Here is a 288,358-nt window from a genome sequence, read left to right as displayed (position 1 = left end):
GGGGGAATGAATTCCACAGATTCGCGATCCTTTGAGAGAAGCAATTCCTCCTCATGTCAATTTTAAATCTGCCACCTCTTATCCTAAAACTTGGACTTCATGTTCTGCAAGGTGAAACATCCTCCCTACATCTGCTTGGTCATCCCCTTTAGCATCTTATATAACTTTGCTGTAATCAGGCTCATTTCTTGAGATTGATTTCAAATGGGTGCAGACTCATAACATTTGTTCAATTCAAAACGCTCTCCTATTTTAATGGGGGGGGGGGGTTTAAAGTTGTGAAGGGTTTGACTTGATGGTTATGTGGGGACACTGGAAAGGCTGGGATTGTTCTCCCCAAAGCTGAAAAGGCTCAGAAGTAAAAGTCAAACTATTCCCATTGGCAGGGGTGGTCAGCAACCAGAGGACAATTGGGAAAGGAACCAATGGGGGACAGAAGCCAATGATGGAGACAGGAGCCACTGGGTATGGGGGGAATAGGAGCCAGTGAGGGGGGAATAGGAGCCAGTCAGGGGATAGGAGCTAGTGCAAGGAAAGGAGTGAGCAGTGGGGTTGAGGCTTAAATCATTACACAAGTCATGAGTGCATCAAGCTGCGTAAAAGGGTAGAAGAGCAAAAGTAACATTCATGAGGGAATTGGACAAATACTTGAAGGGGTCAAACTTGCAGAACAGAGGGAAGGGCAGTTGGGCTGATTGGATAAAACTTTCAAAGAAATGCAATGGGCCAAATGGCCCCCTTTTCTGCTATAAGATCCTAATTCTCAATTGTCAATGGATTTTCTGAACAAGAGTTCATTAATGACTTCCCCTCCTTACTGATTCCTATACATACATGAGCATTTCACTACCAGCAGTTATTAGCTATTGGTGGCTCTCAGAGATGTTGAATCTTCACTTGGACCTCGTCTAGATTGGCCATTGCCAGGGACCTCAGTTACTCTTCACCTGGAAGATGAGACAGTACTCTTAACCTCCATCTAGTGGCCACCTCTGGAAAATACAGGTACAGCTATCAAATAATGAATGCCTCAACTACAATTCCCTCCCCAGTTGAGAGGAAACTGATTTGAGGTCAGTTAGAGATATTGAAACATGAGCTATTGTCTGTAGAAGTGCACCCAGTGAGAGTTAGTGTATGGGGAACCACATCCCAGTCAGAATCTGTACCTGTAGATATTGACCCAGTGAGAAGCAGTGTGTGTGTCGAACTGTACTCCAGAGGACGCAGTGTGTTGTGGGACTGTACCTTTGAGAGAATCAGTGTTTGGAGAAATATATCCCAGTGACAGTCTGTATCTGTAGACATTTTCTCAGTGAGAGTCCATATGTATAGAACTGTACTCCAGCGAGAAGGCATTGTGTGTTTGTGGAACTGCACCTCGAGAGAGTCAGTATGTGGGGACTGTACACTCATGCGAATCAGTGAGCTTGGAACTATACCCCAGTGAGAGTCAGTGCCTGTGGAACTGTACCCCACTGTACTCCCGATGAAGACCTTATGCTCGAAATGCCGACTCTCCTGCTCCTCGGATGCTGCCTTACTGGCTGTGCTTTTCCAGCAACACACTTTTTGACTCAGATCTCCAGCATCTGCAGCCGCACTTTCTCCTATTTGGAAGTGTACCCCAGTGAGAAGCCGTGCTGCTGATCTACACCCCAGAGAGTGATAGTGACTCTGGGGCAGATGGAGGAAAGAGATGCAACTTAAGTCCATGAAACCCTCAGCTACTCTGACACCAGAACCATGGAGATTTGCAGATGCAAAGAAATGTTTTCATAATCTGTACACAAGGAACCACATCAAGTCTGGACCCTTAGTTCTGAGCTAGGGAGAGAGGGGGGTTGTTGTGAACATTGACTTGTAGCTGATTGACATCAGTGATATTGATTGGACAACTACTTGCATTTGTGTAGCACCTATAGTATAGTAAACAGCTAAATTGATCTCACAGAAACAGGATTAAACAAAAGTTGATACTGAGTCACATAAGGACAAAAGGCTAAGCTGTATGAAGTATCTTTAAGGGAAGAGAGAGAGAAAGAAGAGGGATTTAGGAACAGAATTCCAGAGCTTGGGGCCCAGGGAACTGGATGCATGGCTTCCTACATACCGTGAAAGCAATAAGAAGTGGGCGGCACAGTGGCACAGTGGCTAGCACTGCTGCCTCACAGCACCAGAGACCCGTGTTCAATTCCTGTCTCAGGCGACTGACTGTGTGGAGTTTGCACATTCTCCCCGTGTCTGCATGGTTTTCCTCCGGGTTCTCCGGTTTCCTCCCACAGTCCAAAGATGTGCAGGTTAGGTGGATTGGCCATGCTAAATTGCCCGTAGTCTTAGGTGAAGGGGTAAATGTAGGGGAATGGGTCTGGGTGGGTTGCGCTTCGGCGAGTCGGTGTGGACTTGTTGGGCCGAAGGGCCTGTTTCCACACTGTAAGTAATCTAATCTAATCTGAACTGCAAGCAGCCAAAGTTCAAGGAACACAGAGAGAGCTGCAGGAGATTATGGGGATAGAGAAAGGAAAGGCTATGGAGTGATCTGTAAGCAAGGATGTATTTCAAATATTTGGAAAGAACAGAGAAGACCTCAAGGACCACAGTTCAGATTGAGAGATGACTAACGTTTGTTGTGCTTACTCACTTGGGAATTCACTGTTAAGAATTTACATTATCAAGAGGTCCAAGAAAGTTAATGGTTCACATAAAATCAATCCAAAATATTACTTTAATTTAAAGACAAGGATTCATTCAAGAGGACATACCTTTAACTTAGTAAAATGTCGAAGATCTTCTCTTCGTAGATGGTGATGGGGTGGCAAAGTCACTGGATTTGTAGTCCTGGACCCTAGGCGAATGCTCGGGGGAATATGGGTTTAAATCCCAACACTGGTGGAATTTAAATTTGATTAATGAAGTCTGGAATTGAAAACCAGTCTCAGTGATGGTGACCATGATTGTCACAAACACATTCACTGATTTCCTTTAGGGAAGAAAATCTGCTGTACTCCCTAGGTCTGACCGATGAGTGACTCCATTCCTAACTGCCCTCTGAGATGGCTGAGCAGGCCACGCAGTTCAAGGGCAATCAGGAATGGGCAAAAAGTTCTGGTCTTGACAGCAATCCCCACATTCTGGAAAAAAAAGATTAAATTAACACATTTAACTGTTCAACACATAGAATAGATTCTGAGTGATGCAGGCAAAAATCCTGGAAATATTTATAAGAAAAAATTAGGAATTACTAAGCTGGTTCTGAATGGTCCTCCTCAGTTGCTAGTATCTTCTTTTGGAGTTTCATGGTGGCTCAGTGGTTAGTTCTGCATCCTCCCAGCGTCAGGGACCTGGGTTCAATTCAGCCTCAGCCAACTGTCTGTGTGGAGTTTGTACATTCTCCCCGTGTCTGCATGGGTTTCCTCTGGGTGCTCCGGCTTCCTCCCACAATCCAAAGATGTGCAGTTTAGGTGGATTGGCCATGCTAAATTGCCTGTAGTGTTTGGTGCATTAGTCAGGGAAAATGTAGAGAAATAAGGGAATGCTTCTGGGTGGGTTACTCTTCAGAGGGTCGGTGTGGACTTGTTGGGCTGAAGGGCCTGTTTCCACACTGTAGAGATTCTAAGTTCTAAGTGTCAAAACCAGTTAGGGCTACTACACATTTTTCAAGTGTGTGACCTAAGTGCGAGATGCCAACTGTTGCAAAACTCAGGTTGGCTGTGATGCCTCTGTGGTTGAACTGCCCATTGATGCAAGCCTGAAATCTCACAAAGATGGTTCTTAAATTGGACAACAGACATTCCTGAAGAAGGGCTTATGCCCGAAACGTTGATTCTCCTGCTCTTTTGATGCTGCTTGACCTGCTGGGCTTTTCCAGCAACACATTTTTCAGCTCTGATCTCCAGCATCTGCAGTCCTCACTTTCTCCTAACAGACAGCAAGAGTCAAGTGTGAGGAAAGAAGAGAGATATTCAAGTGACATACTAAAGCAAGTTAGATCAAGATTGCACAAAATATTTACCACTGTAAGGAGTTTGGTAAATGAGGTGGGAACTGAACTTCAGAAACCTGCTCCAGGCAGCCATCAGGTGGTCAGAGACCAGATCTACAACTTGATTGCAAAATCGTAAATGACAATAGAGCAATAAGCAATGGGGACTCAATAAAGTGACTGAGAATGGTAATACAAGTGAGGTTTGTGAACAGGAAGTGTAAGACTTTATAAAAACAAAAGCTGTTCACTGAAAATTCCTCTCACTCCAATTTTCTCTGTTTGAGCTTCTGATTCAAACCCTTGTACATGCCCCTGGCGGATACAACGTTGGTGGCTGGGAGCATGAAACTAGGCTGATTTCTAAATCCCAAGCCCCATCCTGTCAATTTCCTGATTTGCCACCTCTTAGAAATCAAATGAAATTTTTTTCCCCCTACCTGTCTCCTTCCTGTTGCCATTCTCACAGCAAGGTACCTGGGAGCTTACACAAACTGTCCAAGAAACAAGTTTCTGATTGCCAAACAATGGGCTCTACAGGCTGTTGCCTCAGTCAGTCAATTGACAAAGCATCAAGTGCCTCCTTTCAGCACCTCTGGTACAGAGTTGACCATGGTAGTGCATCAACAACAACTTGCATTTGCATGGCACCCTGTGAAATGCCAAAGATACTGTTTTGACCCTGAGCCACACAAGGAAATGATTTAAGCTAGGCTGGATTTTAAGGTGGCATTTTGTTTTAAAGAGGAGACAGAGGTTCAGGGCAGCAGTTGCAAACCTGGAGGGACCCAGGCAGCTAAACACACGACTGCCAATTGGTGAAGGGACATTGGGGATGTTCAAGAAGATAGAATTTATGACCTTGAAACACAGGAGCAGTCAGTGACAGGGAGGTCAGAGAGGCAGGTTTGAGTTGGACGTTGTGGACTGTTAGCATTAACGCTGGGACCATGCAACACAATAGTTTAATGAGGTTATGCTGAGGGCTGGGTCTCTGTGTGAAACTCGGCAAACTCTCTGTGAAAAGGGTTAGTTCAAAGCCTCAAGAAATAGTGGACAACATAACGGTTTCCAAATAGGGGAGAAAGGCTGTTTGCAAGAATTTTTTGCATAAACAGAACAGCTGGAGAGACTGGACAGATGGAGATCTTGTTGAAGCACATATAATGATGAACAAAAAACTTATCATAGAATAGCTATGACAAAAAAGGAGGCTATTCAGCCCATCGTGTTGGTACCAGCTCTGCAACAACAACTGAACCCACACCTCTCTGGTGCAAATCTGGATATATTTAATCAACCAAATGCAGAGCACACACTTCTGGAATAAATGGAATTTGAATCCAGGCCCTCTAGGCCAGAGGTAGAGACACCACCAATACACCACCAGAGACAACACCCCGCAAAGCTGTTCCCTTTAGATAATTATCCACTGGTTCTGAAAGTCCTGATTGACCCTGCTGCCAACATGCTCCCTGGCAGTGTCCTCCAGATCCTAAACACTTGCTGTGTTAAAAAATTATACATATATTACTTCACATTCCTTTGTTTGGGTTGCTTACAAATCTTGAAATGAATTCAAGATGGTGCTTTAAAATTTTAAAAAACGCTACAATAAGGCCAGGCTTTATAACTGCAAACCAGTAAAGGGTGCATTCAAAAAGTACACAATCACCTCATACAAATTTGTGGGAAATATTTGCACTAATCTGCCAATCAGGAGGATGTTCGGCTGGGGGATGGGGTGGGTGCATTCAAAATGCAGGTCGAGAAAAGTGAGGACACTGAAAGGGATTAGCCTCAGCAAGCTCAGGGCCATTATTAATCGTCCTTGACCTGTCGTGTTTATGAAGAGACCAAGCTTTAAATTCTGGGCTTGCAATGTTGCCTGCAATTTTGTCATTTTAACTGACTGGGGACCTGAGACAAGGAGCCTGTGTAATTACAACACCAGCTCCTGGATGGCCCTGTGTGCCTGTAACAGCCAGCTCGCACGCCTCTTTAAAATTGCCAGCAGTGGTTCAGGAGATGTCACCTGAACTCAGCAGCCTCCTGCCTTCACTCGATCGGTCGGGGCTGCAGGTTCCCCAGGGGCTGGCTGTTCAGAGCCGGGCTCCCTCTGCTCCCGCTGTCAATCACACCTCGCAGTGACATGTCAAGTCCCATGTCAGCTCCCATCAGCCAGAGCTGCAGCTCATCTCAGAGCAGCGTTTGCGAAGCTGTGCCAGGTAATCCGACTTCGCCTGCTTCTCCTGAGGAGCCTCCTGAATAGAGAAGAAACAAACAAATAAACAAAAAAAAAACCCACCAAACAAACCACTCGTCCTGACCAACGTGGGACCTAGTGTGGTGGGGGCATGATACTGATATCTCACCCTATCCTCCACGTGCCAGCCTCACCAGAGGGTGGGGTGGCTATTCAACTGCAGGGGCATCGCGTCAGGGAGTTCCAGCTGAGCCCTGGTACTTCCCCAGCACCAGGCAGATCAGAACTGGGACCTTTGCCTGATCCTCCCCTCCCCTTCTCAAGTCCACTTTCTCTCTGTGTTCAAAGAGAGAATTCAGTCTAATGCCCTTTTTAACGGCACCACTTTCCCCTGCGGATCTGAAGGGGCTAAGGTGGAGAGACCTTTCTGCCTTCTGGTATGATACTCCTTTTTCACTCTCGCCTTCTCTGGCTCATGCTAAACGACTAAGACACTTTTATGTCCAATTCAGAGAAAAAAATGGACTTGCATTTGGATAGCACCTTTCATAATCTCCGGCCACCCCAAAGTGCTTTTGGACCACAGAAGCTGTGAAAGTGTTGTGATTTTGCAAAATGAGGCAGCAATTTGTGCACAGCAAGATCCATTGGAAAAAACAGCCAATTGATTACCAGAAGATCACTCATTCTTGTGATCTTCACTACGGGATTAATGTGTTGTTTTCTTTGTTATTCATTCATGCATTAGGCATCGCTAGCTGAGCCAGCAAGTATTGCCCATCCCTAGGTGCCCCTGAGAAGGTCGCCACTTCCTTGAATTACTGCAGTCCATATGCTGTAAGGACATCCCACAATGTTATTAGGAAGGGATTTCCAGGATTCTGACCCAGTGACATTGAAGGAACAGCGATATATTTCCGAGTCAGGATGGCAAATGGCTTGGAGGGTGAACTTGCACATAGTAGTGTTCCCATGTCCTCCTCAAAGGTAGTAGTTGCAGGTTTGGAAGGAGCTGTCTTGATGAATTTCTGCAGTGCATCTTGTAGATGATACTCACTGCTGCTGCTGAACGTCAGTGGCATCTTTCAAGAAGAACTCCCAAGCTCTCCACAAAAAAGCTGCATGAATGACATGGTATCCGTAACCTTTCCCCTAAAGGGGCCTTAGTTTAACACAATAATTGAAAGGTGCTCTCTCAGTACTGCACGGCTGACTGTCAGCCTGGATTATGTGTTCATCTCTCTGGAGCAGGACTCAAAATCCATCGACCTCTGATACACAGGGTCAAGAGTGTCACCGAGGTTAGCAACCTGAATAATTCATTTTCCAAAAAAGGACTGCAACGTGTCAAAGAAGAAAATGCTCCAGGTGATCAAGGTGATCAAAACAGGTGGTATGCTGAAGTAGTAAAATCTAAATTGTTTGTTGAAATTTATCATGAAAAGATGTATTTACAGCATTAATGACAGCATGATCATGGTTATGCTGCAGTGCCTTTGCTGGCAGGATGCTGCAATTACAGTGTAGTTTGTTAACAAGGCTTTTGGTGGCACTGCAGTGCTTCCATTGGCAGGAGGGTGGAATTACAGTGTGACTTGTTTACATAGGTTTAATGAGTTGAGTGCGCCTATACTAGTAGGAGGGTGGAATTACCATAGAAATGTGACCTGTTTACATAAGCAGATTTTAATTATGGAATTTATAATGAAAACAGGTTACAAAGAGTCCAAGGAGGTATGGGATTATTGCCATATTGTATAGAAGCATTTAATAGTAAGGTCAGAGAACCAGATATGGACTACTCAGTAATGTATCCATTACTTTGATGATCAGGCTAGTTGTGTTAGGAGTTACAGGGTGCAAATTGATACCCATAAATATCCAAGCAACTTAAGATCATGCAGCTTACCTTGGACATCTGTACATTAACGATATTCAAATCCACCCCTAACCATCCAACACAAACAGACCTCCTTTCTCAATCTCTTTCCAAATTAGAGGGTTTAATGGCCTACTCCTGTTTCTTAAATCAAATAGATCTAATATTTTTTTCTGCATGGTGAATCCCGCCTTTCAGAGTAGACACATTATAACAGCAGCTCCAATCCATTCACTGTAAAATGCACTTGGACAAAGTGAGGACTGCAAATGCTGGAGCTGAGTCAAGACAGTGGTGCTGGAAAAGCACAGCTGGTCAGGCAGCATCCGAGGAGCTGCAGAATTGACGTTTTGGGCATAATTCCTGATGAAGGGCTTATGCCCGAAACGTCAAATTTCCTGCTCCTCGGATACTGGCCTGACGAGTGCCTTATATAGATTTAGCAAAGCCTCCCTACTTTTATACTCCATTTACTTTGAAACAAAGGCAAACACTCCTGGGGAGTGTTGCTGAACAAAGAGACCTTGGAGTGCAGGTTCATAGCTCCTTGAAAGTGGAATCTCAGGTAGACAGGGTAGTGAAGGATGAGTTTGCTATGCTTGCCGTTACTGGTCAGTGCATTGAGTATAGGAGTTGGGAGGTCATGTTGCGGCTGTACAGGACATTGGTTAAACCACTTTTGGAATACTGCGTGCAATTCTGGTCTCCTTCTGAGACGAAGGATGTTGTGAAACTTGAAAGGGTTCAGAAAAAATTTAGAAGGATGTTGCCAGGGTTGGAAGATTTGAACTATAGGGAGAGGTTGAACAGGCTGGGGCTGTTTTCCCTGGAACGTCAGAGGCTGAGGGGTGACCTTATAGAGGTTTATAAAATCATGAGGGGCATGGATAGGATAAATAGACAAAGTCTTTTCCCTGGGGTGGGGGAGTCCAGAACTAGAGGGCATAGGTCTAGGGTGAGAAGGGAAAGATATAAAAGAGACATAAGAGGCAACTTGTTCACGCAGAGGGTGGTACGTGTATGGAATGAGCTGCCAGAGGAAGTGGTGGAGGCTGGTACAATGGCAACATTTAAAAGGCATCTGGATGAGTATATGAACAGGAAGGATTTGGAGGGATATGGGCCGGGTGCTGGCAGGTGGGACTAGATTGGGTTGGGATATCTGGTCGGCATGGACGGGTTGGACCAAAGAGTCTGTTTCTGTGCTGTACATCTCTATGACTCCCAAATCCCTCTGTGTTGCAGCTCTCAGGAAAGTGCATTTTTTTTAATTTCAAAAATATACTTTATTCATAAAATAATTTGATGGTCTGTACAGTTGGTCATGCCATACATACGTAAACATTTACATACAGAGATCAGAATTTATCATTTTTATATATAGGTCTGTACGTTTATCAATCATATGTCCATATATTTAGCTGAGGTGTCAGCGGAGCCCAAATGACTGCATGGGCCCCCTGTTCTTCTTTAGGCAGGCAGATGTTACACGGTGGTCTTTCCCCACCGCACCTTGGCGGCAGCTGCCCCGAGCTTCAGCGCATCCCTCAACACGTAGTCCTGGTCCTTGGAATGTGCCAGTCTGCAACACCCAGTCGGGGTCAACACCTTCAGCTGGAAGATCAACAGGTTTCAGACCGACCAGAGAGCGTCCTTCACCGAGTTGATGATCCTCCAGGCACAGTTGATGTTCGTCTCGGTGTGCGTCCCGGGGAACAGGCCATAGAGCACGGAGTCCCGCGTCACGGCGCTGCTCGGGACGAACCTCGACAAACACCACTGCATTCCTCTCCAGACTTCCTCTGCGTAGGCACATTCCAGAAGGAGGTGTGTGACAGTCTCGTCCTCCCCGCAGCCGCTTCGAGGGCAGCGTGTGGTGCGGCTGAGAGTCCGGGCGTGCATAAAGGATCTCACAGGCAGAGCCCTTCTCACCACCAGCCAAGCCATGTCTTGGTGCTTGTTGGTAAGTTCTGGCGATGAGGCATTCTGCCAAATGGCTTTGACAGTCTGCTCAGGGAACCGCTCGATAGGATCCGCCCTCTCCTTTTCCCAAAGGGTCTCAAGGACACTATGTGCTGACCATTCCCTGATGGATTTGTGATCAAAGGTGTTTTTCTTCTTAAATTTCTCCACGAAGGACAGGTGATACGGAATGGTCCAACTACTCCGTGCATAACCTCGCATTTTCCCACATTATATGCCATCTACCAAGTTTTTGCACACTCATGTACCCTGCCTGTATCTCTCTGCAAACTCTTTGGGTCATCCTTATCAGTTGTCTTCCTATCCATTTTTGTGTTATCCACAAACGTTGCTGATAATTTACACTCGTGAATAGGGAGGGAAAGATAAAGGGAGGAAACAAGAGGGAGAGGGAAGGATAGTGTGAGAGGGAGAACAGGAGGGAGGGAGACAGAGAAGGAAAGACAGAGAGAGAGACTGAGAGACAGGAAAGGAGAGAGAGAGTTACAGAGTGCTTGTGAGACAGGAAGGAGGGAGAGAAGGAAGTAGAAAGTAAGGGAGAGAAGGATGGTGTGCAGGAAAGAATAAGAAAAAAAAGAAAGAGACAGGAAGGGGGGAATCAAGAAAGTGAAGAATAGCATGAAAGGGAAGAGGAGCGTGGCATGCAAAGATGGAGGGAGAGAAGGAATGAGACAGGGAAAGGGGAGGGATATAGTTCATGGAAGAGGTGGAGGGAGAAGGAGGAAGGGCAAGAGAGGTAAATAGAGAGTGAGGGAGAAAAAGAGAGAGACAGGGAGGAGGGAAAAAAATAGAGTTGAGGTTGGAAGAGTGAGGCGGTGGGACAGTGAGACGGTGGGAGAGTGAGGCGGTGGGAGAGTGAGGCGGTGGGAGAGTGAGGCGGTGGGAGAGTGAGGCGGTGGGACAGTGAGACGGTGGGACAGTGAGACGGTGGGACAGTGAGACGGTGGGAAAGTGAGGCGGTGGGAGGGTGAGATGGTGGGAGAGTGAAGCAGTGGGAGGGTGAGACGGTGGGAGAGTGAGGCGGTGGGAGAGTGAGGCGGTGGGACAGTGAGACGGTGGGACAGTGAGACGGTGGGAGGGTGAGGCGGTGGGAGGGTGAGGCGGTGGGAGGGTGAGACGGTGGGAGAGTGAGACGGTGGGAGGGTGAGACGGTGGGAGGGTGAGACGGTGGAAGGGTGAGACGGTGGGAGAGTGAGGCGGTGGGAGAGTGAGACGGTGGGAGGGTGAGACGGCGGGAAGGTGAGGCGGTGGGAGTGTGAGGCGGTGGGAGAGTGAGGCGGTGGGAGGGTGAGACGGTGGGAGGGTGAAGCGGTGGGAAGGTGAGGCGGTGGAAGGGTGATGCGGTGGGAGGGTGAGACGGTGGGAAGGTGAGGCAGTGGAAGGGTGAGGCGGTGGGAGAGTGAGGCGGTGGGACAGTGAGACGGTGGGAAGGTGAGGCGGTGGGAGTGTGAGGCGGTGGGAGAGTGAGGCGGTGGGAGGGTGAGACGGTGGGAGGGTGAGACGGTGGGACAGTGAGACGGTGGGACAGTGAGACGGTGGGACAGTGAGACGGTGGGAGAGTGAGACGGTGGGAGAGTGAGGCGGTGGGACAGTGAGACGGTGGGACAGTGAGACGGTGGGAGAGTGAGACGGTGGGAGAGTGAGGCGGTGGGAGGGTGAGACGGTGGGAGAGTGAGGCGGTGGGAGAGTGAGGCGGTGGGAGAGTGAGGCGGTGGGAGAGTGAGGTGGTGGAAGGGTGAGACGGTGGGAGAGTGAGGCGGTGGGAGAGTGAGACGGTGGGACAGTGAGACGGTGGGACAGTGAGACGGTGGGAGGGTGAGACGGTGGGAAGGTGAGGTGGTGGAAGGGTGAGACGGTGGGAGAGTGAGGCGGTGGGAGAGTGAGGCGGTGGGAGAGTGAGGCGGTGGGAGAGTGAGGCGGTGGGAGAGTGAGGCGGTGGGACAGTGAGGCGGTGGGACAGTGAGACGGTGGGACAGTGAGACGGTGGGAGAGTGAGACGGTGGGAGAGTGAGACGGTGGGAGAGTGAGGCGTGGGAGGGTGAGATGGTGGGAGAGTGAAGCAGTGGGTGAGTGAGACGGTGGGAGAGTGAGGCGGTGGGACAGTGAGACGGTGGGAAGGTGAAGCGGTGGGAGAGTGAGGCGGTGGGAGGGTGAGACGGTGGGAGAGTGAGGCGGTGGGAGGGTGAGACGGTGGGAGAGTGAGACGGTGGGAGAGTGAGACGGTGGGACAGTGAGACGGTGGGAAGGTGAAGCGGTGGGAGAGTGAGGCGGTGGGAGGGTGAGACGGTGGGAGAGTGAGGCGGTGGGAGAGTGAGGCGGTGGGAGGGTGAGACGGTGGGAGGGTGAGACGGTGGGAGAGTGAGGCGGTGGGAGAGTGAGGCGGTGGGAGGGTGAGACGGTGGGAGAGTGAGACGGTGGGAGAGTGAGACGGTGGGAGAGTGAGGCGGTGGGAGAGTGAGGCGGTGGGAGGGTGAGACGGTGGGAGGGTGAGACGGTGGGAGAGTGAGGCGGTGGGAGAGTGAGGCGGTGGGAGGGTGAGACGGTGGGAGAGTGAGACGGTGGGAGAGTGAGGCGGTGGGAGAGTGAGACGGTGGGAGAGTGAGGCGGTGGGAGAGTGAGGCGGTGGGAGGGTGAGACGGTGGGAGAGTGAGGCGGTGGGAGAGTGAGGCGGTGGGAGGGTGAGACGGTGGGAGAGTGAGACGGTGGGAGAGTGAGGCGGTGGGAGAGTGAGACGGTGGGAGAGTGAGGCGGTGGGAGAGTGAGGCGGTGGGAGGGTGAGACGGCGGGAGTGTGAGGCGGTGGGAGTGTGAGGCGGTGGGAGGCGGTGGGAGAGTGAGACGGTGGGAGTGTGAGGCGGTGGGAGAGTGAGGCGGTGGGAGGGTGAGACGGTGGGAGAGTGAGACGGTGGGAGAGTGAGGCGGTGGGAGAGTGAGACGGTGGGAGAGTGAGGCGGTGGGAGAGTGAGGCGGTGGGAGGGTGAGACGGCGGGAGTGTGAGGCGGTGGGAGTGTGAGGCGGTGGGAGGCGGTGGGAGAGTGAGACGGTGGGAGGGTGAGACGGCGGGAAGGTGAGACGTTGGGAGAGTGAGGCGGTGGGAAGGTGAGGCGGTGGAAGGGTGAGGCGGTGGAAGGGTGAGGCGGTGGGAGGGTGAGACGGTGGGAAGGTGAGGCAGTGGGAAGGTGAGGCGGTGGAAGGGTGAGGCGGTGGGAGAGTGAGGCGGTGGGAGAGTGAGATGGTGGAAGAGTGAGGTGGTGGGAGAGTGAGGCGGTGGAAGAGTGAGGTGGTGGGAGAGTGAGGCGGTGGGAGGGTGAAACGGTGGGAAGCTGAGGCGGTGGGAGAGTGAGGCGGTGGGAGAGTGAGACGGTGGGAGAGTGAGACGGTGGGAGAGTGAGACGGTGGGAGGGTGAGACGGTGGGAAGGTGAGGTGGTGGAAGGGTGAGGCGGTGGGAGAGTGAGGCGGTGGGAGAGTGAGGCGGTGGGAGAGTGAGGCGGTGGGAGAGTGAGACGGTGGGAGAGTGAGGCGGTGGGAGAGTGAGACGGTGGGAGGGTGAGGCGGTGGGAGGGTGAGATGGTGGGAAGGTGAGGCGGTGGGAAGGTGAGGCGGTGGAAGGGTGAGGCGGTGGGAGAGAGATGGTGGGAGGGTGAGACGGTGGGAGAGTGAGGCGGTGGGAGAGTGAGACGGTGGGAGAGTGAGACGGTGGGAGAGTGAGACGGTGGGAGAGTGAGACGGTGGGAGAGTGAGACGGTGGGAGAGTGAGACGGTGGGAGAGTGAGGCGGTGAGAGAGTGAGGCAGTGGGTGAGTGAGGCAGTGGGAGAGTGAGGCGGTGGGAGGGTGAGGCGGTGGAAGAGTGAGGCGGTGGGAGAGTGAGGCGGTGGGAGAGTGAGGCGGTGGGAGAGTGAGGCGGTGGGAGAGTGAGGCAGTGGGAGAGTGAGACGGTGGGAGAGTGAGACGGTGGGAGAGTGAGACGGTGGGAGAGTGAGACGGTGGGAGAGTGAGGCGATGGGAGAGTGAGACGGTGGGAGAGTGAGGCAGTGGGAGAGTGAGACGGTGGGAGAGTGAGGCAGTGGGTGAGTGAGGCAGTGGGAGAGTGAGATGGTTCGAGAGTGAGACGGTGGGAGAAAGAAAGGTATGAAGCAAAATGAATGGAGGACAGAAGAGGATGGAGAACAGGAGGGAAGGATGGAATAAAGGAGAAGAGAGAGGAGCATCAGGAGGGAGTAAGAGTAAAAGAGGTAGGGAGGGCAAGAGATAGACAGAGGGAAGGAAGGTTTTGATGGAGTGTGCAAAGCTTTTGGCAGAAGGTCATGCAACCCATTTAGGCAAAGAGGTGGGTACTCCATCCCATATGTCCCACTGAAGAAGGGTAACAGCAACCAGACAGGACAGGAGCAATCACCCTGTCACTGGCCTGAACAGGTGATGGTGGGGCATAGACAAAGGAATGTGACAAAGAGAAACTGATTTATATCAACACTGTGTGAGGCTGCAGACTCGAGGGACGATGAGTCTCAAGCCTCATAAAGGACTGGCTCACTGGAGAAATAATTTCTGGAGACTTGTTGCGGGTTACAGAGTGAAGCGGTTTACAGGATTAGTCTCAAGCTATTTAATCATTCATTTGCCAAACTGAATTGAAATTAAAAACACACACAAAAAGATTGACTACTATAATTAATTAAGCTGAAATTATCTTTTACAAGGTGTTAATTTGGAAAATGATTAGATTTCCAACATGAGGCTGCCTGGGCTAGATTGATAACACATAGCTAGACCGGGCCTAATGAGAGAGGTGAAGGTGTTTGAATCAGGGCCCAGTTTACTGGCCCTTCAGCCATTATAAAGAGGCTGATAGCCTCATACCCTCCTATCCTCCTCCCTCATTCCTTCTTTTCCTGTCTCATTTCTCTTCTCCCTCCCTCTCACCCTTCTCCTTTTTCACTTCCCTTTCCCCCACCTTCTCTCCCATTTTGCCTGCAGTCCATTCCCTCCTTTTCCCATTCATCCCTCCTACTCTCTCCCTCCTGCCCTTCCAGCGTCGTGTTGTCCTTCCCCCTTCCTGCCCACCGCCCTGCGTCTGAGTGACGTGTCTAACAGGTGCTTGGTGGCGCATCCCAGTGGCCTTCCAGGTGCACATTGTAGAGACAGTGAGGACTGCTGGCTGTTCAGCTGCGGTGGGCATCACAGTTGGTGCCCTCATCTCATGATCGGGAGCAGGAAGCCCTGTCTGCCTCCTGTTCTTTTTGTGTGTGATGGCCGGGGATTTATAAGGACACTTGTTAATGCAGTTCGACCAACCTCAGCCCTGTTTCGAACTTCGGTCTGTCAGTTGAGTTGGAAAGTGTGCACAGAAACATCAAGTGAGGGCTTGGCCAGCCACACATTTAACATGGACAAACTATCTGTCAATACTGCCCCAAAACATAGTCTTCAAACCTTGACACCTCCGATCACCATCCACCATTAATCTCAGTCAGCGTTCTCTGCTGGGTCCAGGTAGGTAGGAGGTCCAGCTGAGGAGAGGAGGTAGCTGCTGATGGGGGAAGACAGTCAGCCTCAAGGTCAAAGGTCACATCTATGTTGATACCAATTCCTCACGTCTATGAATCCCAGATCTCTGGGTCAGCTGAGGCAGGGACAGGGGAGCTTGAACACAAATCTAGACCACCTCCTGCCCTCCCCTCCTAACCCCACCCCACCTCACTCCACACACTACTGAGGGAGCCCTGCCCTGTCGGAGGGACCACCTTCTGTAGGACCTTAGTGAGGCAGGGAAGGACGTGTGTATATGTTTGTGTTCATGTGACCACCTGACCCATCATGCTGCTTCCAGCTCATTGTAAGGGTGGTCCTTTCAGTTCCACTCTGCTGCCCATTTTCCAAAGGTTCAGTGATTATTTTTCGCCGTGTTAAGCCTTTTCAGAGATGTCTCTTGTCTGCCCTCTTAGGTGGGCATAAAGGATGCAAAGGGCGCTATTCCAAAGCAGAACAGAGGTGGTGAGAGGTTGGCGAGGTCAAAATTTATCCTTCCACTACACTGAAAAGCTCATGAACTGGTCACTTGTCTCAGTGATACTGCAAAGACTCGGTCCTGGGAGTGGGAGAGTGGAAGAGGCTGAAGAACAAAAACGAAGAGTTATTTGTGGTTGCGAGAGGGATAAACTCAAGGAACAAGCTGTTCTTCAGCGATTTAATTGGAGAATTTCTGAACATTATCTACTTTACTCACTGCACCAAGAGCCAGCTCATGACATTAGATTAATCATTTCAAAAAGGCACAATTATTGTCATCATAATTCACAATTATGCAAAACTCCAAACCCTGTCACTTGACCTTTAGTTCCTAATCTAGAGGAGACGCACTGATAATTACGATCATTTTACTCTCAGCTGAATACTACAGGATGCAAATGAGGGGGTGGAAGGTGCAGAGAATTCTGGCTGGGCCGCGGTGAGTCAGTCGCAGAGTGACAGTGGGCCAGGCGAGAAGTCACCAGACTGCCTGGGATCTGCCGTAGGGAGCAGACCCACGTCCTGACCCTGAGACTGAGGGGGCTGCCCCTTTAACACCACCAAGTTGTAGCTGTCAATCATCCTGCAGCAGAACCGCAGGGCAGATCCCAGAGCCCCTCGGCAGGCTGCATCTGTAATGCACAGCCACATCCAAACCAACTGATTTATTTTATCACCACCCCACACACACACACACACACACACACCTCCAACTCCCTCCCTCAATGGCCAGCAGCAGCATTTGTGCTCGGTACCTGACACACAAACAAAACAGAATTACGTGTTAACTCTCAAAAACCCAACAATTAAAGCATTCTCCCTCATTCCCCCTATCATTGCAGGAGCTTCCAAATAACCTCCTGCATTTATGTAGTATCTTTGGTATCATGAATCCACCCCCCAGCCCCCAGTTGCACCCACAGGTGTGTCTAAAATTTAGACAGTGACTCATGCAAGACAAAGCTAGCTAGATAAGATGGCCATGAGTTTGGACAAAGTTTTAGGGACTAGTCTTGACATAAAAACTAGGAGGAGTACGCCATTCGGCCCTTCGAGCCTGTTCCACTATTTTAGGTTAGATTAGATTACCTACAGTATGGAAACAGGCCCTTCGGCCCAACAAGTCCACACCGACCCTCCAAAGAGTGACACACCCAGACTCATTCCCCATTTTTACCCCTGACTAATGCACCTCACAATATGGGCAATTTAGCATGGCCAATTCTCCTAACCTGCACATTTTTCCCTCCAGAGTACCCAGAGGAAACCCATGCAGACATGGGGGGAGAATGTGCAAACTCCACATAGTCAGTTGCCCGTGGCTGGAATCGAAACAAGGTCCCTGGTGCAGGGAGGCAGCAGGGCTAACCACTGATTGTGGCTGATCATCCAACTCTAGACTGCTTACCCATACATTTGACTGCCAACTGTTTTCCTCTCTCTCCCTAGGCTCCATCTCCACCTATCGTTTACTCTTCCCCACCTCCCCCCACCTCCCCCTCTCCCATCTCATCTTCAGCATGTATACTAACCTTTTCCAAGCTAAAATCAATTCTGAAGAAGGGGGCCTGGACCTGAAACGTTAACTCTGCTTTCTCTCTTCAGATGTTGCCAGGCCTGCTGAGCTTTTCCAACAATTTCAATGTTTTGTTTCTGATTTCCAGCATCTGTACTTCTTTGGTTTTTCAATAGCCTGCCTCGCTTTCTCCCCATATTCTTTGATCCCTTTAGCCCCAAGTGCTATATTCAACTCCTTGAAATTATACTGTTTTGGCTTCAACCGCTTCACTGTGACGGAGAATTCCACAGGTTCCCCCACTCTCTGGGTGAGGACGTTTCACCTCATCTCAGTCTTAAATAGCATACCCTGAATCCATAGACAGGACTCCCTGGGAACATCCTTCCTGCATCAACCTGGTCTAGTCCTGTTAGGATTTTACAAATTTCTATGAGACACCCCTCCTTCATTTTTCTAAACTCTAGAAAAAAAGGGGCAGCATGGTGGCTCAGTGATTACCACAGCTGCCTCCCAGCGCCAGGGACCAGGGTTCAATTCCAGCCTCAGGCAACTGCCTGTGTGTTAGGTTTTCATATTCTCCCCATGTCTGCTTGGGTTTTCTCCCACAATCCAAAGATGTGCAGGTTATGGTGGATTGGCTATGCTAAATTGCCCAGAGTATTAGCTGCATTAGTCAGAGGGGAATGGGTCTGGATGGGTTACTCTTCGGAGGGTTGTTTGGGCCGAAGGGCCTGTTTCCACACTGTAGGGAATCTAATCTAAAACAAAAGAATCCTAACTAATCCAGTCTCTCTTCATACCTTAGTCCTGCCATCTTCGCTGCTACATAATAAGTTGGAGAGTATGAAAGGGAATTGTGTTCTGGCTTTTTGTCCTTGTCCAATTCCTGTGGATTTTGGAGCAGGATCTTTAGCTAATATTTTGGGTACAGAGGGTTGGAGGGGTTGTTAGGTGGCAGCAAATTTTTGATTTAAAAACAATTCATTTACAGGATGTTAGCATCATTTATTGCCCATTTCTAATTTTCCAGAGGGCAGTTAAGAGTCATTCACATTGCTGTGGGCCTGGAGTCACGAGTAGGCCAGACAGCAGATTTTCTTCCCCAAAGGGGCTTTTGTGAGCCAGGTGAGTATTTTTCTGACACTTGACAACAGTTATTCAGATTTTTGATTGAATTCAAACTCCTCTATCTGCCCTGGCAGGATTCAAACCAGGTCCCCAGAATATTACCTGGGGCTGTTGATTGATATTGCAGTAATAATATCCCCTAGGCTATCAGCTCCCCTAACTAGCATTTGTAGCAGTGATCTTGAAACTATTGAGAGCATGGTAAAATCCCATTTGGTTCTTTAATGTCCTTCAGGGAAGGAAATCTGCCATCCTTACCTGGGCTGGCCTACATGTGACTCCAGACCCACAGCAATGGGGTTGACGCTAACTGTCCTCTGAAATGGCACTAACAAGCCCCTGAGTTGTTTCAATCATAATTAAGAATCGGCAATAAATGCTGGCCGATGGCTACATTTTCCGAATAAATAACAAAATGTGCTGACTTTAATTATTGATGTTGGTTCAGCCGCGATGGGAGGAATGCACTGTCTCACTCCAGTCTCACTGCTCCATAGACCACATGTAAAGTGAATTGTTTTGCTCAATTCCCGACTTGGTGAATCATAAGCTCTCTCTACATAAATAAAAAGATCCATCAATGCCAGGCTTCTTTAATAAGCACAAAGTTATTGATTAAATATAAAACAGTGAATTCAACAAAGCTGCAAAACTGGTTAACGCTCCTAATTTGTAATCTCTACATTAGTGATCACACACACTCACACACACACACACGTTGGCCAATAATAGTTAGTTCTTGAAAAAAAAGGATAAAATGTGGAATGTTTAGATGGCATTCCAGCACATGTAAACATGCCAGGAGACATGTGCGGTTGTCTCTTGGGTCTTGGCAGAAACAGTTTTTGCAGGAAACAAAATGAAAACCATGAGCGACATGGTGGATCAGTGGTTAGCACTGCTGCCTAACAGTGCCTGTGTCCCATGTTTGATTGTAACTTCAGGTGACCAAGTGGAGTTTACACATTCTCCCCATGTCTGTACTGGTTTCCTCCGGGTGCTCTAGTTACCTCTCACAGTTCAAAGATGTGTAGGTTAGGTGGATTGGCCATTGAAAATGTAGGGTTACACAGTTAGGGTAGGGGGATGTTGTTCTGGGTTGAATGCTCTTTGGATTGTTGGTGTGGACTCAATGGGCCGAATGGCCTGTCTCCACACTGTAGGGATTAAAAAATGCTTTCCAGATGCTCTTTCCAGAGGACAGTCAGGTTTCACACTGGATTATATAATAGGAGTGCTTCATCAAGCAGAGAGATGGACTAAGAAGCCAGTTCCTCCCCAACTGACCAACTCCATTGCCTGTTTGAACAGGACAGCCATAAAACAGTCAAGTAACCTATAGCAAACAGTCCAGCAATTAGTTGAAACCATAAGGTTTCCAAGAAATGTCTTGGTAAAAAATGAGTTCCAATGCTATCCTTTCTTTAATAATGTAATATCTCTATGGAAAATCTACACTACTGAAAGTGCAGCACTCCCTTAGTGTTGCACTGGAGTGATGGGTCCAGCAAGCAGGCAAATATACATTGAGAGTTATAGAACATAACTTGGATTTAAAAGATACTGATAATTAAAGGATAGAGAAAGACATAGCCATGTACACATAGTTAGCAACATGTACAGCATTAATGACACTGGTGTACAGAGATAAAGAGTGGTGGAGCAGGAGATACATTACCGATTAGTATGGACTGATATAGTCAGAGATGGTGAGTGAACGGCAAAATCTACAGAGACAAACATAAATATGCAGAGCTGCACCCAAATATATCTAGATGAGAATGCAGAGAAAAAGACAGAGAAATTCAGATACAGGAGGATAATACCTAAGAGACAAAGAGATAAAGATTGAGATTTCTGCTCCCCCTGCTGAAGCACCCAGCTCCTCCATTCGAAAGTCAAGGACAAAGATTCTCCCGTCTGAATAACACAATGAATTGAGAATCATTCTGTTTATAAATTGTATTTAAGAAACAACAATTAGACAAACTAAAAGGGCAGTACGTGTAGACGTGAGAATGCAAGATCAGAAGGAGTACTGGTAGGAAACGCGTGAATTTGAAAGGATGGTATTGGACTCACTTGCCTGGTGTGGCTGTATTTTGGCAGCTGGGTTTATTATAAAGTAATTAACAGTGTCTTTACAGAGAGTATTACATTGAGGCCGCGACGTTATCAGTGAGAGGCAGCTGCTGAGCTAAAGGCAAGTACTATTTAACTGCACTACATCAGATGCTGGGCACCACCAGTGTGTCACAGCCTCTGAGGCATCTTCACACTGCCCTGAAATGTCCATGATCTCTGTCCAATCAAGATATCTTTGGATGAGCAAATTGTCTCGACACCAAGAATCAAAGCTTGCGATTACATGGCATCCTTCATGACTTCAGAACTTTCCTGGAGTACTCCACAATTAGTGAGCTACTTTTGAACTGTGTCCACAGTGGTGTCGTAGGACACTCAGCAGCCAATCTGCCAACAGCAAGATACCAGAGGCAGCCAAGTGATTGTCCACCGATTAATCCCTAGAGTTGAGGGATCACTTTTGGGCAAGGGAGAACTCCGTTTTGCTCCTTCAAGACTGTGTCATGGGATCGCCAACCTCCACCTGAGAAAGCAGTAAGTTTAACACCTCTGACAGTGCACAACTCTTCGGTGCCCCATTGTATTGTGAGATGGTGTGTGGTCTGGTGGCATTGTCACTGAGTTAATAATTGAGACTTTGGGCTAGTCATCTACTGATGTGGGTTCAAATCATAGAATCCCTACTGTGCGGAAAGAGGTCATTCGGCCTATTGGGTCCACGCCAACCTTCAGAAGAGCTTCCCACCCAGTCCCAGCCAACTATCCTGTCACCTTAACCCTGTGTTTCCCATGGCTGATCCACCTAGCCTGCACATCTTTGATCAATGGGAGGAGTGTCATGAAGCAGTAGTGCTAACCACATGCCACTGTGTCACCTAGGGCTCATGGTGAAATCTGAGAGCAATAAAAATCTGGAATTATAAAAAGCTAGTCTAATGGCAACCAAGTAACTATTGTCAGTTATCATTAAAAGAGAACATCAGGTTTATTAATTCCCTTTACAGAAGGTCACTAGCTCAGTTGAATAGCCAGCGAGTGATGTAGAACACTATCAATAGTGTGGGTTCAATTCCCACGTGGGGGTGATATAGGGGCTCAGTGGTTATACCTGCTGCCTCATGGCACCACAGAGCCAGGTTTGATCTCACCCACAGGCTGTGTGGAGTTTGCATGTTCTTCCCATGTCAGCGTGGGTTTCCACCGGGTGCTCCGGTTTACTCCCAGAGTCCAAAATGTGCAGGTCAGGTGAATTGGCCATACTAAATTGACCATAGTGTGTTAGGTGCATTAGTCAGAGGGAAATGGGTCTGGGTGGGTTACTCTTCAGAGGGTCGGTGTGGACTTGTTGGGCCAAATGGCCTGTTTTCCACACTGTAGGGAATCTAATCTAATCTAATTCCTGCACCAGCTGAAGCTCTCATGGAGGACTCTCCCCAACCTCTCCTCTCGTAAGAAGTGTGGTGACCCTCAGGTTAACCACCACGAGTCGTCTCTCTCACAGTGACCATACCTTTTAAGGAAGAAAATCTGCCATTCTTACCCAGTCTGGCCTACATTGAGTCCAGACCCACAGGTTGACTCTTAACTGTTGAAATGACAACCAATCTGTTCAAGGGCAATTAGAGATGAGTGCCAAATGTCCACAATGCTGCAAACCATGCAAGAATAAAAAGGAACAAGCTCAAGTCTCTGGAGTAGGATTTAAACCATCAAGCTTGTTTCCTCAAAGAGTCCTTTCGAAAATCTTTGAACCAAACCTGACTCACTCCACTAGCTTCTTAAGCAAACTCCTGTCTACACTTAACCCACTTCAATGCCATCACAACTGAAACCCTTCAGGAGACAGGAGCATAAATTAAACATCCCCATCCATAAAATATGTTGCAAATATTCCAGTGAGTTCTGACTGCACCTTTTTTAATTAAATCAAATCCAGAGGAATGACAAAAAGAAAAGTGAAGTATCACCAGGTGTTCCAGCAATCCTGGGGCTTAAGTTTAAATTAGCGAAGGTAATGTTAAACAAAGAGCAGCAGGCACTTCTTCATTCAAAGATGGGGAAATGTTTTTACAATAATCTCCTGGGGGAGACAAGGATGCATTAGGGACTTTCAGAATTCAGCTGCAGTTGGGAGTGAGATGACGAGGCGAGTGGGTTGTGGTTGGAGAGTGAAGGTATGGAGAGGGGATCGAGGCTTTTTGCCTGAAACATTGATTCTCCAGCTCCTCGGAAGCTGCCTGACCGGCTGTGCTTTTCCAGCGCCACACTCCCGACTGATCTCCAGCATCTGCAGTCCTCACTGTCTCCGTGTGGAGAGAGGTTGGCTGGGGAAGGTTGATGTGTCAGCAGCATTTCTGAGGGTGAAAGACTTTGATCTAATGGGCACACACATTTTTGCTTAGTGTGAACCAAACCCATTTAATGATGTGATACTTTGCATCACTCACGTACCCATGTTTGTTCACCAATGACAGATACTATCATAATCTGGATGAGGACATGTCATGAACTTATCATCTCAACTTCCCTCTATTACCTTGATAAGGGAGTGCCAGCACCACCACACCCTCATCTCCAGCGATCCTGATAAAGCGCCATTGTTTTATAATTAAATACCACACTGCTGTAACACACATTTTTATCTTAGGATTGGAGTAGGAATAAATGGTGGCTTAGTGGTATTACGCTAGACTATTAATTCAAAGACCAGGTAATGTTCTGGGGACCTGGGTTTGAACCCCACAAGGGCAGAGTGGTGGAATTGGAATTCACTAATAATCTGGAAATAAGAGTTTAATGATGACGATGAAACCATTATTAATTGTCAGGAAAAAAATCTATCTGTCCTCGAGAGAAGGAAATCTGCCATCCTTATCTGATGTGGTCTATATATGACTCTAGACCCACAGCAATGTGGTTGACTGTTAACTCCCCTCTGGGCAATAAATGCTGGCCTAGCCAGAGACACCCTCATCCCATAAATGAATGAGGAATAAAATGAATGGCTATGTTCTCGATTAACATCCAACGGATATGAACTGAAATCCTACTATGCAGGTTTGAGAAATTTCAGAATAGTTTATATTCCAAACTCCCTAGAGGCAAATAAAAACGATAAAGAGAATTGAACTTCCAGTTAATAGCTGAAAGAATGACACAGTAACATATCACATTTTACTGTAACAAATGACTAAAAGCACTACTAATTAAACACTTATTTACTTGTGGAAATCTTATATCTTATCCCTATGTTATTCTATCTGTGGGATTGTATTTATAGCAATCAGTCCATAATTGCTCCCAGCTTCCAATGGCTTTCTGTATACTTGTTTTGTTGAATGGGAACTTTGACTGACCAGCCCCATGCAGTTTTCTCAGTTTTCAGAGAGTTCCTTAAATTTACTCCCAACAGGAAAACTCATTTTGATGATCCTTCTTCACCCGGTCATGTCCTCGGTTGAATCTTCCAGAGTTTGTACATGATTTCATGATGAGGTTCTTTGACTAGAGACCATCTCCCTGCCACCTCCAGCTAGAATAATTCTCTCTGCTGATCACATAAAACACTGCAGCATGTCTGAGATACTGCGTTGATTTGTAGGGAAGCCTGTAACCTGATCTCAAAATGGCAGCTTTTACTTTCTTCCCTGGGCAATTTGAAACACTAAGCTTTCATCCAAGTAGCATACTAATTAACCATTCTTAAACACAACTCCCTTCCACTTTAAACACAAATGGATACCTTACACCAGAACTAATTACAAACTGGTACCAATAACACCTTTCTGGGATTCAGAGTTTACTTATGATTAACACAGAGACTGTCACCATTGTCTCCAAGTATAAGTATCTTGCACCTTCTCAGTAAACCAATCTAAAGCCTTCCTTTGAACTCGAGTAAACAAACAACACAGGCTTAGTGTCAGTTTATATAATCCCCTTACTTCACCCTAAATTTAAAGAGATAGTCCCGCAACATCTTATAAACCTCACAATTATAACATTTTTAAAAGTCTGGATGGTAAGGAAAACAATAAAAGTGAATATGGCATTGTCCAGGTTCTTTATCAGATCTGGCTCAAGGGATGACTCATAGAATCAAAGAATCCCTACAGTGTGATCTAGTGGTGATCATCAGGCTGCAGCCACTCAGAGGGATGGAGGGAGGGAGGGGATGTGGGGCTTTCTGTGACAAAATCTCATGATCCACCTCAGCAGCTACTAACACCCACTCCCCAATCTTTCAAACATACCCTCAACACCTTTCACTTTCATAAATATCCCACTCAACCTCTCTCACAGCCACCCCCACTCTCACAGACACCTCTACCCACTCACATGTACACCCCTAACCACTCTCACAGACACCCCAATCACTCTCACAGCCACCCACACTCACCCCCACCCCCTCTCACACACACACCCAATCACTCTCACAGCCACCCACACTCACCCCCACCCACTCTCACAGACACCTCTACCCACTCACATGTACACCCCAACCACTCTCACAGACACCCCCAATCACTCTCACAGTCATCCCCATCTGCTCTCACAGCCACCCCCACCCATTCCCACAAATCCCCCACCCACTCTCACAGACACCTCTACCCACTCACATGTACACCCCTAACCACTCTCACAGACACCCCCAATCACTCTCACAGCCGCCCCATCCACTCCCACAAATCCCCCACCCATTCCCACAAATCCCCCACCCACTCTCACAGACACCTCTACCCACTCATATGTACACCCCTAACCACTCTCACAGACACCCCCAATCACTCTCACAGCCACCCACACTCACCCCCACCCTCTCTCACAGACATCCCCATCTGCTCTCACAGCCACCCCACCCATTCCCACAAATCCCTCACCCAATCTCACAGACACCTCTGCCCACTCACATGTACACCCTCACCCACTCTCACAGACACCCCAATCACTCTCACAGCCACCCCCCCATCCACTCCCACAAATTCCCCACCCACTCTCACAGACACCCACACTCACCCCCACCCACTAATATAGACACCCCCAACACTCTCACAACTGCCCCTACCCCCTCCCACAAATCCCCTACCCACTCACAGACACGCCCATCCACTCTCACAGACACCCTACCCACTTTCTCAAATCCCCCATGCACTCTCACAAATACCCCCACTCACTCCCACAGATACCCCCACCCACTCTCAGAAAGACATCCATTGCACTCTCACAGCCTCCCTACCCACTCTCACAACTCCCCCACAGACTGTCAGCCCCCAACCACTCACAAACACCACTCCCACTCTGTCAAATGCCCCTCTCCCACCCACTCTGACAAATGCCCCTCTCCCACCCACTTTGACAAACACACCCCTCCTCCCCTGTAAACACTCTTACCTGTTGCAAACAATCACTCCCAAACCCCTCATATACACAACCACCCCGTCACAAACACCACTTCCACAAACTCCCCACCCCCTTACAGATACTCCTACCCACACCCAGGCTTCTCACAAACACCCTTAACTACTCTCACAAACATCCCTCACCTGCTCTCATTAACACCCACCTCCCCCCTCACAAACACACATCCCTTCCACAAAATACCCTGCACCCATTCTCAGCCCCCTGGAATAGCATTAATGAAAAATCTCTGAACTGAGACCAGAATAAATTTGGGAAACACTGGGGTCTAAGCAAGAGGATCCCCCTCCTTCCAGAATCATATAGCATCTTGACATCAAAGATGGGGGCCATTTCATCCATCAAATTCATGTCAGCTCTCTTGATCACTGGATAACAATGCAGCTTACTGTGGTGTCCTTCACATTTAAACGGTGTAGTGGCATTGTCATGCAGAATCACCAGTTGTCTCTCTCTCTCTCTCTCTCTCTCTAATGAGAGAGCAGTCCCATGGTCCTCTGAGACTAAAACGGGTCCTCTGAGACTAAAACAACTTTTACCTTTACTGTGAGTGTCCCTAAGCCGCACATTCTGCAGTAGTTCAAGAAGGCATTTCACCACATTTCCTTCAGGGACAATTAGGGACACACAATAAATGCTGGCCCAGTCAATGATGCCCATGTTACATGAAAGAATTAAAAGAACAGGGTTTCCAGCACCTGAATAAAGGAGAAATACTGTAGATACCGGAACTCTGCAACAAACACTCTGCAGCAGAGAGAGAAACAGAGTTAACTGTTCTCAGGTTCTAAAGAAGAGTCATACTCTGTTTCTCTCTTCACAAATGCTGCCAGACCTGCTGAGTTTCTCCGGCCCTTTTTGTGTTTGTTTTCGTACTTGCTGTCTGTGCTGCTCATAGAATCCCCACAGTGTAGAAACAGGCCAATCTGCACAACAAGAGCACACCGACCCTCCGAAGAGCATCCCACCCAGGTCCATCTCTGTATCTTTACATTTCCCATGGCTAATCCATCTAGCGACACAGACAGTCGCTCGAGAATGGGATCGGACCTGGGTCCCTGGCACTGTGAGGCAGCAGTGCTAACCACTGAGCCAATATGCCAGCCTATCCTTTTTTTTAAAAAAAAAACTATTGTTTAAACAACCTTTTCAGAGATACGATTACACACGTTTGGAGCAGGTGGGACTTGAGGACAAGCATCTTGGTCCAGAGGTAGGGACACTATCACTGCACACAACAGGGTGGGTGCTGTTACCTTTGGGCTGCACTGTTAAACGCTTTCAGGTGGATGTATATGTCATTATTTTGAAAGAGGGCAGGGCAGTTCTTTCTGGGTGTCCTGGACGACTGTTTGCTTTGCTCTGTCTCCTAAAAATAGGAGACATTGATTTAAAAAAAAACAGGATGCATCACCTCTCTCATAATGGCATTTGTGAGAGCTTACTGTGCACAACCAACATTTCTCTACAACAGTGAATACCTTTCAAAGAGTCTGCTTGATTGTCCATAAAGTGCTCTGGGACATCCTGAGGCTGTGAAAAGCCCTGTAGAAATACAAGTCCTTTTTTTTTCCACTAGACATCAAAACAATTTACAGCTATTTGATAAAGAAAAATAGCTAAAACTCCCCCTCACACAAAACAAATTGCTTCCACCAGCACTCGTCACCATCCTAATTGAGCCTTCAGAGCTCTTGTGACATCTTCCACACAAAACTCAATTTAACCTTCCGCGCCTTTGAACCGCTTCATAAGTTAAAACAGAGGTTTCAAAAAAAGATTCTTTTCAAATGCAAAGCACCAATGCCATTTCACGCTAATTAATTCAAGCAGTTTTGACAGGAGGGATTTCTGGAAAAATTATCACTCAGAGACTCAATCGATTGCTGTATGTGAACTGCATTACTCTCCTCACTATTAATCCAAATATTAGCCCAATTTTAACACAGAAAATCATAAACGATGTAGGAGAGGGGAAAATAAATATAACACAGTAACCAGACCAGTTTGGGGACATTTTTACTCCATTACATTTATCTGAAATGAATAGTTTGTGCGTGTTTTTTTGTCTAAGTTCAATTTTGTCAAAACAGGAAATTGCTGTGATTCTTCGAGCCTGCTTCAGATCCAGCTCTGTCGTGATTTCTGCCCAAGATTAAATATAAATAGGAACCAGCTTCTTTGGAGAGGAAATCACTGAAATTATATTTGCTGGATTTTATTAAATGATCTCCGAATGATGCGGGAGAGCCTGGTGCAGAAAATAATCCTGCAATGTTTACGCAGTGCCTCAACTCAGAAACCCAGTGGCTCGACAGCACCTCCAAGAGGAAACCCACTGAGGGGCAGTCTACTGCTTTGAGTCCACATCCAGGAGAGCATATACCAACTGCAATTCCTCAAGACCACACCGAGGTCGCCTGGTTCACCACGAAGATGAAAGAAATAGCTGCTCACACAATCTCTGAGAGTCTTCAATATTTACTCTCCACCTCACTGGGACTAATGGCTTCAGACCAAACCCATGTAATTTACACCTTTGCTTTTATTCATTAACGGGGTGGAGGTATTTCTGGTTACAAGTGGGTACAGCAGATGCTGGATTTTAGAGTCAAGATTAGAGTGACGCTGGAAAAGCACAGCAGGTCAGCCAGCATCCAGGAGCAGGAAAATCGATGTTTCGGGCAAAAGATGAAGGGCTTTTGCCCGAAACATTGTATTTCTGGTAAGCTCAGCATTTACTGCCAAACTTGGATTATCCCCAGCTGTGGGTCTGGACTCACGTGTAGGTCAGACCAGGTAGTGACAGCAGATTTCCTTCCCTCAGCAGCATGACATTAATGACAATTGACAACCATTTAATGGTTACTGTTTTTAAAATTTAACCTATTTTTCTAAACAACCTGACCCAAGATGCTATTACATACCCTCTAGAGCAGGTGGGACTCGAACCCGGTCCAGGGGTAGTGACACTACCGCTGCAGCCTTTCATTTAACACCATAAACTTCTGATTTTTTTTTTATTAATCAATCACTGTTACTTTACAGTGCTAGGGACCCAGATTTGATTCCAGTCTGTGTGGAGTTTGCACATTCTCCCCGTGTCTGTGTGGGTTTCCTCTGGGTGCTATGGTTTCCTCCCACTGTCCAAAGGTGTACAGGTTAGGGTGAATTGGCCATGCTAAATTGCCCCCATAGTGTTAGATGCATTAGTCAGGGATAAATAGAGGGTAGGGAAATGGGTCTTGGTGGGTTGCTTTTCAGAGGGTTCAGTGTGGACTTGTTGGGCCAAATGGCCTGTTTCCATACTGTAGGAAATCTAATCTAATCTAGATGTTATTACACATCCTCTGGAGTAGGTGGGACTTGAGCCAGGGCCTCCTGGTCTAATGGTAGGGACACTAGCACTGGAACCCCTCCCTTGTTAAACTTTTAATTCAATTCTTTATTGAATTCAGCTGTCATAGCAGGGCGCAAACCCAGGTGCCTAGAACATTACCTGGGTTTCTAGGTTTAACAGTCTAGTGATAATACCACTAGGGCATTGCCTCCCCAGTGTGAGGAGACGGCTCTCACCTTGATTCCTGATGAAGGGTCCCGACCCAAAACATCAGCGCTCCTGCTCCTCCGATGCTGCCTGACCTGCTGTGCCTTTCCAGCTCCACATTTTATCGACTCTGACTTTCAGCATCTGCAGTCCTTACTATCCCCTGACTCTCACCATTTTCAGTGGGACAGGAGGTCGACGACAAGTAAAAGCAATAAACTGCAGTGGCTGCAAGTCAGAAATCGCTGGAGAAATTCAGCAGGTCTGGCAGCATCTGTGGACAGTGGGGGGGGGGGAGAGAGTTAATGTTTCAAGTCTGAGATATCTCTTAAGATCAGGAAGGAGCTGGAAAATGATATTTTTATGCTATACACAAGGGGAAAGGGGAGCAGGTGGAACTGGTTATGAAGGGGCATGGTGGCTCAGTGGTTAGCTCTGTCGCTCCACAGCGCCAGCGACTGGGGTTCGATTCCCATCTCGGGCGACTGTCTGTGTGGAGTTTGCACATTCTCCCCGTGTCTGCGCGGGTTTCCTCCAGGTGCTCTGGTTTCCTCCCATAGTCCAAAGATGTGCAGGTGAGGTGAATTGGCCATGCTAAATTGCCCATAGTGTTAGGTGCATTAGTCAGGGGTAAATAGATGGTAGGGGAATGGATCTGGGGGGGTTACTCTTCGGAGGGTTGGTGTGGACTTGTTGGGCCAAATGATCTGTTTCCACACTGTAGGGAATCTAATCTCAAAAAAAGGTAAAGGCAGTGATAATGGTGATAAAGGAGTGATAGAAATGCATGATAGGTGTAAATGTTGGCTGTGAAAAGGAGTATAGGTCCTCATTGCTGATGAATCATTCCACCATGTTATCTAGCCACACTAACATGGTAAATGGGCTGGATTAGTTATACTTCTGAAGAATTCTGGATTAGTGGTGCTGGAAGAGCATAGCAGTTCAGGCAGCATCCAAGGAGCAGCGAAATCAACGTTTCGGGCAAAATGAAGGGCTTTTGCCTGAAACGTCGATTTTGCTGCTCCTTGGATGCTGCCTGAACTGCTGTGCCCTTCCAGCACCACTAATCCAGAATCTGGTTTCCAGCACCTGCAGTCATTGTTTTTACCTCGTTGATTTTATACTTCTGAAGAAGTCTTACAGGATTTGAAACTCTGCTTCTCTCTCCACAGATGCTTGGTTGGAAGAGCTATATAAACGCGAGTTTGTTGCAGTAGCATTTATAAAGTCACACTCAAAACTGTATTTAGTAATTTTAATAAAGCAACAATCTGAAGGGCAAGACAATGGCAAGGAGAGGGAGGGAGAAAGAGAGTCACAGAGAGAGAAAGGAGGCAGTGGGGTGACAGATCCGTATTTCTCCTGCGGCAGAGAACGTGGCCCACACGGGCATGGACGTGTTCACTCAGACCCTCTTCTGTGCTAAACTATGGAAAGACTGAAATAAGCAGATCTCTCCATTGCCCCATGTCAGTGAATTAATCCCAGTGCCTCCCATGACAGCTGTTATCGCTTGACATTCATAAGCCTCGCAGAATGCTGTGCAACCTGTTAAACTGGCAACCCTCGGGCTGCTATCTTTATTTTCTCATTCTTTCATTTCTTTAGCTCCCTCTCCTCTTGCAACCAAATTGAAAACAATTATTGCCTGGAAACATCCCCTGAAGTATGCTTGCTTGGCCAATCAGTGCCTGCAGTTCCAAGCTGCACTCAATTTATTGTACTGTGTTCAGGAGAGGAAGGAAGGCACAGTACGCCTTAAACATCGGCAATGTGATTGAGTCCAACTGGGTTTCCAGCCAAGACCCAGTGACAGTGCTTCAGGGAGGTCCTGTGCCTGACTGTACCCTTGCTTTGGCCAGTAACTCATGATCACTTTCCGTAGGGCAATTAGGGATGGGCAATAAACGTTGGTCTAGCCAGCGACACCAACATCGCACGAGTGAATTAAACTATCTCATTGCAGCACTGCTGCTCAATTGGAGATGCCGTATTTCAGATCAGATATTAGATTGTGACTTTCTCATCTGGTTGTAAAAGATGCCACAGTGCTATTTGAAGAAGGTAACTTGAAAGATTTCAAGATATTCATCAGAACAGGTAGATTAGTTATTAACTTCATACCTGAGGCTGAAGAGTGTTTGTGATTGAAAAGCTATTAAGCGATCTGGGGCAAGGGATTTACAGTGTGTTACAATCCAGTCACTGTCTCAGTAAATGATAGAAAGAGGGGCTGAAGGGTTATGTTCTTAAGCAAGGGGCATTCTCGCTTCATTCAACTGTCAGTGCTCAATTATCTTTTTGCAATATGAGACTGGAACAAACAGAAGGCATAAAGATCATGAAGCAGGGATTCTTCATTCCAGGTCGTCACAAAGAGGAAGGGAAATTAAGGATAAACAAGAAACCATTTAAATGGAATGACAGCCCTGGGCTACACTGCCCTACAGCAATTCTTTGTCTAGCTGCTTCCCCTTGCACCTCCACCAGAGCCACCCTTTTCCCCAGGGAGAGTCTGTTTGACTGCACCAACTGCCATCTCTCATTGGTGGAGGTCCCAGCAAACTCCTTCCTTCACCGTCGCCAAATTCTGCTGGAATTCCCAAGGTACATTGTTTCTCTTTATTCTCTCCCTGGATGTGGGCAAGGCCAGCATTTGTTTTCCCCAGCACCGATTAGCCTTGAATTGAGTGGCTTATATCGTGTCATCTCAGGGGCAATTAAAAGTTACATATTGACTCGACAGGGTAAGGATTAATGAATCACATGGGCTTTTCTAAACAATGTGATGACACCTTCACAGTCACCAGTACTCAGAACTAGAATAGACAATAGGTGCAGGAGTCGGCCATTCTGCCCTTCGAGCCAGCACCACCATTCATTATGATCATGGCTGATCATCCTTAATCAGTATCCTGTTCCTGCCTTATCTCCATAACCCTTGATTCCACTATCCTTGAGAGCTCTATCCAACTCTTTCTTAAATGAAACCCGAAACTGGGCCTCCACTGCCCTCTGGGGCAGAGCATTCCACACAGCCACCACTCTCTGGGTGAAGAAGTTTCTCCTCATCTCTGTCTGAAATGGTCTACCCCGTATTTTTAAGTTGTGTCCTCTGGTTCGGCACTCATCCATCAGCAGAAACATGTTTCCTGCCTCCAAAGTATCCAATCCTTTAATAATCTTATATGTCTCAATCAGATCCCCTCTCAGTCTTCCAAACTCAAGGGTATACAAGCCCAGTCGCTCCAGTCTTTCAGTGTAAGGTAGTCCCGCCATTCCAGGAATTGACCTTGTGAACCTACGCTGCACTCCCTCAATAGCCAGAATGTCTTTCCTCAAATTTGGAGACCAGAACTGCACACAGTACTCCAAGTGTGGTCTCACCAGGGCCCTGTACAGCTGCAGAAGAACGCCAGATTTATTACTGGAATTTAAATTCCCACCAGTTGCCATGGTGAGATTTGAATCCATGGCCCCAGAATATTAACATGGTCTTCTTGACTATGAGCCCAGTGAGATTACCCCTATGTCACCCCCGAGACTTGGGATAGCCTGAGACCACAAAGGGACTATGGAAAGTCAAGGCCTTCATTTGCATGATGTTATGCTTCCAAGTAAAATGATCAGCAAGAACTTTTAAAGAAGCAGTTAAATCTCTCGGCTATGCATGTACTTTATCTCCTTTTGCTATAGTCTGGTAGTTGGAATAGGATGGTTTCTCATATCTGCTCTGTGCAAAACAAGATGAAAGAGAAGGAGATGAAAGAATGCTAGAGTGCGTGTGTATACATGTATGGCTGGAGAGAGCGTGCGTGTTCGCATGTGTGTGAATGCCTATGTGTCTTTGTGCACACATGCATCTGGATAGCAGCCTGTAGCCTCCTGTTTGGCCCAGTTCAGTTGTGTCATGATTAATCAAATTGTCCTCATTTATCTTCAAGAGCCTGCAGGCACTGGTGTTCCATCCAGGGAGTCCCATTCAGCTCATCTCCCCCTCTGGACAGTGGGCCAGGTTTCACTGTTTGATGTTTGCTTGCATGTCGTTCCCTCATGCAGTGCAAAGGACGAGAAACAGCCAGGAGCAAGTTACAGGCTGGAATCTTGGTAAGGGCTTCAGGTCATGTATTACGAGCTGAACAGATAGCCAGGACTGTATTAGCGACTGTAATAGAAATGTAGAAAATTGGACCTGAGGTCAGCCATTCAGCCCTTTGAGGCTGCCCTGCTGTTCATTATGATCATGGCTGCTCATCCAACTCATTACCCTGTTCTCATTTGCACTACATATTGTTTGATCCCTTTAGACCCAAGTATTATGTCTAACCCCATCTTGACATCATTCAATGTCTTGGCCTCAACCTGGCAGAGAATTCCACAGGCTCCCCCACTGTCTGGGTGAAGACATTTCTCCCCATCTCAGTCTGAAATGGCCTGTCCTATATTCATGTACCATAACCCTGGTCCTGGGTTAATATGTGGAATAACATATCTGGGAGTGATTTATAGATGGGAACAATCTATTTGAGTGGTTTGAGTTTCTTACATGGAAAAAAAGTACTGTGCAGTATATGACAGACTGGACTCTAATTGAGGGGTTCAGGGTGGTTTATATATGGAACAAGATACTCTAGAGTGGAATACAGACTGGAATCTAACCAGGTGGTGGTTTGATGGGGGGGGGTGGTTTGGGGTAGAGTAGCAGATACAAGGGAGTGAGTTGCAGTCTGGAATTTAATTGTGGGGTTGAGAGGAGCTGTTTATAAATAGAATAACAGATAACCAGGATTGAGTTACAGACTTGAATCTGATCAATGAGCTTGGTTTCTATTGAAAGTGCTCATGGGTTGTGGGTGTCACTGGTTAGACCAGCATTCCTTGCCCATTCTTAATTCCTCTCCAGAAGGTGGCAGTGAGCTGGCTTCCTGAACAACTGCAGTTCATTCGGTGTAGGTGTCTCCATGATGCTGCTAGAGAGCTGGCAGCACAGTGGTAATGTCACTAAAGTAACAGTCCAGAACTCCAGGCTAATATTCTGGGCACATGGGCTCAAATTCCACCATGGCAGATAGTGATATTTGAAATCATGAAAAGAAAAGTCTGGGATTAAAAGGGTGGCCATTGTAAGTCTTGTTGTGAAAGTTCATTTGGTTTACTGATGTCCTTGAGGGAAAGAAATCTGCCATTGTTACCGATCAGGGACTTCGGACCCATAGCAACGTGGTTGATTCCTAACTGCCCTCTGAAATGGTTCTAGCAAGCCATTCTCTTTAAGGGCAATTAGAGGTAGGCAACAAACACTGGCCTTGCCAGGGATACCCACATCCCATGAAATAATAAAAAAAAGATGGGCAGCACAGTGGCTCAGTGGTTAGCACTGTTGCCTCACAGCGGCAGGGACCTGGGTTCAATTCCAGCCTCAGGCGACTGTCTGTGGGGAGTTTGCATGTTCACCCTGTGTCTGTGCACCCCACGTCTGTGTGGGCTTGCTCTGGTTTCCTCCCACAGTCCAAAGATGTGCGGGTGAGGGTGGACTGGCTGTGCAAAATTGCCCATAATATTCAGGAATGCGTAAGTTAGGTGCATTAGTCAGGGGTAAATGTAGAGTAATGGGTTTGGGTAGGATACTCTTTGGGGGCTTGCTTTCCACACTGTAGGGATTCTATTAACTAAGGTGTAAAGAACCAAAAATCAATGGTGCTTAAGGTTTTAGTGCAATACATTGCGGTCAGGGAGGCTGGGGAGTTCCTCCTTTAAGGGAGTGTGGATATCTAAGGAACCAGGTGAGAATTCCCATGGTTAGCAGATAAGAGCGTGATTGGAGGGTAAAGTCAAAGAGGCCAGAAGATTTCCCCCAGGAAGAAGTCAATGTTTAGTCTGTGGCTTCAGTTCCAGTTGGCTAAATAGTTAATGAGTTTTTATTTTGAATTTTTAATGCCTGTTTAATGAGAGTCTTCCCTAAGTCTTCTCCAGAGTGAGGGATGATGTGTGAACAGGGCCTGTTCCCAGCCCTCTTTCCAACTGCTGTACAGATCGGGAATGCTGCTCGGGACAGTCCAGCAGGTGGCACCTGCAGCTACTCTCTGCCTTTACCCTCAGCAAAGTTCAAGAAGCCTCCACCAGCTGGCATCTGCCTGGCACACAGTATGTACTCTCAGGGGGAGTCCTGCATCACCTCCTGCATCCCAGTGATGGTAAATGAAGGAACTGTGCATAAGGTTTCTGCATTTAGATAGCACCCCATAGAATCACTTCGGTGCACTCCATCCACCATCAATTATGATGGTGAAGAGTGGGGACTCTTGTCAAGGTGGGCATAAAGTGCTGCAGCATGCAACAAGGTAATTCAGCCCATTGTATCTACCTTGGTTCTATCCATGGACAATCCACCCAGTCCCCAGTTTAACCCCGAGAGTCCTGCAGATTCTCTCCCTTCTCATAATGATCCAATTCCTTTTTGAAAACTTTTACTGATCCTGTCTTCACCAGCATTCCCAGTGATTCTGAATCCTGTTCACTCGCTACATAAAAAACGTTTTTTCTCAGTTTGCCATAGCTTCCTTTGTCAATCACCCGAAATATGGTTCTTGATCCAAGACAGGGTACAATTTCTCATTGTCTACTTGGTATCATCGAGATGTACAACACAGAAACAGACCATTCAGTCCAACTCATCCATGCCAACCAGATATCCTAAATTAATCTTAGTCCCATTTGCCAGCATTTGGCCCATATCCCTCTCAACCCTTCCTATTCATGATTTGGAGATGCCAGTGTTGGACTGAGGTGTACAAAGTTAAAAATCACTCAACACCATGTTATAGTCCAACAGGTTTATTTGGAAGCACTAGCTTTCGGAGCACTGCTCCTTCATCAGGTGGTTGTGGGATAGATGCCTTTTAAATGTTGCAACTGTACCAGCCTCCATCACTTCCTTTGGCACTCATTCCATACACGCACCACCTTGTGTGGGAAAGTTGTCCCTCAGGTTCTTTTTAAATCTTTCCATTCTCATTTTAAACCTATGCCCTCTAGTTCTGGAGTCCCCCACCCCAGGGAAAAGACCTTGGCTATTCACCCTATCCATGTCCTTCATGATTTTATAAACTTCTATAAGGTCACCCTTCAGCCTCCAATGCTCAGGGAAAATAGCCCCAGCCTATTCAGCCTCTCCCTAGAACTCAAACCCTTCAACCCTGGCAACATCCTTGTAAATCTTCTCTGAATCCTTTCAAGTTTCACAACATCCTCCCCAAAAGGAGGGAGGCCAGAATTGGGAGACCAAAAATAACCTAACCAATGTCTTGTACAGCCACAACATGACTTCCCAACTCCTATACTCAATGCACTAACCAATAAAGGCAAGCATACCAAATGTCTTCCTCACTATCTTATCTACCTGAAACTCCACTTTCAAGGAGCTATGAACCTGCACTCCAAAGTCTCTTTGTTCAGCAACACTCCCCAGGACCTTACCATTAACTGTATAAGTCCTGCTCTGATTTGCCTTTCCAAAATACAGCACCTCACATTTATCTAAATTAAACTCCATCTGCCACTCCTCAGCCCATTGGCCCATCTGATCAAGGTCCAGTCGAGCTTTAAGGTACCTTTTTTACTGTCCATTACACCTCCAGTTTTGGTGTCATCTGCAAACTTCCTATCATACCATCCAAATCATTTATATAAATGATGAAAAAAAGTGGACTCAGCACCGATCCTTGTGGCACTCCACTGGTCACAGGCCTCCAGTCTGAAAAGCAACCCTCCACCAACACCCTCTGTCTTCTACCTTTGAGCCAATTCTGTATCCAAATGACTAATTCTTCCTTTATTCCATGAGATCTAACCATGCTAACCAGTCTACCATGAGGAACCTTGTCAAACGCCTTACTGAAGTCCACATAGATCACATCAACCGCTGTGCTTTCAGCAATCCCCTTCATTTTTCTTCAAAAAACTCAATCAAGTTTGTGAGACATGATTCCCCATGCAAAAAGCCATGTTGACTATCCCGAATCAGTCCTTGCCTTTTCAAATAATGCAAATCCAGTCCCTCAGGATTCCTTGTAACAACTTGCCCACCACTGATGTCAGGCTCACTGGTGTATAGTTCCCTGGCTTGTCCTTAAACAGTGGCATCTTTCTTAAGCAGTGGCACCACATTAGCCAACCTCCAGTCTTCCGGCACCTCACCTGTGACTATACAAATATCTCAGTAAGAGGCTCAGCAATCACTTCCCTAGCTTCCCACAGAGTTCTAGAGTTCAGCTAATCAGGACCCAGGGATTTATCCACCTTTTTGCGTTTTAAGACATCCAGTACCACCTCCTCTGTAAAATGGACATTTTTCAAGATGTCACTATTTTTCCCCAAGTTCTCTTGCATCCATGTCCTTTTCAACAGTAAATACTGATGCAAAATACCTATTTAGTATCTCCCCCATCTCCTGCGGCTCCACACAAAGGCTGCCTTGCTGATCTTGGAGGGGCCCTATTCTCTCCCCAGTTACCCTTTTGTCCTTAATGTATTTAAAAAAGCCCTTTGGATTCTCCTCAATCCTATTTGCCCTCTTGATTTCCCTTGTAAAGTATACTCTGACTGCCTTTATACACTTCTAGGGGTTCACTAGATCCCTGCTGTCTATACCTTACATATGCTTCCTTCTTTTCCTTGACCAAAACCTCCAGTCATCCAGTATTCCCTACACCTACCAGCCTTACCCTTCACCAAAACAGGAATATACTGTCTCTAGACTCTCGTTATCTCATTTTTGAAGGCTTCCCATTTTCTAGACAAACCTTTACCTGCAAATATCTGCCCCCAGTCAACTTTTGAAAGTTCCTGCCTAATACCATCAAAATTGGCCTTCCTCCAATTTAGAACTTTAACTTTTAGACCCTGTCTATCCTTTTCCATCATTTTTCAAAACTAACAAAAGTATGATCACTGGCCCCAAAGTGTTCCCCTATTGACGCCTCAGACACCTGCCCTGCCTTATTTCCCGAGAGTAGATCAAGGTTTGCTCCATTTCTAGTGTCAGGGCAGGTTATGATGCTCAACAACTCAAAGAAATCTCCTCTCGAGCTTCTCCCTCCTCCAATCTACCTGTATCGCTGAGGTTTCTCATCCCTGGACCATTTCCCTGAATCTTTTCTGATTATTTTCTGGATACCTACACATCTTTCCCCAAGGAGAAAGTGAGGACTGCAGATGCTGGAGATCAGAGCTGAAAAATGTGTTGCTGGAAAAGCGCAGCAGGTCAGGCAGCATCCAAGGAGCAGGAGAATCGACGTTTTGGGCATAAGCCCTGCTTCAGGAATGAGGAAGGTGTGCCAAGCAGGCTAAGATAAAAGGGAGGAGGGACTTGGAGGAGGGGCTTTGGGAATGTGATAGGAAGAAGGAGGTTAAGGTGAGGATGATAGGCCGGAGAGGGGGTCGGGGCAGAGAGGTCGGGAAGAAGATTGCAGGTCAAGAAGGCAGTGCTGAGTCCGAGGGTTGGGACTGAGATAAGGTGGGGGGAGGGGAAATGAGGAAGCTGGAGAAATCTGCATTCATCTCTTGTGGTTGGAGGGTTCCTAGGCGGAAGATGAGGCGCTCTTCCTCCATGGGTCTGGTGATGGAGGAGGCCAAGGACCTGCATGTCCTTGGTGGAGTGGGAGGGGAAGTTAAAGTGTTCAGCCACGGGGCGGTTGGATTGGTTGGTGCGGGTGTCCCAGAGGTGTTCTCTGAAACGTTCCGCAAGTAGGCAGCCTGTCTCCTCAATGTAGAGGAGGCCACATCGGGTGCAGCAGATGCAGTAAATTATGTTTGTGGAGGTGCAGGTGAATTTGTGACAGATATGGAAGGATCTCTTGGGGCCTTGGAGGGAATTGAGGGGGGGGAAGTGTGGGCACAAGTTTTGCATTTCTTGCGGTTGCAGGGGAAGGTGCCAGCAGTGGAGGTTGGGTTGGTGGGGGTGTGGACCTGATGAGGGAGTCGCGGAGGGAGTGGTCTTTCCGGAACACTGATAGGGGAGGAGAAGGAAATATATCCTTGATGGTGGGAGGTGGCGGAAATAACGAAGGATGATATAATGTATCTGGAGGTTGGTGGGGTGGTAGGTGAGGATCAGTGGGGTCCTGTCCTGGTGGCAATTGAAGGGTTCAAGGGAGGAGGAGGCGGGAAGTGGAGGAGATGCGGTGGAGAGCATCGTCAACCACGTCTGAGGGGAAATTGCGGTCTTTGAAGAAGGTGGCCATCTGGGTTGTTCAGTATTGGAATTGGTCCTCCTGGGAGCAGATGCGGCGGAGGCGAAGGAATTGGGACGATGGGATGGCGTTTTGACAGGGGGCAGGGTGGGAGGAGGTGTAATCTAGGTAGCTGTGGGAGTTGGTCAGTTTATAGCAAATGTCCCGTGTTGAGTCGGTCGCCCGAGATAGAAATGGAGAGGTCTAGGAAGGGGAGGGAGGAGTCTGAGACCGTCCAGGTCAATTTGAGGTCGGGGTGGTCACTTTACTAACATTCCCAACGCCCCTCCCCCAAGTCCCTCCTCCCTACCTTTTATCTTAGCCTGCTTGGCACACCTTCCTCATTCCTGAAGAAGGGCTTATGCCCGAAATGTCGATTCTCCTACTCCTTGGATGCTGCCTGGCCTGATATCTTTCCCCAAGTGGAGTATTGACAACTCAAGTTAAGCTGAACCAGTGCTTTGTACAGGTTTATCTTGTTGGGTAAAGTGGCCAGTTTAGTCTAACTTAGAGACCATCAGTCTACACCCATACATACAGGGCACTGTCTGGATACATCCGGGAAAAACAACAGGTGATATCAACAATCACAACGTGCTCTTGGTCTGTAGTTTTGACACAGAGGTGGCCAGGACAGCACATTTAAAGCATGTTCCTGTTCTGGAAGGGCTTGAAGACCCTGTAGTGACGTTGCAATGATGTAATGGAGCTGCACATCACTGAGCATAAAGGGCCGTGTGGGCGAGCCTCATATCTGATGAAGGGCTTATGCCCGAAATGTCAACTCTCCTTGGATGCTGCCTGACCTGCTGTGCTTTTCCAGCACCACAGTCTCAATGGAATTAAAACAGTCCTGTGCAACACTACATTAAACAACACTACTATAGACTAAAACTTTAAAGAGTAATAAGAGCATATGGACATTAACACAAATAAATTATATTGGTGCTCAACCCATGTTGAGCTTTTCACTGTGCCTTGGTACATATGGCAACAAATTCAATTCAATGTAACTGTAAAGCTGTGTATATCAATGATTACCGTGGACAGCGTTAGAGAGCAGAGCAGATCCCCCTCCCCAAAATATATAAAGAAGGTAATATAGACCCTAAATTTTTCTTATTTTAAAGGTGAATGTCAGGTGCCGAGTTCCAGATGCAATTCGATTGGTCTCCCAGGCTGTTTACTCTCCTGGTTTGGTAGACTGCTTGGTCCCTCTGCTTTAAAACCTTTCAACAAACTCCAGGACAAAATAACCTCTTAAAGGCACAGCATTGTTACAATAGCAATATTTAGAATTAACGTGCAATAAATAGTGTTATTTTGATAACTAAGCATGAAGAAAGATCCTGACCTAGCCAACTCCTTGACCAACCCGTCTTGAAGCCAAACTGACAGTGTGACTTCAAACCATATAGTAAGAAGGTTTGGTACTGCATACATTGTCTGGTATTTTTAAAAAAATTTCATGGGATGTGGATGTCACTGGTTGGCCAGCATTTATTGCTTATCCCTCATTGCCCAGAGGGCAGACAAGAGTCTGTGGGTTCGGAATCACATGTAGGCCAGACCAGGAAAGGATGGCAAATTTCCTTCCCTGAAGGACATCAGTGAAGCAGAGGAGCTTTTACAAAGCCAACAGTGGTTGCCAACAAGCAAAGTATTCTTTTGTTTGGTTCCCCATTGAATTCAAATTTCACCATCTGCCATGGTAAGATTTGAACCCATATCTACAGATCATGATTCTGGGTCTCTGGATTACTATCCCTAGGGCAACATCACCAGGTCAGCATCTTCCCTTTAGTATCCGAAGGCTTACTGTTGCTGTAGTCGCTGCCTTGAGGGATCGCAGGGTCACACGAGACTAGCTGAAGGAAAACCTGTTCTGGTTATTGGTACTCACTGAGCAATGAGTGGTGAATGATGGCGAGATCAGCAAACAAGAGGAGCTCGGGTTCCTAACTGGTTAAATGTCAGTCCATTGCCCTAATGATCATTTCTGGGTCAGGTGACTATGTCTGCCAGGGATGATCCAGTCAGAACTGTAACTGCAACTAACTGAATGCCACCCTCAATTTATTCCTACCTCTGTCATTGGTCAGTACCAATGCCGTCAATCAAAATCAACCCCTGGTTAGTGAGAGGCCAGGGGGAAAGAAAAGTCCCTGTGACATGCTAGACTCGCCAACTTTAAGGGCATTTAAAGGGTCATTGGATAAACATATGGATGAAAATCGAATAGCGTAGGTTAGGTGGGCTTCAGATTGGTTTCACAGCTTTGCGCAACATCGAGGGCCAAAGGGCCTGTACTGCACTGTAATGTTCTATGTTCTATGTCCCATTGCCAGAGTTGCATCTGTGCAATAATTGGAGATGGCAATGTAGTTTTAAAAACAAGTTTCATGCTTTATCTATGTTAGTAAATCAAAACAAAAGCAAAATACTGTGGATGCTGGGAATCTGAAGCAGACACACAAGAGTGCTGGAGCATCTCAGCAGGTCTGGCAGGATCTGTGGAGTGAGGGAAAGAGGGTTAATGTTTCAAGTCTGGTGTGAGTCCTACTCAGAACAAGAAAAAATACTAGACCTGAAACATTAACTCTGTTTTTCTTGCTTAGTCTCTGTGCACAGATACTGCTAGACCTGTTGAGAGTCTCCAGCATTGTGTGTTTGCAACAGTAAGACAAGTATGAGTTTGTCAGGAGATTACTGTGGTAACGTTATAGCACATGAGAAGCATTAATTCTGTTTCTAGCATGCATTCACAATTTAATTTAAAACAGATGAGAACTAGAATTAAATTTTCTTTGTCACATGCATAAGGTACATGAGTGCTGTACACTGTACAAAGTTGCCATTTCTGGCACCACCTTAGGCACAAAGTTGCTTAAGTTCAAAACCTTAAGTGTAAATTAGAAAAATAAATAAATAGTTAAACATTTAGCATTACAGTCCTTCTAAAGCAGAGAAACAGAGAGAAAAAAATAAAAGCAGACAGGTCTGCACTGGACTTCCCTGCGCTGAGGTGCAATGGTAGGTGGTGCAGTGGCAGGGTTCAAGTCCCACCTGCTCCAGAGATGTGGATCAATATTTCTGAGCAGGTTGAATAAAAATATCATTCTCCTTTCATTGCTATAGTGCAAAGGCTCCCCCTGGTGTGCATACAACGAAGTGCACACCACTTCAGCAACAGTAAGGATAAGCATTTAAATAGCACCTTTAGAAAGACATTCCAATGCACTTGGCATGATCATTATAAAATGTGGCACTGAACCTCATAGAAAGATATCTTTGGACCGGGTAAGCAAACCCTTAGCTAAAGGCATTGCTTTGAGGTAGGAGATGATTAGAGAATTTTAAGCAGCCAATTTTAGAACTCCAGGTCCTGGCAGCTGTGACAGAACAGGCACCGGTAATGGAGCAGTGAAAATGAAGGGTGTGTTAAGTAGGCAGAACTGGACAATTGCAGAAAGCCATGACAGCTGTTGGGTGGAGTGTTCCAGGGGTGGAGAGGAGCGAGGCTACCAGAGGTTTGAACATGCAGATGAGAATTTTAAAATGAAAGGTGATACTGGAATGGGAGCCAATACAGTCCAGGGAAGAAATGAGAATCTGAATTGGTGAGACTGAGGATACAGGAAGCATTTATAGGGGGAGAGGAATGTTGGGATGTTGCCCCTTGCAGGAATCAGATGAATTACTGAATTGATTTATGTTGCAGTTTGTCATCAACTTTCTTGCCTTATGTTAAGGATTCCCAACAAACTCTAAACAGAAATTAACCAATGAGAAACAACTCCAGAACAACAGCAACTAGCTTGTATTTATATAGCATGTCCTGGAGTTGCAGGCAGCACAGTGGCTAGCTCTGCTATCTCATAGCACCAGGGACCCAGGTTCAATTCCAGCCTCTCCCTGTGTCGATGTGGGTTTGCTCCGGTTTCCTCCCACAATCCAAGATATGCAGGTTAGGGTGGATTGACTGTGCTAAGTTGCCCATAGTGTTCGGGGTTGAGTAGGTTAGATACGTTAGTCAGAGTAGGGGTTTGGGTGAGTTACTCTTCGGAGGGTTGGAGTGGACTTGTTGGGCTAAGGGGCCTGTTTCCACACAGTAGGGATTCTAATTATAATCTTAAAGTAGAGAAACACCCAAGGCATGTCACAGATTACAAAACGTGGTGAAAAGTTTGATCAAAATGGGTTTACGAGAAGGAGGGAACTAAGATTCCAATAGAGGTTAGAGAAGTAGGAGGGATACTGAACAGACAAGTTGTAGTGTTCAGTGGTAGTTGTAGAACTTGGGGAAAGTTAGAGAAACAGGGATGGATGAGATTGAAGGGAGCTAATTTTGAAGTGAAGGTGTTGACTGGAAACCAATGTTGGTCAGCGAGTGTGGGGGAATAAAGAGGATTGGTAACAGACCTTCTCAGAACAAGAAAAATACTAGATTTGAAACATTAAGTCTGTTTTTCTCTCTTAGTCCCTCCACAGATACTTTCAGACCTGCTGAGATTCTCCAACATTGTGTGTTTGCAACAGTAAGACAATTATGAGTTTATCAGAAGATTACTGTTGATGAATTGTGGGATAGCAGGAAATGAGATGGATACATCACTTGTCAGCAATGAGGAAAGGTGGATGAAAGTTCATCACAAGGTCAAATAGGACATTGAGACTGCAAATGGATTGGTCAGGGAGGGAAATGGAGTCAACGGTGATGTCATGGAGTCTGTGACAGGGAGGTAAAAGGAAAGGCTTTGTCTTCCCAATGTTTAACAAGAGGACATTGTGCAGCATATATCCTTAGATAGGCACCATCAACACTGGAGGGATCAAGAAAGATAATGCAGAGGCAGAGCTAAGGGCCATCACCAACACGCAGCAGTGCCTTGTGATTTGTCACCAAGGTCATGTAAATGAGGTGGAGGGCAGTGTCATTATGATCACTCTCCTGGAGGACTCCAGGGGTAACTTTGGAGGAACAAGAAGGAGAGACATTATGTTGCAGAAGGAAGCTGTTCAGCCCATTCCGGTCCATGCCATCTTTGTAGAAAATCTTTGATTAGAAACATTCACATTAGGACCAGAGGCCATTACTCAGCCTCTCAACCATTCATGATAAGCATGGCTAATTTGATTATTCCATATTCCTGTCTACCTCTGATAACATGCCACCTCACACCCCTCGTTTATCAAGAATCTACCAACCACTGCCTTAAAATATGCAAAGCCTCTGCTTCCAATGCCTTTTGAGGGAGATTTCCAAAGATAACCAACCCTCACAAAAATTTTTTTCCTAATCTCTCTATTAAATGAGTGTCCACTTTTTTTTAAAACACTGAGGCCCAACCCCCACCCCCCAGTTTTAGAATCTATCACAAGTGGAATCATCCTCTCCACATGCTCCTTATCAAGACTCTTCAGGATCTTATATATTTCAACCAAGTCACCTCCTATTCTTCTAGGCTCCAGTGAATACAAGCAAAGTCTATCCAACCTTTTCTCAAAAGACAATCTGCTATTCCAAGTATCAATCAGGTAAATCTTCTCTGAACTGGTTACAGCACATTTACATCCTTCCTTGAGTAAAAATAGAGTTGTTGTTGTGAGCCAGATGAATTTGGAGAGGGCATGACATGGGATATAATAGAAACTCCAGGAGGCAGAAGGTCAGGGTGAGGCTGAGGGAAAACCAGTGGGTTTTTGTGAAGAGTATAGGAGGTGCATTCAGCTTGGAGCCTGAATAGAAGGTCAGGACCACAAACCGTTTGAAGAAATCATGCCAGAGTTAAAACGTCAACTCTGTTTCTCTCTCAACACATGCTCCCAGACCTGTTGAGTTTCTCCAGAATTCTCTGTTTGCTCCACAATGCATCTGGTTCTGCCTGAGGTACTTGCTGGGAAGGAGGAAACACAATGGAGGGCAAGGGTTGAAAACAATGGCTTCAGTCTGAATGCTCAGTCAGAGGAACTTATCAACCAAGACTGGAATTCAAACAGGAAATACGACGACAATAAGCCAGTGGAGAAACTGGGTGGTGGCAGAAATTTTATTAGCAGACCAACAGAACAGATGCTGCGATCCCAGATGACATTGTCAACAGTGTGCAAGGATATGAAGAAAGCACAGGGAACCAGGGCTGGGCTATGCCAGAGGTGATGATGCAGGAGAAGAAATAATCAAAACATTTTGCTTCTGCAATTAGAGAAATAACATTGGATCCAAATAAAGGCAGTTGCAGCGACTGAGCAACAACGTATTTATTTATTAATTCAATGCCTAGTCAGTCAGCATTCATTACCCCTCGAGGAGAAAGTGAGGTCTGCAGATGCTGGAGATCAAAGTTGAAACTTTATTGCTGGAACAGCACAGCAGGTCAGGCAGCATCCAGGGAACAGGAGATTCGATGTTTCGGGCACAGGCCCTTCTTCAGGAATGAAGAACCCCTCCCCAATTGGCCAAAGGACAGTTACAAGTCACATATAAGTTAGACCAGATAAGGATAGCAGATTCTCTTTCCAAAAGGACATAAGTGAACTAAATATTCTTCTATAACATTGATTACTGTTAGGCTTTTTAAAAAAAATTCCTGGTCTTCTAATTTATCAAATTTAAATTTCACCATCTGCCTTAGTGGGATTTGAATCCATACCCCTGAACATTAACCTGGTTTCCTTGATTTCAAGCCACATCGCATTAGCACTACACCACACTTTGAGCACCTTTCACAACCTCAGGGTATGCCAAATCAGTTCAACGCCAACACACAAGATGCATCTTATTGCCGCAGTGTCATATTGCAAACACAACAACCAATTGTCAGAAAGCAAGCTCCTGCATCCAGCAATGTGACAATGTTGAAATTATCTACTTTAATTTTATAATTCGAAGGATAAATATTGGCCAGTGAGCTCTTGAACTGCTCTTCGTTGACGTATACTGGGATTGCTTATGTCCACCTGAGAGTTGGACCTTTGCTTTATGTCTCATTTGAAAGATAGCACCTCCAAGAGTGCAGCACTCCCTCAGCACCGACCCTCTGACAGTGCAGCACTCCCTCAATACTGCATTGGACCGTCAATCTAAATTCCTGCGAAATGGAAAAGAGGAATCTCACCCAGAAAGTACAGTAGAAATGTGTACAGGGAAAAGGAGCTGACTAACTTGTTTAGCAGAATTTATTCAAGAGAGATCCAGGTAATGTTCTGGGAACCCAGGTTCAAATTCCACCTCAGCAGTTGGTGGAATCTCTCAATTGTTGGGAAAAACCCATCTGGTTCACTAATGTCCTTTAGGGTAGGAAATTGTCATGCTTACCTGTCTGACATACACGTGACTCCAGACCCACAGCAATGTGGTTGACTTTGGGCAATAAATGTTGACCTTGCCCAGTGACAACCCCATCCCGTGAATGAATTCAGAAAAAGGGTCAACAAAAGAGCCTTTGGAAATTTGTGCTGACAATATTGAGATCATGAGAAAGGCAGCTCATCAAAGTGTGGTTATAATGATATCCAGAAAACGTAGACCAAGTAGAGCATTTGGCAAGTACCATGAGGAGACCCAATCTGGCAATGACAGGAAACAAAAGAATTCTGCTAGATGTTTTGAAACTACCCATGATGTTTATAACTGGTGTTTAGAAATTTGTTGATTTTATTTTTATTATCCAAGAAAATGCAAAAAAAGTCATGGGAGTCATTTGGGAAACTTATTTGTCAGAGAAGTTTTGGGGCAGCACAGGGAGTGGAACAATACCTTGCATCCTTGAAGCTTTTCTGCCTTCCAATGTATCATAGACATCCCCTGTTGGTCTTCCTCCCCCTCTGGCACTCCATCCCCCAAACACCTTTTTACTTGTGCACTTGCATAAAACCTACTGCATTTCACCTTCTCCAGTTGATGAAAGGTTATCAAGCTGAGGCACAAACACTTCCCAGATTTCTCTGTTTCAGATTTACAGCATCTCGCTTTTACAATGCAGAGAAACAAACTCCACATCTTCTTGTGCCTAAATGAATGCACCGATGGTGCAGTTAACTTCAAGTTACACTTTGGCTTTTCCTTCTTTTGTGCCCTCAGTCGCCAAAGCCTATCCATCTAGTTCTGCCCTTCTCTTAAAATCCACGTTACGTTACCCTCCCAAACACCACGTCAAACTCCTTAATGGCACCAGTATCTCTGTAATGGAGTGACTTCTTAACCACAAGGGAGCTTTAACCCATCAGCTCCTCTACGTTCTCTCTGCCCTTGCACTGTCCAACTTTGACAGGAGTTTGGTCACTGCCCCACCATCTTTTCAATTGAGATACTTTTACATGTTAATGATACTATATAAATGGAGTTGTTGTTACAATCACAGCAACTCTCTCCCTGCAGTCCACTAATTTCCCTTCAAATCTCTGTCTAACTACTGGACCAATTTGGACTCACTGTGATCTTATAGACAAGCAGTGGTTTTAGCTGTCTCTCCTGGTACAGCACAGCCTCATTTCAAAATATTATCCTTTTGCAAACCACCCATCATTGGCTTCTCTCTATCGCTGCAACATTCTACAACCTTACAATCTTGAGGTGTCCATATTCCTTCAATTCTGGCTTCCCAATCAGCTCTAATATCCACTGCCCCACAATTAGCAGACATGTTTTCAGCTGCCAGGGATTTTAGTTCTGGCACTCCCTTCCTTTCCTGTTTTAAGACATTATTTAAAATCTATTCTATCCACCCAACATTTGACCAGTTGCCTCAACATCAGCTCATGCTGTTAAACATCATTATATAACATTTCTGTGATGCAACTTTGGGATGTTTGTTACATTTAATGTACTGAATAATACCAGTCATTCTTATCCCTTTGCTATGTTAAAGTCTAGTTGAAAACAAGCTGCAATATTCTACTTGACCAAGAGATGTCGCCAGAACGACAGTCTTGCAGTTCGGTTCCAGACCTGATAGAGTTGGCCCAGCTCAAAGGCCCATCTGTTGTCTGTCTGCTTGCTGCAAAAAGAAATGGATTTTTGGTGCATATGATGGATAGGTAGCATGGGACTGGCTGGGATTGCACAATGAACAAAATCCTGCAGCTAAATGGAACAGTATTCCCAGCAGGGTTACCATTAGGAGTAGACTGTCTGGAAATGTTTATAGTGCAAACCACTGGCTTGTGTGTGTATTTTTGAAAGAGGGCTCCGTTAACATACACCCATTTCTTTGTGGATGCAGTGACAAAATGAGTTTATGAATCTTCTTAAACAACAAGACACTAATGCTGATCTAACTCTTGCCCCACCCTGCACTCTTACTGGATTAAGAATGCCATCTTGATTCTTAATTCTAAGAGTGCAGTTGCCTCAACAACTCCAGATGGTGACCTCGTCAGCAATGTGACTAAAAATCAAAAATTCTTACAAGAGCAGTTCTAAGAACTGTTAATAATGTGCATAATTATGACTGGAGTGCACGAACCAAATCAAAGACGTGGGTTGAATTTCCGCTGGAGGGGTCTGGAGAATAAAATTTAAGCTGACTCTCCAGTGCACAATTGAGGGAAGGCTGCACTGTTTGAAATGCTCTTTTTTAAAAATGAACTAGAAGCAGAGAGTTAGGATGATTGGCAAAAGGACCAATAAGTTAATATAACATTTTATTTAAATACAGTGAGTGGTCAGGATTTGGAATTGACTCTGTGTGCTGGAGGAGATAAACGAAAGTGTTCAAGATTGAGTCACAAACCTGGAAATAAGATTTGCAGGGTAAAAGGAAAAAGGGAGAGGGAGGGCGTGTGGGACTACCTGAACAGCTCTTCACAGCAGGAGTACAAGGCAAATGGTCTTCTGTGCTGCAACTACATTAAACTGAGACAGTGCCTGACACTGCAGTGGATTTGCAAGCATAAGGGCTGTATTTCAATAAGCTACAGAAATATTCCTACTGTCATGGCTAGTGTACATCTTGAACATCAACAAACATTCCGATCATTATCACATTCTGTTTTATGGGAAACAAACACGAGAATGCTGCAGCCACATGACAAGTCGGGCAACATTTGGAGAAAAATCCAGAGTTAACGTTGAGTGCAGAATGATTCTTCTTTAACAGCTTTACGGGAGATTGCTGCCTCTTTTTCTCTGCAATCATACTCAATTGGTTATAAAACATTTTGCTGTATAGCTCCTTTTGTACCCACAGTCTACAAGTGCAACTTAACTCCTTATTTTTCTGTTTGGAGGGACCACAAAGACGAGTGGGTGTTGCACAAGGCAATGCTTTTAAACAAGGTTTCTCACCTCAAATACTAACCTGCAGAAGTTACCCAAAAATGGCCCCAGTCACACGAACCCATACTGCCTTTGCCATCTTCCTATACACTTCTATCCTTACAATTGAGGTGATGTGGGAACTTTGATCGAATGAGATGAGATGGAACAGAAGGAAGCAAGCCCTTGGTACATATCATCCCACCTCAACAAAAACGCAATTGGGAAAACTGTCCACTCTTAAAATAATAATTTTAAATACAAATGTTTAAAAAAAAACCACTGCTGGTAAGAAACAAATGTGGTGTTAAGAGCAGGTGCTGTTTTGCTGCAAAAGGGGCAGTTACAAAGCGACGTAAAGCCAAGAGACAACTGTATGAGTTCATCGATTTGTCATCTGCACTGTGACTGCAATAGGAGATACTGGGCAAAGGTCACCAAGTGGGAACGCCATAAGTATATCAGCATTCGTCATGAAATACCCCAAGAGTGGTTACCCAGCAGCGCTGGCAAGGGTGTCGATACAAATTTAATTTAGAAGGTGGAGGACACAAGCCTGGGAAACAGGTCAGCCCAAGCTGCTCTGGTGAATAGCCAAGTTAGTACACGTTGCAAGTTGGAGATCCACCAATGCTTCCTCTGGTTTGGAGATGATTAATAACAGTGAGGGGAGGAGCAGTGCATGGGAAAGGGAACATAGGACTTAAGAGTAAACCCTGCAGTTCTCAAGCCTGCTTCCCCCATTCAATTAGCAGTACACTCAATGGGCTGACGGATCTCTTCTGCATGGAGAGATTCTATGAATTAGATCATGGCTTATCCTGTTGTGGTCTCAACTCCACTTTCCTGACTACCCCCCTTGGACCTCAACTGCCCAGCCAAATATCTAACTTTGCCTCAAATAAATTTGATGATCCAGATCCTATTGCCTTCTGGAAAAGATAATTCTAATGATATTCAGAAATAAAACTTTCATCTCAGTCTTGAGACCTTGTATTCTTAAACTGTCCGTTAAGTTCTAGTCTCCATCTTATCAAGTCCCCTCAGGGCTTTAAATGCTGTTCAGTCACCAGGAGGCTTTAACGTGCACTGAATAACTGCCTATGATAATTGTGCGGAGTGATGGAGCAGCAGTCCACTAATTGGAAAGAAGGAAACCTGATAAAGAGATACAGAGAGCCAGGTTCCTATTCTACCTTGTCTGAAGATATACTTGCTGAACAGCCAATCATTAATTTTAAAAGATTGTACTCTCATGCTTAATTCTCCAAGGAAAATGTTTGCTAAGGGATTGGACAAGATAAACACATCAATTAGATCATCCTTCAATCTCCTTTACAGAAGAGAGTACGAGGTACATTTTTGGAAAGGGATAGAAGTAACAGAGTGGCAATTTAAATTGAGAAGGAATCCAAAAGACTGGACTAATGATTCAGCCATGAATTCAAATTCCATCATAGCAGCTAGGGAATTTAAACCTGCATCATTAAATACGCATGGAATAAGACATTTAATGGTGAACATGAGACCACTGGATTGCTGAAAAAAACTCAGTGGATTGATTAATGCCTCTTAGTGAAGGTAATGTGTTTTTACTGTGCGGCCTGAACAGGACTCTCGACCAACAGCAGTGTGTACTGGAGTCACATCAGCTCTTGAACATAAACGCCAGAGCAAGCCGTTCAGTGGTATTGAAGGAGGTAGCTCACCATCACCTTTGCAAAGGCAACAAACATTGGCCTGACCAGGAATGCCTACATCCCTAAGATAATAACCAAACGCACCCTCGCAACTGAATCCATTAAACGCTGGCATCCTTCTGATAAAACTCATTATCTTCCATGCTCTTCCTATCACCTCCTCATCTTCAATGGCTTGCTATGCCCATCATGGCCTTTGCTAGTAACAAATGCAAACATGGATGTTTTTACTAGGGGTTACTAGTTTTTATTTTAAAAAATGCAAAAAAAAGTCATGATTTTGATGGTGCTAACCTTTCTGGGTAGAAAGTAAACATAAATATCCATTCAGTCCATCAAACTTGACACCCTAGATGTTTTCAAACTAACCTATTCAGAAGGATGTTGTCAGGGTTTGGGGGTGGGGTGTGGGTCGTGGGTCACGCTCTTGGGAATGGCTGAATAGGCTGAGGCTGTTTTCCCTGGAGTGTTGGAGGCTGAGGGGTGACCTTATGGAGGTTTAAGCAAATGTGGGGGGAAATGGATAAGGTGAATAGCCAAAATGTTTTCTCTCCTCCCTTCCACTCTCTTCCCCACAACCTCCCCAGCACTTGGCCCATATCCCTCTAAACCCTTCCTATTCAAAAGTCATCTGGATGGGTACATGAACATAAAGGGTTTAGAGGGATATGGGCCAAATGTTGACAAACTGGTCTTGATTAATTTAGGATATCTGGTCAGCATGGACAAGTTAGACTGAAGGGTTTCTGTGCTGCATGACTATGACTCCATCTCCATATGTTTCCTGAACTGAACACAGCCCATCAAGAAAAACAGGAGGCCAGATTGAGTACTAAACAGCAGTACGACAGCAGGGGGTAAAAAGAGTATTTCATTGGATACAAACTGCTTGTTCTCAGTGGCAGTGCTGGAGCCGGTGAGAGGGGATTAAATTTCCTAAATCAAGCTTCAGCAGTAGGTACCTCAGAATCCAGACTAGCTTCCTTTGTTTGGTGACTTACATTTCAAGCATTGAGTAGAGATTAATGTGTGTAGGAAAGAGGAGGAAAGAAAGTGCATCCAACACTGACTAAATTGTAAAGTTGACATGTGGGTGTTTTTAATCAATTAAAATGCCAACTGTAAACAACCAAGTTACAGAGTTCCCATAAAGCACAAAAATGAACAAGCAACAGGTGGGAAAATGTCATTGCAATAACTACTTCAATTTTGAGGATCGAAATATTAACAAAGCTCAAGAGACATCTGGAGTTGTGCACTAATCACAGACCAAATTATAATCCCTTTTGCTCGTTTACCATACTTGAATGAAAATACTGTTCCAACAGACACACTGTTCTGAGGGATAGAATGAAGGTTGCAGGGATAGCTGGGTATGTGGGTGGAATACAGTACTTACCCTTGGCTCAAGGCATATCACTGGGATTTAGGTCTCTATTGTCATAGACATAAGTCACAAGCCAAGGTGAGCAGAATCCAGTATACCAATCTGCGACAGTCTTACAGAAGCATACATAAAGGGGGAAAAAGCCTGCAAAGCCAGAATATCTGAACTAAAATTAATCATGGGCTGATGGGTCGAGGAGTGACAGATGGAATTTAATTTAGATAAATGTGAGGTGCTGCATTTAGGAAAGGCAAATCAGGGCACCACTTACACATTTAATAGTAAGGTCCTGTGGGGTATTGCTGAACAAAGAGACCTTGGAGTGCAGGCTCATAGGTCCTTGAAAGTGGAATCTCAGATAGACAGGATAGTTTGGTATTACTTGCCTTTACTGGTCAGTGCATTGAGTAGAGGAGTTGGGAGGTCATGTTGCAGCTGTACAGGACATCGGTTAGGCCACTTTTGGAATAGTGCGTTCAATTCTGGTCTCCCTGTTATTGGAAAGCTGTTGTGAAACTTGAAAGGGTTCAGAAAAGACTTACAAGGATGTTGCCAGTGTTGGAAGGTTTGAGCTACAGGGAGAGGCTGAATAGACTGGCCTTTTTTCCCTGGAGTGTCAGAGGCTGAGGGGTGACATTATAGAGCTTTATAAAATCATAAGGGGAATGGATAGAATACTTAGACAAAGACTTTTCCCCAGGATGGGGGACTCCAGAACTAGAGGGCATAGGTTTAAGGTGACAGGGGAAAGATTTAAAAGGGACCTAAAGGGCAACTTTTTCATGCAAAGGGTGGAGTGTATATGGAATGAGCTGCCAGAGAAAGTGGTGGAAGATGGTACAACTACAATATTCAAAAGGCATCTGGATGGATATAGGAATAGGAAGTATAGTAAATGGGATTAGATGAATTTAGAATATCTGGTCAGCAGTGATGAATTGGACCAACTGGCATGTTTCTGTGCTGTACCTCTGTGACTTGTGGATGATAATAAGTGCAGGACTTGTATTGGAAGGTTTTCAATCAAGAATTTTAAAAGCAGTAATGCAGGAAAAAAAATCCCTGTTAAAAGAAAGAAAGATAAACCACCGTCTCCCTACACGACCATAGGAGCTGCTCTTTCATTTCAGGGATGAGAACTGGTTTAACCTAAATTGAGGACATGCCTTCACGATATCATTGCAGGAATAGAGCACTCAACACAGTCACATGACTCTGCATCTCAAACCAGCCATCCAGCGAACTGAGCTAACCGGCCACCTTAAAACCATCCGAGAAGCAACTGGATGTTGTAATAGAAGTTTATTGCCTGAACGAATTAACCAAAATGATCTCAATGTCAATGGATGAGGATGGGCAATTATTTTAATACAATGTCCACCTGATTTCACAAAAACATCCAGCAGTAGATTTAAGGCTGCCCTTCCAAAACTGAATCAAGTCTAGAGAATTTTGAGCTTCACGAGAGGAGTAAAATGCTGGTAGGTTGAAGCGTGTCATCGTACAGAGGAACCTCGATTATCCAAAGAACACGGGTGGGGAGTATTTCATTCAGTTAATCGAATGCTGGATAATAGAATACCAGATTACATAGTTAGCCAAGCATCGGGAATGTGCAATCTTGTTCAGATGATCCGAAATTCGGTTAATCGAAAGCCAGATAATCGAGGTTCCTCTGTATAACAATATGGGTGGGTAAGGAGCATTTATGTAGCAATTTTTGCAATCTCAGAAAGTCCTGCTCTCTCAAACAGCATATGAACATAGAAATCATGGTTTTTGTGATGGCAACAGGTATATATTGGCTAAGATATTGTGGTAATACCCTTGCTTTTCTTCAAAAAAATGATGAGAGATCTTTAATGGTTCCTCGAAGAGCACAGAGGGATTCAAAACAATCTGAAAGATTGCATCTTTGACAGTACAGTATTTTCAGTAATGGACAGAATATTTGAACCCTTCACACTTCAGTGGGAGATGTTGTTCATCCTGGCAAAGTGTAAAGTGATTCATTTTGGAAGGTCGAATTTGAATGCAGAATTAAAGGCAGGATTCTTGGAAGTGTGGGAGAACAGGGGGATCATGGGTCCATGTCTATAGATCAAAGTTGCCACCCAAGGTGATAGGGTTGTCATGGTGTGTTGGCTTTCATTAGCAGGCGGATTGAGTTTAAGAGCCGCGAGGTTATGCTGCAGCTCTACGCAGCCCTGGTTAGACCACACTTGGAATACTGTGTTCAGTTCTGGTCACCTTGTTATGGGAAGGATGTAGAAGCTTTAGAGAGGGTGCACAGGAGATTTATCAGGGTGCTACCTTGACTGGAGGGCATGTCTTATGCAGAAAGGTTGAGGGAGCAAGAGCTTTTCTCAGTGAAGAAAAGGATGAGAGGTGACTTGAAGAAGGTGTACAAGATGATGAGAGGCAGAGTAAATAGTCAGAAACTTTCTCCCAGAGCAGAAATGGCTATCAAAAGGAGGCATAATTTTAAGGTGATTGGATGAAGATTTAGGGGAGAGGTGAATGTGTGGAATGTAGAGTCAGCGGTGTACTAGATCAGATACATTAGGGACATTTAAGCGACTCTTGGGTAGGCACATGGATGATAGTAAAATGATGGGTATTAGGTTAGTTTGATTTGAGAGGTTAAGAGAGTGATCTATTAACCTGCTGCCCCAGAGGCAGATGCCCTTCCAAATGGGCCAATCCTAACAGATCTCACTGAAATAAGGAGTGGCCCATTTTTAACTGATATGTGTGGAGGAATCCTTCAGAGAGATGAATCTTTGGAATTCTCTGCTGTAGAAGACTATGGAATCTCAGTCATCCAGTATATTCAAGATAGAGATTGACAGATTTCTAGATATTGAAGCAATTGGGGATAGTTTAGATTAGATTACCTACAGTGTGGAAACAGGCCCTTTGGCCCAACCAGTCCACACTGACCCTCCGAAGAGAAACCCACCCAGATCAATTTCCCTCTGACCAATGCACCGAACACTATGGGCAATTTAGCATGGCCAATTCACCTGACCTGCATAACTTTGGACTATGGGAGGAAAGCGGAGCACCCAGAGAAAACCCATGCAGACACAGGGAGAATGTGCAAACTCCACACAGTCGCCAGAAGCTGGAATCGAACCTGGGACCCTGGTGCTGTGAGGCAGCAGTGCTGACCACTGAGCCACCATGCTGCCCATAAAAATATGTTGAGGTAGAAGATCAGCCTTTATCACATTGAATGAAAAAGGGGTTCAAATAGAATGGCATATCTTGGGCCACTGCACTAACACCAGGTTACAAGTTTAACAAAACAATGGAGTACATTGTTGGTGCATAAGTGTTGATGAATCCCAGTTAGGGCAATATAAAAGATGTCTCAGGTATAACATTAGGCTTAATTAGGTACAAACACTAAAGCAGAGGCATAATGGAATAACATTTTCCTTCATTTGAGGTTTCAATCTGTTGACCTATACTACACTATTTGAATCACTTTATCCTGTTTATATATTCACTGAGTAGAAGTACCACCGTGCTATCTGGCTAATTAAAGCGGATCATTCATTTACACTGAAAACCACTCACTTTTCTACATAAACTTTCTCTTACCACTGTCAGAATTCAAGCATGCTTTCCTTATTCTCAACTCATTTGCTCCTCCAGATCTCAACTCTGATGTGACCCACCTCTCTCAGGATTAAATTTAATCTGCAAACAACTCCAATCTCACTCCACTCGGCTCACGATAGTTAGGCTTCCATATTCTCTTAGTCAAGAATGAATAAACTTCCACCTCTCCTGCTTTTAACTTCTACCACACCCTGCTCTATAGAACCTAGATCTGCCCAAATTTCTTAAAAAAAATGTACACAAAAGGGAAGGAATCATTTCAAACCATTTTTCTTTAAAAGAATGATTTATTAACTATGATACATAGCACATGGCTGCAAGGGTTTTTTTTTTACAACATTCCCATTAAGACAAATTACTTCAGTAAATACATGACTTATGCAGGAGGGGAGATGCAAGCTCACCCTCATAGCTTAATCACATGCACTCTGGGTTGAATTGGTCCTGATCACTGTTCACAAACTGCTTTGTAAAAGGAAAAAAAAACTTTAATTTTAAAAATATTTGTTAAATTTTTATCTAAAAAGGAATTTAGCTCATTGTAAGTTCGAGGTCTCCACTGGGAAGGAGACAGTATTTCTCCGAATCAATGTGCATGATTTTTATTTTTTATTATTATATATAGTGACCTCCGCTTCATGGCTCCTCACAGACTGGAAAAAATTGTTCAGTTGCTATGGGGCAGGTGGAGCAAGTGAGATGCTTCAAGCAAAAGTTCTCAGGCACCTCCCCTCCACCCCCAATAAAGTCCATCAACTTGCCCTTTGAAGTGGTACATAATCCAATTGCCACCAGACCACACAATACATTAATTCGATTAAACAGATTTCAGCCTCTTCCAGATCATGATTGACATTCACATATGCATAGCTGAAGTGCTCACAAATTTCCAAATCTGCAGCAGTCAGAAGTGGGGAGGGGGAAAAAAAAATAAACCGCAGGTCAGTGATTTGAGAACTGCCAATGTTGAATCACAAGCTTGTATTTCTCTCTTCATTAACTGGCCATGAGTGGTTGCGTTTTGAATGAAGTGCCAGTCTCCCTAGTCAACCTTGATGAAGCCCTAAAATGCTGGGAACATTTGATACGTGGTGCACCAGAGTTTATGGACAAGGCCAAAACGTAGCAGAATGTTCACATGGTCTCTTTACTTCATCCATCAACACAGCCTGAGCTTCCACCTGTAGGTCATGCCATGCTGTGGGTTTGAAGCAGTCAAACAGCTGCCAGGGCAGCAGAAAGTTGAGGAAATACTTGAGGCAGAGGAGGAAGAGGTTGTACATTGTCCTTTTTGGAAACTGGCACAAAAGCTTTCTGGCACAGGACTCAACAGTTAAAACAACCATTTCACTTTTAATAAAATGAGTACTTGAAGTACAAATCGCTCCAAAATGAGAACTATTTTAATAAATGCAACAAAAAAATTCTAGACACCAGTAATAAAGGATGTGAGCCATTAGCCTCTTAGGAACACAACCAACCATTCTTTACACATACAGTTACTATTTGTGTAAAGAGTAACACCTACCCAAATTGTCAGACCAATATCACATTATATATTCAATACTCGGTTTATTTTTAATTCAAATAAGTGTTAATTATCATAATGAAAACATTTCACAAGTGTAGCGTACCAAATAAGTTGCAGCTCCATCCCCATTTATCCCTCCAGCTTACTCAGTACACACAGAGGAGTAACTCATTGGAGTTGACAGAGATTGGGGATAAGGCTTGAACAAATTCCTTTCAAATTTAAATTTCACCAACAAGCTCTCTGCTTTAGAGTTCTAGGTTACACATTGAAACAGGTTAAAAAGATACACAGAGCAGCGATACAAATGAAACCAGGATAAACTTATGGCGAGAACACTGCAGTAAAAAACGTACAGTTACAAAGAAGTCAGTTTGGCGACATCACGAGATACACACATTACTGCATTTTAATGCAAATAAGCCCACATCTTTTATAAATTAATAAAATTGACCTTTTCAGCATATAATTTATAAACTGAATGTAAAATACATTTGAGAGTTTGCAAAAGTAGTATGTAAATTATTAAAATGGTGATTGGAGTCAATTTGAATATCATTTTGAAGTTTTAAAGAATTATTGCGGTGCTTGCAAGACAGCCACCTTTCCCTACCTTCATCCTGTTCACTTGTACACCCACTACTGTTTGCAGGCTGGAAGTGGTTTTGTCAAATCTAGTGAAAGTTCTGAGACCTCTGGGCACAGTTTATGCCTTAAATACCAAGAAATAGTATAGTTATGACAAATCACTTCACTTAGTACTCCCTACAGATGTAGAAGGTGGAAACCAACATTACAGAGAACTGAAGCATCCACCATCAGTACTTTTAGACAGACAATTAAACTACTTGAAGTCAAAACAGAATTTATTGGAGAAATTCAGCAAGAGGAAACAGTTAATGTTTCGAGTCCATTATGGCCCTCATTTGGAAAGAAGAGTCCACAGGAGAGTCATATTGCACTTCTGCTTCTCTCTACAGTTGTTGCCAGACCTGCTGAGTTTCTCCAACACTTAATTTTTATCTCAGATCTCTAGCATCCACTGTACTTTATTTTTACTGTAGTACCTCTTGAGTTGAAAGGTTGTAAAATTAATTGTGGTAGGTGGTAGGAGAATAGGAAAAATACATATTTACATATAGGGGAGGACAATAATCCAGAGCACAGTGATGGGTCATTCGCATTTTTCAATTCATTACCTCCTTGTGCTCTACCTACAGAAAAATGTGAAAAAACTCGTGGCCTGGCAGCTAGGTAACTCAAGATGGCCTTCTCCATTCAAGTCCCATTAACGCACAGCTCAATTACCCAGACGTACATTCAATGGTCCATTGTTCCAGTTAAAATTACAAATCAAAAGATGAGGGGGGGGGGGGGAGAAATGGGGGAAGAGAATTACATGCATAAAAACCCAGCAGACGAAAGGTAAATAACTTTAAACTGGACAGGGAGTGAGCTGTTTACATTAAAGGAATTCTAAGAGGGAAGGACTGAACCATATGTTCAAAAGAACAACCTCAAACCTTTTCAGTAGTCTTCTGTGGAAGTGCTACACTTTGCTAACAAAAATATGTGGGTGGTTAACTTGCATCAGCACATGCAGAGCTTATTGAATGTTTCCCTATAACCATTAAGAGGGAGCAATGAAATATGGAGCAGCTTACAGACAGAATGTAGGTGGAGTAAAGGCAGTGATTTCATTTGAACTGACCAGATCAACAAAACGCAGGTCAGATTACAGTAAGGGTGAGAGGCAGATGGAACAGAGAGACAGACTAATTTAGGTGGAAATCAAGAGAGAACAGGAACTACCTGCAGAGAAATACAATAAAGAGCAATTAGCCAAGCGCATTAAAATTCAAAACTATGCTTGATTTATTTGGGGACACTGCATAGTGATTGAAGCATCTAATTTGTATCTGTTATAGAGCTTTGATGAAAAACCAAATACCCCAGCCATGCCATATTTTCTTGCGCAAAACAGCTCAGTGTAACCCTGTTAACATCATTGATGATGACCGTTTTAAGATTTATTTTATGTCATGAGTCAACATGAGAAGATATTCATTTCCTCACTAACCACATCTACCTTGATTACTAAAGACAGGGTACATTATCATGGACAGAGTAATTTGGTATGCACACCTCATTTGGGAAAGGTTCAAATAAAATAAAAAAACAAACAGCTGTCACACTTTTCTGGAAGCATTGCAACCTCTGCGCAATTTCTAAATTGGAAATTAATTAACTTGCTCTTTTAAATATACATATTCCTTTGATCAATGAAGTAATTTAAACTTTTTCCTCCCTCACCTCTGCAGACTCTAGCAGTTCAAAGGCATCAGGTTGCCCTTCATACTTCAATCAAATGGTACATTCTTAATCAGAGACAATAGACAAATGAATATTGATGGATTTCATGTCATGGGTGGCACCAGTTAGGCCTCTTACCCCTGTTCTACCAATAGCTGCACATTTAGCCTCCAACTGGAGAAAGGCAGGAAACAGTGGCAGAAATGTTTTGTTACCCTATCCTCCAGGGTGGTTGATTGGAGTACCTATTGTTTCATCTTGATTGAATCTGTTCAGGTCTTGGTCTAGATTTCTCAGGATAGTCACACTTGATAATCAATTGATTGAATGAGCCATGTAGCAAGGTTCCATTCAATTTTCTTTCTAACAAAGAAAAAACACTGCGCCTTTAGCATTAATGTCCCTCACCTTTCATTCATAATGCAATTCCATTACTCAGGTTATTCTATGCACCCTTGTTTTAAATCATTAAACTACAGCAAATTAGCAGCCACAGAAGGAACTGTTTTGGACAACGCTTGGACTTTAAAATCTGTCCCAAGTATACAAACTGCAGAAGAGTGGGCAAATTCCCTGAACAAACTGGGTAACAACAAGCTGCTTAAATAAATCTTCCAGTCACCCAGATCAAGATGTGAAATTGATCTTTTTCGTGCATGACCTGTTTTCAAGGAGAGACGAAGAAACGAAAATTTGATTGTATCCTCTAAGTTTAAATGAAGGTACTAAACGCACCACACAGAAGAAGAGGGGCCACTACTGGCCTTTTTAACATAGCTTTACCACTGTAGGCCCGTTGGCACAGAGGCTCAGCACAAGCAGTATGTAGTCCCAGGTAAGTAACAAGCAAAGACATCAAGAGTTCCAGTGCAAAGTCAGAGTGCAGAATAGGAACTTTTTTTAATATATATGCCATTCTTCTGTACTGTCAAAAGGTTAAGACTACCAATGTCAGGGAGCAATTCTGTGTGGTAAGCTCGTGACACCAGAAACTGGCTTGATACTGTCCTAAACTGATTTATAGGGCCTGGAGAGAGACATTCATCAGTCTGGCTTGGTAAAGCTGAGAGGGTGAGCAGTGTGCAAACCATCTTGCATTATGTAAGCCTCTAGTGCACATTTGTATTAACGTGTGTACTGACACCAAACAGAATATAATTCAGACTGCAGGCAAAGTGTGGTGAATGCTGTAAGATATTTCATGGAACCTACTTTATCTTTTCAGTTGTTGGGGATGGACAGTCTGGTAATTAGCATACTGAGCCTGATGCTTAGACAGATTTACAAAACATACAAGGGAAAGAGTTAGCAAGTTATATAAACACTCAAATTATCTAATGCATGGAGGTACTTGTTAAAAATCAATGGTCTGCATTTAAATTGGTGGAGATTTCTTCCCTATTTTTCTAAGCATGTGCTTTTTTGGCATAAACTTTACTTTCCACTGTGAATCTGCAGTTTCTGTATCTTGGAAATCATCTGCCTTGAAGCTAACCAAGACGATAGTGTTCGCATACTTGTGAGATTTCTCTGCTTGCACTAATTTCCTAATAATAGTCGAGTAAAAAATACAAAGTTTAAAGCCTCAGCAAAAAGAGCAAAGGCATCTGGATGAATGCATTGAGCATCTGTACGCTAAGAAGAATAATTTTAAGACTGTTAAATGCTTACTCTTGAAGTGGGAGGGAACAATTAAAACCATTGAATTATTTCAGGAATTGACCACATTTGGCTATCAGTTCGAAAACAGCCTCCAGTGGGAGGCTAATACCACGAGAAAACAAAGTTAAAGTGCAAATTGATAAATAGGCAATTGTGCAAAACCCCCAAACTAGTCAAGTTTCAAACAGTTCAGACAGGATTTATTTTGACAACAATAACTGCAGAAAACTGAATACAGTACATCCTTCCCACTGCAAACTAACCTTTTTTTATTGTTCAGGAGGGTATTTATAATCAAAAATTGCCATTACCACTCAAATCTAGGCTCCTCTTGCATTTCAATTTATGCCCTTCCCCAAAATTGAGTGGATTCCACCAGCCTGGATATATCTGTAAGGTAAAAGCGTCCAAGTTTGACTTGGCTTGTCCGTGCTGCTGTTAAACATCTCAAAGGCTGTGCACCCATGTTCCATCTTCTAATCCACCCAAATAATTATCAAGTAAAATAAAAAAACTCATGTTGTGAAGCCCAGATTTATTCCACAATTCAGGACACAAGAACATGAGCTGTCTTAGAGAGTGGTGGTTGGGGAGTGTGGCAGGGAGGGCGAGAGAGGCAAGTGAGAGCAGGACATGGAAGGAGGAGGAGGAGGAAGAAGGAGGAGGAGGAGGAGGAGGAGGAGGAGGAGGAGGAGGAAGAGGGAGGAATAGGAAGAAGGAAGAGGAGGAGGGGGGAGGAGGAGGAGGGGGAGGGAGGAGGGGGAGGGAGGAGGGGGAGGGAGGAGGGGGAGGGAGGAGGGAGGAGGGAGGGAGGGAGGAGGGAGGAGGGAGGAGGGAGGAGGGAGGAGGGAGGAGGAGGAAGAGGAAGAGGGAAGAGGAGGAAGAGGGAGGAATAGGAAGAAGGAAGAGGAGGAAGAGGGAAGAAGGAAGAGGAGGAAGAGGGAGGAATAGGAAGAAGGAAGAGGAGGAAGAGGGAAGAAGGAAGAGGAGGGAAGAGGGAGGAATAGGAAGAGGAGGAAGAGGGAGGAAGAGGAAGAAGGAAGAGGAGGAAGAGGGAGGAAGAGGAAGAAGGAAGAGGAGGAAGAGGGAGGAAGAGGAAGAAGGAAGAGGAGGAAGAGGGAGGAGGGAGGAAGAGGGAGGAGGGAGGAGGGAGGAGGGAGGAGGGAGGAGGGAGGAGGGAGGAGGGAGGAGGGAGGAGGGAGGGAGGAGGAGGGGAGGAGGAGGGAGGAGGAGGGAGGAGGAGGGAGGGGAGGAGGGGGAGGGAGGGGGAGGGAGGGGAGGGAGGGGGAGGGAGGGGGAGGAGGGGGAGGGAGGGGGAGGGAGGGGGAGGGGAGGGGGAGGGAGGGGAGGGAGGGGGAGGGGAGGGGGAGGGAGGGAGGGGGAGGGAGGGGGGAGGGAGGGGGAGGGAGGGGGAGGGAGGGGGAGGGAGGGGGAGGGAGGGGGAGGGAGGGGAGGGAGGGGGAGGGAGGGGGAGGGGAGGGGGAGGAGGGGGAGGGAGGGGGAGGGAGGGGGAGGGAGGGGGAGGGAGGGGAGGGGAGGGGGAGGGAGGGGGAGGGAGGGGGAGGGAGGGGGAGGGAGGGGGAGGGAGGGGGAGGGAGGAAGGAGGGAGGAAGGAGGGAGGAAGGAGGGAGGAAGGAGGAGGAAGGAGGAGGAAGGAGGAGGAGGAAGGAGGAGGAGGAAGGAGGAGGAGGAAGGAGGAGGAGGAAGGAGGAGGAGGAAGGAGGAGGAGGAAGGAGGAGGAGGAGGTTGGGAGGAGGGAGGAGGGAAGGGGGAGGAGGGAAGGGGAGGGGGAAGGGGGAGGGGGAAGGGGGAGGAGGAAGGGGGAGGAGGAAGGGGGAGGAGGAAGGGGAGGAGAAGGGGGAGGAGGAAGGGGGGAGGAGGAAGGGGGAGGAGGAAGGGGAGGAGGAAGGGGGAGGAGGAAGGGGGAGGAGGAAGGGGGAGGAGGAAGGGGGAGGAGGAAGGGGGAGGAGGAAGGGGGAGGAGGAGGGGGAGGAGGAAGGGGGAGGAGAAGGGGGAGGAGGAAGGGGGAGGAGGAAGGGGGAGGAGGAAGGGGGAGGAGGAAGGGGGAGGAGGAAGGGGGAGGAGGAAGGGGGAGGAGGAAGGGGGAGGAGGAAGGGGGAGGAGGAAGGGGGAGGAGGAAGGGGGAGGAGGAAGGGGGAGGAGGAAGGGGGAGGAGGAAGGGGGAGGAGGAAAATCTGTAGTATTACTCCCTTTGGAAGAAAACAGACACGATGATTATTGCAACTTTTAACAGAGTTCCAAAATACTGGAAATGTCACAAAGAAATTTCATCACATTTATATAGCACAGGTTAGTAAGATGCAGTTTACTGGACGAGCAAGGCTCCATACAAATAGATGTTTGCAGGGTATTGCAAGATGTGAAAGACACAAATAAATGTAAGCAGCTCTCCTTTGTGCATGAATCTACTGAGAACCAGAGACTCCTCATTTCTAACAGACTCTTTCCCATAATGATCCAATTCTGAAGTTCCAGCAAGGTAAAACATGGCAGGAGCATATTCAGCACTCAGTTTCAAGGGCAATTTCCCATTCCCATGTAAAAACTGATCTGTAAAACATCTAAATTTGGGTTCAAATTAGTTTAAACCTAACAATTATTTTGGATGATACTTTTTGCATAAAGAGGCTATTTTAGAAAACCCAATAAGGCTTTGATGTTTATAGCTGTTATCTGGTGCTTTGCACACACACCAATATCGTTCCTCCAACAGTTAAGAGAGGAAAAATTTAAAAATAATCAATGGTTCAGTAAATCATTGGCTTCTTTCTTCACTGATGCTTGAGGGAATGACTTGCCACGTGTGGTGGTGAGGTCTTGAAAGAGACATGGAATCCAAGTTATTGCTACACACTAACTCCTTTTGATATCATCCAAACTGTGAAGACAGTTTCACTAAAATATTTTATTTTCACTCACTGATTTAGCTCTTAAAGTTTTCGGATATCAAACACAAAAAGCCCCACAATTTTGTTTTGAGCCAATTTCATTCAATTTTTGATCCAAATTCAGGACATAAACAGAAAATTAAACAGCCTGCTCATCCTCAAAAGGGTAACTTAGCTTCCAATCCCTTTTAAGGGAGTACCACCCAACTTGAAAAGGAATTAATGCCCAAATGCTGCAGACAAGATCCAGTGCAACACTAGTCATTTAGTCAACATCAAGCCAGATTTGTCAAATCAATCTATTTTCAGGAGGTACTTCTCTTCCTCACATGTACGTGACAGCATAGCTTCTGCTGTTGATAGACTTGCTGGTCATCAGCTGTGTGAGGAATTGCAATTTCAGATAAAACCGTACCAATCTATTTCATAAATAGTCTATAATTTTAAAAAATGATTAGACTGCAGCTCCTTTTACTCATCTGCCATACCCGCTTCTAATTCAGAAACGGATGAGTTAGGAATGGAGACACTCAGGCAATTGCCAGCTTTTTAATAGCAGGCTTCAAAGCTAAGCCAGGCCTTCCTAATGAAGCAAAACTTTGTTAACTTGGAAATTTTGGAATCATTAATCAATCAGTAATTGTTGATGGGTTTATATGAATTAACTCTTCCTAATAACTACCAGTCATTAGGATCAAAACTGGGAGACAAGGACTGCGCCAACACGTTTGACAGAATCAGTACAATCCATTCTTAAACATTTAGAAATATACATTTGCAAACAAAAGATATAAAATGGAATAAATTGTCAGCATCTTATATGGAAACAATGGATCTGGGTTGTCCACTTCACATTTTGCCCAGTCAGTCAATACGCACAACATTGACTAGTTACAAAAACCACACACACACAAACACATAACATTTTAGTGTTTGTTCTGTTATTGGAGAGACCATAACTGTACGTACCATACCCAAATTGGCAGAGCTGAATACTTCGATCAACTAAGTGTTTTAAAATTGATTCACTGGCACAGCCCTACGGGGGAAAAGAAATGCTAAGAACACACTGGCCAGGTATTGATGAATTTGCCTCATGACTGAAACATATGATTTGTTACAAACTCCAGATAGGAGCTGAATAGTTCAAAGAACAAATCGCTAAAAATAATGGTAGTGTTAATGAACAACGGCATATTTCATAGCAACTGCTGCTCAGCTCATTAAACAATGAATTCTTGCATTTACAGTGTCATGTGTAATGTAGGTTCTCAGACCTGGCGCTGTGGAATTTGAACTTTAGGATTATAAAACCTCAATATATATATATTTATTTATATATATTTTAAGAGGACCCCTTATGCAGCCTTCACACTAACCTTGAAAGTGAACTGCTTCAGGACTGGAGTTGCTCAGGCATTTAGTTGTACCTGTTCATATTTTTGATTCTCTTCCAGCCCCCATTCTATATCCTTTAGGCACTGATTGGTGCTGAGGTATGATTTTGTGGGCAATGGCCACCCTACAATATCTTGCAAATTTGGCCATTCTTCAAGTTTCAGCAGAGTGAAGCTATTCAAGCACAGGATCTATCACAGTGCTGCGCAATACAGTCCATGCGTATTTGCTTTTCTAGTAGACATCACTGGGCAGAAAGGTCTTTGTGATACACATCAAAAGTGACACACCTCAGGATGGTTATAAAACATTGTGATAAACCATGCATGTGCTAACATGCCATTCAAGCATTTAAATTATTTATTGTTTAACAAAAAAAAGCCAGTTCAGAGAAAGCCACATCCTAAAGCACCTTAACTCCTGCCTGGACGGATGCAAGGCACCAGCCAAGATATGTTTAACTTTTGCGCAACCTAAAAAGGGGATAGGGGATCACACTAATCATTTAAAGTGATGGGCAAATTTGACGTAACGTTGGCTGACACTTTTAGTTGGCAATAGGTTGTCCTTTTGCATCAAGAGGCTCCTACCTGGCACTACACATCAGGTCTGGCTAGTTAACAAAGAAGGGTAAAGATGGGGCAGCAGTAGAGACAGGCAACAAATGTGGTCCTAAAGATAGGGCAAGCATGGAAGGAGGAGGAAATTCTGCCCAACGGCAAATGATCCAGGACCGTTTCAATTGGATTCTGCCAGGGACCAAATTGGGCAATTGCGAACCAGAACAGATCAAGCTAGTGAGAACGAGACAAAAGAGGTTCTAAAGTTCCACAGACATCAGCCACTGAAGCTGTATGGATATTGGGAAAACCAGCATTAAAATCTCCTTTTGCACAAAGCACTTTCATGCAGCTGCTCACATCATTGTTATACAGACAAACCTCTTTACTACAAGCTCTACAGAACCTTAGGACACAGATTTTATCATAACATTAATTTAGTGTTCTTTCCTTAAAGCAAATGCCCCAAGGTTAGAATGGCTTCCCAAATGAACCATCTTCACAGATGTACATCTACATGCTGGGCTTGGTCATTCTACCTAGGATAACTGCTCATGTTCACACCTCGCATTCACAAATATTACCACGAGGCTGTGCCCAATGGGCATGTCTGCTGTGAATTAACAGTCCGCATGAAATTCGCGTTTATTTTTAATAAAGGTTAAAATAGCAGCACGTGATCTCAAAAACAATTCTCTAAGCAAGAGTTGGCACTAACCAAAAGTAAATAAAGCAACTTTCTATATTGGCTTAGAAGGGAACAAGTTTAAATTAAATAAGCAGTAGAGTTTGTCTGTATAATTAACTGTTTAAACATTGTGCATTTTGAGAAACCACTCTGTAGTGGAATCTGTGCTATTTGCATTTCACAGAACCCACTATGAAGTCATGGACTTTTCCTTTTGCAGTCACTGCAGTATTTGGGTATTTAATCAATTTTCTTAGTGCCATGTCATTTGTTTTAACTATGATTACACTGCTCTGTACAACAGAAAAGGGTATCATAACCCAAGGCAGTTTTGAAAAACCCAGTTATGATACCTGGCATATTTATAACCCAATTCACAGTTTACTTGGCCGTTCCGTCTGCAGTTGTGTTCACAGATGTTGAAGTGGCCTCTAAGGTGTTGGGGGAGGCGACTGTGGTGGTGAAGGAATCATTGTTACAGGTGATGGGCACTGAAAGGCAGTGTTCGAAGTGGGAGAACTGGGAACAGCACTGATCAGCTCCATTATTGGCTTTTCGTAAAAGAAGAAAGGGCACTGCTGGATGAAGAGCTCGATGATAGTCTGGTACGTCCTGGTAGCTGTCAGAGCATCCATGGTCTGAAAGTCAGGCCTCATAAGTGTGGGCCAGAAACAGATGGAGAGATTCTCACTGTTCATCAGGTTCAACTTGCAGTTCTGACTGACCCTGAAATGAAACAGAACCCAGTAGTCTACACAATACATTGAACAAAGTGAGCATAATCAAAACATTTAGCCACCTCCCTGTGTCACCACCCACTCAACGGTGAGCAGTACATTTCCCTCTTTTCTTGCACCTACAAACATTTTTCCCATCTCCCAAGACTATTTGAACAGAAACGAGCCCATCAGCATCACAAGAAAAATCCTCTTGTTAACTTATTTCTTTTCCTCTTCCTAATGAAAACTGCCAAGCAAATATTGCTACGATTAGAAATAATAATCCAACGTACAATGCAAACAATGATTACGTCCCTTCCTAAAAGCACAATGGGTGTCCCTGCAGCAACTTAAGGAAGAAGTCCACAGCCACCTTTTCTGAGGTAATTAGGAATGGGCAATAAATGGTGGCCCAGCCAACAACATGAGCAAATTTAAGACAGAACCCTGAAAGTAGGTTGGAAAAGTAGGTAGGACTAAAGCCTGCCTGAATCAGCATTTTTATTGTTCCTCAGTTAGTCTGGTGGAAAGCGCATGCCCCTTGGTACAGATCAGCAAAAATAACAAGTAGCTGAATGAAAATCCTAACAGGAGACAACGAATTTGGGGCTTGAAAAACACTTGTAGAAGTGACACTGCAGATATTATTGGCAGAGAATAACTACATTTCTCAGTTCTTTAATTGGCTTGGTGAGCATTAAAATGAAATAATGGGAGAGAAAATGGTGTACAAACACTGTTTGCTGATCTAATAATATCAATAGCAATAAACAAAAATCAGTGGCACTGAAAGCTCCATTCTGAAGAGTGTGGTGGCTGCCTAGTACTTTTGGTCCAAACAGGTTGTGAGTTGCAGCTGTACGATGGCAAGTCATTAAAAGTGAACTCAACAAGTCTGGTAGCAAAACTATAATGGCCACTAAAGCTGTCAGATTGATGTGAAACCCTAACTGGTTCATTAACATCCTCAAAAATAGTCCAGCCTGCAAGTAATGGCTCAGTGTTCTCCAAAACAGCAAAGCCAAGGAAGTACAGCAAGCTTGATTTTAACCAGTGCCTCATGAACTGGCAAAAATGATATCTCAAATACTGGAAGATTATGTTCTATTACTATCTCCGCAAAATCAGAGGAGTAAGTTTTATTTAAGGTGAAGTTCCATTACTATATAAAAGTGATTTATGCTGTAAATAAAGTATGACAGTGATATGTATTCCCTCTGTATTACATCTCTATTATGGAGTGTGTTTTTTTTAAAACATAGATTATGTGGACCTCTTGATCATCCAGAATATTTGATCGCTAGAATATTTGATCAACCAACACACTCCCGGTCCCATAGGTGCAAGTTAAACAGAAGTGTGCTGCATCTGATTCCTTTAACTAGAACAAAAAGAATGCAGTGCCACCCACACCTGCTTCCATTCCAAAAAAAAGTGATCATATTTTGGTTCACACACATTGTCCAGGAACACCTTGGCACAGAAATGAGGAGCAAGATGATAAAAAATATTACATTGAAATTAATTTTCTTTGGACCATAAGGTCAATTTACATCCATTGTGAGAACATATTACTTTGTCAGGTGATACTGTTCAAGGCTTTATCCCAGGAAAATGCTGGTCTATAATCAAGTACACACTTACTTGAAGTATCGATAATAAGATTTCACTGAATTTAAGTGGAAGATCTGAAACAACGTTTTGACAAAAGTATGAACTCTCTAAACAACATGCCGGCCAAGTAGCACGGGAATTTCAGAACATATGCTGTTTCTGCACTTGGGTTTAATTAAATGAATTCCTGTGCGCACTTTCAATGCAGGAATTAATACTTTATTTAAAACAGGTCAATGCCTGCATTGAAGTGCACACAAGAATTTAATCTGACCTTGCTATAAAGAACACAGGAATAGAAGGTCAAGAAAAAATATAACTCCAAAAGGATCATCAAAACAGTGTCTGTAATTTCATCTCTGTTGTGCTATAGCTGAGAAAAAGTAGAGTTGCAGCACAGGAAGGCCTGTACAGTTAGCAATTTTGAATCCACATACATGTAAGGGCAAGCATTTTAAATTTCCAAAGAGATTTACTTTCTTCTTTACCTTAAATTGATTTGTATCATTAGAAGAAAAAAATACAGTCTCAGTTATTTGAACCATTGGTTTATGATATCCTCTGCACCATTAATTAGCCAGGTCAATTAAGCACAACTTTTATGCAGGATAGCCTTACTGCTTGCATCAAGCAATTACTTACTTGTTTAAGTGGGTGATGACATATTTGAAGACCTCATAATTCTCTTTTGGAAACTTCTTCAACACTTCCTTAAGTGCATTCAACTTCAGCTCCTTATCAGGCTGTTCTGAGAGAAGAAAAATAAGTAATTTAATGCAGACAGCACGTGGATCATCACAGTGATTCCGTAATGAGCTGCATGACAGTGGCAGCAGCTGAATCCACACACCCTGCACCACAATGCAGATCCTAGAGTGGAGGGTGTTTCACAGATGTCAGTTCATTTGCCACATTTGGGTATTGGGATATAAGGGAGGGAGAGAATTGACGAAGTGAAGAGAATCTTACCACCCTTCATTGTGCATGGGGTAAAGCTGATCACCTAATACATTACAAAACCACAGGAAACAGATGAGCATGTATTAAGATTCCTGGTCTGAGTTTAATTAGTGGGAAAAAAAAAGCTTGATTGTGGCAAAAGTTTTTTTTTAATAATACAGAAGTTCACATCATCTAAACATATTGATAATTAGCTGATTACATACTTCACAGGTAACTTCCATATTTCACCAAACGCCAATTTTACAAAATCATTAGAGTTTTAACCACAACAAAAACAGCAACTATCAGCAGGGTTTAAAACATCAGAATTATCATAACCGAGAACCTTGCTTCACTCCTACATCTCTCCTATAAACCCTAGACAGAGCATCAGCAGTTACATAATTTTCCCCAGCCATCTGCTCGACTTCAGTTGAAGGTCTGCAGCATCAAATTCTAGAAAAACAGGTGAAGATTGCTCAAGCAGAACTTCTCTAAAGGTACCATTTGAAAGTGACCAGCGTGAATTTGCGGCTCTCCTTGATTATCCAAAACATACACATCAATTTGTTGAAGATCTAAAACAGGGTCTAACAGTTCCTTGACAATTGTGGAGTATTACTTGGTGAGGAGAGCAGAAGTAGGGGCAGAGAAATAAACTATGCAGCAACAGCACAAGAGTGATAGGGAAGTTCCATTAGCAGAGCTTTTACTGCATTCTCCAGATTCAATAGGAGGATCAAACACTAGCGCCCTTCTTGAAGGCAGTTCCACAAGAATTCAGAACTAATTTCGGTGGCATGAACATTGTTTGAATGGCCAACATGTATCAATCTTCTGAACTCTGACATTGTCAGCATTCCAAGGGAGAAAATACTAAGAAACTCAAATTTCCCCTTAGAGCAAGCAGCACTGACATTAATGAGCGGAGGACCTGGCTACCAAAATGGCAATCATTTCACCATCAAGCTACATACCTTTCGAGGAAAAATGTTACAAGAGAAGGAAAGATAAAAAAAAACAAATACTTAGGTTAGTTGGCTGGACGTTTGACTTGCGAAGCTTCGCATCACCAGCCGAGGTTACCATGAATCATTCCCCTCGCTCAAGGTAGTACAGCTCTCAGGTCAAATCACCACTAGCCCCCTCTCTCTAATGAGCCAGCAGCCCTATGGACTGGTAAGATTAAGATGGCTTGACCTCGACTTCCCTCTGGACCCATTACATGAGACATGCTGCCTCACATGCCAAAGATCTGTGGGTCGAGGATCAGCACATTCAGTCACATGAGGAAGCAAAAGAAACTCATAATGGAGCAAACATTTACCTTAATAGAGGGACAGTGAATGACGACTATGGAGGATTGCCAATGGCTGCAGATCATGGAGATCATGTTTATGGAGTGCTTTAAGGAAGGAGAGGCTATCATGCTTACCTAATTAAACATCATGACTGATCTTCAAAAACCAACCCATTAGCCATATCTTTGGGATATTCTAAAGGATGCTATAGAAAGGCGTTTTCTTTTTACCACAGACTGTGTGCTGGTCCATACTTACTGCTGACATCTACCAATTCGACCTGTGCACTATATGGGACCAGTGGCTCCGGAAGCTCAGAGAAGAAGCTTTTCATTGCTCCAGCTATTGTATTCACCGCAAAATCCTTCTCTTGTAGAACAAGGTTGTGGTCTATAAACAGAAAAAATGAGGGCAATATAGCTTAACAGTATAACCCCAATATATTCAAATAAAGTCCTGTCCTCTTCAATCTGAATCAATACCTCAGGAACTGATGATGCTGACCTATTCATCTTTGATAAACATTGCCTGAGATTTTCAAGTTGGGTTACATAATGCACTGTACTCCTGGACTTGAAACCTATTCATTGCTGAGAAAACTGTCAGCCATGGAAATAATAGTTAGCAAAGTACAATCAAGTTTAGCAGCAAAGGAAAAAAAAGTGTCATTCAGAGATGGACAGTATTGGGTTTGTCTCTATTCTACTTCACCAAGCTCAGATAGTTTGCCACCTATCAGAGACTCAAATATCTTGGTTAATTCATGGACAACTACAAGGAACATATTTTCAAGAGTTATCAGCATTCATGATTCCATAAGTTGCCAGACGTGTGTGAAATGTAAAGGGACTACTGAAAGATATGCACGCACAGACTTAGAATAAATAATTTTGAACTGCCATATGAAAATCCTCAACTCGCCTCACCCACCACAAGACAAAATAAATTTGCATTCCGCCCACCTTCTTCAGTAAAATACAGTAGCATCCCACAACTGAAAGTCGATTGTTTATCGAAGACTTCTTTCTCCTTCCACTTACCTTGATCAAATTGCCTCTGGAGACTTTCCATCTCTGACTTGTTCCCACTGACACGGTAAATGCCCTCTGTGCCCAGACCTTAAAAGGAGAGGGAACAGTTTATTCAAGCCTTCTGCTTGGCTCCACGTACAAAATTTACTGCACATATTTAACAATTTCCTCAAATGGATATCAAAGATATCAGAGTGAACTCTAGAATCTAGCACAGTGGTAAAGATTTAAAATAGAAAAACTGAATAACCACAGGGCTGGAGAACAGTTGCTCAACTGAATATTTCGGCTTCTTTTCATTGGTTGAGAAGCTTCGCTGGAGGGGGTAAAAATGTCAAAAATGGAGCATAATGAATTGGGAAATCTTGAGGTTGCCCACTTTGGCAGGAAGAATAGAAATATTGACTTATTTAAATGGAGAGAGACTGCTGAATTTTGCGGTGCAGAAGTATCTGAATGACCTTGTAGATGAATCATGAAAGGTTAACATGCAGATTAAGTAATTAGAAAAACAAATGTAATGTAAGCCTCTGTTTCAGGGTGGATGGTGTATAAAAGTAGGGAAATTTTGCCACCGACAATAATCACATGGAGTTTTGGTCTTAAGAGGAGATACACTTACATTCAGTTCAGAGGAGGTTGATTTTAAGATGAAGGAGCTATCTTATGAAGAAATGTTGAGCAAATTGGGTTAATACTTATTGGAATTTTGAAGAAAGAGAGAAGACTTGATGAAACAGAAAATTCTGAAGGAACATGACAGAGTGAATGTTGACACTATAGGTCTCCTTGATAAGAAATCTAGAATGAAGGGGCATAATTTAAAACTAACAGGCCTGCTGTTCAATATGATGACAAGGAAGTATTATTGCAGAGAATCAATCATCAAAATTTAAAAGCAATGGAGGCGGTATCATAGAATATACACATGGTCAAATTAGAGTTTGATGAACATCATGGTACCATTATTCAAGGGATAAACCATTAAACTACAGGTCAGAGAGTCAAACATCTGTGGTAGGGAAACTACTGAAAAAATTCTGAAGGACAAACTAATCTCCACTTAGAGGCAAGAATTAACCAAGGATGGTCAGCATGGCTTTGTTCAGGTGAAGACGATGTCTAACAAATTTGACTGAATTTTCAGGTGCGCAGGATAAACCAGTTGATGTAGTCTACAGGGACTTCAGTACAGCTTTTGACAAGGTGGCAGGCTGGTTAAGAAGTGGAGCGTATGGGATCCATGGCAATTTGGATTCAAAGCTAGTGTAGCAACATGAAACAGAAGATGAAGGCCTTTTTTTGTGACTAGAAGCCAGTATCCAGTGGCATATCACAGGGTTCAGTGCTGAGCACCTTGTTTGTGGTGTAATTAATGGTCCACAATAAGTTTAGGATACATGATCAGTAAGTTTGCAGATGAGAAATATATAGTGTGATAAATAGCAAGGAGGAAAGTTTTGGATTATAGTGTGATATAGACAGGCTGGTCAGATGGACTCAGTGGAAAATGAAATTTAGTCCTGAAAAAGTGAAAGGTCTAACAAGCGAAGGTGTACACATTGAATGTGGGTCCCGAGAAAGTACATACCCAGAGGGACATTGGTGTGCATGTCCACAGATACTTTAAGGAAGCAGGACAAGTAGGTAAGGTGGCATGTTATTGGGGCCAGAGTATCATGTGCAGTTCTGTCTCCTGTCTACAGGAAGAACGCGATTGCACTAATGAGGGTGCAGAAAAGGTTCACCAGGATTTTGCCAGGGTTGGAGCGATTCAATTATGTAGAAAGACTAGATAGGCTGATTAAGTTGTAAAATGTTTGAGGGGCATAAATAGGGAGAAACTTTTCTGTTTAGTAAAGTGACAATAAGCAGGGATAATTCTGAGGTAAGGAACAGGAGATTTAGAGAGAACGTGTGGAAATTTATTTCCACCGAGAAGGTGGTGGTTTCTCAAAGTCACTGCCTAAAGAGGAGTGGGTGGATAGAAGCAGAAACTCAAGACAATTTAGATGAACACTCGAGATATCATGGCTCGTAGCTTTGTATGTTAAGTCATGAAAAATCGGATTAATAATATTGGATGTTTGATGGCATCTTTCTGTGCTGTAGAAACACTGACTCTCCTTTAAGGGAGACAATGTTACATGGAGAGAGGGGCAGAAGAGTAGAGCTAAGGCCACAATCTGTTCAGCCACGATCATAGTCAATGGCAGAGAAGATTTGGTAACTGGCCTACTCGCGCCAGTGTCTTTTGTTTTTATATGCTGGGAACGGCACATGTATTTTGGTCACAGCAAGGACAGAACTAGATTTGCTGGTGATTACTCCCTGTCAACATTCACAAGTGGCAAAGCATGTGGTAGTAGTATTTGTGATGTTGGATGTCCAGTAGGGGAAAAAAAAGTTAATTTGAAGCCTAAATTAACAGCCAAAGGACCCTTAGAAGAATTGATACACTTCAAATAATTTTTAGCTATGTTAGCCATTTGAGAAATTGCAACAGCTGAAATCATATTGTCTGCTGAAAGTGTTGGTATCTACTGAAGTCTTAATTTAGTGCACATTGAAAAGAAACAAAGATTAGTGCTGGACAAGTATAATACATTTCAATCTAATTAAATTTTAGATTTACAGTGATCTCCATGCACAGAAAATTATGAACATATCTCCTAAAGTTCAGGACAGCTTCAAACAAGACAGCACTTGCTTCTACTTAATGGTACTTCTAAGAATTCACAAGAAATAGGTGCAATGAGTTCCCAGTCCATTTATTGCTTCCACATCTCCAGATTTCTATTCTTGAAGACTGTACCAGAATACTACTCAACACTGCTTAACCTATCCAAAGGAGAAAACACAGTAACTATCAGATGGATGCTCCTGCACCCAGATAACATTCAAATTACTATTGAGACTATGGGATTCATTCCTCTGGAATCCCATCCATGCAGTACAGAAAATGAATGAGACTCAAACTCATTATATGTCAGATCATTAACACAAAGCAATTTTTAAAATATCAAAACCAAAAGAGCTGCGGATGCTGTAAATCTGAAACAAAAACAGAAATTGCTGGAAAAGCTCAGCAGGTCTGGCAGCATCTGTGGAGAGAAATCAGAGTTAACAGTTCAGGTTCACTGACCCTTCCTCAGAACTATTTTTATAGGAGCCCGGAAATTGGAAATTCTGAAACAGACTAAAGTGTCAGAGGAACCATGGAGGTAAGTGGGCAGGGATTGGAGAGGGGAGAAAAGACAGAGTTAAGTTCTGTGGGACAGGAATAGGCAGAAACAATGGGCCTGCCCGGACAGTCCAGTTTGTGAATTTTTGGAAGGAGGGAGAAGTGAGCTGTACGGGGTTGGGACATTGATCAGATTGGCAGCAGTTGGAGACAAGGGAGATCACCAGATGAGATGAGTTTGATGACTATAGTTGACACAATGGCCTGCTGTCCCATGGTGGGGTCATGGGTCAGGGAGATAGGAGGAGGTATCTGATAACTGGCACTTGGCCTCTACAATGTAGAGGTCAGGCCGCCAGACAACAACAATCCCTGGGAAGATAGGCTGGAATGGGTAAAGGGGGGGAAGGGGGGGCGCAGAGAAATTGAGTGACCAATGTCACTTCAACAGGCCAATGAACAGGTCGAGTGCAGGTAAAAGGGGGTGTGTGTGTGTGTGGGGAAGAAGAAAAATGTTGGAGGTGGGCCATGGGGTCTGTGGGATAGGGAGAGGACTCTTGTCCAAAGAAATGAGCACGGAGGCAAAAGGAGAAGAGGACAATGTCACATTGTGCAGGAAATTCACTAGGGTGGGAATGCAGAGGGATAAAATGGAGACCCTTCCTGAACATTCTGTACTCAGCAAAGAGCGGAAGGTCAGGAAGGATGGTGAATACACGACAAGAGGTGGGGGGGGGGGGGGGGGTGGCAGGAGAAAGAGGGCATGCAGAAAGAGGGAAGGAGCTGGGAGGAAGCTCCCAGAGTGCCATGGGTATCTCTAAGTTGTTGCATCTTGCTTGCCTTGATGCCTGAAAAGAAAAAAAATGTTTCTTATTAGCACGCCAAGTGAGCTGCAGGATGAAGTGGAAAAGGGGGGGCTGGTACAGCCCTGAGCCAGCATGATGCAATGCCGTTGGAGATACAGGTCAAGAGTGTGCATGTGACACATGGTACTGGGTTTTACTAAATGCTCCTACAATTACTACTGTGACAAAGAATGCAGTTAGGCGAGGCTTCATTATTTTGGAAATCAGGTCTGATTTAGTTTATCTGAGTCCGCTGGCCAAGTGCAATTCCTGGCCCCAATAATCTTGCAACCTTGTGAAATCCTGATCTGTCATTTCTGAAGGTTCAGGCACCGGAGGTGGAGTCACACAAAGGCCAAGAATAAAAAGTGTTCTTTTCATAAGAACTGCACTAAATAGCACCAAGAGTGTACTTCATAAAACAAAAACAATTTGTACTTCAGAACAAAATTTCAGTTAGTGGCTTTTTGATTATTAAATTGAAATACGGTATCTTAAGATTGTTGTACTGTCATCCAAAGCACAAACTTGCAGTAAATTTAAAATTAAAGGCATCTTTTCATTTTTTGTGTTTTAAATCCTGCTCTTGAAACTGAATACTGAGCAATAAAGAACAGCACTGGCAACTTACAAGTAATGAAAAAGTACAAAAAAAAAATCCAGGATGCTAACTTGGGACTCATATACAGAACAGGTAGTGCCGCAAGGTGACTGGTTGATCAGAGATTTGTGCACTACCGGTGACACCTTGACTTTGCACAAAAAAAGACTTTGTTGAAAAGCAAAGGCCTTCTCTGGTAACTTTACTCGATTTTGGTCTGAATTTAAGGTGGAAAATAGATGAGGCTCAATAATTCACCTAACTGACCCATTAAAGAAATGGGAAAGTCAGTTCTAACTCCTGTTCCTAATTGCTCTTCAGAGTGCTTCTGGAACTTGCATTTGGTAAAAATGGGTTAATTTTTTCCATGTTCAAGAAACCTGCAGGGCTCTCTGCATAAGTGACCACCAAACTTTGATATCAATAGGCTACTGACAACATTTAACCTCATAAATCATTATATTTAGGAGAGGAGTGCATACAACTGGAGAAGCAATTTCGTCCAATAAGATTACACCAAAACAAAATTTAAAGCCTTGCATTCAGGTTACCTGAATTACAAAGACAAGAGAAGAATTCAACATAAACAATGCTGTGACACAATAGAAAACTTTACATCAAGTAAGTCTAAGTAGAAAAATATTTGAGCCCTGAAGATTCTGTTACAACCTCCAAATACTGTCCAAACCAGCTAGTACATTTTTCCTAATGATGCAAATGAACAAACTTCTTGCGTTAGTTTCTTTCAATGCAGTTGCCAAGTTATGCAGGGGCTGTCACATAAACACTCAGTGGGGCAGCATCACATGACATGAGGAAACCGGACTTTGTCCCTTCCAGACTCTACCCCTTACCCCCTTCCACCTCTAATTATCTCCAAATTATGTTCCCAGAATACTTTACTTCATCAAAATCAGCTTGCAGCAGGATTAAAAACAGAAATCCAACTGTATGACAGATTTGCTTTTCTGTTTAGATTGCAAAAGAACCAGAAATGTTTCTGTGACCCATATCTTCCACTTTGCATAAATGAAAACATACTTTTTACTTGGCTTCAGGCCACAACAGGAAGAGATGGGAAAAAAGACTCAACCACAAGTTGGCTGGTTGGATTTTACATAAAGTAGAAGCCAGTAGAATACAAACCTCAGGACACTTCAAATTTTAATAAGAATGTCTGTGTTGCATATACAGTTTACTAAAACCACCATGTAACTAATAGGTTGGTGATTCAGAAACAAAAATAACTGAAGCAGAAATTCATTTTCCCAAGATATTCTGTGAATTCTTGAACACTTCTCATTAGCTTTCAGGCCTACTGAAAAATTCTTTGCTTTTATCATCACATTCCAAGAAACCAATGCACCTTTCTTTGATTTCTGTGCTTGATTTTAGCATTTAGGTTTCCATCTCCACCCTAAAACCGTCCCAATCAAAGCCACAAATGGATTACTGTTACAGTACCACAACATCTTTCCTTCTGAAGGCTTTTAGATGGAACACAACACTATCCTCAAGGGTCCCTTTTCTTTTGTCCAGCTCAAAGGAATAGTCTTCACTTACTTCTGTTATTAACTATGCAATTGTATCTAGAGAGTATCCTCAACAATATTTATGCCCCCACCCTCGCAATGTTACTTTCAGGAATGAAGGATCTGCTAAGATTCCTCATCTTCCTTATATAGATTGCTGACAAAATTTGAAGAGAAGAGTCAGCTTTGACACTACACCCCAAACAGAGAGCCTCTGCACATATTGCTACTAATACTGGAGCTGTAGACAGTGGAGGGAAGGTGCAAGAAAGGATGAGAGCAAATGCAAGAGATAGCAAATGAGAACCAAAGTTAGAAATGGTTGCAGATGTAAAGTGAATTTCAACAGTTGAGGAATTTATTTGCAGGGACAAGTATTGTAAATTCATTTGCTGGAAAACAAAGTCTGTACAGCTCAATGGGGCTGTGTATATTTCTGCATGGAGGTGGCAGAAACAGATGACTTGATGCACAAACAGGGTGCTGTTCATAAGTTTCACAAAGAGGATGCTTGAAAAGTCTAATCTGAGGTGACATCAATAATCAGTCCAGTCACAGAAAGAGCTGGTAATGTTCCCGTAGAGAAAATATGGAATATGTAGCTCTACTCTAGAACAAGCAAAAGATTGAGCTTAGTGCTGTCACACAAACAACTAATGATGGAGTCAGTGGCAGGACTGGAAGGAGTGAAAGAAAATTTCTGGCAGGAATGAAAGAAAATGGCCTTGGTCTTTTCAAAGGAAATTCTGACTCATCCATAATATGGCAGTCTGTAAGAGGAGAAATACTGGTAGTATCAAGGGAAGTCAAAAGGCAGATCCAGTTCGCTCAGGCTTACAAATGAAAACTAACCCCATGCCTGCATATTTTATCACGAGGGACAATGTATAGATAATGAAGAGGTAAAGTCATCCCAATCCCACAGGACCATAGGGCTGCTCTCAGGAGGGCACGAGAGCAAGAAGACTGGTCGTGAATTTAAACAATGGGTCACCACAGCTCAGGCAAGGTTGAGAATGTTCAATGGTAACCTCAGCTGGTGTAGGAACTGAACTCACTACTGGCATCATTCCAAAACATCACAAACCAACCATCCAGTCAACTAAGCTAACTGATACCCAATAAAAACAGGTGGTAAAGATGGATGTTGGGGAACTTCAGACAAAATCACATGGAGAGGATAGGTTTTAAACAAATTTTAAACAAACCTGGACAGAAGTGTCCTGGATAAAAGGGGTTGGTTTCAGTGCAATTCCTGCCTGGTTGGATATAATACAAAATTGACAATAGCAACACAAACTATCAATGCTACTTAAAAGTTCATAAAGTGGATATGGATGCAAGAGGCTGTTTGGGCAAAGAAAATGACACTCGATTTTGGATCTGATTCCACTGTTCATGGCATTTGTTACAAGGGGTAAACTCTCCTGCTTAATTTAAAACAAGCAACACAGATAAGATTTATCCTGTGCAGTAATCTGTAAAAATTTGAGTTGCCAAGAACTATTTAAAGTAAAAATTAATAACTTTATTTCTTAAAGTATAACAGGCAATAATTAACAACTATTTACAAGTCCTTGCTCTAACCTAACTTTTACCTTCCCTTCTATAATACAAGTCCAAGTCCAATAAAACTCCCAAATAGGATTTACAGAAAAATTCAAATTTTAAAACCAGCCAGCAGTCAAATAGAGAGTCATAGAGATGTACAGCACGGAAACAGACCCTTCAGTTCAACTCATCCATGCCGACCAGATATTCCAACCTAATCTCGTCCCACCTGCCAGCACCATAACTGCCCAAACCCTTCCTATTCATATAACCATCCAGTTGCCTTTTAAATGTTGTAATTGTACCAGCCTCCACCACTTCCTCTGGCAGCTCATTCCGTACACCTACCACCCTCTGCTGAAAGAGTTGCCCCATTGGTCTCTTTTATATCTTGCCCCTCTCACCCTAAACCTATGCCCTCTAGCTTTGGACTCCCCCACCCCAAGGAAAATACTTTTTCCATTTACCCTATCCATGCCCCTTATGATTTTATAAACCTTTAACGTCACCCCTCAGCCTCTGACGCGCCAGGGAGAACAGCCCTAGCCTATTCAACCTCTCCCTATAGCTCAAATCCTCCAACCCTGGCAACATCCTTGAAAGTTTTTTTTTGAACCCTTCCAAGTTTCACAACATCCTTCCAAATAGGAAGACCACCAGAATTGAATGCAATATTCCAAATGTGGCCTAACCAATGTTGGATAGCCGCAACATGACCTCCCAACTCCTGTACTCAATACCCTGACCAATAAAGGAAAGCATACCAAACGTCTTCTTCACTATCCTATCTACCTGCAACTCCACTTTCAAGGAGCTATGAACCTGCATTCCAAAGTCTCTTTGTTCAGCAACACTCCCGAGGAACTTACCATTAAGTGTATCAGTCCTGCTAAGATTTGCTTTCCCAAAATGCAGCACCTCGCATTTATCTAAATTAAACTCCATCTGCCACTTCTCAGCCCACTGGCCCATATGATCAAAATCCCATTGTAATCTGAGGTAACCTTCTTGGCTGTCCACTACATCTCCAATTTTGGTGTCATCAGCAAACTTACTAACCATACCTTTTCTGCTCACATCCATTCTCTTTATCTTAGTTGGTAGATTTGCTCCCCAGGTCAGTGATGAAGTTTTTCTCTGTGCAAACCCCTTCTCTAGGCAGGTATCTCTCAGAGTTCTGACTAGTAGTTTAGAAATGTTGGTCTGGTGGCAGTTCTCCTCCCATCTGTTCAATTTTCCCTGTGTCTTATACCCTAAAGCATCAGATTGTGTCATTAGCTTAAGATTATCAATATACTCAATTCAAACTCTAATCGAATTTAGTATTTTTCGGGGTATAATCTAAACTGATTGACCTAATTCAAATCGGTTTTGTCATTCCCAGACAACTAGCTATTCCAGCAGCTGGAGCATTTTACATTGTGTCTTCTTGAGAACACTTGGTGCTGTCACTGCTAGCTTTTACTCTCAAAGGTACAGTCACCCACTTCTTCATAACACATTGCTGGGAGCTGATATAGTTGCGTCTTATTATATCTCTTACTTATATGTGAACCATCCAGCACTGAGGTTTCTCACTTCAAAGTTTATGAAATAATAAATAAAATCATCAGCCACAATGTTGAAAGCTAATTGCTGAAATGTTTAGATACTCCAAATGAAATGTTGCAACAGTAAAGATTTCCTTTGTTACTGACTGAACTACAAAGAATTCTGATAAATTCATTTGTTATTTAAAAGGTAAGGATACATTTTGCAATGTGTTCAAAAGTTAGGCTTGAAAAAATTATTTAGGCTGTTCCAAAACAAGGGTATTCAAATAAAATCAGTGGGTCAAATGTACCCAATCTCCAGCAATCTAGTCTTAAAGGCTAAGTTAACTCAGTCCTATTTATTATGATAATTCTTCATTTACTCATTTTGAATGTCAGAGACCCAGTATTTGAAAAGTATAGCTCTTTGTACTGCTGCTTCTGGTTGATAATTCCTCAACAGGAGCAGAAAATCAGAGAGCATCAAAATCATTAGACATAGGGGAATGCATATGAATAGGTCTTTAAACTGACAGTCCACTGACTGTATTTAAGGGGCTGACAAAAAAGGTAAAAAAAAAAGTTGGATAAACCAGTGCCATTACATATCCAATTCAAGTTCTACTACACCAGCTCTTTTTTTAATCAATGGGGTAGCAGGAAGAATTAAAGTTGCTTCCTAAGCCTTTTACAGGATCTTGCGAACAAATAGGGAAAAAGAAGGGATTGTAGATGAGCAAGTAATTGAATCTGAAAGCATTAGCTGGAGCAGGGCAAGAAGTATATCAATGCAAGCAACAACTCTAGGAGGTGTTGCCTACATCGTTAAACAGGAACATCAACGGGAGCAGGAGGCAGTCATTCAGCCCCCTTGAGGCTGCTCTTTAATTAAGAGAGATCATGTCTGATTTTCCACCTCAAGAACATTGCCCTGTATTAACTCCATATCTTTGATGGTTTTTATTTTTGTTACCTGGACAGTTGAATAAAGCTGCTTTTATTTTGAAAATAAGTGTTCCAGAGGTACCAGTTCTTAGCTTTGGATCTGTAATAACTCACCAGAACTAAAGTAAACACTCCAGATTCACCAAAAACCAATTCAGATTTTTTTTTAAAAAGAAAGGGACCTTTTCTGTGGCTGGCAAATCCAGCAAGTTCACTTGTGTTCAGCGTCACCTGAGGGACCAACTCAGGAACTGGCAGCATTCGGACTCCAAGTACAACAGGGTTGAAGGAAAACACAATCTATGAAACCTGCAATTTCCAGCTTCAGTATTCTTGAAAAAGCAAAGTATGAAGTAACGTCCAGCACATTAACATTTGAATTGTCTGTTCTTTTATTGGTGGAATTTGAACAGCAAACTCAATGCCAGTTTCAATTTATCTGAAAATACTTAATTGTTTAAGCACAAGTTACTTACAAAAGGCAGCAAGGGATACTACAGGGAAAAGCAATATTCACCAAACCTTAATTGCTTACATACTGCGGTAGAAACCACAACCTTGAAAACATTCACCGGTGCAACGTTCTTAATTAAAAGTGCTATTAAGAACATTAAAAAAAGTCTTGCACTAAATAAATCAGTGAGCAAATAAAATTAACCCCTTAAGCAGATTGACTGCAACATATAATGTGTCACAGTCAAAGTGTTTAAACATCAAACAACTTATTTTCTTGCCTGAGGCTGCTGAATCATGCTGGGATGTTGCAGCAAAAGCACCAATAGAACTCTGCAACCTCAACCATAGGGTTTTGCTGAAGGGTAATCCTAATTAATTAGTAGACATGCATTTTGCACCAGGGCCAAGCAGAGTGGAAGGACAGACCAAATCCCATCACTACTATTGCCCCAACAGATATTAGCTAAATCAGTAACATCAACGGGAGCAGGAGGCAGTCATTCAACCCCCTTGAAGTACTGAAAAGTACTGAACCTGGAATATTGTAGTAGGCACAAATAAATACCATATATTGCTGTTACTAAGTTAATTATGGAACCAGAGGATTAGTGTGATTAAAAAAAAACCCATCTCCATTCCTCTTCATCCACCTCGCCATTTTCAAATTGCACAAAGTTTCCATATCCTGCTAATAATACCTGAAGAACAAAGCGTTTCTTTGTGCTACAAGACTTCTCTAAGGAAAGAATCCTAAATGGATCAGGAGGGGATTGTTTTGAAGTAATAACTTAGCCTAATCATGTGACAGAGCTGGACTGACATCAGTAGAAAGATAGAGAACAACAAGAGTATGGGCTGGGAAGAGTTAGAGTTTGACAGTGTCACGGGCCTGGATTAACAATCAGCAGTATTTTGATTACTTTTGGTTCTGCAGTGCAAGTGATTTCATTTGCATTGTCAAGATTAATTACTTTTCTGACCAGTTCTTTCTTCCCATACGATTCAAACAAATGGACCAAGAAACAAAAAGAATGCAGCTAGTCTTAAGTATAATTGGACAGTCAATGTGATTGTCACTCTCATGTAAAACACTTGCACTGGGAGGAAAGTGGGCCACTCAAGCCGCACCAACTCGAGATTCTTCATCCACAAATTCAAAGGTCAAAACATTTCCTTGAGAAATGGCAAGACAGAATCCAATCAGCCTAAAAAGTTGGAATCCTATTCAAGGTCAGAATTTGAACTTAAACTGCAGCTGAGAGTTCACCCCTCAACCACTGCAGCTAATTGGCTGCCTTACAGGAGTTGCAATCATCCCTTAAACCTTCTCCTTCACAACAAGAACAAATCGTTCAGACAAAACACGACAAGATGCTTATTTCACAATAGCAATTGCCGAACCTGGAAAAGCTATTGGAGCCCTGACATATGTACTGTGGTTTCGACGGAGCATGCGGGAAATTAAAATAAACTATATCTGCCGACCTAATCATTTCTGCACAAGCACTCTCCAAAAAGTCTTTTCTCATGGTCTGACTGCATATTTATTTACATACTGCAGTCCATCTCTGAAGCTAAGAGCTGTGCAAACAGCAACATTTATAGACAGGGCAAATGATTACACTCTGCCAAAAGCCTGGGTTTCCTGTATGATTGTCTCTAAAATAAAGCTGCTGGGATGAACAGTTTACAAGTTCCAAAGAATCACAAGAGAAAGAAAATCAAAGCTGGGATTTTATTTTTAAAAAAGTATCTTCATCAATCAGATTTTTTGCACCAAAATTCACTTCTAAAAAGGAAGCTAAACTGGAAATATTTTTATGGTTCTTCTTGAAACAAGCTCACTGGGTTATTCAGAAGAATGAAAAGCAGAATTAAAACCTGCTGTCTTTACAGAATACAAAGACTCAAATCGAACAGAGAATCAGGGATGGATCAAAGGTTGTTTGTCGTATTTGCATTTTGTTCAATATGCACATACAAATTTGTACAGAAACCTTCTGCAGATCCATTGTGCAATTCTCAATTATTTTTAACCATCCCTTTATATCAAATATTGGAAAGCAAAAAGCTTGGACTGGGTTACTGTGCAGAGATGCAGAAATGCGATTTCAGAAGACATTACTCAGCAAAGTCGGCTGAACATTGAGCAAGCTTTATGCAGTCTTTCACCATTCCTCTTGGCAAATGCACTCTTAATATGCCCCTTTCAACTGAAAGGGCCATTTATCTAACATTATGTATATATGGCGATACCTTTCCAACAGAAAAGTGCTCGCAGTGGAAGCATGTGGGGTCCCGTGAAGATCTATGAATAACTATTGATGTAATGATGAAGTTTAGAGGGGTGTGCAAAACAGCAAAAAAATTGAGATACAGCACAGATGCTTAATTGTGTGTTGAATTTAAAAAATTATGGGATCACAGATTGAATGGTTAGATAGCCTCCCTTCCAGCTCAGCAGGCAAACCTACATCCAGAACCTCAAACTGAGCTACAAATCTTCTCAAAACTCGCTAAGGCCTACCTTTCACTCAGGGCTTGCATGCTGTAAAAATCCTAAGTGGACTTTTCAAAGCCACTTCCTGATAAAGCAGACTCCAAATGCAGCTTCCTCTTACTCTGGCATGCTCAATCCATAAGCTCAAGGACAGGTAGGAAGGAAACCTACCAACAGGGGGCTCTCTTTTGTAAGTGGTGTCAAAGGATAAGCAGACACGCCTTTGTACCTCATACCCAATATATGCTGAACTTTGCCAGGGTGACATGTATATATATATGTACCAAAAATGGAAACCACTCCTTAACACTATTGAATGATTTATTATTTCAATATTTTGTGGTGCTCTCACCATCTTCAAATTACAAGGTTACAAGTTCATGAAATTCAGTCCTTTGTCCAATTGCAATTTGAAGGAGTACTTCAATCAGACACCCCAAAACCACGTGTTAGTCTCACGATTGCACTGCTGTAGAGTATCCTCTTTCAGTGTTTCTCACTTTCTGGCAGGTTTTTCTTTTTCTATCCTTACCTATCCGGAATGCTTTCCCCAAGTACGTTTGCCTTGTAATTCCCAAACTTTTAGCAACCTATTGCCCACTTATGACTACTTTTAACACAAGAACACAATAAAATCCAGAGTCGGACCTTTGCCTCTGAGTCTGCTCCACCACATTGTTACTTCAAGTCTTGCTGATGACATTTACGGTGCATAGGTAGAGAAAGGGAGTTAAAGATTATCAGATCAGCCACAATTTCATTGAATGGCAGAATAGACTGGATGGGTCAAATAGCCTATTTTGCTCCTACACCACTGAGGTGAACTTTGCCAGGGTGACATGTATATATATATATGTACCAAAAATGGAAACCACTCCTTAACACTATTGAATGATTTATTATTCCTACACCACTTACAAAAGAGATGGTCAACTGACCATCTAAATTTAAGCACCTAAAACCTCTAATGCTTGGTGCGTCAGTTGGTGAGAAGTATATCAACATGTTTTGGTATATTTAAGATAGTATATACCTAAATTCAACATTTTGTGGAAAATGCTAGAATAGAAATTAAATATGGTTACACAAAATTGCTCATAAAAAGGATACCTTTTGATGAGAACGAGTGATGTAGGTGTTTGATTTGCAAAGCAGTGGTATTGATATTGATATGATATCAGCTCAATATCATTTGAATGTAACTAAATGACAGCATTTTTTGGGGACTCAAATGGGAAAAATATCCACACCTATCCACACCATTGAATTATTAAAGCAGGTTTTTGCTCATGTAAACTGCACTCAGTGTAGGCAAACCAATTAAGGCAGTAGTCTCCAACATTCTTAAACACAAGATTACATTTTGATTTAAGTGCAACCCAGGAGCTATCTTGAGGAAAATGTAGAATAATTTGCGAGTTTTGAGCAGGCTTCACTAGAGGCTCACTGATAATGTTAACCTAGTATGGTGACAGAACGTCTGAAAATGAACTTTCCATCTCAGTGAGCAAACTTTCATCCATAGAATAGTTGGTTTTAGATTTATATAGCATTTAAAAACAAAAGTACATAAGTATTCATTTTACCCTGTACTCATTAAGTTTCGGTGTGTCACCTGAGACTGGTACTCACATACAGTCCATCAAACGGATAACTAAGAGGCAGGTGGATTACTTGGACTTTAATATCTTCATTTGGGAGAATGCTGTCTCAGAGATATATGTGGAATCAAAGTAAACTTTGATCTTCAAAGCACAATGATAGGTGTGGATATTTTTCCCATTTGAGTCCCCAAAAAATGCTGTCATTTAGTTACATTCAAATGATATTGAGCTGATATCATATCAATATCAATACCACTGCTTTGCAAATCAAACACCTAATGGAATTTGGAACCCATCAACCAATGTCTACTTCAAGGAATGAATAAGATGATGAACATGACAATTTGTTCTATCATGCCCAATGCCTGAAATCGCCTGTTAAGTCCTCCAACTTCAAGAGTTCACAGAGCTTTCCGAGGAGAGAAAAAAAAAGTTTTTTGTCTTGGATTTTTTCTAGAATTTTCTCCACAAAGTGCTTGCGCTTTGATTTTTTTTTAAACTGGGAAGATCGCAGTGTGTTCTGATTTGAACACATTCACAGCACTAATCAAACGTTTGTTCTTTCCATGAAATTCTCAGTTTAACTTGTTCAGTTTTAAAGTTTACCTGTGTAAACTTTAAAGCAACCCCTGCACACCTCATTCCCTGATTTAAGAAAAGTCACAATTTCAACATGGTGGATTTGTCCACTATGTAGCATTAACTTCATTGAGTAACAAGAGTGGTGCAGAAGAGCTCGTTTGGATGGAGTTTACAATCTTAACAGAAGTGTTCACTACATGAGAAAAGTTCATAGTGTTACTCATTAAAACTTGCCAGATTTTACAGTAGCAATTAACAGAAGAAAAATCAGAATAACTTTTGCAAGTTCAACAAAATCCATATTTGCATACAACATGGCTGGTGCACCCTTGGTAATGATGGAAGCCTGTATCATGATTGGAATTATTTTTTCCCCAAGCATGTACTTTTGAATATGTTGCAAAGATCCTCACCACTTACTTTCGTTTTGAAAGGACAAAAGGGTGAGAAGATCCCTTTCAGATGTGTTCTTAAAAACCATGTGCACAAAAATAAATAAGCTGTGCTGTGCAGGTTACATTGACAGATTCATTGAACTGCAGTGAGAAACATTCGCAGACCATCATATCTTGCTTTGGTTGCTGAAAAGATGCCATGAGAAATATTTTACTCATCTTACTACTGCGAAAGCTTGTGACACACTCTGATATTATGTTTATTCCTTCTTTGTCCTTAAAGTGTTTGAAGAAAGAGTCAGCAACCAGAGTCATTGCTTCTTTAAATACTTAACCAGCTTTGAACGATTTTTGGTCAAAACATAGCCAGCCAGTGAGATCAGACATCAGAGACTTTGCAATCAACATGATAGAGATCACAGATTATGAAAACTCAGAATTCTTAAGTTGACTTTTGACCATCTACATTGCGCTTGGAAGCTAAACTGTACATGGTGCTCTTCAATCTCAGACTCAATGCTGGATTTGCCAGAAAACTGTCGGTACAAGCAACAGAAAGAAAATATCTTTTCTTGTCCCCTCAGAACACAATTCTTATTTTGGAAGACACAGCAATAGTTCAGGGAGACCATAACTAAATCTCAAATGGAAGTTGCAAAGACACCACCTAAGCAAAGTGTCATTTTATAGAAGGAATGCAGAAGTCTATGACACACTACTCATAATACACAAAATATGGGCCCTTGGTAAAGGGCCTTCAGTCAAATTAAACATGCTTAAGTAATTAGCATTTAATTTTTCAACAACTTGAATGTTCTATTGAGTTTAAAACATTTGCATTATCAAAAGTAGTAAAATAGTCTTCTGGTAAAAAGCACAAATCATATGTTTCAACATTTGTGCCAAAACATTTGACATTTTTTGTTAATTTGTCACTTAACCCCATTGCCATCATCAGTGACAAAGATGTAACCATCAGAATTTGGCTGATCTTATAAAAGGTCTTTTTTTGAACAAACCAAATTTATGTGAACAGGAGGTAAAGAGAAACAACCAATATAAAGATCTGCAAATATCTGCGAAATGACAAGCTAACACTTCAGTTATCCTCTAACTCAAACCATAATTGTACAGCTAGTCAGATGCTCAAGTTGAAAAAAATTAAGGAACAGAATTGAAAATATCAAACATTCTAATTTTTATTAAGCATGAGGCAATACGACATTTCATATGTTTGAGAACCTCAAAGCATAATGCATACAAAGGATGCCTCTGGGGAATGTATTGTGTTCTGGCGCAACTTGGTTGGAGCTCCATGGTGGCTGTTGCTGCGTGAGAACTCAATCCCAAAGTTTCAGCTGGCAACCCCACTGTATTCCCCAAGCCCACTCTGGGAGTCCTGTATTGAACAAAGTTATCACCAAGTACACCACATCAGAATTACCAGTATGTCAATGTGAAATATGAATTAACATTTTTCCTTTTTTGATATGAATAAACTTATCAGCTGTGCATACTTGAAAATTCCCAGTCTTCACATTGTCTTTTGTTTCTCTTTCAAAGTCAAAATAAGCATGTGAAATTAAGGAAGCAAGCAAGGAAGGCCACCACTTCGACTGGGACAACACACCCATCTTATGACAAGCCAAACAGAGATACACATGAGAATCCCTAGAAGCAACCGGGACTTATCAACAAACACATTGACTTGGATCCTATTTACAATCCTCTGAGAAAAAAAAACAGGAAATGACATCACCAACCCAAACATATAAATAGAAAGCAGGAATCATATACACTGCTTCGCCTGAGCCTCACTGAAGAGGTTACCTAGTAGGATAACAAAACGTCTGGAAATGAACGTCCCAGCTCAGCAAGCAAACCTACATCCAGAACCTCAACCTGAGCTACAAACCTTCTCAAAACTCGGTGTGAAATTATTTTGTAATGAACTCAAAAGGTTAGTTGAATTTCAGGATTATTTAGTATTCAGTTGAAAATAACTAAACTTTGAGATCTATACATACTGGAGGTAAATGGGTAAAGGGGGGGGGGAGAGAATAATCCAATTCTGAGCATTGTACATAGATTAAGAAAATTTTGAGTGTTATTTAACCTCGTCAGGAATTTCCAAATGTTTTTAGCTCATCTCAGAAACAAATACTATTAATGATGCAGAACTTGATGGCAACTACCATCCAGAATTCATAATCAGCAAAACAGAAGAATTGAAGAATTATCAATAGATGGCTTAATAAGCAATTCCACCTGCCCCATAAACACAAAGAAAATAGAAGATACTCCAAACAAAATCCAGATATCTTTACAAGTTCTATTCCAAGTGTTGCTGAACAAAGAGACTACATGTGAGATTTTATTGGGTTGGGATATCTGGTCGGCATGGTTAAGTTGCACCGAAGGGTCTGTTTCCGTGCTGTACGTCTCTATGACTCTACTGGCAGCTCTCTAGTTTCTCAATTTTCCATGTATTAAGTCTACTTCACTATAAGAGGGCTATGTGGTTTCACAGCTGAGTCCAGTCTTCACTCAATATTTATAGTGGACTTTCCACAGAGGATACTGGACTATTAGATAAAGGAATATTGACTGATTTTCTCATTTAGCTAGCCGAGAAGGCAACAATGCCATCCTACCTGCTGCCTCCCAGCTTGGAGGTGTTCAACATGGGCCAATCTTCAGGACTTTCTGCTGTATGATACAGGTAAATTTCTACCTTAGCCACCAGGGGGTTAGCAGAATCACTTGTGATCATGCTTTTCAAACAGGTGTGTATACTCGCTCATACGTCTGTGCTAAAAGGGTTGATTTCCAGGAGATTTCGGCACTTTAAATTTCACAGCTGTTATTCACATTTTATGTCAACGATTGACAGCAAGGAAACTGGTTTATTTCACATCAAACAAGAAATTGTTAGACCAAGAAGAAAATTTAAGTACAAACCCTATACTGATGAAAGTTAATTTTAGAACAGTTTGCGTACTCACGCACACTACTGTTCACATAGCATGCCTCAGGTACAGACTCCAAGTTACAGAATACTCAAACTATTAGGAATATTTTCAACTCATTAGAATCTCATGCGATCTGGGTGTAAACAGATAATTCTATACTGTCCATTACACAAGCACTATTAGACAATACAGAAATTAATAGTACAAATTATGTTTAAGAAACTGGCGAGTCTGTTTTGAGGAGCTAGATACAAGGGGAAGTAGTTGAAATTTTCAATTGCATGGTGCCCAAGGACAACTGAGAAGACAAGCCGAGTTTCAGGAGAACAGGTTTAATATTTAAGAAAAAACTGGAAAAATAAGCGGCTAACTGTTCTTGTTGTAATTTGAAGAAGAAAGCTGGATAGTTGGAGGTTGGGAGTACAAAAATAGTATTTAAAAATATTAAATGATTCAACATTATTTTTAAAAAGGTGGAGACAGTGGCCAAGTGGTTATGTCACTGGTGTAATAGTCCTGAGGACTTGGGTTCAAATCCCACTATGACAGATAAAATTTTAATTCATTGGTAAAAAGTTTGGGATTTTAAAAAAAAAAACTAGCCTAATGGCTAGTTTCAATTGTTGCAAAAAACCTCTCTGGTTCACTAACATGCTTCTGGGAAGGAAATTTGCTGTCCTTACCTCATCTGGCCAAGATGTGACTCTAGGCTGACAGCAATGTGATTGGAGCTAGGGATGGGCAATAAATACCGGCCCAGCCAGAAACACCCACATCTAAGAATTAAAAATAAGTTTGCCAAATTAAAAAAAATCAAGCTCACAACAACCAGCCTGGTTAGAAAACGGCTAAGTGTGGCAAGGCTGCATTCAGTTCAGGTACGGTTGACTTATTTTACAAGTTGAAACTTTATTGCTGGAACAGCACAGCAGGTCAGGCAGCATCCAGGGAACAGGAGATTCGACGTTTCGGGCACAGGCCCTTCTTCCCTGGATACTTTTTTTCCTTTCCATTATATTCACCCCACTCCCCATGATTTATCATTCTTTTTCCACAACTCCACCTATGCTGATATTTCTTTAAAGGATGCTAAAGACATCTTGCACCATAGTTTAATATTATGGCTCACAATAACATGCTCTGATTCATTAATCATCTCTGCCCTCCCATATCTTTTCTCATGTCAGATTGGCTTAGTTAGTTATGCATGCACTTCTAAGACAGAAGAATTGAGCTCCATTCCAGGAGTTGACCACATTATCTGGAGTGACAACATTACGTGGCATTAAAGGAATGTTACATTATTGGGGCAGATAATTACAGATATCACATTGCAGCTATGTCATCATTTCAGCTGCAATATCACTCAAACTGTGGATCTAACAGGAAATGATATATTGGAACATTTCGCAGTCATTACCTATCATGTCATTGTAACAATCAATCAATAACACATATCACTTTATTCATGACAACTAAACACGGAGGATGAAGCCATTACTTCCACAATTAGGGCTGGTTTATCCCACCCTCCAGAGCAAATGATGCCATACTACTCCTACACACCTTAGCTCACCATTTTGTGAAGTTATAAAATAATATACTTTCATTAGTAGGTTACAGGCTGTGGATTAAAGATGACATGCAATATAAAATGTAACCTGAACATTTGTTCAATTGCAAGCAATTTTTGGATCTAAATTGCAAATAAGGCCACTTGCGCAGCAATATACAATGGGTGAAGATGTGTGCAATTAAAGTTCATGCAACACCTTCATGGGAATGACCGACAGAATATTTCAGCTGCAAAGCACCATGTGGAGAGTTTAGGATTACAATGAAGATCCTGGTGTCTCTAACTCAAACGTAAGCAAGCTTTTCCTAACTTTCCACCCACATCCTGCTGTCAAAATGCAGTTTAACCGGACTGTTGCCAGGCATGAGTGTCACATTTCACCTCTGCTTTAATATTAGAAGAGAAGAGAAACAACAGCTTGTTCGATACAAAACAGAAAGGGCTGGAATATAACTGTAATTTTGTCGTTTATAGACCTTCAGCAGTAAAGTTTCCTAATAACCAAAGGAAATCTGATTATTTCTTACAGCATTGGAACTTCACAAAAGGGATAATGGTCAGGAACGCACAGCTTCCAATCAGAGATTATATCAGCATTGCTGTACAGCTGGAATGTAAAGCAAGTTTACATTCCTTGAATTTCATAACAGTATCTTGTACAAGCAGAACAAACTTAATGTTTCTTGGATTCCTGCTCTATAGCCCACAATTCTATTACAAAATAGATTTAAATGCAGTTTATAGACAATAAATTTGGGGATGGTCTTAACATGGTTCAAAGTTACCTTTACCCATGACAAATGCATTTATGCAACTGTTCAAACCCTATAATTATACAACTGGGTGTTTCCCTACAGTTCAAGCTGACAGTATACAAAATTATACACCCAATACTGCTGAAAACACTTCTGGCACACTGCAATACTGTTAGAAAACTAACCTAAGGACTTGAGGAATTTCCATTGTGTGTGGGTGTAGGATGGAAAAGCAACAAAAATAAAACTATACAACAGAAAAATGATCAGACCATTACAAATCAGATAAGAAACCAAAACCTCAGGAGGAAGCTGTGTCGTCGCCGTAACAATATCATTAAAACTGAGGAGTAAAGAAGAAATTAATCCTGCAACATTCAGAATATTACAGCTCCAATTCATAAACTGAATGATGGACTGAAGCAGTTACATGAATATCTTTTACAAGCAACTGCTTGTCCAAGATTGAAATCAATTACAAGGCAGCAGCAAGATTAACATACTGAACACACTTGCTTATGTAGGAGAGGCAGTAAGTGTAGGGGAGTGGATAGCGAAAAACATCTCATTTGTGCTGGTTCAAGTCTAAGTACAGGTAGTAAGGGTGGCCGTTGAATCAACTTAACATAGGTACACAACAGCAGTTTGCTGCTCATCACAATGTTCACTTCCGGTCTGCCAATAAAAATGACAGGTGCATCCAAGTTAAAGACAAAGAACACCAAGGCACAGAATAGAGATAAACATGCATGTTACTGTTTATCTGTTGGTTACAAAGCAGATTGTTGGACTGGGTGCCTACATTGGCTGGGTAACAAAGTGTCAAAATCTTTAATTTGTGCGAACATAACTCAACCTAATTTACAGTGTAATTTGTAGATGGTATTGAAGTGAAATAATATTTTTTAATTCTGTACTTGCGAGCTTTGAACAGATTTGTTTTCAAAGGGTGTATTGGAAAAGCAGCATAATTAAAAAGCAGCTGAAACAGGATCCTCATTAAATAGATGACCTTTGCAATGGCAGCACATACAAATAGGCCAACGCTCAAGCATGACCAACAATCAAGTGGAGGACTCTTGTGATAGTGTTCCTACTTCTGCAGAAGGCCCAGGTTTAAGGCAGACCTGCTCCAGAGGTATACAATAAAGTTTCTGAACAGGTTGTTTAGAAGATATCTGGAATGAATTACACCAGAATGGAGTGTCTCAAGGAGTTCACTTGAGAAAAGGAAAGTGGTGTTCGGTTTCTTTTGCCTAAACAAAGCAACTGATAAGTAGGTGTGACAAATATTTAAAAGTCTCTTCAATTTGTGTTCAATGCTCCAATTTTTTTTCTCAGAAATAATTTGTTAGATAAGAGATGGATACTAATGTAATAAAGGAAATCACTGCAAAAAAATTGCCAGAGTGGCAATTCAAGCACAAAGAGCAGGGACATTAGAGCAATTTAATTAATTTGAATAAATTATGTTGGAGATGACAGGTCAGGCGACACGTCGCAGCTGTGACAGGTCTGAGCTGCCAGACACCGAGATGATCCACATGGAACTCTCAAGTGTCTGCAGCTCAAGAAACATCAGATTAAAGTTGAGGAGTTGGGAGTCCAAGCTGCAGACACTGCACAAATCAGGAAAGTAGCAAGTTACCTGGGCACTTGGCCCCAGGAGGTGGTCACACTCCTAAGATTAGGTAATTCAATCTCTGATCAAGGTGTCAAATCATGGAGAGGAGGATGTGAACATAGGTGAGGTAGGTATGGAAACACAAGGAGTAGCTCTTGAGCAGTCTTTGCCCTGCTATTATCCAACAATAATGAGGTTCTTCTCAGCTGTGTGGACAGCAGTAAGGACTGCAGAATTAGTGAATTGACCATGACGTTATGGTAATAAGGGGCCACTCAAGAGAGAGAAAGAAAGTAGTAGGAAACAGTATAATTGGGAGATAGATACAATGGGGATTAGTCCTGAAGGGTGCACTGCCCGACTAGTGCCAGGGTTAAATGCATCACCTGAGGGACCATGAGGACCTTCGAATGGGAATGGAGGTATCCAGTTGTCATCATCCACATTGGTACCAACAACATTTATTGTATTAGAAAGATTTTTTTCAAAAAAAAGTTAGAAGTTAAACTAAAATGTAAAATTTCCAAGGAAATAACCTAAAGATTACTATCAAAGTCGCAGGCAGAATAAAGCCAAGGAATTAAATGAGACTTAAAAGTTTCCTTGAGAGGAATGGGGCACTGGCACAGTACTGGGGTAAAAGGGTGTTGTTCCAGTCAGAGGAGTTTCACTTGAACATTGCTAGGACCAGTGTACTGCCCATTCCAAAGACATGGCTACAAGGTGATTAACTCTCAGAACTAAACAAGCCCTGTAACAGTAGCTTGTACTCTTGGTCCTTGTATTGAGGGCATGTGAAAAAATGCAGTTCATTCATCACGGGTGACTAAAATCTTTGTGTCGGTTTGGAAAAATCCAATTGCTAATGGCAGCCATGAAGAATTCAAAGCGTGTATTCAAAACATTTCCTAGAACAACATATCGTGGACCCAACCAGGGATCAGATTATTTTGCGTATGATGAGAGATGAAGCAGGTTTAATGAATGATCTGAGTAAAAGAAATAGTGACCATAACATGGTAGAATTTAGCATTCAGTTTGAGAGAGAAACTGGAGTTAGAAACAACTGTGGTAATTACAAATGAGGTTGTAAGAATTGACTTCAGTGGACTGGGAAAGGAGTTTTGCAGAAAAGATGGTTTGAAACAGTGGCAGTTGCTGAAGAAAATAGCTCATGACTCACAACATCCCAGTTGGGATAAAGGATTTCAGGAATAATCAAATCATAATTAACCTATGAAGTTAAGGACAGAAACAAAGGGAAAAAAGCATTCAATGTGGCAAAGTTTAGTGATAAACCAGAGGAATGGGACCTAAACAAAAATAGGGAGAAAATAAACTTTGAGGACAAACTAGCCAGTAATATAAAAACGGACAGTAAAAGTCTTTTTAAATATATGAAAATGATGAGACATGCATCAGTTAAAATAAGCCAGTTAGAGAACGAGACTGTGGAATTAATAATAGGGAATCAAAAAAAAGCAGAGGCATTGCATCAGTTTTCACAGTAGAGATCAGGAAAAGTATTCCAGAAGTACTCAATAAATCAAGGGGTGAGGTGGTGAGAAAACAAATAAAAAGTATCACTACAAAATAAGTAGCAGGAGAACTCGTGGGGTTAAAGATTGATAGCTCACCTGAGCCGAAATGAGTTGCATCCTAGGATAGTAAAGGAATAAGCTAATGAAAGTGGATGCATTGATAGTTCAAAGTTTGAGAGAAGATTTGTAGCTTGGGTGTTCATTGTTGTGGTTCTGTTCGCCGAGCTGGGAATGTGTGTTGCAGATGTTTCGTCCCCTGTCTAGGTGACATCCTCAGTGCTTGGGAGCCTCCTGTGAAGCGCTTCTGTGATGTTTCCTCTGGCATTTATAGTGGTTTGTCTCTGCCACTTCCGGTTGTCAGTTCCAGCTGTCCGCTGCAGTGGCCGCTATATTGCGTCCAGGTCGATGTGTTTGTTGATAGAATCTGTGGATGAGTGCCATGCCTCTAGGAATTCCCTGGCTGTTCTCGGTTTGGCTTGTACTATAATAGTAGTGTTGTCCCAGTCGAACTTATGTTGCTTGTCGTTAGCTGTCTTCCTGTTTGTCCTATGTAGTGTTTTGTGCAGTCCTTGCATGGGATTTTGTACACTACGTTGGTTTTGCTCATGCTGGTTATTGGGTCCTTTGTCCTGGTGAGTTGTTGTCTGAGAGTGACTGTTGGTTTGTGTGCTGTTATGAGTCCTAGTGGTCATAGTAGTCTGGCTGTCAGTTCAGAAATGTTCTTGATGCATGGTAACGTGGCTAGTCCTTTGGGTTGTGGCATGTCCTCATTCCATTGTCTTTCCCTTAGGCATCTGTTGATGAAATTGCGGGGGTATCCGTTTTTGGCGAATACGTTGTAGAGGGGTTCTTCTTCCTCTTTGCAATGCTGGTGTGCTGCAGTGTGTCGTGGCCCTTTTGAACAGTGTCTTGATGCAACTTCTTTTGTGTGTTGGGGTGGTTGCTGGAACTGACAACCGGAAGTGGCAGAGACGAACCACTATAAATGCCGGAGGAAACATCACAGAAGCGCTTCACAGGAGGCTCCCAAGCACTGAGGATGTCACCTAGACAGGGGACGAAACGTCTGCAACACAAATTCCCAGCTCGACGAACAGAACCACAACATGCATTGATAGTATTCTTCCAAGAACCTTTAGATTCTGGACAAGTCTCAGAGGACTGAAAAACATTTATTCAAAAACAGATGGAGTCAATAAAACAAACAACTATCAACTTGGCAGCTTAACATCATTCACTGGGTAAATGACGGTGCCTATTATATATTGGCAGAGCAATTAGAAATACGTAATATAATTGTGCAAAGTTAGCAGGGTTTCATGAAGGACAAGTCATGCCTGATAAATTTATTACAGTCCTGAGGTAACAATGAGGATAAATAAAAGGGAATCAGCAGACTCCTATTTGATCTTCTCAACAGTGCTCAATAAAGTACAACTCTTAACGCTACCCAAGATAAAAGCCAATGGTTTTGGGTATATCAGCACATATACAGGCATGTGTAACCAAGACAGAGTTTGGATAAATGGGCCACTTTCAAAATTGCAACCTGAAACTAGTGGAGTGCTACAGGATCATTGCTGGAGTCACAATTATGTACAAAGTATGTTACTGACTTGGATGACAGATTAACAGTAACACAGACAAGTGGAGGGAAATTGAGATCAGCGGGCCTTAGTGGCAGTTGTCGGTGCAGACTCAATGGGCCGAAGGACCTTTTCTGCACTGTATGACCCTATGACTAAGTGAATGTATGAATGCTAAGCTTGCAGATGACAAAAATAGATGGGAAGGCAATTAGAGAGGATGACAAGGATTCAACAGAGGGATACAGTCAAGTTAAGTGGCAGGGCTAAGTGACTGTATTCCATCTTCCAAGATTTTGCACAATGTGGGAAAATGTGAAATTAAGCATTGTAGCAGGAAGAACAGAAGTGATTATTATTATTTAAATACAGAAAGCAGAGAGGGGTTTGGGGGCCCTCATGCATAAACCACAAAATGCTACCAAGTTCAACAGATAATAGGGAAAGCAACTGGAATGTTAGACTTTATTCCAAAGGGACTGTAGCATAAAAATAGAGAGATCTTGCTAGAGTTCAGTTTGAATACTGTGAATAGCTTTGGTTCCTTTATCTAATGAAAGACATACTGCCATTGGAGGCAGGCCAGACAAAGTTCACTAGGTTGATCCTAGGTTGAGGGATTTTATGCAGAGAGTTTGAGCTTGAACTCACTTTAGAAGGATGAGAGAAATCTTATTGAAATATGCAAGATTCTTAAGGGTTTACAGTGCGAAATGCAGAGATGTCCTTTCTCCTTGTGTGACAGCATAGGACTGAGGGCTTAATCTCAGTGAGTAGTCATCCATTTAACATAGAAGAAGAATTTTTTCTGAGGGTAGTGAGCCTGTTTGAATTCTTCATCACAATTCAAGCTGGGTCATTAAGTATATTTAAGGCTGAGATTGAGAGATATTTAAACAGTAAATGAATCAAGGATTATGGGGACAAGGGAAAAAAGTTCAGAATTATCACATCAAGCAATGAGAAAGTGCATAAGGTTTGAGCAGGTAGGGAGAGAGTTAAGTTTAGGGCTGCTTGACAAAGGCTCAGCTACCATGTCTCTGACCAGATAAGAACTTGCAGTAAATAATGAGGTGCTGGAGGCAAGGGTAGTGGTTTAACGAGGTGAAGAACATCCAATGTGTAATGACAGATGGCTTAATCTTTACTGTTGATGCTTGCTATTGTAATGGTCACTCAATCAATAGAGTTGTTGCCTTATTTGGATGTTGCTCCCTGTAAGTGACTATATAATTCCAGAAGAATCTGCTGTTGAGAGAAGACCAAGAACACATACCTTTGTGTACATTGGCGATCGTTCTCTCTCCAAGGCCCGGAATAAAAGTGAAGGAGGTAGAGCCATACCGTGTCTGAGTGTTTGCTTCGATTGATAGGGAAAGGGACGCAACGACAACCTCATTAAACATGAATAGATTTGATTGGTCTAATAGCATACGTCTGCTCCTACATCTTATGGAGAAATAAGAAACTGCTTTGCTTCATAAAGACACGATAAAATATAATAATAAATTGCCTGAAGTTTCCTCAGAACAACATTGCCAAATAAAGTTGACATCAAGCCACATAAGGAAGCATCAGGTCAATGATCAAAGTGCATGAAACAGCAGCAATGCTTTTAAAAAAAAACCTTATAGGCGACATATCAGCTGATATTCAAGTCTGACTTAAAGGTGGAAAGCAAGTTTAAATTAAATTTGGAACAGAAGTATATTGTAATGAAACAGGATAACAGATAGCATCGAATGTGTAAGGATGGGGGTGTTGGGGGAAGAAAACAGGAAATTAGCTTGAGGTAATGATGCTCATTTAACAAACCAGTGGAGGCACGATGGGCCAAACAGCAGTACGGTGGCTCAGTGGTTAGCATTGCTGCCTCAGTGCGAGGGACCTGGGTTTGATTCCAGCCTCAGGCGACTGTCTGGAGTTTGCACATTCTCCCAGTGTCTGCGTGGGTTTCCTCCAGGTGCTCAGTTTCCTCCCACAAACTGAAGATGTGCAGGTCAGGTGAATTGGCCATGCTAAATTGCCTATAGCATTAGGTGTATTAATCAGGAGTAAGTATAGGATAGGGGAATGGGTCTGGGTGCATTACTCTTCGGAGGGTCGGTGTGGACTTGTTGGGCTTAACGGCCTGTTTCCATACTGTAGGGAATGTAATCTAAACATATTCTGAACCTTGAGTGACAATAGATTCAGAGGAGTCAGCTCAACAAACAAGTAAAATAGATAGAAAATAAAACAATAAATGAAACTAAATGGGGACATATTTAAAATACACAGTAAATGGGTATTCATGTACCTCATAAATGGATGTTGAAAAAGCAATGTATGATGCTGAAAGGGACAGGAGTCATCAGTACACAAACATATGATGGGACAGATAGGAAAAGTAAACAGGCAAGTTCGTCAAGCCTGTCCCAGACTAATTTTTCACACAGTGACCCCCATCCATTTCTTCCGTCTCAGTCTGTTGACACAGAGAAGGGAAACTCAGCAGCCAATCTGGAAGGCATAAAATTCAGAAATCAAGTTCCAGGAGAGCACAATAGCAGTGCTTCAACCATCCTGCCATTCAATATGATCATAGCTGATCAGCCAACTCATCAGTCTGTTCCCATTTTCATCCCATGTCCTTGGATCCCTTTCGCCTGAGAGATATATTTAACTTCTGAGAGTCATACATCCACAGAGCAAAGACCCTTCAGTCCAACTCACCTGAGCAAACCAGACATCCTAATCTGACCTAGTCCCATTTGCCAGGATTTGGCCCATATCCCTCTAAGCCCTTCCTACTCACGTACCCATCCAGATCCCTTTTAAATGTTGTAATGGAACTAACCTCCACCATCTCCTTTGGCAGCTCATTTCAGAAATGCAACATTCCCTGCATGAAAACATTGCCCCTCCGGTTCCTGTTAAATCTTTCTCCTCTAACCTTAAACCTACACCCTATAGTTTTGGAATCCCTTACACTGGGGAAAAGATGCTAAGACCATAAGACATAGGAGCAGAAATTAATTCATTCAGCCCAATGAGTCTGCCCCGCCATTTAATCATGGCTGATAAATTTCTTAACCACATTCTCCCACTTTCTGCCTATAACCCTTGATCCCCTCGATACTCAAGAATCTATTTATCTCAATCTTAAATATACTCAATGACCTGGCCTCCACAGCCTTCTGTGGCAATGAATTCCACAGATTCACCATTTGCTCGCTGAAGAAGTTTCTCCTTATTACCATTCTAAAAGGTCTTCTCTTTACTCTAAGGATATGCCCTCAGGTCCTAGTCTTTCCAACCAATGGAGGCATCATCCCAACATCTACTTGGTCCAGGCCATTCAGTGTTCTGTATGTTTCAATTAGATGCCCTCTCACCTTCCAATCTCCATACAGTATAAACCCAGAGTCCTCAAAAGTTCCCCATTTAAGCTTTTCATTCCTGGGACCATTCTTGTGAACCTCCTCTAAACACACTCTACCAAAGTGGATAACCTCACAAATATCCATATTATACTTCGTCTCCCATAACTCAACTTGTCAATACACATGATAAAAGAAGTGAGAGATTTTCCTCACTTGGAGCTCTCAATTCTGATTAACCATTCTAATGGTGGATGAAAACAGTAATTCTCAAACTACTCACAAGTCACTTCTTGAGCATCAGTTTTTAAGTCTTACATTGCATCTTATATCAACTTACACTCAGAATCCTAAAGATCAGCATTCTGCTTTTATCAATTAACACCTCCCCCATCAGGCAGACTAATTGGACAGCCTATGCTCTGTGACTACAGGAAAGATATACTGGCATTGGAGGCATTCTGGGAGAAGTTTTCAAAATTATTTCTGGATTTAGAGGAAATTTCTTACAAGGGGAGGTTGAACTTGTACTCATTGAAAGCTCAATGATGGAGAAGAAACCTTAGTTAAACATATAATATTTATGGGGGCCTGACAGGTAGCTGTGCAGATTCTGGACCTTGTTTTCCCTTGTGGGACAGTCTGAGGGCATAATTTCAGAGTAAGAGGTTATCCACTTAAGTCCGAGATGAGGAGGATTTTGAGAGTAGTCAATTTGTGGAATTCATTGTAACAGACCATTGTCGAGGCTGTCAGTTCGTATATTCTAGGCTGAGATAGATAGATTTTTAATCACTAAGGAAATCAAGGGTTATGGGAATAAGGCAGAAAAGTGGAGTTAATCATCAACAGATCATATAGGAGAGCACGGAATGGCAGAGCGGCCTCAATAAAATCAAATGGCCTACATCTGCACCCATCTTTTGGTCTATCCATCACCCTACTTGATAATATAAAGATAATGCATGTCCAGCAGTACTTGGCATATAAACCATAAATCAAACTGAAGGGCTCTTTGGGAAGGGAATTTTTGCTGACAACAATACTTTTAAAACCACTGATATTAGATAATAAACTCTAATCTCAGCCATAACTACCAAAACTAAACTGACTACCAGAGACATACATGAGATACACTTTGTAGATGACTACAGTGTCATTACCCAATCTGCACCAGATTTGAAACCTACTCCGTATCCAATTCTGCATCCAATAAACTTCACCTTAAACATTACTGGTTCATCATAAAACTGGATGCTGCCTGGGGAAGAATAGAATCAATAATGAAAGCACTTTTTCAGATTTGCCTCCATATGAAAAGGGAGCTGTCGGTGAGAACCAAAGAAAAACTTAAGCTTATGAAGCACGTTACTGCTTAGAGACTGATGAAAATTGCACAAAACTACTTACCTCCTATAAGTTCCCAGAGTGCTGCCTAAGTCGAGTTGGAGGCCAAACACAGGAGATATAATATTACTTTGCCAGTTAGTTACACATGCACGCATAAAAATTCTCTCTTCTGGGCATTCTGAATGCTAATATTTCCAATCTGCAAGTACCTATTGACTGGATTTGCATTTGTTGCTCTCCAACATCTCTCTCCATTATTCCCAGCACAATGCAGGGAACTTGCTTTGCCCCAGGCCTCCTCACAGGCATGTTTGACATGTTACATTAAACATGTATTAAGTTTTTCCTCACTAGTGGGAAAAAAAACTTAACTCTTTGTGACTAGAGATCTGGATTTTGCTGTGTGGATGACTGTGTCTAAATGCAAAACATTTATAATGAGTTCTGATGTATAGACATAAGGCTTAATTCAACTCCTACCTGTGTATCAGATAAAGGGTGCAGAAGTAGTGAGTGAAAGGAACTGTGTTAGAACGTAAGCAATACAACATGCACAAATTTATCAATGTGGTCAAATCTGAGGTGGAAAGGTATCTGCAGGGCCACAAGGCCCAACTAATATGCTGTCCTTAATGTTTTTAAGTGACTGGATAGAAAGAAAGGAACAGCTTGTTTGGCTGCCTTTTCTATCAGAGGTTGAGGACGAAATGAAACAAACAAATGGACATTTTGACCAATCATGATTTCCTGCATATTCTTTATGATATTGGAAGTTTTCTCAAGCAAAATTAGTGCCAGGTAGTTCATCTTTAACTATTGCCACTCCACTGCATGTCTCACTCTGACAGAGACTTACTGTAAAAGACACACCGTGAGTAAGCAATTTCCCACTGGGGCAGCATGTGCAGTTTGGTGGGCAGATTATGCAGCATTTGAATTTCCCTTTCCAGTACAAATGTTGACATCAGATATATTAATTTTTAATTAAGATTAATTTTTAAAAAGACCTTTGTGGGGAATGAAAGTGTAGCAGAATGAACAGAAATCTCTTCTTCTCAGGTTTGGTTTCAGAATCTAACACTTCACAGATCTGTTGTGAATTTTTGCTCAGATAGTATACTTTGGAATATATCTGGATATTTAATGAATGGTGACATCATTATTGCGATTAACTAACTTGGTGGGGGGTGGTGGTTTTGGTGTTACAATGTTGAACAGAGTGTACATCAGAAACATCCCAAGTCTGTCTGTCAATAGACAGGGTAGGCTCAATAACATAGCTTAACACATTAGAATGAATGGAGTTTGTTTATGAAAAGCTTTCTTTATTCAACTACATCAAACCGCTGGAGCTAAGGATTTAAACGGGAAATAAATTCCTGCGGTGAGGGCACGCCATTAACAATTTTTTATATTTTGCATTGAAGACTTGTTAAAATTTGTCTCATCACAACACTTGTGCTCAGAAATCAAACGACAGTCATGAGTTACAGGTAATGATATTGAGCTATCTTCTGCACAAAGCCTCTTGCTCCTCCACTTCTAAGAAAGGTATCCTCTCAGCACCATGGGATGGTGGGTGGGGGAAAAAAAAAGATTAAAAGACACTTTTCAAATTAACTTATGGTGAATACACAGACTAATTATATAGTCCACAGGATAAAACTGCTAGCCATCGGTGTCTCATTCAAAAATAACATTGCAATTCAAGTCTACATCTAATGAATGAGTAGTAAAGTATACCTGCAAAAGTGTAAGCAATCATTGTTTATAATTGCTGCAGAGTCACAAGTACAACACTGGAAGCAATTAAGGCAACTCAGATTACACAGAGGGTAAGCGTAAAGTCCCTCTCACTTCACATTTGATAAGATAGGCACGCTCATCACATCATTTTCCACAAAATGCATTTTCAGTATGCACAAATGAGAAGAGACAGCCTAAAGCTTATGCCACCTCATTGGGAGGCCAATACTCCCAGACAGTCAATATCTTGTTTTTCCCATTATCCTGCATCTTTCTAGGACCATTCAGTCAAACTTCACCAAAAGCACAGGGAGTGGTTTTTCAATGCCTGTGTCAGCAGCTATCAAAAACCATACAGAGTAAGGATCATGAATGGTTCAAGGCAGTTCACTCTTTACATAAACAAATGGCCAGCAGTGTCACTACCACATAGTAATGTTTAATCATTTGACCCTAAGCATAAGAATACCATTAGTCACAGGCCCAAGGTGACCCCTCTGAACTTCGAGGAGAAAGTGAGGACTGCAGATGCTGGAGATCAGAGCTGAAAATGTGTTGCTGGAAAAGCGTAGCAGGTCAGGCAGCATCCAAGGAACAGGAGAATCGACGTTTCAGGCATAAGCCCTTCTTCCTGCGCTTTTCCAGCAACACATTTTCAGCCACCCCTCTGATCTGGCAAAGCTCCGTGCTAGTATGCAAATCAGCTCCTTGCTGGGTCTTCACAGCAAACTTGTTGACGTTACTTAGAGTCATTGAGTCATAGAGATGTACAGCATGGAAACAAACCCTTCGGTCCAACCCGCCCATGCCGACCAGATCTCCCAACCCAATCTAGTCCCGCCTGCCAGCACCCGGCCCATATACCTCCAAACCCTTCCTATTCATATACCCATCCTAATGCCTTTTTAAATGTTGCAATTGTACTAGCCTCCACCACTTCCTCTGGCAGCTCATTCCATACACGTACCACCCTGTGTGTGAAAAAGTTGCCCCTTCGGTCTCTTTTATATCTTTCCCCTCTCACCCTAAACCTATGCCCTCTAGTTCTGGACTCCCCCACTCCAGAGAAAAGACTTTGCCTATTTATCCAATCCATGCTCCTCATAATTTTGTAAACTTCTATAAAGGTCACCCCTCAGCCTCCAACACTCCAGGGAAAACAGCCCCAGCCTGTGCAGCCGCTCCCTGTAGCTCAGATCCTCCAACCCTGGCAACATCCTTGTCAACCTTTTCTGAACCGTTTCAGTTTCACAACATCTTTCCAATAGGAAGACCAGAATTGCACGCAATATTCCAACAGTGGCCTAACCAATGTCCGGGAAACCACAACATGATCTACCAACTCCTGTACTCAATACCCTGACCAATAAAGGAAAGCATACCAAACGCCGCCTTCACTATGCTATCTACCTACAACTCCACTTTCAAGGAGCTATGAACCTGCACTACAAGGCCTCTTTGTTCAGCAACACTCCCTAGGACAATACTATTAAGTGTAGAAGTCCTGCTAAGATTTGCTTTCCCAAAAATGCAGCACCTCGCATTTATCTGCCACTTCTCAGCTTATTGGCTCATCTGGTCAAGATCCTGTTGTAATCGGAGGTAACCCTCTTCGCTGTCCACTACACCTCCAATTTTGGTGTCATCTGCAAACTTACTAACTGTACCTCTTATGCTTGCATCCAAATCATTTATGTAAGTGACAAAAAGTAGAGGACCCAGCACCGATTCTTGTGGCACTCCACTGGTCACAGGCCTCCAGTCTGAAAAACAACCCTCCACCACCACCCTCTGTCTTCTACCTTTGAGCCAGTTCATTCCTAAAGAAGGGCTTATGCCCGAAACGTCGATTCTCCTGTTCCCTGGATGCTGCCTGACTTGCTGCGCTTTTCCAGCAACACATTTTCAGCTCTGATCTCCAGCATCGGCAGACCTCACTTTCTCCTCCAGTTCTGTATCCAAATGGCTAGTTCTCCCGGTATTCCACGAGATCGAACCTTGCTAATCAATCTTCTGTGGGGGAACCTTGTCGAACGCCTTACTGAAGTCCATACAGATCACATCTACTGCTCTGCACTCAATCTTCTTTGTTACTTCATCAAAAAACTCAATCAAGTTTGTGAGACATGATTTCCCACGCACAAAGCCATGTTGACTATCCCGAATCAATCCTTGCCTTTCCAAATACATGTACATCTTGTCCCTCAGGATTCCCTCCAACAACTTGCCCACCACCCAGGTCAGGCTCACCGGTCTATAGTTCCCTGGCTTGTCTTTACCGCCCTTCTTAAACAGTGGCACCACTAGTTTTCCGGCACCTCACCTGTGACTATCAATGATACAAATATCTCAGCAAGAGGCCCAGCAATCACTTCTCTAGCTTCCCAGAGTTCTCGGGTACACCTGATCAGGTCCTGGGGATTTTTCCACTTTTATGCATTTCAAGACATCCAGCACTTCCTCCTCTGTAATCTGGACATTTTGCAAGATGTCACCATCTATTTCCCTACAGTCTATATCTTCCATATCCTTTTCCACAGTAAATACTGATGCAAAATATTCATTTAGTATCTCCCCCATTTTCTGTGGATCCACAAAAGCCACCTTGCTGATCTTTGAGGGGCCCTATTTTCTCCCTAGTTACCCTTTTGTCCTTAATATATTTGTAAAAACCCTTTGGACTCTCCTTAATTCTATTTGCCAAAGCTATCTCATGTCCCCGTTTTGCCCTCCTGATTTCCCTCTTAAGTATACTCCTACTACCTTTATACTCTTCTAAGGATTCACTCGATCTATCCTGTCTATACCTTACATATGCTTCCTTCTTTTCCTTAACCAAACTCTCAATTTCTTTAGTCTTCCAGCATTCCCCATACCTACCAGCCTTCCCTTTCAGCCTGACAGGAATATACTTTCTCTGGATTCTTGTGATCTCATTTCTGAAGGCTTCCCATTTTCCAGCCATCCCTTTACCTGCAAACATCTGCCTCCAATCAGCTTTTGAAAGTTCTTGCCTAATACCGTCAAAATTGGCCTTTCTCCAATTTAGAATGTCAACTTTTAGATCTAGTCTATCCTTTTCCATCACTATTTTAAAACGAATAGAATTATGGTCGCTGGCCCCAAAGTGCTCCCCCACTGACACCTCATTCACCTGCCCTGCCTTATTTCCCAAGAGTAGGTCAAGTTTTGCATTCTCTCTAGTAGGTACATCCACATACTGAATCAGAAAATGGTCTTGTACACTCTTAAGAAATTCCTCTCCATCTAAACTTTTAACACTATAGAAGTCCCAGTCGATGTTTGGAAAGTTAAAATCCCCTATCATAACCACCCTATTATTCTTACAGATAGCTGAGATGTCCTTACAAATTTGTTTCTCAATTTCCCTCTGACTATTGTGGGGGGGGGGGGGGGGTTCTATAATACAATCCCACTTATTTCTCAGTTCCACCCAAATAACTTCCCTGGATGTATTTCCGGGCATATCCTCCCTCAGCACGGCTGTATTGCTATCCCTGATCAAAAATGCCGCTCCCCCTCCTCTCGTGCCTCCCTTTCTATCCCTTGCTATGATATCCCAGTCCCATGTTCCTAACCATGCCGAGTTCATCTGCCTTCTCCGTTAGGCCCCTTGCATTGGAATAAACACAGTTTAATTTATTAGTCCTACCTTGTCCCTGCCTGCCCAGACTGTTTGACTCACTTCTGTTCGCAACTGTACCCGTCTCAGATTGATCTCTTTCCTCACCATCTCCCTGGGTCCCACCCCCCCACCTTACTAGTTTAAATTCTCCCAAGCAGTTCTAGCAAGTTTCCCTACCAGTATATTAGTCCCCTTCCACTTTAGGTGCAATCCGTCCTTCTTGTACAGGTCACTTCTACCCCAAAAGAGATTGCAATTATCCAAAAATGTGAATCCTTCTCCCTTACACCAGCTCCTCAGCCATGCATTCATCTGCTCTATCCTCCTATTCCTGCCCTCACTAGCTCGTAGCACTGGGAGTAATCCAGTTATTACTACCCTTGAGGACCCCCTTTTTAAATTTCTAGAACAGTTATGCCTAATCAAAAGTCTTCGAACACTTCAAGATGTCCCATTACCGCAAAACAAAAGCTCTGTAAATGCAAATTCATACTTTCAGGAAATTATAAGTACAGAAAGCAAAAGTTCAAATTTCAAACTTTTGATGAATCACTGACCTACCACAGGAACAAGAGTAAAAACTTTTGGCCCCTTGATTTGATCCCACAATTCTTGGCCAACCTGCAACCCAACTCCAGCTATCCACCTTTTTAGGATATTCCTCAGCACTTGGATTATAAAAATCCATCAGAGTTAAAACTACCTACTGATATAGCATTAAGCGCAATTTGAAAAGAGTTGCATTCTTCTAACATCTGTTATGTGCAGATGTTTCTTAATTTCACTCCCAAAAATTTAGATTTATTTTTGGGCTATGCCCAATAATGCCTGGACTGCCCAACTAGCAAACAGTTTAGGTCAATAGATCCTACCCTTTCCTCTTCCTAACCTTGATCAAATCATACCTCCCACAAGCTTCTAAATTCCAGGGACTGCAATCTTAAATTGTTCAGATTCGCCTTTAACTTAATCCTAGATATGATGGTTGCCCGCCAAGTGAATACAATTACATCTACTCATGTCTCACAATTAACATACCAAAGTTGGATTAGCCTTTCATTTCATTCTTTGAGGGAAACTAGACAACCTAATTTTTTCCTCTTCATTAGTCTCTCCAATCTCACTGCTCTCCTGCATGATCTTTGCCTTTCTATGTCTTGCCACATTTGACAAAATTCTACCATACCTGTAAATGAATCTTCCTTTTTATTATTTGTCTCAAATTTATATTAACATAGCTTTGAGTGAGATCAAGCCAGGACAAGAATACACGGTACCAGCAGGTCAATCAGGAGTTTTAAGGCCATGCAACAGAGCATGTAAATTTAAGAGACGCCAAAGACCAGTAAATGGAGTTTCAAAGATGTGACCCTCATAATTGACAATTCAAATGCTGAACATATACTTCAAGGTAGGATTCAATTTCACAAGTAGCAACCCTCCAGTAACTCTCAACCTCCTTTGTTGACCATAGTGGCAATGACCTTGTCCTTAACTGAACTATACACAGGGATATACAGAGTATGCGAACACTGGGTATCATACAGAAGGAGGAACCTGTTTTCATTTATCTGTTTAGCCTGAGAACATGGACACAACCATTAAACATAGGAGCAGAGGGAGAATTTGGTCCATCACATCTATTCCACCATTCAGAGAGATCATGGGTGATCAGATAATCCTCAGCTCCACTTTCGTGCCTTTCCCCCATAACTCTTGATTCCCTTACTGAAATTACTGAATAACTTAGCCTTGACAGTTCTCTGCTGCAAAAAATTCCAAAGATTCACCACCCTCAGAAAAATATCCCTCTTATCAGACTTAAATAGCTGACCCCTTACTTGGAGATTATATTGTCTGGTCCTAAACTCTCCCATAAGGGGAAATAAAGTTAAAAAACACACATCAGGTTATAGTCCAACAGGTTTATTTGGAAGTATTAGCTTTTGCAGTGCTGCTCCTCCATCGGGTGGTTGTGGAGTATATATAAATTCTGTATCTTACAATCTTATACTCCACAACCACCTGATGAAGGAGCAGCGCTCCAAAAGCTAGCTCTTCCAATTAAACCTGTTGGACTATAACCTGGTGTTGTGTGATTTTTATACTTTGTACACCCCAGACAAACATAGGCATCTCCAAATCATGACCTCTAACGGGTGGTTGTGGAGAATAAGATCATGCTCACAGAATTTATAGCCAAAGGAGTCCAGTGTCATGGAGATGTGATACTATAAATAATCTTAGGTTAAAACTTTCATCTTTTATGATGGGATATGCTGGTTTCTGTTCTTTGATATGTAAACCCCAGAGCTGCTTTTAAATTACATTAAGTTAGCTCAGGTTTTTAAACAATAGGTGTGAAGTCTGTGTCAGAGTGACAAATGTCTGTATAACTTTACAGTTTTACAAGGGTTCATGCAATTTTTGAGCAAAATAAAATGCAATTCTGGAAAAACAAATTCACCCCATAAGCTTATGTGTGTATGCATGTAGGAGTGACAGATTGAGTGTGCATGTGAGTGTGTGGGTGAGTGCATGTGGTAGAGTGTGTAATACACATCTATATAAATAAAATATACATGAGTGTGAGCAAGAGCTTCATTAAATGTGTGTGATGGGGTGTGTGTAAGAGGATGCAAGTGTTGGAGAATGTGCGGGGGATGTATGCGTGTGCATACAGGAGGGGGGCGGTATGCATGGGTATGTAGGAGTGCGTGTGTATCATGCAGTGGGATCCGACTGCCTTTGGAACTTGGATGGCAGCACTTTCAGATTCAACAAGGATCACCAATCTGGATGTATTGTAGTTTCGTGCAGTACGCCCCTATTAAAGTAATATTCAGTTCTTCCATTTCTGTTGCCAAAGTCCATAATTTCACATTTTCCTACACTGCTTTCTATCTGCCAAGTTTTGAACCTCCAACAAAAACCCATAAAGAGATGAGCAAGGTTTGAATTTAAGATTTACTTGGTTCATTCTATTCAAGTAAAAACATTGCAGAGATTTTCCCAATTGCCTTTGACTAATACAAAACTGAGTATTAATAATGTAACAAGGTGGTTCAACTTGACAATGTGTACAGGATATAAGCAGGCAGGGAAAGTGTTATGTTCTGAGTATTGTGAAACAAGAGGTTCAGTAGAGCATGATTCAGATCAGATAAGAACTTACAGTTAACAATGGGGTGCTGGAGGCAAGGGTAATGGGTTAACAAGGTGGAAAAGCAGTCATTATGTAGAGTAATTTAATATTGGAAGCATTCAGTATGCAAGGTCAGCTAACAAGGGGAAAAATATCCATTATATGAATCTAGTTAACAAGGTTAAGAACATTGATTGTATAACATTAAATGGCTTGGTCTCTGCTATTGATACACAATTGTAACAATCATCCAATTAATATGTATGTTGCCTTATCTGGATGCGCCTCCCTGCAAAATGACTATATAGTTCATTGAGAAACTGCTCTTCCAGAGAAGACTAAACTCCTGTCTCTTTGCACATGGGTGATTGTTCTCTCTCCCTCCAGGGCCGGGAATAATGAGAAAAAGGGTAAAACTATACTGTGTCTGAACATGAGCTAGACCGAAGGGTCTGTTTCCATGCTGCACATCTCTATGACTTGTCATTCTACACAAACTAAAGCTTATACAGTAAGAGTTTCTCAGCCTAATGCAGTCAACGATCTGAATAAGAAGCTCAATATAAATTAACAAAAATAAATGGCATATGGAATGATATGGATGACAATATTTTATTTGAGAAGGTAGATGCCTGTTCACAGAATATTCTATTTACATACAAGAACCACTTCTAGTAGAGGCTTGACCCAGTTCATAGTGTTTCGTATGGAGCAGACTTGCTAACACGAAAGCAGATCCATATATGCAACACTTATACTATGAAGACATCTTTGTCACATTAATATGCTGGCCATTAATTTACCAACTAGTGAATGCTTTCAGAGGTAACAATCCATTTTTGGGTGAAATAGTTGGCTGAAGGCTTAAAGCAGAACTCAATACCAAGAAAATATTCAAATCAAATACCTGCCAATTTCAGTGGAAAATACTGAGCACTTTGAACAAAAATGATGATTAATGACACTGTATGAACAGACAGCCAAGCAGTCAAAAAACATAACGCTCTCCCACACTACCACTGACAGAGGTTATAGTTCACAGTTAATGTGGAGAATAGCAGATGGAATAATACTACAGTACATTAATTAAGTTTTCAAATAAACATTGTATAAAGTTTAGAACTGAATACTAATTATACTGTCTCAACTGGTCTTTCCTCAAAGTCATCCTTTTGAATTTACAGACTGCTGTCAAAAATAATGGCACTTGACATTTGATGCTTAATTCAAAATGCTTAAGTGGGAGAAATGAAAGCCAGCTTGCTTAAACTTATTTTTTCAACTACTTTTCCTTGGTAGCGTAACAAAGTTGGAGGAGGAAAATTAGCAGAATTGTAGATGGAGTCAAAAGACCTCCTGAAGTGAAGGTTTTAGGTTACTCAGGTTAAGCAAACTGTAAATGGAGATTTCCTTTCTAATCCATCACTTCCTGCATTCAGCAAGAACTGGATCAGATTTCATTCGTGTTTCTCTATGGCGTTTCGTACCAACTGATTTTGAGTCATAAGAAAGAAACTTTGCAGGGAATAAAGGCACAACAGCCCAAAGGACAATCTGAACAGGGTAAGAGCGCGTGCACATACTGTGATCAAAATGAAGGACTTCAAAAGAAGGAAGAAATATATTGACTGAGAGATGTGAAGTATTCAATGCCAGATTAGAAGATCTTAGAATGAGGCTTTCCAACAAGATGGAAAAGAATGTAGCCTGGAGGCAACCTTCTCTGTGATATGAGATCAACAAATATTACATGGCTTTACAGAAAATACCAGAGTAGAACACACTCAAGCATTTTACTCCTGGTTGTCTGGTCTTGAGGAGAACCAGAAGCAAAAATGTTTTGTAAAATATAAACTGTAAAAGCTAATTTGAAAAACTACAAACAGGACATTTGATTAAATATTATCCTAGCTTGTAATAGAATTTTCTGGAAATTAATTGTTTTTCTTATAAACTCAACACTAAATGATTTTAATGGCCATTTGAGTTAAGTACTATTGAGCAGCCACATCAATCAAGCAGAAAGCTGGGGCCGATACAAACAAACACTCAGTCCTGGCACAAAAGCCCAGCTCTCAATAGGAAACCAGAAGACATTCCAAACTGATAATGCAGTAAACCTTACCTCAGAGCCATGAGTGTTCAGCTCCTCTGGCCTTGTGTTAAATCTAATGAGAATACCTAAATTCCCAATTACGTGTAGTCCTTGTGACACACCCAAATAGTGAATTACCCTGTTATGAGCAATGTACTATGCACAAAGACTTTGGATTTTAGCAACTCTCCCAAAAACAAATCTTGATGTTTTGCCAAAATTAGTCCTTAAAAATTTAAAAAACAGCTTTAAGTGAGGATTAATACAATGGTTTTGGTATTAAAGCAGATTACTTGGTATTTGTCTCATTTATTTTTATGAAAAAGTTACAATAATGCTGACACCAATTTGTTTTACAACTTTTCATTGAACGACCTAAAACTCATGTCATATAAGCCATGTTACTCACTAATTATTAAACAACATATTCAAATATCCAAGACAAGATGCTCAAAGGGACAGACTGGGAAGATACCAGAGGGAGGAAATGGCAGAGTGGTTAAATAAACACATTATACCAGTCTTTAGTGGAAGACACTAAAACAGTGGAAAATTCCTAAATATTCAAGGGACAATGAAAAGACAGGAAATAAATACAATACCTATCATTACAGAAAAAGTAATGGGGCTAAAGACCAACAAGCTCCCTGGACCTGATTGGATATATCCTAGGATGTTAAAGGAAGCAGCTACAAAGATAGTGGATCCCCTGGTAGTACATTTTCCAGGACTCCTTAGATACTGATACTGGAGAAGTCCTAGAAGACTGGAAAACTGCCAATAACACTTTCATTTCAAAAGGGAAGGGAACAAAAACCATGTAACTACTGACCAGTTACCTCAACTTGTGTTACTGAGAAAATATTAAAGTCTAGGAAGGATGTAATAGCAAAGCATTTAGAAATATGTAATATGATCAAGCAGAGTCAGCATGGCTTCATGAAGGCAAAGCCATACCTGTCAAATCTACTAGAGTTCTGAAGGGGTAACAAGCAGGGTTGATAAAGGGGTCAGTGGATGCAGTAATTTGAATTTGAGAAGGCATTTCATAATGCACCACGTGTTAGGCTACATAATAAAGAGAAGAGTCCATGGTATTAATATTTAACATGTGCAGAGCATTGGCTAACTAATAGAACATAGAACTAGAATAAGGGACATTTTCAGGATGGAGACCTGCAACTAGTGAAGTGCCACAGGGATCAGTACTGGAACTACAATTATTTACAACATACAGTAATAACTTGGACGAGGAAAGTGAATGTAATATAGCCAAGATTGCAGATGACACTAAAACGTGAGAAGTAAAGGTAAGGATGACACAATCTGCAGTGAGTAGGCAAAAACTTGGCATATGGTATATAAAGTGGAAAAATGGAGGTTACGCACCTGGCAGGAAGACAGCAACTTAATATTATTTAAATTGTTAAATATTGCAGAAAGCTAAAGAGAGATGAGAGTTTTGTCCATGAATCACAAAAAACTAACATTCATGTTCAGTGGGATGGGAATGGAAATGGAATGTTGGCCTACATTTTAGAAGAAATGGAATATAAAGATAGGGGAGGTTTTACTAAAATTATGCAAGGCACTGATCAGATCACAGCTCGAAAACTCAGACACATTTTGTGTCCCTTATCTAAGGAAAAATATACTGGCACTGGAAGCAATCCAGAGAAGGCTGGTACCAGGTATGAGGGACTATCTTTTGGGGAGAGGCTGGAATAGATTAGGTCTGTACACATTGAAATATTGAAGTATGAGAAGTAAACTTAGTTAAAATACAGGATTCTTAGGGGACTTTACAAGGTAGATGGGGAAAAGTAAATTCTCCTTGTGGCAAAGTTTCAGACTAGAGGGCATAAATTGCATAAGGGACATACATTTAAGACAGAGATGAGGAGGAATCTCTTTTGTCAGAGGGTAGCAAATCTGTTGAAATCTTTACCAGAGAGGGCAGTTGTGGCTGAGTTATTAAATACATTCAAGGCTGAGACAGATTTTTTAAAATCAGCAAGGGAATCAAGGGTTATGGGGGTGGGGGAGGGTTGAAGAGAAGGTAGGCAAGTGAGGTTGAGGATCATCAGATCAGCCATGATTGCATTGTTTGGTGAAGCAGACTCTAAACTGAATGGCCTATACTTGCCTTTTTGTCTTAATGGCAAAACAGACATGGGGAAGACTGAAATTATGTGCAGTAGCATAGGATTGATAAATAAAACACAGCAAAACATTGCTTTGAATGGCTCGGACAGGAGGAAGGAACTGTTATTGGGTATAAGTAAATTATAAATCATGGCATTTTATTTACCATGATTAACTGGCACCACAGATCTAAAAGCCAGATGACGAAACAGTAAGATTTTGTTCTGTAATTTACAATGGCATTCAAATCCCTTGAAGAGATGACCAGGCTTTAAATTGCTTCCCAATATTCATTATTTTCTATGCAATGCATTGACTGAAAACTAGGCAATGCTCTTGTTATTTCAGTTCAGCATAATGGAAGCCATGCACAAAACATTTATACTAGATTTAAATTAAATTGTGGGCAACTTGGAGACACATCTGGTGATACCATTTAAGCCAAACAGCAGAGCACAGCTGGCTACAGATCTAGAACTAACCTAGCAGCAATTTGGTGATGAATTAAGATCGCAAAAAGCATTTCCTGAAGGGTTAACCCCGCCACCAGCAGAAACTGATTAGATTTTAAAATAAATTCAATGGCACAAAGCCACATTTATGTTTGTGCTGCTACTTTAATCCTTTGAAAAGCGAAATGAGCCACAATCAGGCAGCATTCTGAGAAATGAATGGATACTTTCCAATGAGAATATTAGCTGAAGAAAAATATTCTCTGTCAGCATCCCTGCTGGTTTGTTTGGCAGCATGTAAAGACTCTATATAAGAAACAAGGTGCCAGGTTCAATATGTGATCTGTTTTGGTCTGTTACAGTTGGAATGTTAGAACTGGCCTCAGTGCCCCAGAGGCAGTCTCCATTGAAATGTGACTTGGACAAGAAACAAGAGGTAACTTGTACAATTGTAATCCAAGCAAAAGTCAAAATATTTGGGGAGTACAAAACAAGGGAAGATAAGGAATTCAAATCCAACTATTAGCACAGAATGCAAACGTCAGAGCTTATACACTGCTAGGAGCATTTAAAAACGATTAGGGCTGTTCACTGCTACTTGCTGATTGCAATCACAGCTTGTATTTTCCGACAACGTCTATGGTTGGTCAGGACACATACAGACAATGTGCAGAAAGACAAAGTACTTGTGTCACTGTTTCTACTGTAATTAATTATCTTTACAGGTCCTCCATTTGAAAGATTAACAATAATGCCAATTCTTCAATTGGCAGGAAATAAGAAAAGGTATTTTCTCAAAGAGGTAAGAGCATGAAAAATGAAGCAGGCTGTTTAAAGGCTGTTGCAAGTGAAGCCAAAGCAGCATGTTGAACATCCAGCACACTGGATTTCTAGTTATTTGCACTGCAACAACATGCTTGTCAAGTTTCAAGAATAGGTCAAATGTGAAAGGCTTCTTGAACAAATGAGAATGGCTAACTATGCAACCACTCACTTTGGTTCATTTGCCCAAAATAAATTAAAATGATTTTCACTCTAATTTGTTACACTGCACTAACTTATTAGAAGCTCAAAGTTTCAAACGCAGTCTCCAATTCAAACAAAATATTTTTTAAAATTGTCAAAAGAATTTGTGGAAGGACATCCAATTTGTATTTGTCCAAAGCTAATCGCAAGTGTGAAATGACAGTTGTTGAATTTCACCTAATTATACAGCATCCAGCAGGATAAAATAATTCACAAATTGACATTTTACAATTTCATATCCCTTTTCCTGTATCCGGCAGCGTAATTGAATGCAGACTGGAGACATTGCTCGCACAGGAGATGCCAACATTGAGACACAACTGAAACCGGAGGTATGTAGAAGGTACACACTTAGCTACTTTCTCCTCCTCCTCCTCCTCCTCCCCCCCCCAATTAATATCACACCTAGCATTTCTATTATTCAATTCAATTTTCAATATTCAATTCAAATAGATAAATAAGCATCAAATGAAAGCAGATATGTTCAAAACTACAGAAGTAAATCCCTTGTTTTTATTACCTGCCTGACATTTGGTGGTTTCTTTCCAGTTCACAAAACAAGATAAGCTGTACCTGCTTAAACCCTGCCTTCACTGATCAATTTTAAATATTCCACTTAAGATCCTGTGACAAGTTACATAGTTAGATGCTTAGCTGTTTTCAATCCAGTGCATTCTATTGTGGATTCTCAATTACAGACTTCATAGTGTAGACTCATTAAATAAATAACCACTGGTCCGTTATTCCACTCTAAAGCAGAGTCCATAGTGCTGTTTACACAGAACAGAACAGAACAGAACACTTACGGGCTAAATGGAGAAAATGGTTTAAAAACTGAAAAGTCTCTCATTCTCTGTCACACAAATGCCTGATATATGTCGACACCTTTAACTCCTTGCGTTAACTTCTCTTCCATTGGTCCACTCCACGTTTATTACCTTACTGTCCAAGAATGAAAACAGCAATTTTTGAGAATGGGAATGGGAATGAGACAAATGTGCAAGATACCAGCCTCCAAATCTTTTTCCAATCTAAGTCTTTGCACGAAGTTCATGTTTTCTGTTACAACAACACAGCCATGATGGTTTGCATGACCTTCATTACTAGGGTTACATTGGATCATCAATCTCCTAAGCAGATAATTTATATTAAAGACAGCATAAAGATCTAAGATTTTACACAAATACATTTATGCCACAAATGTTTCCATTGCAGTCAGATCCCTCCTATTGAGTACTGGAGTCAGACATGGTATGATCAAGATGAAAAAACCTTCACAACCAATGCTCTGAAAAGAATCCGTGAAAAAAAAAACTGAAATATCACGAACTATCAATATCTTCTGTTCATAACTAATCCTATAATCCTCTAGGCAAAAATGGAAACTATTATTTTACCTTAGATACTTCTATTCAAACAACGTAAACTTTTTATCATTGTTTAAAAGGGCCTGCACTAGCTTTTCCAAATGCTTGTTTTATATCCCAAAAACCAACTCAAAATTTGCTCAAGAATCAGGAGAATGTCTTCAGTTATGCTGTGAAAATCCAGTCCCTGATTCATGAACAAAACCTGTTTCAGTCAAGTTGATCAAATACAAGATTGGTGCATGTGCAAATATTCGCAGGTTGTTTTATCTGAATGAATCGGAGACAAGATACTATCTGAACTGTTGTCTTACCATTAGAATCAATAAATTCTATGCATTTCTCGATGAAGACAGGAATAGGCTTTTCCAGTGTTACCACAGAAGCCAGAGGCACTCCAAAATAATTGCTTTCCCAAGTACTCCTTGAAATAGAAGGTCGAGGTTTGGGCTTGGGTTTCTGAAAGAAAAATATGCAGAAGCTTTAGTAACATAGGAATCTACATTCATAGCACACTTACCAGAACATAGTGTTGAGGACTGGTAAATTTGTACAATATTAAACTTCAGGGATGACAATAGAACAGGACATAATACTTGCTCTCTCAATGTCTCCTATCAAAATCATATATACTCAGCTCTATTACTACATGAAATGAATTATGCACATACTTTAAAGTTCAGGTCATAATAGCAGTGGTACAACACTGACTATAGTTTTAGAAGTACTTCATTAACTGTAAAATGCTTTCAGACAATCCCAGGTTGTGAAAACCAAAATAACAAGTCTTGGCTTTCCATTCAGTTAAAAAAACAATATCATTCATTCCAATACAGCAACATTTTTCTTCCTCAGATCTACTTCATCCTCCACTGGTAAAGGTTACACTACCGCAAAATAAGGTGAAAGGGAGTACTGCGGATACTGGAGATTAGAGTCAACAGTGTGGTACTGAAAAAGCACAGCAGGTCAGGCAGCATCGGAAGAACAGGGAAAAAAAAATCTACATTTCAGGCAAAAGCCCTTCATCAGGAATGAGGCTGGGAGCTACCACAAAATAACTCAGACCACTACACACTGCAGTTTAAGCATGTCCCGTGTATAATTAGATGGGTGGCAGCAATCAGCAAATGCAAACACAAACTAAGTACAACACAAGTCAGAAATACGGACTAGGTTTATAAAGAAAAATGGCAAAAGTGAGGACTGCAGATGCTGGAGATCAGAGTCCAGATTAGAGTGGTGCTGGAAAAGCACAGCAGGCCAGGCAGCATCCGAGAAGCAGGGAAAATCGACGTTTTGGGCAAAAGCCCTTCATCAGGAATGGCCTCACCAAGGCTTTAAAGACTGCACCTATTCTGGTGGTCTTGAGGATGGATGAGAGAAAATTGATCAGAATGCTTCCGGACTCCAGGGATAAGGACCCTTAGCTATACTACCAAGTTAGGCTGTGTTATGAACCAGGTCAGACCTCCTCAAAATACATTAAGGTAGCACAGACCCCCACTTCTCTCCTATTTTAAAGGCAAATAAAATAAGATAAGGTGCTTTGTTCCAGATGCAATTCGATTGGTCAAACTACTCAATGTTAAAACAATTCAAACACTTTAGTTAAAATACACAAGAATGAGGAACTTGGAACAATAATAGATACAGTAACCAATACTAACTTTTCCAATATATTAACATCCCATAAATACACGTTTGGCAAAAGGCAAATTTAGCAAGCAGGTAGCCTCAACTGCACATCTCAAATCAAGGAGAAAAGAACATTAAAAGACAATTTGGAGAGAACATTCCAGGTTTCAGCTGTAACCCTGAGATGGAAAATGCACTCTCACTTCAAGATGCCAGAGCAATTGCTGAAATCTAAATTAAAGACCCTGGTTCTGTAAGAGTTCAACCACATCCATTCCAATACTTCTATTGCTCCAACTTAAAAAAAAGCCTCACAAACTTTTTATCTTCTAATACTGCTCACCACCAGGACAAAATACACTTCAAGCCACAGCATTGACATAGTTGAACAAATTGGATGCTATTTTTGGAGCAAGGAATGTTGAGAGAATCAAGAGATGTGCAAGGTTGACAAGTCTATATAAAAAAAAAGTAGACAAAAGAAAATAGTTTCCATGTGTAACAATGATCAAGGGATATTGATCTAAGGTTTTGGACATGAAATGCAGATGAGGGGGAAAGAAACCTTGTTTCCCCAAAAAAAACCCAGCAAGCAGTAATAACCTGCAACTTGCTGCCTATGACAGTGGTGAAATTGTAGAAAATGCAGACAGAAAGATTTTAAAAGGAAATTCGAGGACACCTGAACAAATAACCTTGCATGGTACAAGGATAGAGGAAGAGAATAGGACTGAAAGAAAGATTATGTGAAAGAGTGTTGACAAGGATTTGATAGACTAAGTAACCACCTCCTGCACTGAAATCACTCTAGGATTCTACAGCATTCAAATTAGACAGTGACAATGTGCTTCACACCAACACAAGTTTATGGACACCAAGAATGGTTCAGAACCAGATGCAGCTTTCAATTCCAAAAGGTTTTCTGAAGTATGGCCACAGATTAGTTTTTCCCTTCCATTCTGACAGTGCACAATTTCAGAAGAAAATGAACTGATTAAAATAGTTAGCTTTAAGACTGAAAATGGGATTGCTGTTCCTCCACAGAACTTTGAAGAAATCAAAATAAAATGAAATACTTGAAGCAGAAGGAAAGTTGCTCCAATAATACTGTAACGTTCTGCAATATTTATAGGTCTCGTACTGGCTACCATGATATTGAACAATCTTTCCAATTCAGACAACTTATACTATTTATGAAGTAGGAGGAGTTACAAATGCTGACTAGATTATTGCACATGCACAACCTTCAAATAGGTTTTGTACTTGAAGCAAACAATCAGCTCACAGCATTGTCATAACCTGATCAGCAACACAAACAGCATAATCTTTAGACTTAAAAAAACGTTAAACTTAAAAATTTTAAGAGCTAAAAGCAATATGTGCAAATTTCGAGATGAAATTTTGCAAATATCAACAAGATTATATTGAAAAAAGTAATTCATTGGTTCCATAATTTAACAGATCCACCAAAACAAACAACTAAAAAAAAGTTGTGATTAATCAGGTCAATAATTTGGCTGTTGGCAACAACAGTATAGCACTCTGCTTTTATCAGCAAAGTGCTGAGATATCGGTTTGAGAAAGTGCAACTATAGTTTGGATTTTGGACCGTGTTCCATATGATCACATTCAATCCATGTGACACTAAATATTTTCAAAGTGACCTGGAGACTGACGCCAGAATTCTATTGCTGGTTAAAATTTGTACATTGCTTTGATTATTCATTTGGGGAGCAGCACTCCTGGAGTGGCCAACACCCATCTTGGGGATCACCAGACATCTGGCATTAAACCAGTAATCATGTTAGCAAAAAACTGAAAATTGAAGTTTTCCACTCCAACAGCTCATACGGTGAACCAGCCTCCTTCACTGTACAATTAAATTAGCTTTTAATTATTAAGAAATCCAGCATTTCTGCCATAGAGCTAAAACAATGCATAAAAATATTCTCTGAGCATACTATTAAGCATAAAACTTCAGACACTGAAGCCAATCACATGACAAATCGTAGCCATACAACTTTGAAGGTTGGGAAAGAGGGATGAATCTGCTTGTTTATTAAGGAAAATAGAAAACTATTGGCCAGTTTGCTTGATGTCAATCATGAAGCAAGATGTTAAAAAATTTAAGAGATCACAGCTAGGCACTTCAAAAATAAAAGGCACTGGCATTTGGGAAGAGTTAACATGGCTATGTCAAAAGGAAATCATTTTTAAACCAATTTATTGGACTTCTTTGAAGGAGTAACCTGCTGTAGATACAGGGAAGCCTGTTAACATATTACACTTGGATTTAAAGGAGGCATTTGATAATGATTCCACAAGTTATCATAGAAAATAACATTTCAAAGTGTAGCGGGGAACAACAGCAGAGATGGTAGATTGGCTGCTTGGCACATAACAAAATATGCAAGAATCTTTGACAACTGGCAGGATTTGATGAGTGGAGTCCCACGGAGATCTATGCTGGAGCCTCAACCTTTTGTGACTTAGATGAGGCAACCAAAGGCATGGTAGCTAAACTTCTATAGGACACCAAGATGGATAGAATATTATGTTCTGAAGATGAAAAATAGAGGTTTATGAACAGGTAGACAGGTCATCTAAGGGAAGAAAAACTGGAGATGAATGCAAAGGGGGAAAATGCGTAGTTGTTCACTTAGGAAGGACAGATGAAAAAGCAGACCATTACTTAAATGGAGAACAACTGCGGAATTTTGAGCTGCAGAGGAACTTAAGTGTTTGAGTGCACAAGTGAAAACTTCAGTATGCTAGTACAGCACAAGCATGAAGGTTAATGGGATGCCATCCTTTATTACAATTTAAGATTAACATAAAGTAAGATGCTATGCTTCAATTATACAAAATATTGAGATTACAGCTCAAACATTGTGTGCAGCTTTGGTCTCCTTCTTTAAAGTAAATGTCTGACAAGAGGTTCAGAAAGATTTACTACTGATACCTGGAATATCTGCTGTCTTATAAGGATAGCTTGTACATATGGAGTATGTTTCCACTAGACTTCAGAAAAATGAGGGGTGATTTAATTGAAGTGTCCAAGACGTTAAAAAAGGAGAAAGTGAGGACTGCAGATACTGGAGGTCAGAGCTTAAAAATATGTTGCTGGAAAAGCGCAGCAGGTCAGGCAACAAAGGAGGAGAATCGACGTTTTGGGCATAAGCCCTTCTTCAGGAATGAGGAGGGTGTGCCAAGCAGGCTAAGATAAAAGGTAGGGAGGGGGGACTTGGGGGAGGGTCGTTGGGAATGCGATAGGTGGAAGGAGGTTAAGGTGAGGGTGATAGGCCGGCGAGGGGGTGGGGGCGAAGAGGTCGGGAAGAAGATTGCAGGTCAAGCAGGCGGTGCTGAGTCTGAGGGTTGGGACTGAGAAAAGGTGGGGGGGAGGGGAAATGAGGAAGCTGGAGAAATCTGCATTCATCCCTTGTGGTTGGAGGGTTCCTAAGCGGAAGATGAGGCGCTCTTCCTCCAGGCGTCATGTTGCCATGGTCTGGCGATGGAGGAGGCCAAGGACCTGCATGTCCTTGGCGGTTGGGAGGGGGAGTTAAAGTGTTCAGCCACGGGGCGGTTGGGTTGGTTGGTGCAGGTGTCCCAGAGGATAACCCAACCGCCCCGTGGCTGAGCACTTTAACTCCCCCTCCCACTCCGCCAAGGACATGCAGGTCCTTGGCCGCCTCCACCGCCAGACCACGGCGACACGACGCCTGGAGGAAGAGCGCCTCATCTTCCGCCTAGGAATCCTCCAACCACAAGGGATGAATGCAGATTTCTCCAGCTTCCTCATTTCCCCTCGCCCCACCTTTTCTCAGTCCCAACCCTCAGACTCAGCACCGCCTGCTTGACCTGCAATCTTCTTCCCGACCTCTTCGCCCCCACCCCCTCTCCGGCCTATCACCCTCACCTTAACCTCCTTCCACCTATCGCATTCCCAACGACCCTCCCCCCAAGTCCCTCCTCCCTACCTTTTATCTTAGCCTGCTTGGCACACCCTCCTCATTCCTGAACGGCTTACGCCCAAAACGTCGATTCTCCTTCTCCTTTGATGCTGCCTGACCTGCTGCGCTTTTCCAGCAACACATTTTTCAGACATTAAAAAAGATGAAAATGGTGTTATGATCCCAGCTGATGTTACTACTGGATAAGTCATACCCAAAGTCTAAAACAAGCTTGATAGGTCATATTTTGTTCTGATTTGGATTTAAATGAGTTGATCCCTCATTGAAACACAGAACACAATGTTGCAGATTTTGTTAACAATAAAACAGAAGTCAAAAGAAATGAGACAATCAACCAAGTTATTTACTTACAACACATCCTACAAAAACTTTTAAAAACCAAGTATAATCACAATACTCCCAAAAATATCTTGACAGGGTTAAGGCAGCTGTGACTTTAGCTCCTCGACTGGAAATGCTACTAGCTTCTTCCTGGATGTATCAGATACTTGAGCTCCAATGTCATCAGCTTCTGTAACCTCTTCAGGGATTTATCCCAACACTTCTGGTTACAGACTAACTCCTTACTCAAGAGTAATCCAGTTTTACTACATTCTCAGCAGCACTGCTCTATACAACCATTGCTATCCAAAGGCTTCATGGAACTGGCCAAAACGAAATAAAAGGTCTCTTCCTCTAAGCTGAGTGTGTTCCCTGTAAGGGTTAAAAAGAAACCCAAGTCTAGAAATTTCCAACAGCCCTTGAAGCATAATGATTTATCTCGCAAAGTCATAAAATATGCCAAGGTTAACAAAAAAGCCATTTGTGCTGCCTATAGAGTGCTCTGAAACTATTGTAAGAGAGATCACCATGGCTACAGAAATACTTACAAGTTAATTATGAACTTTAGACAGAAAATCCAAACTTAAAATTAACTACATGAAAACAAAAATCGTCCAGTTTAATCTCACAACAGAAAAGGATGTTTCCTCTTGAAGGTGGGTCCTGAACATTGAAAGTGGAGGTGTATTTCAGGATTTAGAGGAGAATTTCTCTCTCTGATGGTTTGTGCCTCAAAAGGTAATCGAATTGGCCACTAAATATTAAGGCAAAGGTAGATATATTCTTTTCTTATTAGGCAAGGCAATCAAAAAAAACGTTAGACGCAATCAAAAAAGTTAGATTCAATCAAAAGGAAAAAAGATGAGTATGTGGTATTCTAAATACAAACTAATCAGCCTCAAGATTATTGAATGGAGTAGGGCTGAGGGGCCAAATGACCTACTTCTGTTCCAATTTTATGCTTTTACTTCAGATGAAATCATTCAGATAAAATGCATAATAAGGTAGGGTACACATTCCATATGGAAGGAGTAAGGTCCACAAGCAAAAGCTCTCTCATTCTATGCTTAAAAACTTTTTTCCCCCCAATAGTTACATGGACAAATACCAATGGAAAGGGAAGCAATGCCAATACAGATAAGGTTTTGGACAATATTGAAACTTCAAACAGTTTCATGATCTACACATTTTAGAAGAGCTGAAAATACAAATTCTTACCCAAATTAATTACTTTTGTACAAATTGCATTAGTGCTATGAAAATAGCTCAATCAGCTATTGAACTAGACTGCAACATTCCAAGGAACAATCAAGTTACAACTATGTGCACAGATGTAAATTCAACTCCCTTGCATAATCATGAATAAGAATGCTTACATTCAATTTGCAATGATGTCACTATTTACTAGAAGAATACTTAATAACCTTGACTGAAATGGACATCAATAAATGATAAAATTGAACATAAACATCACCACCTAATGGGATGCTGCCACTTAATTCCTCAAGTGTGCAAGGGATGTTCTTGTCAACATTTGTTTAGCATTCTGCCAAAATGTGATGCCTCACCTCACTCAAACATACCACTCCCCTAAAGATTTAAGATATGGTAACATTTAACAGTTTTCAGTTCTCAGAATCTGTTTCCACTCTCACTGTCCATCGTCATCTTGAGCAAAGCAAAAAAGGGGATCTTTCACAACCTCCCGTAACAAATAACCTGGTCTTGTTATGAGATTCCTTTCATACACATTTAAAAAGAGGGAAAGGAGAACAGATACCAGCGGAAACAACAGACAATCATTTGCCTGCCAGTTGATCCACAACTAACTAAAGACAAATATGAAATTTAAGTCCACACTCCCAATAAAGCAGCCAATGCCATGAAATTTACCCATCCTTTTACTTCTGACCTTCTTAAAAATGTTAATCAGTTCAAAAAAACTTCACAAATAATGAGATTAATCATGCAAAGATTTAATTCCAACAGCAAAACGCTAGTCATCGCCCACCTTTCAAAAGCCCAAAGTAGATAAGATCACTTTCCTCCAAAGTGAGCTCCTTAGTTTGCAATGCTAAGCCACTCATATCATGTTTGAGTTTTACTTGAAATAGTAAGACCTGGTCAACATTGTAACCATGACAAATCATGATAGAAATTATCACATGCCAACACAAAAATATGCTAACCCACCAGAAGACTAAAATCTGTGGAGATAGATTGAGAAGACGAGAAACAGTAATTTGCATAGAGTGGATTCAACAACACTTTGTTGCAGTCAATTAATGACTAAGTTTTGCAATATGGCACTCTAAGTTACTTTTTCAAAGTTTGCTCAGGAGACCAGACAACAGGATCTATCACCTCTTTTCCTTGCAGAATCTCAAAGATGTTTAAGGCCATACATTGCCTGATGAACACACTGCATTTTTCCCCCCCATGATAAACTGGTGGTGTGGCATTAACTGAATAAAGCATCCCAATACTGACATTTATTCTTCTCAAAGTCCATGGATAGGTAGAACATCAGAACTTGATAACATGTTTGCATAGCAAAAAGCTACACAGCTTTGTCCAAGTGCACACACAGGTATCCATTAGGGCAAGGCCAATAGAGCACTTTGCATCTGATGATGATGTTCTCACTAACAATGGAAGGAGACATTGCACTGACCTGCTCAATTTCTTCTCAGCATGGAAAATTGCTTTTTACAGCTTTTGGTACCTATTGCAGCTGCTCTGAATTATATGTTCAGCAACTTCAAAATAATCTGACACAGCAGATAAGGGGACAAAGGATTGGCTGGGCCAACTCCCAAAGAACAGTCTCACTCAATTTATTTGGATTCACAAGGACAGTTTGAACTGTCAAATGGCTAAGCCAATGATTGAGCTGAGCAATATCATCTATGGATGCTCTGCAGAATGCTTCATCAGGATTTTCAAGTAAGCACTAACATGTAACTTGACTAGTATGTTCCTGCATGCTTTGGAGTCTCACCACTTGTGTATGACTTGGGGAAGACACTCTCACCCACCTCCTATCAAATGTGCCTTTACACAGGAAGCCTGGAAAGAGATGCTGTGATTTGTATTGAGTTTCAATCCAAGCAGCTCCATAACCTAGTGCTCGACTCTACAGGTTGTTCCAAAGGCAATATGGTGATAAACATCAATTAATTGCTGGAGTAGTACTAACCCAAATTACTAGTTTTCCTGGGTAAAGAGCTGGTGACCAAGTTGTGCACTTTAGGATGCATGTTGGGGGACATACTAATACTTGGGTCAGCCACCAGAAAGACTCAAAGTGAAAGGACACTGCTCAAAATATTCCTGTTCGAGAGACTGTAAGTTGTCTAAGACGCATTGAGCTACATGCTTGAAAATGAATATTGTAAATATAAATCAGTAAATGAAAGGTCACAGGCACCTCGGGGTACAACATCCTTTACTGAAAAGAATTGGGTTTGGTTTTCGTTTTAAGCAATGCCCAACCCAAAATGTTGTACGAGTATCTTTACAAATTTGAAGAAGTGCACTTTTGGAAACACAGTATTAAATCATGCTTTACAACAGAAAATATTTTCACGTATTGTTTAACAAGTATCTAGAAGAAAACTTTCACAGATCATCTTTTAATTGTTATCAATTCACCTCCATCAGACCATAGCACAACACTACATTAAAAGGTAAAGATTTGTAGCTCGGGTGCTAGTTGTTGCAAACGTGGGTATGTTCACCGAGCTGGGAAGTTGATTTGCAGACATTTTGTCCCCTGTCTAGATGACATCTTCAGTGCTTTGGAGTCTCCTGTGAAGCGCTCTGTACTCTCTCTTCTGGAATTTATTTGGTTCAGTTTCTGCTGCTTCTGCTTACTCAGTGCAATGGCTGGTATATTGGTCTAGGTCAATGTGCTTGCTAATGGAGTCTGTGGCATAGTACCATGCTTCTAGAAATTCTTTGGCTATCCTATGTTTGGCTTGTCCTACAATCGTTGTGTTGTCCCAGTCGAATTGGTGGTCCTTGTCATGTGTGTGTGTGGGGCTACTAGGGACAGCTGGTCATGGATTTTAGTGACTAGTTGGTGTTCATGGATGCGGATTGCTAGTTGTCTGCCCTAAATCGTGTTGCGTCCAGTTTTTGCATGGAATCCTGTAAATTACGTTTACCTTGCACATGATGAGTACTGGGTCTTTTGTCCTGGTGAGTTGTTGTCAGAGCATGGCTGGCAGTTTATGGGCTGTCAGAAACCCCAGTGGTCAGAGAAATCTGACTGTCAGTTCTGAGGTGTGTTTTCTACAGAGTAGCGTGGTTGGTGAGTTAGTCGTGGAATGTCCTCGTCGTGTTGCATGGCTGCTAGGCATCTGCGGATGAAGTTGCACGATACTCATTCTTACTCTGTAGAGGTGTTCTTCTTCCCTTCATAGGTCAGCAGTGCTACAGTGTGTTGCAGCCTTTTCCGAAGAGGGTCCGATGCAGTTCCGCCTGGGGTCTGTGTTTGGGTGGTTGCTATTGTAATTCAGGAACTGGTCGGGGTGTGTGGCTTTCTTGTACACTTCTATGGTGCATTCACCATTCTGCGTTCTTTATACCATCACACCCAGGAATGTGTTGATTGTTGGTTTCCTCCTCTCTCGTAAATCTGATCCTTATGTGTATGGTGTTGATAATCCGGTGTTCTTGATTTCTGTTCTCTTAATGATAACAAAAGCGTTGTCTAGTCATCTAATCCAGAGTTTGGGTTGGATTTAGGGTAGGGCTATGTGTTCCAATCTTTGCATCACTGCTTCTGCTATGAGTCCAGAAATGGGTGAGCCCATTGGTGTTCAACTGTTCCGTTCATATATTTGGTTGATGAATGTGAAGTGTATCATCAAGCAGAGGTCTAGTAGTTTGAGCACGCAGTCCTTGTTGATAGGTTCCCAGTCGTGTGGTCTGTTCTGCTTGTTTAGGAGGTTGGCTATTGTCTCTCTGGCTAAAATCTCAGGACAAAAGACCCTATACACATCATGTGCAAGACAAATGTAATTGACAAGATTCCATGCAAAGACTGCACAAAACAGTGTAGAGGGCAAACAGGCAGACAACTATCAAATGTGCATCCACAAACACCAACTAGCGACGAAGCGTCGCGACTTGCTGTCCCTAGTAACCATACACAGATGGCAAGGACCACAAGTTTGACTGCGACAACACAATTGATTGTAGGACAAACTAAACATAGGACAGCCAGAGAAATTCTCGAAGCATGGCACTCAGCCACAGACTCCATCATCAAGCACATCGACCTAGAACTAATATACCATCAGCTACAAAGAACAATCGGAACTGGCAACCGGAAGCAGCAGAAATAGAACCAAATAAATTCCAGAAGAGAGACTACAGCAGCGCTTCACAGGAGGCTCCAAAGCACTGAAGGGGTCACCTAGACAGGGACGGAACATCTACTTCCCAGCTCAGCGAACATACCCACAACCATGACAACAGTAAATCTTTGCAGCATCTTTAATACGGTAAAGTGTCCCAAGGTTTTCCAGAGAGGCACATTCAAACTAATTCCAATATCATACACCATCAGAATGTATTAAGACAGAGGACAAATTGTTTGATTGAAGCAGCATCTTAAAGTCAAAAGTGAGTTAGAGTGACAAGAGGTTTGAGAAGGGTATTCCAGAATTTCTGGTCAGGCCACAGAGTAACAGCAGGGTAATCAAAACTGGGAAATGGTGGTATGTCCCTGGGTGACTAGTCCAGATCCTGGGCTAACGGTCTTGGGGTAAAGGATCAACTCTCACAAGAGGAAATTTAAATTCACTTGACGGCAACAATCATTGATTCCTGTAAAAACCCATCTGATGTAACCAATGCCCTTTAAGAAAGGAAATTTGCCATTCTAATCTCATCTTGACTACATACAACTCAAGACCCACTAGCAAATTACTCAGCTGAAGAGCAAATAGAGATGGTCAACAAATATTACCCTATGAGCAATTCCCACACCCTGTCAAATACATGGGAAAAAAAATTAGGGAATTGCAAGTAGTTCAAAATTGGAGCAGCACTGAGACTGGAAGGTTGTACAGGACGTACAACACAGAAGCAGGTCAGAGTTAGGGAGAAGAGAACATCGAACATAGAACAGTACAGTACAGCACAGAACAGGCCCTTCAGCCCACGATGTTGTGCCGACCACTGATCCTCATGTATGCACCCTCAAATTTCTGTGACCATATGCATGTCCAGTTGTCTCTTAAATGTCCCCAATGACCTTGCTTCCACAACTGCTGCTGGCAACGCATCCCATGCTCTCACAACTCTGTGTAAAGAACCCACCTCTGACATCCCCTCTATACTTTCCTCCAACCAGCTTAAAACTATGACCCCTCGTGTTAGTCATTTCTGCCCTGGGAAATAGTCTCTGGCTATCGACTATCTATGCCTCTCATTATCTTGTATACCTCAATTAGGTCCCCTCTCCTCCTCCTCTTCTCCAATGAAAAAAGCCCGAGCTCAGTCAACCTCTCTTCATAAGATAAGCCCTCCAGTCCAGGCAGCATCCTGGTAAACCTCCTCTGAACCCTCTCCAAAGCATCCACATCTTTTCTATAATAGGGCGACCAGAACTGGACGCAGTATTCCAAAGTATTATAGAGCTGAAACAAGATCTCATGACTCAAACTCAATCCCCCTGTTAATGAAAGCCAAAACACCATATGCTTTCTTAACAACCCTGTCCACTTGGGTGGCCATTTTAAGGGATCATGTACCTGCACACCTCTGTTCCTTCACACTGCCAAGAATCCTATCCTTAATCCTGTACTCAGCTCTCAAATTCGACTTTCCAAGATGCATCACCTCGCATTTATCCAGGTTGAACTCCATCTGCCACCTCTCAGCCCATCTCTGCATTCTGTCAATGTTCCGCTGCAGCCTACATCAGTCCTCTATACTGTCAACTACACCTCCAACCGGTGTCATCTGCAAACTTGTTGACCCGTCCTTCAATCCCCTCATTCAAGTCATTAATAAAAATTACAAACAGAAGAGACCCAAGGACAGAGCCCTGTGGAACACCACTCACCACAGACTTCCAGGTAGAATATTTTCAACTACCACTCGCTGTCTTCTGTTGGCCAGCCAATTCTGTATCCAGACAGCTAAGTTCCCCTGTATCCCATTCCTCCTGACTTTCTGAATGAGCCTACCATGGGGAACCTTATCAAATGAAGTGGTGAAGGGATTGTGAACACAAATAAAGGAAGAATGGGAGAAATCACAGACTTGTTAGACCAAGTGTTAAGGCAGGGAAACTAGAGCAGGGGCAAGACAGTGACAGTTTAGGTGTGGGCAATTTTTAAATGAGCTCAAATACAAAAGGTGCAACAAGGGAGGCCGGACAAGTGAGCATCAAGAGAAGAAGAAAAAGAATTTCTCAGTACCCATTTACTTTATTCTCTTCTCATTAATTTCTCTCTTTGATACTAGATTCTGATGATTTATAACACTGGGAATACATTACAAACCTCATCCCCCATGGACCAGGAAACCTATTACTACCTCAGACAAGTGACGCAGGTGTGAGTCTAGACAGAGTATGCTGCCAACCTTTTGATAACATCCAATCCCAATTCAAATACACCCAATATCTACACAACTTCTAAATGGAGTTCAGCTACATTCTTCTTCTTTCGAGCTAATCATAGCATTTCTATCACTTATCTAGAAGAGCCATGTAAATAGCCTTTAATTTCTAATACTGTAGGTCAGGCAGCATCTAAGGAGCAGGAGAATCGACGTTTCGGGCATGAGCCCTTCTTCAGGAATCCTGAAGAAGGGCTCATGCCCGGAACGTCGATTCTCCTGCTCCTTGGATGCTGCCTGACCTGCTGTGCTTTTCCAGCAACACATTTTCAGCTCTGATCTCCAGCATCTGCAGTCCTCACTTTCTCCTTTAATTTCTAATACTCAATCATCACAATATTCAATTTAAAAAAGTGTCCTTGACTACTCCAAGCCAGTAAATTCAGTAGCTTATTTAAATTTTCTAACCACTTTATCATTTTTGCAGTTGTAAACAAAGCACTAATTACTGAAGCGGTGAATCATTTTAAGCACATTGCAATTTCATTAAGATAGAAATATATCCCAGAAAAGAAAGCACAACCCTCATTTACTGATACTCATTCATTCCACGGACAGTATACAGAATCCAGATTGCTTGGTAAACCACTCAGATCAGCAAAAGAAGCAATAACAGCACATTGAAGAGGCCAATTGCTCAAAGCAGACCACAAAATTATCACATGGATTCCCTCAAAAAGGTCTTAAATTCTGTACACTATTGCTATACTGAATGTGTGTTACTTGGCAAATACTCTGTTCAAACTTGTCAAAAATGCTTTTATTAAAGGAGATCTAAAAATATTGACACTCACTGGATAGACAAGCAGAAGACAACATTAGAAATGGAATCCACACAAGACAAAAAGAATGAGTGTGACAGAAATTAGCTAGGTTACCTTTTGGGGAAAACAAATTGAATAGGCTATATCTTGTACATAAGATGCACAACATTTCTTTGGCACATGTGTGATATTACAGTTAATTTGCTCTGCTGACCTGCAGGAAATTGGATGTCCCAAGGCTAGGGTGAGATGCCTCTGACTTACAGGTAGATTGTAAGGAATTTACATTCCCATCCTTTGCCATTCAGAGCTATTTACATGACTGTCTCCTATGATGCAGAGATAATTTACATTAGCATCATCGCCCAAAATCAATGAAAACATAACAATTGGAATTTTGACTACTCCCTGTAGTTTAAAAAAAATTTGCAACAGAGCTGATTTCCCTGGAGCGTCTGAGGCTGAGGTTTACAACCTTATAGAAGTTTACAAAATTATGAGGGGAATGGTTAGGATAAATAGACAAAGTCATTTCCCTGGGATCGGGGAGTCCAGAACTAGAGGGCATAGGTTTAGGGTGAGAGGCGAAAGATATAAAAGAGACCTATGGGGCAAGTTTTTCACACAGAGGGTGGTACGTGTATGGAATGAGCTGCCAGAGGAAGTGGTGGAGGCTGGTACAATTGCAACATTTAAGAGGCATTTGGATGGGTATATGAATAGGAAGGGTTTGGAGGGATATGGTGCTGGCAGGTGGAACTCGATTGGGTTGGGATATGTGGCCGGCATGGACAGGTTGGACTGAAGGATCTGTTTCCATACTGTACATCTCTATGACTATGATTCTATTTGACCATTAAGGGATGATTTACATTATACTGTTTCTGGAAATGATGTGGTCACTGCATTGTGACTTGAGGGGCATGTGACTGTGGAGGAGTGTCTGGGAGGTTGTCTTGTGGGCATTACTGACTGTGATGTAAAAATTTTGTATAAAGAAAGGACTTCCTTTGTTCAGGGTGATCTCTTGACACGCTTCCCAAGCATGGCAAAGAATGTTAAGAATTTCTCCACAACTTGTGCCATATTGTGCTTAATAAAATTTTGGTTGTTCACTAAAGTTGGCGCGTTGCAGTTGCATCAAGTGTGTAACGATCTCAGGAAAAAGAACTTAACACAGGAATGGCTGGGCCTGAAAAAGTACTAAACATACTTCACTTCTACCATGACACTTAGTCATCATCATATACATTATTCCTCTAAAGGCAAACACCTCATGATAAACTAATCCAAGTTACTGAGAGCTTCTATTAACAAAGTATTTTCCAGAAGGAAGACTGGATTCTGATTACTTGAATGAATGCTGACAACAAAAAAAATGGGCATGAGTCAAAAGTTCTGTTTTTCTTTGAATTCTCTATCCTATACAGGTATGAACTCTCAGCCATTGAGTGGATAAGATCAATTGATTTTTGGATATTGAAAGAAATTTAGGGACAGGCAAGTGCAGAGGTTAAGGACCAGACACTATGTAAACAGCAGAGCAGGTTCAAGGAGCCATATGGCCACTCGTACTCCAATTCTTTTTGTCGTCACAGGCTCCATAAATATTGCTTTCATATTCAATGACTAAGTCGACATAACTCTCCCACATGTACTGTTGAAGTGTAACATAATGGAAAACTCAAGACATGCCATGAGATGAAAGAGACATTTGCCCCCCCCAACTTCCTGACAGTTTCAATTCATGTTTTAACTTCTTTGCTACAGTTACTATTCTTTGGAGCAGGGTTTCCAAAGACGTTGAGAGACCTCCACTAGGTTAAGAAAGGGAGTCACTTTTCACAGTGATATTTTTTTTTTAAAAAGAAAAATAAGAAACCCACCTTTGTAAAATTACAAAACATGAATTTTACATGATTTGCAATAACATTCAAATTGCCTGCATACAGCATGTTCTACTCTATACATTTGCCATTTCCTTAATATTTACAAAACACATTCCACATCAGGCATACAGCCCAAAGATCAAACATTTCAAATCACAAGAAAATAAATTGATTTTTTTTTCCATTCATCACATTCCATTCTAAAATGGCTCAATACATTTTCAACATTCTTGATTTATTTTCTAAAGGTGAATAGCCTGCAGGGTTCTACACATTCCAACCCCTTAGCACACTCCAACTGCAAGGCATAAAAATAGCAACCTTGCCCTATTGCACATTTGCCCTAAGCTTCACTGCGCCCCTAGGCACTCAGTTCAAGACCTTGGAAAATGCCAGCCTGAGCATTTAACCCCAAGATACACATGTAGCAGCTGGCTATTTAACTGTAGAAAGTGCAGACACCCATTTGCCCTAACATTCACCCAATTATACATTTCAGCATGTGCTACTATCCAGCATGGGTGTAGAGAATTTATTTTGAATTAAAACTATTACTGCAAAGAGAGGAAGGCAAACTCCCACAAACAGCAAATCATATAAATCACTCCACAAACAATAATTCACTCCATAAATATCAATTTCCATCCCAAATCTGAAGTTGTTTTGATATAGTTGCACAGAACTTAAAGTACTATTAGAAATACGGTAAAAGTAATGAAATTCAACCTTGCTTCCTGATTGCTAATTATGCTTATTTTAGGATTCATTTTTTATTTTCTCTTCCCAAGCACACAATTGGTCCACAAATATCTAAGGTTATCAATAGGTGTAATGTGTAACAAAGTCATTAGAAGTAATTATGACTAGAAAGTAAAGAAACAGGGGTGACCAAGTGGGCCATTTAGGACTAAAGAGGAGGAGAAATGTCTTCATCCAAACAGTGATGAAACTATGGAAATTTCTGCTACGTGAAAAATAGTAGAGGTCAAAACAGTGAATGTTTTCAAGAAGGAGATATAGTTTTTGGGGCTAACAGATTAAAGGGTGCTGTGAGAAGGTGGGAACAGGGTATGGAGTTGGATGATCATATAGTAATATGCAGGGAAACGAGATCCTTCAGTCCAACCAGTCCATACCAACCATAATCCCAAACTAAACTAATCCCAGCTACGATTGCAGTGAATTTTAAAGCAGGCTTGAAGGGTCAAAAGGCCTACTCCTACTCCCAGTTTTTCTACATTTCTGTTCTCTATAATTCTAACTGAATTAAAGGGGCAACACAACGGCTCAGAGGTTAGCACTGCTGCCTCAGCGCCAGGGACCCGCGTTCAATTTCAGCTTCGGACAACTGTTCGTATGGAGTTTGCACATTCTCCCAGTGTTTGCAGAGATTTCCTCTGGGTGCTCCAGTTTCTTGCCACATTCCAAAGATGTGCAAGTCAGGTGAATTGGCCATGTTAAATTGCCAATTGTAGTGTTAGGGGCATTAGCCAGAGGTAAACGGGTCTGGATTGGTGACTCTTCAGAGGGTCGGTGTAGACTTGTTGGGCCAAATGGCCTGTTCCCACACTATAGGGAATCTAATCTAATTGAAGGGAGTCAGGACCTTGCAAAAGATTTCAAATTATATATAAACAACATGATCTAAAGAGAAGTCACCATTAGCAATGTATCACAATCCTAGAATCTCATCTTTTAATGAAATTGTCTAATTTTTCTACCACTGCTTTAAAAGCACATAATAAGGGTGAGGTTAAATTTCTCAAGCATTGGTCATCCTCCAGTAATGACTACAAGTGGTCATTGCTCCAAATTGTGTAGGGGTTGACATACTCAAGTCCAAGTCTAGATTAGAGTGGTGTTGGAAAAGCACAGCCGGTCAGGCAGCATCACATGAGCAGGAAAATCGACGTTTCGGATTGTGCTTTTCCAGCACCACTCTAATCTAGACTCTGATTTTCAGCATCTGCAGTCCTCACTTTTGCCATACTCCAGTTCAAAGCAAGAATTGACTAATTCTTCTACTGATAATGCAGGCTTCATTCAGAGGCTCACTGAGGATGTTACCTAGTATGGTGATGAAATGTCTGAAAACGAACCTTCCAGCTCAGGGAGCAAACCTACATGCACAGACACTCAATCCTTAGAAAGGTGAATGAACCAAGACCAACACCAACAATTTGCTAAAGCCAGAATCAGCACAGGCCAAGAATAAACTTGAGAACTTGCAAGTAATAACATCTCTGCCAGAAGTGGACTCCTACTTTGCAGAAAGCCATTGTTATCTCAAGCATACATTGTACATTCATTTTGAGATTAGGTACACACTACTGTAAAAAAATAGCAGAACGATAAACAGCAATTAGGTATTCAATGAGAATGACATACAATAAAGATGTAGAGAAACTATTAGTTCACCATTAAAGCTAGCAAAATTGAAGCGAGAATAGGTTTTCAAATTCGTCTCATTTCTTTAGTCAAATTAAAACAACTTTTCTGCAATTAGTGAATGATGATATCAGGAAGGATGAAGGGGAATTAATTTACAGCTAGAATAAACAAACTGCCTCAGTAACTGTTATTGATTTGGTTCAGCTGCCTCAGGAATTCTTCCCAGTCAGTTCATCACTCCTGATTAGCACTTTAGCAACCACCTCATCACCAAAGGGGATTCCTACATTGGTGACTTTAAAAATGTTCATAGAAAACCATTTATGAGGGGTCTGCAGCACATTGGCAACAAAGATATGTCATGACATGTTCAAACATGTTGAGAAAAAACTATTCACACCAACCTGCAGAAACAAACCAAAACAGCAATTTGCTTTTATTATATAAAAGTAACAGTGATCATATGTGGTTCACCTCTTTTAGAGAAGCCTGTGTGTGGGCATGTCCACTCTATACAGAAGGTGCAACATCTTGAAAGAATACTTAACAAGTGCCATCATGTCTGAGTGGACAAAACTCCATTATAAAATCTGAAAGTACCTAGTTAATCCTAAAAACACAGAGTACAGTATTGATCTCAAGGCAGTTTTCATATCCTCTGTACACACATGCTGCATAGGGTTTACATTGTTTGCACACTGAAGACATTATATTGCACCAAGACACTTGCTTTAAAACAAAATTTAATAGTGGATCTTCTCTGCCCTAATGTTAAAACACAAAAGGACAACTCATTTTAAAAGCTCAAAAATGTTACCAAATGCTTCTTTTGCATCTGTAATTCAGTATTTCCCTTTAAGGCTGAAAAGTGCAATTGTTCTGCCTTCCTGGGTCAGCTAGACAGCAATTATTCTTAAACATTTAAAACAGCATGACAGAGAAACAACTTCACTGAGAGACTTCATTAATAATAAGTCAGCAAAAGACAGTCTTATTCCATGTAACAACACATCAGTACTAACCACTTTATGGTAACTGTGTAAGTGAATTGGAGTTTAAGAAAATTGAAAGAGTGCCAGGCACAAACTACATGAGTGTACAGAGTTGTGCATTGAATTGTGTATTTAATCTCACTCCGGAGGCATACAAACATTTTAGGTTGAAGGAGTGATACAGTAACGGCGGTGTCATCTTTCCAATCAGTGATTAAACTGGCCCAAAGAAATTCAGGGCTCTTTTTGAAGAACAGGACTGCTCTCCTCTAGTGTTGGGCAGTAATTGTTCCTCAATAAACATCACTGAAATCAATAAATTTCTATCATTGTTGGTAACAGGAACTTGTGGCAATTACTTTGCACATTTTCTAATTACATCACTGACTATACTTCCAAAGTACTGCACTTGCTGTGAAGTACTTTGCAAGGTCACAATGACTTCCCCGCTCCCCCTAATGCCACCCCACCCCAAAATCAGAGATGGTCAAACAATATCATTGAGAATAGGTGAAAAGTACTGGCAGAAATGAAACAACTGCTGGCTAAAAATAAATTTGGAGATGTGACGGCTGAAGCCAGGATGCCAAACCAAGTAGCCTGAAGACAAATGAAAAGGGCAGTGAAGGACAAGCTTTCAAAGAAAATAATATGGAATGAACGGAAGTGTGATAGCAGTATATGATGGATATACCACAAATTTGAATTAGGAGCAAAAGTAGGTCATTCAGGATTAAGCTACTAAATTTAAATAATTTGCACTCGTTATGGCAGCGGGGTGAGGTGCAGCTGCTGCAGCATGTAGGAGCTGCTGACACCAAGGTGATCCAGGGTAAGCACACCTGCACCACGTGTTTGTATCTTGAAGAATTTCAGATCAAAAATGAGGAGCTAAAGCCCAAGCTACAGACATTGTGCTAATCAGGGAAGGGGAAAGTTATCAGAACATTTTGCTCCAGGACATGGTCACACCCCTCTATATACATAATTCAAATTTGGTCTGTGATTAGAGACAGAAAGCAGTAATCACAGTTAAGACATATATAGTAACCTATGGGGTAGCATTTGAGGAGCATTAACCCTTGCATTTGTCTAGTTATGAGGGTTTTGCAAATTGTGGGGACAGGAGTGAGCACTGCCAGAATCACAAAATTGACTACAGCACTGTAGTACAGGTCGCCACAAATTAGGAGGAGGAAATGTTGTACGAGGGTTCCCAACTTATGAATGCTCAAACTTCTGAATGGGATCACGTATTACCATTAATTAAGGACTTAACACATACAAGTTCATTTTTACTGATACTGGATTTGTTATACAATAGTATATTGCATTTCAATTGGTGTGCAAATTGGGGCCAGGGTTAAAGGATATCTTCTCAGAGTGAGGGGGGAACTTGGGAGTGGGCGGGGGAGGGATCCAGTTATTGTTGCCCATGTTAATGCCAACATTTAAAAGGGTTAGAAGAGTGGAGTTTCTGTCAAGAGATTCTGAACAGTTTGGAAGCAAATTAAAATGCAGAACCTTCAAGACATGATCTTAGATTACTACCTGAAAAACAGGCAAACTTATAGAACATAGAACAGTACAGCACAGAACAGGCCCTTCAGCCGACCATCGATCCTCATGTATGCACCCTCAAATGTCCGTGACCATATGTCTCTTAAATATCCCCAATGATCTTGTTTCCACAACTGCTGCTGGCAACGCATCCATGCTCTCACAACTCTGTGTAAAGAACCCACCTCTGACATCCCCTCTATACTTTCCTCCAACCAGCTTAAAACTATGACCCCTCGTGTTAGTCATTTCTGCCCTGGGAAATAGTTTCTGGCTATCGACTATCTATGCCTCTCATTATCTTGTATACCTCAATTAGGTCCCCTCTCCTCCTCCTCTTCTCCAATGAAAAAAGTCCGAGCTCAGTCAACCTCTCTTCATAAGATAAGCCCTCCAGTCCAGGCAGCATCCTGGTAAACCTCCTCTGAACCCTCTCCAAAGCATCCACATCTTTCCTATAATAGGGCGACCAGAACTGGACGCAGTATTCCAAGTGTGGTCTAACCAAAGTTTTATAGAGCTGCAACAAGATCTCACTACTCTTAAACTCAACCCCCCTGTTAATGAAAGCCAAAACACCATATGCTTTCTTAACAACCCTGTCCACTTGGGTGGCCATTTTAAGGGATCTATGTACCTGCACACCAAGATCCCGCTGTTCCTCCACACTGCCAAGAATCCTATCCTTAATCCTGTACTCAGCTCTCAAATTCAACTTTCCAAGATGCATCACCTCGCATTTATCCAGGTTGAACTCCATCTGCCACCTCTTAGCCCATCTCTGCATCCTGTCAATGTCCCGCTGCAGCCATACAACAGCCCTCTATACTGTCAACTACACCTCCAACCTTTGTGTCATCTGCAAACTTGCTGACCCATCCTTCAATCCCCTCATCCAAGTCATTAATAAAAATTACAAACAGAAGAGGCCCAAAGACAGAGCCCTGTGGAACACCACTCGCCACAGACTTCCAGGCAGAATATTTTCCTTCTACTACCACTCGCTGTCTTCTGTTGGCCAGCCAATTCTGTATCCAGACAACGAAGTTTCCCCGAATCCCATTCCTCCTGACCTTCTGAATGAGCATACCATGAGGAACCTTATCAAAGCTCTGGTTAGGCCCCATTTGGAGTACTGTGTCCAGTTTTGGTCCCCACACCTCAGGAAGGACACACTGGCACTGGAGCGTGTCCAGTGGAGATTCACACGGATGATCCCAGGAATGGTAGGTCTAACATATGAGGAACGGCTGAGGATCCTGGGATTGTATTCATTGGAGTTTAGAAGATTAAGGGGAGATCTAATATAAACTTACAAGATAATATATGGCTTGGAGAAGGTGGACGCGAGGAAATTGTTTCCGTTAGGCGAGGAGACTAGGACCCGTGGACACAGCCTTAGAATTAGAGGGGGTAAATTCAGAACAGAAATGCGGACACATTTCTTCAGCCAGAGAGTGGTGAGCCTGTGGAATTCATTGCCGCAGAGTTCAGTGGAGGCTGGGACGCTAAATGTCTTCAAGGCAGAAATTGATAAATTCTTGATGTCACAAGGAATTAAGGGCTACGGGGAGAATGCGGGTAAGTGGAGTTAAAATGCCCATCAGCCATGATTGAATGGTGGAGTGGACTTGATGGGCTGAATGGCCTTACCTCCGCTCCTATGTCTTATGGTCTTAAATGCCTTGCCGAAGTCCATATACACCACATCCACAGCTCGATCCTCAAAGAACTCGATAAGGTTTGTGAGGCATGACCTGCCCTCACAAAACCGTGTTGACTGCATTTAATCAAGCCATGATCTCCCAGATGGTCATAAACCCTATCGCTCAGAATCCTTCCTCACACCTTACAGACGACAGACGTGAGACTTACTGGTCTGTAGTGCAAATGATAGAAAGACTTAAATGTATGATGCAAAGACTGGTGTAGAAGGACTGGGTTGCAGTGGTATCTGTACTGGAGTAGAAGGGAACTTGCTCAGTGGGATAGGCTTCACTAGAAACATACTGGGCCCAGAGGGGGCTTTAACCTAAAGAGGTTGGGGGATTCTGGACAGTGCACATTAAACAAAAAAAAATAGCAGAAGCAGGCCTTTCGGCCCTTCTTGACTGCACCACCATTCAGTATGATCATGGCTGATCATGCACTTTCAGTATCCTATTTCCCACTTTCGCTCCATACCCCTTGATCCCTTTAGCTGCGAGGGCCATGTCCAGCTCCATCTTGAATATATCTAACAAACTGGCACCAACAGCTTTTTGTGGGAGAGAATTCCACAGGTTCACAACTCTTTCTCATTTCAGTCCTGAATGGCTTACCCCTTATTCTTAGGCTGTGATCCCTATTTCTGCTAAAAGATATGGGTATTGCAGGGCAGTTATGTAGGTTGTGATACACAGAGGGGGACAGGAAGAGACAGAATGAACAAACATTAAAAATTAGCAGTAAATAGGGTCAAAGGAGGATTAAATGGTAAAGTAGCAAAATTAATGGTTCATTATTAAAATGCACATAGCATTTGGAAGAAACTATTTGAATTAGGAACACACATCACATAGCCAAAGACTTGGCTTCAAGGAGATCAAAGCTGGGATCTAAATATTCAGAGGTATGTGACTTTCCAAAATGACAGGTAGGAAAGGAAGGGTGGTGGGTAGATTTGCTAGTACAAAATAGAACAAGTATAATAGCAAGAAGTTATGGATTGGAGTATATAGAACCCAATAGGTGGAGTTAAGAAATAACTAGGGAAGGTGATACAGATGGGAATAAGTCTACAGCCTCCTAACTGCAGATATATCATCGGGCAGAATAAATTAAGGGATAATTTATCTCTAATAATGGGAAGGCATGTCAAAAAGGTAATATGTTAATCACTAAATCTTAATCCAAATTGGGAAAACCAAAAATTGTAAGTGATAGCCATAAAGAAGAATTCAACGTTTATTCAGAACATGTTCCCAGAACACGTTGGGGGTCCAACCAAGCACCAGACCATTTGATCTGATAATGTGCAATAAGACAGGTTTATTCAATGATCTCAGAGTAAAGAAGCCCCTAGGAGACAAGTGTTCATAGCATGACAGAATGAGAAACTTGGATCAGAAATGACTGTGCTAAATTTTAATGAGAGTAATTACAAAGAAATGAATATAAATTTGGCTGCAATGGACCGGGAAAGGTGTTTAGCAGCAAAGACATTGATGAACATTGTCAGATGCTTAAGGAAATAATTCACAACTCGCAAAGATATATCCCTGTGGAGGTATAAAGGTATAAACCAAACATGGTTAACCAAGGGACTCAAGGATACTAACAAGCAGGGAAAAAAAATGCAATTGTACGCTGTATGATACATACAGGCTAGTAGTAAGCCAAAGGATTAGGAAAGTTTTAAAAACCAAACGTTGACCAACTAAAAAAAATTTGAAAATAAACTTTAGGGTTAAACCAAAGTAATAAAATAGGATAGCAAGAGCTTCTTTAAAACATATCAAAAAAGAGAAAGGTAACCGTGAACATGAGCCCCTTAGAGAATGGGGCTGGGAAATTAATAGGAAACTAGGACATTACAGGAGTTAATAAATACTTTACATTAGTCTTCACGATAGAAGACATGAAGAGCATTCCAAAAGGATACGAACTAATCAGCGGGCTAAAAGGAAGGGGGAGAAATAAAATATTACTAGAGAAAGAGAGTAGGGAAACAAATGGGGCTAAAGGACAATAGGTTTCCTGCACCTGATGAGCTGCATCTCAGACATTAAAGGAAGTAGCTACAGAGATTGTGGATGCACTGGGAGTAATCTTCCAAGAATCCTCAGATTCTGAAAGAGTTCCAACAATTAGGAAACTGGCTATGTGTCACCTTTACTCAAAAATAGGAGAGAGAAAAGACAGCTCAGTACAGGCCAATTAGCTTAACACGTCATCGGAAATGTTAAGAGCTTTATAAAGGATATAATAACTGAACAATCTGAAACACCCAGTACAGGTTGCTCTGCTATAACATGATAGTTGTTTTGTCTACAACCTCGTGCTATAGAAAATTGCACTATGGAAAATTGCTAAAAAGCACACCATAGAAGATCACTAATAGAGAACAGTTATCTGTTCAGTACAAAGTTCACATTCTCCAAATAGTGATTCATGATTCATCAATTGCATTGTTGCCAATTTGCGCTGACGAAACGAGTGTTATAGCAGAACCTGTATAATCAAGCATAGTCAGCAATTCTTCACAAAAGTGGACATCATGCCTGACTAATTTATTCTAACACGGAAAATTAACAAGCAGAATAAAATTAAAAGGCAAACCAGCAATGTGATATCTTTTGGCAGGATTGGGGCAGAGGGGGAATTTTCAAGTTCCAACCTATAACTACTAGTGGAGTGCCACAGGGAGCAGCGCTGGTGCTGCAATTATTTACAATATGCATTCATGACTTGGATGACAGAATTAAAGAGACTTTCATGGTATTGAAACTTGCAGGTAACACTAAAATGGGCGGTAAGGCAAGTGGTGAAGGTGCTACAATGACCCTGCAGAATGATATAAACAGGTTGTGAGTGGGCAAAAGAAATCTCAGATGGAATGTAATTTGGGAAAATGTGGAGTGGAGCACTTTGGCAGAAAGAATAGAGCCAAATAACAGTCACAAAATGTTATTGTGCAAGTCTAGCAGTTAACTGGGAAGGCATAAGGGCTGTTGGTCTTTATTTCAAAAGGAATGGAGAAACCATATGAAACATTTGTCGGACAACACAATAGGATGAAAAATTTTGGAGCCCTTATCGAAGGAATTATATACTGGTACTGAAGCAGGCCAGTAAAAAGGTTGACTGGTTTGATCCTGGTGTGGTGAAGCTGCTCCTTTAACAAGGTTAGGTTACCCTTGATTTTCTTTTCCCCCCTACAGAAATAGTGAAAGATACACACTCCGAAAAGTTTAAGTTGAATGGTTTTAGGGCTATTTTGATTATAGCTAGCAAATACTGCCTCAGGCAACAAACTCAGGTTTTGGAAGAAAAAACACTTGCACAATGAAAGGGGAGTGGCCAGTTCTCCCAGCTCAGCTTTTCTCTGGTTTGGTTTGGTTTTTAGCTGTCGCGTGGTAAAAGCTGCTGGACCCAAAGAAGCAGGTCCATGCTGATCTCTCTTGACCTCTCTCCTATAAGAGCTCGTGTTTGATTTTACCTTTTGTGCCAAGGGGTGTTTATCGGGATTGTTACAAGTATTTGGAACAGCTTTATTAAGTGGGGATAATCTGTTGGGGTTTCAGATAGGTTAAATTATTTGGTATTCTTTCTCTTTTGTTAGTGTTTCATTCTGTAATCTTGCAAATAAGTCGCTTCTTAAAACAAAAATGTGGTTTGACGAGCTGCATCTAACCTTGAATATTCACTGTACACCTGCTTAAAACAAATCGCAAAGTTAGGGTCTCGGCTACCTTCTTCAAATGTTTTGAGGGGATCTGGCCTCGTTCATAACACTACGTATGGAGGGTTTTCCCCCCCCCCCCAAGGGGAGTTGCACAGGTTGGGTGCGTAATCACTGTCCTTTAGAATAGCAGATGTTATTGAATCATACAAGATTCTGAGATGGATTGAGGGGGTAGATGAGAGGTGGTTTCCTCTTGTGGTAGAATCAAGGACCAGAGGGCACAATCTCACTGTAAGAGGTTGCCTATTTAAGGCAGAGAGGAGGAGAAATTTCTTCTCAGAGGGCTGTCAGGGTTGGGTCAAGTAATTTAAGAGCAATATACATATTTTGAATTAGCAAGACAATTAAGTATTCTGAGAAATGGCAGGAAAGTGGAATAGATGATCATCAAATTAGCCATGACCTCATTCAATGTGGAACAGGCATGATGGGCAGAATAGTCTATTTCTGCTGCGACATTTTATGGCCTGCCCTACAATAAGATCATGACTTATGTTTGTTTAGATTAGATTACATTACTTACAGTGTGGAAACAGGCCCTTCGGCCCAACAAATCCACACCGACCCTCTGAACAGCAATGCACCCAGACCCATTCCCCTACACCTAACACTACGGAGCACCCGGAGGAAATCCACGCAGACGTGGGGAGAATGTGCAAACTCCCCACAGACAGTTGCCCGAGGCCGGAATTGAACCTGGGTATCTGGCACTGTGAGGCAGCAGTGCTAACCACTGAGCCACCGTGCCACCCATAACAAGTCCACCCCGATCCTCCAAAGAGCAAACGACCCAGATCCATTCCTCTACATTTATCCCTGACTAATGCACCTAACACAATGGACAATTTAGCATGGCTTATTCACCTAAACTGTACATCTTTGGACTGTGGGAGGAAACCCACACAGACACAGGGAGAATGTGCAAACGCCACACAGACAGTTGCCCGAGGCGGGAATTGAACCCGGGTCCCTGGCGCTAAGGCAGCAGTGCTAACCACTGAGCCACCATGCTGCCCACATCCCCATTTATCCCCATAACATCCAATTTCCTTCCTCAACAAGAATCTACTTTCACCTTAAAAATATTCAATGACCATGCCTCCACTGCCTTCTACAGATTCAAAGTTGCACAGGAGTCAGAGACAACAGTTCCACCCATCTGACCTAAAAAGGCAACCTGGAAGTTTTGGACAATCCAACAAAATGAAATGTGTTTCCACATCCAACTTGTCAGGACCATTCAGGACTTTGTACACTTCAATCAAATCTCAGACCTCTCTCTTCTATCGTGTACTGGAAATGACTGAAGTGGGGGGCACAAGTGAGCAATCAATCTAAATGTTGCTGTGGTAAGGAGTCACCGCACTTGTATTTTGAAATTCCCATAACAAGTATCAGGTGTGCACATTGAAACTTCCTGGCAGGTCTCAGATGCACCAGAAGCGCAGTTGAAGTGGTGAATTGAAGTTGTTCACCACTTCAATTTCAGACTATTCAGGCCCATATCTGACAATGCTTCCAACTTGAAGAGAATATTAATGGTACTTAGAATTCAGAATTTTAGAACAAGTCCCAAAGTTGAATGCCAACAATTAGCATGCCTCGTGCCAGGTTTTACAATAGTGCACAGTATTGTCCAATTGACACAAGTGTGAGAACCAATAGTACTTAGGCCATCTGGATCTGACTGGCTTGGTTATCGGACCATTGTGCCAAAAGTATACCAGACACTGCACAATAGTAAGCAATAGAAAACAGAAACCTAAATGGAACATTTTATTATTCCCAGGAATGTGGAGCCTTGTAACTGGAGAGCTATTGCATCATTCACAGATTTAATCATTACCCACTAGAGAACTGGGACACGGTTGTTGACAACATTGGCCTTCAACCTCTGGGACCTAGGTTTAAAACAAGCCCAGACTAATTGAATCGAAGCCTCATCTTAACACAGCTGCTATGTCCTAACTAAAATGGCTTTCAGCTACTTAGATCTAATAGTCAGTCAATGGATGCATGTCCACACTATAAAGTAGCATAAAGCTAGCAGTTATGTTCAAACACAGGAGCATGTGCACACAGTCAGTATTGAGATTGGATCTGGTCATGAAATTCATATTTAGAATGGAGAAAGAGCACCAAAACTGGACTCTCATATCTAGCCTCTCTGACACTGGCATGAGGAGTGCTCAATTCACAAGGTAGAAAATAACCCACTCTTCTTGACTATCTTTCACAAGGGGGCAAAAAACAAAATTACTTAAAATAGATCTCACCATTTCACAGTACAAGCCCTTTTCTAAAGCTTAAACATTTTGAATAATGCACTGCTTATTTCTATTCAAGTAACAGAATACAACTTTTAACCAACTAGGAAAAGAAATTCCTAAATGCCAAACAGATTTTATTTTGTTTTAAGAATCCTTACAGTGTGGAACCAGGTCATTCAGCCCAATGTGCCCATAACAACCCTCTAAAGAGCACCCACACAGCCCCATCCCAAAACCATGCATTTTCCATAACTAATGCACTTAAACCACTCACCCATGAATACTGTGCGTAATTTAGCATGGGCAATCCACGTAACTTACACATCTCTGGACTGTGGGAAGAAACTGGAGCACCTGGTAGAAACCCACGTAGACATGGAGAGAACGTGCAAACTCCACAGAGATGGTTGCCAGATGGGGGAATCGAACCTGGGTATCTGGCGCTGTCAGGCAGTAATGCAAACTACTGAACGACTGTGCTGCCCAAAATGCTTAGAATAGTCCTATCATCTCAGCACTGGCAAGAATTTATCTTTATTTTCAGCGCTGAGTGTTGTTTGTTTCATTTAAAAAAAAGGCAATTGCAAAAGCTTTTTATCTTATACTAATCAGGACATTAACAAAAAATATCTAAGTAACATTTTATGCTGTATAAAGGCAATAGCACTGAATGGGTGGCACGTGGAGTCTAAGGGTAGAGGCATCTTTTTATCCAGCCATATTGAAGTTCTGTATTTTCAAACAAATATTTTGGGCATTTCTGATTCTACGTATAGATTCACAAAATGGAAACCTATCATGCGAAGCATGTAGAGATTACAGCTGATAATGCCACTGGACAAGTGAGATCCCAAAATAAAATGTAGCTCAATGACTTGATTACATTTTTTTTACATTACATTACAGTGTGGAAACAGGCCCTTCGGCCCAACAAGTCCACACCGACCCGAAGCGCAACCCACCCATGCCCCTACATTTACCCCTTACCTCACACCACGGGCAATTTAGCATGGCCAATTCACCTGACCTGCACATCTTTGGACTGTGGGAGGAAACTGGATCACCCGGAGGAAACCCACGCAGACACGGGGAGAACGTGCAAACTCCACACAGTCAGTCGCCTGGCGGGAATTGAACCTGGGTCTCAGGCGCTGTGAGGCAGCAGTGCTAACCACTGTGCCGCCGTGCCGCCCACTTGTTCATTAAAAAGTTTAGAAAGTGGTGATTAGTCACAGCCATACACAAGACTAAATTTTTTTGAACACAGCAGAAAATGTTGAGACAAAATAAATTTTAAAAACAAGCTAATTAAGTCACAATTACCTCAAAGCACGCAGCAAAGCAAAAGGTTTCAGCCCATTTCCTGACACTATCCATTTCAGAAATTCAATTCCAGATAAATTGCATGTTATATCTCAACTCTAGGATTCAACTCAATTGACTCAAAACAGTCTCCTTGCCACAGACTACGAAGATTATTCAATGAGTCCTTTCCAAATATGCTAGCATGAACTACTAAAAATCTGAGAACCTAAACTTACTCAGTTCTGATAACCTGCAGATTTAAGCAAATCCCCCCGATTAGGACACTTCATAAACTAAACGCTTTTGAAGTGAATTATGTCCTTAATCATTCTTCTAGCAGAGAAGTTAAACATGCTTCTAAACTCAACAGTGGTGTGTCTTCTAAACTCGACTGGTCATAAATCAAAAAGAAAAAACATCTTCCCATCAATGCCACAGAAGTTTGCAGTCACCTGCTCTCTGACAAAATGTTGGAATTAAACAATATTCTGGAAGGACAGACTTTTAAAAAACCTCAGAACTAATACCTGCCTGCCTCTCCAATGAGGTCCAAATTCCAAAAATATTAATATATAAATTATATACTTCTAATAAAAAAAAGCTTGATATTTGCTTACTTAACTTATCTCAGGTGCAACTCCACACCCCATCCAGCGACAATGATAGCTGTTAATTCAGAAATCACCAGCTTGTAAGTAACTGTACCAATGGATATCATTAAATGAGTTATTAGGCTTCATACAGCAATAACAACCATAAGCACTATCCTGAATTATAAATGAAGAATGATTATTTGGGCCTACGTATATAAGCAATCACTAAGCCATCATCTTCAAGGGAAAGAGGAAAGACAAGGGAAGTTACAGACAAGAACAGAAAATGTCTTCATACGTCTCAAACCTCTGTAGAAATGTGGGACCTTATTACTTGCTCCAAAATCAACAAACTCATCAATGACTGCATTCAAAATACCACTAAGTCCTGCCTGTGGCAATAAAGCAGAAAAACTAATTTGCATTCCAGTATATTTCCTGACTCCAATGCAAGCGTCCCACCTTCATTTGCCATTCCCAGACAGTGGTACAACTGTGTGAAAATCCCTATGCAGTAATTAACAGGGAGTACTGCCACTAAAACCACCCATATGAGTGAGTGAGTGAGTGAGTGTTGGGAGAGGGGGGGGTGGAGGGAAGTGGAGGAGGGAGAGAGAATTTACAACCTATTAGTCACAACCACTAATCAATACACTACAACTTAAATAATGCTTTTTCTTAAAATAAAATTGGAAAATTTCATGTCATTTTCAGTATGGAGCTCAGTTCCCTTTTATATAATATCTGTATATTCAATTATAGATTAGAATCCACTACTAATGGAATCTAGTAACTGACTGCTATCTACATTGAAGAGAGGACTCACTAAATCAAAGTTCCATGGACTATGTTGCAAATATCTGGATATCCAAGAAACTTCATAATCCTCAAACTGCTTGATGTAACTCTTGCGTGTGGCAGATCTGATATGGATATCTTCAAATTTCAGACAAGTTTATGGTATCTCTCATACTATTTACAATCTACTAGTCAATCACTTCAAACATTTCAACTGCTTAGTGGTGTCAACACGTTTTATTTATTCATTCATGAGATGTGGGCATCACTGGCCAGGCCAACATTTATTGCCCATCCCTAACTGCCCAGAGGGCAATTAATGTCAATCACATTGCTGTGGATCTGGAATCACATGTAGGCCAGACCAGGTAAGGTTAAAAATCACACAACAAGTTGTAGTCCAATAGGTTCATTCAGAAGCACTAGCTGTCAGCGGCTTCTCCACATCAGACCAGACAAGGACAGTGGTTTCCTTCCCTAAACAAAAGGCATCAGTGAACCAGGTGTTTCCCCCCCCCCCCCAACAATCAACAATGGTTTTTCATGGTCACCATTAGACTGCTAATTCCAGATTTCTTTTTTATTGAATTCAAATTCCGCCATCTGCCATGGCAGGACTCAAACCAAAGTTCCCAGAACATTAGTAGGGTCTCTGGATTAATAATCAAGTAATAATACTTTGAAGACCCAAGGAGGAAGCTCACCAGAATGCGGCTGTGTGTCAGCCCACATCTCCAAATTGACTCTCTACCACTGCTCTGGTGGCTGTAGTTACCCCGCATTCTTCAGTCTCTTTTCCCCCCCCCCCAAACAATTCCATTTCCTGATGTAGTGCTGCTTCTGAGATGTTACTTTCATCCTCTATAGTGAGCAATGAAATAAAATATCCATTCAATTAATCTGCTATCTACTTATTTTCCATTTTAAGTCCGCGACCATAACTCAGTTTACATTTTAAGTACTTACTGCAAATCTTACCATTTGTTTTCATATTTCTGGCTAGCTTCCTCTTCTTGTACTCTAATTTACTCTCATTAATTTTTTTTTGTCATTCATTGCTGCTTACTCTTCTGTCCAAACTGCTCACCTCCCTTTTCTCTTTACATCTAACTTGATGGAAAACCCTTTGTACTCATTCATGTCCAAACCAAAATTAACTCAGACATTTTTTGTAGGTGACTACAGTGTTGATTCCCACTTTACACCAAATTAGCAAGACATTCTCTCTCCTCAATTCATTGTATAAAGTCAGTCTATTCTTGCATGTTGCCAAAATGAAGCTTGGATCAACCAAATTTGCCACTATTCATCTATGAAAGAGATATTCTCAAAGAGCAGTATCACTTCTCTCAAAAGGTCACCATTAATGAGGTGGTCGAGCATTAGATCAGCTGTACCAGATCAGCCTGCTATAAAACTAGTTAATAAAGACCATCTATAGTCCTAGTGAACAGAGAATTAGTGAGACTTTGATGGTGCATTTAGTAACAAATAAGACAGCAAAAGAAATTCCATCAGTAACATATCTGCTGCACACTGTAGATTCAATGGGAAAATCTCACGAAAAATATTGCGTTCCTCTTGAAGCCAGCTCTACAAACATTCAAAAATATTGCAAAAAAAAAAAAATCAAATTCAGTGTACTGGATACTGACCGAATGGCCATAACCATTATGCCTACCAGGTCCTTTTCTTCAATCCACAAATAGCTGACATTCCAAGGAAGAACAAAGAAGGCACTCAAAAGACATTGTAAAAGATTTCCTTGAAGGACAGCAGCATTGACATTAATAACTTGGAGGAATTGTAACCAATCATTTAAAATGGTAACAATGTGTCCATCAAGTTGTATCATGCTTTGGGTTACATCTTAATGATGAGGCAGAGAGAGAAAAAGAAAAGGATGCCAATCCAGCAATCTGGACTCTATGACAATATTATGGTTTTAAGGGGTGTATTTGTCGCGGTTGTTTTATGAAGAGAGATTGAGACAGATGTGATCAGCACACTTCCAACCTAATAAACAGCTTGAGGCGCCTTGGGTTTTCTTTTAACAGTTTGAAGAGAAGCAGTATGAAGGGATGGGATAAAGTTCCCAAAGAACCAGGACTTTAGTTTAACTTCCAGTAGCTGGAGTTTGGAAACTGCTATTCATCTCTCCTTGCTACAGCAAAACACTCGAGTTCTGTATTTTAGAGATAGACAGACAGACACACACAAACATACATACACAGCTTTCTCTCGATGTTCTTTCCTCCTCGACTACAGAATTCCATGTGAACCATCGATGTTACTGAATGTCTCTGCCAAGGGTGTTTACAGGATGTTACTATCCTGGAACAGCTAATCAGTGGTAGTAAACATATATTATCTTGTTAGGTATTTTAAGAGTCATAGTTAAGCTAATTTTTTTTAAAAATTAGCATTTTGTCTGTACTTTAACTGGAATGTAAGAATGAAATAGGTTTTGCCTCAAGCTGGGTAGTTTGACAAATCAAATTGCGTCTGGAACACAATACCTTACATGTGCCTTTCAAAGTAAGAAAAGTTGGGATCTAGGCTATCTTCTAAATAAATCTTAAGAGGGTTTTGGTCTGGTCCATAACACCCCACAGATTTGTGGATCATCTTTTCCCATACATCTGTGGGTCAAGAAATTGGTCTGCTCAGTCAAGTGAAGAAACACCACTCAAACTGGTGACTGGGAGTAAATGTCATCCTTGAAAAAGTCAATACGGAGATAGGTCTGCAACAGAAGATTGAATGGAGGGAAGAATTCCTTTTTTAAACAAGATGTGAACAAGCATTAACAGTTTATAATTATGTGTCTTAAATTATACTTGTGCGCAAAGATATTGAGTGTTAAATAGGACTTTTACTGCATGGTGCATGACAGCCAACCACATTCATGCACTTTCCAGTTTGGTTCATCCTGTATTTAACCAGCTCAGAAATGGTAATATCAGTTCTCACACGAGTGGGTAGTCAGCTGTTTTCAACACAAGCACAGCTTTTTATTTTGAAGAAAAGGGGTGAAAAATACTAAGACAGAAGAGACAAAAGAAAAAAGGACGACGCAGAAGTAGAAGACTGTCAAAAGATGAGACTCCCTGTGATTACAGGGCTAAAAGCAAGCTAAGAGCTGAAAATGTGTTGCTGGAAAAGCGCAGCAGGTCAGGCGGCATCCAAGGAACAGGAGAATCGACGTTTCGGGCATAAGCCCTTCTTCCTGAAGGGCTTATGCCCGAAACGTCAATTCTCCTGTTCCTTGGATGCTGCCTGACCTGCTGCACTTTTCCAGCAACACATTTTCAGCTCTGATCTCCAGCATCTGCAGCCCTCACTTTCTCCTAAAAGCAAGCTAAGGTCAATCACGGAAAATCAAATGAAATGGAATATTTTTAAAAAATGTAATAGGCCCAATTGCTAAAACTAGAAGGGACCTTAATGGCTTTATAAACCTACTTGCATACATGGGCTGAATTCAAACATCTTCTGAAGCAGTCTTTTGTACCTTCAAGGCAGAGTATTATTTTATTTGTGTAGTATCTTTTCAAAATTGAAACTTAAGGTAGTTGGCAATCACAGGAGGAGAACTTCAAATTCCTTTTAATAAGAGCAGCTGTTACTCAAGACAAGATGCTGTTGAACACAAGTCTTCAAATGGTCTCGTGCATAAATATAGCTGTATTAGCTTCACTAGATTCACAACATCTCTAACTCCAAGTTTAAAAGTTAAGAGTTCCACCATCACATCAGCACTCGAACATAAAAATCTAACTTTGTGCAACAGAGAAGTATTAGAAGTTAACCTAAAGTTCTGGGGGCCCATAGGCCCCAACCCAAAGTCTCTGACCCATTTACAGCAATATATTCAGCCATATCTCTCCAAAAACCATTAAAACAACTCTTTTCAACCAAGCTGTTAGCTAGTCATTCTAATATTGACAGGGTCACTATCAACGTTTGTTCAATTGTGAAATGCCTTGGGGTCTTTTCCTACATTAGTGGCATTAGATAAATGCAAACTGCTCAGTGACTGTGTCCATTTGTTGCAAGAGATTTAGCACTGAATCTAATAAACTTCATCATTCCAGATCTCGTCTTAGTCGATACTCAATTAATCACTATAAAAATACCTCTACCAACAGCAAGACTTAGCACCTTCTGTATTTGTGAGTTGTACAGTGCAAAATATGCCTCTACATGTATAAAGTTAATGTGCAAAATTATAGTTTTTTTTGAAATTCTTTGGAAACACAAAATCAACATACTTGGTGCTCTTTATGCAAGTGGGCAATACTGGAAAACCAGAAATTATTGCCCATCCACAATTCTCTCTAAAGACAGTGCTGTTTTCTGGCTGGGAGAATTGCCAGGCCATTTAGGAGAGAAGTTAAGAGTCAACTACATGTCTGGCAGATCTGAAGACAGATACAGAACAGAAAAGGGCAAGAAGCAGGAGTTCCTTTCCTAAAAGAGCACTCGCGAGTAAATGGGATTTTTTGGACAATTTGTTAGTGGATGGTCAAGATTCCTAATCCAGAGCAAATTTTACATTCTAGATTTAATTAAACTAAATTCTCACAGGTAAAAGCAGGGTTGGAACTTGTGCTTCCAAATCATTGATCCAGGCTTCTGAAATACTAGGCCTGTCAGGTGACTACAATAATGCCATGTGTGGCAAATCTTAGAAAATGCAATTTGTTAATTATTATATGTCAAATTTTATTTCTTCTGTATCATTTTCCCATACTTTAAATTATGACTTGAGTACATGCCCTTTAGTTCATAGTCATTTGAAATCAGGACTCTTACCCTTGATGTTGGCCTTCTCAAACTACGAAGCAGCTTCCCTCGCTTTGACTCATCTCCATCCGGTTCAAATGTATTTGTTGCAGTATCTCCCTTAGGAAGTGAAGAATCAGCTTCTGCTTTCTTCTGTGATGACACAGACCCAAGCTCGTCATCACTACCAACACTGAAACTTGTTCGGTAACTTGCAAACCTGCCTAATCTCTTGGACCGGTCTCTGTACAACAATGGTTTGCTCACAGAGGAGAGTTTTCTCTGGCGCTCCAAAGAACTGATGTCCATCTCACTATCTGACCCATTACCACTTCCATTTGATTGTGATTTTGCAGAAATGGAATTCCGAATTGTAATAATTTTGCCTTGGGTGCTGTCATGTGGTACTGAGTAGATATTCTCTTCATCCCCTCTTGGTCTCACCAAAGTGTCTATTGGTTCTGCATAATCAGATGTATATGATCCATCATCAGAAGGTGCCCAACTTACTGTCGAAGGCTTTCTCGGCATTTCTTTGCTGACTAGTTCTTTTCCTTCAGAGGAATCCATTTTCTTCATCAGTTTGTCAAAATGTACCATTGGCTTTGGTTTTACAGGAGGAGGTACTTTGTTATTTAGCCTCTCAAAAGAGCTGGGAGTGCTATATAGTGAATAACTGTCATTCCCTTCAAGGTCCATTAAGAGCTTAGGGTGCTCTTTTGCCAATGGAGGCCCAGAAGTTTCATCTTGAAGTGCAACATAGGGTGGCGGACCTTCAATGTCCTCCTCATAGTCAAAGCAGTTTGAATTATTGAGTGGTGAGCCAGGCCTGGGAGAAAGGTTAAACACATCTTCTGGGTTGCTGCAGGCTTCTGCTGCATTGTCATACATGTGTGAAGCTTCAACGAAGATTTTCTTTTCAGTTGCATCTCTAAAAAATTTAGCAAAAATCTCCGCATTGTGTTGGAATGGCTGTCCACTGGAAATTGCAGTAAACCTTCCACAGATTTCATGAGCAATTTCCTGGCCTTCTTCAAGCTGGTCCCGTGAAACATCGCTCTCTGACACCTCAGTTCCTTCAGTGATTGCTACTAGCTGAATAGGTATGATGTCTTGCACATCTGAGAGAAAGGCACGGAGCATTGCTAAAGAAGCCTTGCGTCTAGCCAAATAAAAAACAATGTACCCATGGACTAACTGGTTTTTCCTTATATTGAAAGAGGAATGATAGGAAAGGATTGATACTTCAACACTTCTACGTACTGCTCCAATTGTTAATTCAAGCATTACTGAATTGCTGTTCCCAGGCTGCAATGAACTACAAAAATGAGGTTGAATGATGGAGAGGAGGACTTCATCCACATTAAATAAGTCACCACACATCAAACACATGACTACCCGAAGATCTGCATCTGTTAAGTCTTTAATGCTGGGGGATGCACTTACTAGATTCAAATTGCGTTTCATGGTATCCAACAAGCCTTTCAAAGCCTGATTGATTTGCAATTCACTGAAGTTTCGCCCAGAACCTACACTGTGTGACGTTACATCAACAAAAAGGCATTGCAATTTGTTGGCAAGTTGTTGACCATGGTTTCTCAAAGTTTGTAGTGTTTCTCCACCACTCTCCCTTTTGTTTGCTAAAACTAGGGTTAGAGGCAGCTGAGCTAAGTGATTGTCCCTTCGGTCTAATGTCGACTCTTTCAGTTTCTCTAAGCTCTCCTTTATGTAATACAGCGATTCTTTGGAGTTGTAGAGGCAAAGGCAACCATGAGGTTGAAAGGTAGATGTCTGAAAAGAATTAACCCGATGTTTCACATTTCCTTCTATTGGTCGTAATGATAATTCATACATTTTGCCCTCAAGCACATACTTATCATCAGTACACAGGACTCTAATCTCATTAGCCAGTTCATGTGCAAGCCCATCCTTGCCAAGAAGTACAAGGTTGAGTTTGTCAGCACTCGAGTGCAAATGAGAGTTCACAAGACTTCGATCAGAAGATCGATAAAATCGAGCAGCCAACAACTGTTCAACTTTACTGTCCATACATTTTTGACTGTTTGGACAAGTTTCTTTTGTCGGATGGTATACAAAGTGAATGTGTTTCAAGACAAGGGCATCCCGTTCAGCTTGCAGCTTTTGAAGTGCCTTAAATCGTTGTTCTTCACCCAAAACATCCTGAATGAGACCCATTTTCTCCTTGCTGGGCTTCGCGTCCAACTCTAATTCATAAAACAACTCAGAATACTCTAAAAGCAATTCCTGAAACTGATCCTTGGCTTTATCAATAATCTCACGTTGATGTCTACTGTAAATATCTTGGTACTCAGACTCTTGGAGCCATTGATAAAATTCCTCATTCATAACAAAACTCCTAGCCTCTTCCCATGGTTTTCCAGGGGTTATGAAAGGAGACGATCCCAGATTTTCTTTGAAAGCTTTCCTCATCTCAGCTCGCTTTCTTTCATTCTTCAGTTTCTCCAAATGTTTTCTGAATTGATCTTCTGCACATTTTCCAGCCAGCAGGTCAAATGGAATTCGGTCGTCATCCACTTTGTCAATATGATCGGTTTTATCCCATGGTGTCTCACTAAGGACAACAAACCAGGTCGAGAAGTCCTGCTTGGTCTTCAATCTCTGCTGTGCCAAGGGCCAGTTCAAGTTTTCAATCTCATTCAGATCTGGAAATAGGGCATCAAGAGCGAGCACAAGTCTATTAAGGTATTTGTTCTTTAAATGTTCAATGTGCTTGTCCTTGAGCATCAGGACATGCTGTGCAAACAGCTTTTTGGCCTTCAGAGTTCCTTCTAGATCCACATACTCCTGGAATTCAGGTTTCATTTGCATTTTTCTAGTCGCATTCATCCAACTTTCATTATGATGGGTGACACAGTGGCTAATGATAAATTCATACTTATCTTTTCCATGAGCTATCAGCTGACTTTGTTGTTTCAATGCTTCATAATATGGAGTTATTTTGGGTCTTGCCCTGCTTTTATCTATTAGCTGTGCTAAAGTACTAAAGGCCAATTCCACATTGACGTTTGATCGAGCTGATGTCTCCACCACTTGGAGGTTCTTTCTTGCCATGGCGAAGGAATGCGCCTCACGTATGTACCTTTCCACACCTTCATCACATTTTGTCAGCACCACCACAATGGGCTTTTTTGTTTTTATTATTTGGTTATACAGGTTTGTGACAAACTTAAGTTGCTCTTCAAAATTCCTGTTCATACCTCGACTGACATCTACACAGAGAAGGAAACCATCAATCAGTAGTTTACCTTCTGGCATCTGCTTCTGTTCAAAGTCTTGTTCCAGACCCAACTGGTCAGTGCAAATATACATCAGCTTTTCAGCAGATGCCAATTTGGTAGCTGCAGCACGTTTAATATAGGGTTGTAGGGCGGTGCTCCTATGCGGTTGAAAAGTCTGATCATCAATGAATTCTGTTTGCTCCACCACATGAATTCGACATTCAACTCCTTCTTCCACCGTCCTACCAACCTCACCCCAATACAAAAAATGGTCATTGTTAACAACACGGCCCCCAAAGTCACTGGTGCTGAGGACAGATGTGTGATCAAGATGAAATTCATCGGCTTTAGGGCGGACAAATCGATTGCAGAAACATGACTTCCCAACACCACACTGGCCCTTCTCTTTCTCTGTTCCAGATAATCCCACGACACTGATGCTGTAGTTTGGGATCCGCACATCCTGTTTTTTTGCCATCATAATTATCCAATCATCCTGAGGGGGTCAACAGCATACCACCATAGAACTCCTAGCAATCTGAAAAGGAGCAGAGTTATAAACTGACACTTTTTGCAAAACAAGCGTCTAATCCCATGGTTTTGTGGTCCTCAGTATTATCCTTCCTGTCCTAGGAAGTTAACAAATTTGGTCCCAGTAAATCCCTGTAAAAGAAAAGGAGAGAAGAAAAAAAATCAATAAGTGCAAAATACTGTCGGTGCTAGAAATCAGAAACCAAAAAAAAACTGGAGAAACTCAAAGTCTAGCAACATCTGCAAAGAGAGACACAAAGTTCACATTTTGAATCAAACGTGACATCTTTAGGACTAAAGAAATTAAGAGTCATTTGAACTTGAAATATTAACTATTTCTCTCTCAAATTCTGCTAGGCCTGCTGATTTTGTCCAGCAGTTTTTGTCGTTGAAGTAGTTATCTAGGGTTGGAAATTAAACTGCATTGGTGACAAGATGCATGCTTATTCACTTGAATGTTTTTTTGAAAATAAAGAGTGAACATTTTGTTTTTACAAACTTGCGTTGCTCTCTAAAAGGTGAAGTACGCATGCCTGTAGGACTATTATGAGTGATGAAAGCAATGCAAGGTTTTGAACTAACACACAAGACTGAAGTATAATTTTTACAATGAGTGTTTGTAAGAAGGTATTTCATCGATTTTTAAACAAGCCAAGACAATAACTACAATCTAATCTCAAAACAACCGTACAGCAACCAAACTCTAAAGTCAAGCAAGATAACTAGTCTTCAGAGATTACAGCAGTGATTTTATCTGTTCAGTAATGTTGCTATGCAATTAGTGGTGACATATGGGCATAGAACCAACTGGAGTGTGCCTCCATTCACTTATCACCAAAAGAATTTCAGTCACATTGCATGGAAACAAACCCTTCAGTTCAACTAGCCCTCGCCGACCACATTCCCAAATTAAAGCAGTCCGGCCTGCCCATGCCTGGCCCATATTCCTATTACTGCACTAATCCAAATGTCTTTTGAACATTGTAATTGTACCCACATCCATTACTTTCTCTGGAAAATCATTCCACACATGAAACAGTGTATAAAAATACTGACCCTCAGGTCCCTTTTAGATCTTTCTCCTCACCATAAAAACATGCCCCCACTAGTCTTGAACTCCCTTAGTTTAGGGAAAAGACACTTGCCATTCATCCTATCCTTGTCCCTCATAATATTATAGACTTGTAAAAGGCCACCCCTCCGATGCTCCAGTGAAAGAAGTCCCAGCCTATCCAGCATCTACTTATAACTCAAACCCTCCAGTCCTGGCAACATCCTGATAAATCTTTTCTGAACCCTCTCCAGTTTAATAATATCTTTCCTCTAATAGGATGACCAGAATTGGACACAATATTCCAGCAGAGGCTGCACCAATGTCCTCTACAACCTCAACATGATGTCTTAACTCCTGTACTCAAAAGGTCTGAGCAATGAAGGAAAGTGCATTAAATGCCTTCTTAACCACCTATCTACTTGCGATGTAACTTTCAAAGAATTATGTACCGAACCCCTAGGTCTCTCGGTTCTTCAACACCACCCAGGGCCCCATCATTAACTGTACAGATCCTGTGCATGGTATTACCGAAACGCAGTGCCTCACATTTCGTCAAATTATATTTTTGTTCAATTTATAGAGACAAAACAGTAAAATCCACAGTGCAGTCACCTTGAAAATCCATAGCAACCTTAAGGCTAAAGGAGTAGAGAAGATTAGATAAGTTAAAATATGTTTAATGATTGCTATCTTTTAGTTAAATTAAATGGCACTTGTGGCAGTATCTATCACCCATGTAATCCTTTTGGGGATTATATCAGAGAACCTCAGCAAAATGTCATGATCAAATCAACACTTGTCCATGAAGTTAGATTATTCCACAGTCAACACATTCTTATGTTACTTACCTCCACTCTGAATATGCAGGTGAGATTTTGTCTCAACACCACCAGTCATCCTCTACTCCTTCCAGTCAATTTTATGCTGGAGAAAAAAAAAAAGAGCATGATTAGAAATAAAATGAGACAAGTCAGCTTGTTGCATCATGGAAAAAGTAATTTTTAATGTAAAGAACCAATACTTTCATAACATGAATTTCATGTAGAAATTCAAAGGATATTAGAAACAGTTTAATAAAGTTCAGATTTCTGGGCATAATCTGAATTCTAGGATTTAAAAATTATATTTTTATTCAATCTCTTCCCAGGATTGTACAAAACTATAGAGAATTGTGAACACAGCCCAGTCCATCACACAATGTAAACATCCTTTCATGGACTCCATCTATATTCCTTGCTGCCTTGGAATGGCAGCCAACATGATCAACGGCCCCACCCATGGTTATAATCTCTTTCAACCTCTTCCATCGGGCAGAAGATATAAAAGCTTAATCACAGGCATCAACAAGTGCAGGAACAGCTTCTTCCCTGCTGTTAAGACTTCTGAATGGACCTCAAATGTTAAATTTAAATGTTGATCTCACTTTGTGCACTTTCTGTGCAGCTACAGCTTTGTATTCCTCACCTTTGTCCTCCTGCCCGTATGTATTTTGAACATTATGATCTGCCCGTACTGCACAAAAACCAAAACTTTTCACTGTATCTAGGATACATTTGACAATAATTAATCAATTTCACCTATATTATTTCAGTTAAAGCATTGTCGAGATTACACTAAAGACCTACAAAAAGCCAAAGGATCACCACTAGTAAACACACTGAGAAATACACATGCAATTCATCTCATTGTTCCATCATTATTCCATCAGTACTTAATCCTGTTGAGATTTCATTCAAAAATACTTCAAACAATTGCACAAGAAATTTTCACACAGTCCATTAAATTACAAGTCATTCTACAATAACACGTTTTGTTAACAAGACTGGGGACGCGGTTTCTAAAGCGTGAACTTTTAAAATGGGTGTTGGCTGTAACGCAATGACATCAATGCTAAGCGTTATAGAAAAAGTGTGCTTTAGAAACAATGTGAGGTTACACAAGAATGCAACCATTGTGTTAAAGAACTACCTGTACTGGAATTTTACAGCACAAAAACACAGGTTTTTTGACCCAACCAGACAAATGCTCCACAGGAATGTTCTCACTCACTATCTCTCTCCCCTCAATCTCTGTCTAACTCCACCAAAACATTTTTTATTCCTTTCTCCCTTATTACTTATCTAATCATTCTTTAAATGCATCTATCCTGCCCATATCAAACACTCCCTGAGGTAGCAAGTTTCACATTCTCACCACTCTGGTGAACGAAGTTTTGCCTGAATTTCACATTTCATTTATTCATTGTTTATCTTTGGTCTTCCCCACAAAATGAAAATATCTTCCAGTTGGAAAAGGTAAGAAGGTAGTTCAAAAGATCTGTGGTGGCCACACCTCTGTCAAATAGATGTTCAGGTTTTAGAACTATAGAGAGGGCTAGTCTCTCCAAGGAAAATGGAAGGGTAGTTGGATATTGGACACTCGGAATGGTTCTTTTGTTAAGCAGTGCTTGACAAAATTTAACAGAATTGTTCGTGGGGACACTCCTGTCAGGAACATTGAGATTCTGCAGCAGTGACCGTAAATTTAGGATGGTTTGTTGCTTTCCTGGTGCTCGGAATATGGACGTCTCTAAACATTTTAAGCATAAAGATGAAATTGAGAAATCAGTACAGTAATTATTGTTCACACCGGTAGCAATGGCATTTTTAGGGAAAGATTAGAGCAGCAGAGTGTGAATTTAAGAGGTTAGGTAGAAGACTACAAAATAGAACGTTAGAAAAAGTATTAAATTTTTGGTTTTCTCCAATACCAAACTCAAAGGAGAGAAGGAACAAAAGGTTAAAGGTGATAAATCAATGGCTGAAGATCTGGTGTACTGTACAGGGATTCAAGGTTTTGGACAATTGGAATGCCTTTTGGGATAGAAAAGACCTGTTCAAAAAGGATGGATCTAACCTAAACTGCAAGAGGGACCAATATCTTAGCAGGGAGATTTGCTCATTACATTAAAGGGAGACTTTATACTGATAGAATTCTTCCGCTACCCCCACTCTAAGTTGCAGTGTAAACAGAAGGATTGATGGGGAAAGGTTCTGAATGTGAGGACAGCTCATCAATTAGAAAAGACGACAAGTGACAGTCAGAGAACGTAGTAACTCTGAAGAGCTAAATTACATTTATTTCAGTGCAAGGGGTCTTATAGCTAAGGTTGATGAACTCAGCATGTTTAAAAATATGGATGGGGACATCATAGCTATTACGGAAACTTGGCTAAGAGATGAACAAGAACTTGGTGCTGGAAAACCACAGCCAGTCAAACTGCAGAGGAGCAGGAGAGTAGATGTTTCGAGCATAAGCTCTTCATCAGGAATCCTTCAGAATGTTGTAGGAATGAGAGAGGTAATTACGAGACCCCTTGCAGAAATATTTGCATCATCTATAACTACTGGCGAGGTGTCTGCTGACTGGAGGATGGCTAATGCTGTATTTTTGTTTAAAGTAGGTTGGAAACATAAACAAGGGAAACTATAGTGAAAAGTTCACCCAGGCAGCCTAATTTTTCTCCTTCGAGTAGGAGCATCCACGTATTGTTAAAGAAAATTTTCTTGAACACACTTAAATTCTTCACTATGGAACACCGCTGGTCACAGGCTGCCCAAATGAAGTGGGAATCATCCGCATTCCTGCATGAAGTGTCGTCCACACCAACTTCCATAATATTCAGCTTCTGGAGGAAGCCAGCACAGTTTAACCCTTTAATATTACATTAAAGTCTAGAGAGATAGTCGAATTTAAATCTTACAACATTACATGAGGACACCCCATCCTCAATGATGGGAATCCAGTACATCAGTACAAAAGACATCAATGAGGGGAATGAAGACATCAAATGGGAGCATCACCACCACCAACATGGTGATGTGCCAAACCACTTAGTTCTCTCGATTGAAACTATATTTTCCTTTCTTCACTGTTACTGAATCAAAATCCTTGAACAAAGACTAACTATACCACATGGATTACAGTGTTTAAGGAGGCAGAACAAAAACACCTTCAGATGGTAATTAGGCATGGGTAACAAATGCTTTGCCTGTGACACTTACATATTGCAAAGAGTCTTTTAAATTCTGAACTTCTCCACTTTAAAGCATCATGATCTTTGTATTCTATCAGCTCAAGATATAGGTTCCTGCGGCTCAGGCAAGCCAAATTGCTGTAATGGAAATTTTACCAAAACAGCCCCAAACATCATAAACAAAGATTAGTGTGAACAGGCATGGCAAAAAAATTAAAATCTCTACATCTGGAGATCACAGCTCTGCTCTGCCATCACAATTGCATGTAGGATGAATATTCTCCTCTATACTTTTGTTTTTTAAAAAAAATATTTTATGTATTATGTTCCCCGTCAATGGTATTACTGGGCAAGTCAGATTTCAAATTGAAATCTGGCTCACTAGACTATAAGCTTTATTTTTATTTTTGTTCATGAGGTCACTAATTGCAAATATTCATAGCAGGCTACCACTGTACTTTTAACAAAAACAATTTCTCCACACCAAAAAAAATTAGACGAGTAAAGAACAATTGGATAATTACATTGCAAAAATCAGGAAGAAAAATTCATCCCTTTGGCCTTAAGGATATTCAAACCTCTGAAGCATCACACCCACCCCATGCTTCTTGTTCAGCTGGCACAGCTAACACTGATTCTCTTTTAGTAAATTTCTGCACTATTTTCTTCAGCTAATGTCACAGAATCCTTTAAAACAAACTTCTCATGCATCACTCCATCTTGGCTCCCTAAACTTATAATATAAATGGGTCCTGTAGGATGTCAAAATGAAAAGTACAGATGGTGTAAAGTTTTGACTCTTAAAAATCAGAAATTGCTGGCGTGGCAGCGTCTGTGAAGAGAATCAGAATTAACTGCAGTTCTGAGGAAGGGTCACCAGACCCAAAATATTAAGTCTGACTTCCCTTGTAGGATGTCCAGTTCTGACAACTCCAGAGACTTGGACTTGTGGAGTTCACGGTTTAGAAATTCAGGACTTCTCCCCTGCCCAGACTATTTGAACACTGCTACTAAGAGCAATTTGGCAGTTCTAAATAAGGTCTCTGAATCGGTTTGTGATCTTCTCTGACTCAGGAGATCAAACTCAAATCAACAAATAGCTTAGCAACTACCTCCCCAGATGGACAGATGATGAGTTAGCTTAGATCACATGATTTCTTGTAAATGTTTGAATTCACTGTTCAAATTTTTGTTTTGAACCTTTTTTAAAAAAAGTCAAAAAACTTTACAAAATCGAAAATTAAAACTCATTTTCATTTCCTGCCCCTAATTGACCTTAATTGCATTGCTGACAACTGAATTTTAAGAATCAACTACAATGCGATGGATCTGGAGTCACACATAGGCTAGACCAGGTAAGGACAACAGATTTCCTTTTGCAAGTGAGTTTTTAATGACATTAGTGAGGCTTGTTTTCAAATCCAGAATTTATTAAATTGGTGAGGTTCACAAGATGCACTGATAGAAGAACTGGCAATTCATATTTAGTTAGAAGTTCTCCCTGTCCTGAATGGGATGCATTCCTTCCTTGTATCAGTGCATTTGTCAAGAGTCAAGCACAGTAGCTCTCATGCTCATTTCCTAAATACACATCTTGTATTTTTTAAAATTTCATATACAAAGCCCAAGTGCATATATCAAGCCTAGAATTTATTACTAGATGCTAACTCTTCTAGAGAGCACTGACAAATCAACTACAGTACTGTGGGTCTGAATTCACATGTAGGCCAGACCAGGCAAGGACATTAATATCCTTAGAAAAGGAAATCTATGAACCAGATGGGTATTTACAGCAGTGACTGACAGTCAGTTTTAGCTTTCAGTTCCAATTTTTTTGTTAAACCAATTGAATTAAAATCTACCATGTGACATGCTTGGATTTGAACCGGTGAACATTAGCCTGGGCAACTGGATTGTTAGTCCAGACATAATGTGTCAGCAACTCCACATACTAATATGGATCTGATGTCAATTGCAGCACCACCACAAATTGCATGGTAGAGGCCAGTTTTCTCAGTACACAATGGAAATTCAGCAAGGATCTCCTTCCATCTATGGTTTATTATACAGGGCACAGACTTTAGTCACTACCCAATTAAAGGACAAGGGAATTAAATTCTGGTATTTTTAGGAAATTCATTCAAGAGACTGGCACTCGAACAGAATCTACAAAGTTCAATTAACATAACCATTAAACATTGCTGTAATACATCAAAGGCCAATTATGGTCAGATTAATCCTGTGGGTCTTATTGTCTTTATAAGACTAAACACCACTGTTAAGAATAGAGGCTATTTACAAGAAACTAATGCACCATCAAGGCCATCACCCAACAATCACAGCAGAAAAATTACATCAGAGTAGCATCAATTCTTTCAGGGATCAATATAAAGACCTCAATTATACTGTACAAGTGTTCAGCAGCCTGCATACTTGATAAATTATTACAGCCTACACTGTATCATAACTGACAGGGGAATTGCACTTGAATTCCAGAAACAAAATAACTGATATTGCAAACAGTAGCTTATCAACAAAAAAATTTGCAGACAATTTTAAAAAGCAAAAGAATAAGAAAGATAACACACTCAATTAGTGAGGATTACCGAGCACTAGCTTAACAAGTACACAATGCTGCTTCCATTTGGATGCTTTTTAAAAAATACATATTGGGATGAAATGGAATAATTTTTTTTCATACAACTCCCAATGACTGCAATTTGGCAGAGAAGGAAAGATCAAACTATATTTAATACACTTAAACTTTTGGATATAAATGGAAGGGTAAGAAAATATGACAATTTGACAGGCTCAGAGCTCTCATTAGTAAGGCACATACACAGAGCAGAGGACCTGCATAACAGCATTCCGCTACTTGAAAGGATGATCATTGCTATACAAAATAGCACATTACCAGTGAGCATGTTCCACAGCAAAGGAAAAAACTATGATGCGATGCAAATTGGTAAACTTTCAGAACCAGGCTACACAGTTAGCTAATCAGTGTTCTCACTGGGTTTATTTTGCCAATGAAAAATTACTTAAAATTAATTTCTTTCTCCTGTCATATTCTTAATTCATCACCCTAAATTGCTGCTGCCACAACCACCAAACAATGACAGCGCTGTAACCACCAGCCCTTCATTATGTAGCATAAACTTATCTTTCTTGCGCAGTATAGCAGGAGAGAAAAGAAAAACACAAAATGCAAACTGTGTCCTATTGGGACTAGAAACTGGCAAACCGTATGGCAGTCTTCACAAAAACGTCAAGCCATCTTTTCAGATACTAATCAATTGATGTACATTTCAATATTTTGTTTTTCTTTCCTAATTGTATTTCTCAATAGGCACAAGTACAAAATATTAATGCATCTGAATATTATACTTCACAGAAATCATGTAATGGAAACATTCCCTGCATTGAAGGGATAATCAAGGCTAGAGTTAACTTATTTCCACAGAATAAGGCAAACTGCAGTTTTAATCTTTAATTTTCATTGCTTAAAATGGAGGAGCTTCAAAACTTCTCCAGCTGGTTAAAGTTTATGACTAAGATACATTAACCAGAAAGTCTCAATTCCATACCCGAATGCTCTGTTTTAACAGAAACAGAATTTTTAAAAGGATTTGATCATGTTCAGTTTAATTAAGTAATGCTTTGTACTTGCTTGATAGATCATCCGACAGTGTACTTAATTCAATTGTAGTTTCTTTTAAATATTTAATAATTATTAAAGTAACTGTAGACATTTAAAACTTATGACAACTACAGGAGTTATACACAATGAATTCTGGTCATTTAGTTTTATTTTGAACATTTTAGGGAGGGAAGCTATGATAAAGTGCTATATTTTTCCAATTTTATGGACACATCCACAAACAAGGAAGCAACACTTCCCTCCAGTCTGAAATCATTGTAGCAATTGACAAGTAAGGTTACACCATACAATGCCTCAGAATTAAAGGTCAGTTACAGAGAGAAAAAGTAACTGGAAAAGATAGGACAAGAAAGAAACATCCTTTTTCAGACAAAGCTCAACACGATAACACTTTCTCCAAGCTAACTTCCAGCTGCATTTTAACCAAACTGACTTGAGACAAGAACAAAAATGCTAGAAGTAGTCAACATGTCGGGCAGCATATGAGTGAACGAAAATAAGGTTAGCGTTTCATTTCCATGACCTCTACCAGAACCAAACAAAATAATTATCAATCAAATAGGAATTTCAGAAGGAAATTCTTTGACCAGCTAATCAGAATATGAAGTTCTCCAACACGGAGTGGCTGAAACAGAAAATTGAAAGGATGCTAAACAAACAAATGCAAGGAGAAAACAGAGTATAACACTGATCAGAATTGAATGAGTGATGAAAAGAGGTTCAAGAGGTGCATAAACATTGCAAAACTGGATGAGCAGAATGGCCTGTTTCCATTGTATATCACTTGTCAATTAACTTTTCATTGATCTGTATTTTTGTTCTGGTCCCATTTCTAGTCACGTGAAGAAATCATTGACGATCAAGAAGCTTCAGTAAACAGTAAATTAAGATTGGGTAGTACTGAGCCAAATGATTAAATATATCCTTACTTTGACCCTAGTCTGTTTCGGATCAGGAAAAACTGAAAATAAAACTGACTTTAGTGTCTCTGGAATAGGTGAAGATGCAATATGTCAGCTGAATCCTATTTTCTGAAATCTATTACACACTTCTGGAAATGCTCTATTATAGGTATTTGACCCACAAGTCAGAGGTTGGATGTTGAAAGGCTACAATAGTAACTTAAGAAACCATGTTCAATAAACCTAATAATCTGCAGGCCTTCACCATAAAAATTACTGAATCATCATTAAAAAACCTACCAATTCTTAGTGCCTGCTGAAGTGGCTTGGCAAGTTACTCAGCTGTAAAACAATTGCTATAGAAGGGTAGCCAAGGACCTGCAGTGAGACCTTACCAGCATTGCCCACATATAGGAACAAACCAGAACAATCCAAACTTATCCAAAAACAGATGACAGCCAAAGAGGCTAGAAATGGGGAATATTTGTATATTTTTCAAAAAATGTTTGTCTCGAACAGATGTCTGAATTTCAGAAGTCAGAAAGACTCTGCACATTGAAATAACCTGAGACTCTGTCAAAATTCACATATGATAAAGTGACCTTCGATAAACTGGGAGCCTTTTTTGTACATTGAGAGGAACACAAATCATATGCACTCTCAAGTCAAGTCCAAAAGTCACATTATTTAAACACAGTAGCATTAACACAAATGTTCATGCCCACAATACCTCACATGACAAGTATCATAGCATAAAAGGATGAAAGATTTAATGAAGTGCCCATATCAATCCCACGAAACAATTCAGTTATAGTAGATAAAAGGTGCTGGAAAGTAGCTGCAATCGTGACTTTCAGTCAAGGACAAAAATGACATGCAAACCTTGAACTCTTTAAAAAAATAATAATTTTCTTGGTAGGTTTTTAAGCAAAAAGAATCAGACAGCTGACTGCACTGCTGATTTGGAGGTCCTTCAGATGATCAATCACCAGGCACTCAGGTGGTAAGACAATCCAGAAAGGCACTATCCATGACATGAAAGTTCTGGCCTGATGGTAGTAATATTCAGTTGAAATCTAACAGCCTTTTTTGCTTGTGCTCCAGATTCTTTTCCTGATATCTTCATCGAGGATGTTAACTATTGCCAGAGGCAATGGAACTGTCCCAGGGCAGAAGCACAAATCAAACGGTCACATTTCAGCTCTGTTCACATTCAAAATAATGTTACAGAAAACAGGTTCTGAAGGTTTTATCAGCAAATTAACAAACAAAAAAAAGCAAGATTTATTTCTTGGAAAGGGGTAGGGGATAACATAATATTATGAATAATACCCCGCACACGCTCCCAGTTGATACTACAATAGTTCAATTCTTCCGAACCCACTAACCTTGAGTAGATTGCATCAGCTTGGCTTTGTTGAAAACACTCTTGTCATGAGAGATTATAGGTTTAAGCCTCATACTGTACAGTCATATGAAATATCAAGACCCTGTCAATTGGTCCCATGATTCAAAGTAATGTTAAGACATGCTGAAACATTTTGTTATAATATATGAATTGAATTGGAGTCAGAGATGTACAGCACGGAAACAGACCCTTTGGTCCAATTCATCCACATCATTCAGATATCCCAACCTAATCTAGTCTCGCCTGCCAGCACCCAGCCCATATCCCTCTAAACCATTTTTATTCATATACCCATCCAGATGCCGTTTAAATGTTGCAATTGTCCCAGCCTCCACCACTTTCTCTGACAGCTCAGTGGATACATATACACCACCCTCTGTGTGAAAAGGTTGCCCCTCAGGTCCCTTTTATATCTTTCCGCTCTCACCCTAAACCTACATCCTCTTGTTCTGGACCTGCCCAACCCTCTCAAATTCAAAATGTAATTAAGGCAATAAACCCAGTCTTGCCAGCAACATGCTCACATCCCATAAATAAATAAATAAAAATAAAACAGTTCCACCTATCCTGTTTTATCTCCAGAGAAGCTATCTGCTCCCGTTTCCTGTTTCTCAATATTTATGAATACTTTTCAACAACCACTGAATTCCCACTAATGAATTAGTTTCTGGTAACTTCCATATTCTAATAACTTAGTATAGAAAAACTTCTACATCTCCAACTAACGTTTTTAATTATTAATCCTTAAGTTATTCTCATTTGACGTACTGAACAATTTAAGTCAAAAACTTCAAACCTTCTCAAACTTAATTGAAGTTTTCTAATATCAGCCCATTTCCTGCTGAATGCTGATTTTGCAATTCAGAGAAGTTCAAATCACAACTGTCCCTTCACCCCAGCTATCATTCCAAGTTCATCTAAATTGCCTATTTTCTACTTTTAAAAATGGCCTCTCAAAACTGCAAATACCATACCCAAGTTGATGCAATTTTATCGATTTAATACTATTCACGCTTTTGTATTTTGATAGACATGTAGATTTACAATTTTATTTCCAAAATTCAACCTAGATTTCTGCTCAAGATCATTATAACCATGCATTCAATAGGCAGCTTTCTAATGTTACCCTTGACTATTATGAGCATTTCAATTTGCTAATTTTAGACTAAGTACAGTAACCTAAATTACCACCTTCCTTTATTAAAAGAAAGGGTGGGGCCCTCTTGTGGTGCAGTGCTAGCATCCCTACCCTGAACCAGGAGCTCAGGGTTCAAGTTCCACCTGATCCAGAGATAGAGTCATAGAGATGTACAGCACAGAAATAGACCCTTCGGAGATGTGTAATAACATCGCTGAACACATTGATTAGAAAGTAGGTTAAAACAAGGGTGCAACTTCACTCACTTCTTTCAAGTGATTAACAAGAATTTGTACAATTATTAATACTTGCATTATTTCCTCAAACATTTCAGCAATCTAGAGTAAATCTGGTAAGGTTAGTAAGGTCAACCACCATTGACGTGGTATCTTAGCTTTAAGCCAAAATTTAAAATTGATTAAGAATATACATGCAAGGATGGTGCCAACTAGTTTTTAAATCAACTGAGATGTTTCTTAGAGATGATTAGTTTGGAACTAGGCTTCCAAACAACCTTCCAAGATGTTATCTTTTCAATAAAGCAGGAGATTGCGTGAATTTAAGCCTAATCCTGTGCTATGATTTTATTACCCACTACATCTTGGTCAATCCTTTAGCTTGCTGTCAAAAGAAAAGTACTCCATACATGGAACAGAAAAAAGGTTGTTAAATAATTTTGCTTGAACAACTTTAACCAGCTTCAAACTGCACAGGTATAGCAGCTAGACTCATTTTGGCTCTAATTAAAAATGCAATTATACCCATAGCTATCAATTAAAAGCAGCATCAGTTGACAGTAGCTCAATATTCAAAGAAATGTATTCTAACCTCTGAGCCAGGAGGCCTGGATTCAAGTCCCACCTGATCCAGAGGTGTGTTATAACTTCTGAGCAGGTTGATTAGAAAATATCTGAATCCATTTAGAGGACAGTTCTTCTGGTGTAGTAGTACTGTCCATACCACTGGATTAGGAGGCCCATTTTTATGCCCCACCTGCTCAAGAGGTGCGTACAGCCCTCCTTGTCAATCTTTTCTGAACCATTTCAAGCTTCACAACATCCATCCTATAGGAGGGAGGCCAAAACAGCACACAATAATCCAAGGTCCTGCACAGCTGCAACATGACCTCCCCACTCCTATACTCAATGCTCTGAACAATGAAGGAAGGCATACCAAATTGTTGGAAAAATAAAGATTAAGCAGATGTTCCCCAAGGTGAAGTTAAAAACAGTCAAAAGGATATTGCAAGGCAGTTCCAGAAAGTATGACTAAGATAACCAAAGTCTGTGCAACCAAAAGAAAACCTCTATTCAGCGACAAAGCTTCTAGACACAATAGACTAGGACCCGAAGGCACAACCATAGAGTAAAGAGAAGACCTTTTACAATGAAGAGGAAGAGAAACTTCTTCAGCCTGACAGTGGTGAATCTGTGGAATTCATTGCCACAGAAGACAGAGGAGGTCAGGTCATTGAGTATAAGACTGAGACTGATAGGTTCTTGAGTATCAAGGTGAACAAGGGTTATGGGGAGAAAGCAGGAGAATGGGTCTGAGAGATTTATCAGCCATGACTGAATGGTGGTGCAGACCCAATGAGGTGAATGGCCTAACTTATGTTCCTATGTCTTGTGGTCTTGTGTTTTTAACCATAAGTCCCAATATTACATAGACCATGATCTAAATCCCCTATACAGTGCACCACCTCTAAACTGGAGCAACTTTCAATAGTTGTTTCTAAAGTCACCTGCTAGTGTTTTGAAAGGTTTAAAATAAACCGGACACTCATTGCAGTCTCAACCTATTGCTCACATGGAGGACAGTGGTGGATCAGAAAATTGGGTAGGTTTGTTTGAACTCTAGGCAATTAGGCAGAAGTGGATACTGCAGATGCTGGAGTTTACAGTCAAGATTAGAGTGGTGCTGGAAAAGCACAGCAGGTCAGGCAGCATCCAAGGAGCAGGAAAATCGATGTTTCGGGCAAAAGACCTCATTCCTGATGAAGGGCTTTTGCCCGAACGTCAATTTTCCTGGTCTTTAGGCAGTTGTCAATCTAGTGGAGTTCAAAAAGCGAGTTCTTCGCTTCAAATTTAGGACCTTCCTGAGCTCAGAAGACAAGTAATTATGTCCGCACCTTGTGCGTCCTCAAGAAAACATACCAAAGATAGAATTACCTCACAAACAACAGCAAGGCTGTGCTCGACCTCATTCAGTTCACCCTTGCCTAAAGCAGTTACTTTAATATAAATTGCCAAGTAACTTTCAAGTCCAAGTAGATGAATTATGCAGTACATAAAAGCAGTTCCAAGCAAAAGCCAAAAACACCAATATGTTTTCTTCAACAGTGTTTTAAATGACACAATTCTTCTAAACAATAAAGAGATTATTTATCAGGGTTATACAATAGTTCCCAGCAAAACACATCGTGCTGCTCAATTTAACTTGCTGTAATCAAGGAAATGAGTCCTTAAGAATATTTATAGCTGTATTTCTAAAACATCAGTTAAAAACAGGGCAGGAAGCAGTGAAATCTGAGTCATACAGCACGGAAACAGACCCTTTGGTCCAACTCATCAGCGCTGACCAAACATCCCAATTTGATCTCGTCCCATTTGCCAGCATTTGGCCCAAATCCCTCTGAACCTTTCGAATTCATGTAACTGTCCAGATACCTTTTAAATGTTGTAATCGTATTAGTCTCCACCACTTCCTCTGCAGCTCATTCTATATATGCACCACCCTCTGCGCAAAAAAGTTGCCTCTCAGGTCCCCTTTCCCTCCCTCATCTTAAACCTATGCCCTCTAGTTTTAGACTCCCCTACCCTGGGGGGAAAAAAAAATCAGACTGACTACTCACCTTATCCATGCCCCTCATGATTTCATAAAACTCTAAAGTCACCCCTCAGCCTTCGACACTGGGGAAAAAATCCCCAACCGATTCAGCCTCTCCATAAAGCTCAAACCCTCCAGCCCTGGCAGCACCCTTTTGAACCCCCTCAGGTTTTAACAACCTTGCTATAGAAGAGCAACAATACACCAAAAGTGGCCTAATCAATGTCCCGTACAGCTGCAACATGACATCCCAACTCCTATACTCAATGCACTGAGTGAAGGTGGCAAGCGTGCCAAACAGCCTTTTCACTACCCTGTCTGTGACTCCACTTTCAAGGAACTGTGCACCTGTTTCATTTGGTCTCTTTGTTCAGCAATGTTCCCCAGGACATTACCATTCATTACACTTATAAGTTCTGCCATGGTTTGCCTTACCAAAATGCAACACACATCATTTATCTAAATTAAACCCAATCTGCTATTTCTTGGCTCATCGGACCATCTGATCAAAGTTCCATTGTACTCTGAGATAATCTTCACTATCCAATACACCACTAATTTTGGTGACACCTGCAAACCTATTAACCATATAACCTATTCACATTCCAATCATTTATATAAATGATGAAAAGCAGTGGAACCAGCACAATTCCTTGTGGTACACCACTAGTTACAGGCCTCCATGTCCAAAAACCACAACTTTCTACCACCACCTGTTTCCTACCTTCAAAGATAATTTTGTATCCAATTGGCTAGCTACCCTGTGTCCCATGTGATCTAACTTTAGTAACCAGTCTACCATGAGAATATCAAATGCTTTGCTGAAAGCCATAATCAATGTCTACCACTCGATCTTCTTTGTCACCTCTTCAAAAAACTCAAATTAGAGAGACATGATTTCCCAGCAAGCCATACTTACTATTCCTAATCAGTCCACGCCTTTCCAAATACAAGCAAATCCTGTCCCCCAGAATTCCCAACACCTTACTCAACACTGAAGCAAAGTTCACCTGGGTATAGTTCCCTGGCTTTTCCTTCCAGCCTCTCAAAATAATTGCACCACATTAGCCAACCTCCAGTCTTCCAGCATCTCACCTGTGCAAGGGGCCCAGCAATCTCTTCCCTCACTTCCCACACTGTTCTGGGAATTACCTGATCAGGTTCCAGAGATTTACCTTCCTCTATGCATGAAGACTTCCAGATCTCCTCTTTGGTAGTATGAATTCTTTGTGACATTACAATTTATTTCCCCAAGTTCCCTAGCTTCCAAGTTCTTCTCCACAATAAATAAATAATAGTTTATCATTTTACCCATCTCCTGTGGCTCCACACAAATGGCCATACCTGATCTGCAAGTAGTCCTATTCTCTAATTAGTTACTCTTTTGCCCTTAATGTATTTATAGAATTTCTTAATTTTGACAAGTAAGGTTAAGGAGAATCCTACCCCATGCCCCCTTTTTGCCCTCCTGATTTCCCTCTAGAGGGAAGTCCTCTTACTGCCCTTATAATCTTCTAGGGATTCATTTGATCTCAGCTGTTATACCTTAAAAATGCCTCTTTTTTTTTTCTTGGCCAGAGCCTCATCCAGCACACATACCAGTCTTGCCCTTCATACTAACAGGAACAAACTATCTCTGAACTCTCCTTATCTCATTTTTAAAGATCTCCCATTTCCCAGATGTCCCTTTACCTGCAAATAGCCTCCCCAAATAACCTTTGTAAGGTCATGTCTAATACCATCAAAATTGGCCTTACTCCAATTTAGAACTTAACTTTTTGATCAATTCTGTCCTTTTCCATCACTATTGCAAAACTAACAATTCTGATCACTTACCCCAAAGTGCTCCCCAACTGACATCTCAATCACTTACTCTGCCTTATTTCCCAATGTAAGGTCAAGTATTGTTCCTTCTGTAGTATGTATGTCTACACATTAATTGTGTACAAGAAAACGCTTATTCAAATTCTTCCACATCTAAACCATACAGGAAAAATTAGAGGCTGTTCTGATGCAGGTCCAAAACAAATGCAAGAAACTAGGATTCCTCATGCTACCAACCCTCCATTAATTCTCAAAGTTGTCAAAGCTAATTATATTCTGCACAGAAAATACAATATTGATCTACTTTGCAAGAACAGTTCATATTTTATGGTTATGGCAAAGACAGATTTATTTTCTCTTTTGCTTTTGATCCCCATTTTGAAAGGCGGACTTTTGCTAAATGCTATGTGGCACAGAATCTCATTCAAAGTAGCACAATTTTGCTTTTAATTCTAGATAACAGCCATAGCTAATTTAGCAGGGGCAATAAAAGTAATTAATATTTTCCACCAATCCCAAAGTTAAAGTTGTCAAAGCTACAAAAGTAGCCCAAGTCAACTACAGTACTCAAAACACTTAGAATTAATTATACATTTATGACTTTATATGCTCAAGCAAATAAATTCTCCATATTAATATGAAACCAGAGTCAAGCTATTTTAATAATTGCACACGCAATGAGCAATTTCCTAAATTAAGTTAACACGGTCCACAATCAACAACAGTATCAACTTACTACTAATGAAAATCAAAAGACACAAGCACCAGAAACTTTGTCGTCATTTTACTAAACTCTAGGGCAAGTCTCAACATTAAGTACACATTTAAAAGTGCATTCTGTGCAAAAATATATTCTTTGCTATTCATTAAGTAGTTGACTGGACAGAAACAGTCACTTCTAATATGTCATGCATCAACATAGCTTTTTGTGCAACTTCCCTTGGTTTATGTTTGGACAATCAAACTCAACTTCCTCAATAACTATCCAATTAGCAACAAGGAATTCAACAGCTCTTTACAGTTGAGCAATTTATTAAAAATACGAAACAGATGGAAGTGAGGGAAGCGTGAGTATACCAATCACATTTCTTTTGACTGTTTTCTCATAAAACATAGTTCGATATTAACTATGTCTCATCACAAACAGAAAATTGCATTCAGACCAGTGTGACACACAAAGAAAAGTTATGATTGAAGTAAGTTGCTATATAATCAATCCTTTGTCTTCATTGCTGCCTGACATTATCCAATCACTCTCGATATTGTCGTCCCATTTCCCTAAGCCTGTATCAGTCAAAGCAACTGCTCAGAGACAGAATAGTTTTACCTTCATCTTTATTCTGGGCCCTGGAGGGAGAGAACACAATCGCCCACATGCACATAGACAGGAGTTCTATCTTCTCTCAAACGGTAGATTCTTAAATGAATTATATAGTCACTTATAGGGAGGAACATCCAGATAAGGCAACATACATATTGATTGGGTAACTGTTTCAATCAGCGAGTGCCAATAATAGAGATTAAGCCATCTGGCATTTTACAGTGAATAACTGGCTTCACATAATGAATGCTTTTCACCTTGTTAACTGACTTTACATATTGAATGCTTCCAATATTATTAAATGGCTCTACATAATGAATTCTTTTTCACCTTGTTAACCCATTACTCTTGCCTCCAGCACCCCATTGTTAAGTCTTAAGTTCTTATCTGATCAGAGTCATGCTCAGCTGAACCTCTTGTTTCACAAAACTCAGAACTTAATTGTTTCCCTGCCTGCTTACCCTATACACATTCTCATTCAAACCTATCATCTGTCCACGCATGTGAAACTTTGGACATCAATTTTTATATCCTTTGGTTAAAAAAAACAACTCAACCTAGGTTATAGTGCAACAGGTTTATTTGGAAGAACAAACTTTCGGAGCAGTGCTCCTTCATCAGGTAGCTAAAGGGACAGGATAATAGGACACAATATAGTAATGAGGAGGAGATCAAGTAGATGACAGTATTGTGGAAGTCAATGAGCGGGACCAAGAATTTTACCTAGTTTTTCATAGTACTTGTAACCCTTCACGCCATCATTTCTGCTCATTAGCTGAAACCAACTGACTAAAAGGATTGCAGTGGCGATGCTGAGCTTATACCAAAAAATAAAAAGACAACAACACATTCATTGCTTAGCAAATAGGGAATTTTTAATTATAGTCTGTTTTTAACATTTAAATACATAAACAGTAAGGTTGCTGTTGAAAGGAAACACCTCATACACTAAACCTAGACAATGGGTTACTCAGTTTAAAAATACAATTAAAACCAAGGGAAAGTACTGGTTCTATAAAGACAGGTATCTTGAGTATAAAAACAAGACATTTATGCTAACCCTTCATAAATCATTAATTAGATCTCAGCTAGAGTACAGTATTGCGCTCAGTTCTGGTTACCACATTTTATAAGTATGTCAAGAGAAGTTTAGAGAAGTTTCAAAGATTTGTGAGAACCATATCAAAAAGAGAGCTAGGTGAAGAGGTAAGAGAAGCAGAGACTGTCCATAGAGCAAAAAGATCAAAGGGAGATTTAATGTAGGTGCCAAAAAAACGAATGGTTTTGATGGAATAAAGAAAACCTGTTACAATCAGCAGGAAGGCTGACAATTGGAGCACAGAAATTTAATGTAATTGGTCATAAAATGAGGGGGAAAATGAGACAAGAACATATCTGTAGAAAACAACACAATATTATTAGTATCCGAGATGCACTCTGTAAAACTGGTAAATGCATATTCAACAGTGATTTTAAGAGGGAATTATAAATATATGGGTTTTGCAGGGTAGTGAGCAGAGCAGGATGATGGAGCCAATTGAATAGCTCTTTTAAAAAGGTGCCTGATGCACTCTTCCTCTGCAATAAGATGCTGCGAAAATGTATAATTCCATAGCATTTGTTGGACGTAAAAAGCTTAGGCTCCAAATCAGCACAGGTAAAAACAAGGACTGCAGATGCTGAAAACCAAATTCTGGATTAGAGTGGTGCTGGAAAAGCACAGCAGTTCAGGCAGCATCCGAGGAGCAGGGAAATTGACGTTTAGGGCAAAAGCCCTTCATCAGGATTACTGTATTCCTGATGAAGGGCTTTTACCCTAAACGTCGATTTCCCTGCTCCTCGGATGCTGCCTGAACTGCTGTGCTTTTCCAGCACCACTCTAATCCAGAATCCAATCAGCGCACCCAGCTACTGACCTCTCCAAGTTCAAAACCTCTAATTTTAATAGTAAGAATTCTTTAAACTTAGTTTGATTACAAACTAGAGAAGACACTTAGAAATACCCATCAAGTCATTTATTTATTGTTCAACTTTAGATGTTACCATGAAACTTTGCTAAACTCTATGTTATATTAAATTTACCAGTCTCAAATTACTGCTCAGCACTGAGTTTGGGACACGAATTCAATCGCGCTGGTTAAATTCAAAATGTAGTACAGTACAAAATTAGTCAAAACGCAGTGCTTCAATGGGTCAGGATAAACTCTGGGTGACTTTGTGAATAAATGCAATGTTGGATATGGTACTGAGTTATGCAGATCACAAGGTGCAAATTCCTTGGCCTGTGCTTAAGACTGTTCCTCTCTACAACAGAGAAAACAAATCACCTTCAGGATTTTTTGGTAAATCACAGCCAAAATGTGCTTGTGGACATCCAATAAAGACAGCTCTCCACTATTTTCATGCTAAATAAGTGGCACTCTCAAAGTCTGATGTGAAAAATTGTTGACACCTGTTTAAGAGTACCACAAAGTCATTAATTTCAAAAATGCAAAGGAAAGGGGATTGAAAGTTGACAGTTTAGCAGTTGGCTGTTGTCAATTTTTAATAATCATTATAATAAAAACCCTTGAAATGCATAACCAAACTATCTGCACAGATTTGTTGCTCCATTGAAAAAAAATCCAAGTTCCCAACCATCCAGGCTGCATTCCCATAGCTTGCATAAAACATCCACATTTTCAGGCCTCCTAATACAGTTTGGCTGATAAAAGTACACAAAATAAGAAACAAGCTTAGGCTTCTTTAAGAGATGTTTTTGGCAACATATTTTCAAATTGCTCTCAATCTGACCACCACCAGCGAGTCACAGCCAGCAGCAAATTATTTTGGAATTTCAGTTGAAAATGCTTTCACCAGATACACTGCAAATGAGATTAACATCTATTATACTGCTAGGTGCAGGGTACAGTTTCTATAGATTTTTAAAGAATTAACTTTAAAAAGTTGCAGTAACTTCCTGCTGGCCATTAATTCCAAATTATATGAACTTCAACACAACCATGCCTCATTAATTTAAATTACTTCCTTCAGAAAAGGAATTCAACTCCAAGAGTTGACTTCCAGACACCAAAATTTCATACTTGAGAAACATCTTTATATTTGATATCTTATGAAAATTAGTTATACTGTGCAATGGATAAAGTCAATATACTTCAAATACTGTACTGTAGAAGTACCCATTCTAACTCTGCTTTTATCACACAAACAATTACAAAAGTGCTGTTAGATGCAAACTTTACACTACGAGTAACTTTGTCTGCTCAGCCATGTTGCACTCCATCTCAAAGCCCGGCTGAAGCAGAAATCATAAGCACACCAAAAGGAGATAGAATTATAAAGCAGTTATATCTTGTCAACTCAACCACTTCCCGCAACCAAAGAAAGCCAAAACACATCTTTCAACTCTGCCTCAAAGTTGCAAGTTGAAGCACACCCATATGCTCAAATATGTTGCCAAATGTTAATGTTTTGTTATTCATTCAGGAATGAGGGTGTCACTGGCTAGGCAGCATTTATTGCACATCCCAAATTGCCCAGAGGGTAATCGAGAGCCAACCTCATTGCTGTGGGTCTGGAGTCACACGCAGGCCAGACCAGGTAAGGACAGCAGTTTCCTCCCCTAAAGATCATTAGTGAACCAGATGGTTTTTTCCAACAATCACCAATGGATTTGTGGTCATCATTAGACTCTTTATTCCAGATTTCTTTTTTTATTATTATTTAATCCACATTCTACCATCTGCCGTAGTGGGGTTCAAACCAGGGACGCCAATACATTGTCCAGGTCCATGGGTGAATAGTCCATCATCTCCCTAGCAAGTGAGCCCTAAAGTATGATCGTTTTCAAACGTTATCCAAGCCAAACTTGTCCTCAACTGTTCCTGCTACTAACAGTCATCTAAACATTCCACAGAAATGCATCTGCGTTGGTACCAGACAAGGATAGCATTATAGCCCAAGGGAATGGACCACTGTTAAACACTTGCTTTTTAGATGGATATATGAATATAGACACATGGTCACTTAAACAAGGTTCAGTATAATATCCATTCATGAAATCTTGCCCCAGCAGGAGATTAACACCTTGAATTCAAGTGGGGACTACAATAAAATACAGAACGGCAGAATTCTGGCCGGCACAATTTTCAATATAGATAAGCATTGCTTGTAACTGCATCTTAATTTACTTTTTCCATTACTGAAGACATCAGCTAGCATCAACCCCATTTTCTGGTTCAAAAATATCCAATGATACCAACAGTTTAATCACTGAACGATCAAATTATTACTGTTCTTATAAACAGTATTTTGAAACCAATAAATATATTTAAAGAATACACTTTTTCTATTAACTCGCTTGCCAACAAGGGCAATCTTTTTGTGCCTGGACATGTAGGAACTCTCAAGCCTTAAACTCACCAGTAAAGGTTGGCTTGAAGGTAGAGATAGGACTAGGTTAGGTTAGGTTATCTGGTCAGCATGGATGAGTTGGACCAAAGGGTCTGTTTCTGTGCTGTACATCTCTATGACTCTAAGACCCTGGCAAATTTCCTAACTATGGTGTGAAGGAAAGGAGCTCATTCAACTATTCCATTTCAAAAAGGTAAATTTGAGTGCAGCATGGACCCCATTAAGACATGAGGAAATTCCTACATGTAACCACAAATTCAAATAAAGCATTCATCTACATAACAGAAATATGCAAGGGTTAGTGCTAGGTGCCATACCATCAAAAATACAGAACTTGCCAAATATACTTCTCAGAGCTGGGCCAATCTGACATTCCATTGCAACACCATTTATTTGAGCCTACAAAGCTGTCGTTAAAATAGGGTCCAACTGTATAAATTGCTGACTTCACAAGCTCAATAAACATTTATACCCACAATGATAGCTGATCTAGACAACCATAAGAGTGCTGTAGTGGTCTATTTGTAAATAGACTCGCACATGGACACTGCATTGCCATTGATATGCAAGAATGGAACCTTCTTTGCAAATATGAAGGAATTCTTCACTGTGAATTGCATAAAACTGGTTACGGCACTTCACTCAATTCTTGTAGTACATTAAAAAAATTCTCTTTGACCAATTATGTAAAATTTAAACAATGCTTGGCAGTTAATGGTTAGTCGTCAATTATCTGGTGGATTCTCCATGGCAATGTCTCTTTCAATTAAAGCCCACTTGCCAACTAAATACTGTATAAATATTTTGCATTTGTACTGCTATTTCTTGGAAATAGAGTGCAAGTTAAAGCTTTGACAAAAATGCACCTTTTGCAGCAATCCCATCCTTACAAAAAGTGGAACAAAAAAAGTTATACCATCAAACAGTGGCTTGGAGGCAGGATGCTCTTTCTGGGATAACGGGGAAGCGAATGTGTTGACATTCAACAGGTTTCACATAAAAGGATCATTAAATAGTCATTAACGCATCGGTTTCTTCAATGAACAATCACTTCTGCTGACATGAGCAAACAGGACTCACACAAAGTGCATAATCATACTCCAAATATTAGGTTAATTGTAGGCTGATTGGAGTTCACCTTTCATTTTCCAATTTAATCTTTCCAAGGCTCTCAGTTATTACATAGGTTACACCTATTCTCAAAGATGCATAAAGTTGAGAATTACTGCAATAAGCCCAGCAACGTAGCCTGATCAAATCAACAGGAAAAGATTCTGCAGTACTTAATAGATCTAAATACATAAGCCTCAAGTCTGATCACATGCACCATTAACAAAGAGATTTGAGAACAAAGTACAGTAGATGCAAGACACAAAAAAAGAAAATGTTTAAATACAAAACAGGTCATCAACATCTGATAAATAGCAAAGGCTGAAGTCTCAAACATATAATCTTAACACATCAGTGAAAGTTCAAAGTTCCTTGAAAAGTGGAGTCTCAGGTAGATAGGAGAGTGAAGGCGGCATTTAGTATGCTTTCTCTTATTGATCAGAGCACTGCTTATAGGAGATGGGAGGTCACGTTTGCGGTCGTACAGGACATTGGTTAGGCCACTTGTGTGCAACTCCAGTCTCCCTCCTACAGGAAGGATGTTGTGAAACTTGAAAGGGTTCAGAAATGATCTACAAGGATGTTGTGAGGGTTGGAGGGTTTGAGCTACGGGGAAGAGGCTGAATAGGCTGGGGCTATTTTTCCTGAAGTGTCAGAGGCTGAGGGGGAGGAATGGAGAAGAAAGCTTTAGGAGAACAAAAAAAAGGAGAGATGGGCCATACATGGGTAAATTAGAAATAGTTCAAGATCAAGCCAAGTTGGACTGCAATTGGTCACATGCCCTAGAGTGCACTAAGGCTGCCAGTGAAGCACAACTTCAGAAGTGACTGGTAATCTGGGGAAGCAAAATAAGTTCAACTTCAAAATTACTGTTAAAAATCATAAAATATGAAATGTCCAGATATATGATTTTTAAAAATTCCTTTTACAAAAAGATAAAATCTTGAAATAGCTTTGCTGCCCATCTCCAAGTACAATATGTACATACACGAGGCAGGGTCCAGGAAACGAAGAACAAATAGAGTCAGATGTACAACACGGATACAGCTCCTTCAGTCCAACTCATCCGTGCTGACCAGATATCCTAAACTAATTAGCCCCATGACTGGACACATCTAAGTAGATTTCACCTTCAGAAATGACATTATGCCTTTTTAAATAATCAGCTTCATGCCTATTTCTGAATTAAACCTTGAAGTCCTACTACTAATCTGCTAGTTTAAATTAATAACAAATAACTACTCCAATCCAATATTCAAGTACAATTCCGACAAAACAGATCCAACATTCTTTTTTGCAATTATTCCATTTTCTACTTTTAAAAACGTGATCAGTACTGGGATTATAATAATTCAGCTAATTAGTAACCCGCACTGTTGGCATCACTCTGCATCACAAGCTAGCCATCCAAAAAGTGAAAAATAAAACTTTTCCGCAACCTGCATAAAGTAACATTACAACTTCAAACAGATAAATTGACAGAGTAACTTGGAAGACAACACATTTCCCGTTACTAGTGTCATGTAAAAGGAAATTTTAATTCACTGTTTATTATCCAAACAATAAAATTGCAGTTAAGCAATTACTATTCACCCACTGTGAAACTTACCAAGGATAAGTCTTCCATTTATTTACCAATAAACTTCCAAAACACATACACAGCAGATGAAAATGTTGTCTACTCCAGAAAACAACTACTTAAATCGGTCTACCTGTATTCTCAAACTATAATTAATCAAGGTACTAATTTTAACTAAGGGAGAGGGAAGGAGAGAACAGGTTTTAGAATTTAAGTGCACCTGCATATTGCAATGCACAAAAATGTCGGAACCAAAATATGATTTATAAAAGTTAACATTTTATACATGGTGTTTACCAAATTGAGATTTCACTTAGGTTATTACTACAGGTATACCCTCTGCAGAAATAAAGTGACCTTTTACTGCATCTTAGTCAACTCAAAAGAGAAGCATTGAACTTATCTAAAGTCCTTTCAGAAACTAGAGTCCCAACTGTTTTACTGCCAATAAGGAAGCCTAATATAGTTGAAATGTTTGAAAGGATGGACATAATGACAAGTTTTGATGAGCTTGGGTTTTCCAACTATTATTTTTAAAATTGAGAGGGGTGGTGGGGGGAGCAGGAAAGATAGGTATGTGTGTGTAAAGGTCAGAGATTAGCCACAACAAAGAGATGCAGAATGAGGTGATAGTCGACAAGGACCAGCAACATCTTGGTGACAGTGCACCTTTTCACATCTGGGAGATTCTAAGCATAAACTTGCAACACAGCGAGAATGTTCAAATGATAAAAACGAAGAGTGCTATTCTTAAATAGTTTATTAATAGTTCAGAGGAAACCTCACACAAAGTTGATGTTATTGGCATGCAGAACCAGATCCACACCATGGAAGTTAAGAAAATGAAGCTTGCTTAAAATCAGCCCTGCCAATACCACTTCATTGTGAATTTACGTTCCATGTATTTCAAAACAAATAAAAAAACTTCAACATCCCTCCCACCAATATCAAATTGAGATTCATGCAGGGACCAATTCAGAGACAGTACAGTTAAAATTATCAAGAAAATGCAGCCTCTGAATTTAGGAAGTTTTTATACAGTAAGCTCAAAAGGATAAGGAAGTATCATAGGGAGAAAAAAAGACCTTCAGCAGGCAGTGCAATGAGGGACAAAATTCTCCAAGGAAAAGAAAGTTAAGCAAATTCAAGCCATCACTTTGAACACAGCCCAAAAAGCTAAAAGGAAGACAGAAATTTTTTGAACATAAATGTGAAACCACAGAACAGCTTCCTCTTGGTTGAGCTTCAACGTTTTGGTAAAACAGGCCCACCAGCCAGGTCAACACTGAAAACACTATGTTGAATTTAGGATTGAATGCAAAGGTTTTTTAAAAATATATTTATTCAAATGGCTCAGTAAACAGTTATACTTTGATATGAAGGTTAACATCATTCAACAGCTTCAAGTGAATATGGTACCATTAGGAATGGATCTTGAGATAGAAGTTCAACAACAGGAGTTGGTCAGATTTGCACACACTGAGTTCCTCATGTCTCACTTACGATGAAAGGAAGTCACATTACACAAAGAACAATGGGTATACACTTTTGGTTGAATCACAAACCACCAACTCAGCGTTAAGAAGTTAAGAATAGAAACATAACTTTCTAAAAAGGTGCTCACGTTTCCAATGAATAACAGAGAATCGCCCAACAAGATTTCAGTTGAAGAGTTTTATTGTGTTAAGTTAAAATAAATTGTCAAAATACTAACTTATCAGGCAACAAATACAATGAACTGCATAGAAAATAACTTTCTTTGTTCACATGTGACATAATCAATCCTGAACACCACCTCTCTCCTTTGTCCAGCTTCAGTAGCTTACAGTAAGTTTACAGCTGACCACACTAATTCTACTGTTTTTCCTCCCTCTTTCTCTACTTCTCCAAAGCTAGAAGACAAAGTCCATAACCACAAGCACATTGCTGTTCTTGCTTTTGTTTGCAGGTAATTAAAACTTTGTATATGGTCAACAAATTTCTTCACTTGGGTGTCTCTTGCCCTTCTACAAACCAAGATAGATTTGACAGTCAGAATTCAGAACTGGCCAGAATTCCTGCCTTTAGTCGTAGAAGTGCATCCTGCAAGTCTAAGAATTCGAGGAGATTTAGTCAGACATGGCTGAAGCAAACAGCTGCAGTGCAGGCTATACAACAGACAGTGGATTTGAAAATTCTGAAAAACTGAGAGAAGTGTCTGAAAATGGCCAATGTTACTACTCTTGGAAATGTATGCTCATTGGAGACTAGGAATGACAATAGATAATAGACAATAGAGGAGATAAAAATAGACAAAAGGAGGCAGAGACTAAGGATAAGGGGAACGCATTGATATTGCATTCCCTAAGAATTTGCACTGGTGACTCAGCTTTTCACCATACAAAACAAATGGCTTAGATGAAGGAAGAGAGATGCATTTCCAAGTCTGCAAAAGAAACCAAGTTAGGAGGCACAGTAAGTTGAAATTCATGGCGCTTTGTACACGAGGGAGCAAAATAAGTGAACATAACTGTGACAGATGAGCTTAAATGTGGAAAATACAAAGGCACTCACTTTGGACCCAAAGGGGGCAAATCTGACCAATAGGAAAAGATTAGGAACTGCAAAGGGTGGATGCAAATCGTAGTACTCACAGACAGTTATATTTTAATTACGTAACCTTTGGTCACATTAGAGCTTTTGCATTTAGACTGCACACTGCTTTTCGATACTGATATACAGTAATGAATGGGGAGACATTCAGTACATTCACCAGAGAGACAGTGCAACTGACTGGGTTAAAAATTACGGTACAGATTAAGTAAGCTTGCATTTCAGAACTTAAAGGTGAGAAATTGTCCATTTGTGTTTAAAATGATTACAAAAAGGTAGGAATAGAAAAATTACTTATTCATCTAGTACAATCCAGCACAAAGAATCAGAAAAGGATAGCATCAATTTGAAATCTTTCTACAAAAGCCAGCATTTCAACCAGATCAACTGAAATATTCAAAACTACAAGTGACAGTTTTTTTTTAAAAAAGGCAAGAGAACAATGAATATGGAATAAAAGCAGACAAATTGCACTGACGCACAGGTCAGCCATTAAATGATGCAACAGCACAATCCATGTTAAGATTTATTATTTTAACATCAGACAGGTTTAGTTCAACTAGCCCCAGTATTTAACTGAAATGAGTATGCACTTGAAGATAAGATTTAGACAACAGCATGATTTTACAAAACATTACTTCGCCTTTAAACAGGGCATGATTTAAATTTCACTGGTTTACATTCCAAGTTGTGAAATTAGTGACTACTGTACAACCTACAACTGCATTAAATAAATATTGATATTAGTCAACTCCAAAGAACAAAAATGGGATCACTCAACAATAGACAAATGGATCAACATCTACTGTGCAATTGTTATCTTAAAGTCTCATGCATGAAGAGTTGTTAACCAGGCAAACATGCCACTGGCGATGGGACCTTGCCCAAGAAATGTAAAGAAATGGGCAGAAGTCATCAAAAGTCACCACATTTAAAATTCTGATCCAAATTTAGTTTTGAAGATCACCGATTTGGCAATTTCCCTGTTCACAGAAAGAAGACGTCACCTACTGCAAACTCATGTACAATTCAATTGCTACAGCTCCTACTATATTTATTTGTGAATAAATGTGATGTCTGGAAGGAAATTCAAGAGGTCTGTTAACATTCCAGACAAATCCATTAAACAACTGAAAAGTATACCAATTCTAACATGAGGGGCATGGGTAGGGTAAATAGACAAGGTCTTTTCCCTTGGGTGGGAGAGTCCAGAACTAGAGGGCAGCGGTTTAGGTGAGAAGAAAAATATATTTAAAAAAAGGGACCCAAGGCGCAACTTCTTCATGCAGAGGGTGGTGCATGTGGAATGGGCTGCCTGAGGAAGTGGAGGCTAGAGCAATCGCAACATTTAAAATGCATCTGGAGGGGTATATGAATAGGAAGGGTTTGGAGGGATATGGACTGATTGCTGGCAGATGTGACTAGATTGGGTTGGAATATCTGGTCGGCATGGACGAGTTGGTCCAAAAGGTCTGTTTCCGTGCTGTGCATCTGTGACTAATTCAACTGCCAACTGCCACCCAATATCAAAAATTAAACTGAAGTGATGGAAGCACTTGATGAACCTAACCTGCCTGGTATATTTGAAATAACTTTATAAATCAGTAACTACGATAATTCTTTCTGGAAATCAGAATTTTTTAGGATTTTGCTTTTAAAAACAAAATGTTGATGTTCAGCAACAACAGAGCAGCCATTCAGTTTAGTATAAGAGACACAAACTTCTACTATGCATGCATTCATTCATTACAGGCACCAGCAAGTTGATTTTTGAACGTATTCCCCCCCACCCCTTCATGCTTCAAACCATTTTAAAACTATGAATCATTTTAATACCACTCAATTGTTTGTTGCTACAAGACAGGCTAGGCCATCCCCAGACAGTCTCCAAACTGTCCACAAATAAGAGACCTTATAGGTCAAGAGGAAAGGGTGGAGAATTTAAAAATGCAGAGATTGGGAATACATGCAGCAAAAACAAAACCTCTTATTACCACCTTCTAATAATTTGATCAATAGGCATCGGTATTGCTGGCAGACCCCAGAATCTACAGACCCAATGCCCATAAAGCACAGCAGACAGCTCCTTCCATAAACTACTGCATTCAAGATTAGCTTTTAATAAAGGAGTTCCCCATCACAGCAAGCATCCGACCCGGTAAGGAATGGTAATACCTCCAAAGAGGTTTTGAAAGGAATTCGAAATCATTTCCGTAAGCAACAGAAATCGCAGGGTTTGGAAGGTGCTGTCAACAAAGCCTTGCGAATTGCAGCAATGTATCCTGTAGACAATACACTCTTCTGCCATAGTGCACAGATGTCAAGGAAATGAATATTTAAAGTAGTGGATGGATGCCAATCAAGCAGGCAGTCTTACCCTGGACAGTACTGAGGTTTTTGAGTGCTCTTACAGTTACACTCATCTAAGCAAGTTCGAAACTATGAGGTTGGTTCTAAGCTGAAACCATCAGCAGGATTTGCTTATATTTGCGAATGGTGATCTTTACAATAGGAGTTATAATAATTGTATTTTTGATCAGTTGTGTATTGTTTAACAAAAAAAAAAGCTGCACTCCTTCAGCCAAACGGACAAAATCCCATCAGACATGCCATAAAGCAGACAGGCTTTGGGGAGTCAAAAGGCAAGTTACTTGTAAGAGAATTCTCAACCTCTGACTTGATCTTGTAACCATGCTTGAATTTTTAAAAAAAATTTGATTTGTACTGAGGTACAGTGAAACGCATTGTTTTGCATGCTCTACACCCAAATCCTACCTTACATAGGTACATCAGGGTAATAGAACAGAATGCAGAATATAGTGTTACAGCAACAGAAAGGGCAGAAAAGACAAGATAGGCGAGCCCCAGACAGTCTCCAAACTGTCAGTAAGTAAGGGACCACGCTAAAATGAGAGGTCCAAAAGTCTAATAACAGCAGGAAAGAAGCTGTGCTTGAAATGTGTCAGTACATGTTTTCAAAACCTTTGTGTATTTCACGTGGTCAGTCCAGTTACGTTTCGGATCATGGTGACCCGCTAAAGTAGTTGATGGTAGAGATGACAGCACTTCTGAATGTCAAAACCTGACTAACCAACATTATTTTGCTGGTGGTAGTGTCTGCCAGGTACTCATGAGGCACAAATATCATTTATCAGCCCAAGCCTAAATATTGTCCAAATCTTGTTCCAATAAGACATAGACAGCTTCATTATCGAGAGACATGATTATAATGTTAGATTTATTACTCAGTCTGGACAGCCCTAGGATTAAAGGCAGCAAATTTCTAAAAATATACTTGGGACTGTTTCCTGGAATAACATGTTTTAGAATTGATAAGGAGACAAATTTGATATGCAAAGAACAACATTGTGGGGATGCCTCACTATACTGCAGCAGCTCATGGCGGCAGCTTAATGCCACTTTAAGGGGCAATACCTGGACATGCTGGCCTAGCCCACCTCCCACAAAATAAGCCAAAAAAAAGTTAACTAACAATTTGATGGTAAAGAAACAGGTCACTAGTTAAAAGTATCATACAAAATGTTTAACCTCACTCAAAAGATTTCTCAGTTCTTTAGTAAAATGTGGATTTAAGATTTACACCAAGGACAAGAGCACAAAATCTAGCCTGATTGTAGGTTACAGTACTGACTTAATTACCAATAGGGGGCTACACTGTAAGGATGCCTGCTTTCAGATCAAAAAATTAAAAGCACCCTCTGAAGTGGTCGCCAAAATAATCCACACACTATTTAAAGAAGTGTTCTCCCAATGTCCTTAAGAAATATTTATCCCTCAAATTACATCACTAAACAAGCGGATCTGACCACAATTACATAGCTTATAACCTTGCCGCATGTAACCATGTGTTGTGTTATATATTGTAGATAACAGTGATAACACTTCAAAAAAGTACCATGTAAATACTCTGGGTATGTCCGAATGTATGAGTGTCACGGTGGCTCAGTGGTTAGCACTGCTGCCTCAGGGTGCCAGGGATCTGGGTTCGATTCCATCCTTGGGTGACTGCGTGTGGGGTGCGCATGTTTGTGCGGTGTCTGCATGGGTTTCCTCAGGGTGCTCCAGTTTCCTCTCATAGTCCAAAGACGTGCACTTAGGTGGATTGGCCATATTAAATTTCCCATAATGTCCAGGGATATCCAAGCTAGGTGGGTTAGCCAAGGGAAATATAGGGTTACAGGCATTGGGGGTTTGGTCTGGGTGGGATGCTCTTCAGAGGGTCAGTGGAGACTCTTTGGGATGAAAGGCCCACTTCCACACTATAGGGATTCTATGACTCTGTGGTTGTGAACAAAAGCAAATTATATTGAACAGACAGCTCTTCTGTTTTCCAGTCTCTCCTCTCTTCAAACATGGAGACAATTCTCCAGTGTCTTTAGAAAATTATGACTCACGTTTCTCCTATTTTCTCACCAACTTATTTAAATACATCAAGATGGAAACCATTAATTGCTGAAGATGTTTATCTTGAATCCCATTATTTTCTTTGTTACTGTACTTAAAAGCAAGAAAGAGGTAAGTTCCTCCTGTTAACTGTGTGTGCGCACCCTTATCCACATGGCATTTTGTTCTCTTCCTTGATTAAAGATAAAGGATACAAACTACTTATTTAACAAGTCTGCCATTTCCTTATTTTCTACTGTCTCAGCTCTATGTGCCTTTGATGGACCAATGCTTCCCCATCAATCATCATTTTGATTGATTTTTAACATGAAGAGCTTTAGTATTGGATTTTATACCCCTTGCCATATGTGCAGAACGTAATAGAAACATAACTCAAGGAGAGTCTGGACAAGTAGTGAAGTCTGCATTGATGATTAGGAGATGAACCAGAAAATAAGGGCAATTCACATCTAAGTTAACATAATGGATGAATGAGGGTCTTTGAACATAGTCAATATGGAGTCAGTAAATACAGTTCATTGAGTCTAGCTATCCTAAACTGATCTCATCCCATTTGCCAGCATTTGGCCCATATCACAACAGTTCTAATCCAGATGCCTTTTTAAAATATTATATAATTGTACCCATCTCTACCACTCCCTCTGGGAGCTCATTCCATTTATTCATTACCCTCTGCTTGAAAAGGCTGCCCTTTATGTCCCTTTTAAATCTTTCCCCTCTCAATTTAAACCTCTGCCCTCTAGTTTTGGACCTGCCTACCCTAGGAAAGAGACCTTATCTTTACCTTATCCATGCCCATCGTGATTTTATAAACCTCTGTAAAAGGTTACCTCTTAGCCTCTGACACTCCAGGGAAAAAAAAGCATCAGCCTATTCAGCCTCACCATATAAAGCAAACCCTCCAACTCTAGCAACATCCTTGTAAATCTTTTATTAACCCCCCTCCAAGAGCAGAAGTGAATGCAGTATTCTAGAAGTGGCCTCACCAATGTCCTTTATAGTCACAATATGACCTCAACTCCTATACTCAATTCACTGACCAACGAAGGCAAGCATCACAAATGCCTTCTTTACCACCCTACCTACCTGCAGCTCTACTTTCAAGGAACTATGCACCTGCACTCCGAGGCATCTTTGCTTAGCAACAATTCCCAGGGCCCTAACATTAACAGCATAAGCCCTGCACTCATGTATCTTACCAAAATGCAACGCCGCTTATTTATCTAAATTAAACTCCATTGACCATTCCCCAGGCCATTCTACTTTGAGATAACCTTCTTCACCCACTAAACTAATTTTGGTGTCATGTGCAAACTTACTAACCATATCTCATTCATACCCAAACCATTTTTGTATGTGACAAAAAAAAACAATATACTCAGCAATGAATCTTGTTGCACACTGCTGGTCACATGCCTCCAGTCCAAAAAATACAACCCTCTACCATCATCTTTAGATTAGCAAAAATAAAGGTTCAGAACTGGCTTCATTAATGTGTTGACAACTGGTTGGAAAATATGAAAGAGAGCAGTGATTAAGGGAATGTATTCTAATTGGTACTTGATAAATCGTCGTTTCCAAGTATCTAGGCTGATGCCTCACCTTTCATCACATCAGTAACTTGGATAAGGGAACAGAGTAATTTCTCAATTTAGATAGGCAACTAAGTTTGATGGATAGAATGTTGTATAGCTAAGTGAAGGAAGCTACTCTGTATATAGGAACACAGTAATCAACAATGCTCATGGAACATTGCACTTAAACGCAATGAATTTAAAGGAAGGAACTGCCTTCCTCAGATCCTAGCTCAGCACTGCATTCAGTTTGTGGGCACCACATATCAAAGGTGAATATCAGAATGGATAGAACAAGATTACCAAAGGTTCAAAGGTTTACAATTTGAGGACAAAAGAAAACACTTGCTAAGCGTATAACACAATTAAGATATAATAAACAAATTCATTTGGGTTGACATTTGGGAGGGCAGGAGTAGCTCAGAACTAAGGAACAGCAAATATAAAATTAGATCATGGTCACCTGGCAGTGAATTCAACAAACAATGAACTGATAATCCACTTTAAACTCCATTTGAGAAGTGGCAAATGGAGTTTAATGTGGAAAAGTGCGAGATGATTCACTTTGGAAGGAACAACAGGAATGCAGAGTACTGGGCTAGTGGTAAGATTCTTGGCAGGGTGGATGAGCAGAGAGATCTCAGGAGGTAAAAACAATGACTGCAGACGCTGGAAACCAGATTCTGGATTAGTGGTGCTGGAAGAGCACAGCAGTTCAGGCAGCATCCAAGGAGCTTCGAAATCGACGTTTCGGGCAAAAGCCCTTCATCAGGAATCAAGGGGTCCAGGTACATAGATCCTTAAAAAAGTTGCCACCCAGGTTGATAGGATTGTTAAGAAGGCATATGGTGTGTTAGCTTTTACTGGTAGAGGGATTAAGTTTCGGAATCATGAGATCTTGCTGCAGCTGTACAGAACTCTGGTGGGGCCACATTTGCAAGTATTGCGTACAGTTCTGGTCACCACATTATAGCAAGGATGTGGAAGCTTTGGAAAAGGGTTCAGAGGAGATTTAATAGGATGTTGCCTGGTATGGAGGGAAAGTCTTACTAGGAAAGGCTGAGGGACTAATTTCACTGAAGATGATAGAGAGATGACTTAATTGAGACATAAGATAATCAGATGATTAGATAGGTTGGACAGCGAGAGCTTTTTTCCTTGGATGGCGACGGCTAGCACAAGGAGACACAGCTTTAAATCATGGGGTGATAGATATAGGACAGATGTCAGAGGTAGTTTCTTTACTCAGAGTAATGGGGGGGTGAAACACACTGCCTGCAACAGTAGTAGACTTGCCAACTTTAAGGGCATTCAAATGGTCATTGGATAGGCATATGGGCGAGAATGGAATAGTATAGGTTAGAAGAGCTTCAGATTGTTGTGCCGACCTGTGGAACCATCGAGGCCAAAGGGCCTGTACAACGCTGTAATGTTCAATGTTATAAGACTGTGGTTGATAGGGTAAATGGTCTGCTTCCACGTTATAGGGATTCTAAGTCCATGCTGACCCTCTGAAGAGTGCTCCACTTAGAACCAGCCCCTACCCTATACCTGCAATCCTGCATTTCCCATGGTTAATCCACCTAGCCTATACACCCTGGACACTATGGGCAATTTAGCATGGCCAATCCACCCTAACTTGAACATCTTTGGACCGGGTAAGGAAACTGGAGCACATAGAGGACACCCACAGACACGGAGCAGGGGAAAGGTGCAAACTCCACACAGTCAGCCACTGGTGGAATCGAATAAGGGATTCTAGTGGTGTTAGGGAGCAGTGCTAGCCACTGAGCCGTCATGCTGCTCATACTTTTCAATGTGGATAAGGGATGTGAATCAACAGCAAGTAAATGAAGTCAAAGTGTAGATTAAATCACCATCATGCTTAAATGGCAGAACGAGATGGCAAGCATGAATGGCAAATGTCTGCTCCTATATTTGGAAGGGACATGTCATTCACTACATTTCTGGGAGAGGGGGAGGTAGAATATAACTTAAGGATACATGACCATACTGCAGATGAATTCTAACAATAACTCATACACGGAAACATTAGCACTAATTTTTTTTCTCCACAAATACTGCCAGACCTGCTGCATATTTCTAGAATTTTCTTTCCTTACTGCACAGCAAGTCCAAAACTGAAGAGTTTGAGAGCCAAGACAAATGAACGAATCAGTGAGTCACATTGTGGAGGCAGGAAACATTGATGTAAATAAACGGTGCGTTATACAGTCTAACACAACACGAGTATGCAAACTTCCTTGTAATTCTTTTGTCAAAACTGATCCAACGAAATAAAAGATGATCTGGACAAAACCCTTGAAGCTAGGGGAGGCAATGGTCTAGTGGTATTTTTGCTGGACTGTTAATACAGAGACTCTGTTTAAGTTCTGGGGACCCAAGTTTGAATCCCACAATGACAGTAGATGCGATTTTTGAGAATATTTGTAGCACAGGTTGAAGTTCAGGTTGTAAGTTTGCTCGCTAAGCTGGCAGGTTTGTTTTCAGACATGTCATCACCATGCTTGGTAACATCAGTGAGCCTCCGGTGAAGCACTGGTGCGCTATCCCACTATTTGGGTGTCTTGGTCTCCAAAGGTGGATGTTATCATTTCCAGTTCTTTTTCTCAGAGGTTGGTAAATGGGGTCCAAATCAATGTGTTTATTGATAGAGTTCTGGTTCAAATGCCAGGCCTCGAGTAATTCCTGTGAATGTCTCTGTTCAGTCTGTCCAACGATGGACACGTTGTCCCAATCGAAGTGGTGTCCTTCTTAGTCTGTAAGTAAGGTTACTAGTGATAGTGGGTCATGTCTTTTGGTGGCTAGTTGGTTTTTGTATATCCTGGTGGCTAGTTTTCTGCCTGTTTGTCTGATATAGTGTTTGTTAGTCTTTGCATGATATTTTGCAAATTACATTTGTTTTGCTGGTTGTTGGTATAGGGTCCTTTCGGTTAATTAGTAGCTGTTTGCATGTTGATAGGTTTGATGCCAAGGGGGCGGAGTAGCCTGGTAGTCTTCTCAGAGATGTTTTTTAATGCATGGTAGTGTGGCTAGAGTTTCTGGGCGTGTTGTGTCTTGTTGTTTAAGAATCGACGGACTGTGTTTATCAGGTCAGGCAACATCCGAGGAACAGGAAAATCGACGTTTCGGGCAGAAGCACTTCATCAGGAATGACTGTACTTTTCCAGCACCACTAATCGGTACTCTAATCTCCAGCAACTGCAATCCTCACTTTCGCCCTGCATTCTTCTTGAAAATATTATATTAGATATTTTTCTTCTGCTACTTGTAGTTTATGGGTGCTGGAGTGTATTGTGGCCCATTTAAATAATGTCCTGATGCAGGTCTGTTTGTGGGTGTTGAGATGATTGCTTCTGTAATTAAATATCTGGTCTGTGTGTGTTGCTTTCCTGTAGACATTGGTCTGCAGTTCTCCATTAACTGTTTCTTCCACTATGATATCTAGAAAGGGGAGTCTGTTGTTGTTATTCTCCTCTTCTTTTGAGAAATTTATACCAGTAAGGAGGTTGATGTTGTAGGTTTTCTCTAATTTATTCTGTTTTGTGATGACAAAAGATAGTGGACCCAAAGTTTGGGTTGGATCATGGGGAGGGCTGTTTGTTTGAGTCTCTGCATTACTGCTTCTGCTAATATGCCTAATATTGGTGATCCTATGGGCATTCCATTGATTTGTTTGTAGGTGTTGTCGTCAAAGGGGGCGTGGTTAGTGAGGCACCGAAAACTGAAATACCTAGAAGACTCATGCCACTCCATCCATTCCACTCAGGGATTCCTGATCAAAGAGACCAAGATAGAAGAGGACGAAATAACTGTCTTCTCTGACGTAACAGCCCTGTTCACATCAATTAACATCAGCCTGGCCTAAGAAATACTGACCGCACTACAAGACAAACTAAGGACAAGCACCAACTTCATCAGCAAGGACAAACATCCTCAAGCTAGTTGACCTGTGCCTCACTAACCATTTCACCTTCAATAAGACAACCTACAAACAAATCAACGGAACACCCATGGGATCACCAATAATGCAGAGACTCGAACAAACAGCCTTCCCCACAAACCAACCCAAACTTTGGCCACTACGTAGATGACGCCTTTGACATCACAAAACAGAACCAATTAGAGGAAACCAACAACATCAACATCCTTACTGGCCTAAATTTCACTAAAGTGGAGGAGAACAACAATAACAGACTCCCCTTCCTAGATGTCACAGTGGATCAAACAGTTAATGGAGAACTGCAGACCAGCGTCTACAGGAAAGCAACACACACAGACTGGATACTTAACTACAGAAGCAATCACCCAGAAACAGTGCTACATCAGGACATTTAAAAAAAGATTATAATATACTGCAGCACCCAGGAATTACGAGAAGAAAAACACCTATACAGCATCTTCAAGGAGAACGGATACCTGATAAACACAGTCCGCTGATACTTAAACAACAAACCCAAACAATAAGACAACACACTCAAACTCAAGCCACACCACTATACATCAAAGACATCTCGGAGAAGACTACCAGACTACTGCAACCCCATGGCATCATGGTAACCCATGAACCTACCAACACACAAACAGCTACTGATTAACCTAAAGGACCCTGTAGCAACAACCAGCAAAACGAATGTAATTTGCAAAATATCATGTAAGAAATACTATCAGACAAACAGGCAGAAAACTAGCCACCAGGATACACGAACACCAACTAGCCATCAAAAGACATGAGAAAGTGAGAACTGGGGATCAGAGTCAGAGTGTGGGGCTCGAAAAGCACAGCCGGTCATCGCCCCTCATTCCTGATGAAGAGCTTATGCTCGAAACGTCGACGCTCCTGCTCCTCCGATGCTGCTTGACAAGCTGTGCTGTTCCAGCACCGCACTCTTCGACTAAAAGACATGACCCACTATCACTAGTATCCTGACATACAGACGAAGGAGGACACCACTTCGACTGGGACAACACATCCATCCTTGGACAGACTAAACAGAGACACACACAGGAATTCCTAGAGGCCTGGCATTCAAACGGGAATTCAATCAATAAACATGTCGATCTGGACCCCATTTACCAATCTCTCAGCAAAAGACCCAGAAATGACGTCACCCATCTTAAGGGACCAAGACACACATGTAGAAAGTGGGACAGAACACCAGCGCTTCACCAGAGGCTCACTGATGACATTACCTATCATGGTGTAGAATCATCTGAAAGCAAACCTGCCAGCTCAGCAAGCAAACTTACAACATGGCAGATGGTTGAATTTGAATTCAATAATCAAACAAAATCTGGAATTCAGAGTCGAATCACAGAATCCCTACTGTGTGAAAACAGGCCATTTGGCCCAAAAAGTCCACTCTGAAGAGTAACCCACCCAGACCCATTCTCCTACCCTATTATCCTACATTTACTCCTGACTAATGTACCTAACCTACACATCCCTGAACAACATGGGCAATTTCACATGGCCAATTCACTAACCTGCACATCTTTGGACTGTGGGAGGACACTGGAGCACAGAGGAAACCCACACAGACACAGGGAGAATATGCAAACTCCACACAGAGTTGCCAGAGGCTGAATTCGAACCTAGGTCCCTGGCGCTTTGCGGCAGTAGTGCTAACCACTGAGCCACCATGCCACTCCAATGACCCCTGAAACCATTATTGATCGTTGGAAAACCCATCTGGTTCACTAATGCCCTTTAGGGAAGGAAACTGCCATTTTGCTCCTGCCCCACCGAACTCATCTCCGCCTACCTTGACACCGTCCTGTCCCCCTTAGTCCAAGAACTCCCCACCTACGTTCGGGACACCACCCACGCCCTCCACCTGCTCCATGATTTTCGCTTACCCGGTCCCCAACGCCTTATTTTCACCATGGACATCCAGTCCCTGTACACCTCCATCCCCCATCACGAAGGACTCAAAGCCCTCCGCTTCTTCCTTTCCCGCCGTACCGACCAGTACCCTTCCACTGACACCCTCCTTCGACTGACTGAACTGGTCCTCACCCTGAACAACTTCTCTTTCCAATCCTCCCACTTCCTCCAAACGAAAGGAATAGCCATGGGCACCCGCATGGGCCCCAGCTATGCCTGCCTCTTCGTAGGATATGTGGAACAATCCATCTTCCGCAACTACACTGGCCCCACCCCCCACCTTTTCCTCCGCTACATCGATGACTGTATCGGCACCGCCTCGTGCTCCCACGAGGAGGTTGAACAGTTCATCCACTTCACCAACACCTTCCACCCCGACCTCAAATTCACCTGGACAGTCTCAGATTCCTCCCTCCCCTTCCTCGACCTTTCTATTTCCATCTCAGGCGACCGGATCAACACGGACATCTACTACAAACCGACCGACTCCCACAGCTACCTGGACTACACCTCCTCCCATCCTGCCCCCTGCAAAAACGCCATCCCATTCTCCCAATTCCTTCGACTCCGCCGCATCTGCTCCCAGGAGGACCAGTTCCAAAAAAGCACATCCCAGATGACCTCCTTCTTCAAGGACCGCAATTTCCCCCCCGACGTGATCGACGATGCCCTCCACCGCATCTCTTCCACTTCCCGATCCTCCGCCCTTGAACCCCGCCCCTCCAACTGCCACCAGGACAGAACCCCACTGGTCCTCACCTACCACCCCACTAACCTCCATGTACAGCGCATCATCCGCCGTCATTTCCGCCACCTCCAAACGGACCCCACCACCAAGGATATATTTCCCTCCCCTCCCCTATCAGCATTCCGTAAAGACCACTCCCTCCGTGACTCCCTCGTCAGATCCACACCCCCCACCAACCCAACCTCCACTCCCGGCACCTTCCCCTGCAACCGCAAGAAATGCAAAACCTGCACCCACACCTCCCCCCTTACTTCCCTCCAAGCCCCAAGGGATCCTTCCATATCCGCCACAAGTTCACCTGCACCTCCACACATATCATCTATTGCATCCTCTGTACCCGATGTGGCCTCCTCTATATTGGGGAGACAGGCCGCCTACTTGCGGAGCGTTTCAGAGAACACCTCTGGGACACCCGGACCAACCAACCCAACCACCCTGTAGCTCAACATTTCAATTCCCCCTCCCACTCCACCAAGGATATGCAGGTCTTTGGACTCCTCCATCGTCAGACCACAGCGAAACGACGGTTGGAGGAAGAACGCCTCATCTTCCGGCTAGGAACCCTCCAACCACAAGGGATGAACTCGGATTTCACCAGTTTCCTCATTTCCCCTCCCCCCAGCCTGTCTCAGTCAAATCCATCAAATTCAGCACCGCCTCCCTAACCTGCAATCTTCTTCCCGATCTCTCCGCCCCCACCCCAATCTGTCCTATCACCCTCACCTTGACCTTTTTCCACCTATCACATTTCCGACGCCCCTCCCCCAAGTCCCTCCTCCCTATCTTTTATCTTAGCCAGCTGGACAAACTTTCCTCATTCCTGAAGGGCTAATGCCCGAAACGTCGATTCTCCTGTTCCCTAGATGCTGCCTGACCTGCTGCGCTTCTCCAGCAACACATTTCCATCTCTGATCTCCAGCATCTGCAGACCTCATTTTCACTTCCTGTGACTCCCAACTCTTAACTGCCCTCTAGAATGGGCAAAAACTGGCGTGGCCAGCTAAACCCTCACTCCAGTGAATGAATAACAGGGGGGAAAAAAACTTAATTTTTATGCTAATAACCCAGTAAAGAAACAACCAGAAGTAAGCATCAAGAATTGGCATTACTAGCACATCGAACCAGTTACACAGTAAGTGCAGTTTTTACATGTTTTAAAAGATATTAATATTAAATTATACATAAGACGTGTTAACTGATATACTCAACTCCTAAGTTTGTTTGAGGAGAAAGTGAGGTCTGCAGATGCTGGAGATCAAGGTTGAAACTTTATTGCTGGAACAGCACAGCAGGTCAGGCAGCATCCAGGGAACAGGAGATTCGACGTTTCGGGCACAGGCCCTTCTTCAGGCCATTCCTGAAGAAGGGCCTGTGCCCGAAACGTCGAATCTCCTGTTCCCTGGATGCTGCCTGACCTGCTGTGCTGTTCCAGCAATAAAGTTTCATCCTAAGTTTGTTTCCATTAACTCCATGTCACAAGGTGACCATTGCTATCAAAAGGACTACTGATGCTGCATTAGGCCCATCCTGTCCTGGTTGACAATAAAAGCCACTCAGGCCCAAATAAACACACACTAGCTCTTGATGCATAGCCCGGTAACTTACTGTATTTCAAAAGCAGACCCAAATATTTTATGATGTAATGGAGACTTCTACTTGTACAACTCTTTTTAGGTTGCAAAGCTGCACTATCTTGGTGACAAAAAACCATTTCAATATTTCTAAACTATTAGTTTAAAATTTCTTCTCCCTACTTATCAAATTCTGATAAAATAATAAGAGGTCTTTCCTATCAATCCTGACGAGACCCCTCAACTTTTGTACACCTTCTATTAAATCTGTCCCCTGACCGCCTCTGTTGCAGAGGACACAGGTGCAGCCTTCCAATCCCAATTCATAACTAAAAAGACTCCAGCTCTGGCAACATTTTTATAAACCTTATCTATATTTTCATTTCTATGTCGTGACCAGAATAGTAAGTACTACCTAGTGAATAATCTAGAATTGATGAGCTAATTTCCAAATGAAATACTTTGCTTTCATCCCATGCCACCATCCTGCAGGATTTAAAATCAATTCTCATGTGGAAACACCAGTCCACAGATCGCCTGATAATATCTCACCTGGAGATAAGAATCCTTACAGGTAGAAGATCACATTCTTATGTTCTGAATAGCTATTCTCTACTTTTCAACTTTACAGACCTGAAATAGGAAAGGCAAAACACCAGACACCTAAACAAGAACAATTTCTTCACATAACCCTGTTCCCAAAAATATTAAATCACTTCACAATTTGTTGATTATTTCCTCATCCAACACTAACTGCCCTCCTTCCTTCTCTCTACTTCAGGGCCATACTTTGCATCTAAAAGAGAGAGAGTTTAGAATTACATTACTAGCAAAAAAAAATGTAAAGCTACGCATCAGATCTAGTACTGTCCACATTCTTTTTTATTTATTCATGGGATGAGGGTGTCACTGGCTAGGCCAGCGTTTATTGTCTAAGTGCCCAGAGGGGAATTAAGAGCCAACCACGTTGCTGTGGACTTGGAGTCACACGTAGGCCAGGTTATCAGATTCCCAAATTCCAGATTTTTATTTAATTTAAATTGACCACCTGCCCTGGTGGAATTCAGACCTGGGCCCCCAGAACATTACATTAGGTTTTAGGATTACCAGTCCAGCAATAATATCACTAGGCCATCACCTCCCTACATGATGGCACAGGAAACATTACAAGCATTTAAATTAAAGTGCTTGTCAAGAATTCACACAGTTCAATAATACATTTAAAATATCATTATGTTAAAATGATATTACATGGACAATGATGAAGTCCTTCAAAATATAAAATCAGTTCCAAGTATTAATCTCTAGAATAAGAAATCACTAGCTCATTTGTCAGTTCATTAGCTGAAGCTTTAACCTATAATACATACAGACATTTAATTCTGTACTTTTTCTTGTTAATGTCTTCATCTGCGATGGAAACACAGTCTCCAAACTTGAACATGAACACACATTGCCTCTAGTGAAGGCTACTCACGAGGACTTGGACTGCGGCATTCTGAATCAATAATAGTTTGTGGAGAGTATTAAAGATTAGAATTAAGGTGTGGATTGGAGGACTTTGGACTCAGCCGGAAACTGATGTTGTAAGTGTAGATTAGGGGATTTAGCACAACATATAGGTGGTAATACAGTGGTGGTGGGAGGTAGAGGTGGATACATACATTTTCTGAAATAGAAAGTATTTTTATTAAGCAGATGTGGAGACAATAGCAAACTGTAGGGTCATCATCGTGCCAAATTCAGTCAGTCACCATAAACATTGAAGACAAGGCCACCCCTGGGAATCCACTCTGAGCAGGTGAAACAGCATAAGAGACATCACTGATCCCTGCACCCAAACCCTCCCCCAAAACTCTGGATAATGCCATATTTGTCAGTTAGAAATCCCTGTTGGCTAAAAGATGACAATCAAGAAATCATATGGGAGAAAATTCTGCATGTCGTAATGCAGTGTGTCCTCATGCAAGCCATCAGCAGCAACTATCATTAGTTCTTTATTTTAAAATCGAACATGTTAAAATTCTAAAACATGAATGATTTGTTTTAAGCAATCAATTGGCCTTCATGTATTAATTAATTGCAGTTTTTTTTTAATTATATACACTGCAGCAAGGATTTTTTGGTCTAATTGTTTTTTTTAAATATGCTAACCTCCAAGAATTTAAAAATATGAAAATCAAGATGAAATCATTACACAAACCGACTTGTGTAAATGCCAAGATTAATCTTTGAAGATTAAAATAATTTATAATTTTAGAATGTTACAGAGCCTCTTATGATTGGAAGATGGCTCGGGTTGCAATTCTTGCTGCATAGACATTCATTAGGGTAATTTTTTCTGGAGGCGGAAGGGGGAAGAGAGAGAATGGAAGTCAAAAATGACCAAAAAATGATCTACAGGTTAACTGAAAACATAATAACAAAACCATTTATATACAACAATTTAGATTTCATTTTTTAAGTTCCAATTCTATGGCTGTTAACAAGGTCATTCCAGATGCACGAGGCTGACCAGGGAACTTCTGCAGCCTATCCATTCACAGTAGTCATCACAACTGAACCTTGAAGCTCTGCACACACCCATGTTTCGCTGAAAAGCAGCAGTGAAAATACTAACCGAATATCTCTCTGCCTCCCAGAAGGGCAGCTACCATCACAACTAAGGACAGCTCACTCACCACAAACCACGAATCCCGGGCCTAGCTGATTACATTACTTAAGTTCGTAGTTTTGATACTGGTATCTAACACACAGGATTTGCCATTTTATCATGCTGCAATCAATAAAACAGCTCAAAAATTGAGAGGGGTTTTGATACAGTTATTTATGTTATTGTCTCTGACTGCAAATTGGTAAATGATAATCCTGAATTGATCAGCATCAAGAAAAATTATGACTAAATTTGGAAGGGGCTAAATTGCAGTCATTCCATTAAATTTTACTGGGAACATGGTCTTAAAATAATGCAGTTGATAAGCAGATTAAAAGGAACCTTCTTAAAATAAGAGCAGAACTCAATTTCTAATATCACCTCAATTCTAACCTCTTAATGCCTTGTGATACAAGGCGGTGTATCCCTTCACAATAGTTCACTGAATCACGAACATAAACAACTCCCCTCACCCCACCCCATAAAAGTACACTTCAACATAATAAACCAAAAGTCGACCTTTTGGATGCATACCACAAACATGTGCTTCACGCAATGGATACCCAACATGTCAAGACATATTCCACATATATTCAAAAAGGGGGAGGAGAAGGGTTCAGATAGAGTTTGTAGACTTGAAGTCACTGTTTAAATACAGAGTGCACCATGCTCATTAAAAGCAGAAATCACTACATCCGTGAATGTACTATGTTTAATGTCAGCATATACATGCTCCTTAACTGAAGAAAGAAAGAGAGAAACAAACAAACCCACTCACTTTTTTTTTAAAAAAAGCCAAACTATTTTTTCTTCTATTTCAGCTATTAATCCATCTAGATTTTTAGGAATGGAAAACAGAATGAGAATTTAATGTCCAAAATTAATCAATAACACATTATCCAGATACAGTTGTATCTTTATCACTCCTATACAATTTGAGTTAAGTCTTAACACTGGATTGCCTTGAAGGTGCTAAAACTTATTCTGCAAAAAGCATTTAAATAATTCTGTGCTTTATGTTAGAGGTGATAGCAATACATTTATACAATTAAAAATTCAGATTTCAAAAATTAGAACTGCAAAGCACTGAAAAAAAGATACATTTCCTTAACGTTCCTTACAAAATCCTACAAAATGTTAAAACTCATTCTGGGAAGAGAAAGGTGTCATTCATTTCTAAACAACGAAAAACGAAATTAGTTCTTCAACACATTTTGACACATGGCACACTCAGCCACATCAAGTATTCTACCAATTTTTATTCCTTTGGCTGTTCTGAAAATACATGTACGAAACAAAAACTAACAAAAAAAAACCTTGAAATATTTCCAACGAAATAAATGCTTGGATGCCAAAATCAGAGAGAAAGAGCAGGCTTAGAATACAAATTAAGGATCCATTCAACGGGAAGAAAAAAAACTGAGGGTGGAAGCAAAGAGAGAGAGAGGAGAAAGAAAAGAAAATATCTCCCTACCTTAGCTTTCTTTCCACAAGATGAGACAAATAATAGATATAGATTTGTTCCTGGGGATTTTTTTTTTAAATTAATGGTCAGCAGACATCTTGTTTTCCTCAGGAATCACAGGACAGATTTGGAGGAGAGGGAATGTGTGTGGATTAAAGTGATGTTGGTTTTTTTTCCCAACCCTCTCTTTTGCTTTCTCTTTGCTCTCGGTCCTCTTGCAAATCTATGACTGGACAGAAATGGCGGATATTTCTCCCGTACTATTCCCCTTCAACAACTTTTTCTCTCTGCTGCTGCTGGATCCCCCCCAGGAGCAGACATCGTTCATGATGCTTCTCAGGCCGCCATGGAGGCGCACTGATTCGACGGGTCAGGTGATATCTCCTCCTCCAAGGGACAAATATATTTTTCTTTCCTCCTCCTCCCCGATCCTCAAACAATTAGTCAAACATCAACAAAAATCCACCTCCGCACACACCATTCGATAGGCCACGCCTGACTTCCACTCAAAAATGTCGACCAAAAGCCGCTGCCGCCACAAATTTTCCCCTCAAAATAAAAAGAACTGGCCTCACGACAATAAGATTTTTTTTTTCCCCTTCCCCCTCTCTCTTCTTCTCCTTCTCCACCTTCGTAATTTGCCCTCCCAACCAAACTTGCTGGTTTCATTTTTTTTTAAATCACCGCCCTCCCTTTCTTGGTCTCCATTGGTCGGTCTCCACGGAGAGACAGTTTTTATTGCGCTTCCCTCACGTCAATCAGACTCGGGCGTCCACCCAGCACGTTAGGTTGTAGGCCGCCAGCTGCGGGCGGGGAAGAGAGCGGCAGGAAGTGGACGGCGGCGGTGCCGCCGGGCCGGAAGTGGTGCGCGACCCAGGGTGCCGGGAAATGTAGTCTCTTGCCTCCCCAGCTGAGCAAAGCTGTTGCATTATTTAATCCATTCAGCATCGCAATGAATTGCAATGCAATTGTCTTCCTTGGTAGGGGCGACATCCTAATGTCGATGGTCAGTAATAGGCTTGCTTAACATGGCTAGAATCAAGAGACAACTGGAGAGTCATATTCGTTATTTGAAGCGTCGTTTGTGTTTTTTTAAATAACAACATCTTCCGGCAGAAAATATTTCCTTTAACACCCCAAAGGGGGTGCATTGTCATTGATTTGATTATGGTGTACTTGGGAGAGGGGGAGGAGGCGATAGGGAGTGGGTGGAAAGGACTACATTCCCCAGAGTGCCTTGGGGAGGGCTGCGCATGCGTAGTGGCGTGATGCGGGTTCTGACAGTCAGCGGTGACTGAGAGGGAAAAAAAAGTGTCGCCTCTGAAATAAAACATCATATGTCCCGGCAAAAGAAAAGAAATAAACACCCATAAAACACAGTAGTTTATAAGAAGAAAACCACCCCCAAAAGCAGAGTCGTAATGGTAAGTGGTGATATTTCTCATTCCCCCCCCCCCCCCCCCTCCATTTCGAAATGGATTGAATGCAGGATGAGGCCTAACCTGAGCCCAGCTTTGAAGGGTTTTCTGTAAATAATAAAGAGAACACAACTGAACTAACGTAGAGGCTGTTTAATCGTTCAAAAAGTAAAACTTAGCATTCTAATGTTTGCTTGGGTATCTTACAGCAATGGAGGCGAATAATTATCATAAAATAGAGGCCTTGTCGCTTGTTTCTTGCCAAAACCACCCACTGAGTATTTTTATATTGTAACAGTAAAAAGCGGTGTAGATATAATTGAGTTTATGCATTTTTCAAAAGAGCAGGGTTTTTTTAAGGTTGTAACCATAACTGACAGGTTATAACAAGCAGTTTGAACAGGTTTGGGACTCCTTTCTTCAGATAAGAAAAGGGGTTGTGCGACCTGATAAAAGCCTTCATAATTGTGAAAAGTTTTGTCAGGGTAGATGGAGAGAAAGTGGTCCCACTTATTGCTGAGATGAGGTCAAGTGGGCCATATTTAAGTAAGGTGGTCACTATTGGTCCAACAGGAAAGTAGCTTTGCACAGAAACTGGTGGGAATATTGAACTCACTTTCAGGAGAAGGGTCACTGGACCCGAAATGCTAAATTTGATTTTTCTCCACAGATGCTGCTGCGTTTTTCCATCAATGTATGTTTTTGTCACTTTCAAAGGGTTACACCCAAAACATTGATTTCTCTCCCTTCTGATGTTGCCTAGCTTGCTGTGTTCTTCCAGCCTCCTTGCTGTGTTCTTCCAACCTCCAGCTTGTCTACTTTCATAGGCCACAGCTGAGAATAATTAAATGAATTTCAATAAGAACGTGAGGACAAAAGGAATTGAAGGAGATATTGATACATTTAGATGAGAAAGGATTCAATGAGCCTTGAATGGAATGTAAACCCCGAGTATAGTCCTGTTGGGGTGAATGGCCATTATCTGTGTTATGCGTTGCAAGTCCAAAATGAACACAAAATGCTAGAAATACATTAGATTTTGTTTTTAGGGAATGGATTTGTCTAACATGCCCACAATAAAATTGATTTCTTATTGTTTTATTTTGGCTGTGATATTTTAATTATGCCTCCATAAAATAAAGGATAGCTTGCAAATTTGTTTTTCTCCATTTCAAATTTGTGAATCGACTTGAGGGCATCTGAAGAAGACTAGTGAATGTTTTGAGGCTAGACTCCACCTCTGAATTTTAGGACCAAGGAATTGTCTTATCGTTTCCTTCGGATCTCTTATATATCCAGCATATCATGCAAGGAATAAAATAAATTAATGTTTTGGAAGGGAAAGACCAGGATAAGTGAAAAGTTCTAATGCGTACTATTTTCACAAAGAAGCAACAAATTGATTTAATAGCCAAATAATAGATTTGAAAACAGCGTAAAGATGTATAACTAACTTTAAAGCATAGGCAAGGATACCTTCATTCAGGAGACAGGTACATGGAATTTGGAAGGTCAAAAGAATGAGAGTATCCACGAGAATTTGTACTACAAGGAAAAAGGGTGTTGATTCGTTAGGAAGTCTATTCTAATAGACCCAAGTGTTGCCATGAAGGAAACAATGGAGAAACTGTAGGTTCCCTGATCTTCCAGGTAATTCAAACAAGGCAGAAGGATTGAACATATTCTTTTTGTTTGCAGAGAATGGGCCCTTGTATATATGATAGTATGTATTTATGAGCTCAACTGGCAATCTTAAATTGGATTTTGAAAGAACTTGAGAACAATCAGGAGTTCAGCAATTGTTGCCAATTGCAAATTTACAATCGGGAACAATAGATGTTTTGGGATTTGCAATTGCAGTGTGTGATCTGCCTTTTGCAAACCATCAATGGTGCCCCCCAGTCAGCACCATTTTCTCCTGTAGCATATATATTGCTTTGATTATTTGAAATTGGCATTCTTGTGTTTGTTCTGACATGGGTAAGACAAAAAAACCCACAGGAAATGACATCACCACCAGCCCAAGGAAACTCAAACATTTAATACAAAGCGGACTACACCACCAGTGCTTCATTCGGAGGCTCACTGAAGATGTTACCTAGTATGGTGACGAAACATCTGAAAACGAACCTTCCATATCAGTGAGCAAACCTACATCCATTGCACACAAGTTTTCTCATGTTTTATCTACCTCATCTCAGCCTTTCAATATACTTCACTGATCCCTTCGCTCCAATGCACTCCTGAAGTTTCCATTTGAAAACATCTAAATACTTGTCTCAATTATTTCCTGTAATTCATTTTTGTTGCAGTATTGCATTGCTAGCGAAACCAATGTTTATTTCTCATCCCTGATTATACTTGAGAGGGTAATGGTGCGTTGCCATCTTGTGCCACTGCAGTATACATGGTGGAAATACGCTCACACTCTGTTGGAAATGGAGCTGTGAAACTCCTACTGACAATGAGGCAATGGTGTACGTGAGTTGGAGCGGGGGTGTGACTTGAGAGTGAGTGTTGCAGGGTAGTATGCCAGTCGCTCTTGTTTTCCTAGGCAGTAGCAGTCATGGTTTGGAAGATACTGTCTACTGTGCCAATGAAGAACATATAATATTCTTGCTGACATTTCCATTGAGTATAGACGAAAAATGTCAGAGTGAGGATGTTGGAGATCCAAGTATTGAGCCAGTTGGAACTGGAAAGGTTCAGTTATATAATTTAATAGGTATTACATAAAATAGTCACTGGGTGAACTCAAACAGGAATTTAAAATTTGCAGTTCTAGAGCAATAACATTTGGACTAACCAAAGTAAGAGTCAAGTTTTCATATTGAACCTAATGGCTGATTAGTGAAACAGTTCTGCAGAGATGTGCACAGTTAAAGGTACCACATCTATAAGCATGGTGCTGATTAACAGACTGGTAACCAGTCTGTTAATCACCACCATGCTTGTTTGCCTCTGCAAGCATCTTAGCCAACTTCTCCTGTAAATTGAAGTCTATCATTATTATAGGAACAATTTTTCATTTTATTTCCAATACTTTCCTAAAACTGAAAAGTTAGTATTTTTTCCACATGGATTTTCAAACTGTTGATGCATGTGGGCAACCTGCACCTTCCTCTGCTCTTTAGGGATTGTGCAGCTTTTGAATTTCGGTAAAATATTTGATTTTCCTCTATCCATAAGGAAAATATCTTCTTTTTGAGGGATTATCAGAGATCAGGAAGCTACATCTGGGGAATTGTCAGACCTCTTACCTTCACAGTTCATTTGCATTTCTTGAAAAGGCAAAGTAGCCATGATTATAACCTTATTCTCTGCCAGTGTGATGGGACCTTGGCAAAGGGGTGATATGTGGTTGATCTGTATATATGCTTCTTCTGTCCCATGCTGCATATATAGTCAGCTGGAATATCCACATTGCCTTGAAATTATTGCCCTCAGATTTCTTCTTGTTTCTCGGGGAAGTTCTGCATTTTCTTCTGCCCAGTTACAAACATTAAGAATAAATTTGACTTCATCCTAGGCCCAATTTGTCTTCAAGTGGATGTGGTCATACAGTGTTTGATATGCCTGGTACCTGGGATGACGGAATTATCCTATAATGAGATGTTATGGGGAATTGGTCTGTATTCCCTAGAGTTTAGAATAACAAGTGATGATCTTGTTGTAGTATATGTAATTCTTTAGGGTTAAAACAACAGAGATGCTGGGAGGCTATTGCCCTAACCGGGAATTTTGGCGATCATAAACTCAGAATAATGAGGCAACTATTTACAAAAATAAAGAAATTTCTTCAATCAGTGGACTATTAATATTTGAAATTCTGTTCCCAAGAGAGCTGAAGGTGTGAAGTAGTTGAGTACATTCAAGACAGAGATGTTTAGACTTCTGGAATTTAAGGGAGAAGCGAATGTGGGAGTTATCAGTCATGATTTTATGCACTGTACCTGCATGGACTGTGAAAGACCACAAGGTAATCATCATCTCCTCAGGATAGATTAGAAGATGGACAGCATCAAACACCCATGTTCCATAAATTAGTGAATGCTTAATAAAAGCAGTTCAGTAATCCTTTCTTGAGACAATTGAATTGAAGAGGACGTGTGCAATGCAATGGGGATTTAATGGATAGCTCTTTCAAACAGCCAGCATAGGCACAATCACTGAATGGCCTCCTTCTGTGGTGTATGGCTGAATTACATGTTTTGATTTGCACATGGTGGTGAATAATCCTGGAACCCCCTACTCTCGTAAACCTCTTAAAGGATTGTGATTCATTCATGGGATTTGAGTATCACTGGCTGGACAGTATTTATTGACTATGCCCAGTCGCCCTTTCTCTGGTGGTGAGCAGCTCTCTAGAACTGCTGTATCCATTGAGTGTAGGCACAACTGCAGTGCTGTTAGGGAGGCATTTAGCTCCACAATATTGTCAAGTCTGCCTTGGGGTTGCATTTGTTGATAAACTGTCAATATTTTTCAGGTTGGAGTATAAATTTTATTTGTATAGCTGAAGTCATTTTGAATAAATTCAATTGTTTTACTTGAATTTATTTTGAATTTGCACTGGGAATGTACATGTTGTAAATTATGCCCATTTTCACCATATACTTCAACAGCTTGGGTAACTCTATATTCCAGAATGATTTGGGATTATCTCTAATGTAATACCTCATTGTATTTTCATTTCCAAATACAAGTGTAAGTCTTGCTCAGTCTAATATAATTTAAGTATTCTAGTTCCAGGCTAAAAATGGTGAGGTTCACCCTTGTTTCCAAAGCATAAGAGCACAAAGCTGACTGTTAGTCAATAGAATCATGGAAAGGGGATGCCATAGAAGTATCCTGCTGAGGTCATAGCTGATGCAGAATCATCTGGGACAGTTGATGCTGGATTTTAAAAACGAAAAAGCATTATGTTCACACCTCTTAACCTGATTCTTAAAAAAAAAAGTACACTAAATTAAATATTGCTATGTCTTTATTTCTGAAATTTAGAAATGGACTGTTAATTCATTTATTCCAAAAGTGGGTGGAAATAATTTTAAAAGTTTTAACTAAAATGGGATCCATTTCCAGGGCTATTTTTTTAAGGATGTTGTTGCTTTTCCTGAGGATTTCCTAGTTTTAAACAGTGTTCTCCCACCCTACATTACCAACCACCAGCCTAATTAGAGACTTCAGCAGCATTGTGTCCTGGGCCCCTGAGTTAGCAGACAGGACTTCCTGATCAGTGCCAACACTTAATGGAAATATTTGAATGGAAAGAAGAGCTGGCTAATGCTTTTACTTAAAAATGAAGGACCTAAGCTGTTATCCAATTCTTGTACTTGCAAATGTGTAAACTTTTTTTTTTCAGCATAGCCAAAACCGAATGCCATGTTGAATTAACCAATTCAGAATAATCAAATATTGTAGTTGTTGACAGCAGCACAGTTATTCTTTAAATGAATGTTATGGGTGTTTAGTGTGTTGTTACTTTTGGCCAAATGAATTTTAGAGTTGTAGAATCCTAGAGTTATACAACACAGAAGCAGACCCTTCGGTCCATCTTGTCCATGCCAACCAGATATCTTATATAAATCTTACATGGATCACAGAATCTTACATGGATTCATGCAGTTTTTGAGCAAAATAAAATGTAATTTTCAGTTTGTACATTTATCAGAAAACAAACAGTCAGTATCAGCAATCAAGTGGGAATGCAGAACAGACTGATTGATTGTAATCTGGCAGTTAAAGGGTGATTTACCAGGTTGGACTTTATGATGGATCTACAAAATTATTGTGCTTGAATGTTTTTAAACAATGAGATGTTACCAAAACTTCTCAGCTTGCACCTCACCAGGGCAAACATAAGAATTTAAAATTTCCACTGAGTAGTTTACCATGGAGAAAACAGTAGAGTGGGTTTCCTATGCTTCTGGATCATTAAAAAAAATGCAAGACTTGAATGTATTCATTTTGCTTGCATTAAATGGATCCCTGAGTATGAATGCATTTTCTTCTAGCAAGCCGAAATGAGCCATATAACAGGCCTGACTCATTTTAATTTGGTTGTTTATATAGTTGTTAGCACACTCAGGGTTGTTGAGCAAGTGCTGCCCATTCATGCAATCACTTTGAATAAAAGATTGGGTTTGACAAGTTCAGGATGGTTGAATACTACCTGGAGTCTGCCTGTTCCAAAGAACCAAAAGGAGGTGATTCAACTGGCCAATCATTGGGACAAGCAGCCTTTGTACCCAGAATTATACTCACATTGAAATGTATGCGTGATAACACTGAATTATGTGGTAGGCAGAGTTATGTTTTGAACTGATATCAGCATCCTATTGATGGAAGACAACATTTGCATTGCCACTGCATTGTAACAGCTTTAAGCAGCTTGCTTAACCAGTTGTTCAAATAATAAGAGAAAAACCCAGTGATCAGAATTGAATATCAGGATGTCGAGGTGCTTAATCTAAAAACTTCCACTTCAACCTAAACAATTATTCTCAAGCCCAATCAGAAAGATGTCACACAATTTATGTGGATAGATAGTGAAAGCTTCATATGGAAATAATTTTTTAATAAAGTTAACAGCATAATGCCTTTCTACCTTGAGAATGAAAACATGAGGTGATAGAAGTAATGCTTCAGCTACACAAAGCACCCAGTTAAGTCACACATAGGTGTACCAGAATGACTTTTGCACTCTAAGGGTTAAAGTACAAGAAATCTCAAAATCGAGTGCTGTTTTCCGCAGGACTTAGAACACCAGTAAAGGAGTGTTTTGATCACAACTGTCAAGTTTTTTAGGATGAAACAGATGGTTCTCTACTAGTTAGGGAGTTGGGAGCAAGAAGATAAAGTTTAAAAATTAGAGCCAGACCTTTCAGGCCTGAAATTAGGAAACACTACTGAACAGTAGAAATTTGGAACTCTTCCATCAAATTGATGTGAGATCAGTTGTTAATTTTGAATAACAGTGAAAGAATTTTGTTCACCAAAAGTATTGAAGGACTTTGGCAAAGGTATAGCTTAGAGTTCAGTTGCAGATCAGCCATGACCTTTATTGACTGGTAGATCAGGTTAAAGGGCTAAAAGGCTTACTCATGTTTGTGTGTTGTGGCAGTTATATATTTTTTTTTAAATCCTAAACATTGCGAAATAAATTTTTCTTATGCTGTGAATAAACCACCCAGCCACTTACATAATTATTAAAATTAAACTTAGGCAAATTAGGTGCATTCGGGCTAAGACAAAGTGACGTCTTAAATGATGAACTAAAATCCAATCCATTGAAAAATGTTTAAGTAATGACAGTGTTCAGGCATGTATTATCTTAATCTGTAGAATGTTGCACTTAATTAGACACTAAATTCTGAACACCCACAAAGTATTTTACCTAAGGGATTTGAAAGAATAGGGTGTGTGTATGTGCAGTTATTTTGTTTAGGGAGAAGGGTGGGGTTAGTGTCATGTTCAATTAAATATTTCTTTTGAACATGTACTTTTTCCTTAATCTTGTTACAAATGATTAAGAGCATTTCTCAGAGGATTAACCAGCAGGTCCAAGCAATGCAAAATGTATATGTTCATGTTAAAAGGGACAGATGTTGAAATTTTATCACCTCTTTCTTGCTGGATAAGGATATGAAGAGAAACTGACCAAAGGTGGATAAATGTGGAACAATGTAATATTGGTTAGCAGAACCCCAAGAGCCCGAATGGCTCAATCCTATCACTCCTGCTGGTCACAAGTATACGAGTTGCAGAAGTATCAAAATGATTGAAGTCAGAAGTACGAATCTTGACTGATTTCTTCCCACTTCCATGCTGTAGCCAATTATTGCAATGTTACTGCTGACGTGAAATCTTGGGTATTGCATGCAAATGATTGAATTGGAATAGGACTCACTCTAATACAATCTCTGCCTGAAGGGATTACATTCAAAGCTTGTGTGGGGAGGATACTGGAATTCCAACGACATGTTGCTTAATGAATTGTATGGCCAAAGTGTTGTAAGAGTGAGTATGATGTTGAAAGTGGCTGTTGCAAGTTGAAAACGTTGTCTAAAACCCATGTCCCAAGAATGTGTTTGCTTTGAATATCTCAAAACTAGAGATGAAGAAGATGACAGACAACATCTGGGATAATTGCCTATTACAGTTCAGAACCTCCAGTAGGTGAGGAAACTGGGTTGAAAAACACTCCTAATAAATTCATCTCGCTTTCTATATTTATTTTAAAACTTCACTTGGAGGCAATAGATAGCAAGCAGTGGATTGAAGCCCATATTCTAATATTGGGGTTCAGGCAAAGGTTATAAATAATTTGCAGTTCACTGTGCATTTTAATCCCTCAGTCTGATTAAAGCCCTGAGCTCACTCTGTTATTGGACACCCTTGACTTATAATTATTTCCAGATATCCATTAGTTTCTATATAACACATTCCAGCTCAACTTGTTCTTCATGATTAGAAGGGTGGAGTGCAGTGAATGCTATAGACACAAATAGTTTGCTGATGTAACCTGTTCTCCAGCAGCAGAATACCAGAAAGGCAGCAGGTGGCCTTTGGGTGAGGAAGTAAACATAAGCAATTGTGAAATATATTAGAGCAGTATCTCTCTATTTTTCTCCCCATTGTGACCCTTTTTGTTTGAGGCTTGAAAATTGCCATGATCCCAGACCAGGGAAGGCTGGCATTTGGGAGATGATATTTAGAACTGCAAGGATTTTAAGGGAAGAAGTACCTGGCTTTCTACTGGAGTTTTCAGGATAGGGGTAGGCCTCAAAGATGAACCATTTTGGCACATGCATGGCAGCTATTGCTGGCTTGGAGCCTGTAACCCCAAAACTCTGGCTCATAATCCTGATGGGGTTGCAGTACCACTTTGGGAAACCCTGTATTAGAGCAAATCTTGATATGTCTTGGTAACAAAAAAGAGTTTTCATTCTGAATTGCATACTCGTTGATATTTTTCTGTCTGTGAGAGATGATGATGTGCAGCAAATTCACTGGGGGGGATAGTTTCTTAAGGTGAACTTTTGCTGATTGGTGAAGAGACCAATGAAGAGAGACAAGCTCTGCTGCAAGAGCCTCATATAAAATGGTTATTGGGTGTTGCTGTAGATGGTTGTTTTTACCATGCCTATGTGACCACTGATCATCATGGTGGCAGCTGCTCGCCCACAGGTGATGTTCCCATTCCCTTCTATCATTAGTTAGTATCTCCCAGGTATGAAATTATTACTTAGGGGTCTTCATTGCCATGCTTGTGAGCATCAATGAAGCAGACATTAGGTGTCCTTTTGGGTTTTTGGCTCATTGCCATCCAAACGTTCTTGGAAATTCTAAATTTGAAAAGCACTTGAATTGTAAAGGAAAACAAATGATGCCAAAAGTTTGTGTTGGCTGAAGAAGAGAAAACTGTGTCACTCTTACAAACCTGTAATCACTGATAGGCATGTGCCTCCATTTCTACTGCCCTTGTCATGTTATCAGCAAATAGCCAAATTTTGTAATACACAGGAACCTGGATTATCTGATGACGTGGGTAGGAAGTATTTCATTCAGTTAATTGAATTCGGGAGAATCGAAAGCTGCATAACATGGTTTAGCCAAGCATCGGGATCTTAGGATCTTGCTGTATAGTCCAATATTCAGATAATCTAGGTTGCTCTGTAATTATATGGAAAACAGGTCAAAGGCAGGTTGTAGACAAACTGATATCACAGTAAGAATATCTGGAGTTAGCCAGAAAAATGCTGCAGTCAGTATGAATAGATATCAATATATGTCTTAATTTGTCCTGCCTTAAGTTAGCGATTTGAGTCAAGTGAACAGTTGAGACCATTTTTGCTCTCAAGGCGAAGGACCAACCATTATTACAGGTCCTGATCATCATCCATTATCTGTTACTCACAGGTGGACATCAGAGGAGTACAAGATTTGACTCATTTGTGATAAAACAGCTTGCTGTCTCCACTCTTTTATTAACTAATTGCCACTGAGATGTGGTGGAGGGCTATGTGAAACTTAAACTGTTAACCTAATGAACCAATGGAAATGATAGCCATTACAAATGTGTGTCTATAGGATAACATGATAGATTGAGACCTGAATATTAAAGGGTATATGATATTTAGGAAGGTTAAAAAGCTAGGAAAAGGTGGAGGAGTAGCTCTGTTAACTACTACTGGTACTAGCTCAACAGAGAAGGATGACCTAAATTCAGAAAACCAGGATATAAAAGTGATTTTTATAGAGATGAGAAATGACAAAGGCATTATGTCTTGTGGGAGTGGTGTGCAGGCCACCTAACATTCTTATGTTAAGATGGAACATAAAGGAGGGAATTATGGGAAGTTGTCAGAAAGATATGGTGATGATCATGAGTGATCTTAATCTAAAGTTATACTAGAAAAATCAGATGGGCAATGGTAATGTAGATATGGATTAATTAATGATAACAGAGTGAAGACACAGCTAGGTTCAGCAACCATAATGAGATTGAATTTTAAGTTAGTTTGAGGGGGAGAGGAGTGGGTCTGAGACTACTTTTTAACATTTAAATGAGGGCAGTTGTAAGGACATGAAAGCAAAGTGAACACTAGTTTTCTTGTTCAGGGAAGGATGTAAATGCATTGGAATTAATCCAGAGAAGGTTTACCAGACTAATACCTGGAATGGTTGAGCTGGCTTATTGGGAAAGTTTGGATGTGCTAAGCTTATAACCGCTGAAGTTGAAACACTTGATGGCTCTTGACAGGATGATGTGGAAAGGATGTTTTCTCTTGTGGAAGAACGTACAACTAAGGATCGCTATTTGAAAATAAGGAGTTGCCTATTTAAGAAAGGATAAAGTGAGATTTTCTTTTTTTCCGAGGGCTGCGAGTCTTTGAAATTCCCCTCCACAAAAGATGGTGGAAGCAGAGTGCTTGAATATTTTAAGGCAGAGTTAGACAGATGCTCGATAAGCAAGAAGGTGAAAGGATATTGGGAGGAGGCAGGAACATTAAGTAATCAAATCAGCTGTGACCTGACTGAATGGCAGAGCAGGCCCATGGAGCCAAATGGCCCACTCCTGCTCATAAATGATATTTGCATATCAATGTCCAAAACATGATCTATTTATAACAAGGGCTTGTGTTTAGATGGTGCCTTAAAGATAATGGGTTGAGGCTTCCATTTTAGTGGCAAAGTGAGAGTTCCATCAGTTTTTGGAGGGATTCTTGCAATGAGACCCTGCAAGGTTTCTTGCTTTATCTGATAAAACATGCCTCATTAACTAGCTACCACACCCCAGTGATATCCTTTGTCTTACTATGCACTGTTCTTGGAACAAGTTGCCATCGGATATCTGCTTTAAAAAAAAACGAATGTCTCTTGTACCTGCATCTTCTTTAAAAGCCTGTTGTGCATGTGAACAATAACTCAGTCTAGAGTGTCCTGTAGTTTGTTTGGAGGTATACACAGCAATGGAGGAAGAAAGTCAATGACCTTCCCCACTTTGCCAGTGTAAGAAGGCTATTCTACATGGAGTATCCTCCACTTCATTAAGAAGGGCATGGAGTATAAGAGCAAAGAGGTGATAGTGTACTTGTGTGAAATGTTTATTAGACAGTAGCTGAAATATTGTACATAGCTTTGGGTGCCACATTATAGGATGGATGTGAAAACATTGGAGAGAGTGTAAAAGTGGTTTACAGGAATGAGAAACTTTTTTGAGGATAGATTGAACAAGTTGAGATTGCTCTTGGAGAGAGAAGACTGAGAGGAGATCTGAAGTTTGAACGGGCTGCCCAGAGTATAGAGAGAGAAACTGTTACCATTTGCAAAAAGAACAAGAGAGTGTAGATTTAAAATACTGTGCAAAAGAAGCATAGTTGAAGTGAGGAAAGACATTTTCATTTGATGAGTAGTAAAGGTATGGAATGCACTGCCTGGAAGTGTGGTGGAGGCAGATTGAGTTGAGGCTTTAAAGAGGGTATTGAGTGATTATTTGGATGAAAATAATGTTGGAAGGGTATGGGGAAAAGCAGGAGATTGGCACAAACTAATGATACCCATTTAACTTAATCCTGTGCAGGCATGATGAGCTGAAATGCCCTCCTTCTGTGCTGTAGCACTTCTGTGATGTGCCAGAATCTTCTCTCCAATTCCTCACACTCATTCTAACCCTGCTATGGCAACCATCCCCCACCAACGCTCATACTTCAGCACTTTCGCCATAGGTTACAACATTTTCCTCACTCACTCTCACCCCACCATCCCTGTCAGTGCTTACTCTGCATGTCCTCTGCATCACTTCCTCACTTGCTAGGATGCTTCCTCAGCATTTCAGTGGCCACCCACTTTCATCTCCCTTAATACCTACCTCTCTCTCACTCCAGGAGGAAAACAGTGGAGCAGAAAGAGTCAAGATGGGTGGAAGCCATTTAGTTTCTCTCTCCATCCTGCCTCTGATCACCCTGGCTGGCTGGCTGACTATTACCAAGCCTCTGAACTGGTATCAGATGGTGCCACTAACTTACTATGTCAGCACACCATATGAAGGCTATCTCCTTTGACTTGACTGAGGACTGCTGCCGACCCTGTCAAGCTTCTTGCCTTTGTGTCTGCGCTAAACAGCAAAAAAATGAGCTTCGTATATCTGGCTGAGGGGCAAACCACAAAAGAGCAAGGTGAGGCAAAGGTGAGGTATGCTGTGAGCATCCAGGTAGACACAGTGAATGAGAGCTATGACAGCAAGAAAATAGGCCTGAGCCTTGTCCAATCCATGAGCTTGTTGTGTGACCCTGAGTTCAGTGTGTGCCTGTGGCAGCCCTTACAATGATAGTCACCAGTGCAGCATTAAAATGCAGAAGTGTGGTATAAGATGTGCCATGAGGATTCTTGGAAGTAATTCCATGTTGAATACTTGACATTTACCTTGTTCAAAATGTTTGGTAAAGTATGAGGCTGAATATAAATGAGTTGAGTTGTGGCAATCAAAAGGCATTTTAAAAAAAACTATTATCTCCTTAATTGGCAACATACCGCTATCAATAAGAGACTGGCCTCACCATTTAGAGAAAGCATAAAAGATACAGCAAGATGTATCTTACATCAAGATCAGCCTCACTGAGTATCTTGTCTGATTCTGCCACAAATCTCACCATAGCTCATGTCACTCAGACCCCTGTAAGATTCCACCCAATAAAACAATCTAAAGTGCTTCAACATAGGCATCAAACCCATCAAGTCAGATTTGAACAAAACAGTTGGGTTTTAAGGAATACAAGAAGAAAAGAGGCAAAAAAGGTTTAGGGGTCAAATTCCAGAGCCCTGTGCTTTGGCAGCTAAAGTGCAGGTTCCAAATATGAAGCAGTTACAATTGGGGATACTCAAAAGGCTAGAATCCAAGGAGCGTCAACTGGACTTTTAACTCCTGGCCTCATGTTAGAATGATTTATCAAGCTCCTGAAGGTGTCATCAGAGATGAATTTACATATTTAAATTGAACTCTGCACCATCTTTGGGAGGTGTCCTTGCTGCCTGTAATAGTACAACCAGATCAGGGCAGGGCAGAGTAAGACTGGTTAAGTCTCCTGTTTTCCAGCTTACCTACCCAATATCTCTTTATTGCAAGTTGAAATTAAAGTCACTTTTTCTTCTCATAAAATAATGAATAATCAGTCATCCTTTCAAAGACTTGTTTCAAAGATCAATGGAATTTTTCTGGATTACAGTTATATCTGATCAAAAATGTCTACCTTCGAGTTGAAACATTCCTTTACCTTTGACCTTCTGGGACTATCATATTTCCTATTAAGAATTTTGAGAGCGGAATAAATACAGACTTTAAACTTGCTTATCTTGTATGAGTGTAAAAATATGTTTAAGGAGTGTTAGTCTGCTTCACTGGTGGCCTCCATCAATTTCAAATTGAACTCTATATGGACCTGGCACCCAAAGATACAAGTAAACATTTGCGAATGCAGGGACTTCTGCCTGTATGTTGTTTATTAACCAAATTCAATAATCGGTCAAGGCCATACAGTAGGATCTCATTAGGGATAGAATGAGGAGAGATTGTGAATGAAGTGGTCAGTAGGTTTGTGCACATTTTTGCTTTGCTTTCTGCAAGAGAGAAACCTTTGAGAGGTGAGGAGCTCCCCCAGTTTTAATATTCTGAGAAAGAATAGCCCTGAAACCTTGCGCACCAAAGCTAGCCACTCCTTTAAGTTGATCTGGTACAGCTAAGATACTGGCATCTACCCGACAATGTGGAAGATTGCCCAGCTGTGTCCTATCTACAAAGACCAGAAGAAATATCACTCAACCATTTATCGGCCTCCTCCCAAGCATCAGTAAAGCGATGGAAAGAATCAAAAATAGTTCCATCAAGCAACCTTGATTCACTATCAATTGTTCCTTTCCGATTCCACTGGAAGCATACGGTTCTGAAATTTATTGTAGTCTTAGTCCGCAAGTGGGCACTGAATACTAGAAGAGGGGTGTAAGTAACTGTCTCCAACATTAAGACAGTTTTTAACTGGAAATGGTGATGAGGAAGACCAGCAAAATTAATGTAAGGGGCATCAAAGGTTAAATAAGCTGCCTGGTACAAAAAGGCATGGTCATAGTTGTCAAAGGCATGTCGTCATTGTCCCAGGAATTCACTAAGTGTTTCTCGGGGAGGTATCCTCAGCCCAAGCATCTTCAGCTGCTTCCTTGATGACTTTCCCTCTCTCAAAAGGTAAGGAGGGTTATCCATGATCAATTCTGTAATATTCAGCTTGATCAGCAATGTCTAATAACAAGGTAAGAAATACCTGTCTAAATCAAGACTAGGGAAATCTGAAAATTAGGAGAAAGTGAGGACTGCAGATGCTGGAGATCGGAGTCAGAGTGTGATGCTGGAAAAGCACAGTTGGTCAGGCAGATCCCAGAGGCAGGAGAATCGATGTTTCAGGCATAAGCCATTCATCAGGACTTCCTGAGTGGATCACGTCTTAATCCTTGAACAATGTCAGAATTTTCTTTTAATTAGCTTGAGTCGGAAACAGAGCAGTAAGTCTTGATACCAACATAGTACAGATTCAGACAGAAGGCAGTGCACATGAGCTGGTTGCTTAGGGAAGCTCAAAGGTGTTGAAAGATGTTGCTGCATTTTGGAAAGGCAAATCAGGGCGGGATTTAAACGCTTAATGGTAAGGTCCTGGGGAGTGTTGCTGAACAAAGAGACCTTGGAGTGCAGGTTCATAGTTCCTTGAAAATGGAGTCGCAGATAGACAAAATAATGAAGAAGGCATTTAGTATGCTTGCTTTTATTGGTCAGTGCAGTCATTCTGTTATAACACGTGTTTCATCAATGCAAATTCGCTGTAACTCGATTGGCGAATTGGGGACGCTGTTTCTACAGCACAAACTTTTAAAACATGTGTTGGCTGTAATACGATTACAGCGCCAACACTTTAAGCACTGTTTATAAAGTGTGATTTTTCAATAATGTAGGGTTGCAGAAGAATTTATTGTATAGGAGTTGGGAGGTCATGTTGTGGCTATATGGGACATTGGCTAGGCCTCTTTTGGAATACTGCATTCAATTCTGGTTTCCCTGTTATAGAAAGGATGTTGTGAAACTTGAAAAGATTTAAAAGGATGTTGGTGGGGTTAAAGGTTTGAGCTGTAGAGAGAGGCTGGAGCTATTTTCCTTCGAGCATCGGAGGCTGAGGGGTGATCTTTTAGAGGTTTATAAAATCATGAGGGGCATGGTTAGGGTGAATAGACCCAAGGTCTTTTCCCTCGGGTGGGGCTGTCCAGAACTAGAGGGTACAGGTTTAAGGTGAAAAGGGAAAGATATAAAAAGGGACATAAGGGGCAACTTTTTTACACAGTGGGCGGTGTGTTTATGTAATGAGCTGCCAGAGGAAGTGGTGGAGGCAGGTACAATTACAATATTTAAATGGCATCTGGATGGGTATATGAATAGGAAGGATTTAGAGGGATATGAGCTAAATGCCGGCAAATGAGACTAAGTTAGGATATCTGGTCAGCATGGACGAGTTGGACCAAAGAGTCTGTTTCCATGCTGTACAGCTGTATGACTATGATGTTCTGATCCTGTATTGACAAAAAAAGGAAAACTTAAGCCAAGGATTCATGTTCTTTTAGTTGTATCCTGTCCAGTTGTGAAGAGTCGCTCAAAAAGCCTTCTCATTGTGTACATGTATATGTGATATGCCCATTTGATGCTTGAGCCATATACTTCCTTTCAATGTGAGAAACTCTCTCAATTGTCCTTAGTTGTATAGATCCAAGCCAACTAGAAATTCAATTCTGACACAATTCCAAAGGGCAGCTTGAAAGAATTAGTCAACCAGTTGTCAACGCTGTTACCTCCATATCATCTTTTGAAAACCAATTTATGAGGTGTATGCTAATTTAAATAAAAACATTGGACAGCTGGTTGCACTTTTCCAAACAATTATTGGAAATGTTGTGCTCGAGTGAATTCAGCACAACCTCCAACTGTTAGAATATATTAAACCCAGCTCAATGGAACACTTTTATCCTTGTTCGTCTAATGAAAATCCACTAGGCATGGTTTGGAAATATTAGTGATGGGACGTTTGCTACTTGCAATTTATACACCTAATTCCTTACTGCTTTCCTTCAAATCCTATAAAGATTCTGCTAGACCATGAAGGTTAACAACATTCTCGGTTTGAACTCTCGTCTGAGCTATTATGGTTAATTCCAAACAGTGCACGTAGCTTCATTTTGGTTAGATACGCCTGGATGAGGAATGGAAGTGTTTATTTTGTTCTTCCATGCTCAATTGCTATCCAGTGATATCGGTTACAGACAGTATCATTCTCCATTGGAGGGCACCTCTAGATTAATAGCCCAATTACACACACTGTCTAATGGTTCACATCAGGTTATGGACACCCAAGGAATGAGACCACGGAATGTGTTGGCAGCTGCTTGAGAGGAGAAAGGAGGAAGATAAAGAACATAGGGCTCATCGAGCAGTGAGATATGAGTTCTGTTTCCCCAACTCGATTGAGTTGCCAACATAACTAATCTCCTGTGAGTCTGGATCAACAAAACGCTAGTACAGGCTGGGGGACAATTTGTTTACTGGGCCTTGCAGCCAGATATGTTGCACAAACAAAATGGAGGGGAGCATACATTCCAAAGTAATAAAGAGTAAAAAGGTTTCATTGGTATTTCTCATGTAAGGTTGCTGTAAAATTTTCCCATGGGCACTAATTCAGTCAAAAAGATGACACCACTTCAGTTCACCAGTTTACTTTTCTCTCTTTAGATCCGTTTCATTCTTATTCAGAACCGTGCTGGGAAAACCCGCTTGGCAAAGTGGTATATGCAGTTTGATGATGATGAGAAACAGAAGCTCATTGAGGAGGTTCATGCAGTGGTGACCGTTCGTGATGCCAAACACACCAACTTTGTGGAGGTACGGTATGGCTTCAGGATTTTTGAAGCTGCTGTGATCAAGTTATTGTGGTTCTTCATCTATAACTGAATTTGGTACTTGGCTTCGGTGCACTCCCTCTGAGATATGTGTCACTCCCTCCCTGTGGTACAACATTATTGAACACGTGCACGTTGATAGTCAAGCTTCCATTAACTGCCATTAGTAAATCTGGACTAAGAAAAGGATAAATTGACTCAAGGGCTTTCCTCTGATTGTTGGAAAACATTTATAAATATTAGATAACTCGATGATCAGCCTCATTTGTGATGTTCTCTCATTTGAATAGCATATTAATAACTGAAATTCTGCTGTCACACATAAAGTATAGTCACTTAGATGGGTGATTACTTTTGTTTCCACCTTTCTGACAGTGGGTATTTGCTACAAAATGGTACCCATCATTATAAAATGCTTTGGAGAGTGATCAGAAAAGGAACCACAACATAAAAATATGGATTACGTAGCTGAAGTGGGGTGCAGGGGTGATGGCTGTAATTGATGCTTTTTCTTGTACAATAAGCCAAGTTCCTTGTTTCAGCTATGTAACTGGAGGCTGAATTTTCAACAGTTAAGGAGGTAAGGATGTTCTCCAAAAATTGCTCCCAAATGCATCAACCCTATGGGTTAGCAAGGCATTTTTTTTTTTAAAAAAAGGCACTGTTCATAATGTTATGACATTCCAAAGCCCTTTACAACCATTGAAATAATTCTGAAGTATAGTCACTGTAGAAAATGTGGCAGTCAACTTGATATAAAAGATAATCTGACCACCCTATTGGTATTGGATGATGTATCATCACAGAGTGATAAAGCAGATAAACTCTAATTCAAAATAGTATTTGAGAAACTAGTATATTGAAAGAAAAGTGCAAACCATGAGTGTTTTTGCTGAATGAAAGATTAAGTCTTCTTTGACAGCACCTCCCAAATTCATAATCCCGACAACAGAATGCAGTGTTTCCAAACTTTTCCTCTCAGTGATCAAATTGTGAGTGACCCCCATCTGAGACCAGGAAACTGTTAAAGCAGAAGCACAGTTGTTATAACTGTCAGAGTTCCATAGCAGTCGTTACTGCCTCAGAGTTTACCATCCCACAATTCCAGCTTGCTAGCCCACTTGGACTCCTGACCCCCGTGTTGCGAAACCCTCCACCAGAAGGACAAAGGTGGTAAATATATGAAAACAAGCACCTGCAAGCTCCTCTTCAAGCCATATACCACCCTGACATGGGAATAGATTGGCATTTCTTCGCTGTCACTGGGTCAAATTCTCAAACTTTCTTCATCACTGTGAGTGTACTTACACTAAATATGTGAGTCCACCATCAGTACTTAAAGGAACAGTTAGAATAGTCAATACATGCTGACTCAGCCACACATGCCCACATCCCATTAATGAATAAACTGAAAGGTACATAATTGCAGCTTGTGATTTGTAAAGGTTCCATCCAAAAAAAATGTACATATTGGCTATGTCTCACTAGAGTCAAATCAGGATTGTTCAAACGTCACTACTCTATATGTACAAAGATACATGTAAACAAGTGTTACTGTTTAAGGGAGGTTTCTCATGTTAGCTGTGCCAGATGTTAGCCCCTATTTAAAATGTGAAGCTTTCGGCTGTGACTGGATGTTCAGACACAGATGTCTGTTAGGAATTTGTAAAAACATCAGCTTTGGGAATCCTTAAATAGGAAGGTGAGATTAAAATTCCTTAGAGTCTCACATTTTGAAGCTGAATGTAGTTCAATCTTTATTATCTAGAACCTCTTCCCTATTGTGATGGCGCTATGGCTTTAAGAGGTGAGTCATCGAGCTGTACAGCATGCGAATAGACCCTTTGGTCCAACTCATCCATGCTGACCATTAATCTAGTCCCATTTTCAGTATTTAGCCCATATCCCTCTAAACCTTTCCTATTCGTATATCCATCCAGATGTTGTCCTGTTTGTTTTTTAAAGAAAGGTTTTAAGGAGGCGCTGAGATGTATATTGAAAACTTGTAAACAACTTGCGAGGCCTTGGTTTTTTTTTTAAAAAGTTGGAACAATACAAGCAGCCTGAATGGGTGTGGTCAAGCTCTCACAGAATCAAGATTTTTACTTTCTTAGTTTTTCAGTAGCAGTTGTTGCTGGAGTCTCAGCAGGGTTTGGAAGCTGCTGTACATCTCTCCCTGCTACATTCTCCTCTCTCGGTTACAACTAAAAACTGGGGGAGAGGTCTCTTCCTTCTACTGGAGTTGCATGTGAGACCATCTGTTTTATGAATTATCTTTTGCCAAGAGTGCGTTTATGGGATGTTACTATATTGGAACAGTTACTGTTTAGTAACCAATCTATTATTCTGCTACGTTTTCCAATAGAGTTATAGCTAAGCCAATTCTTTTATTTTTTCCACTTTTGTTCTATTTTGACTAAAGTGTATGAATACAGTGTGCTTTGTTTCAAATCTGGAAGTTTAACCAATCAAATTTCATCTGGAGAGCAGCACCTTATCTTTAAAGTAAGAAAAAGTTAGGGTTTAGACTATCATTATAATATATTTTGAGGGGGTCAGGTCTGGTCCATAACTCTTATAAAGGAAATAATGTTCCTGCACTGGATGTTGACTCCAGTCTTGAACAGTTCACTTTTTTTTCCAATTTGCTCCACTCATCTTCTGTTGGCAGCACCTTTGGGTAGCTTGACTCACCAGTCATTGCATGCAAGTCATGACGGTTTTTTACGAGACTATCAGTCAATTTACACAGCTGAATCCAATTAATCCAATATCGACATGTACAGCCTTTCCAATGAATTGTGTGTGGGTGCTGTGAATGTCACTCATAGCAATCTGGGGCAAGGTGTTTGTCTCCCGGACTCTGCTTCTTTAAACAAAGTGTAACACCCCACGCTGCCTACGCTGAGATCCAACAATCCAAAATATACTGAAAATTGAATGAGTTTACCACTGAAAAGGGGAAGAACCTGGCAGCTTTGTTGACAGATGTCATTGAGCCCTTAACTAGAAAATCACTGATTCAGTTCCTGATATGTAATGAATTAATTCATCTCCACTGAGCCAGCAGTTGGGGATGCTACAATTAACATGTCAGGTTTTATTTTGGAATTCTTGAAGCCAATGCCTTTAACAGATTTATAATACAAATAGCTGTCCAAACGCCACAGCTAATTCTGGTCATTTGTCACTAAAAGTGAATACCAACATCTGGTAGAATCAACAGAAGAATGACCCCATAGACAGTAACATCTGCCCGCATGTAACCTTAATGGGTAGTGTTTCATGGCAGTAACGCTCATGTATTCACAATGCTGCGACAGCTCTAGTGGGACATAGCTAATATGTAACTTGATTGCCTTTGAGTCATTAGTTTCACATACTGCTCCAATTAGCCCTGTGCTGTGTCGCTGTTAGTTCACTGTTTTGTTTACTTCTTCGGTGTTATGTGAATTGTATTAATCCTCAGAGTACTGACTGTTTGTTTTTTAATCTTACAGCTCCTACTGCACATAGCGAGCTTACCATGGCAGCAGTGAGCAGTGGGACTCATTCGTTCTGAAAAATACTTCTATTTCTCCCCTCTTTAGAGGGCACTGATTTATACTGTGGATGTAGAAATTCAATGATATCTGGCCCATGTGACTATATCTCAGTGTGTTGGCAAACAGCATGCATATCACAGGCTAGAAATAAATAATCTTTCTATTCTGTGGCAATAAGTGCCATGCCAGGTGGTACACTAATGTACCAAACTAAGATTCCCCAAGAGTTTTGTCGCCAGAAGCCTCCCATGTTGCACACCATAGGGCCTCTGATTCTGAAAACACTTAAACTGTGCTCCCATTAACATACAGTTATCTCAGATTGCTGATAACAGTAGATTCCAGTGTTCTGATTTAGGACATGTCCATCAAAGATGTATCGAGCTAATAACAGCCTTCAACAAGCCTCCAGAGCCATAAGTTCAAACAGCTTTACAATCAGGGTCATGCACAGGCTGGCAACATCACTGTCTCAATGAGTGTATTTTAATGGTAAACAGGATTCAATTTCAGACCTGAAAACAACAGACAAAAGAGCTGCAGAGCAGGAACACTGAGTATTATTGAGCAAAACACAGAAATGCACAAAGGCTCAATCTTTCCTCAGTTCCTTCTCAATTTTAGCCAATCAGCATCAAGGCCCTGTATGCTCAAACCATGGAGTACCAATCTGCAGAAAGGTTGGCATCTAAGTGGACGTTGTGATTAGGCTGTCACTCGTGCCAATTTGAAAGTTTTATTGGAATGGAAACAGATTTTAAAAAATCATATTATACTATCAGCCCTTACTGAGTAGAATGATCTTAGCACAACACCAGTGAGCAGTGGAACTTGAGTTTTTTCTGAAAAACATTTCTATTTCCTTTGTTCTTCAAAAGCCACTGATTTATGCTGAGATACTAGCAGCTCACTGAAATTGGCCCATGTGGCTATTCTTTGGTGAGTGTTGGCACACAGCATGCTTATTAGATTAGAAATAAGTTTCCTTTCAATAACACAATTAAGTGTTATGGGCACTGACGTTGAACAGTAATTTATCAGAAAAAGACTGCAAGCACTCAAAAAGTCAGGCAAAATGAGAATGGTACATTAAAAACAGCATAGATTGGCTTCTCATCACTGCACTCTTCTGTTAAACTTGGTTTAAAAAATGCTTCGAGTTGGTTTAGAAAGATTATTCATAAATGTTAAAAACATTTTTATATAGATTTCAGAATTGAAGATCACAGCGACCTTTTAACATGCCCTTAGATCCCGGAAGTAGTAGGGCATGTAAATAAGGTGATTAAGAATGCAAATGAGATTATTGCCTTTACCACCCAAGGTATAAAATACGAGAACAATAAGGCAAAATTAATGAAACGGCAAGTTGTGAGGGGGATGCAAACAGTTTATGTAGAGATATTGAGAGGTTAAGTAAGTGGGCAAAAGTTGGCCAATGAAGAATGATGTGGGAAAATGTATAGTTGTTATTTTTGGGACGGAGAACAAAAGAACAGTGTTATTTAAATGGAGAGAAATTTCTGAAAGCTGCAACACAAAGGGATACTCACAGATGAAACATAGGAAACTAGTACACAGACAGCAGGAAAGCTAATGGAATTATTTCAAGAGGTTTGGAGTATAAGAATAGGGAAGTCTTACTGTAACTGTACAAGGTGGTGGTGAACCCATATCTGGAGTACTGTGTGCAGTTTTAGTTCTTGTTTAAGAAACTATTATTTCAGTGGAGGTTCATTAGGGTGATCCTTGGTATGGAAGGATTATCTTGTGAGCAAAGGTTAAATAGGTACTCGTTGGAATTTAGAAGAATGAGGCGTGATCTTATTGAAACATCTTGGATTGTTAAGGGGCTTGACAGGGTAAATGCTGAGAGAATGTTTCCCCTCAATGGAAAGTCTAGGACTAGGGTGCACAGTCTCAGAATAAAAGGGCAGCAATTTAACACTGAGATGAGGAGGGATGTCTTCTCTCAGCGGGTTGACTGTCTTGGGAACTCCTTGTCACAGAGAGCTGCGGGGGTAGAGTCATTGTCATTGAAAGCTGAGATAGATTCTTGAGGATTAGGGGAGTCCAGGGTTACTGGGAAAGGGCAGGACATGAGGATTGTTGGATCAACCATGATCCAATTAAAATGGCGAAGTAGGCTTGAGGGGCCGAAAGATCTTCTCCTGTTCCTATTTCTTATTGTCTTATAGGTTATGCTAGAATTATATAAAAGGCAGCTTAGACCACAACTCAACTACTGTATGCAGCTTAAGTCACCTGTTTATTCAGAGGGTCAGAAGAGATTTACTGGGATGCTGCCTGGCTGGAGGGTCTGAGCAATGAGGAAAGATTGGATAGGCTGGTGCTTTGAGGAGAAAGTGAGGACTGTGAAGGGCTCATGCCCGAAACGTCGATTCTCCTGCTCCTTGAATGCTGCCTGACCTGCTGCGCTTTTCCAGCAACACATTTTAGGCTGGTGCTTTCTTTGGCACAGCAAAGATAGGGTGGAATGGAAGGCAGTTTCTTCCATGGAGAGAGGTCAGTAATCAGGGGCATAGAGTTAAGTAAAATGCAAAGAGGAAGATTTATTTCACTCAGAGATGGAATCTGGAATTCGCTGCCTGAAAAGGTGTTTGAGTCAGAAACTCTAATAAGCAATTGGCAAGTGGGAGAATTTTAAAAGTGAGATAATGAGAGTTCAGAGGCATTATGTTCCTGTTAGAGTAAAGGTTAAGGCTGGTAAGGGTAAGGGACAACAAATGACTAAAGATATTGAGGTTCCAGTCAATAATAAGAGGGAGTCATATATTAGGTATATTCACTGGGATCAAGTGAATCTCTTGAAGAGTATAAGGGGAGTAGGGGCATTCTTAAGAGGGAAATCAAGAGGGCAAAGAGGGGATATAAGATAGCCTTGGCGGGTAAGGTTAAAGATAATTCAAAGAGATTCTACACCTACATTTAGAGCAAAAGAGCAACTAGGGAGAGAGTAGGGTCCCTTGAAGATGAATGATGTCATCTATATGAGCAACCAAAGGAGATGGGAGAGGCCTAAATGAATTTTCTGCATCAGTTTTTACTTTGGAGAAAGAAATGGAGGCTCGAGTGCTTGGGGGAATAGATATTGATGACTTGAAAACAGTCCACATTACAGAAGAGGAAGCTCTGGAGGTCTTAAAAAAACGTAAAGGTGGATAAGTGTCCGAGAACTGTCCAAATATATCCCAGGATATTGTGGGAAGTTAGGGAAGAAATTGCAGGGCCCCGAGCAGATATATATATATCACCTACGGTTATGGGTGAGATGCCAGAGAACTGGAGGGTGGCTAATGTTGTGCCTTTATTTTAGAAAGACTGCCAAGCGAAGTCTGAGAACTATGGAATTGTGAGTCTGACCTCTATTGTTGGAGGGGGTTCTGAAAAAATAGGATTTACATGTGTTTGGAATAGTCAACATGGCATTGTGCATGGGAAATTGTCTCCCAAACTTGATTGATTTTTTTTTTGAGGACATAAGATTGATGAGGACAGAGCAGCAGACATGGTCTACAGGGACTTCAATGAAGCCTTTGACAAGGTTTCGAATGGCAGACTAATTAGTAAAGTGAGATCACCGAAATTCAGAGCGAGCTTGCCAGTTGGATACAAAGTTGGCTTGATGGTATGAGACAGAGGGTGGTGGAGGATGGTTGGTTTTCAAACTGGAGGTCTGTGACTAGTGGTGGGTCGGTGCTGGATCCACTTTTGTTTGCATTTATATAAGTGATTTAGATGAGAATTTAGGAGGAATGGTTAGTAAGTTTGTGGATGACACCAAAATTGGTTGTATAGTCAACAGTGAAGATGGATATCTAAGATTACAAAGGGATCTTGATCAATTGGGCCACTGGGCTAAAGAGTGGCAGATGAAGTTTAATTTGGTTAAATGCAAGATTGCATTTTGGTAAAATGAACATGAGTAGGACTTGCATGGTTATTGGTAGGGCCTTGGTTAGTGTTGTAGAACAGAGAGACCTAAGGGTTCAGGTGCATATTTCTTTGAAAGTTGCATCACAGGTGGACAGGGTGGTTAAGAAGGTGCTTAGCATGCTTGCCTTCATTGCTAAGACCATTGAGTATAGGAGTTGGAACATCATGTTGAGGTTTTACTGAACATTGTTGAGGCCATTTTTGGAGTACTGTGTTCAGTTTTGGTCACGCTGGTATAGAAAGGATGTTATTAAATTGGAGAGGATTTGCCAGGATGTTGCTGGGACTGGAGGATTTGAGTTATAAGAATAAGCTGGGACTTTTTTCACTAGAGCGTAGAAGGTTGTGGGGTGACCTTATGGAGGTTTATAAAATCATGAGGGGTATAGATAGAGTAAATAGCAAAGGTCTTTTCCTAAGGCTGAGAAAGTTCGAATCTAAAGGACAAAGTCTTAAGGTGAGAGGAGAAAGATTTAAAAGGATCCGAGAGGCAATTTTTTTCTCTCACAGGGTGGTTCAGATGTTGAATGAACTGCCAGATGGAGTGGTGGGTGCAGATATAGTTAGAATATTTTTTAAAACCATTTGGATAGGTACATAAATAGGAAAGGTTTAGAGGGATACAGGCCAAACATAGGCAAGTGGGACTAGTTTAGTTTGGCAAACTTGGCCAGCATGGATGAGTTGGACTGTAGTGTCTGTTTCCATTTCTGCCGAATGATGCTATAAGCAATATTAGAATATTCATTTGTGTTGCCATCGTCTCCATAGACCTGGACCAAAGCTAGGAAGTGCAATTAGTGAAGCCAGATTTTTGTTGGCTGGCGGAGATAGGTAGCACAAAAGGAGGCTGAGTCTACTGTTGCAGTAACCACAAGACCAGAAGACATTGGAGCAGAAGTAAGCCATTCAATGAAATCAAAGCTGATCTGACCATCCTCAGTACCTGTCTTTTCCCTCTAACCATTGATTTCCTTATTGATTATCTGTCTGTCTAAACCTTGAATATAGTCAACAGGCGTAGACTCTAATTTGCTTTTCAACCATGCGGGACTCTGCGGTCCATGCATGGGAGCAACTTCTGGAAGTAGAAGTCAATAGTCTGATCAGTGTGCAGACGCCAGTCAACCTTGGAGAAGCTGAGCACATGCACAGCCTCACTGCTTAGGGGGAATGATGTTAATGACCCCGCCTTGACAGCACTCTGTGGCAAAGAATTCCATAAATTCACTACCCTCCGAGAGAAGGAATTCAGCCTCATTTCTGTCTTAAATAGGTGGCCCCTTATTCGGAGATTATGTCCTCTGGTCCTCGACTCTCCCGCAAGGGGAAGCAACCTTTCTGCATTTACCCTTGTCAAGTCCCCTGAGAATCTTGTACGTCTGAATAAGGTCCTTATTCTTTGAAACTCCACTGATTACAAACACAGTCTATTCTTCCTTCCCAATAACAACATCCATCCTTACCTGGTATTGGCCGAATGATTATTTTCTGCAGTGCCCTCCATTGCTGTACATTTTTTGTTCAATAAAGGGGCCCAAAACTGTTTGCAGTATACCTCTGTGTTTTATAGACAATAGGTGCAGGAGTAGGCCATTCTGCCCTTCGAGCCAGCACCACCATTCATTATGATCATGGGCTGATCATTCTCAATCAGTATCCTGTTCCTGCCTTATCCCAATAACTCTTAATTCCACTATCCTTAAGAGTTCTATCCAACTCTTTCTTGAAAGTATCAGAGACTTGGCCTCCACAGCCTTCTGGGGCAGAGCATTCCACACACTCACCACTCTCTGGGTGAAGAAGTTTCTCCTCAACTCTGTTGTAAATGGCCTACCCCTTTTTTTAAACTGTCCTCTGGTTTGGGACTCACCCATCAGCGGAAACATGTTTCCTGCCTCCAGAGTGTCCAATCCTTCAATAATCTTATATGTCTCAATCAGATCCCCTCTCAGTCTTCTAAACTCAAGAGTATACCAGCCCAGCCGCTCCAATCTTTCAACGTAAGATGGTCCCGCCATTCCGGGAATTGACCTTGTGAACCTATGCTGCATTCCCTCAATAGCCAGAATGTCTTTCCTCAAATTTGGAGACCAAAACTGCACACAATATTCCAGGTGCGGTCTCACCAGGGCCCTGTACAGCTGCAGAAGAACCTCTTTGCTTCTATACTCAATTCCTCTTGTTATGAAGGCCAGCATGCTATTAGCTTTCTTCACTGCCTGCTGCACCTGCATGCTTGCTTTCATTGACTGATGTACAAGAACACCTAGTTTTGACTAGAGTCTTGCAGGTTTAGCAAAACCTCTCTACCGTTTAAACTCCAGTTGCTTTGAAAGAAAGGCCAACATTCTATTTGCCTTCCCTATTACTATTGAACGTGAATGCTGGCTTTTTATGATTCATAAGTGTGAACTTCCAAATTACTCTGTTCTGATGCTTTTTACAGTCTTTCTCCATTTAAATACTATTCACCCTGTCTGTGCTTCCTATCAAAGTGCATAATTTCACATTTTCCTATATTATATTTCATCTGCCAAGTTTTTGCCCACTTGCTTAATCTGTCCATATCTTTCTGTGGACTCTTTGTGCTCATCCTCACAATTTGGCCTTCTGACCAATGTTTGTGTTATCTCCAAACTTGCTACAATACATTCACTTCCTTCATCCAAGTCATTAATATCTATTGTAAGTAATTGTGGTTTCAGCTATGGACACTGCGGCGCTCTACTAGTTACAAGTTGCCCTCCTGAAAATGCCCCCCTTATCTGAATTCCCTGTCTTAGCCAATCCTCTCTCCATCCTTGTACACAAGCTCCAAACCCATGGGTTCTTATTAAGTAGCCTAATGTGTACTACCTTTACCAAATGCCTTCTCACAATCCAAGTTCTGGATATCCACAGCTTCCCCTTTATTTATTCTGCTTGTTACCACATCAGAGAATTCTGACAAATTTGTTAGACATGATTCCTCTTTACGAAGCCATGTTGGCTCTGCTTGATCTTATGATGTGTTTTTAAATGATTTGCTATTGCATTTTTCCCAGTGGCAAACCAGCATTTAAATTATCTTATTGTACTAAATCATTTGTATGAGCAAATCCGAAAAGAAAACCTCAATGGGTTATGAATGATGTTAGCAGAGGTGGAGATCACATTGATCGAGGCATCCAAGTGACAATTGTTTCTGTGTAACCTTAACAGCGAATGTAAGCTGTCTGTGTGAATAGAAGGGTGACACAATTGAGCTCAGTCATGCCCGTATCTGGTTGCCATGCACACACTTCCAGTATAGTATTTAAAATTGGAAATCATGGCTAATTTTTCTTCGCTGGCTCAAATATCTCCATGCTGTGGTTAGTTGTAGCATGCCTAATGTTACTCAGCTGAGATTCCATGTACAGCACAGATAAAAACCAAACTTGCAGTAGCAATCCTGGCTTTACAGCTTGGAGCCTTCAGCTTTAATCTGTCAAGACAATCAATTGCAGCATGTTTTAATACCCGATATCATTGGGGTCGTTGCTGAATGCAAGTACAAGAGTTCTTGCTGCAAATATACAGAGCATAGTTGAGGCCATACCTGGAATATTGTGCGCAGTTTTGGGCTCCTTATCTGAGGAAGGGTATTCTTGCTATAGAGGGAGTGCAATAAAGGTTTACCGAATTGATTCCTGCGATGACACGGCTTGTGTATGAGGAGACGTTCAGTTGGTTAGGATTGTATTCACTGGAGTTGAGAAGAAGTGGAGGGAGGCATTTAATATAAGCCTATAAAATTATAACAGGAGTAGACAGGTTGGATACAGTAAGGATGCCCCAGATGGAAGAGAAGTCTAGATATTAATGAGAGCAGTGCATTTGATGTTATTCTCACAGACTCCAGTAAGACCTTTGATGTTGTCCCACATGGAAGGCTGGTCCAAAAGTTGAGAGCCCATGGAATCCAAGGCTAAGGAAACTGGATCCAAAATTGACTTACAAAAAGGAGGCACAATGTGATGGTGGAGGGTTGTTTTTGTAATTGGAAGCCTATGACCACAAGGTTCAGTGCTGAAACCCTTGCTGGTTATATGTACATTAATGACTTGGTTGTAAACCTAGACAGCATAATTAGTAAGTTGGCAGATGACATGAAAATTAGTGGTGATGTTGACAGAGAGGAGGATGGTCTCAGGCTACAGTCTGATACTAGTCAGCTGGTAAATTGGGCAGAGCAAGGACAGATGGAACTTTATTCCAGTAAATGCAAGTTGATGCATTTTGGGAGGCCCAATAAGGGAAGGATATATACTTAATGGTAGATCCCAAGGGAGTACTGTTGGGGAGTTCAAAACTAGACAGCAGAATTTTAAGGTGAGAGGAGATAGATTTAAAAGGGACCTGAGCAACAACTTTTTCACACAGGGTGGTTCGTGTGTGGAATGAAATGCCAATCACCTCCAATCTCTACCTCCCCACTCAGATCTTCATCTGTCTACTCCCTCCTACCTTCTGTTACCAGTGACAGTTTTGGCAGCCTGTTCCCATGTTATGAAACTTTTTCCCAAAGACCTCTTCAAAAAATGCCTTTAATATCTACGTGTTTAATCATGATATGCACCAGAACATTTGTGACAGTATGAAGATGCCTTTATAAGTTTGAATTACTATTTAATGATGAGTAATTCTGCAAAGACAGCTTTGCATCCAACAAGAAGTATGGTGATTTACAGACGGATTTGTCTTATTGTCACTCCCTGTTACTGCCACTGCCTTCAACTCTTGACCTGGGTGGGGTTTTTTTACTTCTGTCCCTTTCCACATGCATGATCATTTAGCCAATCAACATCGAGCTTTGACAGACTCCATATCTGTCATTAACATATGACTGAGCGAAGAGAATAGAGTGAGGGATGGAGCGTGGTTAATGCCAAGACAGGGACTTGGAATTGACAGACAATTAATGAGTCGTGAAAGAAATATTAATGCCATTTAGACCCCTGAAACTGATTCAGCGAAAGGAAATGCTCCAGATGGGAATGAATGCCAGGAATGATGGACATAACCTGCTTTGTATATCACTGTGATCTGTTAAACAAGTATCAAAAGTGAGGGAGCACCACTACTCCTCTGGTTCAGTGGGAAAATGCACCATCTTTTATGACACTGAGTTGTGCTGACCTTTGGAATCTTATCCCCCTCTAGCAGACCATTTCTGTAACTTGAATTGAGACACTTCAGTTCAATTTAGCATCTCCCAGCTAGGGAGGGCAAAAGAAAATCAACCTGTATTCACTCTTTTGAATTTGCTGAAACGTAGATGTGTTTAGTAAGGACAGGAACATTATGATGCCGCCTGTAAGCTGCTATGTTGACACAATCCACGTTGAATCATTTCAGGCACCACCTTCTGCATTCATGTTTTAAACCTAACTCAAAAAGCAGAGCTTGAGGGTTCATATCTCAGGGCAAAAGAAACCACAGTGTGGGCTAGGGTGATAGATTAGCCAGACCAGTCAGAGGAGTGAAACAAAGATAGAAATTGCTGAAGAAACACCGAACTTGAAGCATTAACTCTATTTTCTCCCCATAAATGTTGCTATACCTGCTGAGTTTATCCAGAAATTTGTTTTTGTTTCAGATCTCCAGCATCCACTGTTCTTTGTTTTGTTCCAATTAAAGGGGTGGCAGATTCCGCTCCCTGAGGAACTGTACAAACATTAAATAGTAGAGAAGAGGCTGTCCTTTCTTGCATGCCTGTTATAATTCACTTACCTCCTCATTCAGCAGATAAAGGTCTTTTTCTGCACCCAGACATGAATATTTCCTTCCAAGTTGGTGCCCTATGGCACTTCATCTTTCCATCTCTATTGTCCCCATTTCATCTCCCAGTTTGCTTAGGATCCTGCAAATCTATGTTTAATATTGGTTCTAACCTCTAGCTAAGCATATCAGAACATAGAACAGTACAGGCCCTTCGCCCAAGAGGGTGTGCCGAGCATTTATCTTAATCTAAGATCAATCTAACCTACACACCCTTCATTTACTGCCATCCACGTGTTTGTCCAGCAATCACTTAAATGTCCCCAATATCTCTGACTCTAGTACCACAGTTGGCAGTGCATTCCACACACTCACCACTCTCTGCGTAAAAAAACCTACCTCTGACATCTCCCCTAGACCTTTCTCCAATCACCTTAAAATTATGACCCCTCGTGACGGCCATTTCTGCCATGGGGAAAAGTCTCTGGCTTCTATTTCTGCCCGTTCAAAATCCACCCTCTCTTCTGATCTGTAGCTCTGATTTCCATCCCCCAGCCAAATCAGTTTAAACCCTCCTGAAGTACTTTAGCAAATCTCCTGCCCAGGACATTGGTGCCTCTCCAGTTTAAGTGCAGCCCGTCCTTCATGTACAGGTCCCACCTTCCCTAGAAGATACCCCAATGATCTATGTATCTGAAGCCCTCCCTCCTGCACCAGCCCTGTGGCCACGTGTTTAGCTGCACTCACTCCCTGTTCCTCGCCTCACTAGCACATGGCGCCGGTAGTAATCCTGAGACTACTACTCTGCTCGTCCTGGTTTTTAGCTGCCAGTCTAACTCCCTGAAATCACTTTTTAGATCCTCATCCCTTTTCCTAGCTATGTCATTGGTGCCAATGTGCTCCACAACTTATGGCTGCTCACCCTCCCCCTTCAGAATATCGTAGACTTGATCAGAGACATCCCAGACCATGGCACCTGGGAGGCAACATACCTTCCAGGAGTTCCATTTGTGACCACAGAATCTCCTGTCTGTTCCTCTAACTATTGAGTCCCCTATTCTGATCACTCATTCCACAGCAGTCACCTCATATCTGATATAAGGACGTTATTTTTCACAGTTTACTTATCATTTAAAAGTGTATAGCGCGAGTTCAGGTTAGATGTGATCCTGACGCATGACACAGACCCTGTCCACACCAACGCATCTCTTTATCATTGGTTAGTGTGTTAACACTCATTTTCCATCTTATGAAAACATGGCCACTTAGGCAAAAACTACAGGAAGACACATGACTGCTATGGAACCAATGACATCACTTTTGGGTCAATGGGAACATTCTTGGTTCAAGTGCTGTTCAAGAGGCTTCAGCACAAAATCTAGCTGAGCAGTTCATTGCAGTAGTAAGCAAGTGCTGCACAGTTGATGGCCTGTCTTTCAGATGAAATGTGGCCTTGTCAGAACAAAATAGCTAAGAAATGTTTGAAGGGATATGGAGACAATGAGGTCTGCAGATGCTGGCGATCAGAGTTGAGTGTGTGTTGCAGGAAAAGCACAGCAGGTCAGGCAGCATCCGAGGAGCAGGAGAATCGACATTTCAGGCCGGAGCCCTTCATCAGGAATGAGGCCAAGGAATGGAGGGATATGGACCAAGCTCAAGCAGGGTGGGGACTAGTTTAGTTTGGGATTACGATGGGCATGGACTGATCGGACCAAAGTGTCTGTTTCTGTGCTATATTACTTTATCTCATGGCTCCATTTGAAGACAAGCAGGGAGATTTCTCTAGGTGTTATAGCTCCCATTTAATTCACAACCAGCTAAAAGATTGAGGAAAAATATGTTGATTGCTTTGAATTGTCAGTCAATGCTAATCTTTACTTTTGTGCCCAGCAATTGGCTGAAAACAGGCAATCTGCAGTTTAAAAGTAAATGTATAACTTTTTTTATTGAATACTGTATGTTGAAAAATTTAAATGCATCCCATCTTTTCTCCTCAGTACAAATGAAAAACTGTAAACACAGGCTTGATGTTTTTTTAGAAGCATGAACAGGTTGTGTGGAGAGCTAGGTTTCCTGGCGCTGGGTGCCTATTTTAAATTGTGTGTACATACTACATGAGGGCAGTATATGGGTCTTTTGTAATGCCTTCCATGAGTGAACAACCCACTTATTTTCATTTTGTTTGATATATTACTTAAAGAATGGCCACTTGCATAAGGTACCAAAGGGCTACAAGCTATGGCAGGAAATCTAGGCATAAGTAGCAAATGTTTCGGTTTCTCTTTCTTTAGTGATTAAATGTTGAGTCAGAAAGATAGCTGAGCTGATATCAAGTGGTTGGTAGGGCAATGTGGCAGAGTTCTGATGTAACCTTGCCCAGGTGTAATTTGCATCAGTCCCAACCCTGCAATTCACTTTTCTATTCAGGAGTCCAAAGACTTGGGAGAAGAAGTGATTGGCGGAGTGTTTGTGAAGAAGGGGAAGGAAGAAAAGCATGTCGCTACTAAATAAATTATGCTTACTTGTGACCATATGAAGTTTGAATGTATCTGCTGCCAGTAGAGCTGCTTTCATAAGTTCTTCTATTCCTTTTGCAGTTTCGAAACTTCAAGATAATTTATCGACGTTATGCTGGGCTCTACTTCTGTATTTGTGTCGATGTCAATGACAACAACCTGGTCTACCTGGAAGCTATCCACAATTTTGTGGAGGTAAGAGGCACTGGAGCCTGACATGTTGATGTAACCTCTCTGTTTTTAATTTTAACTTCGATCATATAGAAAAATCTTTCATAAAGCCTTTGTTGTCAGAGTTATTTGCTGGCCCGTCCACCTACCTGTGTTAAAAAGACAAAACAAAAATTGTTATGATTCCAATTGATGGTAATATTGAACAATCAGATCCCACAGTGAAAACTGGCTTGATGGGTCATAAGTTTAATTTTTGCTACTGGATTGAAGGATTATGGACAGCGGGCAGGAATGTAGAGTTGAGGCCAAGATGAGGTCAACAATGATCGTGTCAAATGCCGAACTGCCAGCGCCTGTCCCTAGTCCTTAGGTCCTCATGTTACCATGGTGGTTAGTCACTGAACGGTTACACAAGGCTGAAAATATTTCTTAACCCAAGGGTGCAAGTTTAGTCTAAGAAACAAACAAAGCTATAAAAATAAACAACTGTTTTGCTGTTTATGTTAAGATTTTTCTAAACTAATTTTCAAGGTGTTTCTCAGCAATGTCCCTCGGATATTCAACCCCAGAGAGAGAATATTTACAAACTAAAAACCTTCTGCTCATGTGACCATTCTCTGAATTGACTCCTTTGCTGAGAGGTGAAAAGTTCTCCTGAACGGAACTCCTGATGCTTCTCATCTGGAGGCAAACTAAATTAATAGTCTGTTTTCTCTCTATGGTGCAAACTTAGCAGTATAAACGGTTCAACATTAACACTGCAGGTATCCCACTATGCACTTAACTGAATCAAATGCTTCCTTGCAGATGATGTATTTAGATCACTGTTGAAAATGACATTCCAATCTCTTTATTTTCAGAAAGAAAACACCTTTACAAGACTGATCAACAAAACCCAAATTCTGAAATTCTAGTATATATTTATACACCTGTATCATAGTACTTTGAGTGCTGAGCTATCAAGAGCATGATGATCCCGTTGGGCAGGGGAGTGGTGGGATCCCGTTGGGCAGGGGAGTGGTTATCTTCCAAATAGTTGGAAGATAACTGCCTTTATCCCTGATTCAGCCATGTCCACTGCCTTCCACTTTGCTGCTCTGTAGCTCACTATACTTTCACCTCTGTCTTCTCTCAATTTTGCCTCGAATCCTATGACTCCACGATTTAATATCAAGTGCCATGAATTTGAGCTGGAACACCATCAGGAATTCCACCTCTGGACGTGGAGTAGGTTGTGTGGGGAGCTAGGCTTCCTGTTGCTGGGTGCCTGTTTTAAATTGTGTACATGCTGTATGAAGGCAATATATGGACCTTTTCTGATGCCTTCTGTGAGTGAACATCCCACCTATTTCCATTTTAGAGTCTTAGCGTCATAGAGACGTACAGCATGGAAACAGACTCTTTGGTACAACCCGTCCATGTCGACCCGATATCCCAACAAAATCTAGTCCCACCTGCCAGCACCCAGTCCATATCTCTCCAAATCCTTCCTATTCATATACCCATCCAAATGCCTCTTAAATGTTGCAATTGTACCAGCCTCCACCACTTCCTCTGGCAGCTCATTCCATACACGTACCACCCTCTGTGTGAAAGGGTTGTCCCGTAGGACTCTTTTATATCTTTCCCATCTCACCCTAAACCTATGCCCTCTAGTTCTGGACTCCATGACCCAGGGGGAAGACTTTGTCTATTTATTCTATCCATGCCCCTCATAATTTTGTAAACCTCAGCCTCAGAAGCTCCAGGGAAAACAACCCCAGCCTGTTCAGCTCAAATCCTCCAATCCTGGCAACATTCTTGTACATCTTTTCTAAACCCTTTCAAGTTTCACAAGATCTTTCCGATAGGAAGGAGACCAGAATTGCATACAATGTTCCAACAGTGGCCTAACCAATGTCCTGTCCAGCCGCAACATGACCTCCCAACTCCTGTACTTTACTCTGACCAAAAAACGAAAGCATACTAAGTGCCTTCATCACTATCCTGCCTACCTGCAACTCCACTTTCAAGGAGCTAGGAACCTGCACTCCAAGGTCTCTTTGTTCAGCAACACTCCCTAGGACCTTACCATTAAATGTATACGTCCTGCTAAGATTTGCTTTCCCAAAATGCAGCACCTCCTGATTTCCCTTTTAAGTATACTCCTACTGCCTTTATACTCTTCTAAGGATTCATTCGATCTATCCTGTCTATACCTGACATATGCTTCTTCTTTTTCTTAACCAAACCCTCAATTTCTTTCGTCATCCAGCATTCCCTATACCTACCAACCTTTCCTTTCACCCTAACAGGGATATACTTTTGTTGGGTATATTACTTTAAGAATGGCCACTTGCATAAGGTACCAAAGGGCTACAGCTGTGGCAGGAAATCTGTGCAAACCGAATTTGTATGCAGGCATGTTCTATTTTATCAGGAAGTTTGTAATTGCTTCCTCCTTGTTAGTGGGGCTAGTTAACCGTGATTGTTTTGTGTCTCCAGTAAGGGAAAGGGATGTTACTAGGGCTGGGCTTTAGAAATAAGTTGGAGGATATCATTTGTGTAAATGGATCACTGCAAAGTGACCAGAGAGTATTTTAATAGTAGAGTGGAGAGTAGAGTAACTTTTTATTTGCTGATTCTGCCATATACAGCTGGTACAAACAAAGCGAAACAGCGTTCCTCCAGGACCAAGGTGCTATATGAACACACAGACTACACGAGAGGACAGTCATACACAGGGCAGCATAAAGTGCATAGAGAAGTGTAAAACATGCAAGACAGCACAGTAATTCCTGGCAAGACAAGACAATAGGCACAGTGGTGGATGAAATGACAATGTGACAATGAATGATCATTAATAAAACATTGTTTTAGCAGCAATTCAAAAAGTCGTCTAAGAATTGCAAATGGAATAGAGTGTGATCATACTGTGTTAAGGAGCCTGATGGCTTGGGGGAAGAAACTCTTGCGCAGTCTGGCCGTGAGAGCCCAAATGCTCCGGTACCTTCTACCAGATGGCAGGAGGGAGAAGAATTTGAATGAAGGATGTGTGGGGTTGTCCACCATGCTGTTAGCCTTGCGGATGCAGCATGTGGTGTAAATACCAGTAATGGAGGGAAGAGAGACCCCATGATCGTCTCAGCTGTCCTCACTCTCCACTGCAGGGTCTTGCGATCCAAAGATCCAAAACAGTGCAGCTGCACAGGGTACTCTCAATGAACCCTCTGTAGAATATGGTGAGAATGGGGGATGAGGGATGGGGGGGGGGGTGGGCTTTCCTCAACCTGCACAGAAAGTCGAGACGCTGCTGGGCTTTCTTGGCTGTGGAGCTGGTGCTGAGGGACCAGGTGAGGTTCTCCGTCAGATGGATGCCAATAAATTTTGTGCTCTTTACAATCTCCATGGGGGAGCCATCGATGTCCACCAGAGAATGATCACTCCGTGCCCTCCTAAAGTCAACAGCCATCTCTTTTGTTTTGGTCCACATTCAAAGACCGGTTGTTGGCTCTGCACCTCCTCTCTGTATGCTGACTCATCGTTCCTGACTCATCTGAAGGGCAGTAACCTTTTTCATCAAAAGGACCCCTACCTCCTCCAATAATGGAGGTATGGTAGCTTTCTCAAAGATGCCTGCGCTTAACACAGGTGTCCATTATTTGTGTTGTGTTTTGGGGATCAGTAGACAATTCAGTCATCAAGAGCTCTCGTTGGTGACCCTGGCCCTGTTCTTACCTGATGTTCACACTGTTTGCAGCATGGTTTCTATTGGTAAGTAATTAGGAGCAGTAGCATTGCTATTCTCCTCCTCCCTAGCTCACAGAATGTCAACTGTGCTGCTGAATAATAATAATCTGGCCTGGCTGAGACTGACAGTTCACACAGAATTGAAACTGGGATGTGCTCTGCTGCATTATTGTACAGTCGATGAGGCTTTACCTATCAAGTCTCTTTCTAAGAACCAGTGCAGATGCAATGAGCCAAATGGCTTGTTCCTGGGCTGATTCATCCAAACATCTAAGTCTTTGAATTAGTTACAAGTAAGATTCAATGAAAGAGTTTCCATTGTCATTTGGGATTGTCTTCCTTTTAAAACCATCCAAAGTGTCAGTTTGTGTGAATAAACTTTGCTTAATCTCTTTTTCACCAACTCACAAGGAAAAGGAAATTTAGACCGTAGTATTCACAATCTGGAGGTGCCGGTGTTGGATTGGGGTGGACAATGTCAGATGTCACATTGCACCATGTTATACAGCTGACAAAGGGTTATTTGAACTCGCAAGTATTTGGAGCGCTGATCCTTCATCAGGTGCAGTGACTATTCACAGATCTGTGTTGGGAGTGCGTTCACCACCAATGCCAGCATAATGTACAAATTTCTCATTTGTTCAGCAGGATAGAGTGTATTCAGTGCCAAGTGCAGCGAAAATAACTTCTGAACACCAAACTAATTTGTAAAGTATTGCAGCTGAGTATAAATCTTCAACCCCATCCTCTGGCTTTGCTGTGTACTGGGGTCAAGAAACTTGTATTCTGAAGCATAATTGAGATGAATGTTCTGAAAATGGTCATACAAAGTCTTCATACTTATATATGTCCATCAATTTGCAATGATATCACAACCAAATCTAGTTTTTCACAATGAGGGGGCAGAGGATAAGTATATCACCATGCACAAATGAATTTCAGTCTTCATTTAAAGATCATATCCTTTATAGTTATTATGAAATCCTCCACATGTACTTTAAACTGTCCATGTAAAGTTGACACTATAATTATTCATCAGGGCAAAGAGTACGAGAACAAGGAGGATGTGATGAATCTATTCAAAATACTGTGTAGGCCTCAACTGGACTAAATGAGTCCAATTCTGGATGCATCGCTTTAGCAAGGGTGTGGTTAACATTCACAAGAATGGTTCTAGGGATGAGGTGTTCCAGTTGCTTAGATTGGAGAAGATTAAGATGAGATGACTTTTAAAATCATGAGGCATTTGTAGAGAAAAGCTTTTATCTGTGGGCAGAAAGGTAATCAGAAGACACCACTTTAAGGTGATTGACACACCATGAGAAATTTGATTAAGCAATAAGAGGTTAGAATCTGGAACGCACTGTCTGAGAGTGTGGTTGAGATCGATTCAATTGAGGTTTTCAGAAGAGAATTGGCTAATTATCTGAACAGAAATGATTTGCAGCCTTATGAGGAATAAGCAGATGGAGTAGGACTAAGTGAGTTCATTTTATAGAGAGCTAGAATGGATTGATGGGTTAAATAGCCTCTTGTGCTGTAACCAGTGCGCAGTTCTGCTGTTAATGCACCTTCTGCTAACTGTGGAGGTGTAGCACCTCCACCTGTAGAAGTGTGCAATTACAGCTTGGCCATTTAACCTCAACAAGTTTCCATTGTAACTGTGGATATTGGAGGAAAATCCCAATGGGAAGTCTGTGCAGATGTAAATTTATTTATTTGCAAACATCCAATTTATGAACGTGATCCCAGTATAAGAGTATCATTTTAAAGATCTGACATATGAACATTTCCTGTACTTGTGAACGGCTACTTTATATTATCCTGCACTGTGTGCTGTCTTTCATACAACTCACCTTGCAAATGGACTCAAACAGAACACGTTCACAAACTGGGGAATGTCTGTAAACATTGAGAAGCCAAGGTGAGGAATCAGGATTATGGTTGAGAGATGAATTGATTTCATTTTGAAAAGGTAACATTGGAAATCCTAAACCGGTCTGGCAGCTTCTGTGGAGAGAGAAGTAATTAGTACTTTGAGGCAGTGACTTTTTATCAGTATTAAATTTCTAAATTCTTCATTTATTTCAGCCATGGTTATTTGATATCCAGCTTGAAGTTTAAAAGCTGTAAGTGAAAAAAAAAGATTGGGCAAGTCAGGCTGATGTTCAGAGGAAGTAGCAATGTACCAGGTTCTAATTTCATATTTGAAAGCAGAGGTATCTGAAAAGTAAGCATATTTAAAGCATTTGAGGAATGGAAGAAAATGTGCATGGGACGGCCAAGGAGCTTTCATGGAATATAGATGGTCATCTGTTCAGGCAAACTGTTGGTTGAATTTTACCTGGAAACATGAAGTAATCTCTGACTCACATAGATATTGAGCCAGTCTTCAAATCCTGGACTTCAAATTTTGAGTCCCTAATGATGTTTGCTAAATTGGCTATTAAAATACAAAATAAAATGCAGGAAGTTCTTATACCCTCCAGGAGCTAGTTGCACCATTCTTAGGAAAACAAGCCTTTGTAGAATGGTTACGTTCTGAGTGCCCTACTTCCTTGTCCTGTTCTGTTTTAAAGAATAACCACTGTTTGTTTCCTGATCTGGTTAAAAATTTGAACTGTCTAAGCTCAAGCAGAATCCCACATTTATATGAAAAGTGAGTGACATTGTTTTGTTTGTCGTCTGCATCTTATTGCAGGTTTTGAATGAATATTTCCATAATGTCTGTGAACTAGATCTTGTCTTCAACTTCTACAAGGTAAGTCATTCTGCAGCTGTGTCTCTCCCTGGTCCCCTTTTCATGTTTTCCCCTATTACCAGTCCACCAAGAACCTAGCCATTCACAGTGAGCAGGAGGTCTAGCATAACTTTATCTTTAATGTTTTAATTATGTATCCCTGCACGGTAGTGGGGATTGAACTTGCAGCTTTTGATTAGTCCAGGCCTGTGGATTGCTAGTTCAGTAATATAACCACAGTGCTACTATGCACCATGTCAGCTAGCACAGCAAATTTGATAAATGTTGAGAACATTGACAGAAAAGCAAGACTGAAATTTGTGATGACAAGTGGTAAAATTTCTGTACAGGAAATGCATGCACGACATGAGATTTTTATATACAGTCAGTTCTACTATAATGCACGTTTTCTCAATGTGAATTGGCTATAATGCGATTGAAGACGAACCTGTGTTGGCTATAACGTGCTTCCGGTTCAATTTGTTTGAATTAGGCTGCTATTACGTGAATTTCTTATAGCGCAGGACTGCATTGGTGCAGAACTATTGTGTTATATCAGAACAAATACAGCTCGACTGGATAAACCCGGTAACCTGTTTGTCATGTTCCTTTAACGTACATGTGGGATGCATTTTGGTTGTGACAAGTTGTTAATAATGAGATTGAAAAGGCCCATTTATCCAGCACCTTTTACTGTTGTGTCAACGTGTTTGTTCAATTCAGCCCCTCACGTTATTCTCATTGCTACCAGACATATCGATAGCTGTTAGTATTTTATGTCATTGTTACATCTCCTCCAAATCCAACTCCAGTCTGGCAGGACATAATCTATTATTTAGATATGATTTTACCTTTTAATTAAATTTTATTCATTCACCCACCTTTATCCTTTCCTTCCCTTCTCCACATAACCCTGAATCTTGAATTGGAATTAGTTTAACAAACAACTCAATTGTAGCCCAAAGGGTTCAGTTTGCCACTTGCTGTACCTATGTCACAATATTGCTACTTACTCAACCCTTATCAATGCTGTCCTGCTCTTTATTTGAGCAAGGTTCCTTGTGCCAAACAAATTCATTGAAATTGGTGTAGTGGAGGCAAGGGAAGGTGAATATTACTTGAAAATTGAGCTGTTTTCCCTACATTTATCATTCTGTCTTGCTTGATAATCGTGTTAGCTAAGGATGAAGAACTATGTTGTCCAGAGCTTTAACAATCCAATATTTTGATGAAAATTGTTGTTGCTTTCAATTAGTAATTCCACCTAATTTGGAGATGTCAGTGTGTTGGACTGGGGTGTACAAAGTTTAAAAAGTGGGCAACACCAGGTTATAGTCCAACAGGTTTATTTGGAAGCATTAGCTTTCGGAGCGCTGCTCCTTCATCAGGTGATTATGGGGATGAAGGAGCAGTGCTCCGAAAGCTACTGCTTCCAAATAAACCTGTTGAACTATAACCTGGTGTCGTGTGATTTTTAACTAATCGCACCTGGTTTCGCAAGGGCAATTAGGCAATATCAATAAATGCTTACCTTTCCAACCATGTTCATATCCCAAGAACAAATGTTTTTTAGAAACCTATGTATGATTTTAAATCATCTGCAGCACAAAGATCCCAGGTTAGCTGATCCATGCTTTAGTGAGCTGATGTTAGGACAGAAGTCAGAATACAGAAATACGTTTGCTTCAGTATATCTATATGCTGAAAGAATAAAATTGATCACAATACATAGAGACCGGAGACATAGACAAGACATTTCTACTTGTGGCAAAGACTAGAACTGTGTGCCATAAAAAGATGGTCACTAATAGATTTAATAGGGAATTCTGGAGAAACCACTTCTCCCGGAAATGATTACAATATGGAACTCTCTACCACAGATTCAAGAACAGCTTCTTCCCTGCTGTTATCAGACTTCTGAATGGACCTCTCAACTTTTAAGTTTAAATATTGATCTCACACCTTCTCTGCAGCCGTAACATTGTATTCCTCGCTCTGTTCTATTACTGTATGGCATGCATCCAAAACAAAACTTTTCTGTGTGCCTAGGTTCATGTGAGTAATAATTTGGATCAAATCAAAATATTGTTGAGAAGATACGTATTTGAGGGGAGACTGGATAAGCGCGCCAAAAGGAAGGAATGAGGGTCATGTTGATGGGTTTAGATAAAGACAAGTGGGAGGAGATTTGTGAAGAGCACAGATTCTGTCATGGATTTGTTTGAATCTGTGAATCCAAAGATTGATATAAAGAGCTGATTATACATGACAAGTCAATGATCAGCCAGTGAATAAACCGAGAGGTGCACAATGACATTTTGATTTATTAATTTTAATAGCAATGGCAGTACCCAGTGACAGATGATGGAATGTGTGCTAGTGATATGAATATTTCTGGATTTCTATGGAATAATGCACCTAGTACCTTTTCCTCATGTTTGCAGGTATATACAGTGGTGGATGAGATGTTCCTTGCAGGCGAGATCAGGGAAACGAGCCAGACAAAGGTGCTAAAACAGCTCCTCATGCTGCAGTCCTTGGAGTGAAAGTTTTGATCGAAAACTGAAAGAACATTTAAACAGCAACTCTCTCCCTTCGTGTTCCATTGGTGTGCATGTATGTATGTGTGTGTGTTGGAGCGAGTGAAAAGAGGTGAATGAAACATACAGGGAACAGTGAATGTTAACCCAATTGCTACAGGAGAATGACCATTTAACCCCTGTCAAACCCCACTGAAATATTATGTAATGCTTCAGCATCTCTGTCATGAGTTAATCTGATTGTAAGGGGATCCCGTGCCTCTGGTTATCTGGCTGTTGATTCATTGGTATCCACACAAAATTCTAAATTTTGGAGGCTGCACTGTCAAATTAGCCCTAGCATTAGGCAAATAGTTGTTTTGCAGTAGGTCAGTTGGACTTTGTTCAGAGAGGGAGGAAAAGTGCAAGCACACTGTGGGACCATTAATGTAATCTGAACACAAGCCTGAGCTTTTAGCAGTGGAAATTTGTGCAGGCTGTGTCAGTGTTGTCAATAGAATTTCAGATGAACGCAGTAGTGAGCAAATGAAATTTTCAGATTCTGTCCATAGTCCTAGGTGTGTATTTTGCTGTTCCTGCAAAGAGCAATGTACAGTCACATCAGAAATATTAGTGGCGGGTCCAAATTTGAAAGATTATTGTGCAAGAAATGCTTTTTAACACATTTTGTCCTTTGATATAGTATATGAGTGACAGCATGCTGGATATGATTAATACAGCAAAACCAGTGTATTCTTGTCACCTTAATTTATGAACAGCTCTGTCAATTTACTGCCTCCAGTTCAGTTTTAAAGAAGCCGAGTCATTTGGCCTCAGGATCATTGTTACTTTGGGTTTTTGCCCATTTAAACTTACACCAAGCACTCTGAGTGGGAGCATTGTTTTGATTAGGTTTGTTGGAGCTAAATAATAGAGCTCTATTCCATGTGTATCATGCATTTTCTAATGCTCCTTGCACCCAGAGATCATAATGTAACATTTCGTTCATACAGAGGAAGAGGGAATGATCTGGCATTAACAATTCAGGACTTTATGAAATTGAGATTCCCACAGATTGCATTGGGGGCCATTATCCCTCCACCAGGAAGGCTTGATGGAAGCTATCAGGAAATTCACCAGTCAAATAACCAGAATTCAGTAACCTGTGTTTGTAGTTTACAGAGAACAGTATTTTCTTTGATTTTTTTATCATTTTGTTCCAAATAAGACATAGAATTTGTGGTAATTGATGCTAGTAATTGAACTGTCTGCAGAAATGAGCAGAAAATGTTGTAGAAACATTTAATTTTGTTCCATTGACCAAGTCACTGACCGATTGGTGGCACTGCCGGCTGCGACCTTGTTCTGTGTAACTGTTACTTAATGACAAAACGTCTGGATTTATAACTATCCAAAGCTCTGGAAAGCCACCAGTCAAAATTACCTGACTGAAAGAATAAATGTAAATGCTGACTGAACATCCAGGGTGACTAATCACTGTTCACTTTGTACTGTTGCAGAGTTATAGGTCTGTGGTTGGGTTAAAGCAAAATGCTCTCTAGATGGCATTTTGTTTGAGATAAGACATTTGCCTCACCCTCTTTTTATGGCTCGTGTTTGAATAAAGTATGTGCGTATGAAAAAATCTGTTTTCAACAACCATCTACAAAGGGTATGTGTACTGGTCAGTACATATATGTTGGTTTTTCCTACAATCCCACAAGCTACAAGATCAATCAATTGACAACAGTATGAATAGGGTCCAAGCCATTTCTTTACCACATAAACTTGGTGCTGAGAGAAGGCATATCAAAACGATCGTGCATGATAACAGAAACCCTGGCCAAATCATCATGTATTGTAAATCACAAAAATCTATATCCACAGCTTTGGTTCCTGAATGATGCCCAATCTACCTCTGAATACCCTGGGAGGGGGAGAAATGACAAACGTTTGAACAACAGATCTGTCTCACACTGCTGCCACATAGTAAATCTTCCAATGCTGAAACTAATTCAAAGGTTTTTCTGACCACATTAGTGAGTAATGTCTGAGTTTCAGCAGTGTGGGGCTAGGTATGTCGACAATATGTCCCTATGACTGGAGAATTGTATCAACAACACGTCCTGTTGACCATTCATAGCAGCAGCCTGCTGATCGTAATGAACCAGCCCGTCACTGCAAGACTCTCAAGTGTATCCACCATCAGATGCATTTCTGCCATTGGAAATCATTTATTAAATAATTTGGACTGTTTTAAAAGTTACGTGTGAACCAATTTAAGGTCACTTGGACTTGAAGTGTGTGATGCATTTGCCATATAAATAAACACATGGGAATCTGTAAACACGTAGAATCATAGAACTGTACAGGACAGAAACAGATGCTTCAGTCCAACTCGTCCAAGCCGACTAGATATCCTAAATTAATCTAGTCCCATTAGCTAGCATTTGGACTAATCCCTCTAAATCCTTCCTATTTGTGTACCTATCTGGATGTCTTTTAAATGTAATTGCACCTGCCTCCACCACTTTCTCTGGCAGTTCATTCCATACACACACCACCCTCTGCGTGAAAAAGTAGCCCTTCGGTCCCTTTTAAAGTTTTCCCCCTCACCTTAAACCAAATCCCTCTAGTTTTGGACTCCCCTGCCCTGGGGAAAAGACTCTGACTATTCACCCTATGCATGCCCCTCGTGATTTTATAAACTTCCATAAGGTCGCTCCTCAGCTTCCTATGTTCCAGGGAAAACAGCTTCAGCCAATTCAGCCTCTCCCTATAGTTCAAACCCTCCAACCCTGGCAACATCTGTGTGAATCTTTTCTGAACCCTTTCAAGTTTCTCAACATCTTTCCTACAGCAGGGAAGCCAGAATTGAACACAGTATTCCAAAAGTGGTCTCACCAACATCTTATCGCTGTACCATTTATTTTGAAAAAAAAATGGAGATGGTCAATCGCTGCTGTATCTCCATGGCAACATCCTGCCGAATCAGAATTTACCTGCTTAGCCTGAGAATTAAGATTGACTGAACTGTTCTTACTGTGTTTCCATGTCAGTAATGACCCAACCAGTCAGCACCCTTTCCCATGCTGTATAAAAGTGTTTTTTTTAACGTGTCCTAATTCTGATGAGTGCAGGCCCTAAAAGCTTTAATGTTTGTATCCTGATAACAATGTTTAAAATCTTAGTTTCACTTAGTGAGACAGCATTTTGGAACTGTCGATAGATTTAAGCTGCTATGTTGAAGCAACATTCTGTTGCAATAAATGTTAGAAATTATTCTTCTGTGTTTCCATAAACTGGCAGATGGACAAAGGTTGGGACACAAATCGTCCTACCTGCGAAGAGTCTCAAACATGTCATCAATGCTGGCACTCCCAGTGTAATTCAACACAATTTTTATTCATACAGTATCTTTAACATAATAAAAACTTTGAAGATTACTCACTGGAGCATCATAAAACAAAAACTTGACATTGAGCTATCTAAGGAGGTATTAAAGCAGACACTCAAAAGCTCTGTCAGACTAAGGGGACAAAGGCAGGTAGGTTTAAAGCGGAATTCAACTTGGGGAGCTGAAGGTAGAGCCACCAAGCAGGAATACTCTGATTACATGAGCACAGATATGTCAAGAGCATTTCACCACTGGAGAAGATGACAGATTTGGTAATAGTGTGTGGCCATGGCAGGATTAGTAATTGAAGGTAATTAAAACAGAGGGGTTGCTTAACCAGGAGCATATTTGGAGCGATTGTCTTTCAAATAAGATATTAAACAGCAGCTTTGTCGTCATGCTTGTTGCTCAACGTAAACAATTTGATATAATGGATGAAAACAAGTTTGTTTCTTTCTCTCATTTAGTCCAGATATTCCTTTCTCCCCTATGTTCGTCTCCCACTGCCTCTCTCAGTCTCCAGTCTATTCCTAAGCAACACAGGGTGGATTGAGGGGCAGGGAAGAAGCCTACCTGCTCTAATCAGACAAGGTTCGCATACAGTTTTTCAGTTACAACAGCAAAATGATGTATGGATAGAGATTCTATGAGGACTGAAGCTGTTCAGCACCTGTGTACAAGTTTTTTACTGGACAGTTAAGAATGGGCAATAAATACTGCCCTGGTCAATGATGTCCTAATCCCTTTAATGAATAATAATAAAAATATTTATCCTTAGAGAGCGTGTACTCTCCAGCCTAAAACTGGGTACAGGGGGAACAAAACCAAACTTAGAAATGTACAAGAAAGAGTTTAAGCAGGTCTGGCAACCCAAGTCTCCATATTCACTTGAGCATGTAGGTCCTGTGTAATCTTTGGTCTAAGCCATACGGTCCTAGAGTTGGTGTGGCCAATTTATAAACAGGCTGAACTATGAAGGTCCCAGCAGTTTGTTGATGACCTGGGTCCACACTGGATGAACATGGCTGTCGGTTCTAGTCCAAACTGACCTCAAAACCTACCAGAACCCGGGAATTGGAGAAGAGGAGATGAGAAAGGTGGGTTTGCAATTTTGGATGAAGTTAAAAAAGAAAACCAAATGCAGTTTTTAAAAAAAATTATGCTATGATTGAAATGGATCGTGCTGCTTCAGATTACTAACCCATCAGCACTGTCATCAGCAGTTCTATTGTCCCTGCTATACTCAAAAGAGCGAGATAGTGCTCTTTGGTCCAACACATCCATACCGTCCAGATATCCAAAATTAACTTAGTGCCATTTGCCAGCATTTGGCCCACGTCCCTCCAAACCCTTCCTGTTCACTTTGAGCTATAACAGAAACCAGAAGTGAATTTCTAGGTTTATTTTTGGCAGAATTCAGCCTTTTCTTCTGTGTAAAATCTCCCACCCACCATACCACCTTCACCCCCCACAGCGATGCATTTTCCAAAGACATTAATATTACTGACAGTGCTGGTAGCTTCTCAGCAAGAGGCACACTGCTGCAATCTGTTATCACCATGGAAACCAGGTCCCCTAACTGCAAAGCAGCTGCTTTGATTGCACAACTCCACTCAACCAGTAAGTGTCAATGATTCTTAGTTGTTGTGTGAGCTCACAGAAGCTATTTGATCAGGAGGTGGACCAGACAAGCATTCGTTATAAATAACACCCGTTTTCAACATGGCTTCATGCATCTTGGTTCAGCTGTGTTGTAGGTTCAGTGAATCCCTACAGTGTGGAAAGAGACCATTCTGCCCATTGAGTCTGCACCAACCCTCTGAAGAGCATCCCACCCAGAGCTAGCCCCCCCACTCTTTCCCAGTAACCTTGCATTTCCCCTGACTAATCCACCTCGACTGCACATCCCTGGATGCTACAGAGCAATTTAGCACGGCCAATCCACCTAACCTGCACAACTTTGAACTATGGGAGGATATCAGACCCCCCAGAGGAACCCTACGCAGACACGGGCAGAATGTCTGTTTGGAGTTTGCATGACCACCCAAGGCTAGAATTGCATCCAGATCCCTGGTGCTGTGAGGCAGCAGTGCTAACCACTGAGCCAGTGTATCACCTTAGAAAAAAAATCTCTTGAGCACTTGCTCACAGGGGTTTATATCCAACTCTAGAGACCTGAACATAGAAGTGCTGCAGGAGACCTATCAGAGGCTCTGTCTTTCTAATGATTAATTGAAGGCGTCTCTGCTGGTGAAAATGGCAAAGAAATTTTATATGGCACTTGTTGAGAAAACTGGCACTCATCCTCTAGCTGGCACAGATTGTTCTTTCAGCCTCTGGACCAGAAGGTTGTAAGTTCAAGTCTCATGCCAGAGAGCTGAGCATATAATCTCGGCTGGCACACCCAGTGCAGCAACATAGAGAGGCTAATCCATCGTTCACATTAACTCAGATGGCTGGTTTGGGATGCAGCGTGACACCAACAGCGCACATTCAATTCCTGCACAACCTGAGGTTACCACAAAAGTCCCACTTTCACAACTTTGCCCCTCACCTGACGTATGGTGACCCTCCGGTTAAACTTGCCACCAGTTGTCTCTCCCTAACGAGAGAGCTGACCTATGATCCACTGGCATCAATGTGACTACTCCATTGCTGTTGTGAGAGTTTGCTATGTGTTTACAGTAACCAGCAAACAAAGATGTGGGGAGAAAACATTTTCACACAGTGGGTTATTTGGGTATGGAATGTACTACCTTGAAGTGTGATGGTGGCAGGTTCAATTGAGAAATTCAAGAAAGCCTTGGATGATGATTTGGATAGATATGATGTGTTGGTATATGGGGAAAAGGCAGGAGGATGGCACGAGGTAGCAGTACGATGGGCCAAATGGCCTCCTGCACTGTAACAATTCTGTGATTCAGTGTCAGCTGAATGCCATGTTTCTTGCGTTATAGCCAATGAGGTCTGTCAGTGTTGTAAACTGTTGTGCACACCCAAGCCTATATAAATGCAGGTTATAGATTGTACAGCATGGGAAACAGATACCTTTGGTCCAACTCATCTGTGCTGACCAAATGTCCTAATTTAATCTAGTCCCATTTGCCAGCATTAGGCCCATATTCCTCTAAGCACTCTCAGCTACCTTCTGCCCAGCCCAACCCCCCTCCTATTTATCTCTCCAGCCTCATTCCTGATGAAGGGCTTTTGCCCGAAATGCCAATTTTCCTGCTCCTCGGATGCTGCCTGACCTGCTGTGCTTTTCCAGCACCACTCCAATCTTGACTCTAAACTCCAATATCTGCAGTAACCACTTTCGCCATATTCCTCTAAACCCTTCCTATTCAAGTACCCACCTAGATGTCTTTTAAGCATTGTAATTGTACTAGCCTCCACCACTTCATCTGGCAGCTCATTCCTTACATGTACCACCCTCTGTGTGAAAAGGTTGCCCCTTGGGTCTCTTTCAATTTTTTTCCCCTCTCGCCTTAAACCTCTGCCCTCTAGTTTTGGCTATTCAACCTATCCATGCCCCTCATGATTTTATAAACCTCTATAAAATCACCCCTCAGCCTACAATGCTCCAGAGATGCCCCAGCCTATTCAGCATCTCCCCATAGCTCAAACCCTCCAACCCTGGCAACATCCTTGTAAATCTTTTCTGCACTCTTTCAAGTTTAACAACGTCTTTCCTATCGCAGGGAGGCCCTCCAACCTTTGTCGTCTGCGGGAGAAGGAAAGATGGCTTGAACTTGTATTCCATATGTTACCATATGGAGTATCCTAAATTTACATTCCCATTTATATTTCAGATTTCCAGCATTCACAATATTTTGCCTTTGTATTAGCTGCTCTGAAGTGGGGAGAGGACTAAAGTTCATTCCCAAATGCATTCCCCACTGAAGAATGACAACCAATGGAGTCTCGATAGCAGCACATAGCTGGATACCATTGGTTATCGTACTTCAGTAGAAAGGGCTTCAGTTCGTCTGTTCAATTGTGCTGGACCTAGAAAGGAAAACCTACTGAGACCCCTGCTGGAAAGCATGAGGACTTCAAGCAAGGACTCAACAGCATCACCCAAACCTGGGCAAGTCACTTTGATGCGGTTCTGGGGCATAGCACCTATTGGGAATGCGGGGCAGCAAAAGAGAGAGACCAAAGTCAGATTTTAATGCAGTCTCAAGGGTTGGGCTGAAGTGAAAATGCTCCATTCTTTGGTTATGTTGAATTATGGGCCTTACACTAAACACTCATAAGACAAAGGTCCTTTACCAAACTGCCCAATGAGGTTTGCATTGCCTTCATTGTGCCAGCCACCAGGGGAAGAGAGTTTTTGTTAATTTGGGGATCTGAAATCTCATGGTCCACAGTGCAACAGTGATACACACCCTCCCATATGGCTATAGATGTGGGCTATGTACAGAGAGCACCTCAAATTTCTGGACAGGGTACCACCAGCACTATCTTTACAGGATCCTGCAAATCCATTGCCACTACCTTTAGGCAGCACAGTGGCACAGTGGTTAGCACTGTTGCCTCACAGCGCCAGAGACCCGGGTTCAATTCTCGACTCAGGCGACTGACTGTGTGGAGTTTGCACATTCTCCCCGTGTCTGCGTGGGTTTCCTCCGGGTGCTCCGGTTTCCTCCCACAGTCCAAAGATGTGCAGGTCAGGTGAATTGGCCATGCTAAATTGCCCATAGTGTTAGGTTAAAAGGGGTAAATGTGGGGGTATGGGTGGGTTGCACTTCGGCGGGTCGGTGTGGACTTGTTGGGCCGAAGGGCCTGTTTCCACACTGTAAGTAATCTAATCTAATCTACCTACATTGTTCTTGTTCAGGCTGACATCTCCCACATTGAAGAATTGCCCATATTCAGTCAGTTTCACTGTGGAGTTGGGGGAGGGGGCCATGTCTTCATGTGCCCAACTCAAGATTCCAGAAAAAGCACTCTGCTTGACGTTTCTGCGTGGCCAAGTGCACTCCGGGTTCAAGGATACCCTGCTCACTCTCTGAAGGCAGAACTTCTCCAGGGCAGTATCAGAGTGGTGCTAGGTAGATAGAGAGTCAGTGCAGACTCAATGGGCTGAATGTCTCCTCTTGTACTGAGAGGGAGGTTTACATGTATCATCTAGTTCCCGATTTGAGACGTTCCACAATGGATCACTTCGGAGGGGATTGGTGTGGACTTGTTGGGAAGTCCAACACTGTAGGGAATCTAATTCAGCCCTTCAAGCTTGCTTCTGCTATTTAATAGCATCAAGACTGATTTCATCTTCGTCTCAAGTCCATTTCTGGCCTGCTGTCCATCATCCTTCAAACCATTACGAATGAAAAAAATCTGTCTACCTTCTCCTTAAATGTATTCAATTTGTTCCCCGCATTCCCGGGCAGAGAATTCCACAGATTCACAACACTTTGAGAGAAGTAATTTCTTGTCATCTCTGTTTAAAATCCCCTTTCCCTTATCCAAAAAATTGTGATCTCTTATTCTAGATTGTTACGCATGATTGTCCTTGGAACTTTGTGGGAAGCTAGGGAAGTGATTGCTGGGCACTTTGCTGAGGTAGCATCTGTAGCCATGGGTGAGGTACCAGAAGACTGGAGGTTGGCTAATGTGGTGCCATTGTTTAACAGGATGAGTAGCCAAGGGTGGGGGAGTCCAAAACTAGAGGGCAGAGGTTTAAGGTAAAAGGGGAAACATTTAAAAGAGACCTAAGGGGCAACTTTTTCACGCAGAGGGTGGTGCGTGTATGGAATGTGCTGCCAGAGGAATTGATGGAGGCTGGTACAATTACAACATTCAAAAGGCATCTGGATGGGTATATGAATAGGAAGGGTTTAGAGGGATATGGGCCAAGTGCTGGCAAATAGATTAATTTAGAACATCTGGTCATCATGGACAAGTTGGACTGAAGTGTCTGTTTTTGTGGTGTACATCTCTATGACTCTATGAGGAAACATCCTCTCCACATCCACTTGGTCAATCCTGTTTAGCATCTTATATATACCTCAGTTCGATCTCCAAGTTTTAACCATCTCCTTAACATTCAACTCTGTTACCATTATCTAATCCATTTGGATAAAATTGGCCGTACTGTAGCTCCAAGATCAACTCAGATATTGGGAATTCAGTGGCGTGTAACTCATCTCCGGACTCTCCGAGGCCAGTCCACCATCTACAAGGCACAAGTCAGGAGTGTGAGGGAATACTCCCCACTTGCCCTGGATGAGCACAGCTCCAACAACACTCAAGAAGCTTGACTCCATCCAAGACAAAGCAGCCCACTTGACTGAAACCCCATTAACCAACCTCAGTATTCACTCCCTCCATTCAGTAGCAGCAGTCTTTACCATCTACAAGATGAACTGCAACAACTCTCCAAGGCCCCTTAGACAACACCTTTCAAACCCATGACCTCTACCATCTGGAAGGACAAGGGAAGCAGATACACGGGCACACTATCACTAGCAAGATCCCTTCCCAAGCCACTCATGTTCCTGACCTGGAAACGTACTGTCATTCCTTCAGCATCACTGGGTCAGAGTCCTGGAACTCCCTCCCTAACAGCATTGTGGGTGACACTACCCCTTGTGGACAATTAAAGGGTAATTAGGAATATATTCTGGCATTGCCATAAAAATCATATTCCACGAAATAATAAATATTAAAGATTCTTTAAGAACCTACCCCGTCTGCCCTAATATGTAGCTCAGGATCAAATTTTTCCTGATCACACTCCACTTCAGGGAGTTTTATTACACAAGAGGTGCTATACAAATGCGAGGTGGTTATTTGTAGCAATCCTGGCTGAAAGCAAGGGGGTTGAGCTGGAAGGTAAAGATTTCCTCTAAAGAAAATCTGAGAGAACAACACAGGGTTTCAAATGTGGGCGCTGAGAGCGAGGGTTGTGTTTTCAACAAGGCTGAGCGTTGATAAAGATGCAGGGTTTGCTTGATGTAAGCCAGTTAGCGGTGACCTTTGCTCCCTGCACCAGCCATTAGTGCCACACAGGCTGCCGATCACATTTGTGTCCAATTAGGTAATTACTGCAGAGTCAGTGAGGAGCTGCTCGCTCTCAGTCTATATTTCCTCTCACCTGACCGGGCTTATTGCAGACAACCAGATGATTTCAATCACAATGCTCTTGGCTTCACTGAACCAAATGCCCTTTTGTCCCTTCCCCATTCACTTAAAGCAGTGGTGTGCGACTTTGTTCTCTTTGCAAACATTCCTGTCGGTTGTCGTGAGACTGTCTTCCTGAATTCCCCCGTCTCTGGCTTGTGTATCACCCCAATTTTCTTCAGCCCAGCATGAGGTGACCTCTGCCCCAGGTAGCCACACCCTAACTCCGGAATTCCCACCTTAAAACTCCTTACCCCGCAGTCATTTTTCAAAGTGCTCTTTTGAACCTGTGAACCAATGGAAGTCTTGACCATCAAGGGCTGTTGAGGCTGGGCTGTTAATGTTCAAGGGTGAGATAGACAGATCAGTGAGGAAATCAATTTTTAATCAGGGAGGGTATCAAAGGTTATGGGGAAAATGCAGGAGAGTGGAGTTAAGGATTATCAGTTCTCATTGAATGGCAGAGCAGATTTGATGGGCTGAATGGCCTGTGTCTGTTCTGACATCTTACCGTCTTACACCCCTTCGGCCAAGCTTTCAGTCTCCTCCCCCAACACATCATGTGGTTTTTATGGAGTGATAGAGTCATACAGCGCAGAAACAGACCCTTCGGTCCAACTAGTCCATGCCGACCATAATCCCAAACTAAACTAGTCCTTCCTGCCTGCTCTTGGTCCATATCCCTCCAAACATTTCTTATACGTGTACTTATCCAAATGTCTTTTAAACGCTGTAACCACATCCACCACTTCCTCAGGAGATTCATCCCACATTTTGACTAATATCATTCCTGTCAAACACTTGGCCATGTTTACCATATCGAAGGCAAGTTATTGCTGTTCAGCACCAATCAAAGTGAAGGAGAATTCACGGCTGGTGAATATGACCTCCCAACCTCACCCCACAAATACCTAACCGCTGCAGGAGCCAGACCACTTCATTTTGAGAAGTGAGAATTCAAGATTCTGTTTGCGAATCGCAGATACTAACCATGCACCAGTCCCCTGTCCATGATGACTCAGGATCTCCCCTAACTAAACGTTTTCAGTCCTGTCCAGTGTCCAGGCCACTATATATCCTTCCAATGTCTTTGAAAAGGGTATCTGGCCTTTACCTCTTTGCTGCTTGTGGGTGCCATGAGGTTGTTCTCATCAGCCCCAGCTCCATTTCTGAACTTGGGGAAAGGCCAAAGCCAGCCAGTTCCCCATTGCTATGCACCGACTCCATCCATTTGATGTTGGGTGTGGAAACTGGCTGAGGGCAGGTCAGTTTGGTTATACTGTCAGATCAATGTCAATGATCCCACAGTGCTATTTTGAAGAATAACAGGACGGTTAACCTCAAGGTATTCTGGCCAATTCTTATCCGTCAACCAATGTCATAAAAACTGATTTTTCTAGTGATCATCCTGTTGCGGTTTATGGGAACTTCCTGTGGATAGATTGGCTCTTGTGTTTCCTGCATTATAACAGCGATGGCACTTTGAAATATTTAAATGCCTGTGAAGGGCACTGAGACATTCATTCATTGTGAAAGGTGCCACATAAATAATTCCTTTCATCTATTTCCTTTTCTTCCTTCCTTTTCTCCTACCTTTCCCCTTCATTCTTTCCTTCCTTCCTTCCTTCTTTCCTTCCTTTTTTCTTTCTTTCTTTTCCTGTTTTTTTTTCTTCCTGTTTCTTTCTCTTCCTTCTTTCTTTCCGTCCTCTTTTTTCTTCCTTCCTTTATCCTTCCTTTCCTTTATTCTTTCTTTTCTCCTTGTTTTCTTTTGTTTCTTCCATTCTTTTTGTCCTTCCTTCCCTTCCCTCTTCTTCCTTGCTCATACATAAGCAACAGCCACTGGGAGAGACACTGAGGACTGTGCTTCAAGTTGTATCCCTGTAAGGTTCAGAGACTCCAGGAGGAGAGGAGTAAATTTGTTCAATGAGGGCCTATCGCTTTAAGACCAATTCTTCCCCACCCACCTCCTTGTTTTGAACAGAAGATTGCTTGGCATCTGATTCCCTTCTGCGCAACAGCATGGGAGCCTTATTTCCTTCTCATAAACACAATCTAAGAGCTCAACCGCAAACATTCCTAGAGCTCCTCAATGCTGTCGTGAGAGTGGCAACCAGCCAGAATTTTAACTCAAACCAGAGCAGGACTTACAGCCTCACACAGTGAGTAGCACTGCTATAAACATCTGAGGGGAAGGGGAAACTGAGATTCTCAGTACTTTCTCCCCTTCCTTTCCAGCAGACTCTCTCTCGTTTAAGCAAATGTGGGTCACATCCAGAGTCAAATCCGTCCTTCACAGAGTGTATGAAAAACTATGATTGATTGGGAGGCTTCATAGCCAAACATAAGCCTGTCTTCACCTCCCTACAAGCACTCATACCAACACTCGGGCATTCACACACTCACAGAAAGACCTGTGGACACTGACTTTTACACATTCACAGGCATAGGTACTAGTGTAGTGTAATGTTCCTCCTCTGGTCCTTAAAAACACAACAGCTGAGATCTAAAATCAGAACAGGAAGTGCTGGAGGAAATTCAGCAGGTCTGACAGCATCTATGTGGACAGAAACAGAATTCATTTTCAAGTTCAAAGACACTTCTCCAGAAAATCTGAGTTTCTTCAGCATTTTCAGGGTGACAATACTATGGCTTTAAGGGATGTCCTGTTTTTTTTAAGTGAGGTTTTAAAACAGATATGTTGAGCTTTCTATTCCAAGGTGATAAAGTAAACAGCTTGTGAGGCCTTGGGTGTTTTTTAAAGTTGGAACAATAGAAGCAGCTTGAATGGGTGGCATCAAGTCCCACAGACCAGAGTGTTAGTTTTAGCTTTCAGCAGCTGTTGGGGTTTTGAAGCTGCCCTACACCTCTCCTGCTACAATAAAACCCTTGAGTCCCCTGTCTCTGCCAGAAGTTTCCCTTGATGTTCTTTCCTCCTGTACTGCGGAAACACTGCGTGGTCAGACCATCTATTTTACTGTATTTGCCTTTGTTAAGGGTGTGTTTATGGGCTGCTTTATATTGGAACAATGCTGTTTAGTCATTAAATAATCGATTATTCTGTTAAAGTTTCCAATAGAGTTAAAGTTGTGATGATGATGTAGCTTCAAGAGGTTATTTTGTCCTAGTATTTTGTGGTAAGGCTGTAAGGCAGAGGTGCAGGAAAATCGACGTTTTGGGCAAAAGCCCTTCATCAGGAATCTGCTTCTCGTGGATGCTGCCTGACCTGCTGTGCTTTTCCAGCACCACTCTGATCTAAACTCTGGTTTCCAGCATCTGCAGTCCTCACTTTTGCCCTGTAAGGCAGAGGTGCCAAGCTGGCTAGTTCAGCCCACTTGAGTGAACAGCTTGGCAGGCCTTGGGTTTTTTAAAATGGGTGTGATCAGCGCTCAGGAGCATTAGAAACCTTTGGGGCCTCAGCAGGGTTGTTGGCTTCAGTGAATGTCTCCAGGCTGCAACTCTCTCTGAATTTTCTCAATGTTTTTTTTCCCTCCTGGATTGGAGAACCGCATGTAAGAATCTGTATCTGAATTTTCCTTTTTGCCAAGGGATGTGTTTATGGGATGTTACTATATTGGAACAGTTAATTAGTAATATTTACTGTATCTATTAGTCTATTAAGTTTTCCAATACAGTTAAGTTATTCTAAGTTATTCCTCTTTCTTTCATTGTATTTTGACTCCAATGTTTAAATAACTTGTTTTCCTTAATGTCAAGTAGTTTGACCAGTAACATCACATCTGGAACATACACTTCACATCTACCTTTAAAATAAGGAAAAGTTAGGGTGGGCTACCTTCTTAAAATATTTTGAGGGGGTCTGGTCTGGTCCATAACAAAGTTATATCAATTCTTCTTTCTTTTGTTTGTATTTTAACTGTAGAGAAAGGGTAAAGTGTGTTTGGCTTAAAACCGAGTAATGTCACCAATCAAATTAGTTCTGAAACACAGTACCTCACACTTGCTTTTAAATAAGATAAAAGTTAAGATCAAGGTTAATCTCCTTGATATATTTGAAGGGGATTTGGTACGATCCATAACGTCAGCTTTTGTATTAGTCAAAAACCCTTCGTTAACAACTGGTTCAAATACAACCGAAGCAGAGGGTGAAATTTGAAATCCGTTTTCGTGCAAGATTCAGAATGAAAAGGCTAGCGTAATTGGACCATATAATCTCTGTCAGTTTTCTCTATTAGATTGCCTACAGTGTGGAAACAGGCCCTTTGGCCCAACAAGTTCACACCAACCCTCTGAAGAGCAACCCACCCAGACCCGTTTTTCCCTCTGACTAATGCACCAAACACTATGGACAATTTTACATGGCCAATTCACCTGACCTGCACATCTTTGTGACTGTGGAAAGAAACCAGAGCACCCAGAGGAAACCCACGCAGACACTGAAGAATGTGCAAACTCCACACACAGACAGTCGCCCGAGGCTGGAATCGAACCTGGGACCCTGGTGCTGTGATGCAGCAGTGCTAACCACTGAGCCACCATGCTGGAAACCCCACCTTGTTCACTGATTTCCTTTAGGGAAGGAAATCTGCCATCCTTACCCGGTTTGGCCTACATGTGCCTCCAGACCCACAGCAACGTAAGTAACTCTTAATTGCCTTCGATTAGGGATGGGTAATAAATGCGAGTCTAGCCAGGTTGCACACATCCCCTCTGTATACTGTAAAATAGGAAAATATGGTAAATATTTAATAAGTAAAATTGACATACTCTTAAACATTCTCATTGAGTGTGGAATACACACACACACATACACTCACTCACACATATACTCACACATACACATACACATACACAGACTCACACACACACACACACTCAGACATACTCAAACACACTCCCTGACATACACACACTCACACATACATACCGACACACACTCATATGTATCAGTATTGGCATAACTTATATGTATTGTTTATACTATCAGAGACATATATAATAGGATTATCTTGCTTAGAACTGAGAAGGTTAAGGAATGATTGTATCAAATGTTTCCAAATAAAATGGTGAACAGATTTTCAGTGGCTGAGAGGGGAGCTGAATGGGGCAAGGACTAGGGGACAGTCTAAAAATTACAGCCAGACCTTTCAAACGTGAAATTAGGGAACATTTAACACACAAAGAGTGATAGAAGTTCGAAAATCTCTCATATCAATCAACCAGGATGAATCTAAGATTGATAAACATTTTGTTACCCAGAAGGATTGATTTTCACATCCACCCACAATGGGAAACTTCAGTTTATCATCTCATATTGAGGACAGGGCTTCCTCCCACAATGCTAACCTGGATTGTGATGTTCAGGTTACCAGAGTAAACTACATATGACTGATCCAGAAGCAGGTGTGATACCCATTGAGACCCAACTAATGTCAATCAAGGTGGAAAATTCATAGTGGCAGCCATACATCAGGGCAGGAAGAGTTGTGGTAATATCCCTGCCTCTTGGCCAGGAGGCCTGGGTTCACATCCCATTCCCTCTAGAGGGTGTGTCACATTCATGTATCAATTAATGGAGCTACTGTGGTAATGGCCCTGCGTCTGAGCCAGGAGGCTTAGGTGTGGGTTTCCCCCTTGCTTCAGAGATGAGTCATAACATGCCTGAGCAAGTTGATTTTAAAATAAAAATCTACATTAGGGCAAGGTGTACTCATCCAAGGCTCCCCTACCTGGAACAGTGTCAAGGAACATTTATTTGCAGTTTATAAGAGTAGAGGCAGTTTTTCTGTATTTAACCCTATGCTGTCCCTATCCTGGAATGATTGATGGAGACTGTGTCAAGGGAGCTTTACTTCCATTTGAAAGAGTAGAGAGACATTCATTTTCTGTTTAAAAGAGTAGAGGAAGCTTTACTCTGTATCTAACCCCGTGTTGTCCCTGTCCTGGGAGTGTTTGATGGGGCAGTGTAGATGGAGCTTTACTCTGTATCTAACTCTGTGCTGTCCTTGTCCTGGGAGTATTTGATGGGGCAGTGTAGAGGAAGCTTTACTCTGTATCTAACCCCGTGTTGTCCCTGTCCTGGAAGTGTTTGATGGGGCAGTGTAGAGGGAACTTTACTCTGTATCTAACCCCGTGTTGTCCTTGTCCTGAGAGTGTTTGCTGGGGACAGTGTAGAGGGAGCTTTACTCTGTATCTAACCCCGTGCTGTCCCTGTCGCGGGACTGTTTGATGGGGACAGTGTAGATGGAGCTTTATGCTGTATCTAATCCCTTGCTGTCCTTGTCCTGGGACTGTTTGATGGGGACAGTGTAGATGGAGCTTTATGCTGTATCTAACCCCGTGCCATCCTTGTCCTGGGACTGTTTGATGGGGACAGTGTAGAGAGACCTTTACTTTCAGTTTAAGAGAATAATGTGTGTAGATGGTGTGAGCTGGCCTCAGCTTTGCTGCATCGACCTGGTGTTTTGTCACGTATTGCACCCATACTCACTGTTTGTGATCACTGGGGGTGGGTTTGTGTGAAGTGGTTGCTGAGCAGAGAGAAGCCAGTGGAACCTGGAGCCTGACAGTCTCGTCAGGCTTGGCCGGGAGGGAAGACAGAGAGAGAAACACAAGTACAAACACACCACCAAACTGGCCTACACAAGACCCATTGGACCCTCCTACATTCTACTGTCAATAGCACTTCATATCATCTAAAATTCTGCTGGCCATGTCTTAATTTGCAACAAGTTCTGTTCCCCTAACACCCCACCTCCCAGTGTTCATAGATCTAGTTTGGTCCATGGTCTAGATTTTAAAATTCTCTTCCTTGTTTTCCACTCGCTCCTGGGCTCACCTCCTCCCTATCTCCGGAAGTGCCTCCAGTCCCATAATCCTTGGAGAAATCTGTTTACTTCCAAGTCAGCATACCTGGATCGAGTCCTCCCACTATTGGAGGCCACACATTCTGCTGCCCAGTGACCAAGGTCTGGAATTCCCTCCCAAAACCTCTCCCTTAAAAGGTAAAGTCTCCATAATCGAACCAGACCACACCAGAAGATCTTAGGCAGTAGGAACAGGAGTAGGCCATTGGGCCCCTCGAGCCTGCTCTGCTATTCAATAGGATCATGGCTGATCCAACGTTCCTCACATCCACTTTCCTGTATTTTCGCAATTTTTGATACCCTGATTGAACAAGTGTCTATCTACAGCCCTAAATATACTCAAGGACTCTGTCCCCAAAGTTCTCTATGGCAAGGAGAACTATTCTTGGCGGAGTGGAGGAACAGAGAGATCTGGGTCTGCAAGTACACAGATCCCTCAAAGTTGTCACCCAAGTGGATCGGGTTGTTAAGAAAGCATATGGTGTTTTGGCTTTCATTAACAGGGATATCGAGTTTAAGAGCCGCGAGGTTTTGCTGCAGCTCTACAAATCCCTGGTGAGACTTCACTTAGAATATTGTGTCCAGTTCTCGTCGCCCTACTATAGGAAAGATACAGATGCTTTGGAGAGGGTGCAAAGAAGGTTTACCAGGATGCTGCCTGGACTGGAGCGCTTTCTATATGAAGGAAGGTTGAATAAGCTTGGACTTTTCTCTCTGCAGAGAAGGAGGAAGAGAGGAGACCTGATCAAGGTGTACAAAATAATGAGAGGAATAGATAGAGTCAATAGCCAGAGACATTTCCCCAGGGCAGGATTGACTGGTACAAGGAGTCATAGTTTGAAGATATTAGGAGGAAGGTATAAAGGAGACATCAGAGGTAGGTTCTTTACGCAGAGAGCTGTGAATGCATGGAATGCGTTGCCAGTTAAGGTGGTGGAAGCGAAGTCATTGGGGACAATTAAGTGACTGCTGGACATGCACATGGATAGCAGTGAGTTGAGGTGTGCGTAGGTTAAGTTACTATATTTTACACTCGGATTATGTCTCGGCACAACATCATTGGCCAAAGGGCCTGTTCTGTGCTGTACTTTTCTATGTTCTAAGGAGTTCCAAAGACTCTCAACTTTCTGAGAGAAGAAATTCCTCAGTCTTACGTTAGTGCTTCTTTTTGTCTGAGAATATGCCCTCTGGCCCTTGGGACTCCCATGAGTCAGAGTCATTAAGTCATAGATGGGAAACAGACCCTTTGGTCCAACTCAGCCAGGCTGACCAAGTTTCCTAAACTCATCCAGTCCCATTTGCCAGCATTTGTCCCATACCCATTTTTTAAATGCTGTAATTGTACCAGCCTCCACCACTTCCTCCATACACGCACCATCCTCTGAGGTCCCTTTTAAATATTCCCTCTCACCTTAAATCTTTGACCTCTAGTTTTGGATCCTATCCATGCCCCTCATGATTTCATAAACCTCTATAAGGTCACCCCTCAACCGCCGACGCTCCAGGGAAAACAGCCCCAGCCTATTCAGCCTCTCCCTATAGCTCAAACCCTCCAAACCTGACAACATCCTTGTAAATTTTTTCTGAACCCTTTCCAGTTTAACAACATCTTTCTACAGCAGTGAGACCAGAATTGAATGTAGTATTCTAAAATTGGCCTCACCAACGTCCTGCACAATTGCAACATGATACCCCAACCCCTATACTCGAAGCACTGACCAATGAACGCAAGTATGCCAAATGCCTTCTTCCCTACCCTGTAATGCCACTTTCAAGGAACTTATGCACCTGCACCTCGAGGTCTCTTTGTTCAGCTACACTCCCCAGGGCCATACCATTAAATGTATTAGTCCTGCCCTGATTTGCCTTACCAAAATGCAGCATCCCTCCTTTATCTAAATTAAACTCCATCTGCCACTCCTCAGCCCACTGGCCCATCTGATGAAGGGAAACATCCTCTCAGCTTTTACCTTGTCAAACCCCTCAAGAAGTCTATGCTTCAATGAGATCACCTTTCATTCCTCTAAACTCCAGGGAGTAGAGTCCCAATCAGTTTAACCTTTGCCCATAAGACAATCCTTCTATAGCAGGGACCATCCCAGTAAACCTTCCCTGAATTCCCTCCAATGAAATAATATTTTTCCTTAAATAAGGCACACCAAAACTGCACACACTACTCCAGATGTGGTCTCACCAGCACTTTGTACAGTTACAGGAATATCTCCCTACTCTTATACACCAACCCATTTGAAATAAGAGCCTTGATGATTCTCTGTTACCCCTCTGTGTGCTAGCTTTTGGAGTTTCATGCACAAATAACCACAAGTATAATATTAAGCACATTATGTTATTAAGCTGGCGAGGTTTCAGAAGAGATTTACCAGGGTGTTGTTGGGAACAGAAGGTTTGAGTTATAAAGAGAGGCTGGGACATTTTTTACTGGAGTGTTGGAGGTTGAGAAGTGATCTTATGGGGGTTTATAAAACCATTAGAGGTATAGCTAAGATGAATGGCAGGTGTCTTTTCCCTTGGATGGGAAATTTCAAGACGGGGGGCCTGGTTTTAAGGTGAGAGAAGAGAGATTTTAGAAAGATATGGGGGGCATTTTTATACACAGAGAGTGGTTCGTGTGTGGAATGAGCTTCCAGAGGAAGTGGTGGATGTGGGTTCAGTTACAATGTTTAAAAGATATTTGGATAAGTTCATGAATAAGAAATGTTTGGAGGGAAATGGGCCAAGTGCAGACAGGCAGGACTTGTTTAGTTTTGGAACATGATCGGCGTGGACTGATTAGACCGAAGGGTCTATTTCTCTGCTTTATAACTCAATGAGTACACTGCGATCTCACTCAAAAGTGAGTCTACTGTGGTGGTTTAACCTGAGGGTCATCACAGATCAATTGAGGGTCCATCATGGCGACCTCAGCCAGCGTGGGAATCGAACCTTTGAGATGTTGTCACTGCATCACAAACCAGCCATCTGAACTAACCAAGATTCCCTCTGGTAACCCACTTGTTTGACCAAGCCTTTTAGTCGTCTGACATAATATCTCTGCATGGGGCTTAATGTCATACTTTGAAAAATTCTTGGCGCTACATGTTAAAGGTGCTACATTATTTCGACAATATTGCGGATGCAGGAGATCTGAAATTAAAATATAAACACCAAGAGGTGGAAAAGCTCAACAGCGTCTGTGAAGGTAGAAACACAGTTCATGTTTCAAGTCTAATATGGCTGTTCTTCAGAAATTGAGTTCCACTCAAAGTTACCAGGTAAATTTCAGTTATTATTCATGATTTGGAGATGCTGGTGTTGGACTGGGGTGTACAAAGTTAAAAATCACACAACACCAGGTTATAGTCCAACAGGTTTAATTGGAAGCACACTAGCTTTCAAGCGTCGCTCCTTCATCAGGTGGTAGTGGCACTACTCACTACCACCTGATGAAGAAGCGATGGTCTGAAAGCTAGTGTGCTTCCAACTAAACCTGTTGGACTATAACCTGGTGTTGTGTGATTTTTAACTCAGTTATTGTTGTAAGATTGCTGGCAAGAATCCTGATGATGTAATCTTGCATTTGACCAGAGGGTGGCAGTAAAAGCTGTCAGAAAGATCAAGCAGACAGTGTTTCACTAGAACAGGGCACTGTATTTACCTGTGAACCTGTATTTTAGTTATCAGCAATGAAGATCAATGGCAATCCACTGTGACACCAATTAATACTGCTCACAGAGATCTGGTGATACTCATAGCAGGGATCTCCCTCTTCCCAATGACAGTTTAATGTCTGTTGCCAAGTCAAGGGCTCCCCTGGCGTGCAGTGTTAGTGATAAGACTTACAAAGATGTTGCCAGGGTCGGAGGATTTGAGCTATAAGGAGAGATTGAGTAGGCTGGGTCTGTTTTCTCTTGAGATTCGGAGGCTGAAGAGTGATCTTATAGAAGTTTATAAAATCATGAGGGGCATGGATAGAGTGAATAGTCATTTCCCCAAGGTAGGGGAGTCCAGAACTAGAAGGCATAGGTTTAGGGTGAGAGGGGAAAGATTTAAAAGGGACCTAAGGGGAAACCTTTTCACACAGAGGGTGGTGCGTGTATGCAATGAGCTGCCAGAGGAAGTGGTGGAGGCTGGTATAATTACAACATTTAAAAGGCATCTGGATGGGTACATGGATAGGAAGGGTTTAGAGGGATATGGGCCAAATGCTGGCAAATGGGACTAGATTAATTTATGATATCTGGTAGGCATGGAAAAGTTGGACCGAAGGGTCTGTTTCCGTGCTGTACGTCTCTATGCCTCTAATTATACACATTGAAGCTTTCATGCAGAGAGCAAACCAGGAAGTTAGAAGTGCTCAAAATCCTTGACTTCTCAATTTTCAGTTGGAGAAATAAGTAACTATGTCAGTAATAAGGTGCCAGTTAAAGGGAAACCTTTCAAAACAAAAAAAAATTGAAAATGGGTTTTTTTAAAAACTTTAGATAAAATTGGCATTTCTCAGATATAGATTAGATTTTCAGAGTTAGTGAAACTAATTAGCATATGGCTAAAACCCCAATTATACTTCATTCATTAGGTAAACTTTAGGGCAGTATTGTGGCTCAGTGGTTAGCACTGTTGCCTCGCAGCAGCAGGGACCCAGGTTTGATTCCAGCCTCAGACAACTGACTGTGTGGAGTTTACATTTCTCCCCGTGTCTGCGTGAGTTTTCTCCAGAGATGTACAGGTTAGGTGGATTGGCCATACAGAATAGAATATCCTTTATTGTCATGAAAAGTTTTGCAACGTCACCTCTTCTGGAACCATCTTAGGTACAAGTAACTAGGTACAAATCTTAGGTACCAAAGAGGTATAAAGAGAAAAGAAGTTGCATTACTTTTACATGACAGTACCTCCCACTGCCCATAGTCCAGGGATGTGCAGGTGAGGTGGGTTAGCCAGGGGGAAATGCAAGGTTGCAGGAATAGGGTGGGGGGGGGGGGGGGGGGGTAGGATGCCCTTTGGAGGGTCAGTGCAGACTCAATGGTCTCTTTCCACACTGTAGGGATTTTAAGCTGCCATAGTCCCACTCTCTCATTTGAGAGAGACTACTGCTGGTAGTTTAACTTGAGGATCACCACACCTCAGATGAGAGGAGAGATTGAGAAGGATAACCTATCTTGATAACCTCGGTTGGTTAGGGAACTGACCTCATGCTATTAGCTTCACAACTCATTCAGCTAACTGACCCCATGCTTCATTCTGTGGGCTGTGGCTTTCCGGGGGTCCTTACAATACAATGAGCAGTGGTAGACTGTAAGATCGCATTAATTCCTGATTGCAATGGTGATGAGGATGTCTTGTGGTGCAGTGGGTAGTGTCCCCACCTCTGAGATACAAATTGAGTCCCATTCCAGGATTTGATGCTCAGGGAAGGTGCAATCAGAACAAGACCAGACAGGTCCAATATTGACCTCCAAATCCTTCCAACAGGCCCTGATGGCCATGTGAGAAAACATTGGAGCTTCTCTCATCACTATCCATAGCTCCAGACTGCAACATGCAGGGAAAGGTGTACTTTGCCTTAACCCCAACTTCTCGGTGGGCTGAGATGTCCAGACTGCTGCTGCTGGGGATCAGATTTGTGACTTACAGCCAGGTTTCTGACCCCTGATCTGCTGGAGTGTATTTAGGGCTGTCTTCTTGTATTGGTGTGTGTGTGTGCGTGTGTGTGTGTTGGAAGAGCACAGCAGTTCAGGCAGCATCCAAGGAGCAGCGAAATCGACGTTTTGGGCAAAAGCCCTTCATCAGGAATAAAGGCAGAGAGCCTGAAGCGTGGAGAGATAAGCTAGAGGAGGGTGGGGGTGGGGAGAAAGTAGCATAGCGTACAATAGGTGAGTGGGGGAGGGGATGAAGGTGATAGGTCAGGGAGGAGAGGGTGGAGTGGATAGGTAGAAAAGGAGATAGGCAGGTAGGACAAGTCCGGACATGTCATGGGGACAGTGCTGAGCTGGAAGTTTGGAACTAGGGTGAGGTGGGGGAAGGGAAACGAGGAAACTGTTGAAGTCCACATTGATGTCCTGGGGTTGAAGTGTTCCGAGGCGGAAGATGAGGCGTTCCTCCTCCAGGCGTCTGGTGGTGAGGGAGCGGCGGTGAAGGAGGCCCAGGACCTCCATGTCCTCGGCAGAGTGGGAGGGGAAGTTGAAATGTTGGGCCACGGGGCGGTGTGGTTGATTGGTGCGGGTGTCCCGGAGATGTTCCCTAAAGCGCTCTGCTAGGAGGCGCCCAGTCTCCCCAAGGTAGAGGAGACCGCATCGGGAGCAACAGATACAATAAATGATATTAGTGGATGTGCAGGTAAAACTTTGATGGATGTGGAAGGCTCCTTTAGAGCCTTGGATAGAGGTGAGGGAGGAGGTGTGGGTGCAGGTTTTACAGTTCCTGCGGTGGCAGGGGAAGGTGCCAGGATGGGAGGGTGGGTTGTAGGGAGGCGTGGGCCTGACCAGGTAGTCACGGAGGGAACTGTCTTTGCGGAAGGTGGAAAGGGGTGAGGAGGGAAATGTATCCCTGGTGGTGGGGTCTGTGGTGTGTGGTGTGTGTGTGTTGGTGTGTGTGTGTGTGTTGGTGTGTGTGTGTTGGTGTGTGTGGTGTTTGTGTGTGTATGTGATGTGTGTGCATGTGTGTGTGAGTGTGTGGTGTGTGATGTGTGGTGTGTGTGTATGTTGGTGTGTGTGTGTGGGTGTATATGTGTGTGTGTGTGTGAATGTGTATGTGTGTTGGTGTGTTTGTGTGGGGGAAGGGTTTGCACGTTCTCCCCGTGTCTGTGGGGGTTTCCTCTGGGTACTCCGGTTTCCTCCCACAGTCCAAAGATGTGCAGGTCAGGTGAATTGGCCATGTTACATTGTCCGGTAGTGACCAGGGATGTGCAGCCTCGGTGGGTTGCCATGGAAAATGTGGGGTTATAGGGGGATGGGATGCTGTATGGAGAGTTAGTGCAGACCTGATGGACCAGAATACCTCTATTTGTACGGTAGGGATTTCACAAATGGCGATTATATTTCCAAGTCAGGGCAGGGAATGAACTCACCGGTGGTGGCGTTGCCGAATTAGAGTTAGGTTTTTGTTGTCATGTGTACTCAAATACAGGAGTACAGGAGTATGATGAAAAACGTATAATGTCGCCTCACAGTGTCATCTTTAGGAACAAAATACCTAGTTACAAAACTGAGCAAAAATAGAGAAATAAAGAAAACAGAGCAAAGTTCTACATTAGAAGATGAATCCCTACAGTGTGGAAACAGGCTCTTCGGCCCATCAAGTCCACACCGACCCTCTGAAGAGTAACCCACCCATTCCCCAACATTTACCCCTGACTAATGCTCCAAACCTACACATCCTTGAACGTTATGGGCAATGTAGCATGGCCAATTCACCCTAACCTGAGCATCTTTGAACTGTGGGAGGAAAGTGTCACAAACACAGGGAGAATGTGCAAACGCCACACAGGCAGTCGCCCGAGGCTGGGATTGAACCCGGGTTCCTAGCACTCTGAGGCAACGTGCCGCCCCAATTATAGTTCCTCATTGTATAAATTAACAAATGAAATTAAACGATAGACCAGATTAAGTTGTGGATTTGGATGGTGCTGTTAAAGGAGACTACCTATTTCCCAGCAGCTCTTGCTGTTTCTGATTGTGAGTCAATCTGAAAGATAGGATCAATCAGTTCACTGGAGAGGCCAGTGCAATGGGAAAGGTTCAGTGAAGGATCTGGACAGAGTAGATAGGGGAAAAGGTGTGGAGGGATTGAGCTCGGGGGAGTGAAGAGTTAAAGTGACTGGCATAAGAAGCAAACGCAATGTGACAAAATGCTTTCTCCCACAACGAGTGGTTGGGATCTGGAATGTGCTACCTGAAAGCGTGGTGGAAGCTGATTCAATCCTTCACTTTCAAAGGGGAATCGGGCTGTTTTAGGAAAAGGAGGAATGACCAGAGTTACAGAGAGATTGACCAGAAGTCAGCTGCTAATTTGGTGCAGACCTGATGGGCTGAATGGCCACCTTCTGCACTGTATCAGTTCTGTGATTCTGTAATATGTCAGACCATCTGTTTGGTTAACATGGCTGTCATGGTTGAACCCCATCCAGACCCACCCCAGAACTCTGCAATTCCCACACCTCAGCTTCGCATCCCTGGACACTACGGGGCAATTTAGCCTGGCCAATCCACCCTAACCTGCACACATTTGGACTGTGGGAGGAAACCGGAGCACCCGGAGTAAAACCCACGCAGACACGAGGAGAACGTACAAACTCCACACAGTCAGTCGCCCGAGGCTGGAATCGAACCCGGGTCCCTGGGCAGCATCAGCGCTAACCACAGAGGCAGCACATTATCCAGTAGTAGTTGAAGTGGAGCCACTGTTAATATGCAGGAAACGTAGCTGCCAGTTCACTGACAGCAAGCACCCAGAAACTGCAATGTGATGAAGACCAAATCAATAGCATTAGTAACAGAATCTGAAGGTTAAACGTGTGATTGCTGGCTATTTCTGCAGTATCTTTGTATACAGCTTCCAGTTGATGATTAACCATAGCAGCAGATTAACCGCCAAGCTGTCATTTACATCCAGTCCCTTTCTTAAGAATTTAAGGGCAGACTTCTACAGAAACAAAATTCAGGGGGTGATGCCAAAGAAAGTGATCAAGGGTTTAAGGGGGTCTCAAAGGAAGCTCTGTGAGCTAGTATCGAGTTGGATTTAGACCGGTGATCAGAATGAAATTTGAAATGCACAGATATACACGTGTAACTATATTCGTAGGCAGAAAGGGACGAAGGCATAGAAAGTGAGGCAGGGATAGAAACATAACAAGAGAGATTCAGAATTCCGCCCTCAGCTTCAGACTTCTCTCTGAATCTGTTGCAAGGCAGCGTCAGTGTTGCATCATGCACATGACATTTTTATCTCGACTTAATTCCCTTTTTAAATTCTGGATCAGTGGTGCTGGAAGAGCACAGCAATTCAGGCAGCATCCGAAGACAGGCAAAATCGACGTTTCGGGCAAAAGCTCCTGATGAAGGGCTTTTGCCCGAAACGTCGATTTTGCCTGTCTTCGGATGCTGCCTGAACTGCTGTGCTCTTCCAGCACCACTAATCCAGAATCTGGTTTCCAGCATCTGCAGTCATTGTTTTTACCTCGTTGATTTTTACCTCCCTTTTTTAATGCCAACCACTGATTGTTTTCCTTTCTTCCTACAAGCTCAGTTTATTCCCAAGTTTGCAAACCACCCCCTATGTTTCGCACCCAGACCCTCAGGGTCTCCCATTCTCGGGTGGCTCAGTGGTTCGCGCTGGGACCTGGGTTCGATTCCACCCTCGTGTGACTGTCTGCGTGGAGTTTGCATGTTCTCCCCCAAATCTGCGTGGGTTTCCTCCCACAGTCCAAAGATGTGCAGGCTAGGGTGGATTGGCCATGATAGATTGCCCATCATGTCGAGGGATGTGCAGGTTAGGCGGATTAACTATAGGAAATGCAGGATTACGGGATTGGGTCAGGGTGGATGTTCTTCACAGGGCCCTCAATGGGCCGAATGGCCTGCTTCCACACTGTAAGGATTTGCTGATCTCATCACCCAACCCCTCATCTACGTTTTCCTGGGGTGGGGTGTTCTGACAATTGCATTTAGTTGGCGCCAGAGAGGGAGATCCCAAGGTACAGCCGAACAAGGAAAGGGACAGTCCGATGCAGTGGGGGAAAGCCTTAAGGAAGTACTTAGAGGTGAAAGAGAACAGAATGGAGGGAGTGAGAGGGAATGCTTCAGTGGGAGACCCAAATACACAGGCAGGAGTCTGGAGGAACACAGCAAGGTAGGCAGCATCAGGAGAGAGAGGGACACAGCAAGGCAGGCAGCATCAGGAGGGAGAGGAACACTGCAAGGCAGGCAGCATCAGGAGAGAGAGGGACACAGCAAGGCAGGCAGCATCAGGAGGGAGAGGGACACAGCAAGGCAGGCAGCATCAGGAGGGAGAGGGACACAGCAAGGCAGGCAGCATCAGGAGGGACAGGCAGGAGGCTGGGAGAACACAGCAAGCCAGGCAGCATCAGGAGGGACAGGCAGGAGGCTGGAGGAACACAGCAAGGCAGGCAGCGTCAGGAGGGACAGGCAGGAGGCTGGGGGAACACAGCAAGGCAGGCAGCGTCAGGAGGTGGAGAAGTCAACATTTTGGGTCGAACACTTCTTCAGGACATTGGGTGCTGAGGAAGGGTTACACCCAAAACGTCGACTTCTTCAACTCCTGATGCTGCCTGCCTTTCGGGTTCCAGCATCTGCAGTTATTTTTTGTCTCTAACTCAGTGGGAGACCCAAACAGTTGGGGACACAGCTGGAATATGGCAGACGATGGTGCAGTAATGACCTTACAGGACTAGTCGTCTAGCGGTCCAGGAAAATATTCTGGGAATGTGAGTTTGAATCCCATGACAGCAGCTAAAGAAATTCCAATTGATAGATTTGTCCCGGGAATTAAACCACTGATGGTCTTAGAAAAAAGCGATGGCTCAGTCATGTCCTCGAGGGAAGGAAATCTGCTGTGCTTACCCAAGTCTGGCCTACGTAGGGCTGCAGACCCACAACAGCTTGATTGATAGTTAGCCGCTTTTTGTTATGGCCCAGCAAACGATTCCATTTGAGTCAGAAATCATGACACCAGGTTATAGTACAACAGGTTTATTTAAAATCACAGGCTTTCAGAACACTGCTCCTTCATCAGGTGAAGTTTACTCTGAAAAGCTTGTGATTTTAAATAGACCTGTTGGATTATAACCTGGTACATGTGACTTCTGACTTTGTCCACCCCAGTCCAATACTGGCCCCTCTATATCAACGCTCCATTGACGGGCAGTGAGGGATAGGTGACTAACTGCCACATCCCATAAAAGAGCAAAGGAAACGTTTGGCTGGGGGAGGCAGTGTTAGCAGGACAACCAGAGATTCAGAAGGAAAAGGAGTTTGGGACTGGTAGAGGTTATAACGTCAGAGAGGGGAATAGCAATGAAGGCGTGACGTAAGGGTGAGTTGGCAACTTATTTGTTTGGGGTGGGGTAGTCGGTGTGTGGTTTCTGAGACCATCATTACATTTATGCACTTCCCACCACTTTGGTCTGTCACAGAAACCATGAATGATCCTTCTTTCCTCTTCTATCCCATCAGAAAATTATAATGATGCTGTGGCAATAAGAAGTGTATTTTGTCCTGGTCTTTTTTAGAGATTGGTGAACAGGTGGTGATAAGTCTATGAGAAGATAAACAACTTGTAAGGCCTTGGGTTTTTTCTAAAAAGCTGGAACAATAGAAGCAGCCTGACTGAGTGTGGTCAAGCAGATCCAGGATTTTCATATAGTTTTCAGTAGTTGTTGCTGGGGTCTCAGCAGGGTTGGATGGCAGTGAATCCCTCCTGGCTGCTACAGTCTCTCTCTTTCTCTGAGTTTTCTCTCAGAATTATCTTTGATGTTGTTTCCTCTAAGATTAGAGAAGTGCATGTGAGCCAATATGCTTTTTAAATTCACCTTATGCCAAGGGTGTGTTTATAGGACGTTACTATATTGGAACAATTTCTGTTTAGCAGTAAAATAATATATCATTCTGTTAAGTTTTTCAATTACATTAAGTTATTCCAACTTCCTCTTTCTTTTATTGCATTTTAATTTTGAATAAATTATGTTTTGCTTAATGTTTGACTCATAGAATTGCTGCTCGTCGGATGCTGCCTGAATTGCTGTGCTCTTCCAGCACCACTGATCCAGAATCATAGAATTGCATCTGGAACACAGCACTTTATATTTACCTTTGAAATAAAATAAAGTGAAGGTCTGGGCTACCTTCTTAATATATTTTGAGGGGATCTGGTCTGGTCCACAACACAAGGTCAAGTTGCCCCATCACCTGCCAAACAGCTCCTGAAGGATTCTTGCTTTGCTGAAGCTCAGTGTGTGCCAGTGACCCTCTGCTACATCAGGGGCTGATTTTCTTTTGCATTTCAGCCTGGACACATGGCCCCCAAAGAAATATAATCAAAGTAGGCACCAAGGACTCTGCCTAATTTCACTCCCTACACAGTAAGAGAAAGTGAAGGCTGCAGATACTGGAGATCAAATTCCAGAGTGGTTTGCTGTAAAAGCACAACAGGTCGGGCAGCATCCAAGGATCAGGAGAGTCAATGTTTCGGGCAAACGCCCTTCATCAGGACTCTCCCGCTCCTCGGATGCTGCCTGACCTGCTGTGCTTTTCCAGCACCACTTCACTCCCTACACAGTCAAGCACACGCAGGTGCATGTGTAGGGGAGGGAGGATGGAAACAGACTTGGCTGTGATGCCTTCCTTAGTCTAAATAGCTTGCAATGCTGGCTGCCCGGGCTCGCACATGGTGGGTGAGTGGCAGCTGGAATAGGCTCTTAAAGATAACCTTGCAGACTGTGAGCCAAGCATCAGTCAGGGAGAAGGTCGTCACAGTTTTGTGGGGGGTGGGGGGGCGGGGGGGGGGGGGGGGGGGGGGTGCTGGGGAATTGTAACTGCCTTGATAGACTCCCTCTCTTTAATCGGGATGCTGTCTCCCTTAACTGGCAGAGAGGTGCTCTCTGTGAACTTGTCCCAATTGATCCTGTCGTAGCTATGGGAACAAGCTGATGACGTTGTGCAGTTTTATGTGTGTGGAATGCTGAAGGGAATGTCGATTTTTAACTTGGCCCCGTTCTATTCAAATGTAAAGACATCTTCGAGAAAGAGAGAGGATGTTAGTGGCGTAAGTGAAATTTAACTAATGAGGCCATCAATCTGTAAGGCAGGATGTCAGCCTTGGAGACTGAGGGGGTCTGGCTAGGCTGCTCAACCACACGAGGCATCGCAACATGGTGGTGCTGGACATGGCACTGTTTCCCACTGTAATGTCCCTGCCCAGTTTCCTCACCTCCACCTCACCACCATCATCCCACCTCCTGATTGCCTCATCTCTCCCTACGCCCCCTGCTGACCCCCGGACATGGCCCCAAGGGGTTTCCAATTAGCTGACCTCTCGCCTCACTCTCCCCACAGGGATGAGGCAAACTTCCTGTGGAGCCATCACTGGTGCTTGACCACGGGTAAGCACGTGGTGCCCAGACCAATTTGCCACGGGCTGAATCCAGGCTCCTGTAGCATGTTGCACGCAGCATGTGACAAGTAGCTTGTCTTGTGTAGCATGTCGTGTGTTGCGTGTGCGCACAGCTTGTGACATGTAGCGTGTTGTATGCAGCGTTGCATGCACTGTGTCACATCAGCATACTACATAATATGCTGCAGGCAGTGTGTCACATGTAGCGTGTGCAAGAAGAACGTCACATGCAACATGTTACATATGGCATGTTTCATGTAGTAATTTTCATGAAACATGTTACACTTGGCTGGTCGCATGAACCATGTCACTTGTAACATGTTGCATTTAGTGTGCTGCATGTTGTGTGTCAAGTACAACATGTCATGTACTGCAAGTCGTATGTTGCATGAAGCACATTGCATGCAGGGTGTTGTGTGTAATGTGTGCACACAGCATGTCATTTTCAGATTGTTGCATGCAGGCTTTTGCATGTAGCATGGTGCATGCAGTGTGTCACATCAGCGTGTCACACACAGTGTTGCATGCAGTGTGTTGCATGTAGCATGTCACATCACATTTTGATTTGATAGCAATCCAATCTCTTGAACTTGACCTCTCCATATATGGTCAGAGCAAAGCCTGACCCTGGCCTCGATTTGACAGCTGCTTACCCACAATTGCCTAGCAACCAGATTGTCGTCACTAAACAGGAGAACATTAACCAGGCGACCGAGCTGGTCCCTGTGGGCCTAGCCATGGCAACCAGCATCAAATCAATGGCTTTCTTTTCTTAACTGTGATAAAATGTCATGGTTTCACTGGTGGCTTCATCACTGTCTCAATTTTTATTTTTGTTAGTCTCTGTCTCAGGTGACCAGTGGTGCAGAAGTAATGTCACTATCTCTGAGCCAGGAGGCCTCAATTCAAGCCCTACCTGCTGCTTCTGAGCAAGTTGATTAAAAAAATCTTTTAAGATCCTGAAAAGATTTGTTTTTAATTAATGGGATGTGAGTATCACTGGGCATTTACTGTCCATCCCACCTTGCCCAGAGAGCAATTGAGAGTCAACCCCATTGACTGTCACATGGGAGTCACATGTAGGCCTGACCAGCTAAGTATGGCAGATTTCCTTCCCTGAAGGGCATTGATGAACCAGATGGGGTTTTTTTCCTGACAGTTGGCAATAGATGCATGATCATCATCAGACTCGTAATTCCAGATGATCGTTGAATTCAAATTCCACTATCTGCCGTGATGGGATTTGAATCCAGATCCCTGCAACATTATCTGGGTCACTGGATTAACATCTAACGATGATACCACTGAACCCTTAGGTGGATGTAGGAGGGATGTTTCCTCTTTTGCGTCAGTTCAGAACAAAAGGTTGTTACTTGAAAATTTGGGGTTGCCTCTTTGGGTCAGAGATAAGGAGAATTTTTTGGAATCTCTGCCTCAGGAAGTGGTGGAAGTGAGGTCACAGATTGAGGGAGATAGATTTGAGAGCAGTTGAGGGGTATGGGGGGGGGGGAGGCAGATGGGAATTTGAAACACAAACAGATCGACCATGATCTTGTTGAACAGCAGAGAAGGCTCGAGGGGCCAAGTGGCCTGTTCCTGCTCCATATTCGTGCATTTATATGTTCATGAGATCTGTGAACTGAAACAATAAGTGTAGAGTTTAGTCACTGAAGAGCTTACCTGCTGTAATTGATGGCCTTTTTATACAGTGGCAGTGTAATGGCTGACTTCCTTTTTACTGGTGGTTCAGGGCGTTGTGGGTTCAAGGCTTGGGCCTACTGTTTTGTGCTCAGTGCAGTACTGCGGGCTGGAGCTACATTGTCAGAAGCGCTTTCCTTAGGATGAGCCCAAAACAGATTTCTGAATTGATTCGATTTATTTATTGTCATGTGTACCTAAGTACAGCGAAAAGCTTTGTTTGCGAGCAGTATAGGCAGATCATAGTAAGCAAGGACGTACAGATCGTAAGATGAGAACAAACTTGGACAGAGTGAGGCGTACAGGATACACAGCACAGGACGTGAGCTCGCCAAGATCAACATTATTTGAAGCGAGAGAGTCCATTATTCAGCCTAATAATGGCAGGGAAGAAGCTGTTCTTGAACCTATTGGTATGTGTGTGTGTGTGTGTGCGCGCGTGTGTTCAACTTCTGTATCTTCTGCCTGACAGAAGTTCATTTAGATCATGCTTTTCATTGAACCACATTACAGTCAATGAAATCACCTGGATGGGTACATGAATAGGAAGGGTTTGGAGGGATATCGGCCAAGTGCTAGTAAACGGGACTAGATTAATTTCGGATATTTGGTCGGCATGGACGAGTTGGACCGAAGGGTCTGTTTCTGTGCTGTACATCTCTGTGACTCTAAGTCCTTTTTGAAGCGCAGTCGCTGTTGGCCTGTAGGAAATGCAGTGGCCAATTTGAGCACAGCAAGCTCCCAAAAACAGCAGTGTGATAATAGTCTTTTGTTATGTTGATGTGAAATCTTAATTTGGCCAGGACACCAGTCTCTTCTGAGAAACAGGGATATTTTGCATTTACCTGACCAGGTATGGCCTCATTCAGAAAAACAGCGCCTCCAACTGAATTCTCTCAGTACTGCAGTATAGACGTTTTGAGCTCAGTTCCTACAATGAGACTAGGACCTGGATTCAAGGGTGAGAGCGCTCAAGTGAGACGTACCTGGCACCGAGAGCCCAGACTCTCTCTCTCTCTCTCTCTCACAGGGAGGTAGAAACCATCCCAATGGGCTGTTCTGAAAACAAAAGCAGATCAAAGATTCGACCGAAAAACGCGAATCATAAATATTACATGGCCATTGTTGTATTGTAGTTTTGAGGGAGCTGGCAATGAGTGCATTGGGAGTGTTTGCCCACGCTTTGTGGGCCCCTAAAGCATTTGGGGAGCTCTGAGGTTGTGAAAGGCGCTATATAATTGCAAGTGCAAGCTATCTTTAGTGTCGGACTGGCTGTTAGTGCACTAACTGAGAACCTCACAACAAGAGTTTGCCATTAGCAGCTGAGCAGAGTTGATGCTGTCGCTAGAGCAGTAATCCAGAGGCCGCAGGCTGATGTTCTGTGGGGTTATGAGTTTAAATCCAACCCCGACTGCTGATGGAGTTATCCATTTGAAGAATAACTCCGGAATAAAGTCTCAGACATGGCTAGGCCATTTGTCAGTTATTGTAAAGTATTGTATCTGATTCACTGATGTCCTTGAAGAAAATCTGCCACCTTTGCCTGGTTTGGCCGACATGTGACGTCACACTCAAAATTTGATTTGAAACGGCTAAGGCAGAACTTTTGATTCACAGATAAAACACTGTCCATACTCCCATTCCATAAAGGGAAAGTAAAAGATTAGCCATTGCTCTTTCAGGAAGCTTGTTATAGATCTGGCCTGAATGGCCACCATCTGTGCTGTAAGAATTCACCATGTGAAAGGAAAATCTGTGTTTTATGTCTCTTCGGCTTACCATAGAATCCCTACTGTATGGAAACAGACCGTTCAGCCCATCAAATCCACACCAACCCACCAAAGACCAGTCCCTGCCCTATCCCTATAACCCTGCATTCCCTATGGCTAACCCACCTAGACTGTATATCCCTGAACACTATGGAGCAATTTAGCATGGCCAATCCACCCTAACCTGCACATCCCTGGACACTATGAGACAATTTAACACGGCCAATCCACCCTAACCTGCACATCCCTGGGCACTATGGGGCAATTTAGCACGGCCAATCCACCCTAACCTGCACATCCCTGGGCACTGTGGGGCAATTTAGCACGGCCAATCCACCCTAACCTGCACATTCCTGGGCACTACGGGGCAATTTAGCACGGCCAATCCACCCTAACCTGCACATCCCTGGGCACTATGAGGCAATTTAGCATGGCCAATCCACCCTAACCTGCACATCCCTGGGCACTATGGGGCAATTTAGCACAGCCAATCCACCCTAACCTGCACATCCCTGGGCACTATGAGGCAATTTAGCACGGCCAATCCACCCTAACCTACACATCCCTGGGCACTATGGGGCAATTTAGCATGGCCAATCCACCCTAACCTGCACATCCCTGGACACTATGGGGCAATTTAGCATGGCCAATCCACCCTAACCTGCACATCCCTGGACACTATGGGGCAATTTAGCATGGCCAATCCACCCTAACCTGCACACCTTTGGACTGTGGGAGAAAACCAGCGCACCCGGAGGAAACCAACACAGACACAGGGAGAATGTGCAAACTCCACACAGAGAGTCACCCGAGGGTGGAATTGAACCGGAGTCCTGTGCTGTGAATGACAGTGCTAACCACTGAGCCCCCTTATTTTCCTAAAGAAATTGGTGGATGCCAGCTGCTATCCACATGGTGTGTGACCCTGGCGTTATCCACATGGTGTGTGACCCTTGCGTTATCAAGACTTAACAGTATTCTGTCTAATGTTGTACTTTCTAATTCTGTGCTACAGACCTCTATGACTCTGACATTGCCCTGCAGAGGGGATAGAATATTGTACCAAAGAAAGAAATATTTCTGCTTGATTCAAACAAAATTAAACAAAAGCAAATACAACAGATGCAGCTGACTGGAAATGAAAACAGAAAATGTTGCTTGATGGATTTGAATTCTAAGTAAGGAATCCGTTAATGTATCTGGGTGTTAACTCAAAATTAGTTTCTATCAGGGCAGATTCTGGAGTTTTACTTTTGGGTATCATTATCCGACATGTCACCTCGCACTGCCATCTCTCAAGGGAATAAATGAAATCAAGATTTTGCCCCCTTGGCACGGCCCCCTCAAGGGGACCTAAGGGGCAACTTTTTCACACAGAGGGTGGTACGTGTATGGAATGAGCTGCCAGAGGAAGTAGTGGAGGCTGGTACAATTACAACATTTAAAAGACATCTGGATGGGTATATGAATACGAAGGGTTTAGAGGGATATGCTGACAAATGGGACTAGATTAATGTAGAATATCTGGTCGGCATGGATGCGTTGGACTAATGGGTCTGTTTCCCGTGCTGTACAGCTACATGACTTGATGACTCTAAGTGGGTTAGACAGGCTCTTTCTCATCTGTTTTAATTCTTTATCAGTTTCAGGGGTAGGGCAGACACAATGTACTGAAAGTAACCATGCTGCATAGAGGGTGACTGTAAACTAGAACATGAGATCTTGATATTAAAAAACATAACAAAGTTAGTCTTTGTTTACCAAGAGTTGGGCAAGTCACAAGCTGATGCCTGAGGCCAGATAAGGATTCAAGTTTTGCTTTGATTTCTTGGAATAAGAAAAAAGAATCGTGTTAAAATGGGAAACTAACACTCACTTGGACTGCTTCTCTTTTGAACAGAAGCTATTTAGATTTGTGAGCACTCAAACACACTTCCACCTTTCACGCACTCTATAAAACAAATCCAAATGATTTTCTTAACCAACTCCAGTTCCCATGCACCCACTAACCCTATGATCCAGGATCTACCTTTCTCCAGACTTAATAAGACCTCAACCTGAAAAATTCTTCGCCTTGATTTTTTTTTAAACTCACTCCACAGCCTGGTTACTGTGCACCTCTGTAACCACCTCCAGCCCAACAACCCGCCACAATTTCTGCACTTGTCCAATTCTGGCCTTCTGACCATGCCCAGTTTTAATTGTGTTCTGTGTATTTAGCTCTGGATGGGTATATGATTCCCTTTAGGATGCTCCTAATGATCTGTCTCATCGACCAAACAGCAAGTCATAGAATCCCTACAGTGTGGAAACAGGCCATTCAACCAACAAGTCCACACTGATCCTCCGAAGAGCAACCCACCCACTCGTTCTTTGTGTCCTATTACTCTACATTTACCCCCAACTAATGCACCGAACCCACACATCCCTGAACACTATAGGCAATTCTGCATGGCTAATCCACCTAACTTACACATCTTTGGATTGTGGGAGGAAACCGGAGCACCCGAAGGAAAGCCACACAGACTTGGGGAGAACATGCAAACACCACAGAGACAGTTGCCCAAGAGTGGAATCGAACCCAAGTCCCTGGCACCATGAGGCAGCAGAGCTAACCACTGAGTCACGTGCCGCCCATAGTCTTGGAGTCATACAGCACAGAAACAGGCCCTTCGGTCCAACTCGTCCATGCCGACCAGGTTCCCCTAACTAAACTAGTCCCATTTGCCTGCATTTGGCCCATATCTCTCTAAACATTTCCTAACCAAGTATCTGTCCAAATATCTTTGAAATGTTGTATCTGCACCTCTGTCAGTTTCCTCTGTCAGTTAATTCCACTTACGAACTATCCTCTTTTTTGAAAAAGTTGCCCCTCAGTCTGGTTTAAATCTTTCCCTGTCACCTTAAAACTATACTCCCTAGTTTTGAAATCCCCCAACCTAGGGAAAGGATCTTTGCTATCCACCTGATCTATAGAACATTCCAGCGCAGTGCAGGCCCTTCAGCCCTCGATGTTGCAACAACTTGTGGAACCAATCTGAAGCCCATCTATCCTACACTATTCCATTCTCATCCATGTGTTTATCCAATGACCATTTAAATGCCCTTGAAGTTGGCGAGTCTACTACTGTTGCAGGCAGGGCGTTCCACACCCCTATTACTCTCTGAGTAAAGAAACTAACTCCTATATCTATCACCCCTCAATTTAAAGCTATGTCCCCTCATGCTAGCCATCACCATCCAAGGAAAAAGGCTCTCACAGTCCACCCTATCTAACCCTCTGATTATCTTATGTGTCTCAATTAAGTTGTGTCTCTAATGAAAACAGCCTCAAGTCCCTCAGCCTTTCCTCGTAAGACCTTCCCTCAATACCAGGCAACATCCTAGTAAATCTCCTCTGAACCCTTTCCAAAGCTTCCACATCCTTCCTATAATGCGGTGACCAGAACTGCACACAATACTCCAAGTGCGGCCACACCAGAGATTTGTACAGCTGCAGCATGACCTTGTGGCTCTGAAAGTCAATCCCTCTACCAATAAAAGCTAGCTAACGCATCGTATGCCTTCTTAACAACCTTATCATTTCTTGGCTGCTGAATTTTGTGCTTTCCTTTCAGATTCCCAGCATCTAAACTAACTGTATCTAGCACTGTGCTGGGAATTTCTCATAGACTGTGGGAAAACAACAGTGAGAGTCCCACCATAAGCTCACTCTGCATTAGCTAACAGTGATCAGAGGCAATCAACTGTAACACCTTTTCAAAATAACTTTCAGGCTCATTTGCAGCAGACTGAGAGAGGTGACTTAGGGAGAGTACAGTGTGAACTCCCTTAATCACACATTAATAGTGCACCACTAACTTGACCTTAGTAAAGTAAGAACTCTTTTGACTGTTGATTTAACTGCCTCTAATTCTATTCAGGGGAAGCACAGAGTGCTTGGCACTTGACGTGCCTAATTAATCCTTTAACCTGACAGCCAGTCATCTTAAACAAACTCCTTCATTTCAAATGGTAAAGTCAAAGAGATCAAGGGTAGGGACAGTGTGGAGGGTGCATGCAAGTTTGAAAGGATTGTCTGAGCAGATGCATATGGCTATGCTTGTATTATATAAGACAGTCAGTTGGAGTACAGAGGAACCTCGATTATCCAAAGGAGAGGACGGGGAGTATTTTGTTCGGTTAATTGAATGCCAGTTAACTCAGGGTCTTCTGTATAGTGTACAGTTATGGACACCACATTATGATTGAATCATTTATTGTCACATGTATTCAATATTGAATTGAATTGAATTTATTGTCTCGTGTACCGAGGCACAGTGAAAAGCTTTGTCTTGCGAGCAATACAGGCAGATCACAGAGTTAAGTAGCATAGATTAGTAAATAATAGGGAAACAGCAGCAAAAACAAAAACACAGGCACAGGCGAATGTTAAAGAGTTTGTGAGTCCATTCAGTATTCTAACAACAGTAGAGTGGAAACTGTCGCGAAACCG

General features: G+C 41.9%; 2 protein-coding genes across 2 annotated transcripts; one reads left to right on the top strand and one right to left on the bottom strand.

Annotated features, from left to right (window-relative positions):
* Nucleotides 1-64,529: 64,529 nt before the first annotated feature.
* Nucleotides 64,530-206,678, bottom strand: arhgap35a (Rho GTPase activating protein 35a). Its single transcript, XM_043680876.2, has 8 exons — nt 206,105-206,678; nt 161,808-161,883; nt 156,145-160,037; nt 120,062-120,206; nt 73,642-73,719; nt 72,860-72,991; nt 71,001-71,106; nt 64,530-68,751 (listed from the first exon to the last, which is right to left on the bottom strand). The coding sequence occupies exons 3-8, from the start codon at nt 159,853-159,855 to the stop codon at nt 68,457-68,459; spliced, it is 4,467 nt and encodes a 1,488-aa protein (XP_043536811.1). The 5' UTR covers nt 159,856-160,037; nt 161,808-161,883; nt 206,105-206,678; the 3' UTR covers nt 64,530-68,456.
* Nucleotides 206,679-207,360: 682 nt separating this feature from the next.
* ap2s1 (adaptor related protein complex 2 subunit sigma 1) lies at nt 207,361-251,400 on the top strand. Its single transcript, XM_043680881.2, has 5 exons — nt 207,361-207,519; nt 224,831-224,980; nt 240,842-240,955; nt 247,365-247,424; nt 249,848-251,400. Exons 1-5 carry the CDS (start codon nt 207,517-207,519, stop codon nt 249,947-249,949), a joined length of 429 nt encoding a protein of 142 aa, XP_043536816.1. The 5' UTR covers nt 207,361-207,516; the 3' UTR covers nt 249,950-251,400.
* The last annotated feature ends 36,958 nt before the right edge of the window (nt 251,401-288,358 follow it).

This window comes from Chiloscyllium plagiosum, unplaced genomic scaffold, assembly GCF_037043375.1.
Source record: "Chiloscyllium plagiosum isolate Xiang-an unplaced genomic scaffold, Cpla_swu_hap1 HiC_scaffold_47, whole genome shotgun sequence".
Lineage (NCBI taxonomy): Eukaryota > Metazoa > Chordata > Chondrichthyes > Orectolobiformes > Hemiscylliidae > Chiloscyllium > Chiloscyllium plagiosum.
The sequence above is the reverse complement of the archived record's forward strand: the minus strand, read 5'-3'. Positions and strand labels throughout refer to the sequence as shown.

Coding starts and splice junctions, on each gene's coding strand:
- arhgap35a (XM_043680876.2), bottom strand. CDS start 159,855: ATGATGGCAAAAAAACAGGATGTGCGGATCCCAAACTACAGCATCAGT. Junction 71,107..72,859: donor CGAATTGGTAGATGTCAGCA/GTAAGTATGGAC, acceptor TTCTTCTCTCAG/AACAGCCTGATAAGGAGCTG. Junction 68,752..71,000: donor GTCATCACCCACTTAAACAA/GTAAGTAATTGC, acceptor GTTTCATTTCAG/GGTCAGTCAGAACTGCAAGT.
- ap2s1 (XM_043680881.2), top strand. Junction 224,981..240,841: donor AACACACCAACTTTGTGGAG/GTACGGTATGGC, acceptor TTCCTTTTGCAG/TTTCGAAACTTCAAGATAAT. Junction 240,956..247,364: donor CTATCCACAATTTTGTGGAG/GTAAGAGGCACT, acceptor ATCTTATTGCAG/GTTTTGAATGAATATTTCCA.